Source organism: Rhynchophorus ferrugineus, unplaced genomic scaffold, assembly GCF_030347505.1.
Source record: "Rhynchophorus ferrugineus isolate W39M unplaced genomic scaffold, kcgeb_rfMv2 rfM2, whole genome shotgun sequence".
NCBI classification, from domain to species: Eukaryota; Metazoa; Arthropoda; class Insecta; order Coleoptera; family Curculionidae; genus Rhynchophorus; species Rhynchophorus ferrugineus.
In genome coordinates, this window is record NW_027472581.1 from 8,774,395 (window position 1) to 9,062,752 (window position 288,358).

General features: G+C 31.2%; 6 protein-coding genes, 1 long non-coding RNA gene and 15 other non-coding genes across 27 annotated transcripts; 13 read left to right on the top strand and 9 right to left on the bottom strand.

Annotated features, from left to right (window-relative positions):
- Positions 1–10,038: 10,038 nt before the first annotated feature.
- Positions 10,039–73,980, top strand: LOC143189894 (facilitated trehalose transporter Tret1). Of its 3 annotated transcripts, XM_076393882.1 has the most exons (5): positions 10,039–10,178; positions 21,824–21,898; positions 21,991–22,084; positions 70,219–70,498; positions 72,443–73,980. In XM_076393882.1, exons 3-5 carry the CDS (start codon positions 22,018–22,020, stop codon positions 73,557–73,559), a joined length of 1,464 nt encoding a protein of 487 aa, XP_076249997.1. In that variant the 5' UTR covers positions 10,039–10,178; positions 21,824–21,898; positions 21,991–22,017; the 3' UTR covers positions 73,560–73,980. The 3 variants fall into 3 exon arrangements, with proteins under 3 accessions (XP_076249997.1, XP_076249998.1, XP_076250000.1); XM_076393883.1 differs by lacking the exons at positions 10,039–10,178; positions 21,824–21,898; positions 21,991–22,084 and adding an exon at positions 24,987–25,578; XM_076393885.1 differs by lacking the exons at positions 10,039–10,178; positions 21,824–21,898; positions 21,991–22,084 and adding an exon at positions 53,097–53,381.
- LOC143189895 (uncharacterized) lies at positions 23,474–24,131 on the top strand. Its single transcript, XR_013004102.1, has 2 exons — positions 23,474–23,814; positions 23,968–24,131. It is a non-coding gene; the product is annotated as an uncharacterized LOC143189895 (long non-coding RNA).
- A 7,103-nt stretch (positions 73,981–81,083) lies between the features above and the next one.
- LOC143191948 (facilitated trehalose transporter Tret1) lies at positions 81,084–129,232 on the top strand. 3 transcript variants are annotated; one of them, XM_076397387.1, is made up of 2 exons: positions 81,084–81,422; positions 127,767–129,232. In XM_076397387.1, the coding sequence occupies exons 1-2, from the start codon at positions 81,353–81,355 to the stop codon at positions 129,137–129,139; spliced, it is 1,443 nt and encodes a 480-aa protein (XP_076253502.1). In that variant the 5' UTR covers positions 81,084–81,352; the 3' UTR covers positions 129,140–129,232. The 3 variants fall into 3 exon arrangements, with proteins under 3 accessions (XP_076253502.1, XP_076253503.1, XP_076253504.1); XM_076397388.1 differs by lacking the exon at positions 81,084–81,422 and adding an exon at positions 122,891–122,998; XM_076397389.1 differs by lacking the exon at positions 81,084–81,422 and adding an exon at positions 122,993–123,133.
- A 14,210-nt stretch (positions 129,233–143,442) lies between these two features.
- On the top strand, positions 143,443–158,472 carry LOC143190096 (facilitated trehalose transporter Tret1-like). Its single transcript, XM_076394186.1, has 2 exons — positions 143,443–143,652; positions 157,013–158,472. Exons 1-2 carry the CDS (start codon positions 143,592–143,594, stop codon positions 158,335–158,337), a joined length of 1,386 nt encoding a protein of 461 aa, XP_076250301.1. The 5' UTR covers positions 143,443–143,591; the 3' UTR covers positions 158,338–158,472.
- On the bottom strand, positions 152,857–152,964 carry LOC143192128 (U6 spliceosomal RNA). Its single transcript, XR_013004747.1, has one exon. It is a non-coding gene; the product is annotated as a U6 spliceosomal RNA (small nuclear RNA).
- A 7,060-nt stretch (positions 158,473–165,532) lies between the features above and the next one.
- Positions 165,533–173,566, top strand: LOC143189882 (solute carrier family 2, facilitated glucose transporter member 6). 2 transcript variants are annotated; one of them, XM_076393871.1, is made up of 2 exons: positions 165,533–165,746; positions 171,969–173,566. In XM_076393871.1, the coding sequence occupies exons 1-2, from the start codon at positions 165,686–165,688 to the stop codon at positions 173,327–173,329; spliced, it is 1,422 nt and encodes a 473-aa protein (XP_076249986.1). In that variant the 5' UTR covers positions 165,533–165,685; the 3' UTR covers positions 173,330–173,566. The 2 variants fall into 2 exon arrangements, with proteins under 2 accessions (XP_076249986.1, XP_076249987.1); XM_076393872.1 differs by lacking the exon at positions 165,533–165,746 and adding an exon at positions 170,038–170,168.
- Positions 173,567–176,989: 3,423 nt separating this feature from the next.
- On the top strand, positions 176,990–179,977 carry LOC143191418 (solute carrier family 2, facilitated glucose transporter member 6). The gene is made up of 2 exons (XM_076396472.1): positions 176,990–177,184; positions 178,561–179,977. The coding sequence occupies exons 1-2, from the start codon at positions 177,124–177,126 to the stop codon at positions 179,901–179,903; spliced, it is 1,404 nt and encodes a 467-aa protein (XP_076252587.1). The 5' UTR covers positions 176,990–177,123; the 3' UTR covers positions 179,904–179,977.
- An 8,113-nt stretch (positions 179,978–188,090) lies between these two features.
- LOC143191420 (facilitated trehalose transporter Tret1) lies at positions 188,091–196,004 on the top strand. The gene is made up of 2 exons (XM_076396473.1): positions 188,091–188,406; positions 194,089–196,004. The coding sequence occupies exons 1-2, from the start codon at positions 188,349–188,351 to the stop codon at positions 195,396–195,398; spliced, it is 1,368 nt and encodes a 455-aa protein (XP_076252588.1). The 5' UTR covers positions 188,091–188,348; the 3' UTR covers positions 195,399–196,004.
- Positions 196,005–228,459: 32,455 nt separating this feature from the next.
- TRNAG-GCC (transfer RNA glycine (anticodon GCC)) lies at positions 228,460–228,530 on the bottom strand. The gene has a single exon. It is a non-coding gene; the product is annotated as a tRNA-Gly (tRNA).
- A 2,612-nt stretch (positions 228,531–231,142) lies between these two features.
- Positions 231,143–231,213, bottom strand: TRNAG-GCC (transfer RNA glycine (anticodon GCC)). Its single transcript has one exon. It is a non-coding gene; the product is annotated as a tRNA-Gly (tRNA).
- Positions 231,214–233,360: 2,147 nt separating this feature from the next.
- Positions 233,361–233,431, bottom strand: TRNAG-GCC (transfer RNA glycine (anticodon GCC)). The gene has a single exon. It is a non-coding gene; the product is annotated as a tRNA-Gly (tRNA).
- A 9,902-nt stretch (positions 233,432–243,333) lies between these two features.
- On the bottom strand, positions 243,334–243,404 carry TRNAG-GCC (transfer RNA glycine (anticodon GCC)). The gene has a single exon. It is a non-coding gene; the product is annotated as a tRNA-Gly (tRNA).
- A 3,237-nt stretch (positions 243,405–246,641) lies between these two features.
- Positions 246,642–246,712, top strand: TRNAG-GCC (transfer RNA glycine (anticodon GCC)). Its single transcript has one exon. It is a non-coding gene; the product is annotated as a tRNA-Gly (tRNA).
- A 1,062-nt stretch (positions 246,713–247,774) lies between these two features.
- On the top strand, positions 247,775–247,845 carry TRNAG-GCC (transfer RNA glycine (anticodon GCC)). Its single transcript has one exon. It is a non-coding gene; the product is annotated as a tRNA-Gly (tRNA).
- A 920-nt stretch (positions 247,846–248,765) lies between these two features.
- On the bottom strand, positions 248,766–248,836 carry TRNAG-GCC (transfer RNA glycine (anticodon GCC)). The gene has a single exon. It is a non-coding gene; the product is annotated as a tRNA-Gly (tRNA).
- A 613-nt stretch (positions 248,837–249,449) lies between these two features.
- Positions 249,450–249,520, bottom strand: TRNAG-GCC (transfer RNA glycine (anticodon GCC)). Its single transcript has one exon. It is a non-coding gene; the product is annotated as a tRNA-Gly (tRNA).
- Positions 249,521–250,133: 613 nt separating this feature from the next.
- On the bottom strand, positions 250,134–250,204 carry TRNAG-GCC (transfer RNA glycine (anticodon GCC)). Its single transcript has one exon. It is a non-coding gene; the product is annotated as a tRNA-Gly (tRNA).
- Positions 250,205–252,925: 2,721 nt separating this feature from the next.
- TRNAG-GCC (transfer RNA glycine (anticodon GCC)) lies at positions 252,926–252,996 on the top strand. The gene has a single exon. It is a non-coding gene; the product is annotated as a tRNA-Gly (tRNA).
- A 966-nt stretch (positions 252,997–253,962) lies between these two features.
- Positions 253,963–254,033, bottom strand: TRNAG-GCC (transfer RNA glycine (anticodon GCC)). The gene has a single exon. It is a non-coding gene; the product is annotated as a tRNA-Gly (tRNA).
- A 9,867-nt stretch (positions 254,034–263,900) lies between these two features.
- TRNAG-GCC (transfer RNA glycine (anticodon GCC)) lies at positions 263,901–263,971 on the top strand. Its single transcript has one exon. It is a non-coding gene; the product is annotated as a tRNA-Gly (tRNA).
- A 1,843-nt stretch (positions 263,972–265,814) lies between these two features.
- On the top strand, positions 265,815–265,885 carry TRNAG-GCC (transfer RNA glycine (anticodon GCC)). The gene has a single exon. It is a non-coding gene; the product is annotated as a tRNA-Gly (tRNA).
- Positions 265,886–267,201: 1,316 nt separating this feature from the next.
- On the top strand, positions 267,202–267,272 carry TRNAG-GCC (transfer RNA glycine (anticodon GCC)). The gene has a single exon. It is a non-coding gene; the product is annotated as a tRNA-Gly (tRNA).
- The last annotated feature ends 21,086 nt before the right edge of the window (positions 267,273–288,358 follow it).

A 288,358-nucleotide genomic window follows, 5' to 3' on the forward strand; every position in this document is an offset into this window, starting at 1 on the left:
ACACCGAGGAAAGGAGTGTTATTGAAAATGAGAAGAATACAGTAATGCTGAGAGAAAGTATTGAATTGTTCGGAGAAGAAACTATTGAATTGAATGAGCATTAATTGTAGAAATTGTTGTATTAATTGAAATATTATTGAAAGCATAGAATTCCTGTCTACATTAGTCAATATACACTTTTCGGTAATAGTAAGTACACGCGATTTGAATCATAATCCTTTTCCCATGACGTATTAATTAATATCTTTTAAAATAAAAAAAATAAATTGAGAAAATAAATTGTATTTAATTTACAACCTTGTTTTCTCTCCCGCATCTCAACAGATTTCTTGTACATTATGTTAAAAAGTTCATTGGGCTACACCTTACCTGCGTAAGGGTAACTGATACATATGTTATTGAACAATATGATTTTAACAAATTTTTACAGCCTGTTATGTGTGTGTTATGGTAAACGGAAACTTCAAACATTTTGAAAAATGCTTACGAATTTTGAACACTGTTTCTACTGAACTCAAGTAAAAGACACTAAGCAGAGATCTAGTTTGCAATGTTATTGCCATATGCTCTTATATCGTAAGTTTGTAAGGCTATTATTGAAATGAACTTCAAAAATACAATTTGTGTATTTTATTTACTCAAATATTTCAACAAGGTAATTAGATACGATATCAGATATACTTTTTCATTCCACAGAGCTGCTAAAAGTTTAAGAAAATTCAATTCATTCATTCGAAGAACATTCATCACCAAATGCATATTATTTAAGCCTTTTTTTTGTATAATTTTTTATTAATATTTTGGTAGCTCTGTCAAATACATTTGCATCTTTACCTTCAAATTATTATCATAAAATTTTCCAGGAGGTTTTTCTTCGATATAATTTTGATATATCTTAGTAAAAATATATATTTGATTTCAATAATATTCTTCTCACAGTTCTCAAATGGCGATTACTGTACTGTTTTTGGCTACACTTTAGAATTATTACCTGATATACATTTTATGATGTATGGTTACTACCTGAGTGATTTATTGACGGTAATTTTACTAATATTCTACCATATTTGATGGTTTGGCGGAAATTATGATTATCCAAAAACCTGGGAAGTCACCCAATCATAGAGAGAAAAAACCTAATACCAACACACCAGTTTGGGTTTATTAACAAGCATTGAATAATTGAACAGGTCCACAGAATAATAGATGTTATTGAAAAAGCCTACGAAAGTAAAAAAGTAGGCTCAGCTATATTCTTAGATATAGCACAATCCTTCGATAAGGTTTGGCATGAAGGCCATAAACTACAGAAAATGTTACCAAAACAACACACCGAACTATTAAAATCGTACATTACAGCCAGAATGATTAGAGTCAAACAAGAAGAAGCTTACTCTACAATAAAAGAAGCTAAAGCAGGTGTAAAACAAGGAAGCGTACTGGGGCCAATGCTTTATTTATTCTACACTTGTGATATAACAATGGAGAATATTATGATGGTTACATTTGCTGATGATATTGCGATTATAGCTGTCGGAGACAATAGTGAAGAAGCCTCACGAAAATTACAACAGCAAGTGACAACATAAATAATTGGACACAAGCTTGGACAATAAAAATTAACGAAAGTAAATTTGTGCATGTGCAGTTCATCTACAATCAGATCATACAAACACCAATAACATTAAATAATACTATAATTCCATATAGTAACAACGCTAAATATCTCGGAATGAACTTTGATGTAAAACTTCGCTCGAAGGAACATATAAAGAAGAAAAGAAAAGAAATGGAATTGAAATATAGGAAAATGTACTGGACAATTGGAAGGAAATCACAATTATCAGTACATGATAAATTGCTATGATATAAGCAAATACCGAAATCTATATGGAGATACGGAGTTCAATTATGGGGATGTTCTGCAAACAGTAATATAAACAAATTTTTCAGAACAAAGTAGAGATTGAGATGATTGATGAGAGATTAATTGATTGAGAAATTGAGAGGTATTGTGGGCGCACTCAAATACTATTGGACTGACTACCTACATCGAGACTTTCAAATACCCACAGTTAGTAAAGAAATCAAGAGAATTGCAAAGGGGCATGAGGAAAGAGTCCATTCTCATGAGAATATTGAAGTACTGCAGCTTTTGGATACCACTAGAACTGGACACATCTTGTGTAGTGGGGTGTATATAATAAAAAATATAGCAGTTATATGTATAAACATTATTTCATCTGAAGTGAGACTGAGTAGGGCCCATGGGTCCTCTTATAAAGACAAATTGTAGGTTAGTCGGAAATGACTAGTAACAATGTAATAACTATATAGTAATAAAAAATTTCATGGTTAGCATGTCTGAAATGTTGACTCACTTGTACCTAATCCTACGAAAGTTCTAGTATTTTTTAAAAAGTATTATTTCAGTTACAGTTATTATCAACGGACCGATTCAGGGCAAATTTAGCTTATTTGTCTTGATACATTCCAGTTGAAGTTTTTTACTTTATGTATTCTTGCCATAGTCTTAATATGGCGAATTATGAAAATTTGCCCCTTTATTTGTGGTAAAATCTCAATAATCCTGCTTTTAATTTTAAAATAAATATATTTTTAATAATCTCTGTATAGTATATTATTATTATAAATCGATATATTTGTAATTTTTTTTTATCATCTAGCCTATTGTTGATAATAGAAAAATCTAGTCAACCATCTACGAGTTTATATCGGTTAACAATAAATAAAACACATAGTTGTTTATTAAATTTCTCCTCTTATTGTCCTATGTCCTATTACCTGTGATCTATTCTATTCGAAAATTCTATACATTAAGAGACTCAAAATAATCACAGAGGAAAGAATTATTATTCCAGACCATCAATTTTGCTTCCGTAAAAATCACGGATCAATAGCACAAATACATAGATTAGTCAACCAAATTAACAAAACTTAAACGATTAAAAATATTGCTCCGCCGCATTCCTCGATATTTCTCAGACCTTCGACAAGGTGTGACACACTGGACAGCATGTTAAATTGAAAAAGCTTTTGCCCCATACATACTTTCAACTGCTGAAATCGTACCTCACAGACAGACATTTTATTGTTAAACAGAGTGACAAATACACTGAACTACATATTCGGGTGTTCCGCAGGGCAGTGTTTTTAGCCCATTGTTATATCTATTGTATACAGCTGACCTACCGATCTCAAGAAACACTACTGTTGCAACATATGCTTACGATACAGCGGTTTTATCATCTCACGAGGATCCAATATCATTCACAAGAAACCTTCAACTTCATCTTAACAAAGTCGAATTGTGGTTGAAAACGTGGCGTATTAAAGCAAATGAGATAAAATCTGCCCATCTGACATTCACCCTTTCTAGAAGAACATGTACCTCAATAAAATTGAATAATCATGAAGTTCCGCAAGGAGAGAATGTTAAATATCTAGGAATGCATTTCGATCGACGTTTAACATGGAAAAAAATATAGTTACAAAACAGCTTGGGCTTAAACTAAACCAAATGTACTGGCTAATAGGGCGTAAATCTAAATTATCATTACATAACAAGGTTTTTCTGTATAAGTTAATACTTAGGCCAATTTGGACCTATAGTATTGAACTGTAGGGTACTACTAATAAATCTAAAATCCTCCAGAGTTTCCAGAATAAAGTGTTGCGAGTTATCGTCGATGCCCCATATTATGTATCTAACAAACTGATTCAGCGCGATATCCCCATAGAACCCATAACGAGTGCGATTGGGAGTGTGAAGTACTAAGTACTCTGAAAGATTATTAGTGCATCCCAATGCACTCGCCAAACAGTTAAATGTGTGTGATGAGACTGAAGTGCGTAGGCTCAAACGTAAACTACCATACGAACTGATTAATAGACACGTAGAGTGAGATTTTATAATCTCTAGAACAAGCTAGAATAGTTTTTAAAATAACTTAAGATATACTTTAAAATAAGTTAAAATAGTACCTAGAATAAGATTTAGATTATACGTTTTACAGTAGATCACTTGCTGGAATGATCTACTACATGTCAAGATAGTTATATTATATAACTGAAATCATATAATAATACTTATTGCCCACGGGCAGATTGTTGACGTTCTAGGAGATTAATTTAAAAAAAATATTAAATTACGGAGAATAATCAGGAGAAAATTGTTGGAGAAATAATATATTGAGTAAAGGTTATGTATATCTGGGACCTTTTGGAGCCTTTTGGAAAGTGTCATATGTTCGTCATATTGATCTAATGATGATATTTTCTAGTACAATCTTAATTGTACATTAATTCCGTACTATTGTTCCATTGTACCTCAAACACCCGATTTATTGATTAGTAGCTTCCAAGTTGCTGTTCTCTGTGTTGTGTTTCCTGTGTAATGTTCTTTCCAGTTTTAGAACCAAGCCTTGTCTTTTGAACTCAGTTATTTGTTCAAACTGATGTAGTCTGGCTGAAATTCTCTTTTGAAATGTTGAAGAAGTGTGGGAATGGGTTGCTAAATGGATCTTCTAAAACTGACATTCTTGAACATAAAATGTTGCTATATTGTCAGAAACCTGTGGGACAATTATGGAAAGAGATGAAGGAGAAGAAATCTTTCATGTCAATTTTTGTCACTAGATACTTATTCGCACCAAAAAACCTACCATTTTAATTCCTACTTCTAATTAAAAATATTTAGGATTTAGTATAAAAACGATAAACAATAGAATAACAATTTTACTACAAAGAAGCTCTATTTGATTGATTCGATATGATTTAATAAAATCGTGTGTATTTTTAATCTACAAATAAAACATTAATCTTGCCGTTAAACATCTAATCCTAAATTTTTAAAAATAATCCGGAATGACAGAAAAACTAATTCGTAAAATAACCGACGTATTTTGATTTACTTTTTTCGTGTATACCGAAATCGTCTATGCAGGAAAGGCCAAAACTACCACAAAATATGCAGAAATGCTTAACGACTGGATTGATTGAATAACGGGTTTGATTTTGTGAACCGGAAATATCCGATAAGCTGTTAATTCGAATCGAATTGATTTGCTCGTTAACCAAATAGTCGTAAATCTTAATATTTCATTGTTCCTCATGTGTGTGTGTGTATGTGTAAGTTTAGGAGGGGTTACGTCACAGATACGCTTTCGGCGCTAAGCGCCTTTTAATCCCACGATTTGTTGATATAATGTCTTAATACGCAGTTCACTTTAAATTAATTTTAAAAGTGTAGAAGGCGTTTTTTTTTCGGTAAACTTAAATTGTATTGTTTTATAAATTATTTTATCCCCAGATAGTAGTTTTTATCGAAGATAATCGATGGGATTCAATACAAATATTATTTAATTTTGATCAACAAATAGAAAAAAGTTCTGAAATCATCTCAGTTAATAAAGAAACCCTTCCCAATTCTTGATGACTCGTACAAATGGCATTCATTATTATGTATTTTAGTACATATTCTAAATATTCTACATTACTTCAATAAACTTATCTTGCTTCACTGAATCAAATGCTTTTCAGGGCGGTTAAAACAAATGGCCGGATAGTCAGTGCTGTATTACATAAAATAAATTGATCAGTGTTGGTATCCAAATTGGAATAGGAATACAGCGCATATCCAATATGTATATTTTGCTTATTATGTACTCATTGTATCCACTCAATAGGCAACGTACTACTTTATATAAATGTTTCAAGGCAAACAATTCTGATTGTCGGCTCCGTTGGCGCAATGGTCAAGACGACAGGGTGGTCTTCCTACTGTTGCGATAGTCGTGGGTTCGACTCCAGCTAGGGCATGGATACACTTTATGTTTGTGATTGTAATTGTAAATGTCTTTGCGATAGGCAACAGTGGAAAATCCAACAAGGATTAATTATTTCAATCACGCCACTAACCAGGTTTTGTAAGACCTGATGTCTTCTGGGATGATTTTTAGGTTCAATTTTAGGTTCAATCCAGATAAACCATCGTCGGTAAAAAGAAGAAGTCCTTATTGAAAAAGAACCTTATATACGTAATTATTTCGTTTTGTTTTGGTTAATTAAAGTTACAGTTAGAAATACAGCTACAAAATCGCTAGTTTCCAGCATTCATTTGAGAAAAAAGCAGTAGTAGCTGCTAATATGCCTAATTTATAAGCTGACTTAGAAACTGGGGGCTCAAAATTTCACACTTTTGAATTCAAATTAGTAAGAGGGTTGACGAAATAGTATATATTATATTATAATAAATACTTAAAAATATATGAGACGGTAAGATCGTGTTTTCTTAAAGAACGACAAAACTTATTGAACAACATCGTATATGGGATGTGCTTCGGTACTAATAACTTTGCATGTGTTGAAAATCTAATGATATATGTCTGTATTCTGAAATTAACTTTAAAATAATTAATTACTATTAGTTGATTGATTATGTTTGATCAATGTCAGCACTCTGTATAAAATTATGTACCTTGTTTTAAAAGATATTGTGGAGCATTAATCGAATTAGACAAAATAATATTTATTTAGATATTTTATATATTAAATTTGAAGTTATATATTTATTGAAGATTTTTAAAGGACATTTCTATTAAAGACTGGTTTTCTATAAATTATAGTATGCCAGACAAAAATAAGAAAAGTTTTTTGTGGAGTATTGTGGCTGGAAAAGTGCTGCCTAGTACTATACACTACATCCTATGCCTATACATTACTGTCTAATACTTTCGAACATGTAACCGAATCAGCAAAAAATGTCGTTCGCTTGTCAAATGTCTACAGCTGCCTTGCAATTTAGTATGGGCACCGTGACTAAAATATCTCAAAAAAGTTAAAAACAATAATCTTGGATTCACCGAAATGAAATCGTCCTCATCCGAAGCGGGTGACGAATCACTTTGATGTTAGCTCTATCAGAGATATCATTTATGAAATATATGAAAATAGGGAGCTGTTTTTTAATTTAAACATAATTTAATACAATCATTTCAGAGGTCTGCCTGTCAGCCTAGAAATTAAAGTATAAAAAACTTGTACCTATGCAGCTTTTTAAATGATGTAGAGTTCCCTGCAAGAACGTAGAGTATACCCACATTGTTGAGAAACATTGGATTTAAATGGTGTAAAGATAACCCACCAATTACAACTTGTAAAAGTATATAATAAAATTAAGGAAGACTTATTGTTTCAATTTGTGTATTTAGATAAGACATGAATATTTCAAAAGGGAACATTGTGTCACTCGATGCACAATGATAATCAAAATAGTGTAAAGGTAATAAGAGGAGAGGGAAGAACGTAAGCGTAAGTCCAAGGGCGACTACCATGGACAAATGAACCGTAAAATGTTTTCGTTATGGATTGAAAATCAAATGTTAAAGAACCTGGAGGAACAATCAGTTTTTGTTATGAAGCATGTACCATACCATAGTGCAATCTTGGAAAATATCCCAATAAGTGGATCGACAAAGGTTGTAATTAAGGAATTGAATTAAATTATTTAATGTAATTAATGCCTAACATACAAGTAAATTAAGTTTTGGAGAAACCATGCTGATATGGAGAGTTAACCATATCAAATCGTTACTCGGTAAATACAATTGAAATGTTTAATTGCATTTTATATAATTTACTTTTTTAGAAATAGGTTCGATAAAAGATACATGCCAGATCAGATGGCTGAACAATATGGTCATGGAGTATTATGTTTTCTGAAACTGTCTGGATATGTGGAAAGAAGCATTGTCACAAACACCATTTATTTGGATGAACTTCATCAGACAGACTGAAGAAGAAATTGATAAACTCTGGAATTATTTTACATAGATTGGATAATAAGTGTTATACTGGAAATTCCATTTTTAAGTTTAGTTATTAACTTGAATTGTAACTCAGAAAGTAAGAGTGATATAATGAAATTTTCCGGATGTGAGATTATGATCTAATGGTGACAGTTACCAAGACTTGAGATACATTGATGGGAGTGGAAACAAATAAATGTAACTATATCACTACATAGTATAAAACAAAGTCGCCTTTTCTGTCCATATATCCCTATGTGCGCTTAAATCTTTAAAACTACGCAACGGATTTTGATGCGGTTTTTTTCAATAGATAGAGTGATTCAAGAGGAAGGTTTATATGTATAATACATGCATAATATATTAAGGCAACATTGCTAATTTTAGAGGTTTCTAACGTGATGTCGTAAATTAACCTATTTTTTTAGGCTTATTTAGCAATTAGCAAAAACGCTGCCTAACCCTACGAGTTAGTTCAAATTAATGTACTACAGTATTGTACACCATAAAAAGGTCTACAAAAAAGTCCGCGATGGTATATGTTTATCTTTTAGGGATAACCCACATTAACCATTTTTATTGTTTACTTTTTACGTGAGAAAATGGCTTATTTACGAAGTTATTTTAAGCAATACGGCATTAATCCTTATCGAATTAAGTACCTTAAATACAGTGTGCAATTAATATAGATCAATATGGTTCCTTACAGCATGTAAATTAAACAAATATTTTCGGAGATATTACAAATTTAAAATTTTCGTTTAAAAATGTGTAATGTAATAAAAATTGTATGAATTTAGATATTCCAAAGATAGCAGGAAATCTTCATAGTAAGTATAGGGGAAGAGGAATTGTTTTACTCCAAATTTAATGCGTGCAGGCCAAGGGCAGTAATGAATGAACCAAAAATACTGGATCGATTTTAATCATGTTTTCATTGAGTGACATAGGCATATATATTTTATGCCCGTGCAAAGTCGGAGCGGGCCGCTATGTTTTTATATACAACGTTCATATTTTTTCTGTAGTGTATTTAATTTAGTATCAGCATTGCACCCGTGCGAAGCCGGGGCGGGTCGCTAGTAATTAATATAGGATAACTGTATGCATATATAATATAATATAATATTATATAATATAATATACCATACAATGTATAAAAATATATGCATTAGACGAAATATGATGTTAAAATAAATTATATTCCATAACATTATTCGTGTTTCATTATTTTTATTTTTCATTTTCATTATTATTATGTGAGTTCGTTGTAAATTGAACAAATTGAACACCGTATTATTATAAAAGGTTCAGCAATACGAAATGATAGACCCATAATACTCCTCCTGTATCACACAGTCCACATAATGCCTTCTGATCATCATTTGTTCCGGAGCTAGAGGAGGTGTCTATTTCTCAACCAATAAGACACTGTTGGATATACTCGCCATAGTTGGCTCTGTATGTTTTAAACTTGAACTAGTCAAACAACCTGTTTTAGATTAAAATAATAGTCAACTTCTTGAGTAACAACACTCAGTCGCAAGAATTTTGAGTATATTATACAGTACATAATGGAAGGACAATTGAAAAGCCGCGAGATTAATATCATCTCATCGACACGGTATCGCCATTTTGATGGGAACTCCAAGAAAATGGGAAAAAATTGTTGAACCTAATCGCAAATATTTTGGCTATTTTATATTGTACCAATTTTTTTCAATAAATGTCTTTTTAGACTGAAGAAATGATCATAATATATGCAAGAATATAATAGTTTTTCATCTTCATCAGGCATCTTTTTATACATCATAAGTTTGGGTTATGTGACCAAAATGAACTTAATTTTCACCACAGTACGTCACGGTGTAAGGAAAACAACACGAGAGCGTGCCTTCAATCAAAATAAAAAGTGACAAGGATTTGGTAAAGTAAATATTGTTAATTAAATAAGTGTGCATTATAATTACATTTTAAGACATGTACATTTCCTAATTCGAGCTCATATGTTTACGACTAGTTTAACTAAAAAAATCAGAGAAAACCATATATATCTCTCGGTAATAAAACGTCGAAAATCCAAAAATATTTCTCGCTGATTGTACATCATAATGATGATGTGAGGTACAAACTTAATCTCCCGAAAGATAAGGCCGGGCCACATTAATCCAGGAGATTTTTCGTAGATTTATATTAGCTTACTATATAAATGTAATTGGTGGCTTTTGCGGAGCTCTTAATTTGGTGCAGCCTTCCTTCTAGCCGTAGGTCCCTGTCAGAAGTCGTGATTTCGAAGTGATCGGTGTTTGTGAATGTGATAGGTGGTTTCTCCGCAGTTTCCTTTTGCAGGTTTTATTTTATTTTATTTTATTATAGTTGTAGTTCATACTTTAGTCAAGTAAGTTTCATTAACTGACCCCCACTACTAGCAATAGTTAGAAAACGAAAGAACGGTTGAAGCTTTGTTGTGTAAAATCGGTACAATGTATTTTAATAAAAGTATTGTCCCATCGTATCTGCTACTTCTTCCCAAATGTTAGGCCATTTCCGGATTTCATATCGAAAGAACGATGTATATTTTGAGGCTATCTATGAATACACCCATTTTTTTTATCTTCATAAGGAGTGAAGCGCTGCTCTGAAAGAGGTCACAACTCATATGTCGTAAGATCTGGAGAATACGGCCGGTTGAACAACATCTTATATGAGATGTGCTTCGGTACTAATAACTTTGCATCTGTTGATAATCTAATGATATATGTGTGTAATCTGAAATTAACTTTAAAATAATTAATTTCTATTAGTTGATTGATTTTGTTTGATCAATGTCAGCACTCTGTATAAAATTATGTTCCTTGTTTTAAAACATATTGTGGAGCATTAATCGAATTAGATAAAATAATATTTATGTAGATATTCCATATATTAACTTTCAAGTTATATACTTATTGAAGATTTTTAAACAACATTTTTACTGAAGACTGGTTTTCTATAAATTATAGTATGCCAGACAAAAATAAGAAATGTTTTCTGTGCAGTATTGTGGCTGGAAAAGTGCTGCCTGGTACTATACATTACATACTATGCCTATACATTACTATCTAATACTTTCGAATATGTAACCGAATCAGCAAAAAAATATCGTCCGGTTGTCAAATGTCTACAGCTGCATTGCAATTTAGTATGGGCACTGTGACTAAAATATCTCGAAAAAGTTAAAAAGAATATAATCTTGGATTCACCGAAATGAAATCGTCCTCATCCGAAGCGGGTGACGAATCACTTTGATGTTAGCTCTGTCAGAGATATCATTTATGAAATATATGAAAATAGGGAGCAGTTTTTTAATTTAAACATTATTTAATACAATCATTTCAGAGGAAACTGTTAGCCTAGAAATTAAAGTATAAAAAACTTGTACCTATTGGCTATCTATGAATACATCCTTTTATTTTTTTGTATCTTCATAAGGAGTGAAGCGCTGCTTTGAGAGAGGTCACAACTCATATGTCGTAAGGTCTGGAGAATACGGCCGGTGGGGTAGTACCTCCCACTTCAATGTTTCCAAGTAGGTTTTCATCAGATTTACATTTTGTATTGTTTTTGCTCGTGTTCTGTCCATTTTTGGTGCAGTGCTGGGTCAAACACATCAATTTTACTCGATTCCCATTAGTGATTGTATCGAGTACTGTCTTCAAATCCTCGTCTTCAATTTTTTTGCTATTCAGAATTATCCACTTTTAAAAGGTGAAAACCAGTATTAACATGTTAAAATCGATGGTGCATATTTTCTATAAGCTTTACACACTGTTCGATAACCTTCAGTTAGTGTTTTTTTTAAATAGAAGTAAAAAGTAAAACTTCCGGCAAATGCGATTTAATCTATACAAATTCAGACATTTCCAATATACCGAAAAAGGTTTGTTCACACTTCGATGAAATAATAGATATTGAAAAGTGAAACATCTCAGTGAGTACTACAGTGATGTTGTACACTAAGCGATTAATATACAGTAACACAATCTGTTGCAAGTCCTTTAAAATTAATTTACTGGTTTATTATAATGGATTAGATATATAGTTGATTGTAGATTGTTATGTTGTTCAAAAAAGATTTATTCGTAATAGTGATCGTCCAGTGGTCGAAGTTTTATCACAATTTTTTAAATTCATTATTAATTAATTTCCCTAATAATAGAATAAAGTTTAATAATTTAACAATTATATTTTATGTCAATTAAACTTGTTTTGATAATATTTTCAATATAATTAGGAAATATATGTGAAATACAGTATAAATTAGAGTAATGTATATTTTTTATGTTAAAATATATTAAAATAATGAAACAAAAGAAGGGAATTTATACCATTAAATGATCTATTAACTTATTGAATAATGAACAGTTAACAAAAGGGTAAAAGAGTAAAATGGCATGAATAAATTAAAAGTATATTTTATTGTATCAATTAATATAATTACTAAAATTCTGTGACTCAGAGCATCGTATATTACTGATTATTTTTAGGAAACATGAATAAAACAATTTTGAAATTATTGCTTGACTTTAGCGTGCATGTTAGAACAATGACTGACAAAATTATGTAATGTATTTAACTACAAGCCTAAAATTATTAATAAAAGTTTCAAGAAATAAAATGTCATATTGTGCATATATTATTGCATTAATCTTTAAACATCTTAAATTATTCATGATTTCATCATATATATGCAGATTTGATATTAAATAATAGATATAAGCAACGATGTTAAGATATTGGTTTTCATTTAATCATAATGTGTACCCTTCACAAATGATTAATTAGTTTCCAGTAAGCTTTGTGATGATTATATATATCTATAGACAATTTAATATTTTAATTTTAATATATTATAATGTATTATGTTTATATAGCCTTTTAAGCTATTTAAGCTGGGATGATAGAATAAGATAAAATTTGCTAGTGTATCAATAACTAAATATTCGCTTGAATCTTTAATAGATTTTATCAGTCGATAACAGGTGATTAAAATTCTTGTAAGAGAAGATCTTGGTTTTGTCATCATCTTCAGCTTCACACAAAACGATGACTGTTACTGAATTTGCACCTGTTGCTTGCTATTGCCGTTCAATTTGCTCGTTCGACATTAGTGGAGATCTGCAGTAACAGTTTTACTGAGTTTTAGGAACTCGTATTGCATTACTTCTTTCAGGACCCTCCGTATCTTCCAAAAGGTCTTGACTAAACTGCTCCATATCGATACCAAGGATGATTCTCTCATGCTAATCCATGACTTTTTGCCCGTAAGAGTCTCGCAGTAGATAACTTTCCATTGTATGTCCAAATCCGAAAGCACTTCTCTCTCGACTGATAATCAGTGAAACTTTGAGTTAATTCGTGTTGTAACTACATTCCTTCCTTCTGGATCATTTTTATCGCTTGTAAATGCCTGGAAACAATTGATTCATCAGTTGATAAGGTGTTTGAATATTCTTCGAGATTATGATATAAAATAACTTCTGTAGTTGGAATTTTCACGTTGGAATTGGGCACGCGGCAAATAAGGAAAATCTCAAGCATTTACTTTTATTGACCACTAGAAAAAACTTTCAAACCAAATCGAAATGGTTTCAACCGCTTCCACTCGAAGTGCAGTCCACTTTGATGACTGTCGATTGGATTTCGTAGTGAAATGATGATACAAGCACCAATAACAATAAATAATAACATAATTCCATATACCAACAAAGCTAAGTGTCTCGGAATTGGTATGGGCAAGACATCTCTGGAAGGAACACTTAACACAAATAAGAAAAGCAAAGAACTGGAGTTAAATCAGAGGAAACTGTATTGGTCAATTGAAAGAAAATCACAATTTTCAATATATAGTAAATTCCTATTATATATTTAAGCGAATATTGAAACCTATATGGTCATACGGAATTCAATTATGGGGATATTCTGCGAAACGTTATAAATACAATGCAAGTTTTTCAGAATAATATCCTGAAAAATATTGTAGTGCATCGTGAGAGCTAATTAGACCATTAGGTAATTAGACCAGTACATTTAGACCTTCAAATACTAATTGTCACTCAGGAGATGAAGAAAATTGTAAGGAGATATGAGGACGCACTCCATTACCATCTCAATAGCAAAGTAATACGACTCTTGGATAACACCAGAACAAGACACATTCAAAATAACCAAACCATTAGCTATTATATAGCAAGATTAGTGTTAACACATAAATATTGTTACACTACAGTTTAAGATAGATACCAAGATTTGAGTTAATGTAAAGACAAATTGTAGTTAGGTCAGCAATGACAATGATAACAATGTAATTTTATTAAATAAATATAGATTAGGTTATTTCAGAGTTGTTTACATTTGATACTTTGTTTTTTTACAAATATATATTGCTGAAAAAGCGCCTAATAACTTAATATTCTCTTATGTAATCATTCAAAGTGCATCATGCGTCAGAAATTCGAATTTAAAAATCTGAGTTATTTTCAACGGTATGCAAAATTGTGATAAGTCAAGTGGTTAACCACACTAGGAAAATATATATTTCGTTACTAGGAACATCGATGAGATTTCGGGAAAACACATACTACCGATATAGCTTGATTACTAACAGCAAATATTTGTTCAATTAAAACCAACACTTCTAGTCAACGTGTAAATTATAATTAGCATAAAAAAGGTAACGTGACGTGAAGTATTTCATATATAGAATATAACTTTTTTATTGTACATCATTGTCATTCAATAATTATTTCTATTAGTGGTCGTATAAGAAAATTTATTACCTAGTTTTTTATTGATAGTTTTTTATTCGTAATTACGTCTCAGAACGAGCATTGTTTCTATACTTTTATTTTATATGTTGTTGTGGATGTTATTAAATAAGATTTCTTGAATTTGTTTTTTTTTTATTTGTTCAGCACTGATTTGATGTTGTGTGTTGAAAATTTTGTACATTAACGTACTGGTTTTAGCGATTTTAGCGATGTGCTATCTTCACGGAAAATATTTTTCCTTTACTTTCTTCCATAAAACGTTTTTCATGAATTTTAGATCCAATTGGTATAGAATGTGGAAATAATAAATCTTAGTCCATTGTTTTGCGAGTTTGGGGATAATCCACGAATAAAGTTGTTTCTGTAACGCAAACAATTTCTTTTTCATTATCCGAACACAAAATCTTAAATTAAATTAAGTTTAATTGCGAAATGTTAACAAAAAATTATGAAAGCTGCAAATAGGCTCCATGAACAATATGAAATATTTTTAACAAAAAAACTGAACCGACTTCAAAAGATAAATAAGGAACTATACAATACAAAAATAATAATACAATTTTGTGAGATATACAAAAAATTAAACTACCAACAAAACAAATTTAAATTAATATTTCTGTTTGGATTCTGTACCGACTTCAAAATAGTCAGTTGGTAGTAGTTAAAATAATATTGTGAATAGATAAATAAGTTTAAGTAGGTGTTAAGCTAAATTGTGTGTATATAGTAGAATATAAAATACGTGTAGTAGATAGGTTAAAAAAGTTTTCCTTTATTTTTGTTTACTTATTACAACGATTATTATGTACATATTTTATTTTCAAATGTTTTTTGTGTTAAAAATCATAGTTTCATTATTTTTTAATTTTTAGTTAGTTCCTTATTTATTTTCTAAAGTCGGTTCAATTTTTTTGTTAAAAATATTTTATTTTTCTTTATTTAGTGTTAGATATTTACTCAATAAATTATGCAGTTATTTTATTTAATATTACAACGGGTAGGCCAAGTAAAGGTGCAGCCTGTATGTGTTTGGTTTGATTCAATTTAATGGACATCAGTATCAATAATCAATGGTATTTTAAAATGGTTGATCTGTCTTCTGATCTAAATATTAGGCCAATTTCCTAATACGATAAACATTTTTAATCACATTCACGCTACTACTGGTTTTTATAAAATGTTTATTCAAATTTTAAGAATACAACTATAAGTTTAACAAATAAGAACTTATAACTAAAGTAAGGTGCATCCACCAAGAACAATTGCTTCTATTTTTGAGCGTAACTCAGAAAATGGTACCAAAAAATCCGGTTTGGTGAATCGACAATCCCTGATTCTTACCGTGGACCTTCTTCTTTTTTAAAATTTACATTATGTGGCTTTTTTCGCTTAAAGTGTTATTCAAATCGGTTGTTCTCAAATTTATTAATATCTAGCAGTATCCCATATGATTTCGTTTTGACTGGCACTTTCAAATTATTATAATTATATTCTTTATATCAACTAGAGCGTTCTTTATAAAGTGCACTGAAATTATGCAATTCGATATCAGTATTCTCGTGTTTTTATTGATGAAGTGTCCTCTCATATTATCCCAGGAAATATATGAGAAACCTTTTGATCATCAGCAATCATAACTGAACCTTGGGTTAAGGCTTGCAAAGCCCAATTGTGATAAAGAGAATGTGAAGTCATTGAAATAAGGTTTCCCTATCGATTTTGAATATTTCTGTTGTCACTTGAAGGAAACCCAACGGTTTGACCGAACTTTAGTGAATTTACTTCTTTTAACAACTTGAGAGAAGTTTTTGTTTTACAAAAAAAACTATTATATTTGCTAGATTTAGTTTTCTTTGGACTCCTGAATATTTTTGCATTTGGGAAATATATTATTTTAGTATGGAAAACCGTTTTTCAATGGTTCTAAGGAGATTATACTAAGTGTGAAGTGATTTTTAACGATTTTAAAAATATTATTAACACTTAATGTTGCAACTTTACGAATAAAATTGCAGTCAGCAAAAAGCATCCAAAAAACGTTTTAAATCGTATCATTTCCTGTTAGATGTCTGTTAATAAAACAATTAATACATAATTATTAACTCCGTAGATATATTTTTGACGTTATAATTAACTTAATAACCAACTGTCCGTCCTAAAATAACTCAAAAAGTAATCAGTGTGCACTCGTGTTTACCTGCGTCTACTTTCCTATGTTTTGTAACTGTTGTCGTTGTAGAACATGTTGGTCAAGAACAAATTCATACAACTGATTGAGCTTAAAGGTTGTTTATATTGGCGCCGTCACCATTATTTATAGACTAAATATTTTTAATTGGACCTGAGATTTATTTGAGGTCGCAACGGGAAGATTTAACCCCAACTAATCCGACGATCCTTGAAATATAAGCAAAACTAATAATTCGATGGGCGTTTGTTTTAAGGGGATATTATGGTCTACAGATATATTTTTAGGATACTTTGATTAATACTGAATTTGAATTCTAAAAATGGCTTAAGCATAATTTCCCTAAACTTCAATGGACCGATTCCTCTTTGTTTGATGAAAATCGTTTGCCTCGAAACTATTTCTAGAGTTAGAAACCAAAGGAAGCTAAATCGGGTAAATAAAATGGATGCTGAAATAATTACAAACTATTGATCGCCCTGTGGTCGAAATTCGACCGCAATTTTTTAAATTAATCTAATTCAAATTGTTCTATTTTGTAATTATATGTTACTAAAACTTGTTTTCACAGTATTTTCTATATGAGATCAAACGTATATTTGCTATATATATATATTTTTGATAACATCTTTATTAGATATGCGTAGTAAAATCTTAATTACAAATTAATTTATTACTACATTTCATTTGTAATTGGATTAATTCACAAGCAAGACGACTGCGAGATAAATACATCAATATGTATTCCTCAATTATAAAATTATAATAATTTAAGCTATAGTTTATACTAAGGATATACACTTTATATTCGTTTATTATAAGTCCGTATAGTTTGTTTCGTTTCAATCTCCTGACATCCTGCGCGTTGTCCAGTAGTAGTATTGTTTCAACTTCAATATGATTTAGTAATTTCCTTTCATGTTTTAATGCGAAATCTTGGATAACTTCGAAAGAATATTGAAGAATTTTGTTTTGGCAGCGTTAGATGACTAGTTCATTTGAATTTTTGTGCAACCCCCTATTTGCACCCCATATGTCCAAATTGGCTTTAGGATTGACTGATAAATCAATCTATTTCATTTTAGATCAAGTTGAGAGTATCTTCCGACTAACCAGTATAGTTGTTTTATTTTGGTTTTAATGTGTTTTGCTTTTTGTCTAATATGATGTTTCCAATTTGATCTACCGTCAAGATGGATGCCGAGGTATTTAGCTGATCCTACTTGAGGAATTGGGCATCCAGTGAGTGATATAATTAGGTTTTTATTATTTCGCCGCAATGCAAAATTAACATGAACAGATTTGGAGCTATTATTTGCCATAATAATTGTATCGTCAGTAAAGGTTCCAAGTAGTGTTTCTTTTGTTGTTGGGATATCAGCAGTGTGGAGCAGATACAGGAGAGGTCTTAAGACGTTCTTGTTACGTTACGTGGAATTCCAGCCGAAATAGTTTTAAATGTCGAGAACGCTATTTCGTGCGAGACTCTCAATTTCCTTTTGAATAGATATGACTCCAGCAGTTGACAGTAGTTACGCGGTAACAATTTACTCATCTTACAGATTAGTAAACGTCTGAAAACAACTCGTTGATGAATTGCTCAGCCAACCAGTTTCAAAAGTTATTTCATAGTTTGGTTTGGGTTTTCGTCCAATAAGTCATGCCATTGCCGATGTTATTGACTTTGAACTTTGGTTGTCTCTTGTTCTGTGTCAGTGGCATCGAAATCCCCACTTTTATATGGTTAATATAAAATAAAAAGTGACAATTGAGATATAACGAAGCAGCATCACTAACGAAGCAAGTTTTTGTAAGTGTTTGATAGGCTTCCTCAGCAGATATATTGAAATCAAACATATATAAATTATAGCTTTATAATTATGAAAAGGAGAAGATGTATATCTTTCAATCATTAAAAATATAAATAAATTGGCAGATACAACTTATACATTATTTTATTTTATTGTGTTTTCAAAATATTAACATTCTCCGATGTCGCTAGCTATTTCATCAGTACAGTGTTTATCTTTGCACCAAAATTGAAAGTGAGCTACTACGTCACATTAAGTTTAATGAAGCGTAGCTTCATTCTGAGGATACATGTATTTGTCTGATGCTATCGTCAGCAAGGTAGATGGAACAACTGACAATGAGTAGCCTGCGCCATATGCAAAAATATATTCAAGACGCCATGAATTTTGTGTGTACATATGGTCGACCAGATCTCTTTATTTCATTTAGGTGCAATCCAAACTCGGATTAAAGTAAAATTTTGTTGTTTCCGGTTTAAACATCAATGCATCACCATAATATGATATGAGATGCACCGCGCACGTGTGTTCAAACAAAAATTAAAATCACCGATCAACTTTAATTACTTCAGCATTAATTACATATCACTCGGTGTGAAAAATGACGTTAGAATAGGAATGTAAAGTCCTGCCGCACTAAAAATAGTGGACTATTTGAGAAATGGAATCTCTTGTGGTCTTTGATCTATACTCGTGGTTTAAAGCCAGATGTAGTGGTTGTTCTGGTTGAAAATGGGAAGTAATTACACAGTTATAAGAATCATTCATCATTTTTTTTTAGCACATTTAGGTATGGTATTAACAAAGACAACTATTTTAGTTCTGCAACTGATTCTACCATTCGTTCCCATTTGGTAGATTTGATCAGCTGTAAGTCATACAAATTCGTAAAAAAACAACTCTCACTTCAACTTTCTGTCGAACAACAAAACTTACTGAACAACTTATGATGGCTCATTTATTTTACTCATTCTCGCTACCGTTCTGATCATACTCATGATGACTAATGGTGATTAGGATTTAGAAGTTAGATCAGAAGGTTATATTTATTAATAATGAAAATATGGACATTTTTAGTTTTAAAAACTATGTAAAAATAATAAGAAATGTATATACACCAAAACAATATTAGAAAAATTAAAACAACCTACAAACATCATGTTCTGCCGAAGCTAATATTACCATGAAGTAGGTTAAAGGTCAGCTGGGTTGGGCAGAGTATAAATAGTTTCCCTACCACGCAAACAAAGAAAATCAGCGATCGAGGGAGTTGTTTCTATAAGGGAATATATTTTTAAAAACATTTCTCAAAAATCCATATATTTTTTTATTCTCAAGATTTTTGTTACAGTTCGCATAATCTGGAATTAATTATATCGGTTTGGTATTTCCCAGACGTTCTTTAGAAATATAGTTGCGTCAATACAACTTATAGTTTTCTTTCTATATTTCCAAGAGGTAGTATTAATCAAGTATTCATTAATGAAGTCGTATAATTTTATTATGAGAATTATATTAAATTCTTGGTAATCGTTATGTAGGAATATGTTGTAGTGCTAACGTTGTCTAAACAACAAAAATCAAATTGAAATAATATATAATATTTAATAAGTTTGTTATTGTATCAATTTATCAAAACAATAAATCTTCCGACTATTTGTACCGTAATAGGCTACCAAATGTTGCTAGCTCTGCTTCAAGAATGGCGTGACAATTCAGATTGAATATTAATTCTATATATTCTCTAGTTCAATAGAGTTATTTTTTTTAGATAAGCTTTGCTTGTTTCTTTGTTAGTTATTATATTATACAAGCAAAAAATGTCCTAAGACTTGTTAGTTGTTAGCGGTTCTTACTTAGTCTCTATGGTAATAATTTTCATGTGTTAACAAACACTGCTTTTTTTCTCTTACTATACTATAAGATCAATTTATCCTTTTAAGTATGTGTTTCTTTGTTATTACCTTGATTTCTTCAGTGACCTGAAGGTCTCGGTGTAAGTAATAATTTTTGTAGTATCTTGACACATCTACGACATATCTTAGATTGGAATAGAATTTTTTTACAACAATTAGGAAAAATATCGATATTTTGCAAAAGATAGGTCGGTATATTTTAGAAAATATAAAAATATTGATATATTGACCCAAAAAAATATTAATATATTTTAAACATTTTAAAAAGTACTGATATTTAGTAGACCTTATAATGAAGTTCCAATTTAAAAAGTTTATAGAATATAATTAAAAGTATTTTTATTTATGTTTAAGGAATATCTTTAATTTTTTTTAATATTGAAAAATATCGGCCAAAATATATCAATATATAGATAGTTTTTGAGCATGCCTATCTTAAATGTAATTAATTGATTTTAATATTAAGATTATTCTGTAATTATTTGTATTATTTTTCGTGGAACACATAAGCTTTAGAATTAGTTTGTACAAGATCAATTTAATATGAATGGATAATTGATAGTTTCTTCCAATTAACCAATAAAGTTACTTGATTTTGAGTCTTATGTGCTCTGCTTTTTGCTTACCATAAGATAGATACCGTATAGTATTTAGCTGGTTCTGCTTGTGGAATCGGACATCCGTCATGTGAAATTATTAGGTTTATATCGTTTACACGCAACGCAAGATTTGGAGGACAGATTTAGAGCAATTAAGCAGTATTTTCCAGTCTCTAGTACATTCATTGTATATCTTGTTGACTGCGACTTGTACATTTTCTACAGCTTTAGGTACAAAGAAGGGCAATTAATAGCTAATTTTTAACTATATCATTGAAACGAACAAATGCCAACAACGTCTACCAATTATGGTAGACTAGTACAACAAATATATGAACTATGTATAAATTAATATTTAACAAAAACAATTCTTTTAGTTATATAACAAATTTTAAAAAATTTTCAAAATCAAATTTTTTCGGTCTATTTATTTTTAAGAAATATACAGATATCAACTTATTTATATATTTAATTAAAATATTTATATAAAATGTCTAACAAATCTCTATGTTGCAATTACTAAGACAAATGCATCAATCAGCATTTTTATTCAATGCAAATAAAACAATAAATTTGTTGCACACAATAACAAGGCACCGGAATACGTTAATAGTATTTTCTTGTATATTAAATAACTTGTTTTTATTTTCAAATGTCAATATCTGTTGCAGATTATTCACTGAGGGATGTGTTAGGTAACATCGACGGTCTAAGCTCAGATATTGCTCATAAATAAAACATAAAAGGTAAGCGAGATGCATCTTTGTTCAAGCTGCAATGTATACGATATTTAGAATTGTATACAGGTGATGTTTAATTAATTTTCTTGTGTTTTCAGGTTCAAATTCGACAAGTTAAAAACAAAATGCACGAAAAGGGATTTATTAAGTTGTTTAAGGGTACAGGACCACAGATTTTGGCAGTGTTAGGAAGTAAGTAATATGTTTTAGGTCATGATTTATGGTAATATTAATTTTTGATTAGTGTTGATTCTATTTCATTATAAAAATATGTTTTGTATTAATAGTTTTTATTGTGGTATATTATACATAACGTTCTCATGAAGTTTTTTATTACTTTTTTAACAATTAGCTAACGAGCAATAAGTATTTCTTATGATAATTAATAAATACATAATATATAAAATTTATACTTTATGGCTATAAAGGTATCAGGTGATTTATTATTATTATTATTGTTGTTATGTTATTTTGTAGTATTATGTTTTGTTAATTGTTTATTATTCATTCATATATAATTACAGTCGTTGCTGATTAACTTAAAATTTCTATCTACAGTGACTTAAAACTAGATACTTATTTGCGAAGATCCATTAGCCCTTACTTAGCTTTTAATGAAATGAAAGTTGTGGCATCTTTCAGTGTTTTTGGAATTCAAATCTGAATATTTAACTAAATTACCGATATTTAGAGATTTAAACAACAGCCTAATCTCTTAAGTTCTAAAATCACTCTGTAGTAACACTATCTATCATAATATTAGAAGTCCTACTATATCAACCTTTTATTAAATGGTGTAGACGTATTCTGTCGTATATTAATTAGATCATGATGTACAATATCAATTATATATCAATATATCAATTATATTAAAAAAGCAGAAGCTGGACTATGAGACCTAAAATGCGCTTGAGCTGAATTTAACTAAAAAGCAAAAATAATAAAAAGCCAAACAAATAATAAAGGTATTTATTCAATTAATAAGTGATTTATTTGTTAATATCGTTGAATTATTTTTAATTCAGAATTCCTTTTACTACTACTACTTAACTTGTATATATTGGAAAACGCTATAAAATATATCTAGAATTATTAGATAGACAATAACAAAAGCGGGGAAAAAAAATTATTCTTCCTTGAAAAAACTAGAAAACATTGAAGATGAATTATTTATGAAAGGTACAGTATATAACATTTATGTTTACAATATATCATGTATATGGTAGACTTGCGTATCTTTTCTTAGTCTGATAGTATTAGACATTAAACAGAGTTGAAAATATAAATAATGTTAAGGCAATATAGTTTCAGACGAAAATGTCTTTAATATTAATTAGTTTTTTAATCTTGAATGTTAGTTGCAAAACAGTAAACAAATAGTGAAACTATTTTCAAGGTAATTTAATAAACAATTTTATTTCTAATAATAATACTTGCTAAAACTTCGCAAAAGTAGGATATTGATTTGTCTTCTTAACTAAATATACATGATTTGAAAAGTCCACTTAAGAGGATTGTCAAAATTATTTGTCTAAGCTGACACAATAGTGTTCTTCTACATTAAATTTCAGAAGGCTGAGGCATTCAAAAGTGACTTGAGATTTGAAAAAAGATTTGACTTGGTTATCGTGGCGTTGTGAGTATTCTAGTCAGAATATCTTACGGTAATAGTTTTGTTTTCCCAAATAAAATTCTTACCAAAAATTCAACACATGCAATCGAGGGACTACCGTATTCACCTGCTATGGCACCGACTGACATTATGTCTATTAAATAAAATTAAAATGAAAGACAATCGTTTGAAGACAGCAGCCGATAAAACACTACGGGAGTCGCAAAGAGAGAATGTCTTAATATTCAGCCGAAGACAAAGAGTAGAAACACTACAAAAAATGATAAAAGTAATTCAAGAAAGATATGAGGTAAACACAAATGCTCTAGTACAGGCTTTGTTCATAATATTTATCGATGAAGTAATACCAACTGTCAGATAGAAAATAAGACAATAGGGAAATTTACATCAAAGCAGGAGTTTTGTTGACATTTAATTATTTTAATTTTATCGTTACCTTCAGTTTCAACTACAACTGTGGAGTTATGTCTATTGTTTGTTGATGTGAGGAAATGCTAGAAGAAACTGCCCGAAGAAACTAGCTGTACTCAGAAGATACACATACACAAGATAGAACAAATGGTAGGGTAATAATGGGCTAAAAAAAATTGGATAAATATATAACGAATAGATGAGTGTAAATGTCATATTTTTGGATTTAATAGACATGTTTCTATGTAGGAATTGAAGAGTACACTTCAGCACCGTGCAGATTGTTAATCATGGCGGTGGTAGCTTGAAGGCCTGGGGGCGCCTTTGTAGTAACAAGTCTCAGCCATATGATTTAATTTGACGGGGCGTTGAATAAAGAAGATTATCTGAAAATATATAAGAAAAAAGAGATTTCTTCTGGATTGAATCTAATCCATCGAAATTTTGTGTTTCAACAAGCCAATATCCCTAAACATTTGTCAAAATAGTATCATCGAAACTGTCGGACTTGTCTCCTTTTGAATTAGTATGGAATTAACTTGATAGAAAAGCAAGTCGATAAGTCGGTACTTATCGAGTTCAGTAGTTGTGGTAATATTTACAAACTGATTGGAAGACAATGAACTCCGAGGAAGAATCAGCAAAATTTGTGAATAAGTATTTTAAAATAACGGTGGCCAAAATTTAACGAAAGGTGTATTTAATTCTTTTTAGTTGAACTTTAACTAAACGTTTAGACAATGATTTTTTTGATTAATTTTTTTTTTATTGCCTTATTGTAACATAGTCTTGAACGGTCATGTATATAACATTTTGTTGACCAATTCCCAGAATTTTTGTTAGAATGTACTTCCTTATTATATTGAGAAAGCTCTTTTTCCCAACTTATTTCAATAAACAAACACGGCGTTCCTTAAACACTGGCCAGTTACAAAGAAGCATACATAATTAAGTGACTTTTCCTTTAATATCAAACTGGTTTTGAAAATAGACAGGTTCATCACCTGCAAGTTTCCCATTTTATCAACGACGTAAGCTCATTACAAAAACATTAAGTTAGTGGATCGATAATGCGCTAGTCGTTTATAGGAAAAGGTGGATCTAACCTTCGCCAATAATACGATATTAATTTCAACTGTTTCTCTCTTCGGTTTTGGAATTTCCTTGTGAGACGCATTACAGAATTCTATATGTTATTCATCACGACATTCGACTACCGCATCGCGATAGAAAATTCAAAGAAAAACGCACGCTTTCGAGTAAATAACAAGTGCTTTTGTCGAGCCGTAGGTTTGCAGATCTTGATTGTAATATCAGCGACGGTTAATTTATTCTTTCTCAGTAGTTCGTTCTTTCCATTGGTAAACAACCAGAAAATGGGACTTTAACTGTGGGTTTGCGTGGCTGACGTTTAGTTTTTCCTTACCAACCCGCGAGAAACCACAGCTCCCGGCTGTTGGGGAAACATAGCAAGGCGAAGTTTCATGTGGATATAGTCGATTTTCCCGAAAGACCGTTTCGTATATTTTATTTTTATTTATTTATTTATTGTGTTAGTGCGACAAATATTTTTTCGAGATGAAGGTGTGGATTTTTGATATGCTGCGAATCGCAGGACCGCAATTTGTTCCAGTTTTAATTGGTGAGTTAGGAAATTGTTTGTATAATAAAGAATCATTTTAAAAGGTTTTAAACTATATTTTTAAAGTAGATAGACTTCGGAAAATTTAACACATTCTTCTTGTGTTATATTGTTCCAGCTATTAACTAGTTATCATCTAATAACTATTATAAAATATTTTATTTCAAATGTACATATATTATTAGATAAATTAAATATATAATAAATTTATAATGTAAAGGAAAAGTTTTTCCTACAACTTTAATTTTAGATATTATCTTAATAACTTAATTAAAATTATATTTTATAGATTCATTATATTTCGTAATTTAAAACAGTTATTAACAAAAATATTAAATAAATCGCACATTATATATGCTTGGTTCAATCTTATACGAAGAATTTTACTATTATTACTCTGGTGTACTATTTGTTTCAAATATTAAAATTAAGCTACTACCCAGGTTAAGAGTAACACTTAAATACTGTAAAAATTCGTGTGATTTGGCTTCCACGTGACTGTAATTTAGTTACCTTATTTCATGTTCTAAAGCGAAATCTTAGTAACTCGTCAGTTACGTAGCGACAATCATTGGTAATTAATCGAAGAACTTTATTTTGATAGCGTTGCATTGCTAGTCGGTTTGATATTATGGTGCAGCTCCATATTTGCACCGCATGTGTCCAAATAAGCTATATAACTGACTGATATACCAATCTCTTTGAACTTAGGTAAAGTTGGGAGTAACTTTCAACTAACATGTACAGTTATTTGAGTTTCACTTTAATCTTCTTTGTTTTTTTGTCTAATTCATGTAGAGCAAGATTTTATATTGTACTTTATTGACAAAAATTTGGGCAATATTTTGTAAAATATAAATTATAATTATTTACTTTTTATCTTACGGTAAAAAAGGTATCGGAAAGTCATTATCGTTAAAAAAATTTATATAATTTACAAGAAAATAGAAACATTTATTTATTCTAATATTGGCCATTTGATTCTATACATCTTCGCCATTTTTTAAGGCAATTTTGTGAATGCCATCCGAAAAAAAACTGTTTGTCCTTTGAGCAAAATCATTCATCGAGCCAATTTCTAACTTATTCCAAATTGGCGAAGTGCTGCTGGGCAAGCACGTGTCCCATTGATGCGAAAAATTGATAGTCAGAGGGGGCAAGATCTAGAGAGTATGGTGGGTGCGATAATATGCCCCATTCAAGTGTTTCAAATGCTTTCTTGGCCGGTTTCGCATGATGAGACGCGTTACAGTGCTGTAAAAACACTTTACCGTATTTTCTGGTCCATTCTGGACGTTTTTCCGTCAATATATGGGTTCAAATTGATTATTTGTTCTCGGTAGCGATCACTATTAATTGTTTCATCAGGTTTCAACAGTTCGTAGTACACGACGCCACTCTGGTTCCACCAAACATAGATAATTATCTTGCTACTAAAATGATTTGGCCTTTTGGAGTCGATCGGCCAGCCTGTTTAGGTGATTTTTTGGTATTTCCCCATTGCGCGTAATCGGTCGCTAATTGTTTCTTGGGTCCTATTTAATGCTGCTGCCAATTGTTTTTGAGTTTCGGTTGGGTCTTCATCTAATAATTCTTGTAGTTTAGCATCTTCCATCTCTTTAGGTCTACCAGAACGTTCTTCTTGTTCGTTCTTCATTCCTGTACATCAAAATCTCAATTTATGAATTCTCAAACCAACGCCGCACATACTTTGAAGATTGGAGCATACTTAAAAGAATTATTAAGCTAATTTTTTCATTGGTCATGTTCTACCAAAAGGTTTATTTCTTAAATTTTCCTCCGATGTTTTATCAATATAGGACCTATGAAGGAATATTCAGCATTTAGTCCTTAACCTGAGGATTTAATGAAAAATACTTGAGAAAGAATTGAAACCTGAATTTGAAATAACTTGTGTATTCATATTCTTATAAAATTATTTACATTTTGTAAAACTTATTTAATCATAATTTAATTAAAATGTTAAATATGTGTATTAATGATCGATAATGTTCGTCGGTAGCGAAAGTATTTTACTTGTTCCGCATACTCCTCACATCTCCAAAAAAATTTTTTTTAATTAATCTCCTAGAACGCTAACAATCTGTCCGTGACCAATAAGTATTATTATATGATTTCAGTTATATAATATAACTATCCTAGCATGTAGATGATCACTTCAGTAAGTGATCTACTGTACAACTTATAATCTAAATATTATTCTAGATACTATTCCAACTTAGTCCAACAACTTAGTCCACAACAAAAGTCTATCCTAACATATTCTAAAAACTATTCTAGCTTATTTTAGAGATTGTTAAATCTCACTCTGTGTGTCTATTTATCAGTTCGTATGGTAGCTTGCGTTTGAGCCTACGCACTTCACAGTCATCGCGCACATTCCACACCCGTTATGTGTTCTATAGGGATATCGCGCTGAATCAGTTTGTTGGACACATAATATGGGGCATCGACGATGACTCGCAACACTTTATTGGAGTTGTAGTACCCCTGGAGGATATCTATGTTAGATTTTCTAGTAGCACCCCACAGTTCAATACCATAGATCCAAATGGGCCTAAGTTTTTATTTATACAGCAAAACCTGGTTATGTAGTAATAATTTAGATTTACGCCCTATCAGCCAGTACATTTGGTTTACTTTAACCCCAAGCTGTTTGCGTTTTGTCACTATATATTTTTTCCATGTTAAACGTTGATCGAAATGCCAAATATTTAACGTTGTCTGCTTGCGGAAGTTCGTGATTATTCAATTTTACTGACGGGCATGCTCTTCTACAAAGGGTGAATGTTGCATGGGTAGATTTTGTCTCATTGGCTTTGATATGCCACGTTTTCTACCACAATTCGCCTTTGTTAAGATGAAGTTGCAGGTTTCTTGTGGCTGCTATTGATATTGGATACTCGTGTAATGAGAAAACCACTGTATCGTCAGCATATGCTGCAACAGTAGTGTTTCTGGAGGTCGGTAGGTCAGCTGTATAAAACAGATATCTCCATAATTTAAAATATTATGTTTGAAAATATTATGTTGCTCTGACGTTGATCTGACTAAATGATAATCAAATGTTCATCAGTCTGTCTGGTACTCTGAGTGTGTTTGAACGCAACAGTGACGAGAATTGCACTTCCCCCTTTCTTTTGTTAACTTTGTTGGATGTTACTGGAAAGAGGATGACTAATATATTATTACTCGATAATCCATATCTTTCCAGTAAGAATTCCTGACAAACTCTACAATGATGGTTCGTAGCCTATTGCTCTTTCTTGCTTCCACCATATACCTGAATTGTCTATGGTTCTGCACGTGTAACCATTCATTTTCTTTACATAAAAATGAACTATTCGACACGACATCTACAGTAATGCTTCCCATTCGATGTATTTGAGTAGTCTTAGTTGTCTTAAATCGGTTTCATCAAAACTCTTTTAAACCTAATTTTACTGGAGTTATCCAAGTTAGTATCTGTGTTAGCGGGACCCCTCTTGTATCTACTCTACACTGCTAATTCCTTGAACAAAATCTCGATAGCAGGTTAAGCTGGACATATTCCGTTAGATACAAAGCAGAGTAGATCAAACTCAAAATTAAACAACTGTACAGGTTAGTCGGAACTAAATTTGACCTAAAATTAAAGAGATTGGTTTATCGGTAAATAATAAAGCCAATTTATACTTATAGGATGTACATTTGGGGTTGTACAAAAATATTAAATCGGCTATTAATATACCTCTATATATACCAAGTCCTGCGATTAATTACCAACTCTTATCGCTACGTAATCAACGAAGAACTGCACGATAACTTCGAAATCAAATGGATTTACGAGTTGTCCAAGATTTTCTCTTGAAGTTTAAAATAAGCTAAGTAAACCACAACACGTAGGGAATGCGATAAGTGTTAGTTTTAATAATTTCGAGACTACCACTACACTCTTAACTGTAATAACTAATTACACAGCTTATAGATGATACCGACAAGAATAATTTTATGTATTTCTTTAAATAATAAACTAACATTACCATATTAATATAGTATTAACATTTTATAAATCAAAATGACGATAACTATTTACATCCATACTTACGTTATTTAAATATTTTTCACTAATCTATTTACTGTGATTTGTCATCATTAGTTAATTTTGATAATGGATGACGAACATTATGAACTAATAATCATTAAAGTAGTCATTATTTGAATAGCAGTAATTTAACGAGATAATTATTTATCCCGGCGTCTATATATATAACAAGAACAGACTGGTAATATTTGGTAGTCAATCGATTTATCATCAATATTTTCTTAATCAATTTTATAAATCTCTAGCAACGTGTCTTGATATTATTTTTATTTACTCGAATTAAATTAATTATAAATTAGTGCACAACTTGATTGATAATGTTTTGTTTTTTTTTTGTTTTTCAACAGCAATTAACTTAAATACATGATGAGTAACCTGTTAATTTTATTATAATTTAAATTATATTATAGTCATTTATGTTTGTTCTATTTTCTGATATATTAGATTAAGAAATTTAATGTAATTATATTGGATGTTTAATTATTAGGAAAAATAATAGGAGGTATGTTAGATGATGAGCTATTATTTTTGGGGTTTCTATGTTATCGTAACACTTCAGGTCAATATCGGGATATATGGCAATCAAAATCTATGGAAGCCAGCTTGATTGGCTCAGTGGTCAAGTCGACATGACGGTCTTGTTATGCGAGAGTCGCGGGTTCAAATCCTGCAGGGGCATGGATGTACTTTTTGTTTGTGATTGTAATTGTAAATGTCTTTATGACCAACAGTGGACAAGGAAAACAATCTCAGTCACGCTAGTAACCAGGCTGGGTAAGACCGGATGTCTTCTGGCATAGTCTCTAAGTTGGTCACTGACCAGTCGGTTTAATACCGAGGACCGTGGTTTGGGGCCCACATTAGACGTTTGATACAGTTCAGATAAACCCTCATTGGTAAAAAGGATATTTTAAAATATGTTTAAAAAATCTATGGATATGCTAGGAAATAAGAACAACTCAGAGAGAAAGTAAAAAATACATGATGTGGCAAAAAGAAACGTAAGTTTAGTGAATCAATGATAAAAATATCTTATAATTTAAGGTTACCTTCAGGTATACAAAAAGAAAAAGCAAATCAGTCAGATCTTCATTGAGTATATTCCAGAAAACACGATAAACACTGCCACGTTGGTTTACCAGGATATGTTATCTCACCTTCATTTACCAGACTTAGTTTCTTTTGAATTCTCTTGGTACCACAGCAAAAAAGATCGTTCATCAACTTTCGTCTAAGATTTTGGCCCAAATCAGTTTCTGTCGTCTATCTTTTTTCAGTCTTCCATACAAAAGTTTGATTTCGTCTATTAATTTAAGTGTTCTTTGAATATCAGTATATTTTGCAAGCAGCTGAATTAAGTTAATTAATAAATCGTTATTTTTAATTTCTCTATAGTCAAATTTTCCTAAGACTTCCTAGTCAGTATTTAGTAGAGATACAGTATACTTAGTTTGTTTTCAACGGCCTTGTTGTCAATTTTATTAAGAATGATTTAGAATACTTGGAACTTAAGGAACCTCTAAAGGAACCATATAAACTTATATTTCATAATTATTTTTGAAATGGGATTTTAAGGAAACGCAGTAAACCTGTTCAACTTCCCTTTTTAGAATTTTCCAATATAACTTTTATAAATGTCTATCTTTTCTCAATATTTTATCAACTTGAGGGTTATCATTATACCAGCTAGAGATGGAGAAAAAATTTTGGGTCTATATATCGATATTTCAAACAATTTCGAAATTTTTAATAAAATTTTTAAATAGATTAATTCATTAAAATATAATATTTTCGGTATATCATTTTAAAGATATAGTTCAAAAATGTGTTTATTTTTAACAACTTGCTGTCAAAAATAGCATTAGTTTGTTCAATGAAATTCATTTCATTGGATTTGAAAATATTCACTCATTTGAATTAGTTTTAATATTACACAATATTAAGAACGAGAAGTATATTTGCTTGTAGAAATGATCTATGTCTAATTCAGTTTTACTAATTTTATTTAGTGATCGTTGGATAACCATTTCCGGATATTCTTGTCCTCTTATTTACTAATACAACTTCTATATTTCTAACCTAGTAATTTCTTGTGTTTATATACAATTTTAAACTGTATGTTATTTTAACATGTCTTTGACATATCCCTAACTTTGAATCTTTTGATGTAATTCGAAATTCAATTCGACTTTATATAAAATTGCCTTTTATTTTCATTGGTAAACTTTATGAAATGTAGGAACTAGCGATAGAAAAACACTCACGCATTTTATTAGAAATAAAGAAAGTTACATTTTAAATATCTACCTAATATTAATGTAAAATTCTGTATTTATAAAGGTCTGATAACTTTATCTGTTGGTAGTTTGTTAAAGTATCTAGGGGGACTTTTGATAATAGCTAATTGATCTTACATACAGCAGTTTACTACCATGAAAAAAAATATATTTAATAGAATAACACAAGTCAGGAATCTTGGTTTATAACCAAAGTGATTTCTTAATACTCTAGCTATATCAACCTTTGTGCCAATAAAATCTTATATTGCAAGAATCACATTAAAGACTAAAGAAACTATTGCTAGGGAACCTTATCAAAAACAAATGAACCCATCTACATAAAAGCTACCATTGACCTTCTTTTACAGGCATCTGAAGACCGAAAGATAATTTGTTCAATTACGAATTTTCTTTTGGTTGACCTAGATACTTTATTTTCATTGCTACTCTTTTATATCTTTTTAACAAGCCTTCTACTATTTATTCTTCTGCTTTTTTTTATATATAAGGAATGGGCTCCTTTATCAATATAAATCCGATATTTTTTACCTAAAAGTGCACTCGTTTATCTCTTAATAAAGTTGACGTGAATCTATTTGGCTTCCTCTATTTATGCGTTATTTTTGTCTATACGTAGTGTATATATATATATATATATATATATATATATATATTATATACACGTATGTTTGAATGCGAAATTCTCACAGCATTTTATTATATTTAATATTCATCACAAGTAAATGCGTTTTTGTTGTCAAGGTCAAAATCCTTTCGGTTTTCCTGAAAATTATAATTACCACAAAACTAGTTTTCCACTTTCCGGATAATTTTAGACCTTTCGCTTCAAGATAAATTGCGTGTTTTCAGCCAGGAAAATTAAATTCGGACTTTCATGAAATAGTTTCTTTGTAACCATTGCGGTTTTCGACTAAAGCTAAATTAACTAAAATTAAGGTGTGCAGTAAATAGTTTATGCATATATTTTATATCATATGACGTCAAATAGCTTTCTAGTTAAACAGCTGACTGCATGGTGGTGATTCGATATCATGTCAAATAGTAGTAAAAACTTATATTTCTAAGTAGAAAGTTTGGTTCCAGTCGTCAAGCAATAAAAACATTCTCCCTATCTTCGAAAACTTTTTAAATATATATTTTTTATTAATCTCTTAGGACTTCAATAACCTGCCCGTGGGCAATAAGTATTATTATATGATTTCCGTTATATAATATAACCATCCTGACATGTAGAAGATCGCTTCAGTAAGTGATGTGTTGTATAACTTATAATCTAAGTTTTATTGTAGTCTATTCTATCTAGTTAAGTCTATCCTAACTTATTCTAAAGACTATTCTAACTTATTCTAGAAATTATTATATATTCTATATTAATTATATCTCACTCTATGTTTCTATATCACATCGTATGGTATTTTGCGTTTGAGCCTATGCACTATACTGTCATTGTGCACGTTTATCTGCTTGGGATGTCTTTCAGTCTTTCAGAGCATTTCACACTTCGAATCACACTCGTTCTGCGTTCTAACGGAATATCGCGCTGAATAAGTCTGTTGGAGACGTAATGTGGGGCATCAATGATGACGCACAATACTTTATTCTGGAACCTTTAGAGGATAGCTATGTTAGATATGCTAGTTGTACTCCACAATTCAATACCGTAGGTCCAAATGGACTTTCAATAACTGTAATTTAAGGTGTATAAAGTTTTTTTTCGGGATTTTAAAAATTATATGAATAAAATAAGTAATTAAGGTTCATAGAGCTTCCTTTCTGTTTGATTTCCCTGTATCAGTCTGTGTTTCATTTTTATGTTATTTTTTGCCACATTTTCTCGACAATTAGACGAATTGTTTCTTTTATTTTCATTTATTCCTTTTATTACCAGTGCTCTGACAGTTTTTCATTGCGAAACATTTCTCATATTTCTGGCAACATAGCGATAACGAGAAACGATGTTGGTTTGGTAACTATCTGATCGTAGACAAATCCATTTTCATACTTCTTCAACATTTCACAACAATATGGCAGTCAAGTCATGTTGCATCTACTTCAACAAGGGATAATTAGAAGGTGCTGGTCTGGTTAATACTCTGGGTGAGGCAGAACTTCTTGTTCGAGAGCATTGTGATGTAATGCTGCACACAGACAGGGCCAACGAAGGATAACGAATGAGATTCGGCGTTGGATACCGAACATTCGTTGGCCTTCGATGAAACGTACCTATTGCATTTGTTGTGAGGTGCGAACGTTCGTTGGGCGTGAATCCGTATTTTTCTACGGCGATTATAGTGTGTATACCTACCATACAGACAGCATTCGTCGATTCCATTCATTTCTTTTGATGTTACCGACGCTCTACAGATTGCAAGCGAATGCCAACAAACCTTCATTGGCCGTGGTCAAACTGTCCAAACAGAATTTAAAATATACCAACAAATCTATTCGTTGTCTTTCGTTGCCGGGCTGTACGCAGCACAAGAGCATGAATTTACGTTTGTTACTTGGTGTCTGGTCTTTTTTGTAACAATATGTCACTTAATCTGTTCAATTGATAGCAGAGAGCTATAGTGACAGTTTCATTCGGTTTTAATAGCTGGTATACACCACATCTTGCTGATCCCACCATATGAACAGCAAGACTTTAAGTCATGCATATTCTGTTTCGTTATCGATATGAACGGGAACAGTGACTAGTCGTAGTAGATCCATAGTTATCGTCAATCACAATACGCCACAGTAAACTCTTCTTTTTCACTTGACAGGCAATGCAGCAGCGATATTGCAAGCTATTTCCCTCCTTTTAGATCATCCTCATCATATGTAGACACACGAAAACAGTTGATTAATTAGCTGCTAAGCTATTGTTTAGCGTTTAAGCGGGTTTTGATCCAATAAATTTTGTAAATGATTGTTTTATGTTCTTTGTCAATAACGTTAAACTAACCTTTAAATCCTTGAGACCAACTATTGGGATATGATGGTGCAGCATCACCATAGGTTTCAAATCAAATAAAAGTAATAAATGTCGAAAATGTATTTAAATTTTTGTGCGTTCCATGATTAGCGTCAAATAACAGGGAAAAAGGAATAAATGTTGCTTCCATCTCTTGCTTTAGTATCTTTTTATTCTCTCCAGGTCTTTTTTTTAGTGAACTATTTAATTTCTTCTTGTTCTTTAATACTTCTGTACTGTTTTCTTTTATGGGATTATGGGATTTCCCATCATTTTTGTTATATTTATATTTTATTGGCCGTTGTTATACTCATCGTAAATTGTTTCATAATTTCTATGATCTTGTTTCTTACCAGTGATCCCTTCAGATTACCATATATTTCCTTCTTGTTCCTCTGTACTTTTTGTATCATTTCTTCCAGTTCTTGTATTACATACTTCGTATCATCTATTCTATAGTTTTGTCATAACAGTAGAAGTATTATATATTATCAATTTTGTTACTTCTTACCCCATTTAGTAAATTAGGGTGTTTAATTATTATCCATTATATTTTTAATAATAGTATACTTCTTCTTTTTCATTTCCTTACTATTCTAGATGTTTTTCCATTCCAATTTATTCTTTTTTTTATAGTTGTTTTTCCTGGTTTACTCTATTTTATTAACATCTCGTATATTAATTTGTTTGTTCCGTTCCAGAATTGGTCAGAAGTCATAAATCCATATAAGAAGCGTACGTTATGATTTCCCGATTATAATCCAGAGTCCCTAGTCCCTCTAAAATCTCTTTGAAACTTAGCCAATATCCTTTTACATCAATTTGGACTTAATATAAAACACATTTAATTGCATTATATAAGGCAGGTATTTTATTTATTACTGTTTTTTAAACTACACCCCTAAATATTTTTAAAAGATTGTTTCCCACCGTTTATTAGTAGTAAAGTTGTTGGAGTTTGTATCCGCCATATCGTTAAGAAATTATTAAGTTTAATTGTTGTTCTAAGCAATTATAATTTAAGAAATACATAATATGCATTTTATTATCTCGGAATTCTATTCAAAGTGCAACTAAAGTGGCTGTAATGATCTAGTTGGCTTCGTTATTAGGATAATTTAAGTGCGACCATACAGTCTATTTAGTTAAGATCAGGGCTGTAAGTCAAACAATGCTCCCGCTTACGAGCTTAATTAAACGGTATTGGTATTGCTTCGTGAGTCACATATCATCGTTAATTGATGGATAACAGAATATTCCGTTTAAGATGCTGACGTAACTGTTTCAATTTTTGAGTATTAATTAATATTACACGATGACCGTATCCAAACAGGCTTTTAATCTAATTAAATTGTTTTGTGTTTATAACTGCGTTCATGTTTTCAATTATAATGTAGTAAACATTGGTTGTAAGGCTATTAATATAAGTTAAATATTTACTGTTTAAAATATTAAATATTTCTAAATATATGTGGCAATGCGAAATGTTAAATGCCAATTACTTAGGTGTCTATTAAGTATGCAATACTATTTTATACGTTCAATTAAATATGAGTTAAAGATACAGGGAATGGTTAAAAGAATATGAACACCAATTTCTTTTAAAACAGCTACAGTCCCTCACAGAATACATTCGTGGAATTTCTTGCAGAATGTTGTCCTATTCTTGTACCGAAACATCAGTCAATTGCTTCAATGATGTTGGAGATGGAAATTTACTAAACTTCATCATTGAACATTAATTTGGCTAGTCATGTAAATAAGATGAGTAGCTGAATACTATCATATTATTGCAGGAACCATTTATTGGGCTACAGTCTTCCAATCGTCAAGTTTCCAGGTTTTATGATCGTTCTATCATTTCTTTTGCAGCTTGGCGTTGACTTCCATTATAAAGGGTTTCGCAATAGTGACCATACTATGAATGTTAGCTTTGTGAAATCGTTTTTGTCGAAACAGTATTATTTAAGTGAGCTCTGCTGTCACTTTTGCCGCAGTAGTTTTGCTGTTGTCTGACTACAATACTTATTACTGTTGGTTTATGTCAGTTAACTTTGTGACCCGCCCACTATTCCTCTGTATGCTTTCATTAGCTTGGATATTGTCGCTTGTGAAACGTATATTTAATTGTAATTTTCAGTCTAATAACTCAGTAAATTATTATTTTGTTCTGAAACATACCTGAATTTGTTATACATATTTTTTCCGAAAATATGAATTTTGTTTATATTTTCATGACTTTTTCGATCCAAAAAATTTAATTTACTTTATTTATTACAAGTGTAACTATATATGAAGCTTAAAACCCTAATAAAACCCTGAAAAGTATTTTTGAAAATTTCAAAATATAAACCATATTTTATAAATATTTCCTCTATAATCTCAATAAAATACAACTGGTTTTCCAAGCAATACAAGAGGTGCAAGTAATATAAGGAAAATTTTATAATGGTTTGAATAATACCATTATCTATTTTTTAAAATTTTACTTCTTCAATTTAGTCATACTATAGCGTACGATATATATTATATTATACGGATAACATTTCAGAGAATATTACATGTTACTTTTAAAGGCAGTATTATAAATTTACTCAGTAAAAAGTTATTGATGTTTTTTAAATAGAGATTTCCGAAGGTCATTTTCATCAAATAATTTGCTTGTTATTTTCCAAGAATGGAAAAATGTAGCGCAGATTTATCGACTATTAATTGAATTGAAAAAATGAGAAAATTCCAGCTATTTTTTAAATCAATTAGTATGAATATAGTATAGGCGATGAAAAGTGGACCACGTACAGTAATAATATACCAAAAGGATGCTTGGTGAAAGGTCGAATAAGCTTCACAAATGGTTGCAAAACTCCCACTGATGCCCAGGAAGATGAGACTAAATGTTTGGTAGTATAGGAAAGGAATGAATCAACCTGAAATGCTCGAACCTGGCCAAACCGTTAATTTGAAACAATAGTTAATGTAACTGAACTGTGATTAGAAAAAAAAACTATCAGGATTGATCAAACGAGTTGTATTCCCTTCTTCAATTTTAGGTTTACTAGTAAAGTAGTAAAAGCTCATCGATCAAAATGGCATCTTAATTATTGATCGATAAGTGTTTGAATATATTGTATTTTACGAGGAATATAAGAGATCTTTTCTTGATAATTTACTTGCTCTATATGTTCTGAGTCTTATTAATATGTCCGCTCCGGACTTGGATTATAAAATATAAATAAGAAATACCGCTTGGACAAGCACGTATTAACAGTTTAGTTTCTTTTTTTAAATTGCAGGCTTTCTCGTACATTTTAATGCAAAAAACACTAAATCAAAACAAATGAGCACGCAACTTGTAGTAGGACGTGAAACTGCTACTTACGTGTCTACCTATTATGGCGGTTTATGTTTATTGGATTTATTTTCTCAAAATAGTATATAAATATTAGTTTTAAATAGCTTATACATCCTAGTAGCTTGTAGTTATCAAAGTTATGATACGATTCGAGAAACTGTTTCTTTTTCTGTTAAATTAGCTTCAGTTCATCGGCTCAACTCGTTTTTTTTACCTTTTTGACAATTTGTCTATGTAACTTTCAGTATTTTTGGGAAGCGAGATTATCTGTCTTAAATAATATTAAAATCATTAACCTCGAAGCTTTAAAGTCAATATGAGTGCTCAATATTCTGTGTGAATGTTAGTCATAAGTTCAACAATACTAATTTTGGTAAAAAAAACAAACATATGCTAAAACAGTGATATTTTATTTAAGACCCTTCGTTTTTTTTTAATTTTTTTTTACTCAGAAGAAAATTCGAATTATAAAGAAAAGGTGAACCTATTATCCATTGCAAACATCATCATTTATTTCAATTAGTTATTTTTCGAGCCACCATTAGATACTGGTGGTTCTTGAGTGAAGTCAATGCTAATTTCGAACTTTTTTCAAATTTCTTTGTTGTTTATAGTATATGGAACTTGTTACATTCAGTCCTTGTCGATATTCATATTTTGCTCTTGAAACTGCCCCAGTAGATCTACTTTCATGGCTAGTTACAATACACTACAGAAATTTCTTCTTTTTACATGACAAGTAATGACATTGGAATTTTCAAACAGTTCGAAATGGTCTTTTTCCCTTTCCTTTTAAATCTTCTACTAATCAAATTCTAAACTATCTAAAAATGCTTCAAGGGTTTGAGTTGGGTTTTTGGCCAATAAGTCTTTATAAATGTGTTTGGCTGTTTTCTCTGATTAACATTAAAATCACCACCTTCAAATCGTTGAAACATGTGCATTACTATAAGTTTTTAAAACTATTTAATGGGTTTCAGTAGCAGATTTCTTCAAATGAAACAATAAATAAATAATGTCTGTGAATATCGAATAACTCAATTATACTAAATGAGAAACTGTTATTTTGTCTATATAAATGCGAAAATCGTCGAAGTTAACAGTTAAGGTATTGAAGTTCTTTAAAAAAATGAGAAAATCGTATACATTGTGTATATTATATAGACGTTTCTATATTGATATAGCAGAAAAGGAATATTTTTAGGGTGGTACAGAATGAAGGTAATAATTAATATCATATGATATCTAAACCCAGAAATATATTGTTAGATTTATGAATTAGCTGAGTACATTCATTGACATCTTGTTATTTGACGTTTCATTAGTTATTTCATTAATATGAACTGGTATAATACTATTCACGAAACGACGAAAATTAAATTCGCAAACTTGATTTTGTACCGATCTCGCGTCTGATAAAGTTGTTCAATTATTTGATATGTAAAATAGATGCTAAAGCGGTCATGTATAATTTTGTTTATATTACGTACATGGTACGAACAGGATATTAATTTATTTAAATGTACAATAGACGTATTAGATATATATTAGGATGTTCAATAAGTTCGAGGCAACGAAACGAATATTTCTAGATATGGGAATAAACAATTTAAGTTTGTAGCTATGATCCATTTTATGGATTATACTATAAACTTATACTTTTTTGTAAGAGTTTTTTTAAGAGTAACATTTATACACTATACAAGTTCTTGTGAAGTGGTTCACTTCAATCTTCTGATTTCCTGCGTGTTGTCCAGTAGTTCCATGAGCTGATATGTGATATGATATGACAAGTTTAAAAAACCATTTGATTTATAGGCCATCGTGCAGTTTTTGTTGGTCAAGTAGTGATAAGAATTGGTAATTAATCGAGGAATTTTGTTTTGGAACATTGGATTACTAGTTGGTTTGATGTTTTAGTGAAACTCCACATTTACCTCCCATAGCTCCAAATTGGCTCTATGATTGACTGATAAGCCACTCTCTTTGATTTTAGGACAAGTTGAGAGTATCTTTCCACTAAACAGTACAGTTGCTTGATTTTGACTCTAATAATTTCTGCTTTTATCTAACATGATGTTTCAAATTTAAACCATCATCGATATGGATGCCGATTTGGATCTATTAAGCTGTGCTAGATCTTATTAGATAAAGACTTTCACTTATACTTTTTCTGCGGTCTTAGTCAGAGATACATCTTTTGATAGCTTTATAAAACTCAAAACTTCAGCCAAAGTATGACTCACCCTATCTAGCTAGTTAAGCCATATCTTATTAAACTTTACAAAACGTATTGAAAAACCTAGTGTCTTCGTTTGTTTATTTATTTGTATCGAGTTCAAGGAAGGTTGGTGCAACACTTTTTCAACATTGCGCCAAATATCTGTATACTTTTTGATGTTTGTGATGTAAGACAATTGCTGGTAGTCGTCATGTCATTTTTTAATAGAGACCAATATATTCTATATACAGTGTGGCGTTTTACAAAGTAGGTGATTATTAATACTCGAAAGTACGAAAGCTATACCTTTTTTATTTATTGTCGATTGTGTGAGATGTATTTGCAAGAACTAATTTAACTAAATTGTGGAAATCCAGAAGAACTGCGGTCGATCTTCAACGGGTGTAAGATTTAGAGAAGAATATTCAACCGATAACTATGGATTAATGATGTGGATGATGATTATTTAATCATTTAGCATAAGTACTTATCTGTATCATTAGTATTTTTATCCCCAAGAATATCTAACTGAACGTGATAAATGATCAATTAACATCGCTTCCATAACGATGGTCATCCAGCCCATGAAGTAACAAAATTCCACTCCACACCATATTACAAACATCGTTATCGGACAAACGAGAATAGTTAGGAGCTTGTATATCCGAACAAATATCCTACCCGATGGCCATAAGTTTTTATTCAAACACAGGGGGAATCGTTAACTACAGCGCAAATAATGAGAAATCTCTTAACGTCATAAATAACTATTACGAGCCGGTAAAAGACGGATAATATTTTCCTAGTAAATTAGATTCCTGGGAAAAACAACGCGATTTGTGATAAATATACAAGCCCTACAAAGCGACAAAATGAATTAATTTTCTCGTATCGCTTTTTTATTTATTTTACTACATTATATTAAAGAAAATACCGTGTATGCCTGGTTGTCTAAATACAGATATAATATTGCGTCAAACATTGCCATTTGCCATAAATTTAAGAAAAAGGTTATCGATTTAACCCAGAAATCATCTTACCTTGACCCTAAAACTACGAAAATCTGGATTAATTTCGGGGTGTCTTTTAAAAAACTGCTGTCAGTTTAAAATTCGTTATTATTAAATTGTGTATGATCATGTAAAGGCTAAATTTTCTATAATAATCTTGTTTTAAGTGCTGTCAATCACTTTTCTTTGTTAGATAAATATACAGTAATATACAGTTAAAACCTGATTTATTTTTTAAGATATGTTATTTAATTTACAAATTTTATTTATTGAATGTATGTTATTTTTTGTTTTCTTTGTTCATTAACGAGAATATAAGGATGACGAAAATGTAAATTCTGTTTTTGATGTTTTTCTTACTAGATTACTTTAAAGTTACCTATCTCTATTAATACTCTTGAAAGACAGCAGTAAAAGGTGACATGCTACATATAAAGGTAGGCTGATTACATACTCAATCAAATATTATTGTGCCTTGAAAATTGACGTTCCAAAAGAAGATAATTTTTTTCATATTTTGCTTTTTATTTAGGAAACGAATATGCAACGTACGCTATATGAAGGCTCATGAAAATTTTGTGATGTTTATGGTGATGAGTTTATAAATGAACATCTGTGTCCAAAATTATTTGCAATTATCGTTTTCCATATTGTCAATATTAAAAATCGAGTACATCACAATTCTCTCAAGAATTCATCGACTATAAACCATATGCGTAAGACAAAAACAGCAAAAAGAGCCCGATATTGTAGTTCCACATGAACTTACGCTGTAAATATATTAGTTGCTCATTGAAAACACATACAGATCTGAAATGAGTCAGTAAATATTGGGAGAAATTGGGATTAGATGCATCCACATTTTATCTCTAAGCTTCCGTTGTTTCACTATCAATTGTTTCTGCAAAACTCTTTTAAATATATAAAATCATCTTTAAATGACTCGCGAGAATTACTCGATTCAATTTTTCCTACTAAAAATCTCAGGAATTCTACAATCACGCAATTATGGTTTTAGCAGAATAGTAGTAGTAGGTGTTTGGTAAATGCAAACATACATATTGATTAAACAGACCTGTAAAAATATTTCTATTCCAAAGAATATCTTTCTAAAACGCCCAACAGCAGTCTGACTTCATCGAGATACTTTATTTTCTCTGATATATCTTCTCAATCTCTTTGATATCCTGATAAAATCGTTCATCGTGCTTTTCACCCATATCTCTCGCATTCTCTGGAAAGTACTTTAGGTGAGAAATGAAGAAAATATACTTTAAGACTTATTAGGCAACCTAAATCTTGAAATAATTTGAGCATTCTTTTGACGATTTGCTCATAGTTAGGGCCTTTATGATTGCCTAAAAGTTTCTTTATGACTTAGGTCATGACTAGCCTATGATTTAGGTAATTTTCTCGGCTCTACTATTCCATAAACTTAAAAGGCCAGATGTGTTTGTAGGAAGGTTCGTCGGGTCGGTTAGTCGGTCGAAATGTGTGGCTGCCGCGGCGATTATTTATCAGAACACTCACTACTATTTTTGGAAGGAATTTGCACGGGAACTAAAATCACTGGTTGAATCAAAGTTGTTTTTTTTAACTTACGATTGATACATGTGGTCGATGGGAGAATTGACAGGATATTAGGATAAGTAGAGGAAGTACGGTAGCGCTGTGGAAGAGGTACTGTTACAGGAGGACGGTGATAAGAAAAGAGAGCGAGACGTCGTCGTGATGGCCTTTTATACTCCAGAACTGCATGGTACCAATCCACCGGCGTTGCCAACCTTTGTAGTTGTTGATGGTGAATTGGTGGTGGCCTAAAGGGTTGTGGCGGTCGCCACATAACTCCCCTCCTAGTGGAACAGCCGTGGAACGTACCTATATGTGGTGCAAGTTCCGGAATGCACCCGCAATCACGCAAACAAATGCCCGGGGACTGCTGATGAGATGGGGATCCCAACCTGAGCGAGGAGTTTTACGGGATCAGCTGCCATCGGAGCTGTAGCAGGACGTCGTTCGTCTTGTTGAGGCGTTTAGCTTTGTTTGAGGGTACCTGTAAATGTGTTACGTGTCCCGTTTCGTGATGCGAGGGTGCTCATGTGTTGCTGGTATACATGATGGGCTTCTGTGGTTTTCGTCCATCAGGCTAGTCTCGTGGGATGTCGTCGACCATGTGATGTTATTGGGTTCCGTTCCTCGTGCTATCCTTCCATGCACGTGTCAAGCACCTGTCGAGTGGCTTATGTTGAGTTGATTTACCTGTTAGGCACTTTGGTCACGTCGGGGTCACCAATTGTAGGAATGTTCGTCGGGTCGGTTAGTCGGTCGAAATGTGTGGCTGCCGCGGCGATTATTTATCAGAACACTCACTACTATTTTTGGAAGGAATTTGCACGGGAACTAAAATCACTGGTTGAATCAAAGTTGTTTTTTTTAACTTACGATTGATACATGTGGTCGATGGGAGAATTGACAGGATATTAGGATAAGTAGAGGAAGTACGGTAGCGCTGTGGAAGAGGTACTGTTACAGGAGGACGGTGATAAGAAAAGAGAGCGAGACGTCGTCGTGATGGCCTTTTATACTCCAGAACTGCATGGTACCAATCCACCGGCGTTGCCAACCTTTGTAGTTGTTGATGGTGAATTGGTGGTGGCCTAAAGGGTCGTGGCAGTCGCCACATGTTAAACCCAGCTTGTTGCCCCAGCATCATGCATATAAGCTCACCGCTAACCATGGTATTCGTATTTTAATTTGCGAAGAACAAATTGGAAGTTCTTGGAGGTTTTCTTGAGGTACGGTATGCCCTACAAGAATAAAAGTATAAACACCATCATTATCGAACAGAACAGCTTTAATGTTTCTTTCTGATGAATGTATGAATATACGCCACTATTCGGTATCGCATTGCAGCATGCCAAAGGACAAAGAAATCAGTTGAAAATACTCATGCAGTTATTTTGTTGCAGATCTGTGTTGTTAGTTTTTAAGATCTGTATAGATAAATTCGTTTCGAAGAACTTGAAAAACCCGAAATTACTTTTTCTACAAAAGTGCAATAAGGCATCTAAATTTGGTAATACAAAATATTATTAATATTAATGTTTTAATAACTCATATTCAATCTACTAGATATCTTAATATATATCTTACAGTTAAATTAATATTTAAAAAGGTAATGTCCTCTCAATTATTTAACGGTTATATTTTAATATGACACGTTACGTAATTCGGAACAACATCCGAGTTATTGAGTGTAATAAGGAAAATGCTACCAGATATGATTAAACGTGTGTATAATTATTATGTTTGCAACACCGGATAAAACTAGCACTACCATATTAAATAATTTCAGTGATTGGTTCACCTAACATGTTCATAAACATACGTTAACAAAACGGAAAATATTATACAGGACGATATATTCTCATAATATATTAATAACATTTTTGCAAATATTTCACTTTCGAAGAAAACGGTTCATTAATAAGCGGGTTATATTAGGTTAAATACCTGCCTATGTTATAAATCGCAAAGAACGGTGTTTGATATAACCTAGAAATGTTCAACCTTGGCCTAGAATCGCAACAATTCAGTGTGTAGAGAACATGTTATACATTTTATGAAAAACCTATTTAGGTCTTTCTGTGGGTCTTATTTGACCCAAGATATTCTGAAATTATATAATATTAGTTAGCTTTCTCATTACATTTAGAGAGAGCGAGAGTATGTATACTTAACAATAAAATATACTAATACTGAAGCTGTTGACATTGACACTTGTCATTGGAAATAACAATGAAGAAGCAACCAGAAAAACACAAGATACAAGTAGCAATATGAATACCTCCAACTAAATATGAAAACTAAAGCTCATATAAGAACCAATGGAGGCTCCTTAACTAGTCAAAGAAGATGTCCATTAAATTTTAAATAGATCGTTTAAGTAGAACTTGAGATATCGTATTCTAAGTTGATGTAGATGAGAGAAAAATGAGTTTCGTGGAAAAACCTTTAAACTTTTTAAGAATGTTTCGGGCAATTGGATTGGATTGGATACTCATTTGGGTAGTCTTATCCCATCAAGGATATGACTGCTTAAGACTGTAGAAAATGTACAAGTAGTAGTCAAAAAGATCTCAAAGTAGACTAGAGATTGGAAAATAGCTCCAAAACTGTCGGTTTTAATTTTGCGTTGCAGCGAAACGACAAATACCTTATTATATCACTTGACGGATTCCCAATTCTTCAAACAGAATCAGCTAAATACCTCAGCATACATCTCGATGGTAGGTTACAATGGGAACATGGAATCATGTTAGACAAAAAGCAGAGCAGAATATAAAGTCGAGCAACTGTACTGGTTAGTTGGAAGATTCTGTCAACCTGGCGTAAAATCAAAAAGATTTGTTTATCAGTCAATCAGAAAGTAAATTTTGACCTATGGGATTGCACTAAAACATCAAACCAACTAGTAATCCAACGTATCCAAGACAAAGAACTACGATTAATTACCAATGCGTATCGCTACTTAACCTACTTAACCAACGAACAGCTGCACGATGACCTCGAAATCAAATGGATACACGAAATTATCCAAAATTTCACCTTAAAATATGAAATAAGTTTGCTGAATCACAGCTAATGGCCAAGACGCAGGACATCAGAAGATTGAAGCGAACCAAACCACAAGAACTTGTTTAGCTTAAGTAGTTCAGTTTTATTCTAATGTGGAAAATACGTATTGATATATTAATACCGTACTTACCTTCTTTGTATATTAATGCAAATATAACAGAACCGTAGTAATAAATTAATTTGAAAAAAGAATTGGTTAGTCGTCGATTACTGATTGATACTTCTTCTTGTTCTTCTTCGAACTAATATTTCTTAAAGATTTTTCAACTAAACGAGTGGTTCTAATTTCTTTTCAAGTAGCAAAAGATCGTAGTTCAGAGTAGCCATTTCGAGCTTCTTTGTGTCTTACAGCAAAAGTGTAATTTTCAAAATTATTGAAAAGCCTTCGTTAAAAATGGTAAACATTTTCGATCTTAGAAGCAAAAAAAAATTAACCTCAATGTTAACATATTCTTGAAATCACATGGTTATGACAAAATCATACCTCTTCTCTTTACTAGCCACATCATTAGTGATTCAATCTACTCATGTTTTAATGATTTTATCGCGTTTACTACAAAATATCTTATAATGGCTTCTATCGATTTCATTACCGTCAATTATTCTTCACATTCGCAAAGCAAATAATGATACTCTTCCGGCAATATTACATTCCAATCGAAATATAACAAGTCAATTGGAAAGTCCCCGGTCTGACACATAGATGGCGCTACTAGAATTAAATCCACATGTCTTTTAGTTAGCCCTAACCCTCAAACGATGCGTGTATAAATTTGTCAGCTGTCGGATCATTGGTTTGTGAGTTATAACATTTTGAGCGAAGCAACTTTTGTTACGGCGATAAAAATGGATAAAAAGAAATTTCGCGTGTTGATAAAATATTGCATTTTGAAGGGAAAATATACAGTTCAAGCAAAAACTTGGCTTGATGCCGAGTTTGCGGACACTGCCCCCGGAAAATCAACCATCAAGGATTGGTATGCTAAGTTTAGACGTGGTGAAACGAGCACCAAAGACGGTGAACGAAGTGGATGATTTTGAATGACCGTAAATTGAAATTGAATGAAATAGTAGACACTCTAAAGATATCAACTAAACGTGTACATTACATCATTCACGAATATTTGGGTATGAGAAAGCTATGTGCAAAGTGGGCGTCGCGCGAGCTCACAATGGATGAAACATGGCTCCATCATTTCACTCCGAAGTCCAATCGACATTCATCCGAGAAAGAGCTCCAAAGCATGGGAAAACGCAACAGTCGACTGGCAAGTTTCTGGCGCCTGTATTTTGTAACAGCGACTATTACATAGCGTTATTGGACCGTTTGAAGGACGAAATCGCCGAAAAACGGCCGCATTTGAAGAAAAAGAAAGTGCTGGTTCACCAAGACACCGTGTCACAAGTGAGTGAGAACGATGATAAAAATCCTTGAATTGGGCTTCGAATTGCTTCCTCATCCACCGTATTCTCCAGATCTGGCCCCAGCGACTATTTCCTGTTCTCAGATCTCAAAAGAATGCTCGATGGGAAAATTTTTCGAATCGAATTGTCGAATGAAGAGGTAATCTCCGGGTGAACTGAGGGCTATTTTGAAACAAAGGCCAAATAGTACTACAAAAATGGTATCAAAAAGTTGGAGGGTCACTATAATCAGTATATCACCCTTGAAGGGTATTATGTTGAATAAAAAAAAAACTAATTTTGCCAAAAAAGGTATTTTACTATGGTAAGCCCGGGCCTTGACTTGTTATGTATAAATGGTCATTATAACAAACCTGTACACTGAACAAAAATCACAAAAAGATCTGTATAAGATTGAAACTATTTTTATTTGGTCTAGGCCGATCAGGTAGTCCTAAATATGATGAAAGGGATTCTAGGATTTTGGAGATTTTTGTTATTAGTCGGATGTTAAGGAAATAAGAACATTATCCCTAGAAATTCTAGGAAAAACATTTTGGTGTTGTATTTTTTAATTATAATAGATTTTTCAGTCATGGTCATGGGGTATTAAAGGCTTCTGAATTATTCTTCTTTTACACTGTCATCATTGTCCTTCCAACTCATAAATCTGGGGTAGAGTTAGACTGGGAAACTATCTAAATATGGAATTGATTCAAAATAAACTGAACAAAAACTGAAAAAGTATAGAAAATCTAAAATATTTTTGAATTTAGCATGTGAAAATATATGAGATTATTAATTTTTATCTCGAAATACTTTTATTTTTGATCATTGTATTTTTTTGTTAAATATATATAACTTAAGACAAGTTGTAGAAATTGCTCAAATATTAGTAACAGATTTAAGATAATTAAATCATAAAACCTAATTTCAAAATATAGTTATAAATATGGACATTCTATAAAACATTCTTTATTGTCTCAATGAATTAAGAAATGAACAGCAGATCATTGAAATTATGCAACTAAAACATTGTGTGATTTATTACGTATTTCATAACATCATGCGACTTTTTATCAATAATAAGGAAGATAGTACCAGAATATATTAAAAGTATGTATAATTATTATATTTGCGGCACCATATTAAATAATTCATTGATTTTCTTGACATATTCATCAACATAAATTAACAAAATGCTATATATACAGGGTGAAATATACTCACCTAAAATACTGCATCTTATGGATGTCAAGACATTAATCTAATTTCATATATAAAAATACACAGAAGACATAACCTTGATACTATTCGGTATAAAAATATCACTAAATGAAGCTTAGTTTTACTATTTTCCACTTGCAATTATTAATTATGTTGGGTCAGTAATGTCAGCAGAACAAAAATAGCTGATTGATATAAATGGCGCTTTTAGCTTTATTAGCGAATATATTTGCATTGTTAACATGTAAGCGGATATCGTTAATATTTAATGTGATTAAATGTTTAGCATACCTTCATAAATTTGTAATTGTATTATATATATGTAATTCTAATACATATTATTTTAAATCAGTTTAGTCTTAGATTAATTTTCAAGTAAATACACTATAACTTTTCTTTCTATCATAACATAAATGTTGAGAGAGTATCAAATATTCTTTATTCCCTACCAGTATTTTTGTCCTTATTGCTTTTTGATACGAATAAGCGTCATCTGCAAACTGTAACTGGGGCACATGGATTAGTTGTAGATTTATATGTTAAGGCTGATTTATATGAAATTAGTTGTCGTGAGTGGCCTTAAAAGTTTAAAATAGGTATTATTGACGTCAAATTTTTGAAAATAAATAATACAGTAATCTAAAAATGAAGGATTTTTCCAAACCAATATCCATATACTATCACAAAGAAAGTAATCACTAGTGTTGTACGATCATGATTGGATTTATATCTTCGCGATTATTAAATCTTTATATTTATTTCAGTTCTTTCTAATGTCGGTTTTCTCATATTTCTGTGTGTGTAAAGTGAATTTGTTCAAATACACTAGAAGTCCTAATAAATGATATATATGACTATGATTTCATCGATGATATTTTGTTATTGCAAATCTTTTGAGATTTTTTTTGAAATTATTTATTATAGCAGTCTAGTAACACTAGAATAAAAATAAGTTATTTGCTTTTATACTAATTTGTTACGATTTTAATGTTACAAAGCACTCATTCTATCTACTATAGATCCTTTGAGCTTAACATCTATGTCGTTGTTTTTACTATGCACTGAGATTTTATAACTGTATCCTAGCCCGCTACAGGACTATATATTACTACTTTCATCTAAAGAAAACAAATTAGAATGTGAAACAATTTTTTAAGGAATCCGGTGTTGTAAATTAGATTGTAAAATTGTTTTTACCACTATATTATAATAGTTCATCGATATTTTTTCTCTAAGTCTACAAATGACATTTTCTAATACCTACAAAACTTGCACCAAACTCAACCAGTTAGAGATAAAAACCTTACCCTAAGTTTTAGTTTTGGTTCGAACATATTTCCACAACTAATAACCTGTATTATAGTTATTTCAAAAGCCGTATATTATTCGAAACTCCAAATGGCTTTGTTTCGGTTTCGAAAGTCCTTTTGAAACGAATGATTTATTGAAAATTTCCAAAAGGTTTGCAGGTAAAAAAGGTGAAATACATTCTTGGAACCCAAACAACCCAACCATACATTCCGAAGTTTTTCACATAATTTAAAATGTGTGATAAAGTGTAAAATGCCTTGTTCTTGTTTTTGATTTTTTTCGTAAAATGTTTACGCATTTGTTTTGCCGAGTATTTAGTTAATATTTTAAAGCAGGTTAAACCACAACTGAATCAAATCTCATTTCATGTTATCTTACGGTCAGAGGCCTTGGGATATTGTTTGTTCATAACGGCTTATCTTCAGAATGTTTTTCTCTTGGCATAACACTATTTCTAATCATGAAACATTATATTATATTATTTTATTTACATATTATGGCTTTATTAGTATATTGCATTTCTGAAAGAATTTAATTTAATTTTAGAAACTACTATGTCAAGGTCATAAAATTTGATATAGCAGATCCCATCAAATTAATATATTAAAGATCCATAAAATTTTTGATCAAGGTAGTAAATAAAGAGCTAAATTTCTTGGGGATTTTTCAGTTAATATTATGACTTCTGAAGGTTCAATTAAAATTCCTTGGACAAACTGGCTGAAGGAAACAAATGTATTAACATTATTTTATGAATATAATCTCAAATTAATTTGTATTGTAGAAAAATAACTATATATAGTTAGTGCTGAAACATTTTAGCACTAGCACCACGTTTTCAACATTATATTCCTTCTTTGCATATTTTAAATGCTATAAAATAAAATGTTTAGAATACTTTGGCACATTCTTTTAGTCTCAGTTAATTAAGTATAAACCGATCATATTTGGATATCTTTGAAGTTTGAAGTAAAGCAGACCAAATATCAGTGATGAACGGTTATTTATAAAATGGCAAAGTTCCCAAACTAACACGTCCAGCCGTGATTTAAGGAGTTACATGAATTTCAAAGGTTGCAAAAAGTATATTTTCTCTAGTTTTTTTTTGCAAAATACATATAATATATAGAGTATTTCATAAAATAGTCATTAATAGACTGTAGTCTCTTCAAAAGAACAGTCAGATAAAAAGATAACGAGTGTAATCTATTTTATCAACTAGGGTTTATCTGGATTGTACCTTTTGCAGATGATGTTAAAAAACAAAGGTGTCTGTAATAATGCATTGACAAGAATATGTGACTATCACAATAATATTCTATACAAAATAACCTAGTCACTAGCTGTTACCTGCTCTTGTACCTATATACTATACTGGATATACTTCTATCCTCACCCCTTACTGCCTGTTGTATATTACGAGCATATTAAAGACGGCAAAATTGTTGGAATTTACAAAACAATTTTTAATTTAATACAATTCGATGGAACTTATGAATTACCGATCTAATTGTTTCCTTTAATTTGTTCTAAGTAATGCTCTAGCACGTTCACTTTGACCTTACTGTTCAAACAATGGAACAATGAAAATATACCTTTACTTGTTGAAAATTGTTACGCGTTGATCTCACATTTCCTTTTCATTTTACTTTTTTATTTAATTCACTCGAATAATCTGTCAAATACTACCACTAAATACTCGGGGCGTGTATTATATTTATAGATATTACATACAATTAAATACATTTGAAATCATTTGAATTTTTACAAAATATTTATATAACTTAAATAATTTTCTCTTTATTTTCTGATTTAACAATCGTTAATTTAATATCGTTCTCCTTATTTATTTCTTCAAATACTGTTTTTGAAGATAATAAAATATGTTTTTCTCTATGTTTTTACTTAATTACTTTCATATTGTTCTTAGCATTTATTTATTTCGGAGCCAAATAGATGGTTTTTGGAAAACTCGAGTGTGTTTTTCTCTATTTTCAGTCCTAAGAAATGCACTTTCTCTAAAAAGTATATTGATATATCACTAACAATATATAGACTAACATATTTCGGACATTTTGATATAGTTAAATGTTAAAAATAATCTTTGCTACATGTATAAAATGTGTAACTACGTATAAATATTTTATAATGTAAATAAGAATGTACTCAAGAAACGAACTAATTAGAGAACTGTTGAGAAATGACGGTGATAAACGCGAAATAAACGATGATAAATCAATATGGAAGGAGAAAACTTCAAAAAAACATAATAAGCACATGGAATCTAACCAAAATGTTCTAAGCAGTAATAATGAAAGAAATAATATACAAACTGAAGAGATATAGAATAACAATAGTGTGTAAATATAAAGTTGTTTCTTTTGGAGTGTCCAGATAATTGAAGAGAAATGAAAATATTATTTTATAATATTAATAGAATAATATAGAAATTAAAATTTTAATTTTTATCTATTGTAGTCAAGTAATGGAATGTTCCAACGATTCTTTCTTTCCTATATTTCTTTGTCTTTTTCCCACAATTATTTTTCTTAGATTGTCCAGGAACTAGACTAAGAATGAAAATATTCTTCTAAAATATTGGTAGAATATTAAAAATTAAAGGAAAATTAAAATTATAATTTTATCTATTGTAGCTAAGAAACGGAATGTTCCAACAACTCTTCTTTTCCTATATTTCTTTCTCCTTTCCCAGATATTTTTTCTTGAGTTGTCCAGAACCTAGAGTAAGAATCAAAATATTCCTCTAGAATATTAATAGAAAAAAATGCTAGAATATAAAACAAAAAAAGGTTTTAAAATTTGTCATAACTCTTCAATATTTTGAGTTGCAAGAAAAAAAGCCAATAACCAAGTCGATGAAAACCGACCATGCAAAGGCCCATTTTGAAGAAATCCACTATTGACACTGACCACTCTGTAAATGCTGGTCAACGAACAGCTGATTATATAAACTCGAAACATTTTCTCTGCGTCCGAGCCTTGGCAGCATTTTTATCGGCGTCGCCATTCGGTTTCAGAAGCGTCACACCAGTGACGTCTGTTTCTACACTCGTTACAAAAATAAAACTTCCGTAGAGTTGTCTGTCTTCGCACACTACGGGCCAGTGTTACTGTCGCGAACCCAAGTTTCCAGATTGCGACTTCACGCGACGAAACCGATGCAGTGTTCGGTATTTTTGATTAGTTCGCGTTTATTTTGATTATTTTCAGTTTTATTTATGTTAGTGGATAAACGCCAGCTCATTACCGTACTTTCTAGTAAGTACCACAGGGCATTGATACGATTGTCTCGGCAGGCCCTGATAACCTATAAAAATATTAGTCTAGACAAACAGTGTGTCGATATCGAAGTAAAACGTTATATTTATCGCAGTGTGCCGATTCATAACCTTGATCCGATAGTCTTTTTTTGTTTGTTTGTAAACTGTATTGGGAAATAATGAAATTTTAAAGGTTAATGTATGTTTATGCAACGGTCCTTTGTTTTTACTTTCTACGGTATAAATATTAGCTGTTATTTCTGTTTGGTTATGTTTAACATGTGTTTCGAATTGGTTTTTTATTACATTCAAAAAATTAAATACAGTGGTACAGTATTGTAGTCAGCTGCTAAGTAAGTACAAATTTTATTAGTTAAACATTAATAACATCATAATATCAGTGTGGTTTGAGACTATCGATATAGCATTGTTATAACATATTCAAAGTTTAAGTTTTTTTTTTGCAAAATATAATCTAATCTGGAATACATTTTTGATTTTGAATTAAAATATTTTTTTAATACTTGATGGGAATTTTGAAAATTAGATTTTTTATCAAATCATGATGATGAAAAATGAAATTAATATGGTTTTATTAATAAAATATTAATGAACTGATATATAATTCAAAAAGATGGCAACTTAAAAAGAAAAAAAATATATTAGAAATCATTCAAAGATTTTCAAATATTATTCATATTAAATAATTCTTAAATAAACATAAAATTTTACGAAATATTTTAAGAGAAATTCGAAGAAATAATAACGAGTTCAAAATAATGAAAAGTGATAATATAAAACTATTTTTGGTATATTTCAGTGATGTGAACAATGAATATTTGTTTATTAACATATTATTACTACTTTTTGCTGGCTAAGTTACATTTTGTCTCTATAATGACATAAAACTAGATACTTATTTATGATCCGATGTCTTTTACATAGTCCCTAAAAAAATAAGTTAGTAGAACTTAATTAATAATATTTTTACCATTTAGTATTTCTCTAGGCCTTCCTTTTTTTCCTGAGTCTTTGTCTTAGTTTCGTGTTAGTAATAGGATTATTTAGATATTTTTCAAAATAACCACTACATTTTCTTGTATTTTGTAATTCCTATTAAATCCTATTAATTTCTTTAATTTTTTGTAAATTCGAGATTTTATGTTTTCTTTTTGATACCATTCTTCCTATGAAGTTTTTGCATCAAGAATCATCATCACAAGGTACTCAGCATTATTACTGTATAAAGTTTTTTCTTTAACATTTGAATCAATATTTAAAATTTTATTTTCTATATCTATATAAATTAACCTTTTCTGCTTGATAATTCTATAGAATATGGATCAGTGATTTTGATGGCCTGTTACTTGAAAGAGGTCATCTACTAAATTTAAAGCAATCCAAGTCCTCAGAATATTTATTTAGTTAACGTTAGGTATTATTATATGTTGTCGAACATCAATTGATGTTCAAGAGATGTTTTCACTTCGGGTTTTTTGAATACAAATAAACTTTCTATTTTTAATGAAACCTCAATGGTAAATAATAAAAAAGTAAACTTTTCTATTAATATATAATATTTTTTAATAGTTTTTGTTATATTTTAGTCGGTTTCACACCAAGAAACAACATTTAACTATCATAGCAACTAGTAAGATGTTTAAATGAATTTAATTGTAATAATGACAGTCATTGGTTTATAATTAGTTAATGATAATAAGTCTTTCTCTGCAGGTGGTTATGAAATTAAATGTTTGAGAAGTAATTTTAAGAATTCGCACAAAGCAAGTCATATCCTTATATATATATATATATATATATATATATATATATTGCGTTTTTCTTCAAATTTGTAGTTAAATATTGTTTATTATAAAACTAGATAAACCCGGCATTTTCATATGGTTCCGTCTGATGGTAATTATTAATTAAAATAATAGATATAGAGATGATGATAGAGATAGCTACAACTAACTTATTTCTGCACAAAATTAAATTAAATATACGTAGCATTCAGCATGGAATGAATTCACTATTTTTTCAGGAAAGGGTAATACAGTCACATTATATTTTGATGTTTATATATTTTAAATATATAATAAAAAAATTGTTACTTATAATTGTACGACCAATATAACATTATTATAATATGTAAATCATTTTACAAAACTGTTATATAATAAATTTTAGGGATTTTAGAAATTCAAGAAAATTTAATTTATATTATATAATGTAATATTTATAAATACTATTCATAAATTATTTATAATCGTCTCTAGAGTACTATAAGACCAATAAAACCAAAGCTATATAAAGTTCTTTCCTTAACATTTCAATCAATATTTAAAATTTTATTTTCTATATCGATATGAATTAACCTTTTGCCGCTTGATACTTCTATAGAATATGGATCAGTGATTTTAATAGCCACTAACTTGAAAGTGGACATCTAATAAATTTAAAACAATGCAAATCCTCAGAATATTGATATAGTTAACGTTAAGTACTATTATATGTTGTCGAACATCAATTGGTGTTCAAGAGATGATTTCACTTTGGGTTTCTCTTATTACAAATAAACTTTGTATTTTTTAATGAAACCTCAATGGTAAATAATAAAAAAGTGAACTTTTCTATTGATATATAATATTTTTTAATAGTTTTTGCTAAATTTTAGTCGGTTTTCACACTAAGAAACAACATTTAACTATGATATCAACGTACGTAACAACAGTAGTAACGGATGTTTAAATGAATTTCAATTCTAATAATGGCTATCATTGGTTTATAATTAGTTAACGATAATTATATGTATATATATATATATATATATATATATATATATATATATATATATATATATATGTATATATATATATATATGTAACTCGTCAGATATAATTTTTTGTTTAATCCCATATAGCTTGTTAATTTTTAAAAAGTTAAATATTTACTCTCAATGGGTGTTTAGTACAGAAAATAATTTCTTATATCTTTCTTCGTTCTATATTTTCTTATACAGCGTCATCTTCCTTGAACAGCTTTTTCTTTCAGGGCTCGAGGTATCTATATGTATATATATATATATATATATATATATATATATATATATATATATATATATATATATATATAATCGCAAAACCACTCTGAGCGCATTTTGAGTATAATCCCACTTCTGATTTGACATTGTACACTTTTTGGATACAAAGGCCGGCGTCTTGACCGGGAATCATATAGTTTCTTAGTCTCTCGAAGAGTACTTGTTGCATAGTTGATAGCCGAATGTTGTTGTAATCACCGTTATAATACCTTGTATATTATTAAGATAGCGACCATTATAATGTTATGCTGAATATTCGTATTTTATTTACCAAGGAATAAGGATTTCTTACAAATATCTCATTAAAATTTTCTTTCATGGAATACTTTTCAAGTTTTCAGGATACACATTTATGCAAGTATATATATATATATATATATATATATATATATATATATATATATATATATATATATATACACTAAGATTAAATTTACTCAATCTAAATATTTTACTAAGATTAAATTGGAATGGCAGTTAAATTTTTTCCATAATATAGGTTAACATGATAACGGTTACCATGGCAACGTGACTATCACATTATAAGTCGACAAACAACTCTTAGAATTTTCCGTTTCCGTTGAAACTTCGAAACAAAAAGTATATAGAAACATTTTTCTGTTAAAATGCAACGTCGTGTAAAAGTTTATTATCGTACACGAATCGAATTTTGCGAACACACATTGGATTTTGAGCATTTTAACTGAATGTATTAACTACTAATTATAAAATTTTTTTGTGAATTAGCACAAATTAGTTTGCTTCATTTGTCGTTAAAGATACATGCATTTAGATTTTTTCTTAATAAACCGCTAACTTCGACCTCTCTAACAATCTTCGAATTTTATCTCAAAATATGTCTTGTGTAGTCACCTATCATATCATGTTGATAATGAATCTATTGGAAATTACAGAGATTCCACCATGTTTAGTTGGTTTTTTTCGTAGATTTTGCATAACATCTCTTCAAACACTGTCTTGTTGAAAAAGCAGTTGTTGATAAAAAATGTTGTTTCTTACAATGCCGCAACGATTATCTATAATAACATTGTCTTTGGAGCTAACTTCATAGACTTCAGACTTTTTCCCGCATAATTCGAAAGGATAACATAAAAGAAATAGGAATTAACACACTATAAGTGTTATTAATAGGTAATAATTGGTTTAATTAGTAAAACAAGTGCTAAAATAGTTATTATTATTTGTCAAATCTATTTAACACTTTTTCATATTTATAATATTGTTTAACACATCCATTACAAAATGTTATCAAGTATATCGTCATTCATTTTAAAGCTTTTGTATAACACCTAATCATCATGGTATTTTAACTGTTAATTAAAAGAAAACAATATAAATACCAAGTTAATCTAAAACTTTCCAGTATCAAAAACTGAAATATTTGAACTAAACTTTATTCTTCGTAGTTTTCAAATTTTAAATTACTTATTTAACAATAAAATATATCTTTTAATAATGAAAAACAGGTATAAATATCAAGAAAAAGTAACAAGAAAAAGTTTAGTTACAGAATTCCAAAATTGAATTCTCAATGATTTGATACAAGGACTATCAGTTTTGAGCTTTTGAATGCTCTATACATCGGGCTACATCATCCATACATCTAATGCTAGACGGGCTGGAAACTGGATACGCTTAAATTTAAAGGGAATGTTAATCGAAATTAATATTCTGGGAATTAGCATGTCTTCGCCTTTGAAGTTTTCTATCATTATATTTTGCTTCAAATGATAATCACAATATAGCCAGGTAAGGGAATGTTCCAACGACTCTTCCTTTCCTATATTTATTTCTCCTTTTCCTGGAATTTGTTTTCTTAGATTTTCTAGACACTAGACTAGACTAGAATGAAAATATTCTTCTCGAATAGAATTCTATAAATATTCAAATTTTAGTTCTATCTACTCCAGCCAAGTAAAGGAATGTTCCAACGATTCTTCCTTTCTTATATTTATTTTGAATCGACAATTGATAGCCAATTTTCTATCTGATTTAAAATTTATTGTGCGGTCTACTCCCCAATTATGTCAGTTATAACAACCTCACGATAGAAAAAAATAATGAGGTGGCCATAATGTTAATAATTGTTTAATCCTGATCAAAAAACGATATCCATCAATATCACCAATCTCAAGAACCACAATGACATCTTCTTTCAATATTGATCTATTGAAAGTACTATATCTTTTATCTGTTTTGATCACTATTTGATGCTCATCTAACCCCATTATTTCTGAGGCAGTTAACGATTAGATCAACTCATTGTGTTGACGTAAGAATTGGCATATTTGCACAATTATCTGTCAGTTAGCTACACATCGTTGATTTATATCAGTATCACAATTGCGAAGAAAATAAATCTGCAGAAATATGCGATCATCATTAACAGTATTACTAGTAGTAACAATGATCCTTCAGGGTGTTGAATATCTCTTGAATTTGTACATTGAACATACCTTTTTCAATTATGAACCTCAATGGTTTGTATATGATATATGCAGTGCCGAACTAAGTCTACTTGATGCCCTAAAAATCCACTCCTGTGCCCCTATTCATGAGTAAACTAGTATATCTATAAATTCTTCCAGATATATTTACTCTAAACAAAGAATGCTTTGATAAAGGTTTTTTTCCATAATATTCGAGAATTTTAACCTGCATTTTTCAATTTTCGGTAAATTTTCTTTCGTAGAAACCTTGTTATGGCATTTACAAATACAATTAGTAAAGAATCAGTCAAATAGGTGCATTTGTTCTGAGGTGATGGTCTCTTATACATTAGCAATAGATTTTTGTTTAAAAATCTATTGCTTTATATATTTTTTTGCTTTATTCGATTTCTGAAAAAAAACCAGATAACACTTCTGAAATACACATAAAAGCTATTAAATATTGTGTTTCCATGTGAATGACATATTATCACATACACTAAAATTGCCTTATTATGCCACATTAGACGTTTTGTTTCAAGTATCACAGTGTACACATCTATTAACTACAGGTTCAGTTTGAAATAGGAATTAACACGGTAACACAAGCACTGAAATAGTTTCTGTTTGACAAGTTTATTTAACACGGTATTAGCTTTATCTAGTTACACAACCGATTCGTTAAATTGTCAATATTTAACCGATACAAAGGATAATATTTCGGATATATTAATAAACCGTTTTTATTTTTGCGTTGGTATATAGCCATAGAATGACTTGACATATCATACCAATTAAGCTATAATTTTATATTGGTGTCGTAAATGTATTAATATACTATATTTTTGTGCACAGAAAATGAGACAGTTATGCTTTATTTCAGACCGTTGCTATATGTGATATTTGATATATCAGTATTTGATGAGAAACTAGGTAAAAGTCACAAAAATGTATTGGTTATAAAATCTTTTAAACATTCTTTATGTGATATTAACTGATAAAAAAATTGTTCAATATGTAATTTTGTTATATTTGCCATACACCTTACGGCTATGTATATTCCTCTGGAACGTCCATGTTGATGGTTGTCCTGACGTCTTGCACTTGTTGTTATCGTAGTAAATTCACTTTTCATCTCCAGACACAAGGAAAGAAGTGGCCATAACGTTAATAATTGTAATAAAAAACGATATCTATCACCATCAATCTCAAGAACCACAATGACAACTTCTTTTATTATTGATCTATTGAAAGTACTGTATCTTTTATCTGTTTTGATCACTATTTGATGGTCATCGAACCCCATTATTTCTAAGGCAGTTTGGAACGATTAGATCAACTCGTGGTGTTGATGTAAGAAAGGTCGCGCAGTTATCTCGCGCATAATTAGTCGCATTAGTCGCATAATTATCTCTCAATTAGCTACACAGCGTTGATTTATATCAGTATCAGAATTACCAAGGAAATAAATCTGCAGAAATATGTGATCATTAACAGTATTACTAGTAGTAACAATGATCCTTCAGGGTATTGAGTATCTCTGTACATTGAACACACCTTTTTCAATTATGTACCTCAATGGAATTTTAGCGTTTGTATATATGATGCGATGGATGTGTATGACGTATTTATGTATATATATCTGATATTTAAACAGCACCAAATTCAGGTCAATACGGACTATAGAATCTTCCATTAATTTGATATGCCATATCTTTGCCCATTTCAGTATACTGTGGTTCTTTAGTATAAGGTTGAGGGTGATGAACCCATGGTTTTCTGACTTGAGTTATCTCAAGGATTATGTTATATTATTATTAATTTATAATATAAATCACCTGGGTCCTAATATAACCAGAACTAACAGAAAACAAAAGTGCACCACACAATTTTAATATGTATTTTAAATATCTATTCTGACAGCCTTGATTCTAACGTTTACATGTTCGTTTGTAAATCATTTATTTTTAATAGGCATCTGCGGTTTGTCATTTCTTATGTCACTAAGGTTCATAGTCATGTCAAAATATTTAGATGAATTCGAGTGAGATGTTTCAGTGAATTTATAAGCACTTTAAAGTTGTTTGTTTTACGTCAGCTTGTCTCGGTATTAATTTTATCCAATATTCACTCGATTTAATATTTGTGGATTTTTGTTGGCTGATTGTTAATCTACTTTAAAAACACTTTATTTAATGCTTATTATTTATAATTATCCCATTTATTATCTTTTCAAACTGAAGCTATGTTAATAGCATTAAGATTGTTGTTATTTATTATTATATTTATATACCTTTACTATTAAAATAACCTGAAGATTCATTATTATGTATTCAAATAAGAAATAATTTTTGTAGCTAAATATCGATGATAGATTTTTTATTATAATATGCACAAATGCCTTTTTTGGTAAGTCCTTTACGTTTATTTGTTTTTTTAAGTTACCTATTAACGTAAAGAGGCATAAATTGTTCATGTTCAAAAAATATTGAAAAATTCTATCTAATCTGAAAAATGTGGTGTTATAAAAAATGTAAAATTTTTGTTTGATTAAAAATAGGCCTATAATATAATTTGAAATTAAACTAAATATAACATATCTAAATCATATCCCTTTCATTCTACATTGATCAAATATGGTTCATATCTAGAACCGTTAATAATGTTTTGTTCTTGGTGTATTTATCATTTAACTGAATGAAAGACACGTTATAATTATTAGTTTTCAAATATTTCAATTTACGCCGTTTGAAAACAAATATTTGTAATTTTTTCTGGACACTCTAATACAACCCAAGGAGGACAAACTCTGTTGATATTTTCCATAGATTAACGTGGAGGGACAAATGAAGGACAGGATGTGTGTTATATATTTCAATTTAATTGTCTATATCAAGCATAATAGAATGCTTTATTATTTCAATTTCAACTAGGAATGGTATTTTGGTTAAGAAATGCTTTTCTACATTTGCAACAATAATCCAATTTGATGAAAATGACAAATCCTTATGTGTTTATGAAGGATCTCATAAAAGAGATTCTGATTAAGTTTCATATTAATGTTTATTTTTAAAAATCATTTCTGGGCTACAGCAGGACCTTTTAGAACAGAATGCATGTCATTGATTCCTTCACATCCTGAAACATAATGCTTTTGTTTCGTTTTTCATTTAAACGAACTATTTTTACTGTAAATGCTACAAAAATTATACACACAAATAAAGAATAAACAAATATAGTCAAAGATACCCTAGAAAATTTCAAAGCAATGTATAGAGCCAAAGGCAATAAATCTGCCAGTTATTTTTTCTTTTATAACTCTGGCCCTGTGGTGGTTCCGCAGCGAACTCGGGACATGATTACAAATTAGACACCCCTTTATAAGTGTTATTTTTTATCCTCTATTTCGAGAAATAATTTCTCTTTTGTGATGTTCAATAGTTCTTTCATTAAATGTACGACCCATAACGAGTGTGAGTACTCTGAAAGACTATTAGTGGGTCCCAATGCACTCGCCAAACAGTTAAATGTGTGCGATGACAGTGAAATGCGTAGGCACAAACACATACCACCCTACGAACTGATTAATGGACCCATAGAGTGTGATTTAATAATCTCTAGAATAAGCTTGAATAGTTTTTAGAATAAGTTACTACAGACTTTAAAATAAGTTAGTATAGTATCTAGAATAAAATTTAGATTAGAAGTTGTACAGTAGATCACTTACTGAAGTGATTTTCTACATGTCAGGATAGTTATATTATATAATTGAAATCATATAATAATACTTATTGCCCACCGGCAGATTTTTGACGTTATAGGAGATTAATTTAAAAAAAAATAAATTAAATGTACGTGCTTTCGGGCATGTTTTATTCAATTAATATTGTTCAATGAATTATTAATAATTGGCAATTAGTTTACTATATTGTTGAATCATAAAACAAAATTTAAAATTCAAAAAAATAAACAGTGCGGAAAAATTTTAAGTCTTATGCAAACCACGAAACAACAAAGACATTTTTCTAGTGAAATATCAAAACTAATACAGCGGAACAATGTCCAGACAGCTAGACTGCGGATGCACGATCGATATTTCCCTTGCATACCTCGTTGGCGCCAAACATTTCAGATTCCCGAAATTTTCCGGCTCTCCCTTTCTCACGGCCATATAGGCAATACGTATCTCAATTTGATGAATAAGTAAGATATCGTAAATAAACAAGATTTTCATTTCAAACAAGTCAGAATTCCGCTAAATATTTCATCGTCAATCATTCCACATACGTACTGTACCAGTCATAAAAGGAGAAACTCAAAGAATATAAAACTGTATGAACAGTATTGTCTGGATTGGTTTATACATCAAAATAATTATGTTATACATTACTAGAGACCTCCAGTTCTCGATAAAACGTCTATCCTCGAAATAAACTCCAGGTTCAGATGGAATCACAGCAAACCATCTGAAAAACCTCACCAGCAAACAACTTTCAGAGCTCGTCAATATTATTAACTCCATCGTGAGGCTAAATCATTTCCCAAAAAATGGGAACCAAGCGTTTGTCGCTGTTATCCCCAAGAAAACAACCAAGTCAAATCAGTCTGATTAGTTCACTCTATAAACTTGCCGAAAAAGCGATATTACACGCTCTAAATAGTTTCACTGACGCGCACCACGTAATTCCTGACGAACAATTGGGTTTCCGTGCCAAATACTCGAGCTTCCATCAAGCTGCTCACATCGCAGCAACCATCAGGCACTTATACAGGCAAAGCTGGAACCATCTCTCTGGGTCTAATCTTTAAAGCGAATCAACTAGGTCTACCGAATGGTCTAATTTCCTTGATACACTCATACTTGGAAGATATATCCTTTCAAGTAAAGATCGACGATGCATTTTCTCCGCAAACAAATCTCTGCAGAGGTCACGAATCACACACGGAATTTTATGCAGATATAGATTAACTCTAAAGCTGTAGATTAACCCGAGGCTAAACTCAGGCTATTCTGTTCCACCGCAAGGAGTTACGCATACCGCCTCCAAATTGAAAAAGGCCCTATCCTCTGGATCGTAGGTTCCAATGGTCAGCCCAAATCCAGCACGCTATTTGCAAATGCAATGGCGTGTACAGCCTACTATTTCCACTACTCTGCAGAAAAATCAAACTCTCAATTCCCCAGAAAGCGACTCTGTATAAAATGGTAGTCCGTCCAGTCTGCCTCTACAGAGCACAGGTGTGGTAAAGGTACGTCTTCGAGAGACAACTTGTATTATCAAAATTAATCAAAATAAATCATAGTATATTGTACCAATACTCCATTAAAATAATCAAGCACATGGTATATATAAACCAACAAGTAGTCTTGTATGGAAATATAGCCAAATATCTTGGCATTATGTTAAACTTAGGTTGAAGCCACCTGTTAAGGAAACATGTGAAGAACTCAAGCTCAAGGATAAAAAATGTACTGGTTATTGGGTAGATATTCAGCACCGTCAGTATATAATAAGCTTTATGAACAAATCTGGAAACCAGTGTAGACTTACGGTGTTCAACTGTGGGGTTGATCCAGCCAAAACAAGGTATTACGAGGTATTATTCATGATATATTCGTAACGACAATCCGCATGAGGACCTGAAGATAATGAACAGATAGATAAGAAAATAGAACAGATAAGAAACTGTCGTTAATGTTACCAAGGACTATGGCCAAAAACGTGAACAGATGTCATCAGAACATTAAATTGAGGTTCTCCAGCTCCTAGATAATGATGGCTTAGTCAGCAGATGAAAGAGACTAAAACAATTTGATATAGTTCAGTGATATTTACTTTGTGTAACAAAATATTCCAATTCATGCCAAAAATTTGAGAATATTTATGGATCATGTTCAAATTTCTCAACGAAAAAAAGTTGTTTTTAGCATATGGTACCATTCTTTAGGTACTCTTAATTCTTAAGATATCATGGCACTTAAAATGACCCTTAACTGTCAATTTTAATCCATGAAACATAATATAACTACCAGTTTTTACAGTTTGAAAGCGGATTTTGACTCTGAAGATTGAACCTTCCATTTACACAGATTAAAGTTCTCGTAGTCTAACTACAGTACTTGTTCTCAATAATTCTCAGTCGTCGGTATCAATTTATATTTTATTTGTTCTTCATTGAAATGAATAGTTTCTTAGCTGGTGGTCTAGTATATAATTTCTCCTCACACATTTAGCAGCCATTGAAGTTGATATGTTTTAATTTTTTTTTAAACAATATTTGAATCAATTAAATTAATTAATTAAAGTAAGATTACTTTTTGTTTTAACAGCAATATTTCCTATATGTTAAAAGTTGCTCCATGTATGATTGGTACTGTATGCGAGAAGTCCCAAGTCATGCTCGGGCTAATTCAATTGTTCTACACTGTGGCATGCTTTGTTTGTTTTTAATTAGTTTTAATTGCAATTATAAAATTCCTCGTTTTCGTTATTCATATGTTTACCGCGAATTATGTTAAATATAAATGTAAACTGGTAAATTAATGTTAATTATATTCATATATTTTTACTATATATTGTAAAAATACTTGTATTTTTTATATACTTTGTTGCGGTATTTAATCCCTGATGTTAACCTGATGATATCCCTCTACGAGGATAATGAGAATTGTCTTCTTTTTCAGAAAATGCATCTTAACTTGTAAAATGTAATGCCACGTAGTGCACTTCTTCTGAAACTTCTGTAACATTTTCTTTAACGATTTCGAAGCCCTTTTAGTCCATTGAATGTAAGTGTACTTCCCTTTTTTGGTTTATTGTTTTTTTACTGTGTGTCTAGTGTGATTTTTACTGGGGCTGACCTTACCCCGCTTCAGGACAAAAACCTACTTAATTTTTTTTGCTTTTTCGTCAAGAGTCAAGTGCACTTGGACGAATCAGTGTTTTACAAACAATTGATATGTTTTATCTTAAAATGTCATTAAATTAGAGAAGCACAATAGGACCTCCTCAAAAATTACCTGCTTAACACAGTATCTTTATTATAATGTCAGTAAACTTTATTGTGTAGGTATGTTCGTCGGGTCGGTCAGTCGGTCGAAATGTGTGGCAACTGCGATTGTTTTTCCGAACACTCACTACTATTTTTGGAAGGAATTTGCACGATAACTAAAAACACCGGTTGAATCAAACTTGTTTATTTTAACTTATGATTGATAGATGTGGTCGACGGGAGAATTGACAGGATATTAGGTTAGGTAAAGGAGGTACGGTAGCGCTGTGGAAGTGGTACTGTTACGAGGGGGTAAAGAAAGAAAACAAAGTTGTTGTTGTTGGTGAATGAGTGGTGGCCTAAAGGGTCGTTACGATTGCCACAATTGGTCAGATACAGCTCCCTATATCTTCTGACTCTTCTAGCGTCTCAGAAATATTCCATGTGATCAACAAGCCGACAATATTATAACATAGATGCTGAAAAGTCCCGGGCCTAACACATAGATGGCGTTAATTTTATTGCATTAACCGCTTTTACAATTATTACTAACCTTTAAAAGAAAACTGTTAAAATTTCATGATATCCTACTCTTAAGTTTTGTGAGTCATTGTTCTAAGAGTGACACTACTTTAGCTATTTTCAGAACAATGAGTCAAAAACAAATTCGTGTTTTAATTTTACACTGAGATTACGTTCATGAATAAAGCCAATTTTGAACAAAAAAACACGTTTTCTATGTTACGACTGGGACTTTTCAACCCATGTATTAACAGGAAAAAGACAAGTATGTTTTCTTTTACTTTTATACTAATTTTTGCTATATTTTACACGATATTACCTCCACTCAAATTTTATATTTATTTATGCTGTTATAATAAATTTTTATTTATACATTTCTATAAGTTATATGTGCAATATGACTCTCGGTTGGTCTAGGAAGATATAAGTAAGTTTAACTCTAAAAAGTCATGAGGATGATGAGTCTATAATACTTTACACTCACTCACTCATTCACTCAAATTTAAGCTTTAAATTGTTCTTCATAATTAGCATAATATAACCGTTTAATTGACTCTATCTTAAATTAAATACGATAATAAACCCAGTAGGCGTAGAATCAAATAAACAAGCACATAGTCTCTCACATAATTTATTAATTTTTTCTAAATGAATCGGCGGCATAAACACAAATAAACTGCAATCACTGCGCGTACACCCATTTTGTTTTGTTGTCAGGTCAGTGGAGGATCATATTACACAATAGAACCGTAAAATATCCATGCCTATTTATTTTATTCGATTTTAATTCGAATTTATTAATAAGGACTTATTTTATGGAGCTAAACAATTAATTTAAACGATGTTATTAATTAAAACTAATAAAATTTTGACTGAATTGTCGGGAGATTTGTTTTGAAAGATGGTTTTTATAGTTAACACGATTTTTTAAATTGGAGAATAAGTACTTACTGTACATTTAAAACTATGTAAATAGAGGGAGAAGTATATTGAACTACAGTTTTCTGAACAATATGTGGAAGAAATTGCACGGTGCTAGATCAGGCGAGTTCATGGGAAAAATGCAACTTTTGACAAAAATGCACCCATATAAATAGGCTTTTAGAGGCTTAAAGGTTCGTGTACAATGTGAAAAATTGATGCGTTGGGCATGTTCAATCCCATTCCTATAGATCCTAATAAATTTTTTGGCTGGTTTTTGATTAATTCATATATTTACTTCATCAAATCACTCGTATATTTACGAGTTGGTCAGTGTTCTACTTCTACTTTTAAAGATCTCGTGATCCTGAAATATTGACGAAGTGTCAGTGAATCATATAAATTCAATTTTTGGAATCCAAAAATTAACAATTATTCTCCAAGAAATTATTTACCAGTTACAAAAAAGTTTATTTTATCCATTGATTAATAAGGCCTAAATTAAACCCTAAAACCTCATTGTATGATATAATATTATACGTATGATGTAATATATGATATGATAGATATGAAATGATATATATGATATGGTAGATATAATCTAATAGATATTTTGTGGCATATATAATAGTTACGACATAATATACGTGACATATGCATTAATACATCAATAACTCAGCAATTAAGACACTACAAGTTTCTTGCTTCTTTCGTGTTCCTTATTGAAAAATGTCAAAATCAACCAAAAAACTTTTTTACATATGATTTATACATATGATACATATGATTTTTCTTATGAGCTTGATTTGAATTGAATCAGGCACATTGATTATATCAGATAATAGAACAGACTTGATCCAAATATTAATATTTTATAAATAACTACCACATTTTGATGTGATACATTCGATTCATATCATAACTTATAAATTTTGATCAGTTTTCGTGATTGAAAAGGACCAAAACAAACAAGTTTCGAACGCATCAAGAAATTAATTATATAACTATATAATGTTGAACTATGTAATCATATCCGAGGGAAAAACAAATCATTTCTACATCGAATTGTGACTTGTGATGAACAATGGGTCTATTCGTTCTTTAATTTACTACTGTTAATATGAAAATCATTTTAAATCTGGTCAAGGGATTGTAGACGATTATATAGAAACAATATCAATCGCATTAGATTGAGTACCGAAGCAAAAACGAATGAAAAAACCTTGAATGTGACAAATAAATGCTCGGTTACGTGCTCATTGATGGAATAATAACTTTACCCAAAAATGACCAAAGGTCATCAATCAAAATGAGGTGTAATTACTTGCGCGAAATAGATCTAATTGCCTTTTTTTAAATCAGTTTCTATTAACGGCAATAGTTTTTCTTAGACTTGACTTTTTTTATGTTCACTTAGTCCTAATGTAATATTTAATTATTTTATTAAAACTAGTAATATTTACCACAAGTATTAAGTCACATTAAATGGAATTTAAAAATGTTTTGTCGGCTTGGTGGCGCAGTGGTAAAGGCGACAGGACGGTCCTCCTACTGTTGCGGTAGCCGCGGGTTCGAATCCTACTGGGCATGGTCGTAAATTTATGTTTGTGATTGTCCTACGCAAAAAAGCAAAATCTGACTAGGAAAATAATCCCAGTCATGCTAGTAACCGTTGGTATAATAGGTTGGGTAAGACCGGATGTCTTCTGAGATTTCTAAAGTTGATCACTTGTCAGTTGGTAGGGTTAATGCCGAGGACCGTGGTTCGGAGCCCACGTTAAACTGTAGGTCTAGTCAAAAAAAAAAACCCTAGTTGATAAAAGTAGTAAAAAAATAAAAATTTTGGTACCTTTGAGGAACCATATTTAAATAGCTGCATTCTTAAAGATATAAAGTCTGATAATGCCTCTTTTGTCATTCATTTGTCGGTATATTTTCTTATAGCTCTAATTCAAAATAAAATCTACTATGTTTCTAAGTTCATAATTTGACTAATGCGAAATTGTTGAAAGATGTTCCTCTCTGTAAAATGCTGGACAAAAAGAAAAAAGTGAGGATAATTAAGGGAAAATTTGTTTCACTTCGTTGGAAAGTCGTACATAATGTCATAGATCTCTTTAGAGTGTTTTAGTCCCTGACTGGCTTGTTTTACTTATTGATATTGTCTACTCAACACCTGTTTGTCTTGTTGCTTGTCTATTTCTTGTAGTTATATTCTTCTGTAATATTTTATCTTTTCATGCGAATATGTCATCAGCTATCAATCGTAATTTTCCTATAGCATTTTATTTATGTCAATTCTAGACACTATTAATATTCTCTTGGTCATTGAAAATATTGTTCATCTAATTTATTTCTTTTTCTTACTTTAATCTGTGGTCTTTTTTCAAAGGATTATCTTGTTTTGTTTTTGTACTTGTGATAAATTGGCTTTCCTTCCTATCTGACACATTCTAGGTGACGAACATAGCCTCGTAAACAAACTAGTGGAACAAATTAGCCCAAGTTATTTTTTATCGAAAATAGAAGTATCCAGTATCCAAAGACAATGGTCTATAATTATACAAAATCGGTTTAATTAGAAACATATTAGTTAAGTAATTCTATGATAAGAGCTATAATGGTTCTGATCTAAGAATATACCGTAGAATATGTGTACTAGAAGAATTAACTAACAACTCTAATCACCAATAAGTTCTGCGCCAAAATATAAAAACTTGTTAACTTTTTTGGTAGCCTTATTATTTTCATTACGAATGTCAAACAAGTCAATTCATTACAAAACAAAGAATCTATAATATTTTTGTTGTAACAAAAACATATCTAATGTGAATTATTTTTTTCAGGTACTATTGGAGCAATTTCAGATGGCATGCACTATGGCTGGTCAGCACCCTTCATACCAATTCTTGAGAAGGAGGACAGTCACATCAAGATATCACACAGCGACGTCACCTGGCTAGAGTCCATTTATCTGATAGGAGGCCTGGCAGGTCTTCCGGTTACAATCTATTCCGTAGACAAATTGGGCCGTAAAGCCTCAATTCTTCTTGCTGCCTTCATTTCCTTAGTGGCCTGGATTCTTATCGGTGTAGCTGATAATGTTATTTATTTGTATATAGCTAGGTGAGTACTTTATCCTACATATTTAGTATATAACGTACAACAATTGATAATTGTAAAATAAACTATAAAGAGTTATATCTGTGATAACTTATATTTGCGATTAGTTACTTTGAAAAGAAGCAAAAATATGTTTATGTTCAGTTACATCCTAACAAAATAACATTTTCGCCGGGTGTTATCTATATATAGAGTAAAGATTGTTGTAGGATCACCAAAGTAACAAAAATATATATAAAATCTCCTAAAACAGAAATATGTAGAGATGTATAATAAGATAAAAATCTGTATTATATGTAATATACAATATAATGCGTAAAAATTAGCTTCTTAGTTCTTACAGGATATTCCATTAAAAAAAAAGAGTGTTTCTATATATTCTCTGTATCACAGTTCTAACAGAAACGCAGTCAGCTTATGTCTCACCCACGGTTAAACATCCGCATTCGACGCGTAAACAACAGAACGTCAAAGAAGATAAAACCGCACTGATCAAGACATTTTAAACGATAATCAACGTATTGTAATGAATCGGAAGATAGAAGCCTTACTCGCTTTACGAGTAGAAACAAGTAGCCTGTTATTTACAATAACATATCTTAGCATTTCAAATACATTTCGACAATATACATAATCTTAATACAGCCCTCTTGATCTAATTGAATATAACCTAACCATTTACTGGATACGGCTGTGACTGGACTGAGAGAGAGATAAATCACGTTGATGTTGATCTCCTCAGGATTACACTTCTTAACAGGTCATTTGAAAAGTACCCGGCCTACCATAGTAAAACATTTCTTTTTTGCAAAAGTAGTTTTTTTTTCTTCAACATAATTCCCTTCAAGGGTGATACACTGATTATAGTGACCCTCCAACTTTTCGATACAATTTTTGCCAGCATTCTTTTGAGATCTGAGAACAGGAAATAATCGCTGTGGCCAGATCTGGAAAATACGGTGGATGAGGAAGCAATTCGAAGTTCAATTCATGGATTTTTGCCATCGTTTTCACGATGACTGTAACACGGTGCATTGTCTTCGTGAAGCAGCACTTCCTTTTTCTTCAAATGCGGCCGTTTTTGGCGATTTCCCCCTTCAAACAGCCCAATAACGCTATGTAATAGTCGTTGTCGATGGTCCTTCCTTTTTCAAGGTAGTCAATGAAAATTATGTCATGCGCATCCCAAAATACAGACGCCATAACCTTGCCAGCACGCTTTGGAGCGGATTCATCGTGTGCAGTCCACTCAGATGACTGTCCATTGGACTTCGGAATGAAATGATGTTCAGTGAATGATGTTTCATCCATTGTCACACATCGACGCAAAGACTAGGCTTTATCATCTTCAAACACTGCTCCGAATCATCAACTCATCGTTGTTTTCGGTTAAAAGTGAGCTCGCGCGGCACCTACATTGCAAAGAGTTTTCTCATACCCAAATATTCGTGAATGATATTATGTACACGTTGAGTTGATATCTTTAGTGTCTTCTATTTCATTAAATTTCAATTTACGGTCATTCAAAATCATTTTGTGGATTTTCGTCGGCAACAACCTCATTTGGGCGTCCACTGCGTTCACCGTCTTCGGTGCACATTTAACTACGTCTAAACTTAGCATATCAATCCTCGATGGTTGATTTTCCTGGGGCAGTGTCCGAAAACTCGGCATTAAGCCAAGTTTTTGCTTCAACTGTATTTTTCCCTTCAAAAAGCAATATTTTATCAACACGCGAAATTCCTTTTTATCCATTTTTTTCACGATAACAAGACTTGCTTAGACAGACTAATAACCCGTCAGCTGTCAAATTTATACACGCATCTTTAGAGGTTTAAGTTAGTTTGTCTATAAAGTTAAATCCCTATATTTTTCCGTGTTTAATGTGCGCTGTGTATTTTTCACGCATTATTTTAGACATACACTATATTTTTCATTTGTTTTTAGGTTCATGACGGGTTTATCCGGAGATGTCGCATTCGTTGCTGCCCCAATGTACATAGCCGAAATAGCTGACAAGAAAATTCGAGGCTTCCTGGCAGGAGTCATTTACGTGATGATGCTGGTCGGGATCTTGGTTGTCTACGCTGTGGCCCCATACACTCCATTCTACACGTCTTCCATCATCGGCTCGGCGTTCGTGGTCATCCAGTTAATCAGTTTCCCGTTCATGCCCGACTCTCCTTACTACCTACTATCCAAGAGCAAGGACGAAAAGGCCAGGAGGCACTTGATGAGGCTACGGACCCACGATGACGTCGACAAAGAATACGAGGAGATCAACGCCGCCGTCAAACGTCAGAGAAGCGAGAGAGGTCGTCCCCAGGACCTGGTGATATCGAAAGGCAACCGAAAGGCGCTCATTATCATGGTGGTTTTGAACGCCGCCCAACATTTCAGCAGCATCAGCGTGATGTTGATGAACTTACATTCCATTTTGAAAGAAGCCGAATCGGAATACGTTTCCTACGAGGTCGCTGGTATCATGTTTTCCGCTTTTATGTTGATAGCTGCGACCATAGCCGATGTTATCGTTGATAAATTCGGTCGGAAAGGCCTCTTGATCTCCTCCAGTTTACTAAGTGGTCTGTCTTTGTTAGTCCTAGCTATCTATTTCACCCTCAAAAATACTGGTTACGAAGTTGGAGGGATATCATGGATACCCATCGCGGCTGTCATGGTTTACGCTGCCGTTTTCAAATTCGGTCTCGGTATCATTCCTATAGTCATGACGGCGGAGTTATTCCCGGCCAAGGTGAAGGCAATGGGCATGACCCTCGCTGACTTCTCATACCTCTTCTTCGGCTTGTTATCCGTTGAAATGTACCAGAGATTAATAGATGTGTATTATCTCGACTTACCCTTCTATATATTCGCCTCCACTACCTTAATTACAGCGGTATTCTCCTGGTTGTACATACCGGAAACAAAAGGCAAAACCCTGGACGAGATCCAGTTCATCCTCAAAGGGGAACCTATCCCGGAAAGGAAGCAGAGCCATCAGATCGAAAATGACGCGGACGAAAAGGATATCAAAATGACAGAGATAAATAACGCCGTTTGATTTATACCACGATTCAAAACCCTCTCAGATCTGCTAAAACATATAAAAGATGTGTTATAACTACCCTAATTCTAATTAAATTGTATGTTCGTACAATGTATAACACATCTCTTAAATAAAGACTTATTGTTAAGAGAAGAGTCGACAAAACTAGCAATCTAAATCATGTTTCTACATAATTATCAGTATCCAGGGTAATATGAAAAAAATAGTATAATATTAGTATTAAATAAAACAAACTATATGTGAGTCATAGCAATACAAATGTATAATGTGATTGAAACTTGTTAGTTTTATAACAATAATTCACATCGAAGATGTATAATTACATCTAATATTACTGTATATATCGAAATGGAATGAAGCCTTGTTATACAAACAAATCAAACGATTTTATCATAAATAAAGACGTTAAATCATATTAGCTCAGTTTTATTTATTAAATATAAGTTCTCCATTATGTCAAGAAGATTTGTTACCAATTATTTTTCAGGGTTAATTTGATTTACAAACAAAGATGGTACTACAATATATATACCAACATTTTAATTTTAAATTAATAACTAAATTGTCTGAAAATAATTAAAACATATTTTATAAATTCATTACACATTGTATTTTTGGTTGCCTGATAATAAATTAGATAAACTGAAAAATTATTTTTGTTTGAATTATTACCATATTATTTTTTTATTTCTTTTTTTGTTCATAAATAATGTTCATATTACAATAGTTATTTACTAATAATGGTTGATATGAATAAGTTTAAACAACAAGTAATTTATTTTATGTATAATAAATTTAAAAACATGTAATTATAAATATCTCAGCTTTTATATAATTGTTCATTTTTAAATTCTATGTTTTTTTAAATAATTATTAAAAAAGTAACTATAATCTATGAAATTTCTATGAATTTCAATAAAATAATATTGGAGATAAAGTTACAGTTGTGTATTATTAGTTGCCTGGGCAATAGTTAAAGAACGAAAATATAAAGAAGTATCCCTTATATTTTTTATTGTTTATTGTGAATTTTTTTATTAATATTTCGTCAAAAACAGCTTTTAAATTATGGGAACAGCTATTATAATAAATTATCTCTTAACCACTAGCTTCGCTAAGGACAAGTTGATAGTGGAATTTAGGTTTAAAATATGAACAAAATCTTTAATTTCACATGTCAGTTTCTTTAGCAGAAACACATTAATCCTAAAAGCGCATTCACTTGTTGGAAAAGGGATAAACTACCGTTAATAAGAGTGTACTCTACGTTCACTCTAAAAAAAATAAATATCGGACTAAAACTAAGAAATATAAAACACTAAAAATAAAACTGATAATGACAGTATTTGAAATCGTTACCATAGTAGTAACGGCCATTATTGCAGCGTTTAACAACGTAACTATGGCTATGACAAAAACACGTCAGTTGAATTGGATAAGATTCATTGGATGTCTATGGTTAGCAAAAGATTTTTAAGGGAGGGAATTTGCAATTATGTGCGGTAGTATTCCGCTTATATAAATAAGTGGCAAGTATTATTTTATATAAAATATTTTTAAATAACTTTTTTAAAACTTTGGAAAACTTATAAAATAAATTTTTCAAATAGTTATATTATTGATTCACAAAAACTGTATTCTAATTTGATATTTATTTTTAAAAAATGCAATTATGTTTTCGTACATGGACTTATGATTTGTTTAATGTAAATGTGTTTTTATCGGTACCGTTTTCTGGCTAAAAAAAAACAGAAACGTCGGAAGTTAATAGGATTAGAACGTCAAGCCCGCATACCAGATGAAACTTATCAAAATAAATCGCCAAAATAGGCCCGTGGCCCTTAATTTCCCTTGCAAATGCCCTTAATTGTTTGTTATATGACCCATCTCGTTTGGAGAGTCTGTTTTACTTCTTGAACTAAGTGGATTTCGAAACTGACAAGACGTCCTGACAACTTTATTTTCCCTCACTTGTACTTGGAAATAAAATTCGTTTAACGGCTTCAAATTTATAGGGATTATCTTCGAATTTGTTCGCAATTTAATCTTTGCGAGGCTGCTGAAGCCATAAAGGGGTGTAGGTTATTAATGATATTCTGTTTATGAACTTTTAGGGTTGCATCTCGATACCGTTTATGTCATCTATTGAAAGTATGACATGTTTCTCAGGTAATGAGTTGACTGAGATGAATTTAAAAGTGTTTTAGGAACAAATTAAACCAAAAAATTTGCAATGCTTTAAAATTCTTTTTGGTTTTTATTTACAACGAGTTCCTTCATTATTATTATGTTTGTTGTATTATTATATCTTACTCTCTTTAATTACATTTTTCTCATTATGACCATATTTCTTCCTTCCTCTATTAATATAGTTATATTTTAATGTTTCTTGAGGTGAATTACTCTTACTTTCTTGAATTACTCTGTTAATTACTTTGTTCAAGTTTTTTTGTTTTTTAATATTGGAATGTTTTAATTTAATATTGGAATGTAAATTAATTTTAAAGGAATATTGCAGGAATAAATACATTAATTTGTGTATCAAGAGTTAAATCTCATGAATATTAAATCTCATATAAGGGTTATCACCTCATTTGGTACAAGTCAACAGACCAACATTTAATTGTTGTTTCTGATGGAGCGCAGTCCTTATAACACTTTTCAAGCCATTGCTTCTCATGAATGTTATTTTTGCCCATAAAAAACTGTATAAAATTAAATCACGGAATTGTTTTTGATCCATTGTTTTGAAAGTAACAAAATTAGTGCCACTCTTAACACAATAACTCATAAGCTCATGAGTAGAATAGCATGAAATTATAACAGCTTTCTTTTGGAGGATAGAAATAACTGTAAAAGCGGTTAATAGAATAAAACTAACACCATCTGTGTGTTAGGCCGGGACTTTTCAGCACATGTGTTATAATATTGTTTGCTTGTTGATGACGTGACATTTTTCTGAGACGCTGGAAGAGCCAGAAGTCAGAGGGAGCTGTATCTGGCCAATAAAGTTTACTGAGGTTGCAATAAAACTACTGCGCAATAGTTAATACATTTCGAGAAGAAAAATAGATTTTTTACATCAGTATCCTTAAAATGTCGATGTATCTAGAAAATAATCACGAAAGTTTCTATCAAGTGCTTATTTATTACAGCAAGTTTTTTTCTTGAGTAATTACTCTTTAGAACCGGCACACATCATATGTCGGGAATGATTATAGTTCATAAATTTAATTTCTGACACTATATTATATCCGTTGAAGATATTGCTTGAGTTTTTGATTTTGGTCTTGAGTTTTTTTTTATTATTGCTATTCAATAAGCATTTCTTATGATTATAGTTTATCAAATGCAGTCTATCCAAAGTACTACTGTACATACGTCATCGAAATATTTAATGTATTTCCATAAGTTGAAATCGTGAACAAATGTTAGATAGGTTGGAAATTAACAGCTTAGTTATTCACTTGAATTAAACTTTCTGAATATGATATGATTCAATGCTGCCAATTTCTAAGGAAGGGTGATGAGAATGGAACCCAGATATGTGTGTAATTGTTCAGTTCAAACAACTACAAACTCGCCTAGAACTTTAACGCATAGGTGCTATGGAAAATAATTCATCGTAAATACTAATCACTAACCTAACCTACAAACTGTTATAACTCTGTATTTAATTGTAGTTTTAATTCCTTCGATAATATATGCATTACCTTTTCTATAATGTTCAAATAAACTATATTTCATAAAAGTATTTTTGTTTATTTATTTTATTTAGATTAAAATTTTGTTGTACGCCAAAGCCAACACTGAACTGAAACTCAGAGTTGATACGGCAACATTGCGACGTTTTGACGTCACAAATTTAGATGACGTATGTACAAAACTATAGACTGTATATACTATATGCTTCGCATGTGAAAGAAGTATTCATTCGAATGGCAATACCTTGCTATCTAATGATAACTTGAAATTGTGTCTAATAAGCCAATACTTTTGATATAATTTAACTAATTCGAAGCCCCATTCGGAATTTTGACACGATGCATTATCTTGGTGAAGAAGCACTTTATTTTTATTCAAATGCTGCCGTTTTTCGGTGATTTCGCCCTTCAAACGCTCCAATAACGCTATGTAATAGTCGCTGTTAATGGTCGTTCCTTTTTCAAGGTAGTCAATGAAAATTATTCCATGCGCATCCCAAAATACAGACGCCATAACCTTGCCAGCCGAGTGTTGCGTTTTCCCACGCTTTGGAGCAGGTTGATCGTGTGCAGTCCACTCGGATGACTGTCGATTGGACTTCAGAGTGAAATGATGGAGCCATGTTTTATCCATTGTTACATATCGATACAAAATCTCGGGTATATTACGCTTGATCATCTTCAAACACTGCTTCGAATCATCAACTCGTCGTTATTTTTGGTCAAAAGTAAGCTCGCGCGGCACCCACTTTACACAGAGCTTTCTCATATGCTAATATTCGTGAATGATATGATGTACACGTTCAGTTGATATCTTTAGAGTGTCTGCTATTTCATTCAATTTCAATTTACGGTCATTCAAAATAATTTTGTAAATTTTTAAAGTGTTTTCGTCGGTAACAACCTCATTTGGGCGTCCACAGCATTTGCCGTCTTTGGTGCTCATTTCACCCCGTCTGAACTTAGCATACTAATCCTTGATGGTTTTCATGGGACAGTGTCGGGAAACTCATCAGGCCAAGTTTTTGCTTCAACTATATTTTTTCCCTTTAAAAAGCAACATTTTATCAACACGAGAAATTCCTTTTTATCCACTTTTTCACGATAATTAAAGTTGCTTCACTCAAAGTGCTATAATTCACAAACTAATGATCCAACAGCTGTCAAATTTGTACACGCATCTTTTGAGGGTTAGGACTACCTAAAAAACATATGGATTTAATTCTAATAGCGCCATCTATGTGTCAGGCCGGGGACTTTACAATTGATTTGTTAATGAACGTCAAAAGTAAAGTTTTGAGAGTTCATCTTATTTAAAAGAGTATATCTTATTTAAAATTTGTTACGGGCTAATTACTATATGGGGACTGATTGACTGATTGGTGTCTTATTTAAAAAAAACGTATATTGTATTTCATTTAATCAGTAACGCTGGTCTGTTTTACCACAAAATTTAATAAAATAAATGAATTTAATCGTGACTCTATTAAGCCTATCAATGAAGCAATCAGACTAAAACAAAACATTTATCTATCACGATCCATTCAACCCAATTAACTCCATCTTGTTTTAGTTAACGCGAAAATATTTTTATACGCTGTTCAATAACCAACCGACAGAAACTCCAAACAGAAATGTCAATAATAACCAAAGACTAATATATAGGGTCTTAAATTAATACATTTAATTTCAGAATTAAGAATTTGTTTTGCGTGATCTTAGCAGGAAGGCGCTAAGAACGTCGTCTGGCTGCATTTCATTGGTTAGTGTAAATTATCATTACACGCACCTGTAAATATATATATATATATATATATATATATATATATATATATATATTTATATATATATATATATATATATATATATATATATATTTATATATATATATATATATATATATTTATATATATATATATATATATATATATATATATATATATATATATATATATATATATATATATATATTACTAAATATAAATATATAATCGTTAAATGTATAAACAAACAAACAACAAAGCCTTACATATTTCTTTAGTGTTATCGATTTAAATAACATGTAACAGATCATTTAGAAAGTTCCCGACCTGACACATGGCAGATGGCGCTACTGGAATTAGATATATATGTTTTTTAGTTAGCCCTAACCCTCAAATGCGTGTATGAATTTTACAGCTGTTGGATCATTAGTTTGTGAATTATAGTATTTTGAGTGAAGCAACTTTTGTTATTGTGAATAAAATGGATAAAAACTGAAATATCAACTCAACTCAATATTTGGGTATGAGAAATCTCTCTGCAAAGTAGGTGTGGTGCGAGCTCACCTTTGACCAAAAACAACGACGAGTTGATGATTCGGAGCGGTGCTTGAAGATGATCAAGCGTAATAAACCCGAGTTTTTGCGTCGAAATGTGACAATGGATGAAACATGGCTCTACCATTTCACTCCGAAGTCCGAGTGGACTGCATCGACAGTCATCCGAGTGGACTGCACACGATGAACCCGCTCCAAAGCGTGGGAAAACGGAACAGTCGGCTGGTAAGGTTACGGCGTCTGTATTTTGTGATGCGCATGGAATAATTTTCATTGACTACCTTGAAAAAGGAAAGACCATTAACAGCGACTACTACATAGCGTTATTGGACAGTTTGAAGGGCGAAATCACCGAAAAACGGCCGCATTTGAAGAAAAAGAAAGTGCTGCTTCACCAAGATAAGATTTTTGACACACCGTGTCAAAAATCCTTGAATTGGTTTTCGAATTGCTTCCTCATCCACCGTATTCTCCAGATCTGGCCCCAGCGACTATTTCCTGTTTTCAGATCTCAAAAGAATGCTCGCTGGGAAAAAAATTTTTGTCGAATGAAGAGGTGATCGCCGAAAATTAGGCCTATTTTGAAGCAAAGGACGAATCGTACTACAAATATGGTATCGAAAATCTGGAGAGTCGTTATAATCAGTGCATCATCCTTGAAGGGAATTATTTTGAATAAAAAACTAATTTTGCAAAAAAAATATGTTTTAATATGGTAGGTCGGGGACTTTTCAATGGAACTGTTACTTTTCGAAGTATAATCACCCATGTCATCTGTTCGTCGCACCACCGTTTGTTGAAATAGTGCTACGGATTCCAACTTTTCGCTCAACTTTTTTCAACTTGGCATTTTTTAATAAAATTCCATCACTAAGGGGTTTCTTAGCTCTGGCTAATTGTAGTGAGACTTCATAAGAGACAGCCAAACCTTGTTCATTCTCTGTACTTATTTTAGAAAACATACTTGTTTGCTGTATTAGTTTTTTTTTGGACTCGGTTCTCATAACTTTTCTTGTTTCAAAAACATGTTTTTATAATTTTCTTCATTTAAAGAAGTAAGTGTCGTTTAACATCATATTCTTTACTTACAGACAGAACTTGTATACAAATCAAACACTGAATTTTATTGTTACTGTTGGAGATAAAATAGTCTAATTTCCACTTCTCATTTAAGGCACGGTTTTCTTCACTTAAATTCCGCTTCTCAATAGAGAAAGAAACTTGAACTATAACGTAGTAAAAAAACGTAACTAATAGAATAATTTATCCATCAAATCATTTGGGATTACAAAAAAAATTATCTCTAAATAATTTTGTTATTTAAATGAAGAAGAAAAAAGAGTTGGAGGGCTGCATGTGGCCAGCGGGCCATTGTTTGTACAACTCTGCTCTATTATTATAATACGCTTTGTTCGAAACCATTCTGACGCCGTTCAATTGCACCCAGCTGTCTGTTTCTTTCGTTTAACCACTGCCCGGTGTCCCGATCATCATTCAATCGAGCCCGTGTATGGGACACGCACAGACGGTCCGCAAATTGCAGCAGCACATTTCAGTCGGGCACACCACCGTAACAATTGTGCCCAGACATTGGATTCCTTCCGTTCTTATTTTGGCAACATTCCACGGAGACAGGTTCCTACCTTAACGGCAAGGTCACGTTGGTCCTTATTGCCATTTTTGCTTTCTCGCACCGTAGTGTACCGGGCTGTGTGAGGGTTATGTTATTTTAACCCAGAAAAGGGAGAAGAAAAAACCAAGCAGAATGATACTTCCAGATAGTATTACGGACAAATTCAAAGGAACATTTCCGCAATTATTAGCCGCTATTGCTGGTAAGTTTTCGATTCATTGTACTCAACTTATTAATAAACAATAAAATTTTGTTATTTAATAATATTAATACCGTTTTTATGTCCTTTAATTAATCTGATATGAATACAAACATTTTCACCCTGGTCTTAAGCGAATCATTTTAGAGGTTAGATTCTATTGTTGTCATTCATTTACAATTTTTAACATTTGTTTTGTAACAATGTCCATCGCCGTCTAGATTTTAGTAAAATATGTGCATTAATATAATAAAATTTTCCAGTTCAATTTACCAGTTCAAGAAAGATGCTTCCTTTTTATTTTTAATAGATTTAACGTACTTAGTTTATATTAAAATAATAGAACTAATTGTAATTGTGAATACTAACATATGTATCAGGTGTTTAAATACAAATTTATTGAGGTAAACTATTGTGGTTCAGATTTATTATTTTTTAGAAATTGAATTTTAAAAATAAGCGTGAGAGTTTAGATAGTGCTTCGTAAAAGAATGGGTTTTAAAAATTAAATATTCATTAAAAAATAGCTAATTTTAAACTATATAAGTTTGGATTAATCTACTACATTAAGCAATATATATATATATATATATATATATATATATATATATATATATATATATATATATATATATATATATATATATATATTAAATAATTTGAGATGGATTACAAATAATCAATTTAATTTATATTGTTTAATATTTATTTATTATAGCAGGTAAAATATTTTATAATATTTAAAATATCTGTATATATTAGACGTGGGTTTTTGATTTTCTAAGAGTTTCTCTACTTCGATCAAGAATTTGGCAAATAGGTTGATAGATGCTTGGATAATACCAAAACACCTAAATAATAATTTTATTCATGGGAAATTGAAAGACTTTCCGATTTGTGAGTGTTGAGTTCAACATTTGTGAACTGCAGTTCTAAACTATTCAGCTTAAAAAGATTGACAACTGTTCTGTTCTGTTTCTTTAAACAATTTGTTTATAATTTAATATCAATTCTTTTTCGAAAGATTTTTTAATATTCTTGAAGGGTGGTCTTTCTTATTAGAATTATTTAGAAAATTATGAAAATTATTTTATTAAAATTGCTTCTTTTCTTGTTCAATCGTTGTTAATTTATAAATTATTTGGTTTTTGTTCGTAACTATTAAATTGTGATTACATCTTTGTGTATAGTGTTTGAAGAAAGTTCAAAATTCATCAATATTTTGCAGATTATTTATACTTCAGACGATGAATGAAATTTTCCACCCACTCGGAGTACCGCTAACTGAACGCACCAATATTTATTGCAAATCTACTTCTAACTTCTAGAACCAAATTAAACAATAATCACAGGGTATTTCAATACATTGAAGAAAAATAGTCGACATTTTATAATAAACTAGCGACCCGCCCCGGCTTCGCACGGGTGCAATGCTGATACTAAATTAAATACACTACAGAAAAAATATGAACGTTGTATATAAAAACATAGCGGCCCGCTCCGACTTTGCACGGGCATAAAATATATATGCCTATGTCACTCAATGAAAACATGATTAAAATCGATCCAGTATTTTTGGTTCATTCATTACTGCCCTTGGCCTGCACGCATTAAATTTGGAGTAAAACAATTCCTCTTCCCCTATACTTACTATGAAGATTTCCTGCTATCTTTGGAATATCTAAATTCATACAATTTTTATTACATTACACATTTTTAAACGCAAATTTTAAATTTGTAATATCTCCGAAAATATTTGTTTAATTTACATGCTGTAAGGAACCATATTGATCTATATTAATTGCACACTGTATTTAAGGTACTTAATTCGATAAGGATTAATGCCGTATTGCTTAAAATAGCTTCGCAAATAAGCCATTTTCTCACGTAAAAAGTAAACAATAAAAATGGTTAATGTGGGTTATCCCTAAAAGATAATCATATACCATCGCGGACTTTTTTGTAGACCTTTTTATGGTGTACAATACTGTAGTACATTAATTTGATCTAACTCGTAGGGTTAGGCAGCGTTTTTGCTAATTGCTAAATAAGCCTGAAAAAATAGGTTAATTTACGACATCACGTTAGAAACCTCTAAAATTAGCAATGTTGCCTTAGTATATTATGCATGTATTATACATATAAACCTTCCTCTTGAATCACTCTATCTATTGAAAAAAACCGCATCAAAATCCGTTGCGTAGTTTTAAAGATTTAAGCGCACATAGGGATATAGGGACAGAAAAGGCGACTTTGTTTTATACTATGTAGTGAAGATATTTTTTTCATCACGTTAATGAAATAAATTCACTTATTATGAATTTTGCAAAATAAGTTGGGTTATGGGCCTTTTGGCACTGAAGAGACATGAGTATTATAACTTTTCCTAAGAATTAATTAACAATGAAAATATAGTTTTTTTAAACGCCACTTTAATTAATTCCGACTTCTGATAATATCCGACGAAAACTAGATCAAAGTGGATTAATATGATAAAATATTTATTTAAGCGGAGTTAATTCCATTATTTGTTTATTTGTATGTGGATATGTGTAGTATTCGTATAAATTATATTTTTTTTTGCGTTTGATTTGTTCTTTCGCTTCTTTATTTATATAATTTTTAAGGGATCTATTCTATTTTAAAAGTTTTCATTAGTATTAATGTTTCTATTATTAAGAATAGTTAAAAAAATTATAATTGGGTCAACAATTTTTCAGTAAGTTAATAATAAACAGATTCAATTCTAAGATATATTGATATTAATGGTATTGTTATAGATATTGTACGTGTATCAATTTTACGACAAACTATTGAATCTTTGTGGCGATTAAATCTATAAATATATTTCGCATAAGTACTTAAGTAAGTTGTTAAACAGTTTAACATATCTCTATAAAAAAGTTTTACATCACAGTTACAAACTGAAAGTAGTATTTGATGAAACAGCATCAAAAATGATTAGTATAAAAAATAGAAAAGATAATTAATTAAAGAAGTGAAGAATAGAAGACAGAAAATTTCTATTTTCCCTCAACAGATGAAAACAAATCAACCTAGGAGTAAAATGTAAGGACTACGAAGAAATTGTTAGAATGTTCTTAATATTAATAAAATATCTGAAGAATGAATTAAAAAGAGAAAATTTAAATAAACAGAATGACAAAAAATTTCAGACCCAGATTGGAATGTTTAAAAAAATAAAAAAGTTATTAAGAAAGGTAAGTGAAAGAAGGAGATAAAAAGAAGAAATAAGAACGAGACAAGAACATAATGTCCTACTTTGGAAGACCGTGAAAAGGAGGGGAAACAATAAGTGAATAGAAATTTATAATATTATAATTCAGGAAAAGTGTAACAAAAAAATATTGCTTTGGTTTTATCATTTCAAAAGATATTAGAGATCATTATCGAAATACGATTATCTAATCTATCTAACATATCGATGAATTCCTGATCGATTTAGAACAATTTAGATAATCAATAGACCTCTAACCAAGCACAGAAGCACATAATGAGGACGTAAAAGAAAGCTTGAAGAGGAACCGAATATATACTGAGGGAGGATGAAATAAGGAAGAATATCAACAAGCAAAGACTGCAATGTGTGGATTCAATAATCAATTCATTCATGTATTCTAATGTTAAATCAAATTACGGCTGTATATCGGCAAATTCCTTCTTCTTAGGCACATTGAACTTAAAATTTTGCCTAATTACTATAAATAATTAAAGCAAATATGTATGTTAAATTGGTAAATCAATGTTAAAATTAGCGCCAAATCAGATGTGTTAATATGCCCTTGAGATTTTATTAATTATTTATTACTTTTAGAGCTATAAAATAAAAAGGAATTTTTATTTCAACTCTAATACTACGCCGTTCCATCCTTTATGAATTATTTGAAATTTAAAGCATACCTTTTATCATAAAAGTTTGTTTATCTGCATTTTTACTATTCATTTGCGGTTGTTAGTGACCCGATTAAAATAATTTTTGTCAAACTCACAGAAAGCGGTCAGTCTCAAATATATTTTGCTTTCAAAAAAAATCTAAAATGTATTGTTTTTAATTTGACTGTATAATTATGACGTTTAATAGTTCTAGTCTATAATATTAGGACTTGTGGTAATATTATAATGTTGGGGAATAGTAAATTCGATTTTTCCTAATAGATGGTAATAATTAGTTAACTCAGTTAACTCAGTATATTGGTCAAAATATTTAACATTGTTTGTTTGTAACCTATATTTTTAATTTGGCGTGAAAATATGTAAGATTAGTTAAGAAACAAAAACAAAATAACAAGAAAACATTATAAGTCAAAAGAAAATCAATTGTATATATTAATACTCTATGATATAACACGCAACTAACTTTAATTATATAATACTTTTTTAATAATATAATTCCTTTTTGTTATATATACTATATACTATATTTACGAATAATTAAAAGTTTATATTAGTGTCGTAAGTTTAACATATTTTTAATTTTTCTGTATAGTAAACATATAATTCTATTCTATCAACAATTGGACAATTACAATGCGTGTAGAAAAAGCTTTTTGGTGGCTCAATCTCAGTTGGCGTCAAATTGCTTCTGCTCGCTCTAGTTTAATGTGTGTAATAAGAAACTTTTTTTTCGTAAATTTTTACTTAGATTGAGTGCTCTGTCGATATTTTGTTAAAATTTTAACAAGAAACAAAAGTAGTATTTTATTTTAAGTTATTTATTTATACTTATTGAAAAAGTTCCTCTCATTATAATACCTTTTTGTGCTTTTTTAAACAGCATTCTTGATGGTAAGAAAACTATTAAAATAAAAAACATTTATTCAGTGGTATATTTCTCTATTTATTCGAATTGAAAGTACATTATTTTATAAGTAATAATTTGTTGTATATCGTTAATTAGAATTTAATTGATTTTAATTAATATCTGTAGTATCATATCATTTAGTTGAACTGTACTGCATTGAGAACTTAACCTTATATCAGCTGCTAATCGGTATATAATTTACATTAATCCATTTCTGCGTGATATAATATTAATTCCTTATATTCAATTTTGTTTTAAAATATTATAGCTGATAATAATCAGATTCATTGTATTTTTCACATTATCGTTAAAACATTCCTGGGAAGTTGATTTGTTTACTTATTGTTAAATATTTTATCAGTGTCATTTTAAATGTTATCTGGGTATTTTAAAAACTAGTTTGTAGTTTCCGGCAATATATGTACAGTTAGATGATATTAAAGTGGTACTATTTATTAGCCTAAGTACTGGTCATTTATCGAAATAGGAACAGCTGTATGGCATTTTAATTGTTTGATTTCGTCTACTGTTTTAAGCAAAATATTATTATAAATATTAGAAATAGTTTGAGTTAAATTTTAAATAAACATTTTTAAAGGTAATAATATTTAATTTGTGTTGTTTAATGTTTATTTAGCAGGTAAAATGTTTTATAACTTTTAAAATATTTATAAGTCAAGAAAAGTTCATTCATTGCTTTCCTGTATAATAGTAATATAGCATAACAGCTTAGTAAAATAACTAGAATTATTATGCCTTTTGGACCAGTTGGATGGAAGAATTGACAGAAACTTTTATAGCCCCAAAAACTAAATTGAAATTGTTCACCCGATATACTAGTTGTTCTATATGTTCACAAATCACATTAAATCCAAAAAATAGTAACCATGCTAGAATTCACAGGTTAGAAGATCACTGTAACAAATACACTTAAGCTCATGGAAACTATATTGAATAGTTACATTTATTAGTAATATGATCAATCATCAAGGAAAAATGAAACTTTCTATTGAAACTATTTAATATCATTGATCAATTAATATTTCAGGTTAGTTTTCTTCTTTCTTTCTATGTTTTTCTTCATTTAATACATTATCGAGGATGTGATATGAATGTTTTCTTTGGGGTCACTATTTTGTCCATATTATTGATATAACTATCATAGTCAAGCAGGCACGACCATTTGTAATTATACCATCTACGATTTGGTCCTTTTCAATTAATGTTTGTAAAATATCTGATCAAAGAAACTTGGCGATTGTATGAGCTGATCCTATTTTGTATAGTTTTGTAAATATAAACAAATGTGTTTCCAATAATATTGTGTTAAGATATTCTAAAAAATACGCAATATATTATTTTCTTAAAAATTGTGTACAATAAAATTGTGAGAAATTCGTCGAATTACTTTTGTCGTCAAAAACTAGTTGTCTTGATCATTATGAATTTCTTACGACAGATCACAGAGTCAACAGGAATTAATGTTAAGCTGTTAGTTTCAGAAAGTCAGAATTGTGGATCAGCGTCTCTTGCGTTTTGCATACTATTCAAATTTATATTCTTGTTTACAATACAGACGTGTGAGCAGATCATGTCTACTAAATTTCAAATAACATATAATTACACATAAAAATAATTTGGAAAGACGTTTAAAATTAATTCACATTCTGTATATTTATATATCACAATATTTCTTAACTCGCTATTCGGATTTTTTCAACTACTTGATAACGAATGTAATACACGAGAACATTATATTTATCCGTTTGTTTATTTCCTTTGTTATGCGATCTGCTCATCTCTCTTTGATTCCTTTCAAACTCTTGACAATATTGCACACGTTCGTCCGTTATCTGATCTCCAAGTCCCTGATAAACGAGGCGACGACATATTCGATTTGTGTACCTATTTCTTTGAAGTTTTGACATTATTTATATATAAATATGAAATACTATAATAGAAGTATTGCGATTTTAAGCTAGATATTTATAAGTAATTTTAAAAGAATATGGTTAAGCTGATTAAGAGTTTGACGAACTTTTTTGTTCTGTAGTGTAGTATTACACAATTTTTTGTGAGACTATATTGTGATATTAATTTTGGTACAATATCGACTGTAATAGTATCAAACAAAGAAAATATATTTAAGTTATTTGGCTTCTACCCAATTTATATTTCTAATTACGAAAAAAAAACAGTATTGATCGGCCTAAGACGCTCAACGTCAAATGTGATTGACTACCCTAATAAAGGCCTGTTATTTTCCTTGTTTTAATTAATCGGTAGATGATAAATCTTCCTTAATTTGAGTACTTGTTTTTTATAATTTTAAGAGACTTATAATGGTCAATATTATAAAATTAAGAACTTATTAAAATAAGCTTAAAATTAATTGTCAGTGGGTCCAACCTTCCAAAAGATTACACAAATTATAACAAATAATTTTAACAAATTAGGGAATAAAAATGGACGCTATAATTAATAAAATATTCGTGTTGAATTGTACAGAGTATAGACAAAATAATGTGAACACTATATACAATGTTTATTTGTGCCGGCTTGGTTGGCGCTGTAGTATAGGCGACAGAATGGTCCTCCTACTGTTGCGACAGTTGCGGGTTCAAATGTTTCTTCTAATGTGTTCAATGTTTATGATTGTTTAACAATTATGTTTGTCTTTAAGCAGTAGTGCAAAAGCCGACCAGGAAATGATCCCAATCACGGCAATAACCAGGCTGAGTAGACCGGATAAAACAGTAGGTTGAGTCTAGATACCCAAGTTGGTGAAAAGGAGACTAACATTTTTTATCTCTATCGGAGAGCTAACAGACTTTGGCACTTTTGCCATGTATGTATAGCCAGAAAATTTACTATTTTTTAAAATTATTTTTATGTTTTTTGCAGTTATTTTCTATCAAAAATATAGCATACTAATGAAATTTATGGAAATTATAAGGAATTTTATGGTGAATCGATCGATAATCAATCTTTAATGAATTTTTGAAATATATGGTAGATTTCAGATAATGTTACATATCTTAAAAATTATAAATTGTACTTTTATTTTATATGGATATCCGTTTATTTCATTGAAATACGTATATTTGTATTTGTATATTTATCAATATTTGATAGCTATATCTTATATTAATCAAATTATTTAAAAATCCGCTTCAAGAACCGAATATTATTTAGTTAATATTATGAGTACTCCAGCGTACGAATCACAAGCTGTTATGGAGTCTTAAGTTAAAGAACAAAACATTCATGATCAAGAAATCTGTTCTCATATTTTTTGCCTACTTGTTGATCGTTGAGTTGAGATTCTATTGCCTATTAGTCATTTAATATTATTTGTAAGTATTTTTACAGGTATTCATATTGTGTCGCTTTCATTAAGAATCTTTGGTGTTGAATATTTAGGATGACATATTTTGTTTTATATAATATTATTAGCTTCTTGTGTTGAGGTGATGATTCATCGGACCATACTACAATTTTCCATTCATGAAATGTCCCGGTTTTATGGTTGTTGCACCACCTCTTTCGCAGATTAGTGTCGCCTTCTATTATAAAGGGTTTTGCAATCATACTTTTCTACGATTGATGGTTTTGTGGAGCACCAGGCGCAATTTTTTTGTTGATACAGTAATACTCAAATGATTTGTGCTGCTGGTTTGGTAAGCCTATGTCGCCGGGTCACATTTCCTCTTAATGCTCGTCGGTCTCCGTCACTTAAATGTCGGTTTCGCGCACTATTCTTTATTTTCATGTTTTGGGTACCCTAACAACGTTAAATAGCATCTTAGAAGTCACACATTTCCCTGAACGCTTATTTTCGTACCATACCATAGACTAAAATATAAGATGTAAGACTTGGAATGTAAACTGAGCAATATATATGTATCGGATTATTTACACAGAAACAGTGTTGCAAATAGGCAATCAATATGTAGTATAGCCCATTACATTCACCGCTTTTTCAGTTAGTACTAACTTTCAAAAGAAAGCTGTAAACATTTCATGATATATTTCATTTATATATGTCTGCTCATAAGTTTGTGAGTTATTTTGCTATAAGTGGCACTACTTTTTATTTTCAAAACAATGAACCAAAAACAATTTCGTGTTTTACTTTTACACTGCTTGCCATCAAGAGAAAAATACCGTTCAAGCGAAACAATTATTTGAAAAGCGTTATAAGGACTCCGCTTCATCACAAATAAAAATTGTTTTTTAAAGATTAGACTAAGAAGTAATTGTTATCGATTTATATATGTTGCCTATTGGCCTTAACAATTCTTTTGATATCTGATGTACTTTATTTAAACAAGGCACTACATTATTGTTAGGGTAACTTTTTCTGGTACCTGGTCCTTATTATTCGATAATCTCTAACGACTAAATACCAACGGTAAGCTAAGTTTTTTTGGGATCCATTAAAATAGAAAAGGTTTTATCCGATTCACCGCATCTATTATTAAAACTAGCCCTTTTATTATTTTAATTTTTAAGAGGATGCAGCTGCTCTATGTTGTCGAGCCGTGGTGGGAATTTGATTATAGAGACATAGAAGGTTGCTTATAGTGAGTTATTTGAAATATACACCCTTAGTTCCCTTAGTATTAAAATAATTTCAACAACTCGAAACTATCGAAATTATATTTTGGTGCTATTTTCCTAGCTTTGGGCTATATTTTTTGTAAAATATCTTAAGCTACTTAAGAATTTTTATATAATCTCTCTCTCGCTCTCTATGGTTCGTTGAGAGATTTCATTAGGTATAAAGTTCACAAGATCGAGAGAATCAAAGTTTCAACATTATTTGATTAGCCTATTTTAATAAAATAATTAGTTCAGTTTTAATTAGCATCGTCAATTGATAATACATCGGCCCGTTAGTGTTTATCCAGTAAAATTGGTTAGATGTATATTATTAGTCAAATTTGGCCATCCTTAGTTTCAAATGCTCTTATAAAACGTTCACTTTTCTACTATCTAAATAATTCTCTATATTGTTGGCTCAGAAATAAATGAAAAGGGCCAAAATATTACGTTGCCCAACACTAAAAAGGCCTCGCATTTAATGATAGTCTTTTCTCAGTTATTTTTTTTACATGTGACAAGTAATATTTTGTATTTGTTATATTTTACATTTTCGTTTTGATGGAAATTCTTTTTTCGATAATGGCATTTTTTTTAAATAAACGGTAATGTTATTGAGTGACTACAGCGGCCTTAATATAACGATAATTTTTGTTACATTTATTATGAAATAGCCTCAAACACGCGTAACTTGGTGCCTTTTGTAAAATCTACCAATTAGTATAATTTTGGTATGAAGTTAGTTGACCAGAACAAGTGATATACTCCACATATATGTTGCAACTCGTGTTTTGTTGTAATATAATAATCAGTGAAAGAGAAAAGAATCAAAAGGCTTACAAAATATATGAATGCTCACTTTCCTTGCTTAACTTAACGTATGTAAAATAAGCATTGCCATAGAAAGAAGGAATTTATCCAATTAATAGTATTTATCAGTTTAGAAATACTCTATTCTAAATTTAAAATAATACACCAAGCCTTCAATGCTATATAGACTCAGTTAAGTTGAGATATTGATTTGCATAGAAGGAGAATTTTTTGAAGTCAAAGATAGAGTAATGGAGTCTTCTGGAGAATGATGACAAGGTTTCTGGACCAACGTTTGCTGGGAAAAACCAGAAGAGTTAATAAATGTTTAACTACTTTTATATTAAACAAATAACGTATGAAAGTATTTATGTTGGCCTGTAAGTAATGTAGATAAATAGTCAACTAGTTGAGGTTAAACTTTTTGGATATCATTCCAAGATTGGTTGCCGGAGAATGAATAAAACCTGCTAAAGAAAAGAGGGTTTTTGAATTATTTGCCTCTTTTCTATTGTGATACTTGCTGATAACCATGTATTTTCTATGTAAAGTTAGTATACAGCACAGTGGCCATGTTGATATTTTAGGGATTTACATATTTAGCGGTCGCCATTTTAGTTACTTAAGCTATTGAATGTTATTTTCTATAGTGCACACTCACTAATAAGACCGTTGAATGTATTTTGATGCCATTCATATTGGAGCATCACGTTAGACAAAAAGCAAAACACATTAGAACCAAAATAAAACAACTATACTGGTTAGTCGGAAGATACTCTCAACTTGATCTAAAATCAAAGAGGTTGATCTATAATACAATTATAAAGCCAATTTGGACCGGGGTGCAAATATGGGGTTGCAGTAAAAATTCAAATCAACTAGTCATACAACGCTGTCAAAACAAGGTTCTTCGATTGATTACCAATGCCTATCGCTATGTAACTAATGAAGAACTGCACGATGACCTGGAAATCAAATGGATTTGCGAAGTTATCCAAGATTTCGCCTTGAAACACGAAAGAAGATTACTAAATCATACTAACGTGGAAGCAATACTAGTGCTGGACAGCGCGCAGGATGTCTGGAGATTGAAACGAACAAAACCATACGAACTTATATAAAGTGTATACATTTAGTGTAAACTATAGCTATCAGTTAATAATTAATAAATAATTATAACTTTATAATTGAGGAATACATACTGATGTATTTTCTCGCACTCGTCTTGCTTGTTAATTAATCCAAGTACATAGGAAAAGTAGTAATAAATTAATTGTAAATTAAGATCGTACTAAGCGTATCTAATAAAGATGTTATAAAAAAATTATATTGGAAATACTACTACAGGGTCTGGTATTTGGAGTCCTAATCATAATTACAGTGATACATTGGTTGGCACAGTAAAGGTCCTCCTACTCTTGCGATAGTTGTGTTTGTAAACTTATGTTTGTGATTGTCCAAAAGGCAAGAGTGCAAAATCCAATGGAGATAATGATTCCTGTCCCGTCAGTAACTAAAATGGTTAAGACCGGATGTCTTCTGGAATGATTACTAAGTTAGTCAATGCTAAACAGTAGGTTCAGTCCAAAATAAGCGTACTGGAAATATTGTTTCTATTAACCGCTTCACATTCAATGAGGAAGTTGAGAGAGTAGTAGATGAATATATTTGCAGACTTCTAGGAAGGTAAACGGACATTGAAGAAACGTTGGCTCTAGCAGTTTGACGTCAAGGGAGATTATGTAACAAAGTAAGGTAATTGTTTATTTAACTGAAAATTATATTTCTTTGTCAAACAGAGAACTATACACTTTGCCCTCGTATTTTCTCATATTTTCATCGGGCTTTCAGCTATAAAATGAATTGTATGTTGTAATTAAAAAGTTTGTTATACGAAACGCTGCAAATAAATTACCAACCGGAACTCGGAAATATTGAATAGTCGTAGTTTATAGAAAACATATCGGAGAAGGTTTAAAATATAATCAGAATTCGTCCATATAAAGCCGTTTTCAATCATGCTTTTGTTGAGTGAATTTCGTATTTTCGGATCTCGGAAGTAGAGTCGTACGAATCGGACGGACAATAGCGTCAGTATCGATTCAAGATCAGTCAGGAATAGCTTTTAGCTCGAAAAGTCAAAATACATCAGGGTAGAGAACATTTCCGGTAGCGCAGGTTTCTTTTTGTTAAAAGCAAATATTAATTTTTAATATAATGAATTACATTCGCCTACTTTTTATCCCAATTGTTTTTTTTAAAGCTTGTGGTAGGATTGTGAATTAATTTTGATAGTTATACAATAGATGGTGTACTTTATGATATATAACATTTCTCTAACTACATCCATCATTTTGCTGAAGTGTAAAAAATATACCATTGTGATTAAGAAAAAATAAGACTTTTTTGAAAGAAATCCCATTGGATTAAGGCATGTATGATAAGATTTTATTAAATTCTTGCTGAAATTACGGAATTAATTTTATTATTTATTATAGCAATATAGTAAATTGACATAAATAAGCTACTTGTATTTAGCCTAATTTTCTTACCAGCCAAAGACTAGTAGCCTAATGACACTTAACATTTATGTCACTGTGTACTTATAATATCATTGAACTAGATCAAATTATTTTACTTTCTTTGATCTTCTGACTAAACCATCATTATCTAGGTGCTGAAGAACCTCAATATTGATGCGTTGATGGAGCTTATGTTCATGTCATCGGTAACGTTATCGACAGTTTCTACCGTCAAGTCCTTATACAGATATTCGTTACGAATATACATACCTTGTTTTGGGACGTTTGTATAATATTTCTATCGCTTTGGCTGCTGCAGTCTCATTGTTGAATACCGTAAGCCCGCACTAGTTTTAAAACTTGTTGGAAAAAGTAAAGGTTTATTTTACACTGACAGGGCTCAATATCTACCCAATAACTAGTGCTTGCAGCATTTATTTTTGCATCAGCTTGAGATCTTCATTTTGAGGTGTCATTATTCTGTTCAGCACTCTATATTGGCAATAGCTGATTTTTCTAATGAAATATTCTATGAGTTGTTTGAAAGTGTTTATATTTATATTTTATTACGCTGATGTATAATTTTATGTTTACGTATTGTTAGAATTTTAAATGCATATATAATTATAATGCATTTGGATGCTAGTAACTACCGACAGTTGTGAAAGGAGAGCTCAAATATTGCAAAGTGTAGCCGATGTAACTAATGAGCAGTAAATGAAATATATAAAGGTGAAAAATTCCAGTTAGCAAATAAGTATGATTTCTACCTGGTTGCACATGTTATTTGATCAGAATTTTGTTTATGCGATTTTTTTAGTAGGTGTTTTATACCACAAACATATCGGAAATCATTGAAAAATGTACAATGAAGTGTTGAAGGACATGCTACTTAAGTTGACTGTGATTACTGAGGCTGTCCGGATGTCGTAAGAATGGGTTCGAAATATTTTGCACACAGTTAATGGAGATTATATAGAAATTATAATATTTGATTAATATATTATTACTAGTCATTTTTGTCTGACGTACAATTTGTTTGTATAGTCACTTAAAACTAGATTCTTATCTAGGAAGACCCAGTAGCCGTTACTTAGTCTCTAATAAAATAAAATAAGAGGTAATAGCAGTTTTCAGTGTTTCTACCATTTAGTAGACATCACTTCAGAGCTACACAAGATCACATGGTTTAGTATTTTTGATTCTGTGATCCAGTTCACTGTTATTTAAAAGTTCAAGCACTGCGGCGTTAACATGGGAGTGGAGTCTTTCCTCATGTCTTGTTGCAAATCTCTGAATTTCGTCTATGGTAGTTGGAATTCAAGGGTATCTGTCGAAATAATTGATCCTATAGTGTCTGGCTACATCCACAATACTTCTTAGAATTTTATCGGAACATCCCTATGACTAAATTCCATAGATCAATATAGGTTTTACTATTTGTTTTTACAATAGCAATACATTATGTACCCATAATTTAGACTTACTTTCAAGTAACGAATACATTTTTTTGTATTGTAGAAAAATAAAATAATTTCTTGTACATAAAATATTGTCAACGATAAAAATATGAATTTTTTATTAGGGATGTTATCTATATTTTCAGCCTAATAATGAATAGACAGTATAGTGTTGACGATAATGGGTTTATTTTTTCTCGAAGTATTGTTCATGATGATAAATACGTAGCTCAACCTATCTACAACGTAGATCACAAGAAATTCAGCATCAGATGTTGCAGGAAGTCATTAAAAAGAGCCGAAAGTTGCGTAGCGAATCGCGGTCACCATTTAGCCGATATCATTTTTCAATCATAACGAAAAAAAAATGTACCAAACAAACTTTTTATAAAAACCATACCTACCATACTCATCTTTTGTTTGGGCAAAGTTATAGGCAATCAAAATGGTAGAGGGACTTTTGCCCCACCTGTTACCAACTATTGCATAACCAATTTTCGTAACACTTTTTCAACTCTGAATGCATCAACGTCTTGTTATTGTTCGCGGCGGTTTTGAGACGCGGACATGCTTGATAAAAGTTTCTCGTTGCCAAATGAGTGCTGTTAGAATACTATGATCCTGTATGATGAATAGTATGAGTAGAGAATGATCTATCAATTCGACCTTTTGTAGAGTCACATTGGTGGCTGAGAGTTTATATTCTCGTGATAAACAATGATTTTTCGTTGTCACTTCTCTTTTCGAATTTCACGAAACACTTATGGTAAACAAATCGTTGTTTACCATTCGGAACTAATCGCTATACGTTGTACTAACAGCAGAATTGCCACAGGTCGGGTAATTTCGAAGAAATAGACGATTATTTGCTTCAAAGTTCATCGCGATCATCACTGTTGTTTGAAGATTCATCACCTGTCTGGATATTATACAGAGCCTTGATGCGTTGCCATTGTATTATTTCACCATTCCATTACACAAATTGACACGAGCATTTTTTTAAATTTTTGCTCAATTATACGGGACTAACGTGAACAAATATTTTTTCATAGCTAATTGTTCATGCAATATCTTATCAAAATTAAAATTATTAGTATTAAAATTAATAATATATTATCTTTAGTCTCACGGTAAGTCACATGACGATCTGGCAATATTACTTCGCGCGCAAAAATGTCAATATTTTCTGGTACAACAACTGATTGAATGGCGATCTTCATCGCGAAAAAATGAAGAAACTTTATAATTGCATTTTTGCCTTGATATACGCGTTTATCATTTTTTCACAGAGGCAACATTTTCAATTCATTGCAAAAAAAAAACACAAGCTGTGCTAAAATGCCAAAACGTTATAAAGGAGGTTATGGTTATAAAATTCAAGTTTTAAGTTGGAGACGTCAGATGGAGCCCAACAAACACTTGTATTTGCCAAGATGTACATATTTATTTTCGAGCATTGGAAAATTAAAAGAAAAGAAATAATTGCTGTAATATATTAGCTTCAAAATAGCGGTTAAATTTGGAATGATGTAAAATTACTTTTATATTTTATATATTTGACGTAATTGTAAAGAGGACTGACCACTAAATATTTGCATCGCATGTTCTCAATCAATCTTTATCAATTGTTTAACCATCGCATTTTTAAATGCAATAATATATTTTTTATCTTTAATAATAAATGTATTATTATTACCAATATTATTATTCGTTAAAATTTGAATGAAAAAAGTTTTAACATTCAAAAGGCATGAACAAACATCGAGAGACTTAGAAAATCGAGAAAGCCAATGAAAAGGGCCCTATAATAAGCCAGATAACATAAATGCAATAAAAATTGTTTTTATTTTTATTTATTTATTTATTTAATTATTGATCAATCAAAATGTTGTTATTTTTTACCTGATTACATTAATAAATAATCTTGAAAAATAGAGTTCCAATATGTTGTTATGTTAATGTACAATATATTTTATTTACAATCATACTACAAGCAAAACATAAAACCATTTATATGACATAAATCAAAGGTAAGCATACATTCGGCATATTATGTTCAAGGCAAGGATGGCAAAGCCAGAACTTTAAAAATCAGTCGAATGAAACTAGTACGTCGAAAAAGAGCTACCGAAAATAGTTGACTGAAACAGTCGATAATAAAAAGCTCTAAAATCAGTCGAACGAAAATAGCGACTGAAATAAACGATAGTAAGATGTAGTCACTTACTTAGTAGTTGATAGTCGTTTTCAGTTGATAGTTCCCAACGCTACTCAAATAACAGGTCATTTGAAAAGTCCTCGGCTTACCATAGTAAAACATACTTTGTTGGCAAAATTAGTTTTTTTATTCCTTTCAAGGGTGATACACTGATTATAGCGACCCTCCAACTTTTCGATCCCATTTTTGTAGTAGGACTTCAAAATAGGCCTCAGTTTCGTCGATCACCTTTTCATTCGACGAAAATTTCTTTCCAGCGAGCATTCTTTTGAGATCTAAGAACAGGAAATAGTCGCTGAGGCTAAGATGTGGAGAATATAGTGGCTGAGGAAGCAATTCGAAGCCCAATCTATGGATTTTTGACATGGTGCATTGTCTTGGTTAAGCAACACTTTATTTTTCTTCAAATGCGGACATTTTTCGGCGAGTTCATTTCAACGGTCCAATAATGCTATGTAATAGTCGCTGTTGATGGTCCTTCTTATTCAAGGTAGTCAATGAAAATTATTCCATGCTTTGGAGCGGGTTCATCGTGTGCAGTTCACTCGGATGACTGTCGATTGGACTTCGGAGTGAAATGATGGAGCCATGTCACATATCGACATATCATACATATATCACATATCACATATAAACACTATAATTTTTTTAAAGACGTTTATAACCGATCGTAGCGAATTTTAAAAAATGCCATTCCTTCACTCTCCTCGAATCATCCTCATTTTGTTTTCCCCTACGAGCGATTACAACTCCTCCCGGATTGACATAAAAAATAGTCGTCTATACAAAAATCAATGTTCCCGAAAATCCGACCGAGAAGAAGGTAATCCATTTTTTACTCGATGTTACGTTTCCGATTCGGGCTTTGTCTGATATTAAGGGATTATTCCAGAACGGCTCACGAAAATGGTTTCCGCTCCGCTCTTTCGTGAAGTTTGCTTTTCATTTAAGGTATTATTTTGATTTTTGTCGTTAGTCATCGACATATAACGGGAGAAAACGCTAATTCGTACGAATCGAGTTGAGAATTTATTAGGTTACCGAGGGAGACATTACGATGTTTTTTTGGTCCCTTTTTGCTGGTGAAAATAAGGGAATCTTTAAAATCGACAAATTCAAAACTATTCACTTAAAATAGTTATTTTTAAAATTGTGAAAATTATCACCGATATTAGACCTTTGCGCACAGTGAGTACAAATATTTGGGTAGAAAATAAATTGCTTTCTTTGCATTGCCTTGAATTGACTGCACTTACATCACTTACTTGTAACAATAACACAGATCTGCAAAAGCAAATATCTAGGGCCTGTTTACACTTAGACCTTCAGCTATTAGCCAAAAATGATTTCGTTTTTGACATAGGACGATTCGTTTCTTAACAATTTGGTTAATTTTGTTAAACGAGCTATTACACTAAATAAAAGATTTAGACTTAGAAATAATAGAAGAAGAAAAGAAGAATAGACTTGATTTTTTAAATTTATTGGCGCTGTCAACACTGTTGTGTTGTTTAGCGACTTTCAATACACTCAGTTATCTTTTACAAATTTTAATCTTTTTTAAACGACCTATTGCCCCAACCAGATTCGATCCCAATACGTTATTGTCGACAAGTTAAAGCTCTTAGCCCGCACGGCTACTCGCTGGGTTTAAAAAGTATTATTTTATTTACAAACCATTGACCACACATATTTTTTTAATCTAATTTAACATATGGGCTGAAAAGTCCTGGTTGTAACAAAGATAACGCCTTTTTTTATAAAGATAACGCTACAGCATCATTTCAGCTCTGCTTTAACATTTCAATAACACTTTTGTAGAAAGATTTGTCTTTTTCCTTAAAACAGGTCTGTCTAAAATAAACATAACTTGCTTTTGGTCAACAGTGGGCAAACACGGCATCTATTTTGAACATATCTTTCTGATAGTCAAATGTTCATGCAATATAAAACAAACACGTTCTTTTGATATCTTTGTGTTAGCTAACTCACGCAACTTCACTTTTCGATCATTCAAAACGATTTTATGGATTTTTTTGGATGTTTTCTGGTGTTACCACATCATTTGGACGTCCACTGCTCTCTGCATAATGGATGTCTCAACAACAACGTTTAACAAGTCAGCAAATCAACATTTTATTGTTGTCCCTTGGAGCGGAGTCTTTATTACACTTTTCAAGCCATTGCTTCGCTTGCACGGTATTCTTTCCCATAACGGAGCAGTGAAAAATTAAAACACGAAATTGTTTTTGATCCATTGGTCTGAAAATAGGAAAAGTAGTGTCACTCTTAGCACAAAAACTCACAAACTTATGAGTAGAATATCATGAAATTTTAACAGCTTTCTTTTGAAGGTTGGTACTAACTGAAAAAGTGGTGAATGTGTAGGAATGTTTGTCTTGTCGGTGGGAATGTGTGGCTGCCGATGCGGTCGTTTATCGGAACACTCACTACTATTTTGTGGAAGGAATTTGCAAGGGAACTGAAAACACTGGTTGAATAAAACATGTTTATTTCGATGCGGAATGATACATGTGCTCGACGGGAGAATTACCGGACAGGACATTAGGTTAGGTAAAGAAAATACGGTAGCGCTGTGGAAGTGGTGCTGTTACAAGGGGGTAGAGAAAAGAAAGGAGGCGAGACGTTTTTGTTTCTTATTCCAAAATGACCAGCTACAACCAAATGGTATTTTGATGATGTCGCTTCGGGTTCGGGATAGCGAAGTGTTTTGCGGGCGACAGAGACTCTGTGTTACGACTGGAATTGTCGTAGTTGGTTTTTATCAAGGTTTGTGGATGGGTAGGGATTTTATCAAGTTGGTGTCTTGTTATAAGGGGCCTATGGAGAACATTACACTGAGCATGTTCGTGAAACTCTTCACGAACGAGATGTCTCATTCGATGTGAGTGTTGGCGTTCGTCATAAACCATGGGACATTGAATAACGCGCGGACTTTTTTGAATTGGAACACTTTTCCCTTAAAAGTAATCGTTCCTTCTTTTTGAGGATCCGTCCTGGTCTAATGTCTAAAAAAAGTTTTATGTGGAGATGCCGATATTTTCTTAATGACCTTTTTTCAGCAACATGTACTCAACACCAAAAGCTTGTTGTCCGAGCAGGCGTGATCTTCGAATTGTATTGTGAATTTACGAAGAATCAGTTCGAAGCTCTTGTAGCTTTCTTTGAGGTGTATGGAATGGAAGTATAAGAACATTATGAAAACAGAACGGCTTCTTTTTCATGAATCTATGAAAAGATCTCTTCGTCTGCTAATTCATCCTCTTGGGCTAAGTAATACTTACATCCTTTTTCACAATATCTTCATCGTTCTGAAGTTTGAAGTTTTTTCCATATTATTTTCGTTTTCAGTATACTATATCAGTAGTTAAGAATGAGTTGAAAATTCTCAAACAGTTTTTTTTATTGCAGATATGTGTAATTTAAACCAGATGATGTTCAAAATAGTCAAATTAAAAATAATTTCTTACTCTTGCGATGTGTATTGTATATAGTGTTTAAATTATATAGCGATATTACCTTTATAAATTAGTATAACAGAATACTTAAAAATACTATTATATATTAAGCTGTACACCATGTAAAGTCAATGCACTTTATCATAACAAAAGAGGGCATTCTATATAACGGAGCGTCTGCAGAATAAAAAAATAATTATACCTGACGCACATTCTTCCTCTCGGGTAGAAGAGTTTTACTTTATTTGGACTCAGGGCGTTAACATGACATAGCCTTGACTCGCCTAACGTTAATTTTTCTCAATAATATTTTTCACCTAATAATATAAGAAATTTAATATGAAAATTGTTAATTCTATTTAGTTTAAAGGACAATATAAAGAGTGCATAAATAAGCGTGGAGGTTTTTTTGGTCTTTTTAGACCGTTCGTCATCTTTTCCTTTTTTTACTTCTATAAAAACAGTTTGTTTTTAATAATAATTGACTGAAATATAACAGCTTTAATTCCATTTTAAATTTTAGGATTTAAAGGATATTCTTTTTTATTCGAAGCTTTATTGTGTGAAACTGGTACAATCTATTTTATTCAAGGTATTGTCCATGGATAGCTGCTATTTTTTCCCATCTTTCAGGCGATTTACGTATTTCATCTCGAAAGGACGAGGTATCTTTGATATACCTGTCGATCAATTTTTGGTATTTTCATAAGAAAGTATGCGCTGCTCAGATAGGTCACGACTCATACACCTAAAAAAGTAGTAATCAGAAGACAAGAACTGGAGAATACGGCAGGTTGGGTAGCTCATCCAATTTTAATGTTTACAAGATTTTTTCACCAATTTTGCAACAATTGGTTGATATTTATTTACATTGCTACTTTATATTTTCACCAATAAATATCTCTGACTAAAGTACATATAAGCACCTAATAGTTAATATATAATTTTGTAAATTTTTTTTTACGAGCTCAATTTGAGATAACGTGAAAAGAGGAAAGAGGATCAAAGACATGTCTTGTTAAATCATTAAAATAAATAATGGATTATTAGATTACTAGTACCTCTTTTATATCGATGAAACCAAAATGGAGCTGCATCGTTAACTACTTTAATTTCGTTTGATTAGCATGCAACAAGACATGCAATATCCATTTTTATGTCACCAATATAAGGTTAATTTGAAATCTAAAAGATTTCCATTTTATCTTAAAACGATTCTATCATTAAATTATTCGTAATTTCCTTTAGGCTATGGCGAAAATCAATTTCAAAGTTTCAGGCGGTGGAATGCATGACGCATACCTGGTCGCGGAGACTTGCCCTGGAGTGACAAGTTGGACCGGGTTATGTGGGACTGCCTCTCGGCTTACCAATACACTAAACCGAAACCGCCTCACAGTTGACCCCTGTGGATCGCTTCTGCTACTGCATTAAATTTGAGGATATGGCACCCGCTGATCGGGCAGCCGTTATTGGGCACGAGGGCCCGGCGATTCTATTGATTCGCGAACCTGAGTTAACACAAAACTGGATACTGCTGTATGGGGGCAAAAGTTATGACTGTAGCGACGGATGAGGTCGTTTCAGCCTGGAAAAGGGGGGGAGCGTGGCGGTGACGCGGTGCTAACCTCCCAGCATGTCGACCAGCTCGCGAACAAGCATGTTTTCAGGAGAACTTGAGCTAAGTTGTTGTTTGTGGAATGATTGAGACTTGAAGTGCTTGATTTCTGGAGGGTCAGTTTCCCTATGAATTTGATTATTTCTGACAAACCATGGAGCGTTTTATGTTCTCCTGAGGAGCTTATTTTGAAAACTTGAAGCCGTTTGACCTGGTTGGGTGTAACAAACTTGAAGTAGACATTAGATCCGTAGAGGAGTACGGACCGAATTAACATCTTGTAAAATAAGCATTTGATGGAGATGGGAAGTCTGCTAAAAGGGCAGATCAGAGAAGATTGCAGGTTTGATATCCCCTAACCTTTCTGGATTGCTTTCTGGATTTGGGAATGCCAACCGAATCGACGGTCGAAGTGAAGACCTAGGTATGTGACGTTATCCAGCCACGGACTTAAGTTGCGAGACGCGCAGTGCGTAACGCTTCTTATGGAAAATAATGGCCTGGGTTTTCGGGGGGTTGATTCAATTTCAAAGTATTCTTTTTCATAGTTGTTGACAAAATCCGAAAAAAAAAACAAGATAATCCTTAAACGGAAAGCAAACGCGAACAAAGAAGGGCGGCAACAATTTACGTAAGCTGTTCCCGAATAATCCGTAAAATCGGACAAAACCTAAATTGGAAACGTAAGATCAAGCAAAAAATTGATTACCCTCCCGGTTGGAATTTCGGGAATATTGATTTTTGTTAACGTGGCAATTTCCACATTAGAAACCCGGTTTCGTTTTCGGGTAAGAAGAACATTATCGGCTAGGAAGGAAGTACTAGTTTTATTTTTTAACTAAAGCGAATTGGCCGTTTTTAAAGGAACAAAATTGATATTTATATTAAGATGGAGGCGTCAAATATAGTCTGTTTAAAAAAAAATTGTGGAACTGCCTCTAGGCTTACCAATGCGCTGAACCCAAACCGTGTCACAGCTAGACGATGGTAAAAGACATCGCCATCCATGACTATACAAGTTTCTATTGGCTAGGACTGCACATGCGCACTTCTTCTAATCTAATCTGACAGTTTCCAAAACTCGCGTCCTTTTCTACTACGCCCTTCGTACCACAGTCTTAGTTGTGGTTAGATATCATTTTTAGGTTAATTTTATATTTACATTTTGTTGAGGTAATATAATTATTTCATAGGCAAAATTAGCAGCAGATAATGCGAAAATAAGTGTTAAGGTATGAATTATTAGTACAATATTATCATTTATAAGACTAGTTTTGTAGATTGTTATGGAACAAAGGATATATTTTTATGTTAAATAATGTGGAAACAGAACTTATTTGAACATTATAGTAAAAGTAAGAATGAAATATTATCATATTTGTATACGTTTTCTGTCTATTTGTTATTATACTTATATCTTTCTGATTTTACAGATATTTCAAAAGAAGAAAAAAGCTATAACGAAGCTAGAAGCTAACGAAGTATCATGAATTTTCAGTAAAGTGTAAACATAAGGTGTACTTAATAGAAAGTGGTTGGAAAAAATTGATAACATAGTAGTTGAAGCTTTGTAATTTATTATTTTTTATAATTCCTCGGAGCAGATAAATAATGTCGAAATATTACATCATTTAACAAAATTTTATTGCAATAAATGGAATAAAATAAATAAATAAATTGTAATCTAAGCATTATACATTTGGAGATATACACACAAAATATATAAATAAAATATTAAAACAAATATTTAAATCAAAATAACTTACCTTACATTTTTCGTTCAAACTGCTTTTTTGTTAAAATCTCTTAAGCACCTGATTTTTCTACTATCTTGTCTTGCAATTTAATCTTCTTGTCTGTATCTTGTCTTCTCTCCCTGAGCACTAACTACATTACTTGCAAAAGAATTAGTGCCTGTTGTCTTCTCATACATGTATACCAAAGGCACATGCTTGCACAGAGCATTCTTTATCGTATACTCTGGATAGATACAGACATACCTATACCCACAAATATTACACACTCTACAATACAAAGTTTTACAACTATTCTCATATGATTATGATCTCTATATGATTCATATTTACATTGTATATTTTGTTGTATTATTTAACTTCAAATTTGCCTGAATTTTGTTGAACTGTGTGTATTAATAGTTATACGATCCTGCTAAATACTTCTTCTTCTCAGATCATCTAACGAATCTAATAGTTTTTCAGTTGACACCCTAGCATTCCTTCTTAGTGTATTTGTTTTAATACAACATTCAAAAATTCTATTGTCATAATTATACTGATTCGAAATATGTTGTAAAATCAGAAAGATATAAGTATAATAACAAACAGACAGAAAACGTATACAAACATGACTATATTTCATTCTTACTTTTACTATAATCTTCAATTCCATATCATTGAACATAAAAATATATCCTTTGTTCAATAAAAATCTACAAAATTAGTGATAGAAAGTGATAATATTTTAGTAATAATTCATACTTTATACAATTATTTTCGCATTACCTTATTTTGGAAACCTTGAAACCTTGTAGAGGAGTACAAACCGGATTAATATTGTAAAATAAACATTTAATGGGCCGACTGTACCTTAACATTTTGAACATATTGAGACATTCTGTCGTTAGTTTTGCATAATGGTAGGGTGAACTACTTGCGAAAAGACCTAAAAGTACACCTAAAAATCATTTATTTAAATATGTTTTAATTTAGAAATCTTTCTATAATTATATTGCCGTTATATCTTATTTAAATATCCTATATAGATAATACTGATTTTACATCGAGTGTGAAACTATTAGATTTAAGAAGCTTAGGCTTAATTTAGAACATCCTCGTCTCTAGGGGCCATATGTAATTAATAATTAACATCGCAGACATAGGCCAGAGTATAACGTACCTTGTATATCACGGGTTATCTCAGTAAATTATCTTGAACTTTCCGTGTAATTTATCGAAATTTTATATACCTAATTCGTTTAAAATAATTATGGTCTATTTTTGGAATAGTTTATAGTTTGGTTAAGTTAGGGTAACGTGGATTTTAAATTCGTATTCTTATTTATGTTTAGTTAATTAAATGAAATTTGACAATTTTTAAGGCACAGTAGCCTGTGCTTGCAATGAGTTCATCATTCGACAGTATCGCAGGTCTGCAAAAAAACACATTCCTGACAGTTTAATAGATATACGTTCGCTATCACACACGTAAACCTTTAATTTTCTTCCAGTAAGGCCCTTTATATGTAAAGACGCATTTAATAATATATGATTTACACGTCGATTGGCAATAGTTCTTTCTTCGATGGTTAAGATAGTTCCGATGTCCTCCTCCGAAAGATCATCCTTGTTGGATCGTAGATTTCTTTAAACTTCATTTTTGTATAGTAGAGGTCCTGTTGCATTGTAAACCAATAAATTGGGTGGTTTCAAAGAAGATATTATGGCATTTCAATTGGAAATATTTTGTGAATTTTTATCAAGTAATTACAGTAGCAGTAGCATATGGTGTTGGATTCGCTACATTTTTGGTCACTTTGTCATTCAGAGTTGTTATTGGTAAAGAAATTCTAATGTCTTAGAATTAATTAGGCATAATCTATTAATCGATAAACTGTTGGTTGGGACAGATAATTTTACGAGTTTGAAGCGTTTTGTCATATCCATCTTGTTAAATTTGAACAGTTCTGTTAAATTAAAACAGAACAGAACTTACATTAATCGTTTATTTTTTCTGGTTAAAATACATGAAATTGAAAAAGGAAAAATTGTTGGTTCAGTCTGGTTGTCTCTTTCAGATTCGTTCATTGTACAAATTTTTGGTCATTTCAATATTGGTTTTGTTTGCTTGAGCTTTTTGGAAGGTTTTAATAGTTTTGCCTCATCAGATTTTGAATTGCAATTAATTATTATTCGTACAGGTATTGTTCATACATTAATATTCTCAAGGTTTGTAAGATTATCATGGGGTAATATTCTAGTTCAGATTAAGGTGAAATTGTCAATCATTGGGTTCAAGTTGTACTTATTATGCTATTTGTGGATTGCGTGTCGCAACTTGAATACTGTTATTGGTGGGTTCGGAATAAGTGTCCCTTCTGACTACTCAAGCAAGACATGTTTTGCTGCGGTTGGCGTCGTATTTGTTGATGGAGCATGTAAATTTTATTTATTTCATAAGTTACAAGTGTATGGACGAGTAGTTGGCCCTAGAGTTGGGAAAAAGGAAAGAATAATCAAGGTGAGGTACACATCACCACAGCAGGTGTTGTTTTTGTCAGAATTGCAGAAGTTGAAAATAATAAATAGTTGGTACAAGATTCTAATAGTTAAAAGAATTTATAAATATATGTTTGTTACTTAAGGAACGCAAGTTATTTACATGTTATATTTGTATATTTATTTGTTTGGTAATAATGGCTTCACAAATTACTGTCCAGTTTGTGTATTGAGACGTGTTGAAAATGTGAATTGGTCGAATGAAGCCTAGTCATATTTGAATTGAAATGTTGCTTAAATTTAATTGATATGATCTATGGTTTAAATGAAAAAAAAAGTATAGTGGTTATTGACATACTGTGGTTGTTGGAAAATTGGAAATGATCCAACTTGTGAGTTCTTGTAACACAGGAAAATTGGATTTATTTTATTGTGAAATTATATCGATAATTATATTAAAAGCCATATTGTCGGATTGAATCAGTTTTAATTTCAAAGCCTTTGGAGCCTATGTCAAGCACTAATAAATCGATATTTTTAACGCCAAATTATGTTGTAATTGGGAGTATTTTGTATTGTAACTTTGTGACAAGAAAATTATAATAAATTTGTAATAGGACTTTCTACGTACCAACATATGTAAATGTTATTTCAACATCTTTGGCAAAGGTGGAGTGTTAAATATTTAAATGTTCGACAAACAAAGGCAAATGGTACATAGAGAAGAATAATGCGATATGATAAAATTGGAGAATAATATAGGATAAAATATACTTTCCTGACACTGTAGTGTCAGGAAATGATTCGAGATCTATAAATATATACATGGATATTATTTTATTTTGAAAGACCTCCTCCAAGGTGGGGGATATGTTGCGTCTTTATATGTAAAGACGCATTTAGTTATATATGATTTACACGTCGATGGGCAATAGTTCCTTCTTCGATGGGTAAGATAGTTCCGATGTCCTTGATGTAATTAGTTGTAGTGTTTGACTGTTGTAAAAAGTTAGGTTAAGTTTGTATATAAGCGGAAAAACAGTAAGCATTAAAAGATAGAGCAAGAATATTAGCATCTAAGGTAACATGTGCAGTGTGTAGAAATTAAAATAAGTGAATAAAGTCCATAAATAGTTCAAAATATAGTGTATTATTTGGTGAACCGAAATCGCGTGTTAGTCGCCCCAACAGCCTCCTCTTTGTACATTTTCGGTCTATTTGAAGCGTCTAATAGTGGTCTGATAACATTGGGAGGCTCCATTTATCTAGGTATGGTTTATTCATCTCTTTAATATCTTGGTGAAATCGTTTCGCTTCCTCTTTATGAAAAAATGAAAATGTATTTTTAAACTCATTAGTAACCTAGAGCTTGAAATGCCTTTCGTATTATTCTGACAATTTGTTTATAGCTAAGATCTTCTTAATCCCTAAACATTTCTCTATGACCTCCTTAAAAGCATTTCACCGTTTTTTTTTGAGGATCTGTCATGGTCGCGATGAATTCTGTAAACACCTTCCTTCACCTTTTTTTCTGAGAGGCCTGGAAACTCTGAAATTATATATTTGAAACAATCTGCATATTTCGGAAGTGATTTTATAAATTGCTTCATCTATTTCAACTTTATGTGCAACGGTGGTAAAAGAACTTTATGTGGAGGTCGCAATGTTTCTTACCTGCAAATTAAAATATGTTCTTCAGAAGAATCAAGTCCATACTTTGAGATGTAGAGAATGCCCTGTAGGATTGAGGCATAACAGCTTTAAAATTTTTTTTTAAATAAATATTGATGCCCTGGAAATATTTTCAATTTATTTTTGTTCTCAGCTTACCTAAATACATAAAAATCAGATGAAAATATTTAACAGTATTTGGCTAGTTTATTACATTGTTTATTAATATTGTTATTAATTGAATACATTAAATTTTTGTCGTAAGACTTTGTGTAATTCCCATTAAATTTCTCCATTGCAGTCAATCGTTTCTATAAATAGTTTTTAATCGTCATTTAATCAGTACTAGGTATACCGGAAAGTCATTACCGGTTTTTTAACAGATGTTGCTAGGCTCAAGTATTCAATTTTATTATTTGATCCATATATCATTTTATTCTACCGTCATGAAGCTTCGAAGTTATACATGTCATATTTTGCGGAAGTAACACCATCGTAGATTTATACCTCTTTGAATATGTCAAGTTTCGTGCCTGAAAACATTACTTTTCTTATATAATGAAAAGGAAAAAGTCGCCCGAAAATTACGGTTTGCTGGTAGAAATTTACCATCAGCATGCTCTAACTTTAAAGACATGTAAGACTTGATTTCGAACATTCATTAACAGCTTTTCGCATCAAGGGGATACGCGTTTGCAGAGCAGCACTTCTCCAATTTCGAAGAAGGTAGAAAATGGCTTTGCTACAAGGATAAACAGGTTGTTTGGGATGGAATCCATAATTTGCCTGAGAGATGTGTAGAATCAAATGACCAATAATTTGACTAAATACATATTTCCATTTCCTCGAAAATTATGTAGATTTTTTCTTAAAAAAAAACCGTAATAACTCTCTGGTGGTAATAATACACCTCGTATTATCTTGTTTGGAAAACCCGTCCAAATGATTAAATATTTCAAGATTATTTTTTAATTTATTTCATTGTTTAAATCCTCCAAATTCTTTATTCACTTTAACAATTTTAATTTTTGTGTGAATAAAAATGGATACACTTACGGATATATTATTTACCAAAATCATTTATCATTAAACCAAAATCATTAATTAAACTGCAATCGAGTTCGATATTTATTGTTTTTTAAACAATCATATTTTCTATGGCTTAATATGCACTTTATTATTCAATATAATATCCACGAACCTCTATACATCTGTTCCAGTGATCTTATAATTTATGGATTGCATCCTCGAAGTGGGAATCTGGATGTCTGTTGAAATACGCTTTCACGGCTTGTTTATTACCTCTTATTCGACAAATTCGTTTTCTACGCATACGTTTTTTGCGAAAGGAGAATAGCGAAAGTTGAGTTGAAGCTAAATTATGGGAACAGGATGAATATTGTAACATTGCGTACTTTAATTTGTCGACTTTTGTTGCAACATATGCTTACAATTCAGTGGTTTTATCATTACACCAATCCAGAGCATCCAATATCAGCCACAAGAAATCTCCAACTTCATCTTAACAAAGTTGAATTGAGGTTGGGAAGCTGGCGTTTTAAAGCAAATGAGACAAAATCTACCCATGTGACATTCACCCTTTGTAGAAGAACACGTCCATCAGTAAAATTGAATAATCATGAACTTCCTCAAGCACACAATGTTAAATATCTGGGAATGCATTTCAATCGACGTTTGATATGGAAAAACATATAGTTACAAAACGCAAACAGCTTGGGCAGCTAAACCAAATATAATAGCTGAGAGGGCGTAACGTAGATAACAAGGTTTTGCTATATAAGTCAATACTTAGGCCTATTTGGACCTATGGTATTGAACTGTGGGGTTCTACTAGCAAATCTTGCATAGATATTACGTGTCTAACAAACTGATTCAGCGCGATATCCCCATAGAATCCATAACGGGCGTGATTCGGAGTGTTAGTGCTAAGTACTCCGAAAGACTATTAGTGCATCCCACTGCACTCGCCAAACAGTTAAATGTGCGCGATGACAGTTAAGTGCGTAGGCTCAAATGCAAACTACCATATGAACTGATTAATAGACACATAGAGTGAGATTTAATAATATCTAAAATAAGCTAGAATAGTTTTTAGAATAAGTTAGGACAAACTTTAAAATAAGTTAGAGTATTATATAGAATAAGATTTAGATTATAAGTTATACAGTAGATCGCTTACTGAAGTGATTTACTACATGTCAGGATAGTTATATTATACAACTGATATCATATAACAATACTTATTGCCCACGGGCAGATTGTTGACGTTCTAGGAGAATAATTTAAAAAAAATATATTTTGAGCAGATCTGATGATATTATTTACTCAAGTCGCTTTATTTGTATCGAGAACTTTGTGTGTGTGTGTGTGTGTGTGTGTGCTCAAATTTTCATTCGGGCGCCTTTCATAATTCCATTGATATCTTTTTACCAAGGTTACAACAAATTAACCTTTCCTTTTGACTAGATTTTTATATAATTAAAATCATTCAGAATCATGTGGTTGGAATTACATTACACTATTTTACGGGTTTTGTATGACGGTTTTAGTTTTCAGTGTATTCTATTTCAGAAATTAAATTTGTTATCCTGTTACAATTTCAATTATTTTTCAATCATTTTTCTATGTTATTTTTAGAAGTTGAAAAAATACTGTTGTATTTACGGGTACATACAGTATTAATCTTAGTTCTAAGTCTATAGCAAAGCAAAGAAGATGTGGTATATGATTAATATTGGATACATGAGCATTTAAGTAAAGCGAGTAATATTTCAATTTAGTTTGGTATTTACGATGTTTATACATAAATTTACAATGTTCTCGAATTTAATAATTTAAATTAAAATAATACTCGTACCAGTGTTTGGTGGGTAGGTGCACTTTGTCATACTTTGTATACTATTTTCCTTCTGATATTTCTTTTCCAAGGATTTTTAGTAGTTAGTTGTTCCAATTTTGCCAATGAGTTCCTTCTCGTGGCTTCTGATACCTTCAATTTTTATTCGCAGATATTTAAATGTCTTCATTTTTCTACCTTTTCATTTCAAATGTGGCTATTTATTTCTTCTGGTTCCCCCATCACCAGAACATCATTTTCCATCGTTTTCCTTTGATTCAGTTTCATTGCAAATTCTCTTATTACCATGCTGTTTCTGATTAAGATTTTCTCTTGATGGTAAGGACTATTTGTTATAAATATCTTATCACCATCAATTAGAAATATTATGAAAGAAGTTGAGCTTAGATTTTTGTTTTAGTCCAACTCTAGTTCTGATGGTATTTGACATCATATAGACTCTATTTGCAGCAATTGTGATTGTTCCATATATTTCTTCTTTCTTTGTCCTACACACTAGTCCTTTATCATTTTATTGCTTAGCAGAAAAAGGAAAGTTACGACGGAATTGGCAACAGCAAAGGACTGAAGAGAATAAAAGAAAATTTAAATAAATTTAATAATTAATTATATTAAAAAAGCTCCTAGTTATAACTTAATTACTGGTAAAATTTTAAAATAACTATCAGAAAAAGGTATAAAACTATTAACATTTATATATAATGCTATGCTACGAATTAATTACTTCCCTAGCATCAGGAAAGTAGCTAAAATACTAATGATTCTTAAACCAGGAAAAACACCAGAAGATGTAACCTCCTATAAGTTTATTACCGATAATCTCGAAAGTTTTCGAGAAACTATACATCAAGAAGCTAAACTATATAATAGAAAAAAGAAAAATTATTCCAGAACATCAGTTTGGGTTTCGTAATAAGAATGAGACTATAGAACAAGTGCATAGACTTGTAAACAAAATAAACAGTGACCTAAATGCCAAAAGATATTGTTTGGCTGCTTTTCTAGATATATCTCAGGCTTTTGACAAAGTATGGCATATGGCCTTTCAGGTTAAACTAAATAAACTTCTCTCTCATCCGGACTTTCAGTTAATAAAATCGTATCTCACTGATAGACATTTTATTGTAAGTCAAGGCGATGAACATACCGAATTAAATCCCATATATTCAGGAGTTCAGCAAGGTAGTGTACTGGGTCCATTACTGTATGTTCTGTATACGGGCGATCTGCCCACCACAAAAACAACTACTGTGGCAACATACTCAGATGACACAGCAATCTTGTCATCCCATGAAGATCCAGTCACAGCATCAATAAACCTACAAACCCACCTGGGTCAAATACAATTATGGTTGAAGTCATGGAGCATTAAAGTCAATGAAACAAAATACACCCATGTAACGTTTACCCTGCGTAGAAGAACATGTCCACCAGTGAATATCAATGATCGTCCAATCCCCCAAGCAGAGCAATTTAAATATCTTGGTATGCACTTAGATCGACGCCCAACCTGGAAGAAGCACATACTCTCTAAACGAAAACAACTTCGACTGAAATTATACCAAATGTATCGCAATCCAAGTTATCATTAGATAACAAGGTGTTGCTGTATGAGTCTATACTCAAGCCTATTGAGTCATATGGAATCCAACTATGGGGTACCCCTAGCAAATTTAATATCCATCATTCAACGGTTTCAAAATAAAGTGTTGCATGCCATTGTTGATGCTCCGTACTATATTTCAAATAAAGTGATATAACGCGATATTTCTCTAGAACCTATAACGAGTGTAATTCAATGTGTTTGTGGGAAGTACTTCGAAAGAGTGTCAGTGCATCCCAATGTACTCGCTAATCAGCTAAATATACGACGTGATAGTGAAGTGCGTAGACTAAAACTTTTATAAATATGTGTTTAAAGCTGATCATGCGATTGGTTTTACTTATTTTAAAAGTAGCTGTTTGGATTTACAAGTTAATGAATAAAACAAACAATAGAAATAAAAGTTCAGTGATGAGGAATTGCTTAATGAAAATTCACCACTTTATACACACACATTTCATAAACCGTCTTTCATTTTGAGAGTTAACCAGACATGAAATATAATGAAGAAAGAATTAAAACCTAAGGCATGTAAAAATTAGTGGAACTAATTATTACTAATATACTGACCAGGCACGAAATTAATCAAGAAAGAATAATAATGGAGAGTATTTCATATTGAAACTTTAAATAAAGAATCACTTAAAACTAATTCCTGTTCTTTTAAAATTGTATTGAGATTGCGTTGTACTACCAAAAATACACAGGAGATAAATACGAATAATTTACACATTTATTTGTTCTAAATGATTGGACTTTGATGTCGGATTTTTTTTATAGTAACATTGACATTGCTACTTATTTCACACCAAGGTTGTATACAATTAATTTTTGTCTACTAAAACAATGTTTTAATCATCAATCTCATTGATATTCTTTGACTAATTTTATAGTTTACATGTTTTGCATGTAGAACCTGTAATTTTTCGAGGATTCTAGATATATCCGGATTTATTTATACATGGTCTTCTTTGTATCTTTCACTGTTTAAAATAAAAAAGCATTGAATCATTTTCTGGAATATAAGGGTTAGTTTTGGATTTTTTTATCAAAATATATTTTTTTTATGTAGTGCTATATTTAGTTACGATAATACGTGGAAAGTGCAAGTCGCATTGTGGCTTTAGAATCAAATAAAAATTAATAACAGGTAATTTGAAAAGTCCTCGGCCTACCATAGTAAAACAAATATTTTTGGCAAAATTAGTTTTTTTTATTCAGCATAATTCCCTTCAAGGGTGATACACTGATTACAGCGACACTCCAACTTTTCGATACCATTTTTGTAGTACGATTTAAACTTTGTTTTAAAATAGGCCTCAGTTTTGAGATTCTTTTGAGATCCGAGAACAGGAAATAGTCGATGGGGACCGGATCTGGAGAATATGGTGGATGAGGAAGCGATTCGAAGTCCAATTCATAGATTTTGCCATCATTTTCACTAACTTGTGACATGATGCATTGTCTTTTTTTATGCGTTTCATCATGCATTTTTTTCAAGGTAGTCAATGAAAATCATTCCATGCACATTCCAAAATACAGATGCCATAGCCTTACCAGCCGACTGTTGCGTTTCCCACGTTTTGGAGCGGGTTCATCGTGCACAGTCCACTCGGATGACTGTCGAGTGGACTTGGGAGTGAAATGATGGAGCCATGTTTCATCCATTGTCACATATCGATGCAAAAACTCGGGTTTATTACGTCTGATCATCTTCACACACTACCACGAATCATCAACTCGTTGTTTTTGGTCAAAAGTGAGCTCGTGTGGCACCCACTTTGCACAGGGCTTTCTCAAACCCAAATATTCGTGAATGATATGATGTACACGTTCATTTAATATAATAATAATATCAATTTCAAATATATAATAATTCAATTTCAATTTACGGTCATTCAAAGTCATTTTGTGGATTTTTTTAATGTTTTCGTCTGTAACAACCTCCTCACGTCACCACGTTTAAACTTAGCATACCAATCCTTGATGGTTGATTTTCGTGGGGCAGTGTCCAAAAACTCGGCATCAAGCCAAGTTTTTGCTTCAACTGTATTTTTTCCTTTCAAAAAGCAACACCAACACGCGAAAGACCCTTTATCCATTTTTTTACAATAACAAAAGTGGCTTTACTAAAAATGCTGTAATTCACAAAGTAATAACCCGAGCTGTCAAATTTATACACTCATCTTTTGAGGCTTAGGGCTAACTAAAAAACATATGGACTTAATTTTAGTAGCACTATCCATGTGTTAGGTCGGGGACTTTTCAATTGACCTGTTAGTTAACGTATAGTATTTATAATTTGGCTAATGCTTGCTTCTTAAGACCTAATAGTTTTGAGTATTGGGATATTTATTAAGCACTAACAAAGATTTAAATTTATTTATTGCATTGTTACTAGTCGTTGCTGACTAACCTACAATTTGTCTTTACAATAACATAAATCTAGGTATATATTTAAAGGACTTGGCCCATCTTGGTCTCTAGTGTGAAAATATTTTAACTGTAATAATTAATAGTGGCGTTTTTCTATTATATTTCTATTGTATTTTACTTACTACGTAATATCAAATGGTTTGATTCTTTTGGGTCTGTGTCTTATTCTTTTGTTATTCAAGAGTTGTAGTACTTGTAGCGATGTTGACATGAGAATGTGAGATTCGGTATGTGAAGGTCTCGTTATAAGCATAATATACAGTCCTCTAGTAACATTGAGATATTTTATTACAATTTATAGTAACTTCTTACTGGTTTATTGTAGTTTTGAAGGCATGAAATGTAACCAACAAATCTACGTGATAGTCCCCTAGTAACTTCATTTCTTATAATTAATTTCTCGCTCAATAATTATTATTATTTATTAAAGCATAAAAAAGATGTAATAGTAATTTTTCGTTTTATTTAATTCATTTACATATTTTCCTTCAAGTTTTGGTACTATCAAGAATAAAAATTTCGAAGTATTTTTAATTTCGATGCCTTACAGACTCCCATTGAAATTTTAGTAGTTATTGTTAAGATCCTGCTGGAATTTCTATTATGCTAATTTAATAACTATCAAATATTTAGTCAATATAATATTTAAAGTGTATTGGCGTCTCCTAAATAAATATTCACCTATTTTAATTGCTCATTTAACTTTCTGATTTTTGGAATGGCATTAATATTGTATTTTTATCAAGGTTGTAATAAATTATCTCTCGAGCAGAATCGTTATATTTATGAATGAGTTTCTATTACGTAAATTTTAGAGATTCATATATAAGAATTCTTAAAAACTGGTTATCAGAAGCACATTATGATATTTTATTACAATTATGATATGTAACCGACAAATCTACGTGAGTTACACAATTTTTTTAGAGTAGCAGATTTTGTGATGATGGTAACTTAGCAGTATATTTGTCATTTTATTCTATACGAATCAATATTTACAACGATGTAAAATGATTCTGAAGCAACCTAATTAATTGTTCAATAGTCTATTCCGTATTATTATTTTCATTTGCTAATTTTTATATCATCATAAATAGATAAGGCAAATAAACAGCTCTAGTTTGAGAGATACAAGTTGTATTTCATATTTTAAATATTCAACTATTTTTAGTTGGCAGGAAACTCACTTTTCGATAACGCCACATCAGTTAACATAAAGGGTAAAGTTTGTTGCATTGACATGCTACGCAAATGTTTCAATTTTGACAATTACTGCTATATTTATGGTGAGAGAGTGAGCTATTTTCAAGGGAGTTATGTATTTTAATTTAGAAGAGGCATTCTTATTTCTCTGACATCATAGCGATATCTCGTTGAAAGAACATGACGATGTTCATTTGTCTTTTCTCTTCGGTATATCGAAACTGTGTGCCAGTCAAGCCATGCTGTATCGATCTGTACAAGTAGCAAACATCGGCTTACATCTGGCATAACAATATGATTCGGTTTTAGCAGCTAGTAACATATTAGAACTTGCTGATTCCACAATATACAGCAAGACATTATGGCCTTGAATATTCCTCTTCGGCGTTAATGTGGATGACTCTCTTGAACTAATCCTTGACTTTCCATACCTACAATTGTTATAATAGATATACTTTTCATCCTCAGGTACAGTATGCCATGGAAAAGTCTTTTGGATCTGCCCGGCAAGCTATGAAATTGCGGTTCAAAATGGTATTGTCGGTAAATTCAAGTGGTAGCCATTTTCCTTCCTTCTAAATCATTCTCATAGCATAGAAATATCTGAAAATAGCTTTATTTATCAGCAGCTAAATTTTCTAAAAGTTTCTCGAGTTTTTTAGAAGGGTTTCCCTCCAATATTTTGGTCTTTTAAATCGATTATCGTATCGGATATGATAGACCAGTATCATCTAAAGTTCCTAAAAGTGTTTTATGAGTTTGGCCAGTAGATTTATTCACATCAGACAACAAAATTAATGAATGTCAGAAATGCAATTCTGAGAATTGAATACTAAATGAAAAACTGGTATTTTATGTGGAAGCAAAATTATCGAATTTAACTGGCTAAATTTGTTTGTTTAAGAGTTGATTACATTTATACATTTTACAGTTCACATGTTCTTTTGATATATCTTTTCACCAACAATAATTGCACCAAGTTAGTTTCAGAACATTTACAGGAACGTCATCGATTTAGATTTTGCCAACTAGCCAATAATTATAACTAATACTTATGTTAAAATACAGTGACTTCATGAGCTATTAATCGATTTTTTGCAGATCGAACTACCTGGTGGATATTTTCCAATCATTTACAATATAAACGTGGTAAAAAGATCAATCACAAATATTGTTAGCGTAGGTAATTCAAATTTCCCATTTTCTTTAAAACGAAAAAGCGTTTGAATCAAGTAGGGAACATTAAAAAATTGAAATGCGGGTCCCATACATAAACATTGATTATCCGTAAACAGGGAAGGACTTTTTTGTGGAAAATTGTGACGGGTGATGAAGAATATATTTTTTTTGTCAGAATCCCAAAGGTAAAAAACGTGGGTAGACCCCAGTCAGCGGTATATCGGCGCTTGGATCTCCTGTTTGTATTTTTTATTGTTTTATTTGGTGAAAAATCGGTACAAACTAAGTCATATAGCTAATATATTAGGTAAAAAAACGAAAGTCTAATTTTTTTAAAGTATATTATAAATAATATTGTTGGAGTATAATCCAAATGACGTTAGCCGAATAGATTAAAGGCCTATAAATTAGCTTTAAAAGATTTTTTGAAATTTGAATCTTTATTATAAAAAATCGGTACAACGTATTTTATTCAAAATGTTCTTCATTAATACCTACGAATCATCCCGTTTTTGGTATCTTCATAAGAAGTGAAGCGTTGCTCAGACAGGTCATGACTATATATCGGAATCAGTAGTAATCATAAAGAGCAAGGTACGGATGGGGTAACAATGACCATTTTAATATTTTCACCGGTTTAACAACATGTAGTTGAGTGTTGTTACCCAGACGAATAATACTGTTGTGTCTTTGTTCGTATTCCTGCCGTTTTTGTCGCACAGTGCTCGGCTAAAACTCATCAGTTGTAGTCAATTACCAGAAACAATTTGTTTTCAAGTGACCTAACGAGGTGAAAACCAGTAGGAATATATAACGTATAACTTGAATGTATAATATGCAGAATAAGGTGGGGTAGTATTTTTCTTTCAAGCGATTTCGTGGATTTTGCAATGTATTGCCGAACTTTGTCAAGTTGCAAAATATTTGTAACTACTCTTTGCAAGCAACACGTGCCAGTAAGAAATTAATCAATTGGAGATATCCTTCATAGAATAGATTATTTTTTGTTAATACCCATTAAGTACAAGATTGACTACATATTCAGTAAGTAATCCTTTATGACTTATCGTTGAAGTTTACAAAAATTATTCCCATAATAACAAAAATATACAATCAGCATAATTCCGAAATATATAAATTAACCTTAAAATACGTGATTACAAATATTATTTATCATTAACATATTGCAGATATAGTTAATTCAAAAGAGCGGTGAACCCACGTGATTGTAAGTACAATTTCACTGTGACATATAACAAAATTCTAATCTAATAAAATAATCTACTAAAATACTGAATGTGTAATAATTTATTTTAACACTGTAGTACATCTAATTCATATATTATCGAAGAATTTAAAACTACAATTAATTGTACAACCACAATAATATATAGGTTAGAGTAGTTTTATTATATTTACATCGAACTTTTTTCAACACTAGTATAGGTAGCCCAATGCATCTAATTAACAATTGTATATTGCTTTCATTTGAGAGCATATTTACCTATTAGGCTTAGTTCTTGTTTCCTTCGATGCAATATGTCCTGTTATTTTGATATTACTATATTTCTCTTTAGTTTGTTCTGTTATTACCTGTATACATCTTTATAGATAAAACTATATTTAGTCAGTGGATGCTCCTTAATACATTTGCCATATCTACAAAAGAGCATTATTTCTCTCCTCATATATTTCAACCAAACGTTCACTTATATTCTGAACAATAACACACATACTCATAAAGCTTTCACACTCTATAATACAATTTCCTACAGTTAAAATATATTAAATATATACTGGCCTTTAGTTGTCTCTTCTTTCATCACCCTCTCTTGATAATTGTCAGCATTCATAAAGTTTTATTCAATCAGTGTCACTTTCAGAAACACTAATCAAGTGAATAACTAAGCTCTTTCTTTCCAATCTATCAAAAACTTTCTCACGATTCTACCAATTGTCAATTTCTTCTTCAATATATCTAATCGAGCCCATCCAAACCGGTCTTATTTTCGACAATGCCTCTTTCCATAAATCCAGAGAATTCTGATTTGAATTCTGCACAGAAATTAAACCATTCCCTTTTCCAGCATGAAGAACTATATATCTCCAGTGAATTATTAATAAATGTTATGACTAAAAAAAGGTAATCGATAGTCATTCCAATATTTAGGTTTTTCCATCAACTTTTGTTCTCTTTACACTATATTTATTATTATCTTTCCATGAGCAACCCAATGTACCATTCTGAAATATTCATGTCTCATTTAAATATATAAATTGAGATACTTAAGATTCTTTCTTGATTTTATTATATGTTTTTAAAAATTGTATTCTTTTAAAAGCAATCTCTGGAAGATCAATTATACCTTTTGTGGGTTATTTTTGTGGGAAATTTTACACCACTTAAATGTTATATTTCCCAACTGTGTACGAAGGGATGTTCTACATCCCTCAAATAGTTGTATATCTTTAGGCTTGTTATGGATACTTCCCAGACAATTTTCTTTAAAATAATTGTATTGAATTATGTTTCGTTTAAAAAACTACTTACAGTTTTTATACATTTCGTATATTTGATCTCTGATACAGCTAATATGAAGCTGATCTTGATCCGTCACCTGTTTCGAATAAAGATGGTTTCTTTTTGGTGAATTTGTGGTTATATTGTTTTTTATTCTTTGAGATATTTTAGGGACCATACCCATACTAATATTCACTGCAGCTGCAACGCACAAAAATATTTTCAATAAAAACAGCGCCGATTGGAAATTGGTTAAAACAAATCGTTAAAACGCCTATTGCCGGTTTATAACCACTAATTATAATATTTTGAAGAACTTTCCAGACGTTCGACAAACGGACAACATTTGCAGGCTCATTCGGTTACATGTTCGAACTCAAACAACATTCAATCTATTTTTAAATAGAATAAAATGCGTAGGAAAATATTCTCTGACTGTAAAACGAATTTGCAACTTTCGACAGGCACATTTTGATGCCATGAGTTCACTATTGTTTTGTATAGACTATACACATTTTATATTAATATTATATAATATTGTATTAAACAAAGGCTATGAGGTCCTTCCATTTTTGAAAAGTCACCGGCGTGACACACAGATGGCGCTACTAGAATTAAATCCATATGTCTTTTAGTTAGCCCTAGCCCTCAAATGATGCGCGTATAAATTTGACAGCTGTCGATCATTAGTTTGTGAATTATAGCATTTTGAGTGAAGCAACTTTTGTTATTGTGAAAAAATGGATAAAAAGGAATTCCGCGTGTTTATAAAATATTTCTTTTTTAAGGGAAAAATACAGTTGAAGCAAAAATTTGACTTGATGCCGAGTTTTCGGACACTGCCCCACGAAAATCAACTGTCCTTGATTGGTATGCTTTAAGTTTAGCTAAGTTTAGACGGCGAAATGAGCATTAAAGACGGTGAAAGCAGTGGACGCCCAATAGAGGTTGTTACTGACGAAAACCTTTAAAAAAACACAAAATAATTTTGAATGACCGTAAATTGAAATTGAACGAAATAGCAGACACTCTGAAGATATCAACTGAACATGTACATCATATCATTCACGAATATTTGGGTATGAGAAAGCTCTGTGCAAAGTGGGTGCCGCGCGAGCTCACTTTTGACCAAAAACAACGACGAGTTGATAATTCGGAGTAGTGTTTGAAAATGATCAAGCGTAATAAACCCGAGATTTTGTGTCGATACATGACAATGGATGAAACATGGCTCTATCAATTCACTCCGAAGTCCAATCGACAGTCATCCGAGTGGACTGCACACGATGAACCCGCTCCCGTAGAAAAACGCAACAGGTTATGGCGTCTATATTTGCGGTGTACATGGAATAATTTTCATTGACTGCCATGAAAAAGGAAGGATCATCGACAGCTACTATTACATAGCGTTATTGGACCGATCGAAGGACGAAGGCGCCGAAAAATAGCAGCATTTGGAGAAGAAGAAAGTGCTACTTCAACAAGACAATGAACCGTGTCACAAGTTAGTGAAAACGATGGCAAAAATCAATGAATTGGGCTTCAAATTGCATCCTCATCCACCGTATACTCCAGATCTGGCCCCCAGTGATTATTCCCTCTTCCCATATTTTGAAGTAAAAAACAAATCGTACTATAAAAATGGTATTGAAAAGTTGAAGGGTCGCTATAATCTGGTATCACCAGTGAAGGTTATTTATGTTGAATAAAAAAAACTAATTTTGCCAAAAAAATGTGTTTTACTATGGTAGGCCGGGGACTTTACAATTAACTTGTTATATATTTTAACATTTATATATATGTCAAGAAGTTATTCATCATTAAAACCGACTTACGTTACTTTTGCCTATTCTACACACTGTCGTTCTTTATAAAATTTTTACTAGTACCTTTTATTTAAAGGCCAGAAATTAAGTTTAAGACCTGGTCTCAAAAGCTGAACAAGACGTCAGTATTTCGTAATACAGTGTACCTAAAATGATGCGTTTGTAAAATCAAATAAACTATAATTCCTAAAGAAAATATTATTAAGTTAAAAGTATTTTAGCAGAATATTTATTCTATTAGCTCTTTGAATATTTTTTTTTAATTTCTAGAAGGCAATTAAAGCAAACTGATTAGTTTATGAACGGATTCTTTTATATTTATTCTATACTATCTTCTTTATTTATCTGAATTTAATAACAAAACAAAACGCATTGTTGGTGCAATATATGTTATTTTAGTTGCGCGTTTGCCTTGTTATTAAAACTGTCTTTAGATTAATAATAATGTGATTGATAATGAATAATGGACGTGTTATTGGTGCAACAATTATAAGTGAGTGTACCATATAGTTTTAAAGTTTGTTTGTGGCTAGGATATTAAGTGTAAAACCATATGTAGATTATCTATTTTAAATATATTGATGCAAGCGTGATATATATGGATTATGTCGTAATCAATATGTCTATTGTAAGTATACGAATTGCTTTATATATATCGGGATTTGTTATCAAATAAAATTGTTTATTAGAATAAGGGGTTGTACGGTAAAAGCGGTTATTTTGATACATTATCGTGAAAAATTCTTGTGTGCCGTGAAACGAAAATCTTTAAAAGATTTTAATAAAAATAGATTGACAGCAACTAGTCGTTCGATAATGAAATGAACTGTAGGAACTATACGATAAGTAGAATAATAAGTTATGTAGTAGAATAACAACGTATTTCTTAGTTAATAAGACATTTTTACTTATGCTGATTGAACTAAATTGATGCTACTCGAAAATTACTGCACGTTGTATGGTTCTTGATATATTCGACACTAATTTTGAAGTTATTAAGTGATGCGAAGTATTTTGATAAAGCGACGTTTATTACTGAAAATGTAAAATATTAACATAGGTGAAAAATTAAGTGATTTTGACCTTTTTGAACATAACATACGCTAGTCATGGAATTATTAAAATTGTATTCTCGGTTTTCATTACTTTTGTTATTTGGTTTGAAGAAATTTGCTGCCAAAGCCTATAAAACTATTTTAGAAACCATTTATGTTGTCCTGTCATAACGTAATTGTGGGTTTTGTTGTCTTTTTGGTAGTAACAATGTTGATCTCAATGAATAAGAACGGTCTGAAGGACTAAAAGAGTTCGAAGACAATACAGGTTAGACATATTGAACGATAATATAGCTTAAACTCTTAGAACACTTTCAGACAACTAAACAACTTAACAGTTGAGTTCACTATTTTCACTCATTTACATGCCATGGAAAAATAAAGAACAAAAAATGACTACTAGTACTTGCTCGTAGTAAACTTTGTTTGACAACTGAATGTTCTTACAATATTTAATAGACGTTGATACTTTTTAAAATCTACATCGTCAGTATTACCACTAACTACTGAAAACCGATTATCAATAATTTTGTTAAAATACATTTCTAAGTTGGCTACAGCTAATACTTAACTCAGTAAATGATCTGAAGTCTGATCAAAGTCGAAATATACCTTTACTTCAATAAAAGTATCTTAACTTGAAGTAACTTATAACACAATTCTCATATATAAAAGGCAACCCTACGATTGTGGGTATCACAGCCAAAATAGAATCTAACTTCACAGTAAAAAGCCTGACCAAGTTCATTTATGAATTATAATTATCAAATATTTCGAATATAGGAAAGGTAAATGTTGTGTGTGTTGTTGTTGGAATTACATATTTTCCTTTAATTTTGCTACAACAATTCAATCAAGTTCTATGAATTAAAAGAAGCTACTGATGACCATGTTAACTTTATATACCTAATTACTAAAACATGGTGTTAAAACATATAATTGATATACAGTTTTGTTCGCTTAATTTTTTATGTTTTTGTAACTATTTGTTTCTTTTGTAAGTCAATGTTGAGCACGTAATGGCGAAGGTGTGAATATATATACAAAATAAAGTACCTGTGTCAAGAAACCACCAGTAAAATCGAGGAATTAAGGTATGAACTGTTTAAAAATTCAAATTGCTGACCAGATCTATCTCCTCTTAATTTCTAGTTTGTGTCATACCTCAAAAATCCTATAATGACAAACGATTTTCATCATTAAGTTTTAATCCTTCTTCCATTTCCACTTCTTCAAATTTCCATTTCATTTTCACAAAGGTATTAAAAAACCCAAGTATACTATATAACCATAATTATAATTTAGTTTCTAAAGAAACTACTGCAAAGAAAGAACGGCCAAGCTACACCGTAACTTTCATTAACTTCCCAAAGCTAAATTTCAAGACACGTCTTTTCCTTTTAATTTGATTTTCAGTTTACAATTCGACGCCACGTGTACTTAATTAGAAATTTGCAATTAAATTCTTTGTTCCTACTTCTAATTGGGAAGGATCCACATTCGGGCGGACGTATAGCCGGTTCAAAGACATGCCGAATAGGTAGCGCCTCTGTCGGGAATACATAATCATATCAAAATGTATTTTAAATATTATCATGTTTTAAATAGCTTTAGATGGATGCTAACATTCAGAGATATTTAACTTAACTACATTCAATATTTTATTGCAATATAATAGTTTTGGAATTTTAACACTTAAATGTTGTTAGGTATAATTCAGTGATCGAACAATATTTGAAATTAACAATTGTTATAAAAATATGCTTCATTGCCTAGACTAACAACATCTCATAATAAACAATAAATAATAAATAGGAAGCCTAACCAAAAAAAATTCACATTTTAATTTTCACTCTATAATCATTATTCTATTATATATAACAGATCAATTGAAAAGACCCCAGCCTACCATAGTAAAACACATTTTTTTGGCAAAATTTGCTTTTTGATTGGACATAATTCCCTTCAATTCCCTTCAAGGCTGATACATTGATTATAGCGACCGTCCAACTTTTCGATACCATTTTTGTAGTACGATTTGCCCTTTGTTTCAAAATAGGCCTCAGTTTCAGCGATCACCTCTTCATTCGACGAAAATTTCTTCCCAGCGAGCATTCTTTTGAGATCCGAGAACAGGAAATAGTCGCTGGGGGCTTTCTCATACCCAAATATTTGTGAATGATATGATGTACACGTTCAGTTGATATCTTCAGAGTGTCTGTTATTTCATTTGATTTCAATTTACGGTCATTTCATTTTTTTAAAATGTTTTCGTCGGTAAGAACCTCTTTTGGGCGTCCACTGCGGTCACCGTCTTCGGTGCTCATTTCACCGCGTATAAACTTAGCATACCAATCCTTGATGGTTAATTTTCGAAGTTTTTGCTTCAACTGTAAAAGCAATATTTTATCAACACGCGAAATTCCTTTTTATCCATTTTTTTTCACAATAACAAAAGTTGCTTCACTCAGAATGCTATAATTCACAATGATCCGACAGGTGTCAAATTTAACATATACACGCATCTTTTGAGGGTTAGGGCTAACTAAAAAACATATGGATTTAATTCTAGTAGATCCATCTTTGTGTCAGGCCGTAAACTTTTCAATAGACCTGTTGTTTTTAGTTTTTTCCCATATCGAGGAAGTGATAAAATCAAGAGAAAAAGATACTTGGATATCATTTAAGAAAATTATAAGTTCATTTTTAAGATGTGTGAAAACCTCTATAAACTTTATAGGGCAGGTTATCTTCATAGTGAATAACAAAATGCATTACGTTGGAGAATAAGCTACGTAGGAAAATGTACAGAGCTAAATTAAAGAAAACACAAAAACACAAAAGTAAAGCTAATAATATATATATAAGGGAAGAGTGTAAAATTACCTTAATCATGCCAGTAACCTGCCTGGATAAGACTCGTTTCGTGGATTGTCACTAAAGTTGGCCAGTTGCTAGTCGGAAAGCCGAAGAACATGGCTAGAGTCCACGTTAAGGCAATGTTCAATTCAGATTAACTCTAGTTGGTAGAAAACAGCCTCCAAAATATAAGAAAAAGAATTAGTTTAATTCAAGTTATCTGTATCATTTGCCTTCCATCCTAAACTTTAGATTTCTTGCCTCACCGCTCTTAAATAACATTTTAATTTATATTATATTTCCATTTTTTTATTCAACTTTTATTCGCTTGAATAATTTTGAAATGTACAGGAAATCTGGAAGTATCATACTCTTGCAATGATTTATGCCACTCGTAGTGTTATAAAAATGCTATTCATAACAATTATTAATAAATGAGCTGGATGTTTAAAATCAATACTTAGAGCCTTGATGTGAGACTCTGCTGTGCTTCTTATTGTATTCATACAAGAGCTATTTTCGTTGACTATGTTGCACGTTTTAGTGGTTCATAGGCTATGGGTTATAATATACGTTTTATTTGCGTTCTCTTTTCACAACTTTCAGCAGTTCTTTACATCTAATTACTTTCTCATAAAACATGTTATCTTATGATGATTTTAATTTATAATTTGATATTGTTCAGTACTATTTTACTTTAACAACAAGACGAATTTAAGACATGGTTAGGTGGGAGAAGTATTGTCAATTATTTATTCATATATTCGCAAAAGTGTAGATTTTTTTGCTAACGTGAACATTAAATTTCTCTAAAAATTAAGGAATCTTATCTTTTAATGAGATACTGATTTCAACTGACAATATAAATTGTTTAAGAGTATAGTTATAGGTAAAGAAGCTGTAGGAATATTTGTTTGTTGTGTGTATGAACTTTGTTCGAACACTCACAACTATTTCATGGAAGGTATTTGCTCGGGAACAGAAAACACTGATTGATATAAACTTCTTTATTTAAGTTGTTAAAGTTTACATGTGGTTGACAGGAAGATGGATAGGATGTTAAGATAGCTTAAGATTATATAGAAGTTGTAGAGGGATAAGATGAATTAGCAGAGAGTACTAAATCCTCTAGCGTTGTTAACACTAAAATTTTGTGCGGACATATCTGTGGTAGCTTAAAGAGTTTTAGAATTTCTGTCTTAAATGAATGCATTCGAAGACACTTCGATTTTTTGATCCAGAAATTTTGCAATTTTGTAATAAAATAATATAAAGAAGATGAAGATTTATAAAAATATTGAATATTAATTTATTTATTAGATGTCTAATTATTTGTGTTATTTTCAGGCACATTATCATGTATATCTGATGGTATGCAATATGGGTGGACCGCACCTGTAATACCAAAGTTGCTGGCCGATGACAGCCCATTTCCAGTCACCGAATATCAAGCGGAATGGTTGGAAACCATTCTCATGTTGGGCGCTTGTTGCGGACTACCCTTAACCATGTATCTAGTGGATAAAATAGGTCGCAAAGGTTCTCTTATAGGATCTTCAAGCACCACGCTAGTCGCCTGGATTGTCATAGCTTTTGCGCCCTGTATTGAATACATTTATGTTGCCCGATTTCTGGCAGGACTCGCTGGAGATACTGCATTCGTTGCTGCGCCGATGTACATCGCCGAAATGGCCGATCAAAAAATTCGGGGATTCCTCTCCAGCATCATATATTTGATGATGCTAGCGGGCGTTTTGTTAGTGTACTGTGTGGCTCCATTCGTGCCTCTCTGGGTACCTTGTATCATCGGCATCGGTTTCAACTCCATCACCCTGGTAGCATTACCATTCATGCCCGATTCCCCGTATTATCTCCTATTTAAAGATAAACCGGATGAGGCACGGAAAGCTCTCCAACAACTACGTCCCCACGGGAACACTGAAGCTGAATTAAAGGACATTGCTGTCGCGATAGAGAGACAGAAAAGTGAGAAAGGTCGTCCCCAGGACTTGTTATTGGTGAAGAGTAACAGGAAGGCTTTGATGATAATGGTGTGGTTGAACGGCTCCCAACATATGAGTAGTATTTCGGTGATGTTGATGAATCTCCATTCGATTCTGGAGGAGGCCGGTGCCGTGCACATAGCGTCATCCACGGCGGCTATTATTTTCTCCGCCTTGATGTTCTGCGCGGCTATGTCGGCTTCGTTAGCCATCGATAACTTCGGAAGACGAATTCTTCTAATCACCTCGGGTATCTTCGCTGGCCTCAGCCTGGGGGTAATAGCGGTTTATTTCACTTTACAGAACTGGGGCTACGAGGTCGTCCAAGTCAGTTGGGTGGTCGCTCTGGCGGTTATGTGTTACGCGGCCGCTTTCAAGTTCGGAATCGGTTTAGTGCCAATTGTTCTCACCGCCGAGCTGTTCCCCGCCAAGATGAAAGCAATCGGCATGACAATTTCCGACGCTTGTTATGTAGGATTTTCGGTAATCTCCTTACAGGTTTATCACCAGCTGAAGAATTCCTTCGGCATCCACGTGCCCTTTTACATTTTCGCCTGTTGGTGTTTCGGAACTGTCGTATTCACGTTACTGTTTATTCCCGAAACTAAGGGGAAGACGTTGGAGGAGATACAATTTATATTGAAAGGAGAACATAGGACTGAGCTGGAATCGAGTCAAAATAGTTCAGAAAATAATAGAACCGATCGTACACCGTGAACAAATGATAATTTAGTAAATACTATCTACATTATATTACTATTGTATTGTAAGTATTTATACAATTTTATTAAATATAACTTATTTAATAAACACGATCATATTTTATTGCACCACTCATACGGATATTTTTTGATTAAGGGGTTATTCTAGTCCATAGTTATTCTTTTTAGATATTTTGTCGGGTGAAATAAAAAAAAACAATATTTTTACCATCCAGTTTTTCACTACTCTTATAAATAATTTTAACAAACAACAGATAATAAAGAGAATAAATAATTATTTTGTTGTTTCTTATAGCAATCTAATATATTAACTCTAACAGGCTATTATTTTTCCCTAATTTGCAACGATTTTAGAATTCTACGATAGACACTTTAGGCTTAACATTTATGTCACTGGTTTTAATATGGACAGAGTTTTACTTATAACTCCACTGAACCACGTTACATTGTTTTACTCTCCTTAATATTCTGACTAAGCCATCATTATCTGGGAGCTGGAGAACCTCAACATTGAAGTGCTGATGGAGCCTCCTTTCTTTGGGCATAGTCCTTGATAATGTTATCGACAATTTCGATCTTCAGATCCTTATGCAGATTATCGTTCCGAATATATCAAGGAGCGTCAACAATTCCTCGCAGGACCTTATTTTGGAATATTTTTGTGATATTTATATTGCTTTGGCTGCTACAGCCCTAGTGTTGAACACAATAATTCTACACGGGTTTCAAGGCTTATTGGTAAAGTAAAACATTTTTATATATTGACAGGGCTGAGTTATCTACCCAAAAACAAGTACATTTTTTTACATTTCAGCTTGAGTTTTTCACATGTGACGTTTTTTTGTAACATGTGGCTTGCTTTAACAAGTTTGAAACTAGTAGTCATGCCAAGATATCTAGACTTGTTTTGAGAGTTTTTAGAGTAGACTTATGCTTACGCTACTTATGCTACTCTTTTGTTGGTAAAAATCAATATCTACTGATTTATTTTGATTCATTTTGATATGCCATTTTCCTGATCAACATTATATTTCGGAAATAGCTTTTTGTAACTTTTGTTTATACGATTGTAGTATCATCTGCAATATATAACAACAACATTTTCATTGAATTCTAGGCAAGTCCAGAGTATAGAGAAAAAAGGACTAGTCTTGTTTGACTTTGATGTATCCGTCAATTATATATGACTAAACAATTTTTAGAGAATATTGTTTTAATATTATGCTTTAAACATTCATGGCAAACATTATCGAAAGCTTGTTTCACATTCAAAAATATTGCCGAACAAATTTTGTTTTCTTCTAGTGATTTTTTTGATATTGGCGATTCTGTATACCTGATAAATTGTGAAATGTTGTTTCCAGAAAGGATGAATAATTCGGTTAATGATAGTTTCCTCAAATTCTAGTTCCTCTTCAGTATGCCAAGTTAATTTTTTTTAATGCCACTCCAAAACCTATCCAATCGATTCTTCTATTAACCAAACCTGTTTAATTGGTGAGATAAATTTACGGATTATTGATTATTGAGCGATTTATAAGTAACACTTAATACTTAATAAAACAAATAGTAAATAATAATCATTCGAATAAAGCAATATTTGAACCACTCAATTTTCACAAATCCGTGATCTATTCGAGAGTTAAAACATAATAGAGAGTAGGTAGAAAAATAACATAAAACGCATGTGTATTATTTATACCAACGAGGATTGATCCGGACTGGACCTACAGTTTAATGTGGGCCCCGAACCACGGTCCTCGGCATTAAGCCTACCGGCTGGCGAGAGACCAACTTAGGAATCATCCCAGAAGATGGGATCATTATCCTTGTCGGGTTTTACACCCTTGCCTAGGACAATTACAAGTGTTAAACAATCACAAAAATAAATTTACGGCCGTGCCCCAGCAGTATTCGAACCCGCGATTATCGCAACAGTAGGTGGACTGTCCTGTCGCCTTTACCACTGCGCCAACCAAGCCGGCATGTGTATTATTATATTATTTATTTATTGGTCATCATTTAAGTTAAGATCTCCTTGTTAAGAAAAGTGGCGCAACATAAATGATGCTCAATGTAACTCATTTTTGAATGTCTGCATTAGATAGTCAGTTAGTTCATTAATATTATCTTGTTTTATAACATAACAGACCATAGTACATACTCAACACAGGAGATAACATAGTGTAGATATACGATGTGGCATACCTAATGAGCAGGGAAGGATTTTGACGTTGCTGTTAAGGAAAACGAACTATTTTTAAGAATACACATTATTTATTCATTGTATAATTATTAATTAGTAGTAATATTTTAAACTTTAAAACTTTGAACATTCTAAGATACTCAGTATAATAGTTATCAAGGTTGCAGAAATGAACTTTTAATCAAATAATTGGGAAGAAATATATTTCTGTTAACTTCATCAAGTGTGCCAAGTGTTCACCACCTTCAATGTACCTGAGATTGTTTTTGTATTTTTTACTGATCCCTGTTTTGCTTGCTTTGTTTCTCTAACAATTTTTCACGGCAATATATTGTTATTCAAACTTAAAATTAGAATAACGAAAATATATACTGACATTAAACTATAAGATAAAATATATAAATGCCGTATAAACTATTATATAAATGGATAAATAATAATTTAAAAATAGTTATATTTAATGTTATTGTTTAAACATCAGAATATAACTGAATAGAATATTTGAGTACGTAAGTTGTTTTTTTTATATTTTGATATTTCATAACAATGATTAACATATAATAAATATAAGATAATATTATCTGTTAAGATCTCTTATAGCAATATATGGAAAATTCAAGCGATTTATTTTCTATAGTAAATTATTCTAACAGAATTGTGAAATTGAATATACTTATATACGTTCTTTTTGAAGAGCTTTTCTGCATACTTACGTTAAAGAACATTATTTATTTTCAAAAGGTCTAAGGTGTAGCAGGGGAAAACAGTGAAGAGGGTATTTTGCACCCCACGTAAGTAAATTTCGGAGGGCTTACGAAAAAGTGCTTTTATTGGTAACTCGAATGTTTATACGTAAATGATGATTGGCTTCTTGGGGATTTGGAGTTCCCAGTTATTAAATTTAATGATGATTTATCTCTAATCACGTTTTAGTGAAATAAAAGATTAATTGCCTCATTATTTTTAATGAAGTAAATTTTTTGTAAAATAATTGGTTTGATAATAATTAACAATTTATTTCAGATTTAAGGAAAATTATAGATATTGACAAGGAGGTAATTTCGGTTATATTGACTTCGCCATTATGTCGACAATTTTTATCGATTTATAGAAATGTTGGGTTTCGTCCATGTTATTGACAAATGATAAAAAACTGAAATGTGGGAATAAAAATATATGTTTTTTTAATATTTTAAAGTCTCCTTTTTACCAACGAGGGTTTATCTGGATTGGACCTATGGTTTAACGTGGGCTCTGAACCACGAATTAAACCTACTGACTGGCGAGTGACCAAATCATCCCAGAAGACATCCATTCTTACGCAGCGTTGTTACTGGCGTGACTGGGATCATTTCCTTTGTTGGATTTTGCATTCTTGCCTATGAACAATCACAAATATTAAACAATCACAAAACATAAATTTACGTCAATGCCATGTCGTCGAGGACGGTCCTGTCGCCTTTACCACTACGCCAACAAAGTCGGCTAAAAAGATATTATTGGCGGTTTTAAGCATAATATAACCCTTGATATTAAATTGGCGTGGAAGTTACATATTAAGAAAACATGTAACTTCCACAAGAACTTAAGCTATTAAAGTATTAAAAATGTACTGGTTAGATATTCAGTTCTGCCGTTATATAATAATAAATAAGTCTTGAAACCGATGTTCCACTCAACTCACAATTTTGATACCACTCCATGTTTCCTTAGATTTTTCTGGTACTGCACATTTTTCATCATAAAATTCTGCCGGCTTTCCTATATCTTCTGATATAATCACTGTATTTTCCTTTATGAATTTACCCTATCATATGTAACGATGTTCGTACTCACTCTCTTCACATACATTGTAACCAAATGCTAAGACATATTTTGAGCAATTATACACAAATCTGATACACCCTACAATTTTAACGGTTCTCCTATATTAATTATATACCCGTTAATTATATATAATTGTTTATTCCGTCTTCATCACACTCTGTTAGTAATTGTACACATGTCATAAGTCCATATCTAGGAAATTTTACTCAGGCACTAATTTAGTCTCTGTTCAAGTCAGTTACTACATTGTTAATTTAAATATATCTAATACAACGTGGGACAGAAGTCCGGCTACTATTTTTATTGCCTATAACTTTCATCAAATAAAAGATAAGTAAGTTTTCTTCTCATAAAAAGTTTGTTTGGCCGTTAATTCTTTCTTTCGTTATGATTGAAAAATTATATCGGCTAAATGGTGACGGTAAATGGCGATTTGATATTCTTTCGGCTCTTTTTAAAGCACTTTTGTTAACATCCTGCAACATCGTGACGAATATTGGCTCTAAGATGTTGAATCGTTTAGAGCTTATTAATGTAAATTTTTGATTAGAAAAAAAAACCATAAGAAAAAGTCTGCTGCTGTTAAATCCGGGGATCTGGCTGGCCATGCTAAATCGACACTTCATAAATTAGTCTTCGTGGGAAAACAATATTCAATAATTGAATTGTTGAACGAGCTGTGTGTGCTGTTGCTCCAGCTTACTGAAACCACATGTCCTATAGTCCTTGTTCTTCCATTTCAGGCACAAGAAGATCTCGAATCATGTCTTGGTATCGTTCAGCAGTAACAGGAACTGCAACACCTTCGTAATTTTCAAATAAATAAGCACCAATGATGTTTCCAGCATGAATACCACACCATAGAGTTGTTTTTAGTGGATGCCTTTATGTTTCATGAATTAATTGATGATTCTTTGTTCCCCAAAATCGACTGTTCTGTTTACTGACGCGACCGTTGAGAAGAAAATGGGCCGCATCGCTCATTATCAATTTAGACGAAAAATCTTCAATTTAATCACACAGCCTTAGGATTGTATTACTGTACTCAACTCGTTGATCAGGATCTCTCGGTAACACTTTTTGGATCAACTGAATTTTGTACGGGAATATTTTCAAATCAGTTTTCAAAATTCGCCTTAAACTGAGTGCATAAATGTGTAACTGGGAACCACGTCTCCGAATTGATGTTTCTGGAGACTTTGCAACACTATCGCACACCAGAGCTACATTTTCAGCATTACGAGACGTTCGTTGTCTTTTGCAAAAATTCGCATGTAAACGATAAATTGTGGTTTTGTGAGGCCCTGGATGACTAGGATATTTTTGACGCACTTTCCGCTCAGTGGCAATAAAGGAACGATTATTTTCATTAAATAATGTCACTATTTTTGTTCGTTCTTGTGACGTATGTTTATCCATAACAAAATTTGGACGCCTACACAATGGTTAAAGTGAAATTGAGCTAAAATGGTAGCGGTACTTTTGCCCCACCTTACATTTTTTCAGGATTCCACCATTTCCGTGATATAGGTCATTCAAACCGAAAGTGAAATTATAGATATAGCGCACATATACATTTTCACATATCCAAATAGTTCTTGCTTGCATATCCTTCTCGACCAGCATTTGTACTGTAGTACTTCTTAGTAGTTCATTGTAGTAATTCTTTACATCACCACGTATCAATTCGATTGGATTGAATATGCAGCAATAGGGAGAAAGGCGTATTACTAAATGTTTACATGTATCCTGATCAGTCATCTATTGGTGAGAATGTGAATAATGGTTAATCCACCTAACCTAACTGTTAAATTTGATATTTATTTACATAAAATAACGATTTTCTCATAAGTCTATTCTTGCTAATCATGAAATATCACTTTTTTGAAAATAAGGAAGCAAAATAATTAATAATTATAAGAGAAGTAATCTATCGAAAACAAACAGTAGTAAGTTTTCTTTTTGCATAAGATGATGATTGAATATTTTAACAATTGATGGAATGAAGAACCAGTTTATTTTACTGTACTTTTTAATTTAAACTTGAATAATGTAGATAAAGCATTATGAACTATAATATGTCGATAAAATTGTGCACTAACGATAATTACTTGAATAACACTTATGTTTACAGGACACTTGAATATAATACACTTTTTTAAAATGCTTAACTGCGTATTAAAAAATACACAGCTATTAAAAAAGTTTAAACCGAAAAACAGCCATTATAATAGCAATTTTGTTGGGCAGTGTATGACATATTTATTTTAATGCCTCTTCGGTAAAGTACGAGGGATCAAATCTGAATAAATTGACTGATACGTCATGGGTTTTAAGTGAAAGCTCTAAAAGGTTAAAAGGTCACAAAAACACCGGTAGTCTAAGGGTCAAGAAACCTACGTGGTTATTTGTAGCGCGTGGGCTTAATTTAGTACTTCAAAACAGTCTTATCTATTCCAGCTAGGATTTAGTTATACAAGTATAAAAGTTACTTACACTGAATTAGATTTCTGTTTCAATTGAAAAGTTTTTACTCCTGTTCCTTTAACTATTTAAGCTTCGAGTAATATATAAGGTGTCACAAAAGAAACTTTATATCGAGAAAACGGAATAAAGAAACCGTTTATATACTGGCAGCTATTCTGCTTATTTAGGTGTTCTTTATAGAGTTATCTTCTCCTCTGTAGATCTGTTTATTTCAAATTGAGAGGTGCACCATTTTCTATACTGTTTTTAATGAATGAATGAATCTGGAGAACATCACTCGACCATCAAACATCGACCAAGCCTATAGAATTACGAAAGTCATTTAAAATTTATTAGAAAAACGATAAGTCAGTTTCACTGTTTTCCTCGATCTTGCTCAGGCTTTCGACAAAGTGTGACACGAAGAATGGTTTTACAAACTGAAACTGAATGTATTACAACAATATATACAACTTTTATATCCATATTTACCAGAAGCTTAAGAAACAGAAGCTTAATAGAATAGAACATATCCAGATCTTTTTTGCCGACTCAGATATGTATCTGAGAATGACCTTAGATGCTAGTCCGCTGGATTAGCTATTTTGTCAACATATCCTGGTTTGGACTTATGGCATTAAACTCTGGGATTATACCAACAAGGGCAATATTGAAGTGATCTGGAGTTTTCAGAATAAAGCACTAAAAAATATCGTTGGTGTACCCTGGTACTGCCGAAACTGATACATTCATCGATACCTTCAAATGAATATTTTTGACCATCGGCAGTTTTGCCAGTACCTACAAACAAATGTTGCTCAACCAAGAGGATGAATCCTCACGGTTTGGTCTGTTTTCTAACAGATTAAAGCCTAACTGAAATATATGAGATTATATATGAGAAGCCTCATTTGGTTGATTCCATTTTATATTTCCGTTACCCGCTAAAATAGCTTATATTTCCGACAATAATTAAGACTTTGAATAATCCCCTTAAGTATACATTATTTAGGATTAAGTATGAAAATATTTAAAAAATCAATATTTTAATATTTCTTTTGAAATTTGTAGACCTTTAAATTAAAGTACATTTATGAATAACTAACCTTAAATTTAGAAAGAATGGTACAGTTTGGTAAAGATTAGGTTTGCGAATAACTTACTGATAAGGTTTTGATATAATGCCAGGTGTGAATCTATGGATATATATATAGTCGTACTGTTTTGTACACAGAATTTTTGAATTATTTAAGTGAGTGATGAGTTCTGTTGTCACTTTAGCCACTCTAACTTTATGTTGTTTAACCAAAATCCTTTTTAAACCTCGTCGGTCTCTATCAGTTAACTTTGGGTTTCTCTCCCTACTATTCTACTTCGTCGGTGATGTTGGCACCGATCGCTTGTTTAAACTAAAGCAGAACAAGGCCTATAATGAAGAAAAAGATTACCTTACGTTATTATCTTCATGGATTTTAACGAAGATACTTGGTACAAATGGTACAGGGCACTCTTCCTCGTGATGCAAACTGTAAGCCTCCTTGTAAACTTTGATGATAACAATATTCTTGCGCGTTGAGAGCTATTTTCTTTTGTTTTCAATGTAATAACTGTAAGAAAACTCTATGATTTTTACTATTGTTCCTATTTACTGACCGGAGACTATTTGGATTTAACAAAAACATGGTATTTTGTTTCTAACACTCCTCTCTCGCGTTTATCGAGGTAGTAAAGAATGAAGGAAGAAATATGTTGACATATTTAGAGATGGAAATACCTACCCATTAAGACCTTTTTTATCTTGTTAGAGAAGGTACTCTTGTAATATCTTACAGATTCACATTCTTAGAGTACTGCGCAAAGTTGTTGCCGAATTTACTCAAAACCGACCAAAAACAGAAGATATCTGACTGATTTTGTTAGGGCGTTTTATCGCAACGAAACAGTAGGTGGAAGTGGTGTGTTGAAGTTTGGTTCGCTCTTGTTGTTTGTTAAATTATTACTTTGAAAAACACAGAAGGAGAAATCTTAAGGGAAAGTTACTTCTTATATAAGTTTCTTGACTTCAGCTGGATGCTGACATCGGCGAGAAGAAGCTTAGGTCGAAAAAGATAAAAACCTTTCACTAGACTGTGGGTTTTGGGAAAAATTTGGTCGTCCATCCCCATATTTTCCTGATTTAGCATCTTCAAACTTTCAAGTATTCAACCTTGAAGTTGAGGGAGAGCCGTAGATAAATATTTCCAAGTCACTGAACCAACCGATCATGGAAGATTTTATAAAAAAACAAATACATTTTTTATTTTTATTCTCAGTCCGTGTACTTTTCATATCACCTCCGTATATAACAGCGACCTCATGTATAACTGTTCTACAACGTATATTGAATAATCTGAAAGTATACCTGCCTAAATCCATAAGTATATTGGGGGGGTCTCGTTTTCGATCTCGCGAATAATCGTAAATAGAATGCTGTCGATCACACCACCTTTATCGAATAAAAAGAAAACGTATTTCTCAATGGAGCACTCGACATTTTTAGTCGATTATATCGCGATAACGATTCAATTCCATAACAATGACGTAGGTGTATTTTTTTTCTGCGAAGAATAAGTATGAATGGACATAAACGATCCATTCAAAGAATGTTTTTGATATCCGTGATTTGCGAATTTTTGTTACATGAATAGTTGACCGTCCTGAAATGTTGCTAATGGACGAGTTCGATTTTAGATCGGTTCCGCGTTGAATATTCGGGAAGGTTATGTAACAAGTAAATAAACAACGATCAATTAATAATCAAAAATGCGGTTTTAATTGGATCTCACGCCAAGGGAATACTTGTTTTGTTGAGTTTTTTTTCATAGTGTACGATTCATTTAATGATGTCCATTGTTATCTCAAAAATTAATTCTGAATAGGCCTGTTATAACCATGATGTAATTTGTAATATTATTAATAATTGTTGTTATTAAGTTTTTGGAGTAGGTTCCGGTCAGTTTTATTAATTGTTAGAATAAATTCGTTGTTATTTTTGCGTTTATTTGTGGTGATAAATAATATAGTTTGTTTAAAATGAACTTGAGATATATTTTATTATAATGCTATCCTTTCCTGACTACATTCTGCTATTTATTGTTAGTCTGAGTCAAATATTACAAGGAAGAAACCCCGCATTTTTATTAGATGTTGTATGTATTTTAATCAGCTATATACATTGTCGATAATATCAAGGATCACTGTAAACAAATGGTAAACAACCCAGCTCTTAACTATTAAATACGATGGTTTTGCCATTTATCTTCATAAAATAATAGTTTTCTATTTTGATTTATTGCGTTTTTCAGTATATGCATATGATAATCATGGAACTCTCAAAAATATATTTTCAACATTCATTACTTTTGTCGTTTTAATTGAGTAAATCATCGTCCGAGACCCTGGCGACACTTCTAGAAGCTCATGTGGATGCTTCGCCGTCGTATATCGGTTGTAGGTTTTGGATTCACCGATTTAATGTGATTCATATCAATGTTGAACGCCGATATGGAGGATGATCAACTGTTTTCATGTGTTTACATGTGACATTCATGATTCAAATGGACAGAAAATGGCTACAACGCGTTAACTGAGAAAACCATTTCTAGCAGGGTCACCATAGAGGTTTCCTTCCTCGTCACAAAGCTGCTAAAACTGAATCAAACAGTTACTGAAGGCATCTTCTAATGTTAGTTAAAGAAATTGAATGACATATTGTTGCAAAAAGACTAGAGATAGCGAGTAATATATATACATTTATCATTTCACGTAACAATACTTCTCTACACGTTGCAAGAGTGAAGGGCACACTGCTGCAGCTCCAATAGGAAAATAGTTCGATAGTCTATCTACCAGGCTTTTGATTACCATGTTTTTAGTCTGATTCAGTAAAGCCTAGCTGTCGTACAATATAAAAATGCAGACTAATATTATTTTGTCGTCATGGTATTCCTAAAATATGGGAAATAATTGGATGCAGAAAATTAAAAATATTTTGATTAACATATATTGTACTAATTTTTCTCAATAAAAGTTTATTTAGAGTGAGAAAATTATCAAAAAGCAATAGATAATTTTTTCCGTGTTTTTCAAAATTCTCAAATGATATTGGATGGTTATTATTGCTGAGTTCCTGGTTTAGTTGCATAGAGTGGAATTGAGTGGCGATCGTTTTCACTGACTTGTGACACGGTACATTGTCTTGGTGAAGCAGCACCTTCTTTTTCTTCAAAAGCGGCCGTTTTTCGGCAATTACGTCCTTCAAACGGTTCAATAACGCTATGTAATAGTTTTTGATAGTCCTTTCTGTTTCAAGGTAGTCAATGATCATTATTCCATGCGCATCCCAAAATGCAGACGCCATAACCTTGCCAGCCGACTGTTGCGTTTTCCCACGCTTTGGAGCGGGTTCATCGTGTGCAGTCCACTCGAATGACTGTTGATTGGACTTTAGAGTGAAATGAAGGAGCCATGTTTCATCCATTGTTACATATTGACGCAAAAACTCGGGTTTATTACGCTTGATCATCTTCAAACACTACTCCGAATCCCAAATATTATTCGTGAATGATTTGATGTACACGTTCAGTTAATTTCCTTAGAGTGTCTGTTATTTCATTCTATTTCAATTTAAGGTCATTCAAAGTCATTTTGTGGATTTTTTTAATGTTTGCGTCGGTAACAATCTCTTTTGGGCGTCCACTGCTTTCGCCGTTTTCGGTGTTCTTTTCACGAGTTCTAAACTTTGCATACCAATCCTTGATGGTTGATTTTCCTGGAGCAGTGTTCGGAAACGCGGAATCAAGCCAAGTTTTTGCTTCAACTGTATTTTTTCCTTCAAAATGCAATATTTTACCAACAAGAGAAATTTCTTTTTAGCCATTTTTTTCACAATAACAAAAGTTGCTTCACTCAAAATGTTATAATTCGCAAACAAATGATTTGACAGCTGTCAAATTTATACACGCATCTTTTGAGGGTTAGGACTAACTATAAAACATATGGATTTAATTCTAGTAGCGCCATTTATGTGTCAGGCCGGGGACTGTTCAATTAACCTGTTAGTAATAAGTTGGGATTTATAACGAAAACAATTTCAAAAGGTAAATTGAAGTGACTAATATTAGTTTAATAACATTTTATACCATGTGAGATTGAATGTAGTAGGTCTTATAACATCACTTTCTAGATATGTTTATATGTGTATACGATATTAAAGTTGGAAAATTATTTTAGATAATATAAATGATCAAAAAATAGGAGTAAACACATTTTTGGATACAGGGTTTTCGGCTACTTTTAAATTATATTTTAAGTAAATACTTAGTAGATTTCTGGAATATTTTATAAAAAGTTCGAAGAATTTTTGATATATATTCTTTTGAAGTACCTTTTCTAATACAGAACGTTAGAAGAACATCTGTACATTATTTAGAGTGAGAAAATGATCAAACTATATGCAAGCAGTTAAAATAAGTAATAGATGATTAAATTTGAGTTCCTGGTTTAGTTGCACAGAGTGAAATTGAGTGTCGATGTCTATCGATTCAGATATTCGATGTTGCTTTTTAATGATGATTATTTTTATGTTGGGTAGACGAGAAAAATCTTTGTGGAGTCGATTTCGTGGAGTTTTATTTAGTTTTCGATTACCAATCATTTAAATAATTCTTCGAGCATTTAACTTGGTTTAATGAAAAAATTTTCTAATTGTTCAGCAATAACATGTATCAATAGCTTAGGTTGTAACTTGGAAATCAAAATTACTACTTTCAAAGTGCGAAAATCTATTTTAGACATGTTCTATACTATAAAAATTTTGCAAAATGTTTCTTATTTATTTTTTTACCAAATAATACATACAAAAATGGATGTTTAGAATCAGTTCTTCAGTTGACTGGAAAGTGTCTTGTAAATCACAACGAATTAACTTCAACAGCTAATATAAGGTGTGTCTTTCGATCTTTAATATCAAGTAAAGGGAGGACATGGACAGAACTGCAAAAGTAGCAAAGAAAAAAAAGGCCTTGATGTAAAATTATTATTGCATTATCAACTTCCATTATCCCCCAAGTTGTTGATATCAAGAAAATTATTTCGGACTGAATCATAGAAATACGAATGGATTGAACATTTTCATTAGTAAATACCCAACAATGATTGACCATATTCCTAAATTATACGACCATTATTATTGCCTTTCAGCGACACCCATTATCTACGACATGATGATAACATGCCACGCTTTTATATATATGCACATCTAGTAAAATAAGCTCATATGACACTAAAGATAAGTTCAATGAACCAGCTCAAGAAGGGTTTGACCATATATCAGCTAAGTCCTAGGAGAGTTTTATTATGGAGAAATCTATCTATTAATAGGCTTATGATATAGTGACAATCAGAAGTTAAAATGAAACTAACTATATAATTTGTATAGATTAAGCACATAGAAAAAATAGAAGAAATTATGATTTGTTAACAGCAAATTTGTAAGCATTTTAAAGCATTGATAAATATTAAGGAGTTTTAAGATTAATATTGTAAGGCATGTGACTATATGGCATTATGTTTGAGCTTTGTATCTTGCTTTCATTATTAACTTTAAGTATTTACCTTATAGACATAAGTTAAACAATAGTTAATTTAATGATTGTAAATACATTCCTCTAATATATATTTCTAAATTTTAAAAATAAATTACTTAATTAAAATTGTGTTATTCATATATTCTCTGTTTTATACTATAAAATATTACTTCATTTATTAATTTTAGTATATTTATTAATAGTTTTAATATACAGATATTTATTATTTTAATTAATGTTATATATCAAATAAGTCTGATCTTGAACAAGTTTTAGAAACATAACGTTTTAAAATTATTCCTTTTATTGTTATCAGAAAAGCATGATTAATTTAATACATTGTGGTCTTACTAAATTTTGGTTGAATTATGACTACAGGGTGATCACTATAAGTTTAATGGTTTCCGTTTATTATCATCGGTTTAATTAATCAATTTTGTAATTACTATATATAAAACAATATTGAAGTAACAATATTTCCTTAACTGCTGAAACATCTGAAGCGATTATTAGCGATATTAGATTCAAGCGTGCAATTATGATTTTTGTTGATTTTAATGTTTTGTTTAATTGAATTTTTCTGATTCAAGTCGAGATTTGAATGTTTACCAGATATATGTTATATGTTCACTATTTTTGTGTTTCAAATCGAATTGTGTTCATAAATTGGCTTAAAAAGTGGTTGTGGATTATCTTCCTAATGCTACAACAACAATAATAAATAACCGAAATTTAACAAGGGAAAACATTTCTATCAATATAAGGCACCTGAGCTACGAAATGTTTGTATATTCAGTTTATTCGTCGGTCTCGAGTCCATAATTTGGATAATCTTTGAAATAAAGGAAGTTATACAAAAAATGTTGAAGCTTACAAACTTATTGAATGCCCTAGTATAAAAGGTAAAAAATCAAATACCAGAATAATATAAATATATTGTAAATGTGATTTTAGAAATACAAAGATAACATATTTGAATTAAACTACTTGAATGATATAATAATAGGTTTATATCCTGAAGTTATTATCTTTTATTTATACATATTCAATTGCGTTCGAAACTACCTCGCTAAATGTAAATGTCTCAATCGTTCTAGCCAATTATTTATCGGCACACTTCTATATATATAAAAACAGAAACCAAGCATTATTATGTACAGTTGATAAAGTGATTCCATTTAAAGCATAGCATTTGCAAGGGATATGATAAAATTTGCATCCTTGTATATGATTATTATTACGAATCTGCAGCCACCAAAACTCAATCCACGTATATCATCGTCTGAGATATTTATACCAACTAGTTGAATACATACTTCAACATGGCCGTAATTAAACATGCTTTGAAGCAGTTTGGCCCACAAATATTGGCTACTACAATTGGTACGTATTAAATTGTATATATAGTTGAATAGTGTAACATGTACATTAAAAAAAACTGAAAGTAATGTAGTTTTTTCGAATTCTGTCGATATTCTTCGAATTATCATATTGTTGTTCATAAGGTCAACGAATATATTTATTTAATTTAGTTAAAGTTACTCCATACATCTATAGATTGAAGGTGTTATCAAATATTAGATTGTCTACTTGTTTTTGATTGACTGTTCAAAAGATATTTGATACTTTCTTTAGACTTTAATAGATAATTAATTTGGAAAACGTCCTAAATGGAATCATATACATATATATATATATATATATATATATATATATATATATATATATATATATATATATATATATATATATATATATATATATATATATATATATATAATTATGTCAATGTTGTTAAATATAGAGTGAATTGATAATTTCAGTTGGGTTTCGTCTTATATCTCTTCAATTCACTGTCCCTGAATTGTTTATCCCTAAAAATCTAAATCACTAAATATGGTTGTTCATTCTATGTATTTTGAAATGATTTGGAACAGTGTAACAAGAAACAACAAGAATTTTATTATACCTGTTCTAGATGTCTATTTAAAAGTCAAATATAAGAAGATACAAGTAATTAAAAATATTTTAAATTAAAAAAAAATACAAAAAATATTTAATACCAACATCGAGTGAAGTGTTGTTGAAATAGAAACAATAAGAATAATATACCTTTGAACAAATATGATAATTTATAATCTCACAATTGTAGATAAAATATAATCTCTTATAAACAACATAGAAAGGGCGAAAGTTTAATAAATTTTAACAAACTGGTCATTGTTATTTTATTATTTATATATATTATATTAATTAAGCATGATTTGTTATATTCAAATTCTTTTATTTTAGTGTATAGTATAGTCTATCCAAAGTAGCAGTGAAATCACGTCATCTCCATTTATGACGTCAAAACTGTGCAATGTTGCCGCATTTAACGTTAATATTTTACCCACTTTAGTTTATTTTAATAAAATATTGAAAAAAGTTATCATTTATAATTGTAATCTATTTTATTTTGATTTTAAATTTTTTTGCTTATAAAGCCATTCTGACATCACTGTATTTGTCCTTAGACACTTCTGTTACGATCTGTGTACGTTTTCCTTGATAAAATTAGGTTTAATCACAACAGTTAGTATTCATTCTCCCCTTGAATATTTTAACCAGATCATACTATCATACTATACAATATGATTTTCAACAGTTATTCTATATTAATTATATTTATTTTATTATCCTATATTAATTACCTTTGGTTGTTTCCACTCTCATTACCCTGTCTGGGTATTGTCAGCATTGAATCATAATCCCACATCCAAAAATGTTCATTCAGTCGCTGCCACATTCTCAGTATTCAAGTTAATGACTAAGCTCTATAATTATCATTTATCATAATCATGTTACATTTCCAATCCAACACGAAATGACAATTCCATCATTTATTAATTTCTTCTTGTGTGTGTCTGATGGAGTCCATTCAAACCGAAAGGTGTTGCAGACTATAAATTGCACATATCCAAACAGTTCTTGCATGAAATTCTTCCTTGACCTGGATAGCTATAGTAGTAATTCTTTGCCACATTCCATAACAATTCAATTTGATTGAGTATCAGTGATAGGGCGGAAGACGTTATACTCTGTAGCCATATTATTCAGCCATCTGATCTACTGTCTGGTATCTTCAAAACTTAATTTAGTTTCTAAAGGCCATTATTTGCTGACCGCTTGTTTCTAGCATGAAGAACAATATATCCACAAAGAATTGTCTATTTCTAAGTCTTTTATGGTTACTTTACACGCTAACAATTTTCTCAGAATTAATTTTTAATCCAAAATTATATGGTATTTTTAATATATGCGAGATTTTAGTTATACTCCCACAGTAATATACAGTGCAGCTACAATGCAATAAAAATATTTACAATAAAAACACAAAACGCCTAATATTTAATAACATCGAATTCCTTGGCTCTCGATTTGATTTTCTCAAGAAAACGGCTTTTATATATTTCTAATCTTAAAATACAGCTACATGTCACCATTTATTTTTTAACATTATTTACTTTGTCATCTTTGTTTTTACTTTTATTATTATATTCCAGGATATATAAAGTGGTTGCAGTGCAGTTAATATATTACTTATTCTAATTGTTCTAATGTATTTGCATCACCAAGAGTACTGTAGGATAAATACATTAATATCACTTCAAGAAATATTAACGCACTTAGAAGACTCTAAACCACCATATTAATCAATGTTCAATCAAACACCTCCCTTTTGTAGCAACTAATCTTTTGAATTCACGAAGTATTAATGACAATACTCCGTATGCTAAGAGAATTTTCAGAGAAAAATTGCGATAAAATCATCATTCCTTCTAAACACACTGACATATTTTATGATAACATATTTAAAATTTTCTTGTAATTTTAACTTTTATTTGTTAAATTCTACAAAATGGTATTTAAAATTGTAACTATAGATGGTTAATCATGTTAGCTTTTATAGTTTTCCTTAAAGAATATCTTTTTAGAACGTTAAGTTTCCATATATCGGAAAACCTTTAAAATTAGTGTCTGATGGACCTCATTAGCGGATTTCTTCATATCGAGAAATAAAAGTATTGGGTATTGATAACGCAATTTTAGGCCATCCATGGTATGGGTCTGTATATAGTGAACAAATCAATCAATTATTTTATGTTGAGGAATCGAAGTCGAGTTTAACAGTTATGTTACGTTGTTTTAGTAATTGTTTTTATGGATACTTCACAGTTTAATTAATCTTTATTTCTTCCGGTATTTCTCTTTAACATCATCGAATCGTATGTATAATAGTGAAGCTATATAGCCCTTTAAGTAATCATGCATACAGCTAGTATTGTAGCGATATGGTCTAATTGTCACAAGTCATGTTTCTACAAATGGTGATCCATATAAATACAATTACTTATTGCGATGTATCAGTCCTTTAAAAGTTTATAAAAATATCGTGTAGTTTTATTTGTAGTAAAGTTATTGAAGGCATAGAAATTTAAAATTAGTGTTTTCTGACATTTTATTTTCAATTTTACCTTCTGTCAGTGGCTTGAAAAAGGTATGCTTTTTTGCTTTTCTAAAGTAGAAAATTTGATATATATTTGAACTTTTAGAGCAACAATTTCTTCTAGATAGTCAGTTTCCATTATTTAAATTATTGAAATCTTATATCATATGAGTGTTTGATAACTAAATATTACGAGTGTTACTATTTATATTTTTGGCCTTGGTAGCACTAACTCTTATCATATGACGTTTTTATTTGAACATCGTGGAATTCTTTCTTCAGAGTGTTACGTAATTTTGTAATTGTGGATTATCAAGACAAAAATGTATCAATAAAGTTAATTCTTTATACCACGATAAAGCGTTTTCTTACAGTACTGTAAAAAAGTAATATATCGAATCCAGTCGCGGCCAATTCTCACTCCAATAATAATTCTGTGAACTATGCTGTAAAATGAGATACCTTAAGATTAAGGTACATATAGTAATTAGTATGATAGGCATCAATATGATTATTGAGCTGTAAAAATATTTTCTTTCGTAGGATGCCGCTACTGCATTTGCACCAGAAAATGTATATAACATTCATACAGGTGTCGTGTTATGGATATAACTTATAATATGTGAAAGGGTTTATTTTATTTAATGGAAACAAGAGGGTGCTTGAATTTATTCTGATCGTTTTATTCTCTTTGATAAGGCATTTATTGGGATATATTGATTTTTTTTATTGAGAAATAAAACCTTCTATAATTTTTTACATTTTTTTTCCCAACTTTTTGGCAACATGGTAATGCTGTGTCTAAAGCACCTCAGAACTATTAAGAACTGCGGCAGAACTCCCAATTAGAGCTGCAAGAGTGAATCCTTTACAACTCTTGTAACATATAATCCAGCGTTATCATGCCACATAAAATCTTGTAATACACTGCAGCTTGTTTGTTCCGTCATATGCATAACAAGACTTTTTAGCCATGAATATTTCGCTTCGATGTCGGTGTAGATATCTCTCCTAGATTACTTCATGACTTTCTCACTTCCAATTTTCGTATCCAATTGTCATGGCTAATCAAAAGTCACTCCTTAAAACTATTCCTTCCTGCCTAGAAACGTCTTGGAATAGTTGATTGGTCGACTGCAAAGCTGTTTAAAAATTCTTCGGGAGATTCAGTTTGGTTTCGTCCAATAAGTCTTGCTATTTACTGTCATTGATTTGCTTATACCTGTAGACTGTTTTTTGTCAATGATATCATGAATACCACCCTTAAATCGTTGATACCAAAACTAGTAATAGTGAAATGACGCAGCAGAATGACCACAAGTTTAAAAGAGTGTTTGATGGATCTCGTTAGCAGATTTCTTCATATCGAGAAATAAAAGTAATGGGTACAGATAACGCAAAACTAGGCCATCCATGGTATGGGTCTGTCTGAAATCGAGTTTAACAGTTATGTTACATTATTTTAGTAATTGTTTTTATGGATACTTCACAGTTTGATTAATAAATAACGTTGATTATTATAAATGCAAACACTATCTTTATTTCTTCCGGTATTTCTCTTTAACATCATCGTATCGTATGTACAATAGTGAAGCTGTATAGCCCTTTAAATGATCATGCATTCAGCTAGTATTGTATCGATATGGTCTAATTGTCACAAGTCATGTTTCTACAAATGGTGATAAATATAAATATAATTACTTATTGCAATCTATCAATCCTTGTATCAAAGTTTATAAAAATATGGGGTTGTTTTATTTGTAGTAATGTTACTGAAGGCATAGACATTTAAAATTATTGTTTTCTAACATTTTATATTCAATTTTACCTTCTGTCAGTGGTTTGAAAAAGGTATGCTCTTTTTTACTTTTCTAAAGTAGAAAATTTGATATATATTTGAACTTTTGGAGCAAAAGTTTCTTCTAGATAGTCAGTTTCCATTATTTAAATTATTGAAATCTCATATCACATGAGTGTTTGATAACTAATTATTACGAGTGTTGCTATTTATATTTTTGGCCTTGGCAGCACTACTTGTTATCATAGGACGCTTTTATTGGAACATTGTTGAATTCTTCCTTCAGAACAGTATGTAATTTTGTAATTGTGAATTATCAAGACAAAAATGTATCAACAAAGTTAATTCTTTATACGACGATCAAGCGTTTTCTTATAGTACTGTACAAGAGTAATATATCGAATCCAGTCGCGGCAAATTCTCACTCCAATTCTGTGAAGTATGCTGTAAAATGAGATAACTTAAGATTAAGGTACATATGGTAATTAGTATGATAGGCATCAATAAGGTATCGTATGATTATTGGGCTGTAAAAATATTTTCTTTCGTACGATGCCGCAAGTGCATTTGAACCAGAAAATGTATATAATATTCATACAGGTGTCGTGTTATGGATATAACTTATAATATGTGAAAGGGTTTAGGTTTATTTTATTTAATGGAAACAAGAAAGGGCTTGAAGGGTGATACAAAGCGATACCAGGAGTTCTTTTCTACTAGAAAACTCACCCCTCTGTCTGACGCGTTCACAATTTAGGTAGTTTTTTAACCCTCTTTAGAAGTGGTCTCAGGTATACGTGATCGTTATTCCGTTTGGACAGCTTATATGTCTTCGCTTAAGAAATTGAGCTATCCGAATTTGGTGGATGTTCACTCTGAACTGCAAGCTTCTGTCCAAATTCCAATAAACCACGTTAATTCACAGCAACTGCCAACATTTGGTGGCCTTACATCTTAAACTGTGATACATGGGCTGGGAATCCTCGTACTACTCGTAGGCCAGATGTCGTTGAACATAATCAATCAATTTTATATGACCCTACAGCTTCAGCTGGGATATTTTTGGCCGAACTCCATTTAACTACACCAAGCAACACTTCGAGTAACAGTGAAACGATTGCCAGCCTGTCTTCTTTTCTTGATAATTAATTTAATTCCGGCTAACGGAATATATTCAAAAGAAAAAAACCTAGTTGGTGGAAGATAATATTTCCTCAAAACAATGCATTTTATTATCCATCATAAAAAAAATTAATTAAAGTACAAATTGTTTTAATACTTACTCTTATTTGCCAGATCTAGTTTCCTTCGACTATACTCACATAGATCAGATGCCATGCAATAAGATTTTATTAACATCGTGAAGGCTTATCCTATCGAAATATAAAACCTATTTAACAAATCATTAATATTAAAAGGATATATTATAATTATCTATAAAATTCATTATGATAATTATCTTAAGTATAATTTGTATATAAAAGTTAAACCATTACGAGAATAACAGAATTTATAACGTCTTTTTGACCTAGTTTTATTAGACGTCTTCCTTCCGGACCCTTTTAATTTTAATTAATTTTTCTTAATTGGCATAATAACATTTCGTAGCTTATCTCCAAGAGCCGTTTACGGCTTTCTAAAAGTGGACTCTTTCGATTATTATGTTTACCGTACAAACCAATATTTTAAGTCTAAATAGATTCTCAATTGAAAAGTAATCATCTTACGTAAATATTTTCATTGCTGTTCGGCAAATCAAAAAATTCAGATGTTTTAACATGAAATGTTACACGAGTTTAGTGACATTTAGGAGTTGACGTTTTAATAAATGTCTGTAAAGAAACCGAATCCGTCTTATATTGAATACAGAAAATAAAAAAAACATACGAGGGTCGCTATTTATATTTTGGGAATAGGAAAAAAACAAGTAGTTAAGCTGCGAAAATATTTTAAATATTTTTCAAAGTACTCGCCACGATGATCGATACACTTTTGCATACACTTAAACCAATTTTCGAAGCACTTATTCCATTCCGAATGAGGTATCCTCAAAACATGATTTTTGAACGCTTCAATAGCTTCTTCGGACAATGAAAATCGTTGACCACGCAGTTTATTCTTCACGGATGGGAACAGAAAGAAGTCAATTGGTGCCAAATCAGGGCTGTTCGGCGGACGACCCATCAATTCGATGTTTTGAGTGCTCAGTCTGTTGTTTGAGCCGATGTATGAGAGCTGGTTATGAAGCTTGTAATGATGAAGAACAATCCGGTATCTCCTGTTTGTTTTCCTAATTTCACCGATAACTTCTGGCGAACAAATGGTTGTGTAGCAATCAGAATTTACTGTTCTACGATTCTCTAGAGGCACTGTTGCAATATGACCAGTTTTCCCGAAGACACAGGTCACCATTTTCTTTGAAGTTGTTTGTGCGCGAACGACTTTTATTGGATTTGGTTTATTTTGGAACACCCATACAGTCGATTGCTGCCTAGCTTTGGGTTCATACGAATATATCCATGATTCGTCACCTGTCACGATTTTATAAACTTCTTTCGAAGCACCGCAATTGAATTTATTAAGCATTTCTTTTTACCAATCGACACGAGCCGATTGCCAAATTGTGTGGGATCAAACGAGAACATAACTTTCGCACAGCTGAGTGTTCATGTAAAATTGCTTATATGTTACATTAGTTATATACTCACCCTTAGTTGTTTCTACTCTCATCACCTTGTTTTTGTAAAACTTCTTTTAGCACTGTCGCTTTCTGTGTATCGGATGAATTTCATCTAGACTAAGGGTGTCATTGTAGACCATATTTCTATCCAGATATCCTAACAGTTTTAGTTGTATATCCTCCTCGTTCTGCACGTCCATTATAGTAATTCTTTGCCAAATACCATATCGATTCGATTGAATTGAATATGCAGTCGCGGGAGGAACGAATAATAATCTATGGCCACATTGTTCAGCTATCTGACCTACTGTATTTCTTTTTTTAGGCTTATATCTAAAAAAGTAAATCGTCACAAAACTGAAACATACTTTTTCAGTTTTCAATTACTGACATCAAATCAAACTGAGCCATTTGTAAAATGAATCACTAAAAGCTTGGAAAAATTAGGAGAAGTTTTACGTAATGATATAATTTCAAGGATTAGAAACAACTTTTGCAGTTGGTTGAGTTTTTTACTGGTTCAACATTCTACATTGACGGAATTAATGCTAGAATTGGCAAAAGTCGACGAAATGGTTACCAGTTTGTTATAAAATTGTTTTGAATATTTTTAAAAATGAAAATAGGATTTCCAAATCTTCATAACCGTCAAGCAATTTTGATGTAAGGATTAATGAGCAAAATAATACTGTTCTGGTATTGGAAATTAGTTGCTAAATCACTTATATTAATACCCAATAATAATAATTTATGTAATAATAATAAGTATGCAAACTGGAATAGAGTAATCTGACAGTAATTTCCGGAATTATTTCTAAAATCAACATCATAATCTTTCATCCTAACTTCCTCATTCTAATTCATTAGTTTTATAAATTATTTAAACCGACATCAAAATAGTCTAGAAATAAATAAGTTAGATATATATGTTTATGTTATGATATCTAGATACATCAATATATTATTTATTTATTTACATGGTTTATTTCATTATTTATACATATTTAAAATGAATGATTTTCAATGGAGGTATAGTACAAATAATTAATATATAAGAATAATCATAAGTGTAATATATAGTGATTATAAAATTAATAATTATACATTATACTAATAACAAGATACATATGGTAGAACAAAAATAAATCTTGATAAAACATTGTAATAAACAATGTATATAAAACAAATTAACGAATAAAAAAGTTAGTAATTAATAAGGTGTCTTAACAGTAAATGTTATATATTCTCTAAACTCTTTTTTTGAACGGTGTATTTCCTGTCATCAATCAATATATCTCTAATTGAGAATATTGTGTCACACCCAGTGCAAATGGAGGAGGTTCGTGCTTCAAAAATAACTCAATAACTAATTTATTTTCAACCAACAAATCCCATTGTAGCTAGCCGAGCTTAGTATAAAAGTATGAGGGTTTAGATCTTTATGTAATCACCATTATTGATTCTTACACCCTTCCTGTAAGGTGTGAACGTCAAAATGAACGATTTAGATTTAATGATCTAAGTTTATTAAAAATGGTTTTGAGCAAGAGAGTGTTTGAGCTATGCGGAACAGAAATTTTTGATGCAGTTGATGACTCTTAAGGGAGTCTGCGGTAATTAACAAATATGGATCTTTTTACGAGTTATCGTATTATCCTTGAACAAGGGTCATCTAATCTTTTCTGTATCGTCTTAATTTCATTATATGTATCACGTAAGTGAGTAGACCATAATTATAATAAAAAATATTTGAGTGTTTCGGTTTATTTAATAAATATGTTGATGGCAATTCTGTGACTGAGGAACAAGACTTTTGATTTCTAGAAATTTTTAAGTAAATCATTGTTGTTCTGAAATATCCCAAAATGCAGAGAAACATTATATATAAGTATAATTCCATGGTAAATGCCATGCCAAATTTATTTCATTGATTTATTGAGGGAAATCATTGCGATCCATCAATTTCTAATAAGTCAATTTCAATGTTAGTCGATTATTAATTGTTTTCATTTAGCCAGATCATGTTCCATCAACTCTACTGGAAGTAACATTTTCAAAATGACGAATCTAATACATGAAATTTGTACCTATCGTAAATAAATTTCTAAAATCATTCGATGATTTAATATTGAATAAATTGATAATAAACTGATGTTTAAAATGCATATTGTTTAAATTTTGACGAAATGACATACGATATTGATATTGGGAAGTTTCACAATCAGGGAATACAATAACTATAGCTATTATTATGTAGTTAAGATAATATAGATACTATACTTCGTGACATTTGTGAAAAATGCGTTATAAACATTATTTGACGTAAGGCGATAATTATATTTATTGAATTGTTTCTTTAGTTACAGCAGCAGTTGTCATATGATCATATCAACTTTAATTTGTTTACTGTTTGTTTTATGTATTAATACTTGTAACAGGCAGATAAGATATTGTTTACGATTCATAAAATACTTAGACGATGTTTAATTAAAAGTAAAATGTGATCTCCTAGATCAATGAATTTCATTATCTAACGGAAATCACTAATTTTAATTAGAAAACATATTGGGTATATAAATAAATCTTTGCCGCTTATTATTAAAAATTAGGCACTTATTTTAAAATTATAGAATTCTTTAAGTAAGTTATGAGTTAAAGTCAAAGTTGGTTTAATTAAGACGTATTCTGAAAGATAAAGTTGACGATTGGCTAATTTGGACATTTACGTCTAATGAAGGCGTATGAACAAATACACACAAAAAAAATGTGGAAAAATTTGTATTTGCCAGTATTGATGTAATCTTCGTGAGACTACATTTGTGGATCTTCTGAATATTACTCTCTTAGCCCAAACATACAATAGTGTGCGGTTTCCTAGGTTTTGGTGTTTTTAAATAACAATAAGTCGTAACTGAGTCACTTCAAGCTATTCTTGTTGGCCGTATACCCTAAATTGTTGAAGACGCCTCCTCAACTAAAGGATTTCCAAATTTGATGTTTTCAAATGTCAATTTTTCACCGCTAGGGGTATTTAAAGTAATAAGTTTTAAGCTGCTTCAGTGCGTCTTCAATAGTTTTACACCCTGAATTGCGATTCTTCTCATTGAATTTCATAAAATAAATAAAGAGTGTTTCTGTAACTTTAAAATTTTCCAAATGCTGTAAATCGAAAGATTTGAGCAACTTTAATTCGTATTTGATGACCTGTTCTGTTTGTTATGTCTATTTGTTCATTATTTTTCGCAGACTGAAATAAACTATACATATACAGGAAATATTTTCGACTATTCACTCACAGACAATTTTTATGTCTCAGCTCCAAACCTCCTCAATTTGAGTAAGGTTTCTATATCAGTCCTTAATACTTGACAATTCTCTGGTTCGAGTCCCACACAGGCACGTATATTAATTTATGTTTATTACTTTTATTGTAAGTAACTAGACAGGCAAAAGTGCTTGAAATTGAATGAATGTCTTCTTGTTGTTTAGCCTCAAAGTTGGTACTGTTACCTGATGATGGGCTTAATGTTGAAAATCATGGTCAAGATAATGGGTCGAAGAATATATAAAGCAGCAAGTTAATTAACTAAAATATCCATGATGCTTACAAAGTTTGTTGCACGTGATATCTTGAGACAATTTTAGAGCCAAATTTATTTACTGGTGGCAACTTTTTTTACATCAACAGCCCAAACTTATTTACACTATAATGGAATAAGAGGAAGGGTGTTAAAGGGCATAGTCTTGTTTGTATTTTGAAAACTGAAGCCTGAACAGAAGGGGATATAAAGTCAGGTCAAAGTCTTCTATTAGCTCATTACAACGTTAAAATATTTTATTTTTTATTGTTATACTAGCATTTTGATGTAATTTTGAGAGATTTATACCACCATACCATATTACTTCTGGTAACTTCATCAACATCCGAAGCTTAGAAAACATTGATTTATGAATCAATATCAACAACAATCAAATTCTGTTTTAAACTTATACTGAACATACTATATAATAAAAGTGGTGATTTCAGTATAGTTTATAATTCTCACAGTTCAATGATCAGGTAAAAAGAATATATTAAACATAGAGAATTGGAAGAATCAACTGTCCAATTAAAGTTTTTTATTATTAATATATTACTTCTAGTCGTTCCCGAATAACTTTTCAATTCGATTTTTTTTCTCTAGAATGACCTAAAACTAGATACTTATCTAGGAAGGCCCATTGGTAGTTACTTAGTTTCTTATATAATATAATAAAACAAAAAAGTTAGTACCAATTTTTAAAGTTTTTACTTTTTAACATTAAACAACTACAATACAATACATGGGTTTTTAATATGGGAGTGAACTCTTCTTTCGAATCTTGGAACATCCGCATAACTTCTGGGCACTTTATTCTGAAATAATTTTGCTTGTTGATGTTACCTTTCGCAGAACCCCATAACCACATTTAATAGGTCCATATAGGTTTTAATATTTGCTTATACATCAGCAAATTGTTATGTACGTAAAAATTAGATTTTATCTCAAATAACCAATATATTTCTTTGTATTTAAATCGAGCTATTCTCTTTCCTTTGAATATGTCCTTTCCGATTAAATTTTGCATCAAGATTCAACCCAAGGTACTTAGTATTGTTACTGTACCAGATAACAGTTTTATATTTGTTGATATATGAACAGTTTGGTTGTAGGTAAATTCAATACGAACTGATTAACTTTGGTTGACTTTTATTCTTCATGTCTGAATCCACTCATTTATATTATTACATGAGTGTTTTAGTTTTCTGGTGGCTTTTTCGATATTTCCCATCAATATCAAGTATCGCAATGTCAACAGCAAATGTAGCCGTATGTAAGTAACGAAGAGGAGCACCGCCTGCATCGGTACACCTGCTTTTGTTTTTTTCATTGTCATTTGTATCCTGGCTCAGAAGAAATAATTCAAAAATTCAGCGTACTGCTACTGTAAGATTATAAGACATGAGTCCCTTATGAGAGACTTTATCGAGCACTTGTGCTATCCAAGAATATAGCAACCTTTGTTCTCTTCGTAGGCCTTTTCAATAATATCTCTGGTTCTATGTACCCAGTAAGTTGTTGAAGGTTTGTTCATAAAATCAAATCTATGCTGGTATTAGTTTGTATGTTAGTATTAGTTGGTTGTAGTTTGTTTATGGTGGGGCAAAAATCCAGCTACCATTTTGACTGCGCGCCATCTTGGTTATGTGACGTTTAGCTCAGTTTCGCTTTGACCATTGTGTTATGTGGACGTCCAAATTTTATTATTGATAAATATACGCCACAAGAGCACGCAGATATAGTGATAATATTTATTGAAAATAATCGTTCCATTATTGCCACTCATCGATAATTACGTTAATGCTAGCGGGACTTTTGCTCCACGTTGTATTTGTAGTACTGTTTCTATTTATGTTGGTCAAATTCTTTGAATATTACTGATGATAATGAAATTGGTTGATAAGATTTTACTTCATTTGGTGGTTTTCCTGGTTTCAGTATCATAATATCTTTAGCTATTTTCGAAATATCTGATTTGGTCAGTTTTATAATTGTCTTGGTAGATTTTTCAGCATTTATTAAGTGATATTACCGAGTTAATGCCTGATGCTTTTTTGGGATTGATATCGAATAAAAATAAAATTATAATCAGCCATGAATGAATGTTACATAGAAAGTTCAACGGTTGATTCACCAGATAGTGTCCTTTATAATTTTGAATAATTTTAAATTATTGTAATTCTTTATTTTTTCAGGTACCCTAATTGCAATATCGGATGGAATGACATACGGATGGACATCGCCATTGGTACCGTACTTCCTCAGTAACGAGACCCACATAGAAATAACAGAAAGCGATGGGAACTGGTTGGAGAATCTAACACTCGTTGGAGCTGTTTTCTGCTTACCAATCACGGTATTTGCCGTTGACTATTTTGGACGAAAATCCTCCTTGATATTGTCATCACTGGTGGGATGTATTTGCTGGATAATGCTTCTAGTTGCGGAAAACGTTACGGTGATGTTCATTGCTCGATTCTTCGCGGGAATGGTTGGGGATATGTGCGCGGTTGCAGCTCCGATGTACGTGGCGGAAATTTCAGACTATCGCATCCGAGGTTTTCTGGCATCAATGATATATTTACAGATGCTTTTAGGAATTCTTATTGTATACTGTACGGGGTCTTTGACGCCGTACATAGTCACACCAATAGTCGGAATCGTATTAACTTCAGCACAATGTATACTATTTCCATTTATGCCAGAATCACCATACTATTATGTCTCAAAAAACCAACATGAAAAAGCACGACGGGCTATAAAACGCGTCAATTGCTACGCTGATATAGATCAAGAAATTGCTAACATACAAGATGAGATAACAGCAGAGAAAGAGAACAGAGGATCGTTGATGGATCTCATACGAAATCCCACCAACAGACTAGCAATGACCATTATGATAGTGTTAAACGGAGGTCAGCATTTTGTTGGTATAAGTGTAATAATGATGAATGTTCAGTTGATTTTGGAGGAAGCTGGCTCAGTATATATGAGCTCAACTTCGTCAGCAATCCTGTTTGCCGTAACGATGCTAGTCAGCGCAACGATAGCTTCTTTATTCATTGACAAGTTCGGTAGAAGGGTACTGCTGATGTTATCAGGAATTCTAAGCGGTTTAGCATTGTTTATATTATCGCTATATTTTAATTTACAATATCTGGATTTCGATATCACCTCTTATAGTTGGTTACCGATAGTATGCGTCATGATATACGCAGCGACGTTCAAAATAGGACTGGGATTAGTTCCCGTTGTGGTAACGGCTGAAATATTTCCTCCCAATTGCAAGGCTATCGGTATAACGCTCGCTGATGTCATATATATGTTGGCCGCTTTGGCCTCTATAAATCTCTATACGTTACTGTATAATTCTTTCGGTATGTATGCTCCTTTTTACGTTTTCAGTGTCTCTAGCTTCATGATAGCTCTCTATACTTATATATGGATACCCGAAACTAAGGGAAAAACTCTAGAAGAAATTCAATTTATTTTAGAAGCAAGGACAACCAAACGAAAATGAATGTATAATAGGTTTAATATTTATTTGTGATAATGTTAAAATAAAATAATTTTTAAAGTGATTTAGTATTTTTGTTGCAATAGAAAATTTTTCCGTCCGTATAACAGATCAATTGAAAACTCTCCGGCCTGAGTCATAGATGGCGCTACCAGATAAAAATCCATCTAATCTTTCGTTAGCCCTAACCCTCAAAAGAGGCGTGTATAAATTTGACAGTTATCGGATCATTAGTTTGTGAATTATAACATTTTCAGTGAAGCAACTTTTGTTAGTGTAAAAAAATGGATAAAAAGGAATTTCACGTGTTGATGAAATATTGCTTTTTGAAGGAAAAAAATACAGTTGAAGCAAAAAATTGGCTAGATGCCGAGTTTCCGGACACTGCCTCAAGAAAACGAACCATCAAGGATTGGTATGCTAAGTTTAGACGTGGTGAAATGAGCACCGAAGACGGTGAACGCAGTGGAGGCTCGAAAGAGGTTATTACCGACGAAAACATTTAAAAAATCCACAAAATTATTTTGAATGACCGTAAATTGAAATTGAATGAAATAGCAGACACCCTAAAGATATCAATTGAACGTGTATATAATATCATTCACGAATATTTAGGTATGAGAAAGCTCTCTGCAAAGTGGGTGCCGTGCGAGCTCCCTTTTGATCAAAACAATGACGAGTTGATGATTCGGAGCAGTGTTTGAAGATGATCAAACGTAATACCGAGTTAACGGAGATCGATAACCAGAGTTACTGCATCGATGTGTGACAATGGATGAAACAGGGCTCCATTATTTCACTCCGAAGTCCAATCGACAGTCATCCGAGTGGACTGGACACGATGTACCCGCTTCAAAGCGCGAAAAAACGCAACAGTCAGCTAGCAACGTTATGGCGCCTGTATTTTGGGATGCGCATGGAATAATTTTAATTGACTACCTTGAAAAAGTATGACATCAACAGCGGCTATTAAATAACGTGTTCGATTCGACGAAATCTCCGAAAAACGGCATTTGAAGAAAACGAAACTGCTGCTTCACCAAGATAATGCACAGGGTCACAAGTCAGTAAAAACGATGGCAAAAATTCGAATGGTTTCCTTATCCACCGTATTCTCCAGATATGGCTCCAGATATCTCCGAACTCAAAAGAATGATATCTGGGAAGAAGTTTTCGTCGAATGAAGAGGTGATTGACAAAACTGTAACCTATTTTGAAGCAAATGACAAATTGTAGTACAAAAAGGGTATTGAAAAGTTGGAGGGTCGCTATAATGAGTGTATCACCTTTGAAGGGAATTATGTTGAATAAAAAAAAACTAATTTTACCAAAAAATATGTTTTACTATGGTAGGCCGGGGACTTTTCAAGTGATCTGTTATGTACATTTTTTGTATATATGCCATTTCAAGGTTGCCAGGGAAATGTGTAATTAATTTTAGATTAGATGTCGGAATTTATTTATTAGCTATATTTATTTACAACACTAGATAGAAATAAATTCGTTAATACTGATAAGCAACTAATATTATTTATACAGTTTATTTTAAACAATAAAATAAATAAAAAGGGAATAATACCAAAAGTTTTTTCAAATATTGTTTTATAAACCCATTATACTTTGTTCTATATTATGTATATTTATATGTATATTTCATTACTGTTTATTGTATAGCCTTCTATTTGCAATTGCAAATAACTTGGACTAGCTGTGTTCGACATATATTCTTACAAAGCTGGAAAAATAACAAAATTATTTTAAATCATACATATTAATTTCCTTATTAGCATTAGTGCTTGCATGTATTATGATCATTATTTTTTTCCATCATTTTTTCATTTTCTGGAACTATAGTGATACCGCGTCAATATAATAATGATTAGATGATTGAATACTGAACAGATGATGATGATTGAATGCAGGATTTTGGCCCTTTGAAACCATTTGCTAACCAGATCATGTTGCATCGATTTGAAGCTATCGTTCCATGACATGCAAATCCTTCAACAGCATATTCTTCACAATTATCGTAACATCTGCCCAAACATTGTCATACAAAAGGATGAATTTGATCTCTTTATGTATTAATATATAATATAATTGCTTACACCATATTGTCATAATTTTAGTATATTGAATTATATTATTATAAATTATATTAATATAAATAACGTAAGAGAAATGTTATTAAAGTTGTTGCAATAGATTTACTCATGATGTTAATTAAACAAACCTGTAAGGTTTTTCCTATATTTTCCTGATATTTATACTTCATTCGTTTTAGTTCGTACCAGTTGTTGTCTGTACTTCTTGTTGTAAAATGTTATAAATTAATATTCCATTAATAATTAAATTAAAATTAGTTAATTAATAGCTTAATTAATGAGAGTTTCTTTTTATGAACTAGATTTTCTCTGGATTGAATTTATTGCTTGACATTAGCTGGGGAATACTATTAATTTTTTACCGTAAAGTAGTGGAACATTTTCATTCACATGTTTACGTATTTGACAGATTACGCAACGGTAATTAATCAATGGTATTAAGAAAACATAAATAAATATAATAGGAACCACTAGTACTTTTTGAATTTTAGGATTTGTTTGACATACACCAAATTGTCGTGAATAAAAGGTTCAAACGGCGATAATTATGTTTCGCTGACGTTACAATGCGAATTATATAAGCTTGTAAAAAAATTACTAATTTTTTTCTCTATGTTCTAGAACTGCTGAATTCCAAAATGACTTAATTGTTGTCATAGAAGGACACGTTTCATGACAATTTGGGTAACTAGGTAAAACGAGTTATTACATTAAAATAAAATGAATAGATATAATGTATATATAGAATAAAATACATGAAAAATATTATTTTATTCATTAGTCATTAACAATACATATTTTTTATATAATTTACCTTCATTAGCATACACTAAAACTTTTTCTTCTTCCTAGTGAGGCACATCTTTGTACATTTTCCCTTGTGGGAGAAAAAATCTCTTTGAAGCGTCCAATAGCAGTCCGATATCATTGAGATACTCCATTTTCCTTGGTATGTTATCTCTATGTCTTTAATATACTAGTTAAATTATCCATCTTGCTCAAGACTCATATCATACATTTTTCGGAAAGTGATCGGATTGGGAATTCAGAAAATGTTCTTTTAAGCTAACTAGTCAACCTAAATCTTGAAATGCTTTTAGCCTTTAATTAACTATTTATAGTTAGAATCTTTATGATTGAGAACCTCTTAAAATCAGCCAGTATTTTCGTTTTCGGCATACCAAAATACATGCAAATCAATTGTAAATAATCAAACATATTTTATGTTTCTGACCAATATCAATCAACAATTTTTTCGAAAGATTTTGTTCATGGAACCATTTTAGTTTAAATGTATATATTTTTAGCCATTTTGTTGAGCGTTGGACGTTTATCGTCACAAATATATTAATTTTAATCTAAGAAATTTATCTATCGAAGAAAGTTATATTCCTTTTATATAATGGAAGAAGTTTTTTTTATAAAAATGAAAAATGCAGCTTCAATCATCATATATTTAATGATATGGATGGTGATAGTTCTTAAATAAACGGCATTGTCAAAATAGAAAAGCTGCTTCTGGAAAGTTCGTTACAAAACAACAAAGTGAGACATTTATTTATCTTTGTTTATTTGACATCAAAAATAGTAAAAATCGAAATTCTGTTATAGTTTTACTTTGATTCGATGGAAGAATGTATAGGGAAATCTCCCACCAAATTGTAAGTAAATGTCATCTCTCTAAAACAGCTCTAAAAGTCTCTCTCTAAAAGTTTCCGAAAAAAATATGAAAAATTCTCTTAAGGGCACATTCTTAAATGGTTAAGCTTTGATAGTATGAAAAAATCGATTCAAGTTTCCAGGCGAGAATACCCACATAAAAGGAAACGACTATAATTGATCAGTAGGAAGAGTTTTCTACCACGTCAATACACAGAAGCCACACCTTCAGTGACTTGGAAAAAATTGCTAGGCATTAGCCGGTATGTTTTGATACATCTACCACATAGCCCCAACCTTGAGCCATGCGACTACCGTTTGTTGCAATGTCTGCACAGCTCTCTTAACCACTAAAGGCGGGCTTCGTAGTCACAGCTGAAGTTCTACAATAATTATATATATATATATATATATATATATATATATATATATATATATATATATGTAATATATAGTTCTTGTTGCATGCTTATGCGCTTATATGCTTGCTCTTTCAGTTAATTCTTAATTATATTTATTATTTCCTTTTGGACAAATAGATTTCGTCATCACCATTTGTAGAACAATACAAGCTAACTTTACTCGATAAGAGATATTAAACCCCGTAAAATATTGTAATGTAGTGTTTCTGTGATATGTATTTATATCATTCTAATATGGTGTAATGCAGTAATTGATGATTTTAGTTTTTGATAACGAGGTCGAAACACTTTACTGACCTACATTGGACTATCTAATTTTCGAAATGCTGTTACGTAATATTTGTGATAATTTGTGATTCAGTTCGGAGCACTAACAATTAATTTTTCTGTATTTTTTATTTGAAATATGTTAAAATGTAAACTATTTGGAGCCTATAATAAATTATTTAGTATCTACAGAAGATTTCGATAAGTTATGACATGACGGCTTTATTCATAAGCTACAGAAAATGTTACCGAAGCTCAACCGAACACTGAACTGATAAAATCTTACATTAGAGCCAGAATGTTTAGTGTGAAACAAGACAAAATCTACTCTACAATAATAGAAGCTAAATGAGGTGTACTACAAGGAAATATATTCTTTACCTACTCTACGCATAAATAATGTCAGTGGAAAATATCACGAATATCTCGAAATGAATTTTGATTTAAAGCCTCGCTGGAAGGAACATTCCAGTTCAAATATAGGAAAATGTATTAATTAATCAGAACAAAATAACAATTATCATCTAATAAATTACTATTATACAAGCAAATATTGAGGTCTGAGAAGTATTGTAAGTACATCTATATACTACAGGACTGATTACTTAGACCGACACCTTCAAATACTAACTGTCATTCAGGAATTCTAGAGAATGACAAAGAAACACAAGGAGAGACTTCATCATCATGTTAATATCGACGTAATACAACTCTTGGATGACACCAGAATAGGTCACAGACCCACAAAATTCAAACCATTTGATCTTGTGTAGTGTAGTTTAGTGAGGCACATTTAATAGAAAAACAGCTGTTTTAGCATATAAATATAATTAAAAACTAAGATAGGGCCAACGTGTTATATACTGTTATTATACCTTCCTAGATATATACCTAGATTTAAGTTAGTGTAAAGCTAAATTGTAGGTAAGTAGGTAGGTCATGTGGAATTTTACATCATGGAATAACTGTTTACAATATACCCATAAATATAATCTCAGATATAGAACACGGGCGGGGTGCCAGCAGCGCCAACTGGTATACCATAACGTAGGAGTGCAGAAAAAATATCGATATATCGATATTTTGGGCCGATATATCGATTTTTTTTCGATTATTTTTCAGAATACATTTAACTATTCAAAGCATTTGATTTGAAAATAGATACTTAATTTTAAAGGTTTAGATATATCGAAATGTCGATATTTTTTTGGCGGCCAACACACCTACTATTACGAATATCTGACAACCCCGATACGTTTATCTGGGATATTATTGAAGGGTACTTTGATTCATTCAGTTCAGACGTGCTACCATCGACTGCCCAAGCCTCGTCCACAGCAACACCGCTGCCATGCCTTTTATCTATTTGTATTTCGTAACATTTTATATAACTTCTGTTCGGTAACGGTCACACCATGTAAACAGCTACTGCTTCATTTTATCTTCTATTCACCGAGCCATATAATCTACCCTAACAATGTAATAAATAAAAAATTCTCTCAAAATTAGCGTTATGAAATGGCTAAAAGCTCGACTTGAATCGATATTAATTTTTTAGTCAATAGCCAGTGTTATGACTTCATAATTTCCATCTTCTTATCATCCCTGTTTCTCCAATTTATAGATCTACTTGTAGGGACTTTGTACATTCTTATTACCTTTGGCGTATCCCTTTTAGTTTTGGGTCTAAAATATTGCGGATACATTATCCTACATGGTTTTAACATAGCATTGATGTTGCCTTTCTTCAGGACTGCTAGAAAACTTTTTTTCTGTATTATGATCTTCTTTTTATCATCGCTTAAGCTGTATCCATTTTTAGTTTCGTTCGGATATGTTGAAACCGTTCTAAATTAAGAAAGGAATGAATAATTAAACTCACAATGGAAACCGAAAATTATACGAAAATCTTTTTTCTTATAGGTATTACCGGTTTATTGAAATGAGAATATAGCCTTTGGATAGCATATGTCCTCTTTATTATGAAATAAGCTTATATTATACATGATCTTAAGCTCTAGACGACAGTACTTATTTTTCTCCTGTACGTATGTAAATAGTTTGTTATTATACTGTGTCAATGTTTTGCTATAAATATTCTTCATAATGTTATTGAAAATGGTATCTTGCGTTTACATTCGGTGCCATTCTATCAATGTATGGGTATATTCAGTCCGAAGAAAAGAAAAACTGTGATCGTGAACTGGGATTTCTTTTCTGTGCTCTTTAATTTCAGCTAAATTTTGTCGGACCATGTGGGCAAATCGGCTGGGAAACCGTTAAAGGTCCTGGAGAGCTATGGAGTCTACCTCACTTCCAATTACCTCCTCTAATTGACCAATACCAAATAATAATCAGCAATTGCTCTTTTTTTCGACAATACATGTTTAATGTTACTTTACTATTATATGCTAATTCACAAAATTGTAAGAATTTAAATAAAGTTCATGTATATTATATTTCAAACGATCTTAGTATTTATTCGTAGTTATAACTAGATTGTTATAACAAATAAATACAAGACGTTGAACAAATAACGAATATTAAATTTAAAGGTTAATCGAAACATTTAAACCAATCAATAGTTGTTATTTTCAAAGGCTCCAAATTGAACAGTCCAATACAGAACTGATTTATTATCTGCGCTAGTCTTTGTTCAAACGGGATCCTTCTATTTTGATAATGCAACACAATCTTTATGTTGTTATTATATACAGTCGTTGTTTTTAATTAGCTTAATGTATAGAAGTTTACAGACAGGATGTTTGTAGGTTCAGTATGCTTATAAATTTCCAAAGTTGACGGATGTGTGCTCCAGAATGGGTCTACGGTCCAAATAGTTGGTGTTTTGCAGTTTGATATAGACTGAGTCGTGATAGACTGAATAGAGTGAGAAATATGGTCGAGGGTGTAGGAACTTTTAGGAATTTGTTCCCTCAAATTGGCGCTACGCTCCTGGGTAAGTCGTCGAAAATGAGTTTGTAATTTATACTACTTGATTTGAATTTTTTGAATACCATCAATTATTCAAAAAGGATTTAAGAAATTAAATCTAAATAATCATTTGTAAATTAATTTTAAAATAAGTGTGCTTATAATGTAGATACTATGTAAATAAGTAAAATAAAAGTAAAAACACATTAGCTTAAATGGACAGACGGAAATAAAATCGTAGAACAGTAGAATCTATAAAAAGTGAAATTTTAACATTCATTTGTGAAATGTTCGTTAGCTGGAGATAAAGAGGTTTAAAAATATTCCGATTTTATTTTGTCTTTACGGTAGTTTATCAATTATTTTGTCGAGAAATAAGACACAACAAACAATTGCCTTCAGTTTATTGTACGATTTATAACAATCAGTTGTGAATTATTTATTAGCTCAATGCAAAAACTCTAAGCACATATCCCATTTTAATTTTTTTACCGTAGTTTATAATTTTCTATCGAAAATAAAAAATAAGCCATCAATTATTCTTCATTTGAAGCAGATACTTTGGAAAGAGGTTTATCAACAGCTTTCAAATAACATCCGTACTTAATGTTCTGAAATATAATAATCTGAATCTATTGTGTGAAAAATTATTCCTTTTCTTTGCTCAGCAAGTATATATTGCCTGTAATTTCTCCAATTCCTTGTCACCAAAATTTTTTTATTATTTAAAGCAGTTTATAACTTTTAAGTTAGTGTTTTTAAGCTTCAAATATGTATAGACGTTTTATAAAGAAAATTTAAACTAAAGTAAGAAAGCAGTACATAGTTGCTCTTTTTTAACATTCATTTATATTTAGTACTGTAAAGAATGCTTTTATACTTTCGAATAATGGAAGTTTTTTGTTTACATTATTTAGAAATATGGACAGCAATCTTTATAATCATGAATTTTAAAACAGAACTTTTCATTTACGATTTAGACATTTTTCTGTTTGGGGAGCTTACATTTACATTCGAAAAGTACTGTTTTAACTAAATATCCATGGTATGGAAACAGTATGGAATGGTTTACTAACTCAGTAGATTGGGTCACCAGATTAGGTACACTAGTTCGCAACAGCTTCAGTTTACCTCTTGTAACTTTACTCTCTGAACTGCTATGCCTATGCTGAAAAACTACTACCTAGGGTTGCATGTTTTCAAAGCATGGATGTTTCCCAAGCTCGCCATTCTCCTCCAATCCATCTTTGGTGATTTTACAGCTTGAAATGAGATAATTTTATCCGAACTACTTTTTCTTGATATCTAAAGTGATCCAAGTGAATTGAATGCATTTAAAGAGTATGAGATTTAGTAAAGCTGTAGGGTTTAAAACATCATATTACCCTAAAACTATTTAATTTGTGATATTTTAATCTATAACTATTTTATTTCATTTTAATGGAAATAAGTGGTAACGTATTACCTCAGTGATATAGACGGTACCGTCGCTTATAACAGAAACACATCACTTGTCACATCACATCACTAGATGCTCTGCTGATCTATTCCGAGAATATCCAGTGCTATATTAGTTGCAATATAACATATATGTTAAACTATTAATAGTAGCCCAATGGAAATTCATCATTACTAGATCTATTAATAATTAATTTTTTTTCTTAAAGTTTCAAGTTATTAAATTAGTCTGGTAATTGTAAACAGTCTTGCTTGACAAGAAACGTTGTGGTAAATCCTTTGTCGTCATCATTATCATATTCAAGCCAAGTAGTTTTCCAGTAATGTAACATATTATGTATTAATTTTGAATTAATTGTTTTAATTTAATCTTAGATAATATTAACTAAATAAGTTTTGTTGATTTTACTTTTCGAATACAATGTTAATATAATATATTATATATACGGCCCATCAGTGTTAAAATATAATTTTTTTCTGTCTGAAATGTTAATATCTGCCATTATGTATGGAAGATGACATTGAAAAAAGTTTTAGCAATAATTGCTGAGATCTCTAGAATCCACCAAAAACATATACTTTTCTGTGGATTTTCTTCAACTAGAGATTGTCAGAGTTGACAAATTATCGACAAGTACCAGTCTTTTATGATGCTTCATTAATATAACACGAGAGACAATATTTGTATTACTCTTCATATAATTTATTAGAAATTCAAATAAAATTTGGCTAGTAATTTTCTAAGAATCTCCTTAAAAATTGCTTAAAAATATTCTAAAAATAAACTAAACAATGTCAATGATATTAACATATTTAGATAATATTTCGGACTATGAATAACAGCATAAATAAATGGACGTCTATTTCTATTTAATAGAATTTTTTTAGGTAAAAAATGTAGGCCCATTTACAACTAGAACTACCACCGTACTCACCTGATAAAACCTTAAAATAATTAATAAATGAACGTCAAACGAACATCTTAAACAAATGTTTGGAAAAAGTTATCTCTTATTTGTATTGTAATCAAAGGAATCTACTGCAAATAACATATTTCTTACAATTAATTAAAATAATTGAGATGTTTCCCTGATTTTCTTATTTCTATAAGATTGAACCAACAGCTCATCAATCAGTTCGTTATTGAAGTATTGAGTTTTTAATTTTTAACAATTATAGAACTAGATAAATGTCTCTTATTATTCAATTGTCTTCATTGTTTTATTATGGCACAGCCTTATTAGTTTTAAATATCATCCAATAAATTATATCGCTGTTAAATTGCCTGTTAAAAACTCGACAAACGACGGAGCTTCTATTCTGTTAAGCTTATGAGGTATTATGATTATGATTTTATATTGTTGTATATAATCTATTTGAGTATAGGATAAAATATATTATAATACCAGAGACAATAAGAGGAGTTGAGGATTAGGTTATAATACAAGAGGCAATTTATTGTTATTGTATATTATTATATTTATTCTTCATTGTTATAGTATAGATTAAATAGTGTAAATAAATATTCTGTGGCAAGGTTGTAATTAATTTCGGGGTCTGCAGTTTGAATTTAAAATTAATTGGCTATATTATTTAATTATACATAGTAATTTATCAAAAATACCTGTTGTTCTTAATAAGAAATGGATTTTGTGTTATATATACTGTTTGTCAGTACACTGATTTCAAAGAAAAACATTCAGAATATAATATATACGTAGAAGTTAATATAGCATAACTCATCCATTTGCTTATTTTTCAAAAACCTGTACACTCAATTTGGTAATATTACAGTCGTGATGTTGTTTAACAAATATATAAATATGTGAACTATGCACTATAAATAATGGATATTGCAAGGTCTTACATATTTTCTTGGAAATAGTAGAATTGCAATGCTACTGCAGTTCTCATAGAGTTTTTATTCTTCCACCATGATATTTTCGCACATTATTGTTTTACGTTATTCACTATTTATAATTTGTAACTCTTCTATATAAAAAGTAATTTATTTGGATTTATTTTACTAGATATTCGATCCATTATATTTCTTAGTATAATTTCATGCTGATCACAAGCAAGCTTATTTAGTATGTTGGTATATCTCGATATTGTTAAGAATTTCATCGATATTTCCACGACAAAACGATTAGTGTTAGTTTAGTCTTTAATATCCTCTATTCGGGAATAAAAATAGACCCACAGACTTTAACGCCAGCTTTCATTTCAGTATAAATAAATAAACTATAAATACTATACGGTTTTCTATTATCCTATGGTACATTTTGTCTTCTTTGGGAAGCTAAAAATTAAAATACACCAAAAATTGTGCTCTGTAACCTTCATTTTCAAATTCGTCTATTTGATTGAGTACATGAAGGGCGCTATTTTTATATTGTTCTCAAGACTGTTAACTTTCGCAGGTGTTGACTTCATTGAATAAATATTACTAGACATATATATTTTTAAAGCCATCTATTAGGAAAAACCATACCGTAACCTTGTATATTAACTAGAAACTATCGATAATATGTTAAAAATTTTGCTGAAAAGAATGCATTATTACCAATAAACGTCGCCATTGCTCTTTATATAAAATTGTTTTCCACAGAAAAGTATTATCAAAATAGAAAACCAAGTCAATAGTCAACCTTATAGAGACTGGATCTATAGAAAAATTATGGTGTTTCGAGATATTCTTCGTCGTCATTTTATTTCTTCATAATACCAAAAGTTTATTGTTTATAAACAAACAATAACATTATGGAATTTTATATATTATTGGCCTATAAATTCGTTTTTCAAGGTTTTTTAAAATATGAAGCTTTTTTTGTGAAAAATTAATATCTTGTATTTTATTTAAAGAGATGCACATCGATAGCTGCTACTTTTTTCCATCTTTCAGGCAATGTGAAGCGCTGGTCTGACAGGTCACGACTCATATGTCGAAACAGTAATCAGAAGCACCAAGGTCTGGAGAATACAGCAGGTGGGGTAGCAATTCATATCTCAATATTTCCAAGTATATTTTCCTCGGTTTTGTAACATATAATCGAGCATTGTCATGCTGAAGCGCAGAGCTTAGCTTAAACGTATCATGTATAGACGATGACGAACCCCATTAGTGATTATATTAAGTTTTACTGGGTTATACTATACGAAACCAAGTTCAAACATATCTCCCCAAATACAGGAAATTAACTTGGAAACATTAATATTCGGCTTTGCCTTAGATATTGATACAATGCCAGGCGGTCTTCGGGATTCTTGTCATTTTAGATTATCGTAATGTATGCACCCTTCGCTACTAGTTACAATATGATATAAAAAACCTTTTTCCGTTGAAACAACGTTTCACACGTGACCAAACGCCATTTAATATCTCTTGGATTCACGTGACAAAATAATCAAGCTTCTATCATTCCCATATTCTTCAAACAAATGGAAATAATATTTTTGCATAGCTCCCTAAAATTCTGGATAATCTTGATTGATGATTGCGATTTGCGATTTAAAGGAATTATCGTCGAGTAATGCCTTTAAATCCGCATGTTCAAGTTATTTGGAAATGAGATTTAACGACATTTACAACACACTAAATTTTTTTATTCACACACGGCGATGCGGCATTGTCTTGGTGAAGTAGCACTTTCTTGTTCTTCAAATGCGGTGATTTCGTCCCTCAAACGGTCCTATAACACTATGCAATAGTCGCTGTTGATGGTCCTTCCTTTTTCAAGGTAGCAAATGAAAATTATTCCATGTGCATCCCAAAATACAGACGCCATAGCCTTGTCAGTCGACTGTTGCGTTTTCCCACGATTTGGAGTGGGTTCATCTTGTGCCGAGCCATGTTCCATCCATTGTCACATACCGACGCAAAAATGTGGATTTATTACGCTTGATCATCTTCAAATACTGCTCCGAATCATCAACTCGTCGTTGTTTTTGGTCAAGAGTGAACTTGCGCGACGCCCAGTTTGCACAGAGCTTTCTCATACCCAAATTTTCGTGAATTATATGATGTACACATTCAGTGGATATCTTTAGAGTGTCTGCTATTTCATTAAATTTCAATGTACTATCATTCAAAATCATTTTGTGATTTTTTTTTGAATGTTTTCGTTGGTAACAACCTCTTTGGACGCCCAGTCCACTACGTTCACCGTCTTCAGTGCTCGTTTCACCACGTCTAAAGTTAGCATACCAATCCTTGATGGTTGATTTTCCTGGAGCAGTGTCCGAAAACTCGGCACCAAGCCAAATTTATGCTTTAACTGTATTTTTTCCCTTCAAAAAGCAATATTTTATCAACACGTGAAATTCCTTTTTATAATTTTTTTTTCACAATAACAGAAAGTTGCTTCATTCAAAATGCTATAATTCACAAACTAATGATCCGACAGCTCTCAAATTTATGCACGCATCTCTTAATGGTTAGGGCTAACTTAACTCAAAAAACATATGGATTTAATTCTAGTAGCGCCATCTATGTGTCAGGCTGGGGACTTTTCAATTGACCTGTTAACATTCGGTGATAAGAAGTGCATATTCAAGAGGTATAAAAGCAAAATAAAATCAATAGAAAGTAAATAACTCAGAAGAGATATGGGTTTAATAAAAATGTAAGGACTGACTGTCCATGTAATAAAAACACAGATTTATCAAAAAATAAGGAAGATAACAGAGATTGTTTCCTTAACACATTATTTCTATTACTATCACCCAACATTTACTCGCAATTTCTATAAATTGAACAGCAATATTACAGTATTCATTATTGTTTTAGGTACATTAATGGCAGTTTCCGATGGAATGACATACGGATGGACATCACCAATGATCCCATATTTTTTAAGTAACCAAACTCACATAGAAGTTACTTTAGATGAGGCAGAGTGGCTGGAGACTATCACATTATTAGGTGCCATAGCTGGATTACCGTTCACAATATTAGGAGTAGACCGATTAGGAAGAAAAATGTCGATGATCCTATCAGCGCTAGTGGGATTCATTTGTTGGACTATAATTCTCTTCACGACAAGTTTAGAGCTACTGTATACGGCGCGGTTTTTCTTAGGAATTGCTGGTGATATGTGTTTCGTGGCAGCTCCCATGTACGTGGCGGAAATAGCGGAACCTAAGATTCGTGGTTTCTTAGCGTCGGTGATTTATCTCCAAATGTTACTTGGAATCATTTTAGTATATACCATAGGAGCCCTAGCTCCGTATTATGCTGCTCCGAGTATAGCTATGGCGTTGACATCTTGTCAAGTGATTTTCTTCCCATTGATGCCAGAGTCTCCTTACTACTACATGTATAAAAATCAGGAAGCAAATGCCCGACAATCTCTGGTGAGGCTCCGATCTGATTCAAGCGTTGAAACCGAAATCAACGAAATCCGTGTAGCAGTGGCGAGGCAAAAATTGGAAAAATCCAGACCTCAAGACATTGTGCTGATTCGTAGCAATCGATTTGCTATGGCGATAATGGTCTTGCTAAACAGCGGTCAGCAAATGATAGGTATCAGTGTTATGTTGATGAATCTTCACAGTATATTAGAGGAAGCCGGATCTGTGTATATCGAGTCATCATTGTCGGCCATTATATTTTCGGTGATTATGTTGTTTAGTGCTGGTGTTGCTTCACTAATAATGGACAAATTTGGGCGAAAATTCCTGCTGATATCCTCAGGATTGTTAACTGGCGTTGTTTTGTTAATAATGGCCATATATTTTCATTTAAAGAACCTAGATTTTGATGTTATCCACGTCAGTTGGATACCAGCTGTGTGTGTGATGGCGTATGCAGCCACCTTCAAGTTAGGTCTTGGTTTGGTACCCATCGTCATTACGGCTGAAATATTCCCAACAACAGTTAAAGCCATCGGCATGACACTAGCTGATACCGTTTATGTTATAGCGGCAGCTATCTCCATTAATATATATTATGTTTTATATAGAAATTTCGGTATTCATGTACCATTTTATATGTTTACTGCCTGTAGTTTTCTCATGGCAATATTTACTGCAATATGGATCCCGGAAACGAAAGGGAAGACCTTGGATGAGATCCAGTTAATGTTAAAAGGAAAGAAAGCAGTAGCGGCGAAAGAAAGTTCAGAGCCTAATATATCAGCTCGCTATTAGAATTAATAAATAATGTTTTGTAATGTATGAAATGGTTTTATTTAATTAATTGGGCGCTTCTATGCTATATGTTGATCAGCGTTAAGTATCAACGTAAAGTACCGTAAATCTACGTACCGTAAAACTACTAAATTCGGTGGTGTTGACGTTTGTCTACGTACCAATTAGTACGATTGAGTTAGTCAGTATATACAGGCCATACACGTGGAATACTTGAAATTATATTTTTGACACTCATTACTTGTTGTTTTATTTAACGATTTTTGCCGTCAAAGCTCAGTAAACTTTTTTAGAAGCTTATAGTGTTTCGGTTTCAATATTTAAATTCTCGGTTTTGGTTAGAATGACTTAAAGGTAACAATTTAAAGTTTATGAGACGACAATCCAACTAAAATTCTCAAATAGCTTTCAAAATACTCAGGATTTTATGAGTCTCTAAAATATTATGTTTGGCGATGAAAAGTTATTCAACAATGAACAAAAAGTGATGGGTTAATGCAGAAGAATACTCATGGCTATAAAGCGTTGCTCTGTATAAGGTAGGAATAGCAAATTGTAGTGCATGTTATGTAAATAGATAATAGGTTTAGGTAGGGACTAAGCTAAATTGTGTTTATATAGTATTATATAAAATACGTGTAGTAGATAGGTTAAATAAGTTTTTCGTTTATTTTTATTTAGCTATTACAACGACTATTATGTACATATTTTATTTTAAAACGTTTTTTTTTGTTTTAAAAATCTAAGTTTGAATATTTTTTAATTTCTAGTGAATCACTTTCAATTTGGAATTTGGAAATCCTTTTATATATATATATATATATATATATATATATATATATATATATATATATATATATATATATATATATATTTGTCTCCTTTTACCAACTATGGGTTTATCTGGACTGGGCCTAAAATTTAACGTGGGCTCCGAACCACGGTCCTCAGCATTAAGCCTAGCGACTGGCGAGTGAAATCATCCAAGGTCTTACCTAGCCCAGTTACTGGCGTGATTGGGATAATTTTCCTTGTCAGATTTTACAATTTTGCCTAGAACATTCATAAATTTGAAACAATCACAAACATAAATTTACGACCATGCCCCAGCAGGATTCGAACCCGCGGCTATCGCAACAGTATGGGGACCGTCCCATCGCCTTTACTATCACTGCGCCACCAAGCCGGCTTTTGGTAATCCTATTTATTTGTTTTGTCCACTAGGATATAGCAACACCCAATTATTTTTTCTTATAACTGTCTCAAGAAGTTGTACATAATTAATATTTTAAAGAAGAAACATACTATTTATCGGAAGAAAATATTTGTTAAGTTTAGTTTTGTATATACTTTTGACTACAAATAAAAAAGTCTAGAGATAACTTGACACACAAGCGAATTATAAAGTTTTAAGTTAATTGTAAGTTGAGATGTTACAAACAAATTACAATTTTTATTGTTCAAACTCAACTTACATCCTTTCAACGAAATATGTTTTTACATCAAATTATTTCTGAGGACTCTAATGCGAGCTGAGCTTTTTACTTGCTGCTGAATATTTAAATTGTAGTCATATTTTCCTTTTAGATGGGTTCAGGGAAACGAACTGTTACACTTATTTATACTACGTCTAGATTTCTATCTGTTTTATGCATCCTGAGAAAATGTTTGTGCAAAAAGTTTGACTTCACTCTAAATAGAGAAAATGTGATATGTATCATAAAAAACCAACACTTGTGACTCACAAAATTGTTCAAATATGTTACTATTATGATACACAGAAAATACATTTTACATTTTGTGATTTGAAACTAAAATTAAAACTTAAAAAATAAGAGTTTAGATTCAACAGAAAACAACAAGTTTGGGAGGTGAAAAAAAATTATTATCAGGGCCTTAACATCACTAACGTTAGCAGGTGCAACTTAGGCTTATTCTCGGGTCTCAGAATTGGTCACTGCAATGACCCATAAGTTTCTCATTAAGGGAGGAATTTTACCACACAAACACATACTAATCAAATGCCGAAGATACAATTCGCAAAGACAGTTGGTCAACGATGGACCAGTGCCTTAAGTTGGAGAACATGGACAAGCTGATTTTCTAACCGTAATAGGACTATTACTAAAAATATAATAGTATGCATCTATGTAATATCATGCATGTTCACTTGAATTTTTTGTATCTTGTATCCTTATCACTGTCATGGATTATGCGACCATTATACTCTAGCATTTATATATTTATGTATCTGTATGCTTTTACATATTTTGCTTGTCATCTTGCAACGTACTTGTATCGTATACTTTAACTGATACTGTAAATATGTTTTATAATGTATATCTGCTAATAAACCATAAATAGTCCCGGAGGCTGATGAGTCTATAATATACAAATAAATAAATATAAATAATAGTTTAAATTCAAATCGTATAATATTAAAGGTCGTAAGAATGAATGTCTATAAAAAGCATAATCTTTATTTGTATTAATTCATAACTGTGTCATTGATTGCTTGTAAATACGTATGGTAAATGATTGCTTGTATTAATATGGACAAAAATTGTCCTGAGTGCTTTCAATGGTTTTAGAACGTTGGTCTTCCACATTCGAGTTCATAGTCTTCTGGTCTAAAATACTAAGAATAAAACCTGCTGTCAGGAAATTTAATAGAGAAGGTCATAAGATAATTTTATCATATCACATATGACCTTAAGTTTATTATTGCGTATATTTAAAAATCTTTTCTGCGCTAGAGCAGAATCGTTTGGTAAAGAATTCATTTTCATTCTTTCATTTGAACTTCCAGTAAACTAACACTTTTATTAAGCTTTTGCGTTTATACAAAACATGCTGCCTTAAGTGTTACAAAAATAAGGTCACTAGAACAAATTTCCTTAAAATTATAACTCAAAATAAATAAAATAAATATAACCCAAGATGTCTTGCAAAATTTCAGATCAAAAGAAAATAATATTCTGGCAGTCACACGGCACAAGGATATGGGTGTACTATTTGTGCTCTTAATCTATATGTCTGTGATCTATAGGACATACATGACTAACGTATCTAGTAGTTAATGTGTATTGATGTTTTGTCATGGTTACCTATAGTTTTGGAGTACTATAAGTTGAAAAACAGTAAAAGTCACACCAGTAACCAGGCTGGGTAAGGCTGCATGTTGCCTGAGATAATTTATAAGTTGGTAATTCGCCAGTAGGTAGGAATAATACCGAAGACCATGGTTCGGAGCCCACATTAAGTAGTAGGTTCAGTCTAGACAAAAACAAGTTGACAAAAAGGCTCTAAAATATATATATGGTACGTTATCTATGCATTCGATAATACCAAAACCAATATAGGTCATTACAGGCACAATTTAATTAAATAATGACATTTTATCTATACCGGTTCGAGATTACTTTTTCTCGAAATACAATTTTATAAGAAAATCTAATCACATATTTATATATATTGTTTTATTGTAAAGAACGTCTTCTCATCTCGAGCAATTTTTGTTAGCACAATTAAATCCCATTTATTTGCGATAAACAAACATTGAAACGGAAAATTTTTGTTCCCGCTGTAGATAAACTGTTTTTGTTTGACTTGCTAATACTATTTCATTGGCACGAGGTATAAATTTAACAACAATTATCTTGGCGGAGTCAGTGTTGTTGGATACTGTTAAGTGGTCTGACATGGTATTTTTAAGAAAAACGAATTATCATATAATCAACGATATACAGCCGAATATTTATTTATCTGATATTTAAATTAAATATTTAGTTAAAATGGTTTATGACAATAAAGTGTTGCGAGATTTGTTACCCCAAGTGGGGGCAACTATTTTGGGTAAGCCATTTCTATTTTTAAACTTAATGTTAAATATTTATTACATAAAGAGTTGAATTACAAGTCTTTTATTTGGTCAATAATAATTAACGATTGTTATATATAACAATATCCTTGGGTTTTGCTATCTTATTATGAGGTAATACTACCAGGGTTATTCAATACATTTTTTAAGAAAGTTGCCACAAATTATTCTTTGTTGCCTTTTTTATTTTTCAGCCTAATATTTTTTAAATAATGGTCGTTTAAAACTATACTTAATCTAGAGTAGATGTACATATATAATCTGTTCAAAATAGCAGTGTCCTCATATTTTATGACGTCAAAACGTAGCAATGTTTTCGCGTCTAACATTGACTTTTAGTTTATTTTAGCACTGATATATAACAACATTCTAATGAAAATGAAATAGTGAAACACAAATTTTATAAAATATAATATTATACTTAAGAGATAATGCTAGTTCCGATATTATTTAGCACCGGTATTTTTGTCCTATTAAATTCATTTCGCTGGACTGCAAGAGTTACACTACTAAAGTGTTAACATCAATATACAACCTCTTCTTATGTCTGTTTTCGATACCTTTGATTTTCTAAGTGACAATCGGTACCTGAAGGTCTGGGTGTAAGTAACGATTCCTGTAGAATCCGGGTGCATCTACTATACTTCTTAGGACTTTTTGATAAATGTTATACAAGCAAATTTTAGTCGCTAGTCTTATTAACTTAGCGTTGTGATTGAGACATGAGATGATTGTTGTTACTATACCTACTGTTATATGTGTATGTTCAGTTAGATTCTACATAATAGATTTTTATTCTTCATATCTAGGTTCAGTTATTTATATTATAATTTGACTATTGTATTTTTTTGGTCACTCGCTAGCAATTGTGTCAAATAGTAAGTATTAGCAAATGTAGACTTTGTGGACTTGGACAGAATTGTTTGATTTCCTTTGCTATTTTTGTATATTCTTATAAAGATAAAATAGCATATGGGCTCAATATTTTATTGAATATTGAAAGTTGAAAATAAATCATTTTGAAGGAACCCTTTTTAGATAACGGTACATATCATGTTAACAAGGTTAAAAAAAAAATTCCCAGAAATTCATATGGTATTTTAATTTCATATATTAAATAAATGAACACAGTATGACTTGTAAACGATTTATTAAATCACGTAATCAGCTCTACAGACCATAAACGTTATAGGCTTACATATTCTGCCGCCTATTCTTTTTCAACCCTTTCTAGTCTTCGAGGTTTGATTGTGAAACCCATTAATTTAACCTTTTCAGTAATAATTACATCCTTATTAATAGAAACTTTATTGTAAAGACATTGAAAAATATTAATAAATATTTTTTTCAGGTACCTTGATGGCTATATCTGATGGTATGACCTACGGTTGGACCTCTCCAATGATTCCATATTTCCTAAGTAACCAAACCCACGTGGAAGTTACTTTAGAGGAAGCTGAATGGATGGAAACAATCAACTTACTGGGAGCTGCTGCCGGTCTACCTTTCACTATCCTGGGTGTCGATCATCTAGGCAGAAAATTATCGATGATATTATCAGCAGTGATGGGCTGCATCTGCTGGATATTCTTGCTTCTCACCTCGAACTTGTATGTGATATATGTAGCTCGATTTTTTGCCGGAATGGCTGGAGACATGTGCTTTGTAGCAGCTCCGATGTACATTGCCGAAATTGCCGATCCAAAAATCCGTGGCTTCTTGGCGTCTCTAATCTACCTCCAAATGCTCTTTGGCATCATATTGGTTTACACTGCCGGATCATTAGCACCATATTTTGTGGTACCAACAATCGGTATTGTTTTAACGGCATGCCAATTTATTTTCTTCCCCTTCATGCCGGAATCACCATATTTCTTCGTTTACAAGAACAAAGTAGAGAAAGCCAAAAGAGCGTTGACCCGCCTCAGAACTGATCCCGATATTGACAAAGAAATCGATGAAATCCGAACAGCCGTCGAGCGACAGAAGACCGAGAAAGGCAGACCGCAAGATATAATTTTGATTCGAAGCAATCGGGTTGCCTTGTTAATTATGTTGATTTTAAATGGCGGTCAGCATTTTGTGGGAATCAGCGTAATGCTGATGAACTTGCACATTATATTAGAAGCGGCCGGCTCGATATATATCGAGTCCTACCTAGCAGCCATCATATTCTCCATCATTATGTTGATAAGCGCTGGATTAGCGTCACTTTTCATGGATAAATTCGGACGAAAATTTTTGTTGATCACATCCGGATTATCAACAGGTGTTGCATTACTGGTGATGGCCGTGTATTTCCACCTAAAGCATTTAGAATATGATGTTCTCTTCGTTAGTTGGATACCTGCAGTGTGCGTTATGATATACGCCGCTACCTTCAAGTTGGGCCTGGGATTAGTGCCTATTGTCGTGACGGCTGAAATCTTCCCAACAACCATCAAGGCTATCGGAATGACGTTGGCTGACTGCGTCTACGTCATAGCTGCCGTATTGTCCATCAATATATATTACCTCCTCTTCAGACACTTTGGAATACATTCAGCTTTTTATATGTTCACCGCATGCAGTTTTCTCATGGCCATTTTCACGGCTTGCTGGATTCCCGAGACCAAAGGAAAAACACTAGACGAGATTCAGCTGATGTTGAAAGGAAAGAAGTTCCAAGAAAAAATACAAAATAATAATATTTAAATGGCTGTGAATGTATTAGAAAATATCTGGCTGTATTAAATAATATTTTTAATATAAATATATTAATAATTGTTCATTTTGATAGTTATTGTCAGCCACCATTAGTACAGCTTTACATCTAGACTGCTAAATAATGCCATCATAAAAACAGCATTGCTATAGATATTATACATTTATAAAGATTACAGGTATTTATATTTAAGATTTTTAGCTACCTTTTAGAAAAAAAATGACATTTATTTTTTCTCAAGTCCATATATTGATTTTAGGTATTAATCCTACATAGTTGTTGAAGCTTAACAAATTGCATTACTACCAGTTGCCTGAGTAGTTCATTTATCAATTATTTTAAGATAATAATAACATAACCACCAATGCTTTGTAAAATTATTATTCAGAGTATATGTTGCATCATGCGTCTGTTACTACGCCACGCAAGTGCTTATTTTAAAACCAAATGTTGATGATGTGTGAGAGTATATGTACGAAGAGATTTCAATTATTAGTGCCGGTCGATATATTTTTATATTATATTTACATATCTTTTAAATCGCTCTAAGTGAAAATTAGCAGTACCTAGAACTAATTATTTTTATAGACGATTGTATAGGTAAAAATAATTTTAAATGTTACTTTAGCATAAGATCTTATTAAATAAATACATTATGGAGAACCTCAAATTATTATATGATGTTTATCAGAAAAAGTGTTATTGTACCACACTTTAGCAATTAATCTAAAATAATACTATCATAAAACAGCTTGTTTAAATTATCTATAGAAGAAAATAACATCACATTTTATGTAACACAGTTATCAAGAAATAGTCCATATATAGTAGCGAGAACACGCGATGTATTACATTATTTATCGACGTATAACTAAAATATCCGTGTTCTTCTCATAACCGACTTGTTAATTGTAGTACTACGTCAGTAGTAGCAAGTAAATAAGTCACGATATGCGTTTCTTAGTGACTCATTAATACTAAATCTACAACATATTTGGTTTCCTAGTGTATTGTTTATAGTAACTGAGAATTAAACATAATAATGAAGCACACAATAACAGTCCTCCGCGTAATATTTTCATTTTAATGTATTAATGATATACAGTGACATCTGGACATCTTTTAACTAATTTTATATTTTGGGAAGCATACATTTATAGACTTAGATATTAAAATGAAAGTGATTGTCGATCTGTTTCTAATTTATCATTACTTGTCGTTGCCAACTCACCTATAATTGGTTTTTCACTATAAAATTGGTATATATCTAGAATAATATATTGTTTTTTTCTTAATTGCCATAGTAATAGTGGTCTAGTAGTAACATTGCTTTTTTTTTCCTTAAATATACTTCACTGCACTATTAGATTAAGTGGTTTGATCCATTTCAGACTATGACCTGCGCTGAGTTATCCAAGAGTTGCAATGCTTCATGATTATTAACCTAACAGTGAAATAGAAAAAGTGGCAGTATAATTGACAGTAGTGTATCTGATGATGTATATCCTTATATATTTAAGTCTTTTTAGCTTAAAAAAGTTCTTTTTAGTTTATCATTAGTTATCAACCTAATATGAAAAACTTCTCTCTAATCCGACTTGACAACGTTGCGATAGTTTTGTAAAGACGGGAACAAATAGTAACCGGACAGAGCAAGATCCAGCCTATACGACGGATACAAAAATATTTCAGCCTTCTAAGATCTCTACATTTTCAAAGTTTTTTTCTAGCTATCAATTCTAGTCTTTTTTGTAACATTTTCCTTCAATTTTGTTTAAAATACAATAAAATACTTAGCATAGTATGGCGGCATTGTTTCAAAATTTATTTACGTTTCAACATTAATTGACTTATGAAAACTTGGCCCACTAACCATGAAAATAACTGAAATTGTAGATAATATTGTAAAAATTACCAACACTCTGATAGTCATAATTAATTTTATAGAAAGTCACGACCAACTGTAAAAATTTCCAATCTATCTAACATTTGTTCACAAATCCATCAATTGTCAATTTCTTTTTCAATGTGTCTTATCGAGTTCACCCAAAAAGATACAATATATCTACAATGAATTATAAATAAATGTTATGACTAGTAAAACTAGTCAATTGTTGTTTCAACATTTACCTTTTTCAATCAACTTTTGTTATCATAACACCATTTTTATTATTATCTTGTTTGGGTATATTGGTCCCATTCTGAAATATCCATGTCTCATATAAATACATACATTGAAATAATTAGACTTCCTTCATATTATTATATGCTTTTAAAAACTATATTCGTTAAAAGTGATATCCGGAAGTTTCATTTGACCTCTTCGATACTTTTCAGACTAACACTGTCCTTTGAAATAATTGTACTAAATTATGTTTGTACTGAAGAACTTCTCACTGTTTCAATACATTTTATATATTTAATCTCTGATAGAGATAACGTCAAGGTTTGACAACCGGGCGCCTTTGACAGGCTAGTTCGAGAAGGTCAATGAAAGTCTTAAACATATTAAGGAGAATACTACTATAGACCTGAATAAAAGTCAATAAAATAAAATAGAATAGCAATCAAAAGCTAATACTTCATAATTAACAGTATTAACAACAACATCATGTTTAACATACATTAACAGTGTCTTCCATTATAACATAAATTAGATATGGAGAACTGTCGATTATATAATTCATATTATGGTTCCGTATGATTACTAATCAAACTGGCTTCGCATCACTTCAGTTAATTGTTGGCCAGAAACATCAGAATATCTAAAGCGTCATCACTATGTCTTATCAGAGAAGTGGCAAAAATATTTCGATCAAAATGCCACATATCTCACTGATTAGTATTTGAAATTTATATTTATTTTTTTTAACATAAAATAAACTGAAATTACATTTTCCGTTAACTCATTCTCGTTAATATAGTACATTATCTTATCTTACTTGAAATTGCCTGGCCATAAAAAGTTTAAATTAGCTACTTAGTTATATATTTTTGTTATAAATAATTATGCAAAGTGATAAGATCATTTTGAAATATAATTGTCTTCGCGAATATATTTATAAATAATAAAATTTTTTATCTAACTCTATTTCCTAACAAATTATTAACCGAATATTGCAGAAATTAAACACGTTAATATGAGCAACAAATATGAGCCATTTACAAGGCCAATATCGAAGAATAGAATAAATAAGCAAAGAAAGATACAATTTTATTTAAAAATTTTAACAAACAACTTATTTCTTAATCGTGCTGGTGTATTTATTATTTTTTCAATATATATTTTAGTGGAGAAATATGGATAAAATATAAAGACTATATGAGTACATAGTCAAGACTAAACTTTATAGACCTAACATAAGTTTTCATAAACAAATAGTTAATTTAATGATTGTAAATAGATTCCTTTAAAACACTTTTCTAAATTATAAAAAATAAATGACCTAATTTTGTCCGTTCGTTAAGTGAAATATAAATATCTGTTTTAAAATACAAATATGTGTTTCACTTATTATTCCATATTTATGTTTATAACAAAATAGTTAATATTTAATGCTCTGAAGTTATTGCAGTTTTAAAAATAATCTAACTAACTAACTGTTATAATGTTCAATAGTTTAGTAATTTAAATTTATTAATAATTGTTTTGAGTGTTATTTCTTGAGTAGATAGTTATTTTAATATGTTTTAATATACAGACATTTATTATTTATTAATTAACGTTATATATCAAACACACAACATCATGTTAGACAAAAACAAAACACATTAGAACCAAAATAAAACAACTATACTCTCAACTTGATCTAAAATCAAAGAGATTGATTTATCAGTCAATCATAAAGCCAATTTGGAACTATGGGGTGAAAATATGGGGTTGCATTAAAATTTGCGCGATGACCTGGAAATCAAGAGGATTTTCGAAGTTATCCAGGATTTCGCATTAAAACACGAATGAAGATAACTAGATCATACCAACGAAGAAGCAATACAAATGGACAACGCACAGGAAAGTAGAAGATCGAAGCGAATTAAACCATACGAATTTATGCAATACGTATACCTTTAGTGTAAGTTATAGCTTAAATTATTATGATTTTATAATAGAGGAATACATATTGGTGTATTTATCTCGCACTAGTCTTTCTTGTGGATTAATCCAAGTACAAATGAAATGTAGTAATTAATTAATTTATAATTAAGATTGTACTAAGCATATCTAATAAAGATGTCAAAAAAATTAAATACATTTTAATCTTATATTGAAAATACTGTGAAAAAATCTTAGTGTTATTTAGTAATATATAATTTCTAAGTTATACATTTTACTCTGTTATGAGAAAGATGATTAGCTTAAAAAAATGTTTCAGTCACAGGGCGTTCACTAGTAATATTTAATCCATGCTTGAAAGTACGAAAAGTAAATTAAATATTTATTATAACTTGTAACATATATGACTACCTCCTTTGTGAACTTTAATAACAAAATTTTCTTAATATTTCAAGCAGTTAACAGTTAATCAGTCATAAAACCCTTTCTAATAGTTATTTTAAAAGATGTAATGGTTTAAGACCTTTCCACCTAACTTATAGTCCAGATCTAGTCTCCAGTGACTCCTATAATATCTGTTACTACTACACTATAACAATATTTATAATTTGAGGATGTTAGAAAAATAGTCATGTTTACAACAAAATTTAGTTCGATTGCCCTGGAAACAATTAGAATAGAATAATATAAAGAATTAAATTTCTTGCGGAATATGATATGTAAAAATTCGATTAAATTTCTAATATCTTTTTATTTTGTGGCGAAATGTGATGTTTTCATGCGTTCCAGATGCCTTTTATGGATGCATATTACTACGGCAGAAAGTTCGACTTTTAGTAGCGATTTTTTTAGCAGAAAAATATAATAACGAACAAAATTTTGTCCCTGAAAACTTAAGTAACATTATTGTAAAATGAATTTATTATAAAATATGCTAGATAAAGATTTTAAATATATATATTATTGGGTAACCGAAACAGAAAAGTCGATCAAGTGTACTAAATATAAACAATTGTTTTTGGTTATATTTCAATGTCAGTTTCTCTAAATGTGTAAATCAATCTATTATTTCGTTTTTCCGTTACATTTTTATTATGGCGTATTTCAAGTCATGGCGTACAACTAATCATACTACAGATGCAACATATAACACTCAACAAAAGTTTATACCTTAACTTAATGTTGAACAATAATATAATAAAATTGCTTTGTCAACATTTTCTTCAATTTTCATCATAATATTTTCTTCATTACTCTTACGTATTCTTGGAAATATTTTCCCACCTCCTCTGTCTACACTGATATCAAATGATACAAAGTATTTACAAACTAAAACGCTCAAAGTACTTTCAGAAAGTTTAGAAGCTGATAAATCAACGGCTTCCAGACGTTTACATCCTATGACAAAGATTCAATATGAGGGAAGTGGAAACCTCATCAATTAACTCAAAATGCCATTTTAAATCGTAATAAGATTATTAGCAGATTCTTTTTATTTACATATATATTCTTTTCAATACCTAATAATTAAATATAATAAATCAGTTTATACTGATAACGATTTATAGCAGCAAATAATTGTATAACATTTTACCTGGTTATTATTTTGTTGATTATAACACGCAATGGAAATTTTAATGGTACAAATAACGTACGATTTGAAATTTCAAATATTGAGAATTACTATAGTTACATTTTTTACATTTCAAATATATTTATGATAGCAACTGAAAGGACACCTGAATGGAAAAAAATAATTTATGTGGCTAAATATATTCTCAAACCACCTTGTTGGTATATTAAAGAATTATTCAAATTGTTGTTATTGTTAAGTATGTTAGACATTTACATAAATGTATATACCAGGCGCATTCGTTATATTATTTAGAAGCTATTAAATGTTTTTTTTCATGAATAATTATTATATCTCTTTTTGACAAATCAGAGTTGGTTTTTATTTATGAATACGATTAAATTGGTGTGTATTTTTGCATTTTACTTTTCTATTTTAAAACTGATATTGTTTCTATATAAATGTAAACAATCTCTTTTATATATTTTTCAAAACCTGACCAAAAAAATTAAGTCGGGAATATTTGAAGTGATTTTTAACTAATTTTCGATATTATTATCTAAGTGAGTCAATCGGAATGGAACAAATTGATCCAAATGAATTTAAAAAATAATTCAGCTTTGTATTCCTTTGTAATTCTATTTTTGTTATAAAACATTCTTTACATTGTGTACTAAGACCAGAAATGTTGAAATATAAATAATCATGTATTGTGTACGCAAGATACCCTGCTATACCAAATATTATTGTGTTTATGAAGGTTGTATGCATTTTTCGCATTATTAACATAGCAATTTAACGTGAAAGTTAACGGAAATATGTAAGAGCGTATAACCTCTAGGAATGTTTTAGCTATAAGACCGTTATGTTACCGTTAGATATTGACATTCTCCTTCAAATAATTTCGTATCATTTGTTTACTATTTGATTACCAATGCCTATCGCTATGTAACCAATGAAGAACTGCACGATGACCTGGAAATCAAATGGATTTACGAAGTTGTGCAGGATTTCGCCTTGAAACACGAAAGAAGATTACTAAATCATTCTAACGTGGAAGCAATACAACTGCTGGACAGCGCAGAGGATGTCAGGAGATTGAAACGAACAAAACCATATGAACTTGTGTGAACATTTAGTGTGTATTATTAGTGTAAACTATAGCTATAAGTTAATAATTAATAAATAATTATAATTTTATAATTGAGGAATACATACTGATGTATTTTTTCGTAATCGTCTTGCTTGTTAATTAATCCAAACACATAGGAAAAGTAGTAATAAATTAATTGTAATAATAATAATAATTAAAGTTGTACTAATCTAATAAAGATGTTATAAAAAAATGTTTACTATAATATATCAAATATTGTAAGCGGTAAGTATGATCATCAGCATCATCTAATTCACAATTGGCGTCCAGATAGTAACCATTTCCTATTCTTCACTAAATCTTGCTGCTGTTGCTGATGTCAGGCTTCTATTCCATTCTATATAATATCCACTTCTCTTTTCATCAAGTGTTATTCCTAAATATTTTGCCATGTGAGCATATGGACATATTTAGTTATTTTTAAATTTGATTCTCAATTGCTTGCTCCAATGTTGATTCATTATTCTTTCATAGTCTCATTGTCTTTATCTAAAATTATTATTAAAATAAGTTAAAGCAAGTGCACTACAAGAAAGTGTATTGGAGACAATGCTTTAGTTACTCTATAAATGTGATATACCACAAGTAGAAAATATCACGGTGGCTACATTTGCTGACAATGCAGCGATTCTTGCTGAGAAAATAGCGAAGAAGCTATTGAAAGTTATAGTAGACCAGTGATAACTTAAATAATTGAAATCAAACTTAGGCAACATTAACACATATAAGTTAACGCTTTTGTTATTTCCAAGACAATGTATCAAAAACAATTTCGTGTTTTAATTTTACACTGCTTACTGATGGGAAAAAACACCGTTCAGGCGAAGAAACGGCTTGAAAGGTGTTATAAGGACTTTGCTGTATCAGAAGCAACAATAAAACGTTGATTTGCTGACTTCAAACGTGATCGTAAAGACACCGATGATGCAGAATGCAGCGGACGTTCAAATGAGGTGGAAACACCCGAAAAAAAAGATTATTTCCTTGGACTAGAGACTAGATCAGATTTGTTAATGCATTCTGAATATGTTTCATTCAAATATTGATTACTATTTTAATATAATTTCGTTTAGTAATGAAGAAAAATGCATTTCCAAAATTTCAAGAGTTAATTTATATAATCATTGAGGGAAAATCATTGTTTACATTTACTTTTAGCAGCTTAGACAAAATAACGTAAATAATCTTCAGGGTTGTAAGAAGGCTATGGAAACAAGTAAAACTGCAGATATCGGAGCGTACCTAACCTTAAAGAAGGATAACAAACAATTGCCATTAATATTTCAGAAGCAGTAAACCATGTTGACCATTTATATTTACCAATGCCAGGCGCATTCGCAATATCATTCAAAAGTCATTAATAAGGGTAACTGTACTTATCGAAAAACAAACGATTACATTAAAAGGATTTGCTCAAGTGTCAATCAGTTAACGAGCTCATTGTTATAAAATAAGTCGTGATTTATTACTATCCGATTTTCAAAATTAAATAGATATCAGATGAGTTCGGAACTGCGATACAGTCAACAGTTTAAGTTTTATCAAGTTATGTGTTTTTTTTACCACATAATCAGTGAAGATTTTGTTTACATTTTATGCATTTCGTAGTGAGTGTGTGTAGTTTAAAGGCGTGTTGAGGACTATTAACAGACAACATGCAAAAACCTCTGACTTTTAGGGATAATTTCCCTCAAATATTAGCCACGTTTCTGGGTAAGCATTTGTTATAAATAAGTAAACAAAAAATATGTTTATTTCATGTTGTTAATAAGTTATCACTGTTACTGCTGATGCTTATTTGCATTTGAAATATTTTAATACAAATCAAACGTCATTTATTCTATAAATAGTCCAGTTTGTTTATTTTTTATTCAAATAACCCATAGACGAATGTAACTGAAAATCTAGTATTAGTATTTGAAAAGATGATGAATAAGTAAATTAAGAAAAATAGACAAAATAGGGGAAACAAATTTTGGATTAATTTCTTGGTTTGAGTTTATATAAAAGGCCTGGGAATATCTATAAACTCTGAAAAATAAATGTTGTTAAGCATCAGCTTTACTACTTTTTATATAAATAAACAGTAATTAACAATAATTATGTTATATAATAAGCCTATAAATTAGTTTTAAAGGTATTGTCCGTCTTTCAGACAATTTACAGATACCATATCGAAAGAAAGATGTATATTCTGAGGCTAACCGTGAATCGATCCCTTTTTTACATCTTCGTCAGAAGTAAGGCATTACTGAGATATGCCACGAGTCATATGTCAGAACAAGTTGCAATAAGAAGAAGAAATGCCTAGATAATACGGTGGATAGGGTAGCAATTCCCATTTTAATATTTCCAAATATATTTTCACCGATTTTGCAACATGTGATGGAGTGTGCTGTGTCTTCGCTTGTATTCCGGTTATTTTTCGCGCAGTTCTAGGCTCAAACGAATCAATTGTAATCGATATCCATCCCCATTGATGTTTTCATCGAGCACTATCTTCAAGTCCTCTTCTTCACAAACTTTGGCTGCCTAGAATTCTCCTTATTTTCGGTGTAAAAATCACCACGTTTAAAACGCCATAAGCTTCACACAGCATTAGATGACCTTACTCGAAACAAATTCAGACATTGGACACGTACTGAAAACATTTTTTGCTCGCACTTCAACAAAATTATACATACTGAAAATTGAAGTGTGTGAGTGAAGCTTCAACATGAAGTTACAAATAAATGCAAATGTATATATATATATATATATATATATATATATATATATATATATATTGTTTTTCTTTATTCTTTTAATATGAAAACAAGCAAAACAAACAAATCAGATTTTATTGATAGTGAATTCGAGGGATTTTCAGTTTTTTTAATTATATAATATAATAATTTTTTCTATTTATTTATTCGTACGCATTGCTTAATAAAAATACAATACATTTTTCTATCACGTCCTGTTTTTTGGGCACGGTTAACAATTAGCATTAAAAGAACGTTAAGTACACACATTGATTTGTTTAATTGTTATTATTTCCTGTAAAATAAATAACAAAACTTATTATTAATTATATGTGAACACACTAAAATATAAAATATTAGATAAAAATTATAAATTATGGCAAAATTTTTATTATTATTATTATTTAATTATTCCTTTTATGTTCGGTAGTACTTAGTTCTTACTTTAAACAGTAAGAATAATCTAACCTAGCTGCTCCTCAACGGCCATGAAACCATCTTTTACTGTTGTTTTACATCAGGACTAAAGTGTTTCCTTTGTTCATCATCCAGATTTTTAGGATTTAAAGGGAAAAGAGAAATAAAAATGGCGAAAATGAGTTTCTAGTTACATCTGATAGCCTATCTGGCTTTTAATATATTGTTCACCAAGAATTTCCTGTTTTATTACCTAAAAAAACCTTTAGTCACAACTTTTAGTGATCTTCATGCGCATACCTTTTTTTCATTAATTTTTTTTATTGAAATTTTGGTTTTTATTTAATGGGCATTTCATTAATTTCGGAACAAAATCTTCACATATAAACATTTTTCGTCATTTTATATATTGTCTTCACAAAATTCTTCATTAGTTAGTCCAATGCATTTTATGTGAGTTTTAGTGTAGCAGTTCTTTTATAATTCTGTAAATTAAAAACACGGTAAAAATTAGTTTTAAATTATTGCTTTTTTTAATTATCGTGAAAAATCGCTACAATGTATTTTACTCAAAATAATCTTGATCGATATCTGCCGTCTTTTCCCATTTTTCAGGAAATTTGCGGATTTCATATCAAACGAACAATGTACCACTTGAGGCTAGTCACCAACTGACCCATTTTTATGTATCTTAAGCAGCATTGGAACAGCATTTCAGACATTATCAAATATTATTCAATATCTAGTGTTTATTCTCAAAGTTTTAAATTATTCCTATGCTCTTCAGGCATTTGAAAATGATTGTTCTGTTACTCCCAACAATTCTCCATATCCTTCTTGTGTTTTACATCGATCATCATCAAGTACTATCTTCAAACGCTCACCTTCATTTTTTTTGCTGTCCATGCTCTTTTTTCAGTGTTAATATCACCACTTTTAAAACATCGAAATCAGTGTTACGATAAATGGAGACGATCAAGATAATGAAAGTTTTTGTTCAGAGTTCGACGAAATGGTACATACTGACTAGTGAAGCCTCTCAATGCGGCTTCAACGTGAAGTTCTGTCTGTTATAAATCCTTTAAAATTAATTTTCTGCCAGATAATATCTAACTAAAATTAGCGTTTTATTTGGTGGCTATTAATAGTTCTTTACCCAAGCAGATTTTTCCTTTATTTATTTAAGAATTGCGTAATTTTTGTTATATGTACAAGAGAGGCTGTTCAGCAAATTTTAATTCATTGGTTGGAACAAATAGTAATGAAAAGGGGCGCCATCTGGTAGACTAGGCGGTAGAATAAAGTAGAATCTTAATTTCTGCCACAAATTCGTGGGTTTGTCAGCATCCTTTGATCCTCAGCGTTGCTATATTACAAATTGATTTTATTTATATCAACGACTCACATGTGTCGTATATATGTAATAATTTCAATATTAACTCTAATAAAATCATTAATTTTGAGCTTGCTGTACCAAACTTCAGCTACAATCTCAATATTCACTAAAGAATTTTTAAAATTAAATAAGCATTAAGATTTCTACGTCTTGGTAATATGAATTTTAAGTTATTTCTGCAAAAACTGTGGTAATAGAAATTTGAGGTCTGTTAAATTACTTGTTTATCACCTTGATGTCATTTTAAAGTAAATCTTGTGTAGCCCTGGAAACGTTATCTCTGAAATGCATAAGGTATCGACGACTTATACACACATATACAAGGTCCCAATATCTAGTCTAGTATAATAAAAGTGAAAATAAACTCGTAAACTTAGCGATATTGAAATGTGTTTCGTAAATGTTAAAAGTAATTATCCGTCCGAATTATCTCATATTTATCTGAAAACTAATTATAAACACATATTCATTTACTATTATCTTAAAATACGGAATGTCAATATATTTTTGATAACGCTTTTCAATGGGATGATGTAATCTATTCATCTTAATTGATTGATATATAATATCCTGGTTTGATTTATATAATTACTATTCTTTCGATTTATTTGCATAAATGAACACTAATTTTAAAGGAAATATTATTCTTTTATTACAGTGCTTTACAAAGACTTAATCCAAACACATTTACGCCTATGAAGTCTAACTAACTATTTCTGTTCTGCATTAATATTGGAAAATATAGTCTATTCAAAATAGGAGTGATCCCACGTGATCTGAATTGATGACGCAATTTTGATCTTGACATGTAAAAAAACTCTAATTTGAATAAAATTATGTTACAGAAATGTTATCGAATATAATTTATTTTACCGTTATAGCACATATATTACATATATTATCGAGGAACTTCAAACTATAATTAATTATACAGATACAATAAATTATTAACCTATAATTGTTATTGTTATTAACCTATAATTGTTATAATTAAGTTGTTTCATTATGTTTACATATAACTTTTTTCCACGCTAGTATAGTTAGAGTTCTAGGCGAGTTTTTAATGCAGTGGTATCTCACGAAACCCTAATCTACCTAATTAACAATTATATATGCGAGTAATATTTTTTTAATTCATTCGAGAGTACATTTACCTTTTACGCTTAGTTCTTGTTTCTTTCGATGAAACGTTTCTTTGTAAAGTCATTTTAATACTACTATGTTTCTCCTTGGTTTGTTCTATTACTACCTGTATACATATTTCTTGATAATACTATTTTTCTCCTTAATGAATTTGCCATATCTGATAAACAGTTAAACAGTTATAATATCTATACATAAATTATAATATCTATTTATAAAAAGAGTCTATATGACTAAGTCACAATTTCCTACATTATTAATATATAACACATATTAATTATATACTGACCTTTAGTTGTTACCTCTTGCATCACCCTGTCTTGGTAATTGCAAGCACCACTGTCACTTTCAGAATCAGGCAAATTTTTTTTCAAAATTAAGGTTTATATATATATATTAAGGTAAATTCAGGTTTACTCAGGTAAATTACTAAGCTGTTTATTTACAGTCAGTCTAGCTCACGATTCCATCATTTGTCAATTTCTTCTTCAATGTGTCTAATCGAACTCATCCAGCCAGATGGTGTTATTTTAGACAATGCTTCTTTCCACAAATCCAGACAGTTCTGGTTTGAATATCCTTCTCGACCTGAATGTCTATTGAAATAATTCTTTGCAATACCCCATATCAACTTAATTGGATTAAATATACAGTGATACGGAGGAAGGCATAATACTCATTGATGTTAGTTATTCCAACGTTTAGCTTTTTCCATCAGATTTTGTTGTCGTTATACTATGTTTATTATCATCTTGCCATAAGTGACCCAATGTACCATTCTGAAATATCCATGTATCATCTAAATATACAAATTGATATAATAATTCTTTCTTGATTTTGTTACAGGTTTAAAAAATCGTAGTCTTTAAAAAGCAATGTCTTTAAGTTTTATTAAACCCCTTCGCGGGTTATCTTTAACTACTTAAATCCTATATTACCCAATAATATATGAAGGGAAGTTCTACATCCCTCAAGTAGTTGCATATCTTTCAGCTTTTATGGATACTTTGAAGACAAACAATTTTCTCAGAAATAATTGTATTAAATTATGTTTCGATTGAAAAAACTACTTACAGTTTTTTACATTTCATATATTTTATCTTTGATATAGCTAACAACAAGCTGTTCTTTATTCGTCACTTGTTTCGCATAAACACGGTTTCATTTTTGGTGAATTTAATGGTATATATTTTTTTTATTTTTTGTACGTACTAATCTTCAGTACAGCTACAGCGCGCGATAAATATTATCAATAAAGACCCCCGCGATTTACAATTTCTTAAAACAAAGCGTTAAAACAACGTTTGTCGGTTTATAATCTGTAATTATAATATTTTGAAGAATTTTGCAGACGTTTGACAAACGGACAACTTTTGTAGGCTCAAACGGTTACATGATCGAACTTCTCTAACAACATTCTATCTCTATTTAAATAGAATAAAATGAGAAGGATAATATCGTCCGTAGTTTAACTTTAGACAGACACATATTGACACACGTGTACTATTTTGAATTGACTATATATATATATATATATATATATATATATATATATATATATATATATGATATATGATATAAATAAAATTTAATAAAAATTGTTTCGAACACTAAACATTGTAAAAACATTTTTTGTTTATAATCTTATTTGTTTATAACATTTTATTTATTTATTAATTTAATTTTTTTTATTAGGTACCCTCATGGCAATATCGGACGGCATGACCTACGGCTGGACATCACCTATGATACCCTACTTCACCGAAGGCAAGGGTAACATTGTAATGACCGAAAAGGAAGCCCAATTCATGGAGACCATTAACTTATTAGGCAGCGCTTCTGGCCTACCCTTTGTACTTTATTTAGTAAACAAAATCGGGAGGAAAAAATCAATGTTAATAGCGTCGTTCCTGGGCTCGCTCTGTTGGCTCACGCTCATTTTCGCACCAAATAAAGAAATAATTTACACAGCTCGATTTTTCGCTGGCATGGCCGGCGATATGTGTTTCGTAGCTGCACCCATGTACGTAGCCGAAATTGCCAATCACATGATACGAGGGTTCCTCTCCGCCTCGATATATCTGATGATGTTATTAGGAGTTATAATAGTTTATACTACAGGTGCTTACGCTCCTTATTACGTCCCTCCTATTATAGGAATAGTCCTGACTACTTCGGAATGTATCCTGTTTCCATTCATGCCAGAGTCTCCGTACTATTATGTTTACAAAGGCGAGAAGGAATTGGCGAAGAAATCTCTGCAAAAGTTACGAAACAGTTCCGACGTTGATGCCGAGTTAAATGACATTCAACAATCCGTTGACAGACAAAAGAACAATAAGGGAAAACTACAGGACTTAGTCACGAATAAAACCAACCGAGTTGCTCTGATCTTAATGACAGTATTGAACTTAGGACAGCACTATTCGGGGATAACCATTATGGTAATGAATCTGCACAGCATTCTGGAAAATGCCGGATCGACTTATATCGATTCATCCGTAGCTGCGATTATATTTTCGGTGGTAATGCTGATTGGTGGGAGCATTTCTTCGGTTGTTATCGACAAGTTCGGAAGAAAGGCGTTACTTATTATGTCCAGTGTCAGTACCGGCTTAGTTCTCTCGTCGATAACAGTTTATTACCACTTAAAGTATAACGGTTATGATGTGAGTAGTGTGAGTTGGATCCCCGCAGTGTCATGCATGATATTTGCGGCCACGTTCAAGCTGGGGTTGGGTTTAGTTCCGATTGTTTTGACAGCGGAAATATTCCCGACCACCATCAAGGCCATTGGCATGACTATAGCTGAAGTATGGTATATAGTTGGTGCTGTGACATCGGTCAGTGTGTATTCTTGGTTAATCGATAGTTACGGTATGCATGTACCGTTTTATATATTGACAGTGTGCAGTTTCACGATGTGCTTCTTCACGATATTCTTTGTTCCCGAAACAAAAGGCAAAACTCTAGATGAAATTCAATTAATGTTAGGTGGAAAATAGGGAATAGCATTTGTAAATTTCATGATGCTGTAAATCAGATATTTTCGTTTTTGTGAAATGAAAAGCAGGAATAGATTCAACACGTATAGTACTAGTTCGAAAACATAATTTAAGAATTGTATATTTCATGTGTTTTGTAGCAAAGAGCAATCTTGGAGCAATGAAAGCCTCTTATAAAATTATCTTTTTTGTAGCAGTATGTATGTATGCAGATGTCGCCTTTAATAAATTATCCTTGTTTCCAAATGTTTCTTAAAGGCCTTTTCTAGCTGCTTTTCTAGCGTTACTAAAGGGCATTGATAATTTTTCTCCTCGTTTAATATACCGAAAATCCCAGTTTTGATATTTCCGATTGTATTTCGAAAAATTTTAGAATTTTCGATATTTCACATTTTCATCAATCTTCAATAGACACCAGATAATAAAAATGTTATTTGATTCGTCTGTTTACTAGACCATACTGTGTCTGACTTATGAATTATTATGTTGTAATAACATATATTTAAATGTATATAGTTAAATTATTATTGATAGTTTAAGTTAAGCTGTAAATAAAATTTGTTATATATTTAGATAATATTAAAATAAAATTGAAATGAATATATATTATTTGTTTTATTTGTAGATTTGGAAGCGATAGAAACCTATATTACAAATGACAATATTGTTATTTTCAAAAAAAAAATCTAAAATAACATAACATTTGATCATATTTCTAAACATTCTTATGATCTCTTAAGAATTCTTAAGATTTGCATGACTCACATTCTATTTTCAAGGAAATATGGGCTATAAAATAATAAAAAGGAAAGAGTTAAAAATATCTTATTATTATAAATTTCTTGTAGTTTAAATTAACATTTTGGGAGAGGAGTTTTTCTAATATTTAAATTAGTTTACGACAAATATTTGGATAATTTAGTCATGCTCTCAAGTATAACAAAAATATACTTGATGGAGCAATCTCGAAACTTATAAATATATTTTGATAAGAAAGTGACAAATAACATACATTATGAAATGCTATCGCGGCTTTGCTTCTAGACATTTTCAGGCTTCACACTTTTACCTCATTTGAATGAACATAATGTAATGTATTAACATTTTATTTATTTAAGCAGCTCGACAAATATTTGCATTTACTCTCTTCTAAATATTGTATAAACTTCTATGATTTATGAAATTATGGTTATGTAATCGGCCACAGTATAATTCTTATAATTTTTTTTATTACTTCATTATTCTTCGTTCTAGTTTGTCTTTGATATCGGATATCATTCATACTTACTTTGAGGTACTTATAAAATTGTTAGTCAGAGATAAAATGCTCTGTTTTTTCGTGTTATTTTAAGATAATTTCAGCAATGATTCCGATTATATTTCAGTCTCCGACGCGATTATCTTGGAAGGAAGTAAACAATACAAAAAACTAGTAGTTAGCAGGGGTTATTAGACAATATCATTTGAATTTTGTGAAACGGATTGCGGATTTAGGGATATATATATATATATATATATATATATATATATATATATATATATATATATATATATATATATATATATATATTGTTGGATATATATATTGCTGTTGGATCATTAGTTTGTGATTTATAGCATTTTGAGTGGAGAAACTTTTGTTATTGTGAAAAAGGAATTTCGCGTGTTGATAAAATATTGGTTTTTGTAGGGAAATAATATAGTTGAAGCAAAAACTTGGCTAGATACAGAGTTTCCGGACACTGCCCCAAGAAAATCAACCATCAATGATTGGTATGTGGTATATGCAGTGGACGTTCAAAAGAGGTTGTTACCGACGAAGACATTAAAAAAATCCACAAAATAATTTTCAAGGACCGTAAATTGAAATTTAATGAAAGAGCAGACGCTCTAAAGATATCAACTGAACGTGTATATCATATCATTAACGAATATTTGGGTATGAGAAAGATCTGTGCAAAGTGGGTGACGCACGAGCTCATTTTTGACCAAAATTAACGACGAATTGTTGATTCGGAGCAGTGTTTGTTTTGCGTCGATTTGTGACAATGGATGAAACATGGCTCCATCGTTTTACTCTGAAGTCCACCCGAGTAGACTGCACACGATAAACACGCTCCAAAGCGTGGGAAAAAGCAACAGTCGTCTGGCAAAGTCTATTTTGGGATGTGCATGGAATAATTTTCATTGACTACCTTGAAAAAGGAAGGACCATCAACAGCGACTATTACTTACCGTTATTGGACCACTTGAAGGATGAAAAACGGCCACATTTGAAGAAAAATAATGTGCTGCTTAATCAAGACTATGTACAGTGTCACAAGTCAGTGAATACAATGGCAAAAATCCATGAATTCTTCAGATCTGGCCCCCAGGGACTATTTCTTGTTCTCAGACCTTAAAAGAATGATCGCTGGGAAGAAATTTTCGTGGAATGAAGAAGTGATCGTCGAAACTAAGAGCTATTTTGAAGCAAAGGACAAATGGTACTACAAAAATGGTATCGAAAAGTTGGAGAGTCCCTATAATTACCCTTGAAGCCAATTATGTTGAATAGAAAAAACTAATTTTGTCAAAAATGTGTGTTTTACTAAGGTAGGCCAGGGATTTTTCAATTGACCTGTTATAAGACAAGAAAATGGCCTCTGTTACGGTGGTAACCAGGGTGGGTAAGACCGGATGTTGTATGGGACGATCTGCAAGTTGGTTAGTCGCCAGTCGATACGCTTAATGCTGAGGAGCTCACGTTAAACTGTAGGTCCAGTCCAGATAAACCCTAGTAGATGAAACGGAGACTTTAAAATAAAAAATGCTTTTAAAAGCGAAGAAATGATAAAATGTGAAAATAAAATTAAAAAAGAGTACACATAAGCACCAAATAACAAAAAAGTTCACTAAAATATTAATTTAACTACATTTAAATTACAATATACCATTGTTATATATCAGGATCATCACTATGTTCATTTGCGTTAATTTTCTAAAAGCGAACTTATAAGAGCCCATTAATATTTCATACATTTTTTTCTGTTCGGTTAACATTGAACTCAGGATATACGGATTGGACACATAACTCCTGACTAACTTTGTTTCTCCTGTTCAGTCTTAACTTCGCAAACTTTTGCGGGTTTGGCGTTTAACTTAACGAAAGTTGGTTTGTACAGACAAAAAGATATACTGATGATTTAATAAAGAGTAATATTGTCGACGAACGAACGTCCCGGTGATGATACTTTTCGTTCGAGTTTTTTTTGTTGGCGCTTCTTGACGCTAATTCATTTTGTTCTCAAATCTTTTTCCTCGTACGTGGTTTTGCTGAATTTAATTATCTAATACAGTAAAGCAATACGTTGGTTCAGATAGAGTAAGTGGCGATATTATAAAGGACAGTACTCGTATTTATGTAATTTATTATTTGTTATATTTGTTTCAATAAGTGATGTTGTTTTTAAAGGGTTGTTTTTATCTTAACTAGGTATTGGTATCATTATTATTGTTTTTGTGAATTAGAAAGACAGTATATGCCCGTTATTTGTTATTGCAATATCGTTGTTAATCTATTTGGATATTATAATTTCATTACTTTATATATATATATATATATATATATATATATATATATATATATGTATATATATATATATATATATATATATATATATAATACGAATATTATTTCTATTTCTAAGTTCTTAAGTTAGTTTTTCGAAAAAACACTACAATTGTTTGATGTTTTCGAATGTTACTGCCGACGTAGAATGTAAATCTTAAAATCAATATTATCCGAAAGGACAAGGAATCCTTTAAAATATCACCTTAATAAAAAGATCCCATTCGATCCCATAATTAGCCAATTCAAAGTCTTACTGTTTTATACATTTCGTGTATTTGATCTCTGAAACACCAAGATTGGTTTTGATTCATCACCTGTTTCGCATAAACACGGTTTGTTTTTATCGAATTTAAGGTTATATTGTTTTTTTTTTGAGGATATTTTAGTGGCCCTATTAAAACAACGTTTGCCGTTTTATAACCCGTAATTATAATATTTTGACTGACTGTAAAACAAATTTACAACTTTAGACAGACATATATTGACACTCGAGTCACTGCTATTTTGAATTAATTCTATCTTTGCCTGGAACACAATGAAACCACGATATTAAAGCTATTCGAAATGGTCCCTGGATTCCCCCCTGGATCTTTCCTGTTGCAGTTAAACTTCTGAAAACAGTTGCTTCGAAAATTGCTAAGCTGTCTGAAAGCTCGTGGATGCTTTAACTGAGTTTTTGTTCAAGAAGTCCTGCAGTTTGAACTTTTACCCTATAAATAATTTTTGCTTCTGTGATCTATATAACCAGTTAAATAATTGTTGACACGACAGTAAAGTTGAAACCGACAATCGGTTTCTAAAATTTTTTGATTGTTTAGGTATTAGATCTCTTCAACCCTAGCAACAAAATCAATAGATATCGAAAGTTCAATTTTGAACACCTAACAGGTCAATTGAAAAGTCGCCGGCCTACTATAGTAATACATATTTTTTTGGCAAAATTAGTCTTATTTAATGAACATAATTTTCCTTCGTTTTTCCACGTTTTGGGGCGGGTTCATCGTGTCCAGTCCACTCGGATGACTGTCGATTGGACTTCAGAGTTAAATGATAGAGCCATGTTTCATTCATTGTCTCATATCGACGCAAAAACTCGGATTTATTAAGCTTAATCATCTTCAAACACTACTCCAAATCATCAACTGGTTATTTTTGGTCAAAAGTGAGCTCAGGCGGCATTCACTTTTCACAGAGCTTTCTCATACCCAAATATTCGTGAATGATATGATGAAGTTCAGTTGATACCTTTGCAGTGTCTGCTATTTCATTCATTCATTCAAATCATTTTGTGAATTTTTTAAAAGTTTTCGTCGGTAACAAACTTTTTTGGACGTCCACTGAGTTCATCGTCTTCGGTGCTCATTTCACCACCTCTAAATTTAGTATACCTATACTTGATGGTTGATTTTCCTGGAGCACTGCCCGGAAACTCGACATCAAGCCAAGTTTTTGCTTCAACTGTTTTTTCCCTTCAAAAATCAATATTTTATTAACACGCGAAATTCCCTTTTATCAATTGTTTTCACAATAACAAAAGCTTCACTCGAAATGCTATAACTCACAAACTAATGATCCGACGGCTGTCAAATTTATACACGCATCTTTCGAGAATTAGGGCTAACTAAAAACATATGGATTTAATTCTAGTAGCGCCATCTATGTGCCAGGCCGGGGACTTTTCAGCTGATCTATTAATAAATTAAATATTATATTAAATAAATTTTCTGTTTAGAAACATTTTTCGTAGAAATGTTTCGAATGTCTTTAAAATAACGGTTTGAATAATATTTTATTTATTATTGATGGCATAAAATGAAAAACTCAATCGGTTGAAGGGAATCGGTGTTCACAGGTGTTGAAATTTTTATAAGGTCCGAATCTATACGTTCGTAAAAAAACCCGATACCCTCCTCAATCTGGCGTTTTCGGCTTAGGGCAAATGTAAAAACGACCCGATATTTCCCTCAAGATAATCCCGAAACCGATAAAGCTTTCGACTTTGAATTGGCTAATTATGGGATCGAATGGGATCTTTTTATTAAGGTGATATTTTAAAGGATTCCTTGTCCTTTCGGATAATATTGATTTTGAGATTTACATTCTACGTCGGCAGTAACATTCGAAAACATCAAACAATTGTAGTGTTTTTTCGAAAAACTAACTTAAGAACTTAGAAATAGAATCAATATTCGTATTATATATATATATATATATATATATATATATATATATATATATATATATATATATATATATATATAAATAATATAACCTTAAATTCGATAAAAACAAACCGTGTTTATGCGAAACAGGTGATGAATCAAAACCAATCTTGGTGTTTCAGAGATCAAATACACGAAATGTATAAAACAATAAGTAGTTTTTCGAAAATAATCGAAATGTCAAATAAAATGTCATAACATGTCAAATGTAATAAAACGTCAATCGAAACATAACTTAATATAATTATTTCAGAAAAAATTGTTAGTCTGGAAAGTATCCACAAAGATCCAAAAGATATACAGCTATTTGAGAGATGTAGAACATCATTTCATATATTTTTGGATAATCTAGGATTTAAGTGGTGTAAAGATATCCAACGAAGGGGTTTAATGGAACTTCCAGAGATTGCTTTTAAAAGAATACAATTTTTAAAAACATATAACAAAATCCAGGAAGAATTATATCAATTTATATATTTAAAAGAGTCATGAACATTCCAGAATGGTACATTGGGTTGCTCATGGCGAGATGATAATAAATATAGTATAAAGACAACAATGGTTCATGGAAAAAGGTAAACGTTGGAATATTTATCGATTAGGTTTTTTAGTCATAACATTTATTCATTGAAGACATATAGTTCTTCATGATGGAAACAAGAATAGTTTTATTTCTGGTGCAGAATTAGTGTTTCTCGAAGTCCAAGGGTGACTACCATGAAGAAATGAACCATAACTTGTTTTTGCAGTAGTTTAAAAATCAGCTTTTAAAGAACTTGGATGAACCATCAATTATGTATTATGCACCATATCTACCATATATATATATATATATATATATATATATATATATATATATATATATATATATAGCACATTGGTGGAGAAAATCCCAAAAAAGGCTGCAATTAAGAAATGGCTTAAAGTAAGTAAAATAAGTTTCGAGGAAATCATGTTAAAGAATGAAGTATTTCAAATTATTACTTGGTAAATATAAATGAATTAGTTGCATTTTATGTAATTTACTTTTTTAGAATTAAGCCTGAGAAAAGATACATAGTATATATACGAATTATAGATCAGATTACTGAATTTTATGGCCACAGAGTATTACGTCTTCCTATCATTACATTTTTAATCCAATTGAGTTGATATGGGGTATTGCAAAGAATTATTACAATAGATATTCAGATCGAGGAGGATATTCAAACCAGAACTGTCTGGATTTATGGAAAGAGGCATTGTGAAAAATAACACCTTCGGTTTGTAAAGTGACGGTGTTGCACTGAAACTCTTCGTAGGTTATCTTTATAATATACAAATTCTATGTTTCCTAACCGTCTTTGAAATGATGACTTATATCCCTCAAAGAGCTGCATATCCCTAACTTGTCTATAGAGACTTTTCATATTAATAGTTATCTGTGAAATAATTGTCTTAAATTACGTTAGTTTTAAGAGAACCAACCGATTTTATATATTTCATACGTTTAATCTTGAATAGAAATAACATCAAATTATGTAGATACTTTATTTTTGGTGAATCCAAAATTATTTTGTTTCTCTTTGTTAGGGATATTTTAGACATGTCATAGCGTCCATATTTATATTCAGATAAAAATATATCCAATAAAAACCACAGCAGCTTAATATTTAATAGTATCAATACTTACCTCTATAACGAAATTTACTGGTGAAAATAGGTGAAAATAGGAATTTTGCAGACATTTGACAACCTAACGACTTTTGCGGGCTGATTTGGCCACATGTTAGAACGTATCAGACAGTATCTCTGTCTAATTAGAATAAAATGGGATGGAAAATTTTGTCTGGTAATAAAACGTATGTTAAACTGCAATAAGACGCTACTGCTCGTTAAGCCCAGTAAAACGGAGATCAAGCTATATTATGTGTAATCAGTTCATTCAAAATTTATATGGATCTTTATAATTGTTTTAAAATTAAGTATTTTGTTCATATATTACTTTCATTAAAATATTTACCTTCATATTAACTTTTATCCTATGCTCAGCGAAGCAAGCGAATATCAGTTAGTACCAAATAAAAGTGCGAAAAAATAATATTTTCAGAGATTTGGAAACTGATCGAGCTATTTTAAGACAGAGGTACATATTAGACTAACCCATAAAGAACCTCATTCGAGTATATAGGCAGACATGCTGTCAACAGATTGTTATTTCATTTATCTCGAAGCCGCCCTTTTGATCCCCGAGCACTTTTGTGGGATTTCCTTTGGGGTCCCAAGTCCAGCTCTATGAAATTTATGGGCCCGTTAAAACGAAAACAACCCAAGAATACGTTTTGGCGGCCGATTTTTCGATATCGTACCTTTTAAAATTTTTCATTCCATTTAGTTTTTATAGTTTGCGTTTGTCATATATCCAATGGCATAAGGGACCCGAACGTTTTATTGCTATAAATTGGTTTGGGGTGAATGTAGCGTACCTGCACCTTTGCCTTTTGAACTAACACGATTTTCTTTTCGTTGTCAATTAACTAAGTATTAAGTATCTGAAATAATGGGTTAAGCACAAAGTGGTTCGGTTTTTTTATGTTTTCATAAGAACTGGCTGTGTCGTATTACAATATTTCGACGAAACAATTTTAAATCAAAAAACAGCAAATAAGGAAACAAAAATGTTATAAAATATAATTTATTTTAACATTATAGTAAATCTATTGCATATTTTATCGAAGAACTTAAGCTATAGTTAATCAAACAGTTACAATATTACGTAACTTATTAGATATTGGTTATTTTATTATATTTACATTGAACTCTCCTCTAAACAGCCTTTGATATCCCCTGGAGACTTAATCCACCTAACTAATATTTCTTCATCTAAGTAATGTATTTTATTTTCATTATAATTACCCTTTTATGTTAAGTTCTTGTTTCCCTCGCTCTCATATTTCTCCTTAGTTTTTTCTGCTACTGCCCGTATAGATTTTTCTTGATAAAATTAGGTGTAATTACTGCATTCTCCCTAATGCATTACAAAATCAGCAAAACAGTTAGTATTCATTTTATTCTCATACATTTTAACCAAATATATGTTCTAAACAATTACACACATATCTGTGCTCATAAATCATTCACTACAGTTATCCTATATTAATTATATATTCACCTTTAATTGTTTCCACTGCCATTACACTCCCTTAATATTGTCAGCATTGAATCATAATTCCACATCCAGAAAGTTTCATTCACTCACTGTCACATTCTGAGTTATACTAGTTCGCAATTCCACAGTTATTTCTTTTGTGTGTTTGATTATTTTTTCCACATACCCAAAAAATTCTTACTTGTATATTTCTGTCAACCCCAATTCAACACATCTATTATAGTTATTGTTTGCTACAACCCATAATAATTCGGTTTTATTGAATATGCAGTGATAGGGACGAAGACGTTTCCCTCTGTGACCAAGAATATGTCTTTGCGGCCGATTTATGATATCGTACTTTCTAAAATTTGGCTATACGTTGGTCTGGAAAGAACGTGGCGAGCTTGCATCTTAGTCTTTTGGGTGTTTCCTTGTCGTTTTTACTACGTATTAAGTTTCTGAAGTAATAGGTTAGGTACAAAAGGTTTCTGTTTTTTTTTTCGAAAGGAATCGAAAGACAAATCGCTACGGAAAATGGTTAAATTATAATATTATATATATAAATAATTATACTATAAGGAGAGTTGATTGAGATTTTTTATTATTTTTGAATATACCTGTATCATTAAGAAACGATTAAGAGTAATATCAAAATATAAAATCACATTTCAATTGTTTTGTAGGGACAGCCGAATGTGCCCACTTTGCCGGAAGGTATATTCATCTGTGAAATAAAAGCATGACATATTCGAAAATGTTATCCTAACACAGATTTACAAAATTCAAGAATGATGAGAATCGTCTTTTCTTTTTGTTTGCAAGGATTTACATTTTTTCCAGCGGTTTTTCAGATTTACGTTTTAAACGTTATAGAAGAAAAATTAAAAATGATATATTTATTCATTTATTCACAGGGAGAATATAATAATAAAATATGGCAGCTACTGTTATAAAGGTCGAAGAGTGGAATAAAAAGTAACGAAAATATAAACTAATAAAAAGAAACTACACATAAAGAACTAACTACATTCCTTTCATAGATTGAGAAGATGGGAATATGGGTGCCACATCAATTGCATGACAAGTACACGAAAAATCATTCGTGAAATTCTACTTAATACATCAAAATAATCTTGGTACCAAAAAAAAAACTAGGGAAAAGGTTATGACTTAATTAATTTGGACGTCTCTGAGACTTTTTTTAATAAAAAATTAAAATCAACCAAAAAATGAGAGAGATAAGTGTTTTTAGATAGTTTCCTGAACGTTTTGAATAAATAATTTTCCCATAAAACTTATTAATATATTTTTATAAATTAAATAATATAATGACACATCAAAAATTGCGTGATGTAAATATAGTAATACAGATTAGATATAAAATCATTGTTGGAGGTTAACTAATCTAATGTATGACACTTATCTTAAACAAGCGCATAACACTTCAGACTTCCAATAATATGATATCATTTCAAGATCAACAGTAATTTTAGTAATAAATAGTAAAGCATGACAACGTACAAATTGTTCTATTTATTATTGTATCACATCATCATATATTTTTAAATTGGCATCTGGAACATTAACATTAAATATAAGAATGTTAGAGAGCTAAAGCAATAGTAAACCTTATACATTTAATTAATGCTTCTTTTAGATTAAAATATGTACTATAGAGTACTTCTGAATAATTATATTTATTAAATTATTAGCCAAAATTTGCTAAAAACTATGAACTATGTCTTTTTCACGTTAATATCAAAACAATCCAGTTTCTTGACAATGCGGATCTGACGAGATGATTCAAGATTACCAGACATTTGTAAATTGGTGTAAGGTGATTGGTATTGGGTTGGTATACCATCATATAGTAGCAATCCATTATTCATTGAACTATTATTTGTTCTATTATTTGATTATTATTTTCGTAATATCATGAGATATAATTTAATAAAAAATAATTTGTTGCTAACGAGTAGTGAATTGAACTGGGAACTGAATGAATGTAAATTATTGAAATATCACATTTCTGATTAGTTATGATTAGAATAAAGTATCATAGTAAAACTGATTGTGTATATTTATTATATAGAAGAATACATTTTTATCACTGTCATATATGGGTGATATTTTGTAATATATTGAGGTTGTATTGTCATCAATTACACACGATGCTCCACATTATCAAGTTTGATTGGTTTAATACGTTGAAAAAGTGGAATTTCCTATTAGTGTTTTAGTTGTCTATGTAATAAAAATTGATTATTGAAGAAATAGAATTGAAGGAATAAATCACAGACAAATAGTAAAATGCTATCATAAATTTGTTCCATGTTTAAGTCTGCTTTCTCGTCAAGGAAAAATTATTTTTTGTGTTTAACAGGAGGACATTATTATTATTATTATTATTACTATATGGACATTTTTTGAATTTAATATATATAGGCGTTACATTATAATCAAATTTTGGTCTATAGATAAAAATGTCAAAAGTAATATATAATAACTAAGTAATATATAATATAAAATTGAATAAATAAAAAACTAAATAAAAATATTTAATTATCAAATAATTTACATATCAAACATAAAGAAAAGGTACAATATGAAATAATGTATTTAACAATTTATAAAGATATAAGTAATATCAAGAACTTTTTATAAGCATTATGTAAAAATATTTACTTTTAGAATTCAAAATTTTTATTTTACTACAGGAAAAAGGGAAACTGAAAAAATATGTCCGATAGCAAATTAAATGTTATACGTTATATTAATGAGGAGTTTTAAATGCATCTGAAAATTTAATGTAAAATAATAAATACTTGATCGATTTCGATTTAGTATCCTAAATTTTGTTCAATATTCTCTTACTTTATTTAAAAATATTTAATCGTGTGTCAAATTCATCGGAATTATTCTATTTTCTCACTAACAAAGTGATATTTCATACATTTATCTGTAATTCGCAAAATTAACATAAATAATTGAATTGATATTCACATATTTCATATTTTTATTATGTCTATGTAATGGTTTGACTATAGTTACAATTAAAATGTTTATCCATTATTGCCTTGTATTTAAAACCAAAATCTGAACCGTAAAAGACAAGGAACCATAAACCATATACAAAAAATAAGTAAATAAAAATAATACAAATAGTGTGTCCAAATGAATGAAACTTCTTAATATTACTTATAAAATGTAAAATTAATAAATTCGGTAATATAATCCTAGAATGACTCTAAACTAAAAACAACACACAATAGAGACATTAATAATAGACAACCATAAAACACCATAAAACATAAAAAAAATTAATTCTTGAAAAATGAAGTTGCGTGAGTATCAAAAAAATATGTCGGTTTTATAATGCTTGGGCATTTGGCTATGAGAAAGCTGCGTTCATAGAGGGTGTAGGGTTTGCTCACTGTTGGCTAAAAACAAAAACGCGTTGATGATACTTAGCTGTGCTTGTCCACATTTAAACCTAATAAACCGAAATTTTTACGTCCTCCGGAATCAAAACGATCGTCATCTGAGTGGATAGCATCTGGTGACAGGCCTATTTTGAGGCAAAAGATATTGCTGGGATGATTGTGTGGGTATTGATGGAGATTACGTTGATGAATAAAGCCAATTAAAAAAAAAACACGTTTTCTATGTTACGACCGGGACTCATTAAATCAACTGGATTTATCCTCGTTGAAATTGGAACTAATATATAGACAAAAAGGGCAAAATAATTTTGATTGTTCGATAAAGAAGTTAAGACAGTGCAATAAACTCGGCCGCGTGTATTTGGCATCGCACCAGAAGCGCCAAGTCAAGTGGGCATTGTGTTCGCCAACTTAAAAGGCCATTTACCTTTTGTTATCCTAAGTAGGACTAACCGTCGGCGCCACACATATCAGATGACATCCCTTCGTTTCGTATCGAATGCACTTCAAGATAAAGGAAAACTTAGTTTGCGATTTCATGGCAAATTAAGCAACGTGCCCAGCGGTACGAAGCTCCAGAAATATGAATCAAAGTTCCATGTCCTACTACAGGTATTCATTCCTCTCTCATATAGAGCTTGGATGGTTGTTTGTATTAAAAGTTACAATATATGTATGTCAAATTAATATTATTATATTCAATATATACATTGCAGCACACTAACAATACTTGAGAGCTGTTCGTATTTTCATCTACGCGAAAACAGATGTTTGTTCACCGATTTCTCCGTCAATTATGGACCGATTTTCAAAATTCTTTTTATATTCGAAAGAGTACGCTTCCGAGGTGGACCCATTGGACCATGCTGAGGATCTGATGGTGGAATTCAGTGAAATCGAGGGATACCCTTAAATTTCTAAGACACGTACAAAGTTTTCACATATTTTTTTATCTAAAATAACCAGATATTTGTGTATAATATTATTGTTGAACTGATATGAGTGTGAAGTCGTTCTCTGCAATAGCCGTTCAGTTTGCTTTTTAAGCACTAACCATATCATACGGAAGCCGTAGATATATTGCGGGAAATTGTTTTTAAGGTGTAGTGGTGTTCAGCACACACGCGGTGGTCGAAGGGTCGATTCCCGGCGGAGGCAACAACTTTTTATTGTGGTTTTAGTTTGGTTAGAATATTTGTCAAATTACCTAGTATAGGTAACGGATCCCGGGGCCTGACGCGTTCCCTATTTTCAATCATTGTTTCCAATTTTCCTCATACGGGCTGCATCTCTACTTGGTCTACCCATTGTAATACTTAATAAAATAATTGTGTAATATATTGAATAAATATCTAATACTAAAAAGATAAAAATAATATAATTTTAACACAAAAATTGGAAGCCACTTCTAAAAACCTATAAGAAACTCACTAAATAGTAAAAAATAATCAAACTTAGATTTGTAACACAATAAAAGTGTTTTAAGATAAAATATGTACATAATAGTCGTTGTAATAACTAAATAAAATAACTAAAACTAAACAAAAACCTTATTTAACCTATATGCTTCACGTATTTTATTATCTACTATATACCCAAAGTTTAGCTCGATTAGCCTAATTAAACTGATTTATTTATTTACAATATTATTTCAACTATTACCGACTCATCAGTTTAAAGTCGTTGCCGAGCCCAAATAATCCAAAACTAATAATACAACTTTGTGACATATACACAAAATTAAATTACAAACAAAACAAATCTAATTTTCTGTACGTACTCGTAACATATAACGAGTATTTCTTGAAAAACGTTTTTGGTTACGTTATTTGTTTACAGATTTCCAAATTAAACCTTTGCCAGGCGACTGTTATATTAGTCGCTGTGCCAAGGGGTAAGTTATAAGAACTGCACTGCACACGGGGATAAAAACGATGCCGGCCATTAATTTAAAAGCGGCCTTTATAAACGACGACGTATTTTGCCGTTTAAGCGGTTCGCCGTCGAGTTAGGAAACCTGCAAAATTCAGCGCCGACAAAGAAGCGGCAGGAGAAAAAGTGAAATTTTAAACGGACAAGACCTAAACAGAATAGTCCAATAACACAGTGGGGTCTCTCTCTCTCTTTGTATGTCGGTCATTGGAATGGCGAGACGTAGTTGCCATTTAACTATGGTGTTAGGACCGAAGAGAGGCTACTTTATTACGGGCTTAATATCTTTAAGTGCTTTCAATTTGTGCGTGGATTCTATTCCTTTGTTACAGATAAGGCGGCGCCACGTTATCATTGTTTGGTTTATTTGCATCCAGTTAAATTTCCATTTCAGTTTAAAGTCAGTAAATATTCGTAAACTTCATGTTTATTCTTAATGGGAAGATCGTCAAATACTTGACTAGTAATATAACAAATATAACGAAAGTTTAATTAAAGTCCGCGGCCTGACACATAGATAGCTACATAGCTACTAGTATTAATTTATTAGTTAATTTATTAATTAATTTATTAATTTTTTTAGTTAGACCTAACCCTCAAAAGATACGTATATAAATTTAACCGCTGTCGGATCATTAGTTTGTGAATTATAGCATATTGAGTGAAGTAACTATTGTTATCGTGAAAAAAATTAAAAAATAATTTCGCATGTAAATAAAATATTGCTTTTTGAGGGGAAAAAATGTAGTTGAAGCAAAAACTTTGCTTGATGCCAAGTTTTTTGATGATGCCATGGATTTCCGGACACTGCCACAGGAAAATCAACCATCAAGAATTGGTTAGTTTTAGCGTGTTAGGCTAAGTTTAGGCGTGGTGAAATGAGCACCGAAGACGGTGAACGCAGTGGACGCCAAAAGGGTTTGTTACCGACGAAAACATGAAAAAAATCCACAAAATGATTTTGAATGACTGTAAATTGAAATTGAATTAAATAGCAGACACTCTAAAGATATCAACTGAACGTGTACAAAAACAACGACGAGTTGATGATTCGGAATAGTGTTTGAAGATGATCAAGCGTAAAACCCGAATTTCTGCGTCAATATATGACAATGGATGAAACATGGCTCCATAATTTCACTGGGAAGTCCAATCGATAGTCATCCGAGTGGAATGCATACGATCAACCTGCTCCAAAGCGTGGGAAAACGCAACAGTTGGCTGGCAAGGTAATGGTGTCTGTATTTTGGGATACGTATGGAATAATTTTCATTGACTACCTTGAAAAGGAAGGACTAACAACAGCGAGTATTACATAGTGTTATTGGACCATTTGATGGAAGAAATCGCTGAAAAACGGCCGCATTAGAAGAAAAAAGTGCTGCTTCACCAAAATAATACAATGTGTCACAAGTCAGTGAAAACGATGACAGAAATCTATGACTTGGGATTCAAATTGCTTCCTCATCCACCGTATTCTCCAGATCTGGCCCCCAGCGACTATTTCCTATTCTCAAATCTCAAAAAAATGCGCGAAGAAAGACATTTTTGTCGAATTAAGAGGTGATCACCGAAACTGAGGCCTATTTTGAAGCAAAGGACAAATCGTCTACAAAAATTGTATCGAAAAGTTGGAGGGTCGCCATAATAGGTGTATCACCCTTGAAGAGAATTATGTAGAAAAAAAAAACTAATTTTGCTAAAAAAAACGTGTTTTATTATGGTAGTTTAGCAACTTTTTAATTGGCCTATTAGTTGTTTTTATCTGCTGTAATATATTAAATATTCCTTTAATAAGAATAATTGTTTTAATTATAGTTCATATTGCTTAAAGTTAAATAATGAACTAGATAAATTCCAGAAAATATGTCGAAGATATGATATTTATAAAAATTGCAACATGATCGAATAAATTATAGTTTTATCTTTTCTTTTTTAGATGTTTTCGATCTCACATTAACGTCTGGAAATAGCTTATTCATTAATTATAAAACTGCTGACAATTTTTTCAGAATATGAGCTCAGATTTCGTACAATAAATTTTGCATTTCATTCGTCATTTATTCATTCTACGAGATTTTGTTCTTCCAGGCCATTTTTTGCCACTGACGTCAAAATCACTGTTATGGATTTATTGTAAGCAAAACCAATTCTTTTACTTTTATTATTAACACTTGTTTTATTATTTAGTTATTACATTATTACTAGTCGTTTTACTATGAATGGTCTTGGAGAATGGAGTCTTTTCTTATGCCCCTTACAATTCTCTTGATTTCTTGGCTGATTGTGGGTATCTGAAAGTATCGATGTAGGTAGTCAGCCCTGTAATATTTGACTGCGCCCACAATACTTCTCAGGACTTTGATTCCGAAAAATGTTGTTTGTATTTTGTTTATGTTACTCTTTGCAGAACATCACCATAATTGTACTCTGTATGTCCTATTAAAATTACCGGGAAATATTTAACAGACGGGCGGACCCAAATAATGTTCACCTTATGTCATGGAAGAAGATAAATACATATCAGATGAAGTAATATCATTTGTGTCCAATCAGGAGGCAGGAGCATTTTTTTAGTGTCTGCAAACTGTCAGTAGACTTTAGAGGACAGATTTGAACTACACGTTGTATGGAAATGCAATTAAAAACACAATTAATGAAAGAAATTTAATGATACTCCATATTAAAATATTAAGAGATGATTGGGAACAGTTAATCACAATAAAGATACCACTGTAATAGAAACACCTATGCCATAACACTTGATATCATGTTGTATTTAATTAGTGGTAAACCATTACAACTATAGAGAAAATGTGTTTCATTTGTCAACTTCGTCTGATATAATACATAGTTTTAATGCTCTTAAATATATTGCTCTTTTTTATATGTTGTTTTTTTATGGTTGTCATTTAGTTTTGCTCATTTCTTTCCTTCATTACATTCTTTTCGCCGTTTTTATTAATACCAACGAACATAAAAACTTTTAATTTATGATTCCTATTATGACTCCATAAAATGTAACGACGAAAATATATATCTGCTCACTGGAAAAAAAGAAGTCACATTAGAGTAAATTGCATTAATTTTACTTAATTTCGGAAATACCAAGCATGATATACTCACTGAAAAACTTTCTGAAGACGAATGAAAAACACGTATAATAAAATGTGAAAAATTGCGTTATGCTTCACAGATAATTTTATATTTCGTACTAGCTGATATCTCCCCATTTTACTGTCGAATCTACGTGTAAAATATCGACAAAAGCTTTAATTAAAATTTTAAAATTTTTGTTTATGTTTTGTAAGTACGCAAACTATTCTATAGATATAAACATAACTTAATAGAATTATTTCAGAGAAAATTGTCTGCCTGGAAAGTATACAGAAATAGTTAGGGAAATGCAGTTTTTTGAAGGATGTAAGGCATCCTTTCATATAGTCTTACAGGGTATAAGGTTTAAATGGTGTAAAGATAACACTCGGGAAGCTTTAATGGAACATTAATTTAAAAAGAATTCAATTTTTAATGGCATAAATTAAGACCAAGGAAGGTAAACTATTTGAATTTGTGTATGTTGATCAAATTTGAATATTTCAAAATGATTCATTGTGGCACTCTTGGCAAGAAACAAAAAAAGTGTAAAGACAACAACAATTGATGGAAAATGGTAAACGTTACAACAGCATTCGATTAGGTTTTGTTGGTCATTATATTTATTAATAATTAATTGCCAATATATTGGTGGTCGAGAAGGATATTCCATCAAAAACTGTTAGGCTATGATGAAGGAAGCATTGTCATCCATAACACATTTGGTTGGGATGAACTTGATTAGACATACAGAGGAAGTAATTTTTTGGACAGATTGAATTGGACAGTGAAGGTGAGTGAAGGAAAAATTCAGGATATGTGATAATGCTGTGCAATGCTGCAAATTCCTGAAAGAGAGTGATGAAAGTGGAAAAATTAAGGCATGAACATAATTAATTGAATATAACTGTAGAAAATGGTATTGTAGGGCGTGAAAGATTTGTATGGGCAAATATGACTGTAATTATTCTAAATTAAACATGAGAATTAGGTTAGAACGTATGAGGAGAGAATGAACATTAACTGCTTTGTAGATATGGTAAATGCATTAGACAGAATTCAGTGATTAATTTTATGAAGGTTCTTGTACAGAGATAGTAGCAGAAGAAGATAGTTCAATGTAAACAAAACAAATCTAACCTATAAACCATTATACTTGTCGTCTTAATTGTAGTTTAAAGTCCTTCTATAATATATGTATTATATGTACTATAATGTTAGAATAAATTATGTTTGATAATATTTTTGGTCAATTATTTTATTTAGATTAGAATTTTCTATATTGGCAATTACACATTTGGTTGGGATGAACTTGATTAGACATACAGAGGAAGTAATTTTTTGGACAGATTGAATTGGACAGTGAAGGTGACTGAAGGAAAAATTCAGGATATGTGATAATGCTGTGCAATGCTGCAAATTCCTGAAAGAGAGTGATGAAAGTGGAAAAATTAAGGCATGAACATAATTAATTGAATATAACTGTAGAAAATGGTATTGTAGGGCGTGAAAGATTTGTATGGGCAAATATGACTGTAATTATCCTAAATTAAACATAAGAATTAGGTTAGAACGTATGAGGAGAGAATGAACATTAACTGCTTTGTAGATATGGTAAATGCATTAGACAGAATTCAGTGATTAATTTTATGAAGGTTCTTGTACAGAGATAGTAGCAGAAGAAGATAGTTCAATGTAAACAAAACAAATCTAACCTATAAACCATTATACTTGTCGTCTTAATTGTAGTTTAAAGTCCTTCTATAATATATGTATTATATGTACTATAATGTTAGAATAAATTATGTTTGATAATATTTTTGGTCAATTATTTTATTTAGATTAGAATTTTCTATATTGGCAATTACACATTTGGTTGGGATGAACTTGATTCGACATACAGAGGAAGTAATTTTTTGGACAGATTGAATTGGACAGTGAAGGTGACTGAAGGAAAAATTCAGGATATGTGATAATGCTGTGCAATGCTGCAAATTCCTGAAAGAGAGTGATGAAAGTGGAAAAATTAAGGCATGAACATAATTAATTGAATATAACTGTAGAAAATGGTATTGTAGGGCGTGAAAGATTTGTATGGGCAAATATGACTGTAATTATCCTAAATTGAACATAAGAATTAGGTTAGAACGTATGAGGAGAGAATGAACATTAACTGCTTTGTAGATATGGTAAATGCATTAGACAGAATTCAGTGATTAATTTTATGAAGGTTCTTGTACAGAGATAGTAGCAGAAGAAGATAGTTCAATGTAAACAAAACAAATCTAACCTATAAACCATTATACTTGTCGTCTTAATTGTAGTTTAAAGTCCTTCTATAATATATGTATTATATGTACTATAATGTTAGAATAAATTATGTTTGATAATATTTTTGGTCAATTATTTTATTTAGATTAGAATTTTCTTGTATGTCAAAGCCAAACTGAACTAAAATTCAGAGTTGATGCGGCAACATTGCAATGTTTCGACATTACAAATATCCATGACGCATTACTAAAAAAATTTTGAATAGACTATATATCGATTATATCCATTATACTAAAGACGAAAAAATAATTATCTACGAGGAAGTTAACTTAATTTTAAATGTGAAATTTATGTTAATTGTAGTACTTTTATACGTGATAGCTTGTTCTTTGTGTCAAAATTGTGAAAATGCCATCCGTTTAATGTTCGTTTGCTCTTTTTCTGTGACAAAACAAAATTATAGAGGTTTACAACCCGGCTAAAACAGCCGACGAGCTCAAATTAGTTCAATAATCGATAATCGAAACGTCGAGCTGTCCGAGGTAAATGTTTTATTTTCGCTCCCCCTTCGATCTAAAAACAGCTTTTTCTGTCCGATTCTCGCCTGTCTGACCCGAAATCTACCATTGCCGTTGGTCAAAACGGGTTCGGGAACAGCTTTATCTCAATATTCATTTTGCGGGAACATGTATGAATCGGACGGATTTAACAGGAATTGCGGATAAAGCCATTCAATAGAAACGTTGAATATTAAACGAAATTATTTTGACCGACATCAGATCGAAAAGAAATTTATAGCAACCTCAGCTGTTATGGGGACTTATCGTAATAATCATTATAGAGTATGTATTTTTGAAATGAAAAATGAATAGAAAGTCTAATAATATTTTTATAAGATTCTTTATAAATTTCCCTAGACTTCAACAATTTTCCCAATGGGCAGTAACTATCTAATGTGATTTACATTATACAATGATATGTAGAAAATCGCTTCAATAAGTGATATCATATGAATAACACTAATTTATGAACTAGAACTTAATTAAATTATTAGATTGGGTCTATTCATCAATTTATCCCTTATATCTCACTAATATTTAATGGGTAGGGTGACTGTAACAAAGAATCCCAAAACTATTGATTTATAATAATCATATAGGATAGAAAGATCTAAAAATACTATTTATATATCAATTACAGGTATGATTATTAAGATTTTTGTAAAAATAAAAAATAAATAAAAATGTGACACCTTTCAAAATATTGACGTCAATTAACGTATCCTAACTATCAATTCCGTATTCCAACTTCTGAACGTTTTGGCGTGCTTCAATTTTATTTGCGTTATTGATGTATTATGTCACAGTTAAAACAAAAAGATTTTGTGCTACGAATAAGATGAAAAATTAAAGGAAAAAATTGTACTGGGATTTATCAAGGAAAATATGGATAAAATATATATATAATTATATATATATATATATATATATATATATATATATATATATATATATATATATATATATATATATATATATATATATATATGATCCTAAACAATTCTGCTTCCATGTCCAATTGTGCAGTTTATTCCAAGGAACATTTTCTTTTTTATCCATCCTAAATCTATTCCAATATATGTACCTGTTTGTTAGTAATTGTAAATGATATATCAGTTTATTCATCCTCCTTAAATGAGAGATTTGTACTTCATTGAGTAAAATTTTGAGAATCACATGACCTTACATTTTGCTTTGGCCTAACGTTAGCAAATTCAATAACCCGTCTATTCTTTTGTAATTTAAGTTTAAATATATAAAGCCATTCAGAATTTGCCTGTTTGTGTGTGTGCACCTTTTTCAGTTTAAAGTTTTAAAAAAAGTTTAAACAAAAGAGCGAACTGTACCTGTAGTTGTTCAAATATAAGAAAGGATTTAGGTATAATAATAGTTAGATAAGTTCTTTTTAAGTCCGCTTTCTGTTCGTCCTGTTTTAGTAGTGTTTGCGTTGGAAACGGGCGGTTTTATATCTTTGTTGTTTTAACTTTAATTAATATTTTTTCAATTTTGCAGCCAATGTGATATTTTGAAGATATAATACCGACTAATTTTTCGTGACACAAACTAATTTGTGTGTTTTGCTAAATATTTAAGAACTATATAGCAGTGAACGCACGTATCACGATGTAGAATATATGTTTTCGTTGGAAAAATTCTTCAAAACGTTTATAAAAACAAAATATTTGTTCCTACTGAATTGATGTGAGGAATTGCAAAGAACTATTATAGCAGAAATATTGGGTGGAGAACAAAATATTTCTTTTATAGACGATATGGCAAATTAACTGGGGGGATGCAGTGATCAAATAAAAAGATATAGAGGAAATAAGAATTGTACAAGGAAAATGTACACAGGTTGTAACATAAGAAACTAAGGAGAAATATATAAACTAGCTAGAGACTTAAAAAAGGAATGTAAGATGGAAAAAACTCTACTTCATGGAAAATGTGTGGAAAGTGTGGATAATATTTTAATATAAATATAATCAAACAACCGTATTCTGTTTGATGGAAATGTCTTTTGTTCATGTTCATTAGCAGCAATGTTAAGGCTAGGGTGGAAGGAAAGCACGAAATGACGAAATGTCTATTTATTGCCTTAAATTAATATCTATTACACTTTTTAATTTATTTCAGTAAGTATTGAATTGGTAGTCTAAATCTTGTTTAATTGCATTGTCGATAATAAACTAAAAATGAAAAAACCATGATGGTATGCTGAAAACAGAAAAAACTTGGAAAAAGTTCTAGGGTATCAAGGGTTTGAAGAATATTTTCATCAGAAGTTTTTCAACAGATTCAGCAGGAAGCCTTCGCAAATGAAAATATGATGACCATGGTTCGCAGGTGTGCTGTTATTTTAAAGTCTTATATATGTTGCTCAGATAGGGAGTTGGCTTTTCCAAATACGCTTGCTTTTTGTGTGTATTGAATAGCAGAGGCCAAAGAAATCATTGGACCAAATAGAGTTGGCCACCGAGAGAGCTTAAAGTTGTTAAAAGCAACATTGATAACTAAATTAAAACCCGCATAAAAGAATTACTTCTTAAAGCTGGCGCTCAAATACATAGTTTTAGGGCCCTCAGAAGCAAAGATGAAGGAAGATGATTTCGTCTGACTAGACAATAGAAGGTTTATGACTCATAATTCATGTGAAATTCCACTGTTCCTCAGAATAATGTATATTGCTTTTAAGGTAATAATGTATATTGGTTTTAAGTTATATGGAATTATTTGTGCAATCATAAAGACTTTACCTATAAACAAATTTGTAATTCACTGAATAACTTTTTGAGAATCACATGACATGATATATTTTTACTTTCGTCTAACGTCAAGAAATTCAATATAAGGTGTAAAGGTTGTTGTCACTAGCCATTTATTATACCAGTCTCTTCTATTGTAATTTAAGTTTATTTATATAAATCTATTCAGAATTTTCCCGTTTTTCTCTATACAGTCTCAAAATATGTATAGCTAATTTATCATATAAAATGACTACTATTAATAATATTTTTATATAGTGGGAGGAAAGTTTATATACGGTGGCATATACATACACTAAAAGTAATTAATTGCAGAATTAATATGAAAGTGTCTGAAATATTTCAATTTCAAAAACGAAATTAATGAGATGAAATGTTAGCCTTTTTTACAAGTTCCATTGTAAGTAGCCAACTATGAAACTTTCTAAATTATATAGTTTATGGTATACGCCAATAGAATTTCAAATTTCAAATTACCCTCGTGTTTAATAGCATTTTACAGTTTGCCTAAATTTTCGAAAAGTTCCGACGAACTTTCAACCGAATTTAATTTGGTTTGCACCTTTTTCAGTTTAAAGTTTTAAGAAAATTTAATGGGAACGCGGAAACAACGTATAAGTTTTTAGTAATAGAATGCAAACTTGCTGCACAAAAAAGTTTAAACAAAAGAGCGAACCGTACCTGAATTTGTTCAAATATAAGAAAGGATTTAGGTACAATAACAGTTAGATAAGTTCTTTTTAAGTCCGCTTTCTGTTCGTCCTGTTTTAGTAGTGTTTGCGTTGGAAATGAAAGGTTTTATTTATATGTTTTTTAAACTTTAATTAATTTTTTTTTACATTTTGAACTCAATGTGATATATTAAAGATATACCGACTGATTTTTCGTGACACGAACTAATTTGTGTGTTTCATCAAATCTATAAGAACTATATAGCAGTGAACGCACGTATCACGATGTCGAATATATGTCTTTGATTGGAAAAAATTTTCAAAACGTTAGTGCTAATAATTAGATGTTATAAATGCTCTTTTACATTCATCCCTCTCCAGGTATATTTATTCCTAATGAGATGATGTGAGTAGTAGCAAATAATTATTATAGCAGTAATGCTGATCGAGAAAAAAAAATAGAAGTGTTTGGTATTGTAGAAAGTAGTATTGTCTACCTTTGGTTTGTGGAGTTATAGCCAAATTGCCAAGAGATATTGGTGAGCGTGATTAAAAATATGAATATAATTCATATAAGCTAATTGTAGAAAATTTGAGTTTATGAGAATAGATATATATGTAATGGTTTAGAATATACATCAGCATTTATTTGGGATGTATAATGGACGAATGGATACTATTTCTTTTATAGACGATATGGCAAATTAACTGGGGGTGAAACTAAATATAAAGATAAATAGGAAATAAGAATTGTACAAGAAAAATATACGCATGTGGTAACACTAGAAACTAAAGAGAAATATAGCTATAGCTAAAGACTAAACAATGAAATGTAAGATTAAAAAAAACTCTACTTTGTAGATGCCAGATTTACTAGGAAGCCTTTGCCAATCAAAATATGATTATCATGGTTGGCAACTGTGCTGTTATTTTAAAGTTCTATACATGTTGCTCAGACAAGGAGTTGGCTTTTCCAAATACTGTTGCTTTTTGTATATTGAATAGCAGAGACGAAATAGTTCATTGGACCAAATAGAGTTGGCCACCGAGAGAGCTTAAAGTTGCAAAAATAAATATTGGTAACTAAACTAAAACCCGCATAAAGGAATCATTTCTCAAAGCTGGAGCTCAAATACATAATTTTAGGGCCCTCAGAAGCGAAGATGAAGGATGGTGATTTCGATGGCTTATAACTCATAATTGATCTGAAATACCACTGTTCTTCAAAAAATGGTATATTGCTTTTAAGGAATTTATATAGACATTTTTGTGAAGTCATAAAAATTCTACTTATTAATAAATCATTTTAAAAATACTAAAAGCATTTCAATCTTTGGGTTGCCCAATTCTACGTTTTCTTCCTTTCCACCTCGACTATTTTTCGGAAAATTTGGGAGATGTGAATGAGGAGGACATTCAATATATTGAGCAAGGAAGATACCAAAGAAAAATGAGTATTAGAGACAAATGTGTGTCGTTAATGATTTAGAAATAAAGTGGTATTTTTGATGTCTATTCTCTCTTATTTTTATGTAATTACCCGTTAAATTTAATTCTCCAAATAGTCAAGAAAGGTGCCGACCTATGACAAAAATAAATACATTTTCGGATTTAGCATACAATATATTTTGTTGTAGCTTTTCTGTAAGATTTTTATATAAAGAGTATACATTTTTGGATATCGAGAGCATTTACTATCATTGGAATGAATAGTTTAAGAAACGTGCTGTCTCTTATTATCAGAATAATCTTGTAGAATCATAAAAAGCGATCTTTTATTATATCGTATATGAACAATTTCGGCTTCAAAAATTGGGTTTCCGATTATGACGTTATTTATAGTATATTTGGCATCATGTCATACATATATAGATCTACTAATATAGTTGAATCTCCTTCTGTCTCTAGCTCATATATGACATATAAAACATGACAGGTACATTTTGTATACCTTAAATTGCATTTTAACATAATATTTTAAGTCATTTATATGCTAGATGGTTATAGCTTTTTGCAAATTAGGGTTTTCGTAAAAAAATTTTGTGGGAATGTTTGAAATATATTGCTCGGCTATATTTAGAAAATAAACAATTTTTAAAATAAATAGGCTAAGTTTAATTAATAGTAATAGAAGATAATATTTCCATACCTTCGCCGAAACCAAAATAGAACAAGTATTAAAAATTTTAATATAAAATAAGTAACAATGTAATATAAAATATATTTCTTATATTGTGCATTGCGGACTGCATACATCTAAAATAACTGAAACAGTTATGGATTATTGAAAACGATTTTTTGCAAATAATTTCACAGTTCAAATTTATGAATGGACAATATTATAAAGTTAAACATGCACGTTAAGTTAACGTGTCATTTATATATTGGAGAAATGTTTATATTGGAGCGAAAGTTTCGATAATGGTCAACTGATTATATCTGGACGGAGGAAAGCCTCTACCCTAACTAGTCGAAATATTAAACATTTGACAGCATTCAGGCCCAAATCCCTCTCGTTTTTCTTGCCACAATACAGTTAAAAACTTTCTCTGTCAGATTTGAATATTTGGAAATATTGTGTCCGAACAAACAACCTCGTCTGGAATGTTATCAATGGAATTAGAGAACTAGAAAGTTTTATTAAATAATTTTCGGGTTTTGTTGTCAATATTTTACGATTGGTTTTTAGGAGTTTTCTGTTTGTAACAGGTTAATTGAAAAGTCCCCGGCCTACGATAGTAAAACGCTTTTTTTGGCAAAATTACTTGTTTTTATTCAACATAATTCCCTTCAAGGCTGATACACTGATTACAGCGACGCTCCAACTTTGCGATACTGAACATTTCTTCCCAGCGAACATTCTATTGAAATCTGAGGACAGAAAATAGTCGCTGGGGGCCAGATCTGGAGAATACCGTGGATGAGAAAGCAATTCGAAGCTCAATTTATGGATTTTTGCAAACGTTTTCACTGACTTGTGACACGGTGCATTTATTTGGTGAAGCAGCAATTTCTTTTTCTTCAAGTGCCGACTGTTACGTTTTCCCACGCTTTGGAGCGGGTTTGTCGTGTGCAGTCCACTGGGATGACTGACGATTGAACTTTGGAGTGAAATGAACTCGGGTTTATCACACTTGATCATATTCAAACACTGCTCCGAAACATCAGCTAGTCGTTGTTTTTGGTCAAAAGTGAGCTCGCGCGACACCCAGCTTGCACAGACATTTCTCATACTCAAATATGTGTGAATGGTATGATGTACAGTTCCGGTAGATATATTTAGATTCTGGTCTGCTATTTCACTCAATTTCAATTTACGCTCATTCAAAATCATTTTGTGGATTTTTTTAATGTTTTCGCAGGTAACAACCTTTTTTGGGCGTCCATGGCGTTCACCATCTTCGGTACTCATTTCACCACATCTAAACTTATCATACCAATCTTGATGGTTGATTTTCCTGGAGCAGTATCCGAAAACTCGGCATCAAGCCAAGTTCTTGCTTCCCCTATTTTATCAACACGCGAAATTCCTTCTTATCCATTTTTTTCACAATAACATAAGTAGCTTGACAAAAAATTTTATAATTCACAAAATTATGATCGGGCAGCTTTTATATTTATACACGCATCTTTGAGGGTTAGAGCTAATTAAAAATATTGGGATTTAATTCTAGTAGCGCCATCTATGTGTCAGACCGGGGACTTTTCAATTGACGTGTTAAAGTTTTCAATATCACCGTGACAAAACTTTAACACATCAGACATTTTTCGCTTTTATATTTTCAGCTTTTAGATTCTACAAGTAAGTACAGAATCTCTATATTCTAATTCTACAGACACAAAGTAAATAGTTGGAGACGAAGCAGTTATTGCTAATTTGAAGGCTTCGCGTAAAGTTATACCGCTGTAAAGTTATAGCGCATTTATGACAAAAAAAAATTATCAAAATTGTTAATTTTTATTTCGGTAATTCCCTTATAATTTTTATAATTTCAATCGGTCTCTCGCAGCGTATCATATAAGGTTTTGAAATAATATTGATCAATTCAACATTGTGTTTACCACATGAGTATAGATCACATTCTGGCTTATTCCAACAAATTTCAATAATACTGAGTTACTTATGCACTTTGAAAATTGAGCAATGTGTCCTGAAAAATATTCTTTAATGAATTTGGACATATTTTTTTTGTTTTTTTTTTATTAATCTCTTAGAACTTCAACAATCTGCCCGTGGACTAGTCTAACTTATTCTAGAAATTATTAAATCTCACTCTATGTGTCTGTTAATGAGTTCGTATGGCAGTTTGTGTTTGAACCTATGCACTACACTGTCATTGCGCAAATTTGACTATTTGACGAGTATATTGGGATGCACTAAGAGCCTTTCAGAGTACTTGGCCCTGACACTTCGATTCACTAGGGGACCTAAGTATTGGCTTATACAGCAACACCTTGTTATCTAATGATAATTTAGATTTATGCCCTATCAGCCTATAAATTTGGTTTAGTTTAAGTCCAAGCTGTTTGCATTTCGTCACTATGTTTTTTCCAAGTCAAACATCGATCAAAACGTATTCCTAGATATTTAACTTTGTCTGCTTGAGGAAGTTCATGATTATTCAATTTAACTGATGAACAAGTTCCTATACAAAAGGTGAATGTTTTTCAACTACAATTCGACTATGTTAAGATCAAGTTGGATGTTTTTGTGGCTGATATTGGATCCTCGCGTGATAAAACCGCTGTATCGTATATGTTCCAACAGTAGTTTTTGTTGAGGTCGGTAGGTCGGCTATATACAATTGATATAACAATGGGCCAAGAACACTGCCCCGCGGAACACCCGAATATTCTACTAATAACTTCCGCTTTGTCTTTATCATTCCTAGTCCAGGTATTGTTGTAAATTTTAATGGATGGATTATGTTGTTGATGTTTTTTAATGTTTTTTGTTACTTTCCAGAGAGAATATACCGTTGCATTAGTTGGCCTTAAGTTTTCTAAATATATTTGAATTCCTTGATTTTGTTCGTAAATTATTATCGCTTTCAGCTCTTTTGTTGCCTTATGGAATTTTCTTGAAGGTTTTTCGCAGTTTTCTCTTTCCAGAATTTGTTTTACTTGTAGGTGATGATATAGTACCATGCGGCTTCTTGTATAGTTTTTGCCACATGTTTTTGCTACTATTTCTGCATATCTTTTTCTTTTCAAAGGTAAATTTAGGGATATTAAAATGCCTAGTTCCTCTCTAAATGATGGCCAGTGTTATGCAAAGTTTTGTTATAGTTTTGTTGATAGTTTTGTTTTGCTGATAATATTTGAGTTGGTTGTTATATTAACTGGTGAGTGATCAGATAATAGATCAAAGCATGATTCAACTTCGCACGTTTTCGTGTCAATATACTTTTGTAACACAAAAGTATATGGTATCGGAATCTGACGACCAATATGTTGGCTCACTAGTAGGGATATGATGTAAATTATGTGCCTTCATTGCTCTGGCCAATTATCGATTTGGCAGTATAAACAAAAGAATTGCCTCGCTGAAGAATATAATTTTGACCGGCAGTTTTCGTTCCGTATTTGGTTTGATACTGTGCGATGGCTAATATAATGTAAATTACTCTATTAATTTTCTCAGAAAGTAATTTTATCTCCAGCCAACTTTCTGAGATTTTCACGTACTACTATGTATGATTGCAATTTTTATATAAATATAGCAGTTTTTAAATGGAGAATATTAGGTATTATGCTAATTTATTTATTATTGATTTTTTTAAGAGGTATAATGAAGAATATAGGGTGCTAAATTGTTGTCGTGGAGCGTATGTGACGCTATAATGAAATCATTTTCCAGGAATAAGTCACTTGGATTTATAATAGGTTTTTCAGTTAGATAAACACGCAAATATCCATCCTTTGAACAGGATTTCAACGTCTCTCGCATCAATAAGAGGAAGTTGGATGCTGTACTATCAAGATGGTTAACATTATAGATATATTTTATTATAATTCCTCTCTACAGGAATTTGAATATTTTACTTCGCCTATAAACAAACTATTTATTGTTTGTAGTTTCACTGAGGTGTAAAATGATTTTTATGGTGCTAAACATGCTGATTTTCACGCCAAATATAGAATATTTGCAAAAAAAATTACCATACTACTTAAATTAAAAAAACTGTGGTTGAAATACATATACATTCATATAAGATAATATATTGTGTAAAAATTGAGTAACATTTTTTATTTTCCTGGTGCCTTTTTCTGACGATGAAGTTTTCTTTAGATAAATCTGGTTTATTTGGTGATATTCTTGTCTTTATATTCAGCTCCTTAGCTTTTATTTTGTATAGCTTAACATAATTCCTTTCCGTTTCGTATATTTTATGATATTATTATTCTCTTATATAAACCTCTCAATTAAACACATAAAATTCCACAGCTAATATGAGAATTAGAGTGTGGAACTATGGATATTTTATTATGACTAAATACTTAACTGTACAAGATTGTTTTACATTACTAGAAAATTAATCCTTTTTTCGTTGCACTTAATAATTTTAAAGATCCTCCGTCTTTGATTTTTAATGTAATACTTTTTCCTCTTAATATCATCATCCTAATACCATTCAAGGAAACAAGAGTTATTAAGTGCTTGTATGTATTGTGATATCCAATATCAGCCACAAAAATCCTTCAACTTCAAGTCGAATTGTGGTTTAAAATGAATCAAAGCATATGAGACAAAATAAACCCTTGTGACATTCACCCATTGTAGAAAAACATGTCCCTCAGTTGAATAATCAAGAACTTCTTATAGAACTTATATGTATATATATATATATATATATATACATATATATATATATATATATATATATATATATATATATATATATATAGTATTGTAGGAATGTTCGTCGGGTCGGTCGGTCGGTCGAAATGTGTGGCTGCCGCTGCGATCATTTATCAGAACACTCACTACTATCTTTGGAAGGAATTTGCACGGGAACTAAAAACACTGATTGAATCAAAGTTGTTTATTCTAACTTACAATTGATACATGTGGTCTATGGGAGAATGGACAGGATATTAGGTTAAGGTGAAGGAAGTACGGTAGCGCTGTGGAAGTGGTACTGTTACAGGGGGACGGTGATAAGAAAAAAGAGCGAGACGTCGTCGTGATGGCCTTTTATACTCCAGAACTGCATGGTACCAATCCACCGGCGTTGCCAACCTTTGTAGTTGTTGATAGTGAATTGGTGGTGGCCTAAAGGGTTGTGGCGGTCGCCACATAACTCCCCTCCTAGTGGAACAGCCGTGGAACGTACCTATATGTGGTGCATGTTCCGGGATGCACCCGCAATCACGCAAACAAACGCCCGGGGACTGCTGATGAGATGGGGATCCCAACCTGAGCGAGGAGTTTTACGGGATCAGCCGCCATCGGAGCTGTAGCAGGACGTCGTTCGTCTTGAGGCGTTTAGCTTTGTTTGAGGGTACCTGTAAATGTGTTACGTGTCCCGTTTCGTGATGCGATGGTGCTCATGTGTTGCTGGTATACATGATGGGCTTCTGTGGTTTTCGTCCATCAGGCTAGTCTCGTGGGATGTAGTCGACCACGTGACGTTGATGAGTTCCGTTCCTCGTGCTATCCTTCCATGCACGTGTCAAGCACCTGTCGAGTGGCTTATGTTGAGTTGATTTACCTGTTAGGCACTTTGATCACGTCGGGGTCACCAATTGTAGGAATGTTCGTGGGGTCGGTCGGTCGGTCGAAATGTGTGGCTGCCGCTGCGATCATTTATCAGAACACTCACTACTATCTTTGGAAGGAATTTGCACGGGAACTAAAAACACTGATTGAATCAAAGTTGTTTATTCTAACTTACAATTGATACATGTGGTCTATGGGAGAATGGACAGGATATTAGGTTAAGGTGAAGGAAGTACGGTAGCGCTGTGGAAGTGGTACTGTTACAGGGGGACGGTGATAAGAAAAAAGAGCGAGACGTCGTCGTGATGGCCTTTTATACTCCAGAACTGCATGGTACCAATCCACCGGCGTTGCCAACCTTTGTAGTTGTTGATAGTGAATTGGTGGTGGCCTAAAGGGTTGTGGCGGTCGCCACAGTATATATAGTGTAAGTTAATACTTACGCCCATTTGGACCTATGGTATTGAAATGTGAGGTACTACTAGCAAATCTAACATAGATATCCTCCAGAGGTTTCAGAATAAAGTGTTGCGGGTCATCGTGGATCCCCCATATTACGTGTCCAACAAACTGATTGAGTGCGATATCCCCATAGAACCCATAACGAGTATGATTCGGAGTGTTAATGCGAAGTACTCTGAAAGACTATTAGTGCATCCCAATGCACTCGCCAAACAGTTAAAGTGCGCGACAACAGTGTAGTGTATAGACTCAAACGCAAACTACCAATTAATATACATTTAGAGTAAGATTTAATAGTCACTAGAATAAGCTTGGATAGTTTTTAGAATAAGTTAGGATATACTTTAAAGTATGATAGAATAGTATCTAGAATAAGATTTAGACTATAAGTTGTACAGCAGATTACTTACTGAAGTGATCTTCTCCAGGTCAGAATAGTTATATTATATAATAGAAATCATATAATAATACTTATTGCCCGCGGGCAGATTGTTGTCGTTCTAGGAGATTAATAAATAAATAAAACTATTATGTTATTTGAAGACTTTGAGCGGAATTTTCGTCCAATAAGACAATTCATTGTCTTCGACATGTTATTTCCTGAAAACGTTTTTTACCACCTTTAAATAGTTGAAATCAGAACTGACAAAAGGATGAAGCAGTGTTACCATAATTTTTTAATAGTGATGGGTTTCACCAGCAAATTACTTTAAGATTCAAGAACTTCATAAAACAATAAATGAATGGAATGGAAAATGCAATTTTAAATGTTTCACGATCAGCGTTTGTACACACTGAAAACTCAGTAATATTGAATGGAAAGGTCTTATTTTTGCGACGATATATCATAACCATTTAACAGTTAAGTTAGGTTATTCGGTCGCTGTTTATATTGATATTTTTCATTCTCACCAATGGATATCGGCGATCAAAATACATGCAAGCATCTAATACATTATATAAGCTCTTTACAAAAGACTACTTATTTCGATGGGATATTTGTCACTATATGAAAGTAGGCACTCCATATGTCACACTGAAACCTCTTACATACAATTCAGATTCTTTTATTTCCTCAATTTCACACACACAACTATTAACTCAATTTCACAAAATAAAGAAACCTATTTCAAGGTTTTAGTTTATCAGTAAAAAGCTTTATTAATAAAATATTGCATCGGCCGGGAATCGAACCCGGGCCGCCCGCGTGGCAGGCGAGCATTCTACCACTGAACCACCGATGCTTGCCTTTCCCTTCTCATCTATTACCATGGAACGAAATAACGGCCTACATATGAAACATCGAAATCTCAAAAATATTTAATAATAGAAAGTAATACCGTTTGCTCCGTGCTTCACAGTTTACACGAGTTAAAACCAGAGATCATTTCGTATAATATTCATCTTTTTTATTTATCTGCACTGTTTGTATGTAAAATGACATAGCATAGAAACAGTTTTGGAAATAATATGTTTATTGTTTCTCTCAAATGTAAAAAATGATGTTTTAAATATGCAGTCTTATGATTTTCATACAAAGTAGCTAATAGATAGCTAGTAGATAATACATATGAATAATAATTCCTTCTGAAGGTTTATGTACAAAATATGAGCAAATCTTTTTTATTGAAGTTACGTAATTGTGACTGATGCTTTTTTTCACAATATTTTCAGAATCAGATAACTCATAAAAGTCTCCTGATATTGGTGATCATAATATATATCAATATTCTTTTAGGGTATTGAAATATTCCTTGGTATTTGTTTTGTTTAAATTGGGATTCTTCACTCCTAATATGAGAAGTGGATTACAAACGTAGTAAATTAAATAATAGTAATTGTTTATCGATTATTCCAGGGATATATATGTTGTGCCTATTGAAATAAAACCAGAAACAGTCTCGCTTCATCACATACATACAGTGGGTGATAGTGTTTTTCAAAATTATTTAGTTAAAATACTATGTTTTTGCGTCTTGTGTTTGACAACTAATTTTTGTTTATTCTTATAGAAAGAAACATATAAGATTCAAGGAAGGGAATTTAACAGAAGCAAGTTTGAAAGTTCAGTTTTATATTTTTGGAATGTTTATGAATCTTTTAATAATGTGTCAATAAATTTGTACGATTTTTTTTAAATTAGTAGCTAAATAGTTATGAATATTCACCGCATTTTGAAGTATTGAAGCAAACATATTGGGCGAATTTTCAGTACGTGGAAATTGAATACATTTTGCTAATGCTTTTTTATATTTCAAAAGGCCAACAGCTAATATTTCGAGAATATTTTATAATTTGTTTTTATATTCAATTTGTTATTACTTTTATTTTGGATTTATTACATTTTGGTTTTATATATACTGTACACCAGATATATCTACATCATATATTAGAATACAATCGATAAATAAAAGACCAAATAATTCGTAATTAATAAAAAAAAGCTCGGTACGAATGAATTTTTAATATTATTTTCAATTAATTACACATGATGTTTTGAGTTTTCCTGAAATACTGGCTATTTATTAGGTTGCAATTAGATATATAGAGACACACACAGTTATGATACATTATGGCTAACAGATGGCATACAATCCAATGCTATTTTGAACATGTTTACTAAATTGTTGTTGTGGTAAAGAAACATTTGTAATTCTTGTATAATGGGTTCTCTTCTCTGTTGGATTAGGAGCACAACGCTTATCAACTTCCTTCCGCATCTGAATTTCCCATAAAATAAATTTGTAAAAATTTATGATCTGCATAAGATAGTGGTAACAACAACCCCAGTAAGTGAAAAATTTGTTCTTGCATCTGCAATTTTTAAATATTTGTCCAATAATTATTTCTGATATATATTTTAATACAAACTTGAATATTATAGAAAAATATTTGTAATATTTTATTGTACATCAGTAAGTAACAAAGATATGTATATACACAGTAAATAAGATAAAATGTTATGGTATACCTTGAAAGTGGGATGAAATTGGCACAAGGAAATAGAAACATAGAAGATGGATCGACATATTAGTTGGTTTTAAAATGTCAAATATTATGGTAGCGGTTAATAAAAAAGACATATTAGTTAATCAATAATATGTAGTAGCATCTGTAGTTAGCTAAAATTAAATTTACCTACTGAGAATAAAGATATAAAAATTCTAATTAGTTGTTCATTTTAAACTATTCTTTCTCTCTGATTTCTGAAAAACGGGAGATACATCAAAAAAAAAACAAAATTGTTGTTTTTATTTCATTTCGAACGTTTTCATATTTAATCACCTTTTAAACGTGCCCTGGACTTCCACAAATAATTCGAGACCCAAATTATCCAAATCGGTCCAGCCGTTCTCGAGTTTTAGCGAGATTATATATATATATATATATATATATATATATATATATATATATATATATATATATATATATATATATATATATGTAGATGTAGTAAGGTTTATTCGAGTCATGATTGTTTGGTCACTATTGAAATATAATATTTTGATAATACCTAATCCTGGCGATGTTCTGGTGCTTCAGGTTTTCATTAGTGAAGCATTATCTTTCATTAAATGTCGGTTGATAAAATATTAGCAATGTAAAGTAATTAATTCTTCAAACTAGTGACTTGTAAATACTCATTTTTTCGTTTACATTATCTTGGATATCTACTTCGACAAGCAAGAGTCTTTATAAATAATTCGGATCTCTTTTATGCATTGGACGATATCTTAAAAATGTCGTTTACTTTAATAAAGAATTCAAAAGCGTAATTAAAAAGGTGACTTTTTACTTATATTTTTTAACGATTTTTTAAATAAGTAATTTATAACTCAAAATATTATAAAACAATTGCATCGACCGGGAATCGAACCCGGGCCGCCCGCGTGGCAGGCGAGCATTCTACCACTGAACCACCGATGCTTGTGTTTTCTTGCTCTATTATTAACATCTTGCAAAAATTTGTTCTAAATATAAAAAATATTCTAAAAATACGTAATAATAGAAAGTAACATCGCTTCCTACCTGTATCGCAACTATTAAAACTAGAGATTGTCTCGCTTCATCGCACTCGCGTCACACTGTTCTAGCAAAGTTTACAGCAGGAAACATTTTGGTTTACATAAAAAATATTAACTTTAACTTTAAACCAATGATGCTTATGTTATGTTGTTCATATATGGTCGATCTAACTAATAGTAAACTGTAAAATACTGGTAAATTTATTTTCTTTAAGAAATTAACATGGTATTCCTTTTCCTTCGGCGTCAAGATATCTTAAGTTTAGGGTCTGTATAGGTCAGGGTATACCACAAATATATTGACAAATATCTTGGTCTTGGAACTGAAGATATTTAAATAACATAAAATTAGTAATTTTACTATAATGTATTGCAATTAATTGCAAATTAATATTTTACTTATCATACTGTATTAGATTTTATTTAGCTTGCTATTACTTTAATCAATCTAGCATGTTCAATTAATGGGAAAGAAAGAAGATCTCCTAACATATATATTCATCTAGTGCTACACATTGACTGTATCTCGACAAGTTAGAGCACGTTGAATTTAAAAATCGATGAAAAAGGCTTCAGGTAATGTCGCCAGAAAGAGATTTCCTGTGAACATGTTTCCCTATGAGTGAACAACAATCGATTGTTGTATTTAATTGTAATATTAATTAAGTATTACTGATGCAAATTTAATTAATTTCCTAACTTTTTTAAGTTTTTGAATACAGGATACAATAATATTCTTTAACACAAAGCAGTTCAAAAGTTATTTTTCTGACTAAATCCATTTAATTTTTTATTTCATATTTAGTTTTATGCGAAAACAAAACAAAAGTGCGAAAAAATAAATGGTAAAGCTGAAAAATAGAATCATTAATCTACACAGAACAACCTTTTTATACATTTTGAAGAGAATATTTAGAGCCAAATGAGAGGGAGTATACCAAACAATAACAGTTCAATTGAAAAGTAACCGGCCTGACACATAGACGGCGCTACTAGAATTAAGTCCATATGTTTTTCAGTTAGTCCTAACCCTCTCAAGATACGTGTATAAATTTGACAGCTGTCCATGCAGCTGTCAAAGATAGTAAACGAATAGATTTTTAATTCACCTAGAATAAAACTTTACATTCACCAGACCCATGTATAATACTCATCTTATCTATTACAAATGATAAATACGAATAGAAGTTTAAGCAGGCGCTGTCGGTGAGGGCGTCTTGCTTACCGAGTTTATGCCTAAAGGGACCACAATAAATTCGGACAGGTACTGCGAGACGTTGACGAAACTCAAAAGGGCCATCCAAAATCACCGGAGAGGAAGACTGACCAATGGCGTTAGGCTGCACCACCACTACGCGCGTCTGCATATCTACCGACAGATCATCACTGGATAAATTCAGCTGAAAATTGCTTGATAATGCTCCCTACAGCCCTAATCTTGCTCCCAGCACCTTTCAAGTGTCTCCGAAATGGAAGCAACACTTGGGTGGACAACGATTCAGTAAAGATGAAGAGGTGAAGGAAGCGGTCACTAATTGCCTCGGCCGCCTAACGGCGGATATCTTCGAAGCGAGCTTTCCGAAGCGGATAGCTCTTCAGCAAAAATGCGTAGAAAAATCTAATGACTATGTAGGAAAATGGTTTAAAGTATAAGCTTTCAGATGGTATACCTGTTTATTATAATAAAAAATGTCTTACATCTGAAAAAAAATGTGTTAACATTATTTTTACTTGCCCCTCGTACCTTGCTATGAACCTTAATCCAAATATTCATTGATCATAGAAAAGAACACCCGAAATGGAATCTAACAGGAAGGAAATTTCAGTTATGAGGACATAATTTTGTTAATGGTGCTACCCTTATATATTTTGGGCTAAGTAAAGTAAATATAATAAAATCCTTTCAGTACAAAATCTTAAAAAGTATCGTAGATCCCAGATTCCAAAGGAATGGTACAAAAAGCTAAGATAGTTTTGGCAAACTATAACTATTTCCACCTTATTGAAAATTTTTTTGTTTCTATAAATATTTTGGTTTTATAAAAATACTGCATCGGCCGGGAATCGAACCCGGGCCGCCCGCGTGGCAGGCGAGCATTCTACCACTGAACCACCGATGCTTAGTCTTTCGTTTCTATATACAACAAAATCAAATAGAATTTATTTGTTAAGTATCTAAAAAGCGGTAAATCGTGAAATTGATTAATACAACATTGCAATTATAGGTTAGATATAGTCGGTCAATGTATACGTAATGTCAACGCTGCTGTAAATTTGCGATTTTATGTCCGTTTTATTTTATTTTACCAATAGGTGCTTGCAAATCTTAAACATTTTCTGCATGTTATTTACTCTTCCGCAAAATGGCGCATGATTCATATGACACAAACTTTCAAATTCCCGCTTCCCCTCTGCTATTAGTTGCTAAAGTATTACCTGACAGACAAGCAAAATCCTCTGAAAGTAAGTCTGTAATGTATCGATTTACTTCCCTTATAGGGACTAATTTTTCGGAACTTTATATTTCCTTCTGTATAGGAAACACTCCTGATAATAGCTTACGCTGTTGAATATACAATACAAGCCACAAGAAATCTGAAGGGCTTTTTGTCTCATAAAACCAAATTGTAATTTTTTAAGATGAAGAAGCATATGTTATTTTATAATAGAAACAATTGTGTTAGAAAAAATGTTCAGCCTATGAAGATAAAAATGTATGTTCAGCTATTAAATTTATCACAAACCTTCGATAAAATATGGCATGACGGTTTTGTTCATAAGCTAGAAAAAATATTACCGAAGCAATACTCTAAGCTATTGAAATATAACATTACAGACAGAATGTTTAGAATCAAACGAGATGAAGCCTATTCTACAATAAAAGAAGATAATGCAGGTGTACCACAAGGTGTATTGGGCTAGTTCTTTCCTACTCTATACATGTAATATACCACAAAAAGAAAAAAATACGATGGCTGCATTTGCTGACAACACTTGATTTCTGCTGTCGGAGACAATAGCGAAGAAGCCACATGAAAATTACAACAAACAAGTGACAAAATAAATAACTAGACTTGAACTTGTAAAATGAAAATTAAATAAATCCCTGCATGTGCAGTTTACGTACCGTATCATTATCACTACATAGTATAAAACAAAGTCGCCTTTTCTGTCCCTATATCCCTATGTGCGCTTAAATCTTTAAAACTACGCAACGGATTTTGATGCGGTTTTTTTCAATAGATAGAGTGATTCAAGAGGAAGGTTTATATGTATAATACATGCATAATATACTAAGGCAACATTGCTAATTTTAGAGGTTTCTACCGTGATGTCGTAAATTAACATATTTTTTTAGGCTTATTTAGCAATTAGCAAAAACGCTGCCTAAGCCTACGAGTTAGATCAAATTAATGTACTACAGTATTGTACACCATAAAAAGGTCTACAAAAAGTCCGCGATGGTATATGTTTATGTTTTAGGGATAACCCACATTAACCATTTTTATTGTTAACTTTTTACGTGAGAAAATGGCTTATTTACGAAGCTATTTTAAGCAATACGGCATTAATCCTTATCGAATTAAGTACCTTAAATACAGTGTGCAATTAATATAGATCAATATGGTTCCTTACAGCATGTAAATTAAACAAATATTTTCGGAGATATTACAAATTTAAAATTTGCGTTTAAAAATGTGTAATGTAATAAAAATTGTATGAATTTAGATATTCCAAAGATAGCAGGAAATCTTCATAGTAAGTATAGGGGAAGAGGAATTGTTTTACTCCAAATTTAATGCGTGCAGGCCAAGGGCAGTAATGAATGAACCAAAAATACTGGATCGATTTTAATCATGTTTTCATTGAGTGACATAGGCATATATATTTTATGCCCGTGCAAAGTCGGAGCGGGCCGCTATGTTTTTATATACAACGTTCATATTTTTTCTGTAGTGTATTTAATTTAGTATCAGCATTGCACCCGTGCGAAGCCGGGGCGGGTCGCTAGTATATTTTAATACGTATACGTATACATAACATATTTAATATGGTAAATGTAAATGTAGTTTGAACTATACTTTATCGAAGTTTGTTAATATATTTTGTTTCGCGTGTTCACCATATTCTGCAGACATACAAAATATGAAATTTTTTAAATTGTTACTCTGGTGATTCAACAATCTGCCATAGGACTTTTTTAATACATTTAACAAATGGTTGAACACTACTACCACTAATAAAGCAACCATGATAATAATACAGTTATTTAGAAGTTGTTATAAACTAAAATCTAACTTATAAACTTATATATAAAAAAATTCTATCCTTACTAAAATTATTTTTACTATTTAATATTTCAAGGCGTTAAATGTTCGATATAAATGTTGTCTTCGTGTTGATGCATAATTTTATATGGCTTTTCGATAATAGACTTCCCGAAATATGCAGCCCGAGTAGTTTTATATAAAATTCTCCTTTCATAGCGACTTTTTCTGATAAAGTTCAAAATGGATAATGTCTTGCCGAAAATGCCATTAGCTAGCGGCTGTGTTTGATGAGGCGTAGGTATTTTCTTCGTTACTTCATGTAAAGATAATGTATACGTAACATATTTATTAGATACGTTTAGTACAATCTTAATTTACAATTAATTTGTTACTACTTTACCTATGTACTTGGATTAATTAACAAGCAAGACGAGTGCGAGAAAATACATCAATAAGTATTCCTCAATTATAAAATTATAATTATTTATTAATTATTAACTTATAGCCATAGTTTACACTAAATGTATACACTTTATAGTTCAGTACAGTTCGTATGGTTTTGTTCTGTCCAGCAACTCTATTGCTGCCACGTTAGTATGATTTAGTAATCTTCTTTCCTGTTTCAAGGCGAAATCTTGGATAACTTCGCAAATCCATTTGATATCCATGTCATCGTGGAGTTCTTCGTTGGTTACATAGCGATAGGCATTGGTAATGAATCGAAGAACCTTGTTTTGACAGCGTTGTATGACTAGTTGATTTGAATTTTTAGTGTAACCCCATATTTGCACCCTATAAAATACCCTTTAAAATTGTATTATAGATCAACCTCTTTAATTTTAGATCAAGTTGAGAGTATCTTCCGGCTAACCAGTATAGTTGTTTTATTTTGGTTCTAATGTGGGTTGCTTTTTGTCTAACGTGATCCTTCCAATTTATTCTACCGCCAAGATGGATTCCAAGGTATTTAGCTGATTCTGCTTCAGGAATCGGGCATCCATTGAGTGATAAATTAAGTTTTTATTATTTCGCCTCACTGCAAAATTAACGTGGACAGATTTGGAGCTATTAAATTGAATTTTCCAATCTTTCGTCCATTTGTAAATTTTGTTGACTGCCACTTGCACTTTTTCTATTGCTGTTTTTAAAAGCATATGATAAAACAAGGAAAACTTATTATTTCAATATGTGTATTTACATGAGAGATGAATATTTCAAAATGCGATCAATATACCCAATGGTCACTTAGGGCAAGATGATAATAAAAATAGTGTTAAGACAACAAAAGTTGATGGAAATAGGTAAACGTTGTCATAAAAAATAATCAAACATAAGTCATAACATTGTCATAAAAATTTTCATAACGTCATAAAAATTAAAAATAACTTAATTAAAGTTCGTTGAAAATATATTGTTCTTTATGCTGGAAACAGGAATGGTTTCATTCGGTTTGGATGAACTCGGTCAGGCAAATCGAAGAAATTGACAAATGACGGAATTACAAACATACGTTTGATAGATTGGAAATTAATAGCTTAGTTATTGACTTGAATGCAACATTCTTAATGTGACATTATGATTCACTGCTGACAGTTTCCAAGAGAGTGTGATGAGAGTGTAAAGAGCAGGCGCTGTCGGAGAGGGCGTCTTGCATACTTTATGCCTAAAGGGACCACAATAAATTCGGACAGGTACTGCGAGACGTTGACGAAACTCAAAAGGGCCATCCAAAATCACCGGAGAGGAAGACTGACCAATGGCGTTAGGCTGCACCACCACTACGCGCGTCTGCATATCTACCGACAGATCATCACTGGATAAATTCAGCTGAAAATTGCTTGATAATGCTCCCTACAGCCCTAATCTTGCTCCCAGCACCTTTCAAGTGTCTCCGAAATGGAAGCAACACTTGGGTGGACAACGATTCAGTAAAGATGAAGAGGTGAAAGAAGCGGTCACCAAGTGCATACATTTGCTTAAAATGTGCGAAACCAGAAAGAATATTAACTATTTAGCAGTTATGGAAAGTGCATTAGGGCAGTGATTACATTTAGTTTTATCTTGAAATATGTGAACAGAACAAACTAGGAAGAATAGATAGTGAAATGACTTTACTGTAGGAAACACTGTACTGAAGGAATCATGAACCAAGCCAAAAAGGTGAATACGCTCTCTAAGGAAAATAAAATATATTACGGGGGATATACAATTGCTAATTAGGTAGATTGGGCCTCAAACTAAGTTAGCTAACCTACAAGCTATTATAACTGTATAATTAATTTTAGTTTTTAGTCTTTCAATAATATATCCATTAAAAGGACTATGTTAAAATAAAGCATATTTAATAGTAGTATTTTTTTAAATTATTTTATTTAGATTAGAATTTTGTTGTATGTCAAAGCGAAAATGGACTAAAAGTCAGGGTTTATACGGCAACGGTGCGACGTTATGACGCCATTAATTTATATGACATGGGTTCACTCTTTTATTGAACGGACTATAGCTTATTACTTGTGCGGTATGATTATACGTGAACTCCATATGCAAGAAATGATGGATATATTTTAATTAATGTATATTGTATCAAATTTTCTTATTCTACTTATATAGCTATTAATTCTCCGTTTTCAACCGACTTCGAAAGAGGAGAAGGTTCTATATTCCGCTGTGTATTTGTTTTAATATTGTTCGCCGATTTCCCCGGCAATTGTGGACCGATTGTCAAGATTCTTCGTTTTGTTCGAAAGAGTGCACTTCCGAGGAGGTCCGATTTTATCCAAATTAGGAAATTGAACAGAACCTGAACAGATTGAGGTGAAGGGGTTGAAACCGAGGGAAATGATCAAATTTTAAAGGCACGTACAATGTTTTCACATATTTTTTATCTAAAATAATCAGATATTTGGGTATAATATTATTGCTGAGCTGATGTGTCGGAAAACCGGAAGTCGTTCAGTGCAAAAGCCATTCAGTTTGCTTTTTAAGCATTAACTATAGCAAATAAGACCTTGTAGAAGTATTGCAGGCAGTTACTTCTATACTGTATTAGGTAAGGTAGCGGACCGCGGGTCCTGAATCGCTCCTTATTTTTAATGAATGTTCCTATTTTTCCTCCAACGGACTACATCATTACTTGGCTCACCTGACATATGAGATATACACAAAATTAAATTACCAACAAAACAAATCTAAATTAATAGAATTGTTTGTTAATTTGAAATTAGTAATTAAAAAATATTATAAATAGATAGATAGCTTTATGTAAGTAATAAGCTAAATTGTCTGTATAACAGGTCAATAGAAAATTCCCCTGCCTACAATAGTAAAACATATTTTTTTGGCAAAATTAGTTTTTTTTATTCAACATAATTCCCTTTAAGGTTGATACACTGATTATAGCGGCCTTCCAACTTTTCGGTACTATTTTTGTAGTACGATTTGTCCTTTGCTTCAAAATAGGCTTCAGTTTCGGCAATCACCTCTTCACTCGACGAAAGTGTCTTCCAAGCGAGCATTCTTTTGAGGTCTGAGAACAGGAAATAGTCACTGGGGACCAGATCTGGAGAATACGGTGAATGAGGAAGCAATTCGAACCCCAATTCATGGATTCTTGCCACCGTTTTCACTGACTTGTGACACGGTGCAATGTCTTGGTGAAGCAGCACTTCCTTTTTCTACGAATGCGGCCGTTTCTCTGCGATTTCGTTCTTCAAACGGTCCAATAACGCTATGTAATAGTCGCTGTTGATGGTCCTTCCTTTTTCAGGGTAGTCAATGAAAATTATTCCGTGGGCATCCCAAAATACAGACGCCATAACCTTGCCAGCCGATTTCCCACATTTTGGAACAGGTTCATTGTGTGCAGTCAACTTGGATGACTCTCGATTGGACTTCGGAGTAAAATGATGGAGCTATGTTTCATCCATTGTCACATATCGACGCAAAAACTCGGGTTTATTACGCTTGATGATCTTCAAACACTGGTCCGAATCATCAACTCGTCTTTGTTTTTGGTCAAAAGTGAGATCGCGTGACACCCACTTTCTCAGAGCTTTCTCATACCCAAATATTCGTGAATGATAAAATGTACACATTCAGTTGATATCTTTAGAGTGTCTGCTATTTCAATGAATTTCAATTTACGGTTATTCAAAATCATTTTGTGGATTTATTTAATGTTTTCGTCGGTATCAACCTCTTTTGGACGTCCACTGCGTTTACCTTCTTCGGTGCTCATTTCACCACGTCTAAACTTAGCATATCAATCCTTGATGGTTGATTTTCCTGGGACAATGTGCAGAAAATCAAGGCAAGTTTTTGCTCCAACTGTATTTTTTTCCTTCAAAAAGCAATATTATATCAACACGCGAAATTCCTTTTTAACTTTTTTCACAATAACAAAAGTTGCTTCACTTAAAATGTTATAATTCACAAACTAATGATCCGTCAGTTGTTGAATTTATACACGCATCCTTTGAGGGTATAGGGCTAACTAAAAAACATATCGATTTAATTCTAGTAGCGCCATCTATGTGTCAGGTTGGGGACTTTTCAATTTACTTGTTATAGTAGAATATAAAATACGTGTATTAGATAGGTTAAATAAGGTTTATGATTATTTTTATTTAGTTGTTACAAGGATTATTATGTACATATTTAACCTAAGTTTGATTGTTTTTAAATTTTTAGTGAGTTCCTTATAGATATATTGAAGTCGGTTCAATTATTTTATTAAAAATATTTTATTTTGTACCAATTATTGTAGGTTGTCCAAAAATAAATCACGGGTCCAGTAAAATACAAGACAAACAGTACAGTGACGGTCTATGCATTTTAAACCAAAAGCGTATTGACACGGTAGGATTACTTCATCCCGTGTAAATATTTGATACGTTCCATGCAAAGTGCAACGTTGTAAATAGGCCGAACCGAATTGTTTACCTCCCTCGCTGCAAAACACACAGCCAATGTCAGATATTGGCAACACTTTAACGGCCAGAAAATTTCCTAAAGTAAATAGAGCTTATATGGGACACCGGTGCCAACAAATAATTAGTAAAACAATTAAGCATGTCTCCCGGTTCCCTTCGCTTTAACTGCAGGAAATTGCGAGGCGCTTCAGTTCGAAATCGATCGAGGCCATTAGTGAGAAAAGTAAATTGTTTTATGAGACCGTTTCTGCTGCATCGGCTCCATGGGTCGGGGAAATACTCTTAATGTCAGTTACCGGCAATGCTTGCGTTCATTTTTCTGTGTCGACTTTTATTATGGAAACGTTAATTTAACCGTGAAAATAATAGATTCGGATTTTGTATAGACGTTACCGAATATCGCCTGATACTTTTTAGGTCTAGTTTCGAAATAATTTATAGTTAATGGTTACAAAAATGAAAGTATATCATTATAAAGTGATGTAGCTTAATTGTGTTTAGTGTTTGTATGTCGTTGATGATCGATAATTACGTACAGATATTCAATTAATTATCTTAACATATTTCCTATGCAATAAAACATTTTATTGTAGATTTTTTAAATTAATTACAATATATAATTACAAGAACAAGATAAATTTATAAATTTATTTATTACTACTGTTCTGTTGTACTTGCATTAATATACTAGCAAGGCGAGTACGGGATTAGTACATCAGTATGTACTTCCCAAATTAAAATGTAATCTAACTACTTGAACTAAAGTAAAGAATACACTAAGTTTCGATTTGATTCGATCGAATTACTTCATACTTTCATTTGATTTTGAGGTCATCGTGCAGCACTTTGTTGGTTATGTAGTGATAAGCATTCGCAATTAATCGTAGAACTTGGCTCGGTTGGATTTCTCATTTTTTCTCAGTTCCTAGCGTTCTTCGTCCTACTGTCAGTTTTTAGAAAAAAAAATGTTTTTAAGCTTTGTAATTTAGAAAAATATACATTTAGAAAGAGAAGGATTTGAAGATTTTGCTTGATGATGCTCCCTGTGATATACATGTATATAAAGAAATATATATCTGTGCTGAGAAGTGGGTCATTACGACAATCCAAAACGAGAAAGATGATGGGGAAAATGTGATAATACATCAACATCAATGTCAAAATCAAATACCCCTGGCTCTAAGTTAATTCACTGTATCTGGTGTGGTATACCATGCGCTGCTGAAGCCTAATAAATCACTACCGTATCACTGTCGACTACAATTAATCTGTTTGAGCGGAGCACCGCGTAAAAAACTTCCGGAATACAAGCAAATGCATCACAATGATATTTTTCAACATGACACCGCTTGATTCCATCTTATAAAATCCGTGAAAACATAAAACATATTCCAGTTATGCTTCTTCTCATTTCCACTTGTTAAGACATATGAGTCGTGAAGTGCCTAGCAAGCGCGTGACTAACAGGTCAATTGAAAAGTCCCCAGCTTGACACATAGATGGCGCTACTAGAATTACATCCATATGTTTTTTAGTTAGCCCTAACCCTCAAAAGATGCGTGTATAAATTTGACGCCATCGAGGCGATCGAAAAAACTGAGGCCTATTTTGAAGTCAAGTACAAATCGTACTACAAAAATGCTATCGAAAAGTTGGAAGGTCGCTATAATCAGTGTATCACCCTTGAAGGTGGAAATTGTGTTGAATAAAAAAAAACTAATTTTGCCAAAAAAATTGTTTTACTATAGTAAGCCGGGGACTTGTCAATTGACTTGTTACTTACCGATAAATACCAATAAAATGGACAGATTAGTGGATTGTCTTAAGAGATACACCGTTATTTCGAGATGAAATCCGTAAATTGCCCGGAAATGAACAGAAAAGAAGATCTTTCGCAATAAAGCGTCAAATTAAAAAAGTACTTTAAATTTCATTTACAGACCTTGTTAATATGGTTTGTGAAGAACTGATAGAATATATTCCATAATGTTCAACAATCTTTTCTCATCTTCAAGTTAACATGGCGATACCTTGTTGAAAAAAATGACGTTAATTTGACAATAATCCAGGACACCACACAAACAATAAAATGAGTTATTCTGCAGACGCAATGCTCATGTTATCTAGGGACCAACGGCATTCTGCTACTATCCGAAAATAGATTATGGTGAAAATAAATTAATTATAGTTCGGGAAATGACAACTGTTGGTAAAACATTAAAGAGTAATTTCAAGACCATAAAATACTGTGGTGAATTTACCGGGTTATATTGTTATCTATTTGTGTTATGGGAAATGAATCAAAACACTTCTTGGCTAACATTCAAGAATATACTAGTTGTTTTCAAATGTCCACTGTTTCTGCACTTAATTTTGCAACAACTTTCTATGTGATTCTTGTCTTGGTGTCTTGTACACATTCTCTTGTGGTTCTATTCTGATTGCTTATGGAGGAATGGAGTAACACGATTTCTATATACCTCTAACAAAATAGACCAAAGAGAAGGACGTTTTCGAATGAAATAAAGCATTGTCGAACCTAATGTGTTTCTAAGTCATTTAATGGTGACATCACAAACATCATTTAATTTGAGCTTCAGCGATTCATTCGATTAGACCGTTCAATAAATTACTTATATCATAAAACATATTTTTATATATTTTATAATATATAAAATTGTTATATGTAAAATTATTATATATAAAATTATCATATATTAAATTATTATATATAAAACAAATTGTTCTACGATTTTAGGGAAGATATTTTGAAAATAATATTTCCACTGGATACTTGTTCCAAATTAAAATAAAAATTATTGCATCGGCCGGGAATCGAACCCGGGCCGCCCGCGTGGCAGGCGAGCATTCTACCACTGAACCACCGATGCTGATGCTTTCATATCTCGATATCATCATCGCGGAATATGGACGTGTTAAATAGTTACCAAGTGTGAAATCGCAATTATTTAAAATCATCTATAACCAATATTAATAAATGTATTGTATATCATTATATAACTTTTATAAAAAAAGTAATTGCGAATATTTTTGCCATTTGTACCTCCAGAACTATCAACCTCTCAAAAGAACGTCTCCTGAAATACAAAACTTATCGAAAAGGATTGTACCCCGAGGGGTATTGTAAACGAAGCACCTAAAAGGAAGGGTAAAAAAAGAAAAGACTTTAGAAAAGACTTTTTTCCTTTATGAACATGATTACAACATGCCATATGTGTGATTAACTCTTAATTTAATGAATCAAACGGGTTATGATACGGCTGAAAATTTTGTGGTGAATAAGCATATAATCAATGTTGAGGAAATGCTTCTCTCAAATAGTATCTCTATAATTTTGTTTTAGATAATAATTTTTTCATGTACATAAATATAGTTGTAATTTAGCATGTTACCAAACAATATAATTACATTTTATATAGAAAAAAGTTTAGACTATAAAATATATGGAACATTTTATAAGGAAACACTGTTTTGTGGTATCATAAGCGGATTTCACTACTTCTTATTCTGCTTTTTATTATTTCGTACACTTGGGCATTGAATGAATATTGTTAGTTAACCTAATTAGTGTAATTTTCTTTATTTTGTAGTTTTTTTTTTAATTTCTACATTGACAGGATAAATCTGGTTATATTATGACGAAAACCAAATTTCATATTAACTACTGTTGGAAACTATAGACTGTTTAGTAATTGTTCTGTTGTACTTGCATTAATATACTAGCAAGGCGTGTACGGGTATTAATCCCGTACATCAGTATGTACTTCCTAAATTAAAATGTAACTAAACTACTTGAGCTAAAGTAAAGAATACAATAAGTTTCGATTTGGTTCGATCGAACCTTCCAATTTCCTGCGCGTTGTCCAGTAGCTGTATTGCTTCTACGTTGCTGTGATTTAGCAACCTTATTTCATATTTCAAACCGAAATCTCGAATTATTTCGTATTTTCATTTGATTTTGAGGTCATCGTGCAGCACTTTGTTGGTTATGTAGCGATAAGCGTTCGCAATTAATCGTAGAACTTCGTGTTGACTTGGTTGGATTGCTAGTTGGTTTGATCTTTTAGTGCAACCCCATATTTGCATCCCACAGGTCCAAATTGGCTTTTCGATTGACTGGTTAATTTAAATTGGATAATTTTTTACCAGTTCCTAGCGTTCTTCGTCGTACTGTCGGTTTAAAAAAAAATGTTACCAAACAATATAATTACATTTTATATAGAAAAAAGTTTAGACTATAAAATATACGGAACATTTTATAAGGAAATATTGTTTTGTGGTATCATAAGCGGATTACACTACTTCTTATTCTGCTTTTTATTATTTCGTACACTTGGGCATTGAATGAATATTGTTAGTTAACCTAATTAATGTAATTTTCTTTATTTTGCAGTTTATTTTTTAAATTTCTGCATTGACAGGATAAATCTGGTTATATTATAATGAAAACCAAATTTCATATTAACTACTGTTGGAAACTATCGACTGTTTAGTAATTGATTACTTTTTACTATCGACTGTTTTCAATCGCTATTTTCGGTTCGACTGATTTTGTTACTATTTACTATCGATTGTTTTAGTCGTACATTTTGTTGCTATTTTTGGTTCTACTAGTTTCATTCGACTAATTTTTCACGTTCTGGCTCTGTTGTCCTATCCGCGACCTTGACAAAAAAGTACCCAATTTATGTTCACATAGATGTGATGTATATAGTTTTATGATTTTTTTGTTTTTTTGTGAGTTTGACTGCAAATAACAATATATTGTATATTAATATAGCAGCATTTTGGAACGATATTTTTCAAGATTTTTAATGTAATAGGGTAAAAATATTAAAATTGTGAACAATAAATAGTAAAATACTTTTGACTGCATTTATAGCAATAATAAGTAACAATTCGATTACTGTCTTGATTTTTGTTAAAAAATATTTCGGTTCAACATTTAGATCGTTTCATTCAGATCATTTATAATTATGCCATAGATTAGTTTTTTTTTCTATGATTAGGTATATGTTTAATTTTTATATAGTAATTATGGTTATTGTATATCTTTAGTTATTAGGTTTTGTTCAAGTTCTGTTGTATTATGTATATTTATTATAGTATATTATTTAAAAATATCAATTATCACATTAAAATACAATAAAACATTTGTGGGGTATTATTCCATTCCATAAAAAATTCAATTCCATTTTACAGATCCACAGTGTTTCAAATATATAAGTAATTCTGTTTCGTTTAAAATGAAATTATAAATTACATGTTATGTATTATTATTATAATACAGTAATTATTTAGTAATAATTTTTTTCTTTTCCTTTTTTACAGTTAGTTCGTGAAGGAATATATACATCTCCGTCTAGCTAGGAAAATATAACCACATATAAAATTAACTGCCCCGAGCATTTATCTCCGTCCTTTCCTCTCTCACAATTTTAACAAGAAAGTATTCGTACTACGTAGTAGAAAATAGTAATTACTATTTTCTGTCGCTAGTTTTTTGACTGTCGACTGTTTCAACTGTTTTGCAAATATCGAATGTTTTCAGCCGATAGTTCCCAACGCTAATATTAACTACACAATTTTGATAAAAAGTTATGGAGATTTATATTAAGTAGCACCAATTTTCCCGTGATTTTTCCTCTGCCTTGATAATAAAATTGGACTTTGTCACTTCGGAATATATTATTTAATCTACACTTCTTAGGAAAAACACATTCTTTCAGTGTAAGTTTCTCTTCTCGTATAATTATTTTCCTTCAAAGCTTGCACTAATGGAACTTTGCAGGAGGATGGAAATGCAGCATTTTCTTCAAAATGAAGTAAAGCATCAATTTGTCTGAGTATGTAAAAAAGTCTGAACGTAATCTGTAAATGGGTTGAATTTAGTAAAATATTGCAAGCTCATGTGTTAACAAAATAGCCCACGCTAGCAACAAAATAGTATGATGTACTGGTATACAATGGAACAGATTTTTTCGAATAAATGCAGGTTAGAAACGAACGGCGTTACTTTCTATTATTGAATCATTTTATATCTGAAGCTTTTGTAATAACAAGGTGCTTGATGATACAGGGACTGATAGATTGTAAAGGAAATATAAGCATCGGTGGTTCAGTGGTAGAATGCTCGCCTGCCACGCGGGCGGCCCGGGTTCGATTCCCGGCCGATGCAGCTGTTTTGCACCTTGTTCTGGCACAGTGAATGAGGATTTATGTTTTATTGTAAAATTGGGAAAACAAAATTAATTTTTATATGCTAGAAACAAGCTTCACTCCATAGATTTCTACCTCCAAGGTAGGTAACCCTAAAAGTCATATTTCCGGAAGGCTTGATAGTGTTTCATAAAATTTGATGTTTTTAGTAAAAAGATAACTAACATCCAATTTGAGATTCTGTAGTTCAAAATTCAGTAAATAAATTATAATCTGAAAATATAGGTTTGTATTTGGACAAGTTAAAATGGGCAGATGTTGTTTTAGCAGGCTATTTACGCTGTTTATTTATTATTTAGTTACTGATTCCATATTGCCATAGTATGTTACAATTTATTACTTCGTACTGTAGGGCATTGGAAGCCAATGTTACTTAATTTTAATTAGTGTAATTTTCTTTGAATACCTACACATATAGACATACTACATATAGATAGGATTAACTTTATTAGTTTTATTATAACAAAAACCTAGAATTTCGCGTAAACAAAACTGAAGTTTGTCACTCTGAAAAATATTATTTAGTCAACCGTTCCTAGGGAAAAAAAAATCTGCCAATAGTATTTCTTCAAGGTTTCCTTCAAATATAATTAATATTATTCAAAATCTGCACTAAATTAATCTTGCAGGGGGATCGAAATTCAATATTTTCTTCAAAATAAAGTAAAGCGTCAATTTGATTGAGTATCTAAATAAATTTAAACGTAATCTGTGAATGTGCTTAATTTAGTAAAATATTAGAAGGTCATATATTGAAAAATTAAAAATGAATCTAGTTATTATGATGTTTATAAGATAGATCTTAAGGTCGTGTACCTTTAACCAGGCGACGTTAGCAACAAAATAACGTAATGGACTAGTATACGATGGAACAGAACAGATTCACTCGGATAGGTGCAGGTGAGAAAGGAAGCGTCGTTACTTTCTATTCGTCGTATATGCACGGTCATTTTATGTTTCAAGGTATTGTAAAAATATGATGCCTGATTATGTAGGATCTGATAGATTGTACAACAAACAGGCATCGGTGGTTCAGTGGTAGAATGCTCGCCTGCCACGCGGGCGGCCCGGGTTCGATTCCCGGCCGATGCAGTTGTTTTACACTTCATCCTGATAGAGTGAATAAAGAGTCATGTTTTGATAAAAATAGTCTTAACTCCCCTATCTACAATATTTGTAAACTCTGTGCAAGGCCTGGTAGCTCTGTTAATAATGATAATATTTATTTTATTTCCAAAATGAGTGATTCTTGCGCAAATATTTTGGGTATTGTGTATTTTATTCCAGATACCACTATTCTTCCAAGTTAGCAATACAACATTAGATGGAGTCAATTTCTTGTCATGCATCAGAAAGCGGTCTTTTGCATATTTCAATTTGAAGAATTTTGTGTCGTTATTCCATTTTGCACACCTCAAAATTAATATCCACAAAAAATACCGTTTGTTCGTTGATAAAGCTGTGCAATCCGAAAAGATCATCGAATAAAATAATAGATTATCCTAAGCGATGACATTTCTGAATGATTTCTTATATTAGCAAGTAACATATATAGAACAAAAACTCAGCAACCCCATTGAAACTATAAAGTATTTTTTCTTTCTTGTGGTTTAATAATGATCCACTCTCTACACTCAATTTTTCAACCCATTATTTTGCGGTTCTGCTCTAAACACTTTTGGTTAGATTTCACAAATAGGTGGATATCACTTGCACCTTTATTGGTTGCTTGTGGAGAGTTGATTTGTCGAAACTTTTAATATATCTACACCAAAATAATTCAACAGAAGAACGTTTTCATAAAAAAACCTTGCAAGTAGCAACACAAGTAATATTTTTCCCACTCTGAAATTCTAATTTAACGAGTCAATTAAACCATAAAAAATAGTTAATAAAATTATTTATATCTTAAGGAATGTTGTTTTGTGTTTGGTATAAAAAATATTATTTTATAAATTTTTTTGTCAAGGTATGTTTATAAGTTGTAAACAACAATTTTAAATCAAAATATATGCATCGGCCGGGAATCGAACCCGGGCCGCCCGCGTGGCAGGCGAGCATTCTACCACTGAACCACCGATGCTGGTGCTTTAATGTCTCAATATCATTATCGCGGAATATGGACGTGCTAAATAGTTACTAAGCGTAACATCGTAATATTACTTAACGGCCATCTATAACTAGTATTAAATAACATTATTTTATATCTTTATGAAATATTTCCAGATAATTTATATACTGTATCTATATTTTATAATATTTTAAAAAGTAAGTAGGAATATTTATGACTGTTATATCTCTATAACAATTAATATCTCAAAAAGCTTGAAAGTGCATAGTAATTATGGCATCTGCAAATAAAATGCAAACTAGAATAAATAAGTAAAAAAGTGTACACTGAAAGGCAATAAACGGGAAGTGTAAAAAAGAAAACGAGTAGCAAAATAATATGAAAAACAAATAAATCAACAGGGGAACGTCTTCATAAAAAAACCTTGCAAGCAGCAACACTAGTAATATTTTTCCTACTCTGAAATTCTAATTTAACCAATCAATTAAACCATAAAAAATAGGTAATACAATTATTAATCTTAAGGAATGTTATTTTGTGATTGGTATAAAAAAATACTATTTTATAATTTTTTTTGTCAGGGTATACTTATAAGTTGTAAATAACAATTTAAAACCAAAATATATGCATCGGCCGGGAATCGAACCCGGGCCGCCCGCGTGGCAGGCGAGCATTCTACCACTGAACCACCGATGCTGGTGCTTTAATGTCTCAATATCATTATCGCGGAATATGGACGTGCTAAATAGTTACTAAGCGTAACATCGTAATATTACTTAACGGCCATCTATAACTAGTATTAAATAACATTATTTTATATCTTTATGAAATATTTCCAGATAATTTATATACTGTATCTATATTTTATAATATTTTAAAAAGTAAGTAGGAATATTTATGACTGTTATATCTCTATAACAATTAATATCTCAAAAAGCTTGAAAGTGCATAGTAATTATGGCATCTGCAAATAAAATGCAAACTAGAATAAATAAGTAAAAAAGTGTACACTGAAAGGCAATAAACGGGAAGTGTAAAAAAGAAAACGAGTAGCAAAATAATATGAAAAACAAATAAATCAACAGGGGAACGTCTTCATAAAAAAACCTTGCAAGCAGCAACACTAGTAATATTTTTCCTACTCTGAAATTCTAATTTAACCAATCAATTAAACCATAAAAAATAGGTAATACAATTATTAATCTTAAGGAATGTTATTTTGTGATTGGTATAAAAAAATACTATTTTATAATTTTTTTTGTCAGGGTATACTTATAAGTTGTAAATAACAATTTAAAACCAAAATATATGCATCGGCCGGGAATCGAACCCGGGCCGCCCGCGTGGCAGGCGAGCATTCTACCACTGAACCACCGATGCTGATGCTTTAATGTCTCAATATCATCATCGCGGAATATGGACGTACTAAATAGTTACTAAAGCGTAACATTTTAACATTACTTAACGGCCAGCTATAACTAGTATTAAATAATATTATTTTATATCTTTATGAAACTTTTTCAGATAATTTATATACATTTTATAATATTTTTAAAAGTAATTAGGAATATTTCTGACTGTTATATCTCTATAACAATTAACATCCCAAAAAGCTTGAAAGTGGATAGTAATTATGGCATCTGCAAATAAAATGCATACTAGAAGAAATGAAAAAAATGTAAATGTGTAAAATAGAAAACGATTAGCATAATAATAATAAAAACAAACATACAATAAAATACTTAAAGAAACTAGCTTTAAAATGGTCTTCAAATGTCAATCAGTTCATAATATTTGAGTAGAATTTAGAATAAGCTTTATAATAAGACTAATTAATTAAGATAATAATTTATACAGAAGATTGATTAATGAAGAAAAAATCGGTATTAGTTACTGTTGGATATTAGACGCAAATGTTACTTAATTTTAGTTAGTGTGATTTTCTTTTAATACCTATATAGACAATATATATCTTATTAGTTTTACTAAAACAAAAACCTGGAATTTTAAAACTTTAGTTTTTATAGATTTATATTAGATAGTACCATTTCCACTAGTGAACAAAACTAGTCCTTGTTACTCTGAAATATATTATTTAGTCAATAGTTCTTAAAAAAAACCTACCAATATTCTTTGTTCAACGTTTTCTTCAAATATAATTATTATTAATCATATAGCATTAATAAGTCTGCACTAAGTGGGATATTTCAGTGTGATAGAAATTCATGTTTTCTTCAAAATAAAGTAATGCATCAATTTGATTGAGTACCTAAATATATCTAAACGTATCTGGAAACATGTCTAATTTAGACTTTATTTAGAATATTATTTTTTTAGAATTTAACCAACATGTAGAAGATCACTTAAGTGATACACACAGTAAGTGATATATAGTTAATAAGCGTAAGAGAGTAACATTACTTCACGACGAGCTATAACTAGTATTAAATAATATTATTTAATATCATTATGAGATATTTCGAGATAACTGATATACATTTTATAGTATTTTTAAAAGTAATTAGAAATATTACTGACTGTAATATCCCTAGAACAATTAACATTTCAAAAAGCTTGAAAGTGGATAATAATTATGGAATCTGCAAATAAAACTAGAATGAATATAGGAAAACGTCCACTAAAAGATAATAAAACGACGAAAGGGAAGTTCAAAAAAGAAAAGGACTAGCAATACAATAATAAAAATATACACGCAATAATACACTTTAAAAAATTTGCTTTAAGGCAGTCTTCAGATGTCAGTTCACAATATTTGCATTGGTGACTACTATCATGAGTTGATAACTATTTCGATTAAGATTACACAGGTTTATGACTTATTATGAATGTGGAATATCGAGTGAGGTATGATTTTTGTTGGCCAGAAACCGGGAACGGAAATCCTGTTACGGATAGCTGGTCGGGGATAGCCGCAGCAATAAGCCAGTTAGACTGGTTGTGAAGACCGCCTCTGGGTTAACCACTAAATCCCACCCTATCAGCTGATCCTATGACCTTCTTACTCTTAGTAAGTAGGGTGGCCGTAACCGGTAACACCGTTAAGAGTCAAAAGGGCCAGGCAACGACATGGCATCGTTATCATCATTCAGCTCGCGGTACCTGATCGCTTGCAGGAGAAGGTCGAGACAATTTGTTGTTGGAGCACAACGGGACAGCGTCGACTGTGATAGAATAAGGCCATGAAGAGCTGAATGAGTTATTCGCCTAAAATATCGGTCTGCTCGATAATACATCTATTACCCGAGAGAGGAAGAGTGGATAAATATCGCGAGTAGAGTTCAGATTATGATTTTGTCATGATCTTGATGGACGTCTATTTTTCTATGAATTTGATTATTCCTGACGAACCAGGGGGCATTGATTATTCTCCTGAGAATTATATTCTGAAAAACTTAAAGACGTTCCATCTGGCTAGGTTAGACGTATTTGAGATAGACACTGGGCCCTGTAGAACGACTGACCAAACCAGCATCTTGGACAGGAGAGATTTTGTTGAGAGAGGAAGCCTGCTGGCCGGGTTGATGAGGGGAACAGCAAAATTGACAATAACTTGACCTTTCAGGATGGACCTTTGTATCTGGGAGTACCACCTAAACTTGCTATCGAGGACAATACCGAGATAGGTGGCTTCTTCTGACCATGGGATTTCGGCGTTCACGATTTTAAGACGCGAAATGCTCGGTGCAAAACGCTTCTTGTTTCCTCACCTGCATCAATTGTTTGTGGAGATATTAGAGAGTTATATTAAATAGCACCTATTCCCCCGTGATTTCCCTCTCTTCTAATAAACAAAACTAGACTTCGTCACTCTGGAATATATTATTTAGTCTATCCTTCTTAAAAAAAAGTCAACCAATATTCTTTCAGCGCAACGTACTTTTTTTTGTCAAACCTAATCATGTTTATTCAAGCGTGAACTAATTAAACCTTGTAGGAGGATGGAAATGCAATATTTTCTTTAAAATTAAGTAGGGCATCAGTTTTCCTGAGTACCTAAAAATGTCTGAACAAGATCTATGAAATCAGACAATATTAGACAACTGATTCTATGACATCTAATAGATTGTACAGAAAATACAAGCATCGGTGGTTCAGTGGTAGAATGCTCGCCTGCCACGCGGGCGGCCCGGGTTCGATTCCCGGCCGATGCAGTGATTTTGTTTTCAGAACTTACGATTTGGTATTCACAACGTATATGTTATGTATAGATTGTAAAAACATACACAGAAAAAGTTATATTTTTGTACCATATACAAAATAACATTTGTCAAAATATAAATAATTTAATTTATTGATTGAATCGTCTAATGTCTTAGGTTGTGTATAATGTAGTTTTATCACTGTTGAATGATTTAGATGAACATTATGTTCGGCAATGAGTTATTATGGAAATATCAATTGCCTTCCAGCACTCCAGCATATTTTCCATACATACCAAACCATATACTTGTACTATTATAAATGTGTATTGCTATTAATAATTCGATCAATATATGAGTTTTGATGCTTAATAACCGATGAACTCGCAACTGAAAACAGCATTCTTTTCCTTCTAGTTTATTGATATTTCACCCATTTATACTACTTTTTATTTAACTCTATTTTTTTTTCACATTTTTTTTTTCACATACGCATACATGACAAATCACAGGTCAGTCCAAGGTTCATCCCGTGATGAGCCTTGGGCTAACCTTTATAACCGTTATAATAGAAAAATATCTTCTTATTTGGGCTCAATAAAAAATGAACTATGGGGGCCTACTGATAACATGTGAATTATTGTTATTGTTGTTGTCAAATCATATTTAAAATCACTAAAATCACCATCTGAAACAGTTCTTAATTGATATTGGAAAATGTATTAAAAAATGTCTTGAATAAAATATAATTGAGGAAACTTTTCACAACTCCTCTATTCTAATGGCCAGTACTACAGTGGTCTAATGTCTAATATACAATTCTTCAACTCTTAAATTGTTTAAACAAGTGCCGCAAATCTGTCTTCTATATGATCCTCCTAAGGGCATATATGATAAGTTTTTCACCTTTTGATAAGGAGATCATCTCAGAATTTTTTTAATATATTTTTTTAAAATAAAATTCAATTAAAAGGTTTTTGCATCGGCCGGGAATCGAACCCGGGCCGCCCGCGTGGCAGGCGAGCATTCTACCACTGAACCACCGATGCTTGTGTTGAGATTTTTGTCTAACATTATCCTACTGTGTTTTTTTTTATTATTATACATATCGTTAAATATACGATAATTTAAGAATAAAAATTGACTTACCTTCTGATCTATGCGAAGCTGACTTTTTTTTAAACACAACTCTTGAACTTTTTGCAGATCTTCCCATTCAATACTATATTCTTCACACACTCTGTCAACGAGTACCAAAGAAGTGTCATGCAAGAAGATGAGTTCGACTCTGCTACTCACTATTACTGGTCTGTTTTGCAACAATACATCGTGAAATTTGTTCAATTAGCATCGCTATATATCTGCACCAACAGAAGAAATTAAGGAGAAATACGGTGATATCAAAACGATCTGACAAGCAACTGCTTACTCTGCAACGAAAGAAACAAGAACTTAAGGTAAAATATAAATTTGCTTGACTAATGAAAGAAAAAGTGTGGAAAATAGTTCAAATCTAAACATAATAATATGCAATATTAATCTAAACACTATAGTGACTGTATAATTAAATGTAATTTAAGTCCTTCAATATATGCACTAGATGTATTATAATGTTAAAATAATATATATGTGATAATATTATTTTTGTTTCATTATTTTATTTTGATTAAGAAAATAAACTAAAACTCAAAATTGATGCTGCTAGATTGCGTCGTTTTAACATCATAAATTTGCATGACGTGAGTTCACTGTTTTATTGAATGAGCTCTAATCGTTTGGTGATAATCATTGTGACATAGGGATGATAGCAGGTTGTTTTCATGTGTAATGATTTTTGACTAGTACTAACTTATATACCATTGAACTCCTACCAAATCTTCTTAAATTAATTTCTAAAATCTCCTTGCTAGAATAGAATGAATCTAAATTATTTATTCGTATCAATATGGGTAAATCTTCATACTAGCTCAAAATGATGTTAATTTGTTCTTTTTCTTAAGTATTGCAACAAAATATACACATGTTACAACATAGTAACATTTTACAGAATAATATTATCGCAGTGTTATAATAATTGCTAATCTATTTTTAAATTCCTGTTAGCAAGAAACATCAAAGAAACAGCATCCTTAACATCAGGAACACTTATTGTGTGCATATTAGACCAAACATTAAATTATTGTAGTGTATGAATAATTACACACTTTTGTTTATATGTTTATGTGCATACACCTACGGGATATATTATATTTCAAGGTAGATATTGTTTAATATATATGATGAGCTATTTGTTTCCTTTAAGTAGTTTCTTAACGTTGGGTTTCATTAATTATTTGTGGATGCTGGTACATGTACTACAACCCGTAACATATTTCCATAACATAATCGAAACTTTTGTCAATGTAAACCTTTCAATAGCCTGATTTAATTGCTATCCAGATAAAAACTATTCTCAGTGACGTATTATGACTGGCGATCAAAAGATCTTGTAGGCGTTCAATTGTATATAAGTTAGTATAAGGATATGACTAGTTAAAAATCATTACACATTAAAACAACCTTCTACCATCCCTCTGTCACAACTGTTATCATCAAACGATTAGAGCTCATTGAATAAAACAGTAAACTCACGTCATGCAAATTTATGATGTCAAAACGACGCAATATAGCAGCATTTATTTTGAGTTTTAGTTTATTTTCATAATCAAAAATAATTAAACAAAAATAATATTATCACATATAAATTATCGTGACATTGTAATACATCTAATGCATATATTATCGAAGGATTTAAATTACATCGAATTATTCAGTCACTATAGTGTGTAGATTAATATTGCATATTATTATATTTAGATTTGAACTATTTTTCCACACTTTTTCTTTCATTAGAGAGCAAATTTATCTTTCACCTTAAGTTCTTGTTTCTTTACTTGCAGAGTTTGCTTGTCATATCGTTTTGATATCACTGTATTTCTTCTTAATTTCTTCTGGTAGTGCTAGTAACTGTGTACATTTTCGTTGATGAAATTCGATTAACCTAATATTTCTGTTGAAACACAAGTTAAAATGTTTTGAAGGGGGCATAAGAAACGTAATATGAACAACATTTTATAGGCATATTTCATTTTAAAGTAATTTTGAAAATGAATGGAAATAAAACAATATGTAATTATTAATCCACATATAAACATTATAATAACAAACCAAAGTTTGTAAATTATTCGTATAATTGAATAGTATAATATACATTTCGGAATTCAGAAATTAACCCTCTCATATTCTCACTTGAAGCCTAATTTCAAATATAACTAAGTTCACTGTCCATTGTTTCAAATTAATAAATATGTCTAAGTTGTTTAATCTTTTATCCTTTACCTATTTAGGCAATATTTAATTTTCAAAGAAAAAAGAGAAAATCAAACATATAAGGTAACAAATCCATTTAACAGGTAAATTATCCATTTAGATTTAATATTACTAAATAATATATATTGCTCATTAAACCTATCTTCATTGTTTCATCATGGAATCTCTTAGATATGCAAAAACAGCATGGAATCATTGATTGAATCTTTAAATTAGGGTAGATAACCAGAAGGTAAGATTGTGGCTTGTATAACAAACATCCCGTATTTTTGACCTTATTTATTGATACTTCAACAATTTTAGCATCACTTTTAGGTTTTATATCAATCGAATTTAATCGCTTTGCTTGCTGAATACTATATAAAACCTTATGAGTCTATAAATCTAATCTCTTCAAATTGTCACTGCTTAATTTAGCTCGGGTTTCATCCAATATATCATTCATTGAAATTTTAGTAGCTAATTTGACTCAAATCGTATTTTGGTCTGATATAAAGTTAAATGTGGTATCTGAACCCTCACTTCTCAGACTTTGGTACACTCTTATACATTCCCAAATAGAAACCCCCAACCTTAAAAATATTCAAGCGAGTCAATCTTCAATGTCTCTGATTTAAATTTAATGCTGAGGATTGACTATATCATGAACGAGCTGTGATTATAATTAGATGTATTCACATAAAAGATATCGAGTAATATTCGTAGTTCTACTTTTCCAGGGTAAACTATGCCTAAAATATAATGAATTTTGTATAGGACTGAATCCAATTTGCATTTTTTTGAAGGGAAAAAATACAGTTGAAGCAAAAATTTGGCTTGATGCCGAGTTTCCGGATACTCCCCCAGGAAAATCAAACATCAAGGATTGGTATGCTAAGATTAGACGTGGTGAAATGAGCATCGAAGACGATTAACGCAGTGGACGCCCAAAAGAAGTTGTTACAGACGAAAACATTAAAACAATCCACAAAATAATTTTGAGTGACCGTAACTTGAAACTGAATGAAATAGCAGACATTCTAAAAATATGAATTGAACGTGTACATCATATTATTCACTAATATTTGGGTACGAAAAACTCTGTGCAAAGTGGGTGCCGCGCCAGCTCACTTTTGACCAAAAACAAGGACGAATTGATGATTCGGAGCAGTGTTTGAAGATCATCAAGCGTAATAAACCCGCGTTTTAGCGTCGATATGAGACAATGAATGAAACACGGCTCTATCATTTCACTCTGAAGTCCAATCGACGGTTATCCGAGTGGACTGCACAAGATGAACCCGCTCCAAAGCGTGGGAAAACGCAACAGTCGGTTGGCAAGGTCATGGCGTCTATATTTTAGGATGCGCATGGAACAATTTTCATTGGCTACCTTAAAAAAGGAAGGACCATCAACAGCGACTATTACATAGGGTTATTGAACCGTTTGAAGGACGAAATCGCTGAAAAACGGCCGCATTTGAAGACAAAGAAAGTGCTGGCTGCTTCACCAAGACAATGCACCGTATTACAAGTCAGTGAAAATGATGGCAAAAATCTCTGAATTGGGCTTTGAATTGCTCCTTCACCCACCATATTCTCCAAATATGGCCACCTGCAACTATTTTCTGTTCTCAGATCTCAAAAGAATGCTCGCTGGGAAGAAATTTTCGTCGAATTTCTCTATTTTTCTATAATCTATAACATTTTTAATAATCTATAATTATTAAGGATTTTCAACGAAATTTATATATATATATATATATATATATATATATATATATATATATATATATATATATATATATATATATATTGTATACATTCAACCAAATTCGTGTCTTATTTGTTTCAGTAACAGTTCGTTTGCATATGAGAACGTGTTTTATGCTTGTCACGGAAACTTAAACAAATAGTTATTATAACGAATTACATAGTACCATATCCATACGCATTATATGTATTTTTAATGGGTCTATTAACTTTACAAATATGTCCAGACAATATTTTTAGATATCGAAACTTTGTTTGTAGGGAAGCGATATTATATTATAGATCACTATCTGTATATTATTTATTGATATCGATTAGGTCACGCAATGCCATATATTTGGTGGATTATTTAAAACGCACCTTGAATAATACGTTCTATATTTTACATTTGGAATTTGCATTTAATAATGTGGGGAATGAGATATTTTGTTATATTTTAAAGTGTCGTTTTTAGCAACTAGAGTTTATTTCAGAAATGCATTAATTTTACTTTTGCCACAGCCCTTCAAGAAGCTGCTTGAAGAAGTACCCTATTATGAAACGGAAATTGACAGGCTTAAATGTACGAAAATTAATTAGAGGTCTGATAGCCGAAAGACACAGCAAACAGAAATAAGCATAAATCTCTGGATTCCTTTCGAAACTTTCTGCGTGTAGTAATGTCGAATATTCACTCTGGAAAGCTACTAAGCATCTTCAATATCCCATAGCTCAAGTGTCGTCTATTAGAAAACCTAGGGAGTTGGGTCCGTAATAATTTTGAGAAAGTAAAAATATTTGCAGAACATCTGGAATTAAAAGAGAAAAAACTTATAGTGACGACAAAACCTTCTAAAAACCTAGTGAAGTTCAATCTCTTTTTAATGTCTTTATGTCTGTCAGTTATGGCTAAACTTTTTTTTATTACTCTTCGTGAGTCCACAATCTGCCCCATTGGCAATAAGTATTTCTTCTGTCTATATTATACTAGCGACCCGCCCCGGCTTCGCACGGGTGCAATGCTGATACTAAATTAAATACACCACAGAAAAAATATGAACGTTGTATATAAAAATATAGCGGCCCGCTCCGACTTTCCACGGGCATAAAATATATATGCCTATGTCACTCAATGAAAACATGATTAAAATCGATCCAGTATTTTTGGTTCATTCATTACTGCCCTTGGCCTGCACGCATTAAATTTGGAGTAAAACAATTCCTCTTCCCCTATACTTACTATGAATATTTCCTGCTATCTTTGGAATATCTAAATTCATACAATTTTTATTACATTACACATTTTTAAACACAAATTTTAAATTTGTAATATCTCCGAAAATATTTGTTTAATTTACATGCTGTAAGGAACCATATTGGTCTATATTAATTGCACACTGTATTTAAGGTACTTAATTCGATAAGGATTAATGCCGTATTGCTTAAAATAGCTTAAAAAGTAAACAATAAAAAATCACGTTAGAAACCTCTAAAATTAGCAATGTTGCCTTAGTATATTATGCATGTATTATACATATAAACTTTCCTCTTGAATCACTCAATCTATTGAAAAAAACCGCATCTAAATTCGTTGCGTAGTTTTAAAGATTTAAGCGCACATAGGGATATAGGGACAGAAAAGGCGACTTTGTTTTATACTATGTAGTGATATACATGGCATGTAGAAAATCACTTCATTAAGCAATCTTCTGTATAAAATATTATCTTAATTAATTAGTCTTATTCTAAAACTTATTCTAAAGTCTAAATATGTCCAGTAATCAGTTCAGGTGGTGTTAAAAGTTTTAGTCTACGCACTTCACTATCACGTCGCATATTTAGTTGATTAGCGAGTACATTGGGATGCACTGACACTCTTTCGAAGTACTTCACATAAACACGTTGAATTACACTCGTTACAGGCTCTAAAGGAATATCGCGTTGTATCGCTTTATTTCAAATATAGTACGGAGCATCAAAAATGGTACGCAACACCTTATTTTGGAACCGTTGAATGATGGATATATTAGATTTGCTAGCGGTACCCTATAGTTGGATTCCTTATGCCCAAATGGGCTTAAGTATAGACTCATACAGCAATACCTTGTTATCTAATGATAACTTGGATTTGCGCCTAATGAGCCAATACATTTGATATAATCTTAATCCCAGTTGTTTCCGTTTAGGGACTATGTGCTTCTTCCAAGTTAGGCGTCGATCCAAGTGCATACCAAGATATTTAACATGCTCTGCTTGGGGAAGTTGACGATGATTGATATTCACTGGTGGACATGTTCTTCCACGCAGGGTAAACGTTGTATGCGTGGAATTTGTTTCATTGTCTTTAATGCGCCATGTCTTCAACCATAATTGTATTTGCTCCAGGTGGGTTTGTAGGTTTATTGATGCTGTGACTGGATCTTTATGGGATGCTAAGATTGCTGTATGGTCTGCATATGTTGCCACAGTAGTTATTTTTATGGTGGGTAGCTCAGCCGTAGACAATGGCTAAACTTGAATGAGAAATTGATTGTGAAACATCTAAAACCTATTCTCGAGCAGATACAACTGATATTATCTCACTATTTTGGTTTAAGGAATGACCAAACAACAAATGACCATTTAAACAAGATAGTGAGTGATACTAAATATAGTCTATTAAAAATGACAATCTCAAAATAACGATGTCAAATGTATTGAATATAACATTTTGTAAACTCGTTTTAAAATCAAACAATATTACTGATATTTTCGAACATGTAACCGAATTAGCTTATAAAATTCGCCTGGTTGTTAAACGACTGCAAAATTCTTCAAAACATTAGTGATAATAATTAAGAGATATAAACCGGCAAAAGTTGTTTTGGCGATTTACTTCTTTTCATAAATATCAAATTACTGCTTACTATAACTCTGAATCAAAAAAAATACCGAAGCCATTAGATATGTCTCTAATCAGTTATCTCGAGCAGGAAGGAGATAAAATAATTACTAGATGTACAATAATGTTAAAATAAATTATATTTAATAATTTTTTGTTTCATTATTTTATTTAAATTAGAATTTAGTTATACGTTAAACCTAAAGTTGATGCGTCAACATTGCGATATTTTGACACCATAGATTGAGATGACGTGAGTTCAATATTTTACTGAGCGGACTATATCGCACTATTTACAATACCTAAACAAAAATGGCGGCATTCGACCTACTGGATTCTCCCTCTTGACGCTTTGTACATGACAACGTTGCAATTGACACGAAAACTGCCAAAGTTCCCCAGCGTCGATAATGCGTCACTGAAAGTAGCCTCTATCGATTGCAGGAGCATCTGGATGAAAAAAGGCTGTTGAGCTTGGCACACTCAACAAAAGCTTGTCTAGTAATTAGTGGTTATATTTTATAGGAACCTTTTCTGACGCTGAAACCATATCTTACATTAAATATTAGCAAGTTTATGGAGAGTGGTAGAATAAGGCTTTGTACTTTATTTAATCAAAAATAAGGGCGATTCTTTATTGACACTCTTAATATGTGGTATAATATTGAATATTAAACAATATTACTCATATCTATTAATAATGTTTAAAAGATGTATTAGTTAAATGTCCAGTATTCTTTATATAATTCGCAATTTTATGCACCCAATTCGACTCCTAATTATCAAATGGGCTGAAAAGTCCTGGGCCTAACACATAGGTAGCGCTAGTTGTATTGCATTTACCACATTTCCAGTTAGTACTAACTTTTAAAAGAAAGCTGTTAAAATTTTATATTAATATACTCATAAGATTCTGAGTTATTGTTCTAAGAGTTACGTTATTTTTGTTATTTTAAATACAATGGATCAAAAACTATTTTGTGATTTAATACAATGCTTCTTGCTGGGAAATATACCGTTCAAGTGGAGCAGTAGCTTGAAAAGTGCTATAAAGGCTCCGCTCCATTAGAAACAACAATAACACCTTGGTTTGCTTCAAGCGTGATGCAGAAAACAGTGGATGTCCAAATGATGTGGTAACACCAGAAAACATACAAAAAACTCACAAAATCGTTTTGAATAATCGAAAAGTGAAGTTGCGTCAGTTATCTAACATCGTAAAGATATCAAAAGAACGTGGTGGTTTCATATTGCATGAGCATTTGACTATGAGAAAGCTCTGTTCAAAGTGGGTGCCGCGTTTACACACTGTTGACCAAAAACAAGAACCTATTGATGATTATGAGCAGTGTTTGGTCAGGTTTAAGCGTAACCAAACGGAGTTTTTGAATCAATATGTGTCAATTGGCGAAACATGGATCTCTCACTTCGAATCAGAATCAAAACGATTGTCATCTGACTGGGAAGCAACTGGTGAACCTCGTCAAAAGCGCCCGACAACACAGTAGTCAACTGGAAATGGTACGTATTCATCGACTATTTTGTGAAGTGAAATACCATCAACAGTGAATATTATCTAGCGTTATTGGAGCGTTTGAAAGTCGAAATTGCAAAGAAACGACCGCTTATGGCAAGGAAAAAAATTGTTTCATCAAGACAGCGCACCGTGTCACAAGTCAATCAAAACAATGCAAAATTACATGAATTGAACTTCGAATTCCTCCCACATCCACCGTATTCTCCGGATTTGGCTCTCAGAGGCTTCTTCGAAGACCTAAAAAAAAGCTTAAATTGCGGTCTATTTTGAGGCAAAAGATAAATCGTTCTACAAAAGTGGTAATGAAATATTGGAACGGCGCTGAAATGATAGTGTGGATCTTAATGGAGGTTACGTTGATGAATAAAGCGAATATTGAAGAAAAAGTACCGCGTTTTCCTTGTTAAACTCTGGAATTTTCAGTCTATGTGTTATGTATCTAATAAAATATGAAATGGATGTTTTGAATACTCAAAATGTTATATTTAAAGAAATTGCTATAAAACTGATTAATATAACTAAATTTTCATTCAAAAAAAATGCTGAATAAGCTTTAAAACATTCCGAAATATAAAATTCAACCTGCTATTAAATTTGTAAACATTTTTATTGATTTAAATACTATTTTGTATTGATTTATATTTTTAATTAAAAAAATTTAAATAAATTTTATTAAAAAATTAAATTTTTATTAAAAGTATATATTAAAAATATATTTTTAATATAAAATTAAATCTAATATATGCAAATAATATGTAGCAGCTGCGAAATAATATATTCGAAATAAATCTGATACAATTTTCGCTATAAAATGTCAAAAATAAAATGACGCTGTAGCTGTGCGATAAAAATCATGTCATATGGATTCGTTTTTACGAAAAGTACGAAACAATTTGCATAGCATATTGAATTATGAAACAATATGGAATGTGACACTCGAAATAATGTAAATGCGTTGGTATGATATTTATACGACAATATTTCTGTCGGTAATATTTAAATAAAAAACGGAACTGTCATATATCGACTATTGTCCATATATTTGTTTTTTCAGTTCAGTTATCTACAATCGACATAAGAATTGTTACATATTATTGTGCTATAAACCAAAACTTTTTTGGTGCAACTGTATGTGGTTACAAAATATTTATTATTTGAGTTAATATAAACTTTTGCCTTTATTGATATTTTCAAAACCAGTAAACGTATATATGTTGTATAAAAGCACCGGGCACTTATAGCCATACAAGTTCGTTATTCGGGAAATTATGTATGTGATATCATAATAATTATATGTATATTAGATATAGCTATGATATACAAATAACAAAAGTTTATTCGACATTTTTAAATAACACATCTTCTTCTTATATTGTTTTTAAAGCAAACTTGTCACCAGCATCGGTGGTTCAGTGGTAGAATGCTCGCCTGCCACGCGGGCGGCCCGGGTTCGATTCCCGGCCGATGCAAAGCTTTTTTTAAATTAAAAATTCACTATCAAAATAGCCATCAAAAAAATATCTTATACCGGTTTGGTGGCGCAGTGGTAAAGGCGATGGGACGGTTCTCCTACTCTTGCGATAGCCGAGGGGTCGAAAATGTTGTGGCATGGTCATAAATTTATGTTTGTGATTGTTTAAAATTTGTAAATGTTCTAGGTAAGAGGGTAAAGTCCGACAAGGCCCAGTCCAGAGAAACCCATAGTTGGTAAAAGGAGACTATAAAATATATATATATAAAAAATCTATAAAATGTTAAAGTACGTGGTGGTAAGGTCCTCGTTGAGATACTTAAAATGGGTAAAATTCATAGCTGGAATATATAAATCTTGTATGAATATAAACTTAAAACCATTATGGTTTGGTTTATAAAAATACCATAATTGTAAATTGATGTGCTTTAGGACTTAACATTCTACAGTACATGTAGGATTTGTACCGAACGAGTGGATCTAAAAATATTATCCTTTGGTAGAATAATTATATTAATAGTAATGAGTAGCATTGGGAACTATCGACTGAGAACAGTCGAAACAGTTGATAGTCGCAAAAGAGTCGAAACAGTCCATAGTCAAAAAATAGCCAAATGCACGAATTGACGGTTTTTTTTTCATTCGTGATGTCAGACGAAGATTTACGAATTCTTGTCTGTATAAAATGTGAGATAGGAAAGGACGGAGATAAATGCTTGGAGCAGTTATTTTTAAATGTCTTTATATTCTCCAATGGTAGTATTAGCGAGACAAAGATGTATATATATTCATTCACGTGATAATTTTAAAAAAGAAAAGGAAAAAAAATACTAATTTCTATTATCATGTAATAAAAAATATAATTTTAAAGGAAATAGGATTACTTTTATACTGAATGTTTTGTGGATGTGTAAAAAGGAATGGAATAATAACACCACAAATGTTTTATCTTATTTTAATATATTAATTGCTATTTTTAAATAACATAACATAATAAATATAAATAATACGATACAACTTAAATAAAACGGTGTTATATTGTATTACTTTATATTTAATTTCTTTTATTACATACTTATGAAGGAAAAGTAAGGCAATGAGAACAGAATATTTCTTTGTGTATTATCAATATCAATAAAAAACTTTTTTTTGGAAAGTTGGATTTTGGTGATTTTAAGAATAAATTCAAAGCAATAAAGGCTTCAAGTAGAATGGTGTTCTTCTTATGGTGTTTAAATAAGCAAAAGTTTTTTCCAATATAACCATGATTTACACTTTAGTCTTGAGCTAAATTGTGATCTATGAGGTATATAAAAATGTACCATGAATCATATTAAGAATAAGATAATGAATTAACCGAAATGACAAAAATAAAACAATGCAACAAAACAAATTGTTATATGCAACACATGTATCAGTGAAAGTAGGAGGTTTGGACTGCAGATAACACGAACTGGAATACTAGGACTATGCCAAAGCGACTGACTGTTAATTCAATAATATTTGGATGATTATAGAGGCCAAACACTACATAATGAGTCAGTTTTGTCTAAAATATATGTAGTATAAATAAGATTATATAAACATAACTACTAGAAAAAATATTAAAACGAATTAATCAAATCAAAATTATTTAAACATTGTATTTAAACTTTCAAATATGCAAGCGGTACCAGCGAATGAATGTGGCGTCTGCAATGATGCGAGACATGATGTCTGGTTTTTCTTCGTGCAGAGGCAGCAGAGTAGAAGGGTAGTTACTTTCAGTCATTTTGTGTATCTTGACCTTTTATATATACCATATGGGTTTGATGAAAAATGGTAGTTGAACAAAGAAACAAGCATCGGTGGTTCAGTGGTAGAATGCTCGCCTGCCACGCGGGCGGCCCGGGTTCGATTCCCGGCCGATGTAAGCCTTTTTAAATTAAAAATTCACTATCAAAATAAGATAAAATTAAATTTGGTGTTATATAAATCATGTTAAGTATGAGGCTGGGAAGATCCTTGTTGATATACGTAAAATTTATAACAGGAATATGTAAACCTTGGATTAATATAAACTTCAAGTCACTGTGGTATTGCTTATATAGATACCATAATTGTAATTTAATATTTAATATTCTTCTGTATATGTAGGATTTGTAATGAAAGAGTGGGTCTAAAAATATTATCTTTGGTGCAAGTTAAAACCAAGAATAATTACTTTAATAGAAAATAGAATAGAAAATGCATTTAGTATCTCCAAGTGAACTACACAGAAGAAATCTTTTATTTATTAGTTAGTTCTTCATAAAATTCCCCGAAAGAAAATATGCTATGTAATAGTTTTAAATTTTTAAACAATCGACGCTACAAAACATATTTGCAAGTCTTTCAACTTGGTTAACGGTGTTATTTTTTATTACATTATATTTATTTTGTTTTATAACATACTTGTGAAGGACAAGAAAGGCAATGAGAACAGAGAATTTGTTTGTGTGTACTATTAATATCAATGAATAACTTTTTTTCGAAAATTTGACTTTGGTGATTTTAAGCACGAGTTGAAACATTAATGGCTTGAATTAAAAATACAATTCATGAATTAGTATTCAAAAATAGTTTCTTACGGTGTTTAAATAAGCAGACAATTTTTCCCTAATAACCATGATTTGACTTTAGTCTTGAGCTAAATTCTGACGTATGAGGTATATAAAAATGTACGTCCCATGAATCATATTAAAAATAGGATAATGAATTAACCGAAAAGACAAAAATAAACAATGCAACAAAACAAACTGTTATACGCAACACATATATCAGTGAAAGTAGGAGGTTTGGACTTCAGATAACATAAACTGGAATGCTAGAAATATGCCAAAACGACTGACTGTTATTTCAATAATATTTGGATGATCGAATATTTAATATAGTTAATTAATTAGTTCGTTTACCATATCGATAAATAAGATTATGTAAATATAATTACCAGAAAAAAATATTAAAACGAATTAATCAAACCAAAATTATTTAAACATTGTGGTATTACCTGAATAATAAACTTCCAAATAGCAAGCGATACCGGCGAATGAATGTGGTGTCTGCGATGAAGCGAGACGATGTCTGGTTTTTCTTCGTGCAGAGGCAGAAGAGTAAAAACGCAATTACTCTTAGTCATTTCTGTATCTTGACCTTTTATATATAGGACATAGATTGGATGAAGAGTAATAGCTGCGCAGAAAATTACAAGCATCGGTGGTTCAGTGGTAGAATGCTCGCCTGCCACGCGGGCGGCCCGGGTTCGATTCCCGGCCGATGCAACGATTTTACATAAAAAATTTAGTTATGAAATATGAAAAGTTAAAGAAAACTTTCGTTTTGTTTACAAATTATTTTATTTTAGGGAAAACATATACAACTGTTAAGTACCGCTAGTACAAAATGATACTGACGGTTGAAATAAGGATACATTAAAAATCATCGTGGTCTGGTAGATTGAATACACTGCACTGGCCATCGTTAGAAATATTTAAATATTCTCAGTGTTGCTTGGGACTTCATGGGTGGCTCTGTGTTTTAATTATAACCAAATATATATATATATATATATATATATATATATATATATATATTCATTAAGTGAAACATGTCACAAACTCAGTCTTCGTAGTCTAGGCTGTATCATTTGCGCAATGTTTTTATTTTACATTCCCTTTTAAAGAAGATACTGTAGAGATGTATTTGATCAAAAAATAATAACCTTATGGTGTTGACACTGTCCTAACCACTGTCCTAACTAAGTCAATTATTAGATATGAAAGGTAAATGTGAAACAAAATTATTCAATTCTTGAGTTTTAATCGATAGGTCCTTCTAAGAACCAATAGAAGCTTGGAATGTTAACTTAATGTATAACATCTACGAAATTATCAGTAACAATATTAAACAATAATTATAATGGGATATACTAGTGGCACATATGGGCAGTTGCTTTTTAAGACATTTGTTGATATTAAGATATATTTACTTAATATTTGTAAGTCCATATCGATGGTAACCATTTAGATGATTTATTTGATATACTCTTCTTTTAATTCTTGCCTTCTGCATGATGATGGATATCTTGTAGTTAATAATTCTACTCAAGAGAAGTTTTAATTGTTAAGAATTTTTTTGAAATCTGTAATATTTGTTATATATCTCTTAACATTTGTGACCATGAAGAAGAATTTGATTAAATTTGAAAGTATATTTTCAAAAGCTCCTGTGGTGACACAACCCTAATATTTAAATAAATTATCAAAGATATAATCAAATAATAAATAATCTTGCATTTTCTCTCATTGATCGCTGTATATGGATAAATTGCACTGTATACATTACAATTAAGCGTTGATAGAAAGATGATTGAGATCATGTTACTGAATCAGTATCAGTATTTACAATTCACTTGGTCAAATGTCTGCAAAAATATTCAAAATATTAGTGATAATAATTAGTTAAAATTGGTTAATCAGCTAAACTTATAAACCGGCAAACGGTAGTTTAGCTCAAATCCCTCACGCTATCTGCAAGGGTAATTGGATCTACATCCCAGAGAAATCCTAGAAGACATCCGGTCTCACCCAGCCCGGTTACTGGATTGATTGAGATCATTTTCTTACACTTTTGTCTTATGGACAATCACAAAGAAACATTTAAAACCATGCTCCACTAGAATTGAAATCCACAATGATGGCAACAGTATGATGAGCGTTTTGTCGCCTTGACCAATCAACCAAACAGGTGTACTAACTTAGAAATGCGCGAATGTAATACATACAAATCCAGAATTACTTCGGATTTATAACATTTCCAATTTTAAATTTACTACTTATTTTTTAAAAATGTTCGTATCAAAATATTTTATATTTATTTTTAAACTGTTTAACTGCAACTAATACGCACTTTCGCACGCAGATTTGCCCTGATGTCGAAGATAAAAGCAGAAGTTTATGATACGTCAAGTATAAATAAGATTCATAGCAGAATGTGTCCCATAACTCACGTCAACCAAGATCTAGTCATACAAGACACACATAACGAGCTTAGTTAACTTAATGTATCAAGTTAAATTGTATTAATTTCCGTTGCGCTACAAAACAAAACTTCAGTCAGGTCTAACGGCGATACCTCCCGAAGTTCCAATATGTTTCGGCAAGCGAAATAATGCGATCGATCAATAGTGATGGCATCTCATTATAATATCCTGAAGTCCTATTTGACAGGCGACTGTATTAGCTGTGATAAACGGATGGCGCTGGAATATAAAAATAAATGATTTAAAAAATTTCTAATAGATAATTATCAAATGCCTAGAAAAGTATTAAGTACTAACATGTATTATGGTTGTTTTCTTATCCTAAAAAGATATTTATTAAGAAATATTGATACAATATAAATTGTTAATTGTCGTTCATTCAAAACAGTAGTGACGCACGTCATCAATATGTGCCTATCGCAAGTTGTAATTGTTTTACAGTCAGACAATATTTTCTTTATCATTTTATGCTATTTAAAAAGAAATAGAATGCTGTTTGAGGAATTCGAGCATGTTACCGAACCAACTTGCAAAAGTTGTCCATTTGTCAAAGGTCTGCAAAATTCTTCAAAATATTCTAATTACGGGTTATAAACCGGTTGCAGCTACATTGAATATTAGTACAAGGACGGTCACCAAAATGTCTCAAAAAATAGAAAACAATATAACCTTAAATTCACCAAGAAGAAACCGTCTTTATGCGAAACCGGTAACGAATCAAAATCTTATTTTCAATTGTTAGCCTGGAAAGTATTCACAAAAAGCCAAAAGATATGCAACTATTTGAGGGATACAGAACATAGGGATGTTCTATCTTTTGTTGTTTTTTTGGATGTTTCTGCAACAGTGTATAGGATTTAAGTGGCGTAACCTACGAGGAGGTTTAATGGAACTTCCAGACATTGCTTTTAAGGGAATATAATTTTTAAAAACATCAAGGAACAAACTAAAGGAAGAAGTAACAAAATCAAGGAAGAATTATATCAATTTTTATATTTAAAAGAGCCATGGATATTCCAGAGTGGTACATTGGGTTGCTCATGGCAAGATGATAATAAGTATAAAATAAACACAACAAAGGTTCATGGAAAAAGTAAACGTTGGAATAATTATCGATTAGGTTTTTTAGTCATAACATTTATTCATTGCAGGCGTATAGTTCTTCATGCTGGAAACAGGAATGGTTTAACTTCTGGTGAAGAATTAGTGTTTCTCTAAGTTCAAGGGTGACTACCATGAAGAAATGAACCATAACTTGTCTTTGCAGTTTTAAAATCAACTTTTAAAGAACTTGGAGGAACCTTCAGTTATGTATAATGCACCTTATCTACCATATATATATATATATATATATATATATATATATATATATATATATATATATATGGTATATATATATATATATATATATATATATATATATATATATATATATATATATATACATATATGGTATATAAATTAAGGAATGGTTTAAGGAAAGTACGTAAAATAAGTTTCGAGGAAATCATGTTAAAGAATGAACTATTTCAAATTATTACTCGGTAAATATAAATGAAATATTTAATCTAATTTTATGTAATTTACTTTCTTAGAATTAAGCTAGAGAAAAGATACGTTGCAGATCAGATTGCTGAACGTTAAGGCCACAGGCCACGCCTTCCTCCCTGTCACTGCATATTTAATCCAATTTAATTGATATGGGGTATAACAAAAAATTATTACAATAGACATTCAGGTCGAGGAGGATGTTCAAACCAGAACTGTCTGGATTTATGAAAAGAGGCAACATTTAGGTGGAGATTTCGCTGCATTTAGTCAAGCGCCGTATGGTCTGTACGTGATATAACTAAAGTAAGACTAAAACATCTTTGGATATTACTAAAATAAGCATCAATATGATGTAGTATGATCATTTAGCCGTTAAAAATAGTCTATTTTATAATTTATAATATATAATCTAGTTTAATTTATAATATTTTATATAATAATCTAATTTATAATATTTTGCTCACCGTATGAAACATGTGAAATACAGAGCTCCTGATTTTCATAAAAATTATAATTAGCATTAACTTGTTATAACGAAAATGTTTAACTTAAAATGATTAGCTATATCTTTTGTTAGAGACAGGGTAAATCCTCGAACTGCTTTATAAGAGATTTTACTTCATCTTTCAAATATCCATAATATTATTATTTAAATTGGATTTTATATATAACATTTTGGTGAATTATTAGCGATATTAATATTTGCTTCTAAAGAAGGCCAGCATATTACGATTTGGAAACTGCCAGTACTGATTGGTTCGGTTTGTTTCTTCGGGTTGCTAATTGATTTCTATTAAAATGCTAACACAAAATATTGTTAAGATATTGTTATTTCTGTTGATGCTAAACTGATTGGATGACTGAAAATGATTATTTTGATTATTTAAACAGCTGAATAAAATGTACTTTGTTAAAAGTTATTATGCTTAAATAAAGTTTGTAAAAATTAATTAACACATATAACATATATTGAAATTTTACAAAAATTCAAACATTTTCAAAACAATCAATTGTTTTCAGCCTGCATTATCCGAAAAAGAATATGTTCATTGTTATGACTTGTATGACATTTTCAAGCACCTAATATAAGTTTGATTTGAAACTTATGATTTAAAATGTATTAAAATAAATAATAAGAACCAAAAAATTAGACGAGGCAATATGCAAATTCAATCATCTATAAATATACACATCTTCTCGTAATTAACACGTATACTTTAAGAAATTTAAACAAGATTCAGACGTTTATCAAACGCATATTAAAACAACAAAGGCTTTTCGGTCTCACCACATAACAATCTTTTAGATAAATCAAATAAATAGTTGATGAATGCGGTGTGCGATAAACAGTATATCAAACGAAAGCGAAAACTACTCGGTTTGTTATGAATCGCACAACCAATGTGATGAGAGAAGAATGAAAGTAGAAATTACGAAATCGCTTGAAAGAGTAGAGATATTTAAATAATAATAAATTGTATATTCTAGGTTTGGTGTTTAAATCCAAAAGATCCCTAATTAAAAGTAATGATTACTTATAATCAGACAATTAAATTATCATGTTTCAATGACTATATCATTCAGTTTAAAATTTCAGGTCGCGATTTTGGTTACAAGTTATCAATTTGCACACATACCATGGAATGAAACTATGAAACTCATCAATTTGATTGATGCATCATTCTCACTAAAACATGTCCCGAATGTTTATAACATGGTAATGTGATGGTTATTACGATTTCAAAACTTGGAAAATCACCTAATGAAATGAAATCTTATCGAACAATTTCTTTTGCTACCAGTAAAATCTTGTTAAAAGTATTAAAAGTAATTATAATTCAACATTCAACCAAGTAACATACATCATCGTCAATACTTCCATAGACTTTATTCTGAAATACTTGAAAATGACTATTCTTTTGAGATTTGGAACATTACATTAAGTCAAAGAAAGTTTTCATGTGTACTCGAGAAATAAAGCTATGCCAAATACTGTAAGAAATCTATGATGGTTTCCGTTTATATTTCGGAGCTTTACTATTTGGTTGATACTAACATACTTGTATAGAATCGTAGAATATACTCAGAACCGAATTCCTTAGGTCGTTATAGGTTTTAGTATATGCATGTATATCAGCAATTTATTACATACTTGGATTTTAGATTCTCTTCCAAATATATAATAATTTTTTTGTATATTAATTAGATTTCTGTTGTTTTCTTTTTGATACGCTTCCTTCAATGTAGTTTTGCGTAAATATATGATTCAATGTACTAAGCATTGCAACTGTATATAGTAATATATTACCTAGGTATAGCACAAAGCACTGCCTCGTGATACATTTACTTTTATTTCCTTTATTGCTAAATAAGTTTCTTCTTGTTTATATCCAAGCAAATAGATGAGCAAGTTTTCTCTCTTCGTAGGCTTTTTTAACATGTTGATGTTAAATATTGAAAACTGATATACATAAAATATATTGGAATTTTATCTATCTATGATTGGTTTAACCATTATAGCAGAAGTATTTCAAATACTTTGTATATTATGGGTAGCAAATAAATTTGTCTATAATATTATAATTCTTTTGGTGTTTTTCCAGGTTTCTGAATTATAATAGATTCAGCTATTTTCCAAACATTCCAGGCAGATTGTTGAAGTTCTGAGAGATTAATATTGTCTTTTTCGTCCTATTGTCTTTTAGTTATATTTCAAAGGAAAGTGCATTTATACATTTTTGGCTGTCTTCTCTACAGAAAATCAAAACTGACAGTCATCTTTCAGATAAAATATTTTATATCAACCTTCGATACATCATCAATACTTTAAGGTGTATTTAATAATTCATATATATACAAGCAAATACATCAGCAAGAAATAAGGGAGAGCAGTCTCGTAAAAGCCATATAATTTTTGACGTGTCCCGATCATTTATTACGCTTCCTTTTTTCTGTTGGGGAAAATAAAGAAAAATGCACCGTTTACTTTGCTTGGAACGTATTCCCAAAACATTTTCCTCCGCCGATGTTCCGTCCTCTTCATTCGTCGACGTCTCGCTAAATCCGTCAAAATAAGAATTTTATATGTGGGAATTTGGCTGGAAACTGTGAAAACTCTCCAGGAAATGCTTGCGAAAATATTTTGAAAACTTTGGGGTTTTTGAATAAATGCGGTATATCAGGCGGACGGGAACAAGAAGTTTGGGATTTAGTTTCGGTTTTGCAGAGTTTCGGTCTTTTGTTTTCGTATCCGGAGATATTTAAGTTAAGTGCTGTGTATGTTAGATATATATATATATATATATATATATATATATATATATATATATATATATATATATATATATATATATATATATATAATTCTACTCAGATCCTGACATAGTTTGAAGAAGACTTGTCTTTGTAATTATTTTATTTGGATTTTAATGTTTTTACAATATTATATTATTATAATTCTACATTATTATACCTAATAAGTTATTTCTAAGTTAATGAAAGCAGATTTTTTTAAATTATTATATATTTTAGCAATCTAGTAAATTAAAACTAATACACTATTTGATTTTATCCTAATTTGGAATGGTTTCAAAATTATAAAGTGCTTATTCTACGATAGACGCTTTGGGCAACATTCGAGTGTTGTTCAAATATGATCGAGACAAATGCTCCGACACGTTTATTTACTATTGAAAAAATTTACAGTTTTTCTAGGTATTTCCTCTTAGTAGTTACGCATTTTGTTCATCTTTCCGGAAGTTTTTTATGCTGGTATCGAAGAATTCCTTGGTCAACTCGGACAGACAAGTGTGCACCCACTCCTCTACCTCGTCGTCGGTGTTGAATCTTTGACCTCCGAGGGCTTCTTTCAGTGGTCCAAACATCTGAGAGTTGCAGGGTGATGAATCCGGACTGTAGGGGTGAGTGTTCCAGTAGTTCTCACCCTATTTCCGATATTGTATCGAGCGTGAGATGCGCTGTATGAGGTCACGCGTTATCCTGGAGAAGAATCGCACTTCATGCTGGAATGCTTTTCCGTTTCGAGCGTTAAGCGGGTTTACCTGTGTTTTCACGAGGTTAGAGTGGTATGCAGCATTAATGGTACGTTGGGTGTGCAGGAAATCGACATACAGTACGCAAGTTTAGCCGAAATGTCTCGAACATTCATCATACGGTCCGTCAAAATAAGTTGTTCTACGCAACAATTGTTGTCTGGCGTGATGCTAGTTCGCAGTCGACGATCACGCGGCTCATTCTCGACGGTTTCGCGGCCATCCTTAAATGCAGAACAATTTCTCTCTTTTTACACTAAAAAACGAATGACCGAAAGATTATTGAGTTTTACTAATAAATTCGCTGAAACAGATCGAATGGCTTTATTTTCTTTAAAATTCTGACTAAGCCATCATTACTTACGACATTCTTTCTACCTTGTAATGTACCATGGGACAACAACGAAATCTCACAGTACTTTTTTTAAAAATATTTGTCTAATATTAATATTGCTTTGGCTGGTATAACCCCAGTGTTGTACACACTGATTTTAAGACTTGTTGGTAAAATTGTTATTGTAGGTGACATATGTCTTCCACGTGAATTTAACATTAAGGGTCACACCAAGAGATTTGTTTGTATTTCCATATGCTACAAATGCTGATTTATATATATTGGCTGGTGTTTGATTCTTTTGTTGGTGAAATCGATATGCATTGATTTATTTTGATTCGATTTTATTGATTGATGAGTATAGCATTATATTTCGGCAATAGCTGTTTGTAACTTTTCAGTTGATTCAGTGTACAGGAAGATACACTTCCCTGTGGCACACCTGCTTGTATTTTCCTTCAGTTCGAGTAGGCATGTTCTTGTTTGAAACTGGAATATCGATCATTTGTATATATTTTTTATTAATTACGTCTTACATTCGATATGCTTAGTACAATCTGAATTCACAAATTAATGTATTAATACTGTTCTGTTGTACTTGTATATATACAAGTAAGGCGCGTAGGGTATTAATATATCATTATGTACTTTCCAAATTAGAATAAAACTAATCTACTTAAGCTAAACTTAAAAATACACTTATACATAAAGTTAGTGTAGTTTGGTCACCATTTATTTATGACCCTAAAATTTTTTAGTATTGGTAAAGGAGACGCATATTAAACTTTTGCTTTAAATTCAGATGCTAAAATTTATTGAAAGCTTGAACAAGATCTAAAAATATTGCAGAGCAAATTTTATTTTCTTCGATTTTGTAATAATTTTTCTATGACATTGGTGATTCTGGGAACCTGATCGTCGTATGTTCAATCGTGGAATTCTGAAACCAATGATTGGTTTTATTGTTTTAATAGAAGTACTTTAAATAATTTGGACATTGTCGTCAATTATTATATTGGCTGGTTATTTTATGAGGTGGATTTCCTAGTTTAGTAATAATATTAACTTCAGCCACCTTCCACGGTTATGGTATATATTGTAGTGTGAATGAAGCATTTATTTGATCGATGATCTTAACTAATGTTTTTCTAATAAGTAATAAGGCCAAAACAAGGAGCCTTTTTGTGCTAATGCAAATTTTTTGCATCTTTTTTAAATTCAAATTAAACATGGAATTTTGATATTTTCTGAACGTCATAAACTGTATGGGATTGAAACATCCTCTGGACATGGTCTCATGAGAAAAATCTATTTTATTCAAAGTTTTATACGACGAATTTTCATTTCATCGCAAAATCAGTACAATAAGGACTTCTAGTACTTTGCAGCTGCCTTTCCTCTAATTTTTTTTTTATATAATAATATCAAGTGTAATTAATAGGGATAGTTTGAAATAAATTGATAAGAGTTAGATTTCAAGCTTTGTTATATAGCGTTTCTTGCGGTTTAGAAAGCTGTCCGAAACAGATGAATAAAACAGAAATATTAAACTAGCATATCTTATAACAACATATAAGCATTGCAACTGTATTGCAACAAAAAAAAATTAAAATAGAAAACGGTATCGTCACGTTGGCAGCAAAATGGGAAAAGTTTTCTCAATAAACGCCTTTTTAAAGTTAAAAAAGAATATCAGATCACATACCTGCATCTTAAAGAATAATCATATTGCAGACTTTTTGTGAATAAACAAAAACAATTTAAAACGATAAATGGGAAAATCTTCACAAATGGACTAGAGTTTGGAAAATACTGCATGTTAGCTCCAAATCTGTCCATGTCAATTTTGCCATCTAGATAACAGGTTATATTGGAAACATCATACTAGACAGAAAGCAGAGTAGATCAGACTAAGCATTTTAAAAAATGCACTGGTTAGTTAGAATATACTCCCAACTTCACCTAAAATCAAAGATATTGGTTTATCTGTATATTATAAAGGCTATTGGGACTCATGAGGTTCAAATATAGGGATGCAAATAAATCATCAAATCAACTAGTTATCCAACGTTGCCAAAACAAAGCTCTTCGATTAATTACCCATGATTATCACTACATAATCAATTAGAAACTCACATGACGGCCTTGAAATCAAATGGATTTATGAATTTGTGCAACATTTGGCCTTAAAACATGAAAGAAGGTTACTAAATCACAGGAATATGCTTCTATGTTATACAAGTACTGGATAACATGAAGGAAATCAAAAGATTGAAGCGAACGAAACCTCATGAACTTATGTAGTGGATAAGTAGTTAATCTTAACTTCACCTAAAGAAGGGTAATTTAATTTTAGTTTACGAAATTCATACTGAGGTATTTATCGTACACTCGTCATGTTAATATATGATATTGTTGAAAGTACAACAGAACTATACTAACAAATCATTTCCATAATTTGGGATTATACTAAGTATGTTTACCGTAAAATGATAACGACTAATATAAAAAAAGGCAAAATCGATTAACTAAAAGAAATAACTTAATTTATTCCATCAATACCAGCAGATGCCGATGAAAAAAAAAGGCGTAAATTGAAACACCTATTCAATGGAAATAGATCTATCAAATATGGATAAGTATCTCGTTTCGAAACGTAATTTGACATTATAGGCGTTTGAAATGCAACGGCTATTCAACATGGACCGAGGTCTATGTGAAACTCCGCAGATTTCAAAGATTTAAAACGTTTACCGATACAAACAGAACGAATTGATTAGTAAAAGGTTTATATCGCTTTTGAATCGGGCCGTTTTTAAAAATAGAAAAACAAGAAAGCGATATCTTGAAATTGGTTTTTACATCGATTATGCTTGGATCTCTTTGGTTAGGTGTATTCAGGTGTGCGATTATAATCAATATATCGACTATTCAGTTTTAATTAGTTATTATGTCTAGTGCTGAGTTAACAAAAATTTTCACCTAGTTACAGTTGAAACATTCTAGAAAATTCACCAGTTAAAAATGATAACAGAGAGTATAAAATGATGACTATTTAATTATTAGAAAAATATTTTTAAACCATAGCTATTAAGGAATTAATTTTTCCTAGCATTTCGAAATTTTGTTTTTGTATATTTTTAAGCTTTAAATCTTTAAAAATATCATAGTTAAAGAAGTAATAGTTAATCTCGTGATGTAGCCATTTGATCTATCCTCATTACACACATGTAAATTTAATTTACCGCTAAAAAAGTACTTTTCAATTGTGATCTGTAACAGGTCGACAAAAAGTCCCCGGCCTACCGTAATAAAACACCTTTTTTGGCAAAATTATTTTTTTTTATTTATACATTTATATGTATGTCTGTTTTCCTATTTTTGTCTGTAATAATTCTTGATGATATTTGTATTTATAATGTCATTCTGTTCATGCATGGCCAAGAAATGACCTTAAAAAGTAAACAATGATAAACTTCCTTCGATACAGAGAATCCTTTGAGTTCTTACAGGGGTACAGAGACGTTTCTTTTATTACGATTAGAATAGGATTAAAATGTGGATATAATTGGAAGCCATCTCTGTATCGTATAGTGACGGGTGATGAACAGTGGATTTATTTTGAGGCCCAAAAAATCAAATGGTTTCGGTCTCAAGACAATACCCTGTGTTTTGTGAGACCAGAGTGGCGTGGTGTATTATGTACTGTTTTGCAAATATAACAGATAAGAGTTATCGTGACCAACAACAAATGATCAATTTCAACCAGGCTTTGATAGAAAAACGTCCTGAATGAGAGCGATGATACGGTAAAGTGATTTTATTACATGATAAAGCCCCATCTCATAAAGCAAAGTCGGTCAAGGAAGCGTTGAAAGCACTAGTATGGGGCATATTCAAGACAAGGTTTGCTATGCTAAGTTTAAACGTGGTGAAATAAGCACCGAATATGGTGAACGCAGTGGACGCCCAAAAGAGGTTGTTGCCGACGAAAACATTTAAAAAATCTCTAATATGATTTTGAATTACCGTAAATTGAAATTGAATGAAATAGCAGAAATTGACCTCAAAATGCACAAATGGCGTCTGTATCTAAAGATATCAATTGAACGTGTACATCATATCATTCACGAATATTTGGGTATGAGAAAGCTCTGTGTAAAGTGGGTGCCACGCGAGCTCACTTTTGACCAAAAACAACGACGGATTAATAATTCAGAGCAGTGTTTGAAGATGATCAAGCATAATAAACCCGAGATTTTGCATCGATATGTGACAATGGATGAAACATGGCTGCATCATTTTACTCCGAAGTCCAATCGACAGTCATAGACTGCACATGATGAACCCGCTCCAAAGCGTGGGAAAACGCAAAACGGCGGGCAAAGTTATGGTGTCTTTATTTTAGCAATGTGCCGTGTCACAAGTCAGTGAAAACGATGGCAAAACTCCATGAATTGGGCTTTGAATTGCTTCCTCATCCACGGTATTCTGCAGATCTGGCCCCAGCGACTATTTGCTGTTCTCAGATTTCAAATTTTCGTCGAATTAAGAGGTGAACGACCATACTCAGGCCTATTTTGAAGCAAAGGACAAATCGTACTACAAAAATGGTATCGAAAATTTGGAGGGTCGCTATAATCAGTGTGTCACCCTTGAAGGAAATCATGTTGAATAAAAAGCCAAGCCAAGCTCATTTTGCCAAGAAAATGTGTTTAACTATGGTAGGCCGTGGGCTTTTCAATTGACCTGTTACCGTGAATAAACCAATTTATCAATTTTCTGAAATGTATGTAATATTCTTCAGAAAAAAAACCGCTATGACTCTTCGGTACATCGGTATAAATAATTTTTTATTAACAATTGTATTTTCCACGTTAGGACTTTTTTCAATACAGGGATAACAGCTATTCATTCACCGAAGTAATCGATTTGCTCGATCATCGAAGTCCACGAAACATCCACGTTAAATCATTCATTTTTTAAATCTTCCCGATAGAAAATAAAGCATGCAAATGCGTCTCGTAAATTGCGATTTCAATTTTCACGCGTACGCGAGAGGTAAAAGCACCAGGATTCAACTGCGACGAGCGCAGCGCGAGAGAGAGACGGAGAGGCGGGACGACTGATGGCTGGAACGACCGACGCTCAGAACGCTTGCGTGCGGCGTCTGGACGTCGACTGTTTCTCGACGAAGGCATCGCGGCGAACTTGTAGATTCACGTCGGTGGCGGCATCAGCTAGCGCATCTCGAAGCCGAAATCGTTTCGTCTGTGTATGGTTTCGATAGCGCGCGAAGTGACTACTGGTTTACGGCGACTTTTATCACACACTATTGACAATCGAATTATTGATGTTGTGCTTAAAAAAAAGTTTGATATGTTCGCAGTTTTATTTTGTAACGGTGAGTTACATTGATAGGTGGATACATAAATTTTCTTAATAAAATGGAAATCATCAAATTAAAAAACTAGAAGAGAGATATTTTGATAATCACAATACATCAATGTATGATACAAACTTTCTCTTTATATATATATATATATATATATATATATATATATATATATATATATATATATATATATATATATATATATATATATATATATATATATATATATATATATATATATATATTAGGTTTTAACATTGAAATATATATGCTTTTTAATTAGCAATGAGACAAATTTATAATTTAACAATCATTATCAATAATACAAATTTGTATTCTGCTTAGATTAATTTTTCCACACACTATTCACAATTCAATCATTAATATTATGTTTAAAAAGAGTTTGATGGTTGGATACGCGAAATTTAAACAGTAATATCGAAAACATAAAATGAACAAAACTAGAAGTTTTGTTTTTCACAATATATTAAAATATGATATGAACTTTCTCTTTTTTCTAATATTATTTTCTCTAATATTGAAATATAAATAGAATTAACTTTCTATTTAACTGGTGACAGGAAGACTATTGCAGACTAGACTAGTAAAATATCTACTTTTCTATATATTATTATAACAAAGTGAAGATACTTTATCAATAACATCAGTTTGTATTCTATTGACATTTAATGTTTACGTTTCTATTTTTATTGTTTTCAGCTATATATTTTTAATATTATTTAGTGTATAATTTGCTACTAAAATGCACTACATTATACCTTTAAACGATATGTATATTTAATTTTCAAGTATATTTGGTAAAGTTGAAAATATATCTTAATAGATTATATTTTTAAATCCTGAAGTTTTGTTGCATTCAAAAATGTATCACTATAAAATACTGTTTCATATGGAAATTTAATAGAATGTATATTCAATTTTAACATAATAAAACTAAAATAGAATACAAAATATATACATTATACCTAATATATTGTACGACAGTGAATTCAAATAATTATAGTATTGCAATTTGAAATCACACTTATATTGGATTATTTTATTACGAATTACTATTAGAATATACTGTATTATAATATGGTATTATTTATATTTAATTTATAATTTAAAGTATGTTTGGTAAAATGTAAAATAAAATTATTCTAAATTTTATTTTTAAGTGTTAACCATATATTGCATCAAAAAACATTATTATAATTGCTAAGAGATATTTCGTATGAAAATTATGATAGAACGTGGAAAATGTTAACTTAGTAAAGCCAAAACTACAAAACTGACAAAGCTATGATATATTGAAGATTTTATTTATATAGAGTGCTTTTTATATAGAACTACTTACATAACATAGAAAATTTTAACATAATAAATACAAATTGAAGTATTTCATGATATTAGAGTGCAATAAAATAATTCGGTTTAAATGATTTTGTTATAAATTCATATTATGTTTAGATCTAATTTTTCATTTATACGTAATTAAATAGAAAATCCAATATTTGCTTATTTGTGTTGGTAATTTATAGCAATATAGTCTTACATCTGGAAATAATAAAATATTGAATATATTAATTTAGTTAAATTAGAATAGAAAAAATGTCATGTACTTAAACATGTAACTTTATGGAAATAAATATGGTTTCGACTGTTATATTTTTAAATAATTCTAAATAAGTTTTAATATTAAAAAATTAAGGCTGCATAAATAAATTTGTATTTTCTTTTACCTAGAAGGTTAGTTAGAAAATATTTAATCATCATTATATAATTATTGCTGCGTTTTTAATAATAGAATTTACCAATTTGTATTTCTGTTGGTAAAACCAAAGCATTTATTTCAAAGTATGTAGGTTTCATGTAAAAATGTAAAAATATATCAAAACATTAACACAATAAATATTTAATAGATAATAATTTTGATGTTCGCTATTTGTTTTAAGACAGTATGTGACGATATATTATTTAATAAAATAATTGCTTACTCAATTAGATTTAGGTGATGCTCTATAGGTTTTTTAATGAGTTTTTAAATAATATTCAAATAAATTAGATTGTACTACAAATTCGTACTGCACATTTACATAAAAATTTTGAAGGATATGTAAAAAACTAGAAAGAAATTATTTTTATGGGTAAATTTATTTTCATTTAATTATATATATATATATATATATATATATATATATATATATATATATATATATATTATATATGTATTTATATATATATATTATCATTACAAATTAGCATAAAACCAGTATTAAACATAATTCTGCATAATTTATAATATATTTATTTAATTATTATTAACTTTTATTTATGAATATTTTAGTCAGTAAAATTATGTTACATTGTGCAGTTTTTTGATATATTTCTAAATATTATTCCATTGTGGTGAAATAAAAGTTATCTAAAATATTAGCATAATATAACTAAAATAGAAGAAAGTTTTGATATATCCAACAACCTAGTTTTCGATCAGTTTCAGTTTTCACTTATTAAATATATGTATTTGTTGTTAATATTATGAAAAATACCATTAAATTTGTATGTTACTGTTTGTTATTTAGAAAATTAGTAGTAATATTGAAACTTCTTGATATAATGACAACATTATGCACCAAATTTATATAATATCGATTGTAAATTTTAAAGATTTTCAAGAGTAACTTTGTCTAATTTTGTATTATGTTTACATTTCATTTTCCGCTACATGCAAATTAAATTATTATAGATATGTATTTTTAGATGGGGTTTTAGTTTATTTATATCCACTAATAGCAGTTTATGAGTAATAGTGTTGTTTCACGTGACTGCACTTCCATACATAATGTTGAATGTATATTTTAGCAGATAAATATTTGCAGCAATATTCAATTTAATTGTTACATCCTTTGAATAAACTATTTGGTTTTATTAGAAAATTGCACTTTACTGAATGTGAGGTGCTTAGATCAATGCAGCAAATTGATTAAACATTTTTTTACAATATTCTTTTGCCATCAATTTACCATAGTTTGAGAGTAATTCTTGGTATTTCAATATTAGAATTTATTAAATTATGTTTCATTTTAAAATTTGTTGTTGTAATCAATGTTAAACCTTATCAACTCCTGTGCTATATCAATCTGTGCATATTGCATCAGTGCAAACATATGTGCAAGTCATACATCAATGCATCTGTCATTTACAGGATATAAGTTATGAAAATATTTAAATATTAAAATATTGGTTGGACATTAATTAAATATAAACAAAAGATTTTTAACTGTAGATGGCATATAAATAGCTTGTAATAATATTATAGTCACTTTAGATGAATATTCCTAAGTCATAATTTTCCTTTTATTAGTTGTATATATTTAATTTTTATATACAGCTAATAAAAGGAAAATTATGAGTTTTATAGAGCGATAGAGCATGGAGCGAGTTTTCATGAGAGCGATATTTGTAGTATTTTACCTTTGGGAGAGAGGCATATTTCAAATTATGTCAAAATATTCTTTCTTTGAGCTATATTGCATAGAGATGTATATGAAACTATAAATAATGATGTTTTAAATAGGTATTGCTACTGCTAAGAAAATAGGAGAAATGTGTCAGAAATGTGTTGTCCTGCCGAAATAAAATAACCATATCCGGTTTGGTTGGCGCAGTTGTAAAGGTGACAGGACGATCCACCTGTTGTTGCTATAGTCGCGGGTTCGGATCCCTGGAGCATGGTCGTAAATTTATGTTTGTGATTGTTTAACATTTCTAATGGTCGCTAGGCAAGAGTGCAAAATCAGGCAAAGAAAGTGATCCCAGTCACGCCAGTAACCAGGCTGGGTAAGATCGGAGGTCTTCTGGCATGATCTCAAAGTTGGTCACTCGCCAGTCGGTTGGCTTAATGCCGAGGACCGCGGTTCGTGTAGCCTACGTTAAACTGTAGGTCCAGTCCAGATAAACCCATGTTGGTAAAAGGAAACTTTAAAATATATATGAAATGTAATTATATGGCGAAAATATCCTCATGAATATTGAGGTTCCGCATGATTAAAAATGGTAATGGAAACCATTGAGCTGGAAAAATTAAGTTGGAGAAGACATGACAATTTCGTGAGCTTTATTTTTATCACAAGTTGTCATGATACTGCGGCATATTAGTGACAAAAATTAGTTGAAAAATATTTGAAATAAATTCGCGTCCACCATATAGTTAGTACAGATATTTTTCCATGATATGTTTTAACTATTATCATTGTCTAAAGTTTTGGTAGAGTAGCGTTTTGGTCTAAAATTTTGGTAAAATTTTGGTTCAATACGAAGGAGAAATGCAAACCTTCATACTTAAAAAAAATAAAACAGATTATTTATGGTGGAATGTTATTGCTTTTTGTAATTTCAGTTCAATAAACAAGAGATCTATGTTAAATTATTTATATATTTCTATGGTTAAGTATAACAAAATCAAATATTTACTGTTTTTATTTCAAACGTATTAATATTTCAGTAAACAAGGTTCTTAAAAGCTTTTTACATATAATCGTTTTATAAAAAACAAAATAAAAAATTCTATACAAATACATTCGATTCGTTTTTAGTGAAAGATATGTTTTCGATAAGATGTTTTCCATTACATTTATTATTAACTTGAATTAATATTTGTTGGTCGCAATATTTATAAAATTTGGGAATATGGAGAGGTTGAATTTTGTCACTTAAGGTGAGCAAATTTCGAATCAACTTCTAAATTAAACATCTACATTTTCCTGTATATGAAATTTTGTAAATACATTAATTATATCGCTTGCTAAAAGATTAAGAGTTGATCTAACTCATTGTTAAAGAATCGATCTATTTTATAAAAAATACAAAGGCTTTAAGTGTTATTTTATCATTTATTATTATTGATATGCTATTGAAAATATAGTTATAATGTATTTAATATGTATATAAAAGTGTATTCTTTTAAAATAAATTAAATTAAAGCTTCAGTTTTAATAAAATTTCAAAATGCCTATATTTGAATTCATAGCGTTTTTTTTAGTGGTAAAACTTTACTAAACATAATACAAATAGATGTTTATTATTCAGCGAAGCTTATATATGATTGGAATAAATATTTCCAATATTTTATCGAGGAAATTTCAAAGCTATTGTATATTATATATTAGTTATTTTATGCATAACTTAGCTTACTTTATGTACTGAATATATAGAATTATAAATTCTATGTATAGATATAATTTAAAGTATAGACTATTTATAATTTTTGTGTTAGGACCTAAAAATTAAGCTAACAATCCTTTAATCTTAAATATTGATTCTTGATTCTTCTTTCTTCCAAATTAAAAGGAGTAATACATATTATTAGGACCTCTTACACCCATCCCTTAAAGGAAAACATTTATTAGTCTTGACATCAACATTCTAAAGTGATTTATAGGTTGAGGAAATGCTGGATTGATTGTATGTTTCTAAACTAAACTTTTAGTTTTTACAGCATTTAGAGTGTTAACTAACATAATATTTCGTTTTCTTTGAGTTTTATCCTTTTGCCATTTACTATGGCAATGTGCGGTATTGGTATGTTTTTACCAATTTTTTTCCAGTATGTCATTGCCCCGCAAAATGTTGTTTCTGCGAATTGCCTTTGGTAACATCAAAATTAGTAAAATATCTATTCTCTACATTTCAGCAAGGGGAAAATATAAGTGGTGTTAATCGTAACCCAGGAGTTACACATTTTTTTTGTCGTCATTATTGAACATAAATGAATTTGAATAGAAAGAAGTTTTCGATTAACCTCCAGAATAACCAGAAAAGTCTATAGATCAATAGAAAACTAATAGATTTTCTTAAAATATATGTACTATTAATATATATGGAAATACCAAGAAAACTAATATATTAGCGAGAATATGCTATGTCATATTTCCTTAGGTAGACAGTATCGTAATATGTTAATAAATTTTCTAGTAAGCCGTGACTTCATAGTACATAATCTACAAAGGAAAATAAGGAAAGCATGTATAGTAATTGTTGAGTGTTAGAGAGAGAAAGCAATGTTGTAAAAATACAATTTATTTTCTCTCTTTGTGTAAATTAATGCACAAAGACGAGTATATTTATTTAAATTAATAATATAACAAATATACGAAATAAAAGATGTGAAATAGAAAATGTATAAAAATTGGTATGTATGTGCCCACGAAGTGACTGATAAGAATTCTACCATTCTATTGATGTGAGCTTATTCTGTGAATATTTTCTTTCAATGGAGATTCTACTTTTGCGGTCTCTGACGCAAATTTGCCCGCCATCTTGAATTATTGCTGACTGATTCTTGTATCTGACTGCTATGTTTCTTGACACTTGACTGTACTGTTTATATTCTTAATTGTTGATATTTGACTGTTCTATTTCTGTCCTTGTGTCATACTTGTTCCCTGAATTGCTTTATCGCTGAAGCCTCTCCCTCGGGTTCTTGGTGGAGGCCGAGAAAGTCGGTTCTATTCTATGCATTTGATCAATTGTCGAATGATTGTTAACAAACCTAAAGTCTTATTATGTATTTTCTCATTAATCTTTAAAATAAGTAGAAAGGTCAATAGATCAATAGAAATTACTGATAGGGTATCCCAAAAAATATGTGCCATTAATTTATAAGCAAATACAAAGAAAATTAACATATTAGCGAGAAAATTTCATGTCATCTTTCCGTGTAAGTAGACAATATTGTAAGATAGTAATAACGTTCCGAGTAGGCCGTGACTTTATGTTACAAAATAATCCACAAAGGAATATAGGATAGCATTTATTGTCGATACGCAATTACGTTTATTTATATATAAAAATTGTTTAATTTTAAATTAACGAAAATTATAATGTTTTTTAATTTTTATAGCTTAGGTCTAGTTATTAGAACATTTAACTGTTTTCGTAACATTTGTGTTATGTGGAAAATAATTATGACTTAAGACAATATAAAATATCGCATTATATCGTATGTCTGGTGAGGTTAGGCCAAGATAAGAAAGGTACCGAGCAAACAGAAAATACGCGTCTAGCAAAAAGATGTCTCATCGGCTCGTTGCCGAGTGTTCCGGATAATGGGGGTTCAGCAACCGGGGCTGGCCCAAGCGTGTTAGAAGTAGACTTGGTAGAGGACCCCTTACGTTAGCTATAAACATTTAAGAGTCCGTAAAGCATGTGTTCTATCGGCATGAGAAGTTCGTAGCTGGAATAGTATTTCCCTTCTTGAAATTCTAAACGAATCGAGATACAGAAAATGGTTTCTCGGACTAGCATTGTTCACCTCCACCAAGAACTCGAGGGAGCTTCAACGATAAAACACAATACATCCACAACTAGAATCAGAATTGGCAAAATAATTAGAAAGAATTAAAAAACTAAGAACAGAATATCGAAATCTGTAACACAATTAGAATCAAAGAGTTACAGAACCAAGACCAATAACCAAACAGTAAAATGTCATGAATATAGAATTAGTAAGAATAAAGAAATTAAAAGGGTGATAGAATTATAATTAGTTCAATTAAGAAATAGCCAAAAGAAAGAAATAGAGAAGAAATACAGAAGAAAGAAATTCAAGAATTAAGAACAGTAGAATTCTTACGTGAGGGAAAATAAATTGAATTTCATTTGCAACATTGTTTTCCCTGCTTAATATCTTAACCTGTATAGTAAAATATAGCATTTTCATAAAGGCAAATTTCGTATATATGAATATTGTCTAGTAACCGCAACACCAACAGCCCCATCACCATCACCCCCCAGCAAAAAAAAGTTAATCAGAAATCGAGAGCCGGAAAAAGAAAAGACCCACAAAAGTTTTGTATCGTTGCAATGGCACATTGGACCGTCTTAAGTTTCTTTATTTCGTCGTGTTTGGGATTTTTCCGGAACATATGAGCTGGGGAGGGCGAACGTGCATAGAATGACAATTTCCTTTTCCTCGCGGTTGGACGGGT

What these genes read in the sequence shown, in the direction of transcription:
- LOC143191420 (XM_076396473.1), top strand. Translation starts at nt 188,349, where the DNA reads ATGCAAAAACCTCTGACTTTTAGGGATAATTTCCCTCAAATATTAGCC. An exon ending in AATATTAGCCACGTTTCTGG is followed by an intron (nt 188,407 to 194,088) that starts GTAAGCATTTGT and finishes TTTTTTTATTAG; the next exon opens with GTACCCTCATGGCAATATCG.
- LOC143190096 (XM_076394186.1), top strand. Translation starts at nt 143,592, where the DNA reads ATGGCCGTAATTAAACATGCTTTGAAGCAGTTTGGCCCACAAATATTG. An exon ending in AATATTGGCTACTACAATTG is followed by an intron (nt 143,653 to 157,012) that starts GTACGTATTAAA and finishes TTATTTTTTCAG; the next exon opens with GTACCCTAATTGCAATATCG.
- LOC143191418 (XM_076396472.1), top strand. Translation starts at nt 177,124, where the DNA reads ATGGTTTATGACAATAAAGTGTTGCGAGATTTGTTACCCCAAGTGGGG. An exon ending in AGTGGGGGCAACTATTTTGG is followed by an intron (nt 177,185 to 178,560) that starts GTAAGCCATTTC and finishes TATTTTTTTCAG; the next exon opens with GTACCTTGATGGCTATATCT.
- LOC143189882 (XM_076393871.1), top strand. Translation starts at nt 165,686, where the DNA reads ATGGTCGAGGGTGTAGGAACTTTTAGGAATTTGTTCCCTCAAATTGGC. An exon ending in AATTGGCGCTACGCTCCTGG is followed by an intron (nt 165,747 to 171,968) that starts GTAAGTCGTCGA and finishes TTATTGTTTTAG; the next exon opens with GTACATTAATGGCAGTTTCC.
- LOC143191948 (XM_076397387.1), top strand. Translation starts at nt 81,353, where the DNA reads ATGATACTTCCAGATAGTATTACGGACAAATTCAAAGGAACATTTCCG. An exon ending in ATTATTAGCCGCTATTGCTG is followed by an intron (nt 81,423 to 127,766) that starts GTAAGTTTTCGA and finishes TGTTATTTTCAG; the next exon opens with GCACATTATCATGTATATCT.
- LOC143189894 (XM_076393882.1), top strand. Translation starts at nt 22,018, where the DNA reads ATGCACGAAAAGGGATTTATTAAGTTGTTTAAGGGTACAGGACCACAG. An exon ending in GATTTTGGCAGTGTTAGGAA is followed by an intron (nt 22,085 to 70,218) that starts GTAAGTAATATG and finishes TATTTTTTTCAG; the next exon opens with GTACTATTGGAGCAATTTCA. An exon ending in ATTTATTTGTATATAGCTAG is followed by an intron (nt 70,499 to 72,442) that starts GTGAGTACTTTA and finishes ATTTGTTTTTAG; the next exon opens with GTTCATGACGGGTTTATCCG.